The 288,358-nt window shown below is 38.8% G+C and overlaps 3 protein-coding genes across 7 annotated transcripts; 2 read left to right on the top strand and 1 right to left on the bottom strand.

Moving 5' to 3' along the window:
* Positions 1–486: 486 nt before the first annotated feature.
* LOC121393042 (protein ALP1-like) lies at positions 487–2,330 on the bottom strand. Its single transcript, XM_041580559.1, has 2 exons — positions 1,716–2,330; positions 487–1,410 (listed from the first exon to the last, which is right to left on the bottom strand). The coding sequence occupies exons 1-2, from the start codon at positions 2,030–2,032 to the stop codon at positions 546–548; spliced, it is 1,182 nt and encodes a 393-aa protein (XP_041436493.1). The 5' UTR covers positions 2,033–2,330; the 3' UTR covers positions 487–545.
* A 35,019-nt stretch (positions 2,331–37,349) lies between these two features.
* Positions 37,350–95,108, top strand: kif2a.S (kinesin heavy chain member 2A S homeolog). Of its 5 annotated transcripts, none has more exons than XM_018241530.2 (21): positions 37,350–37,629; positions 46,426–46,520; positions 56,788–56,907; positions 57,704–57,758; positions 60,334–60,405; positions 61,823–61,923; positions 63,334–63,429; positions 64,816–64,870; positions 66,767–66,929; positions 67,907–67,997; positions 70,003–70,066; positions 71,651–71,742; positions 74,738–74,880; positions 76,862–77,066; positions 79,433–79,543; positions 82,080–82,147; positions 84,502–84,615; positions 86,333–86,483; positions 89,715–89,816; positions 91,291–91,426; positions 93,781–95,108. In XM_018241530.2, exons 1-21 carry the CDS (start codon positions 37,569–37,571, stop codon positions 93,864–93,866), a joined length of 2,181 nt encoding a protein of 726 aa, XP_018097019.1. In that variant the 5' UTR covers positions 37,350–37,568; the 3' UTR covers positions 93,867–95,108.
* A 3,265-nt stretch (positions 95,109–98,373) lies between these two features.
* Positions 98,374–225,638, top strand: ipo11.S (importin 11 S homeolog; the record flags this gene model as incomplete). The annotated part of the gene is given in 31 exon segments (NM_001091254.1): positions 98,374–98,400; positions 98,585–99,041; positions 104,223–104,369; positions 108,284–108,384; positions 125,006–125,078; positions 127,166–127,369; positions 130,996–131,128; positions 133,325–133,383; positions 136,369–136,417; positions 137,481–137,551; positions 137,985–138,177; positions 139,256–139,408; positions 140,828–140,871; positions 142,562–142,652; positions 142,963–143,010; positions 144,356–144,461; positions 146,191–146,317; positions 151,245–151,278; positions 151,881–151,921; positions 153,719–153,835; positions 155,230–155,343; positions 157,059–157,174; positions 158,600–158,676; positions 161,538–161,617; positions 163,617–163,697; positions 172,141–172,236; positions 174,038–174,151; positions 176,542–176,663; positions 192,369–192,464; positions 198,161–198,245; positions 225,391–225,638. Coding segments are annotated over 29 exon segments (2,928 nt in total). The 3' UTR covers positions 225,556–225,638.
* Between the last annotated feature and the right edge of the window lie 62,720 nt (positions 225,639–288,358).

Genomic DNA, 288,358 nt, shown 5'->3' with positions numbered 1-288,358 from the left:
TTAAGTAAAAATGGGTTTAAATACAATGGAAATGCTACTGATTTGGCCAATTAATCAATGCACATTCCCTGGTCCCATCTATGCACATACAGAGTTCAAGCAAGGTCAGACAGGTCGGGGTCAGTACAGGCAGAGATCAAGAATAGTCAGAATAGCCAAAGCATGACATCTTGTCGACTCATATTGCCACTGCGGCTAAAATTTTTTGTCTGCGGCTAATAAAGAAGAATTGTCGGTTCGGTTATTGACACCTGCGGATTTGCAGCAGTTGCAGATATATTTCAATATTTTTGCATAATTAACTTTTTTAAATTCTCTCTCCGTCTATATCCAACTCTACTTCTTGTGTGTCTGTGTATATATTTTGTACATGTGTATACATATATATATATATATATATATATATATATATATACACATATATATATTATTTATTTTTTACAGCATAAACCAAAGTTAGTGAGAAACAACATAGTACACAACAGATTTTATAATAATGAGCACTTTATTAATGGGATACAAAATACAATGAAACTGCATGCAGGTTAAATGCGGTTCAACTGCCATGGCACAGCACCATCGGGAGACATAAAGTAATTGGCAAAATGATCTCTCACTCTCATTCCTCCTGTAGGACCTCCAACAGGGGCCCAATCAATATCTGGAATATCATCGGTCAGAGTGTGTTGAAAGATATACCCATCCCGAAGACGAACAAAGTTGTGTAGGACACAACAAGCTTTTATTATAATGTCCACAAAATCGGGTTCCAGTTGTATTGCGTTATGGAATATACGCCATTTGTTGGAAAAGATGCCAAAAGCACACTCTACCATACGACGTGCTCTCAATAATCTGTAATTGAAAAGTCGTTTCTGAATGTCCATTTGTGACCCTGGGTAAGGCCGCATTATGTTTTCCGTAAGACCAAAGGCCTCATCACCCACAAAAACATAAGGCATGGAAGGTGCAGCAGTCCCAGGCAATGGTTTAGGAAGAGGTAGATGGAGTGCCCCTTCTGATAATTGATGTCCCAGTGCTGAACTCCAGAAAGCACTAGCATCACCAGTGCTTCCATAGGCTCCCACATCGATGATAGAAAAGCAATAATTTGCATCAACAACAGCCAGAAGAACAACCGAAGAGTATTTTTCGGAGCCACTTTTGAAAGGCATTTTAATTTGAATGCGTTTTCCACCCATAGCACCCAAACAATTAGGAAAATTGGTTGTTTTGTAGAAATCTTCTGCAATGTGAATCCATGCATTTTCATCTGGGGTTGGCATCACAAGTCTTTGCAGCTCAGACCAAATAAGCAGGCAAGTTTCTCTTACAATTTTGCCTATAGTGGTTCGACCGATAGGGAATCGGAAATACAAGGAAGAGAATGATTGTCCAGTTGCTAAAAACCTGAAACAAAACAAAAGGATTACTTCTTTAATTAAAAATATTACTATGATAGATAGGATCTGTATAATTGCTAAATTCCCACATTTATACATATGACATAGCTTTAAAAGCCCATACACCAGACACATACATATAACCTCATATATATATACCTATGATATAACTTTAAATGCCCATATACCAAACACATACATACATATATACCTATATGACCATATCAGTCACGTAAATACATATGCCCCTATATGTTGCAAAGATAAAGGCCTAAATGCACTGTTACGTAACAAGCAATACAGCATACAAACCTTAGTGTTAGGCACAGTCGCTCCTCTGGTGAAATTGGATCCATCATCAAGGTGTGGGCACGACACAGGCCTGGCTTCAAAACGGTCAGAAGCTCATCAAAGCTTGATATAGACATTCTGAAAAACCTTTGGAATTTTTTTGGATAGCTGCGAAGTTCACAGTATAATAACTGAAACTGTCCATTCTGAAACCGCTGATCTGTGATGGGATGTACCCAATATTTTCTAGCAGCAGCTCTTTCATTTCTTTCTTTCTTTAGCAAATAATAATAGAGGTATAAAAGAAAAATTAAAACAGCCAGATCCCTATTTTCCATATTAGCAAGAACCACAAGGAAAAGACGCCAAGACAACACGGCGTATTTCTGCTTCCCGTGTGGGCGGAGAAAGCTGCACTATGGGATATAAATCATTCGGAAACTGAAGTCGGAATCTTCTATTGCAAAAAGATAATCGACTTGTCACCGAAACTCATTTTTTAAAAAATGCAGGCAACAAATCTTCCCATGTGTCACTTAGACGTATTGCAGCAGTAGAGCACAGTCAGATTCCAGTCAGAAGTGGTCCCTGAATGAGCACTATCCAGAGAAAAACACAAGTTAGTTATGGCCCCTTCCTGTATGTTCCACCTTTAGTACCATTCCTACTCCTGATCCCTCCCCCAGATTTTCCCGCCTCTCCCCATGGCTATTGATTCCCAATACACAACCTCCAGACTGTCCTCCCTGCAGCCAATTGTTCTCCAATCAACAAACTCCCAGACTTGGTTTCACTGGCTTTGTTTTTCCCAAAAAGACTATTGCTCCCAATCACCAAGACCTCCATATTGGTTTCATCCGTTAGGTTCCTTTATACAGCCCTTACTGGGCTTCTTTTGTAATCACTGCACTCAGCCTCTTAGCACTCCAAGGCTAAGTAAAAATGGGTTGAAATACAATGGAAGTGCTACTAATTTGGCCAATTAATCAATGCACATTCCCTTGCCCCCTGTCTCATAAGTAATTCATTAGCTATGCATGTGTTTACAAAACAGGGGTTTTTAGTAACAAAGTTATGATCATAAAGTTGATAAGCCACCATACCACGTTAAGGTAAACCCCATAGTAGCATTACTTGTGATAAGTGTGAGGGTTAGTCTGAAGTCTAGATCCTCCCCCACCACTAGCTTTTGGGGCTTTTAAGAAATAGAGAGAGAGACTGCCCAAACCAATGCCCATTTTTAAAAAGCATAGGACCACCATTTTTTTAAAGGGGTGGGTGTGTGTGCTACAAACCACATGAATCTTATCCTACAGCTTTTGGCTACATTTCATAATACAAAAAGGGGCAGGGGTTGTGGGAGCACTCCAAGGCTAAGTTAAAATGTGTTTAAATACAATGGAAGTGCTACTGATTTGGCCAATTAATCAATGCACATTCCATGGTCCCCTGTCTCAGTATAAATGCAAGTGGAGTTTTTAGTTACAAAGTTATTGTAAAGTTGATAAGCCACCATACCATGTCAAGGTTTGGGCAATCTCTCTCTCTTAAAAGAAACCAATGCCCAGGTCAGGAGACAGTTATCCCAATGAATGCTACTATGCAGGGAGGCACAAGCCTTTTTATACTATGACCGGAGGTTAATAGTTAGGGACCACTGTATGGGGTTTACCTTGATGTGGTACTTCAGTACAGGTGGCGGCGGTAGTGCAGGAAGCGGAGGGGTAGCGGCTGGGGCAGGGAGCGGTGGAGGCCTGGGCAGTCCGCAGCTCGGCGCCACTCGGGCAGAGCCACCTGTGACTGCCCCAACTGCCATGAAGCTGAGAGGTTGGGTCCCGCCGGGGCCAGTCTGAGAACTGGAGGCGGCGGTAGTGCTGGTGGACGGACTGTGTTCACTGCCCTGCCGGCTGCGCTGTAGTCTGTACCATTTCCCCCCTGAGGGGAGTGCAGTGCCCCAGCCGCTACCCCTCCGCTTCCTGCACTACCGCCGCCACCAGTACTGAAGTGTCGTCTGCGCTGGGACCGTGGGAAAGGGATGGCTTGGCAGAGGCAGCGCAGGGAGCACAGTGTCAGCAGCCAGTCACGGGCACACAGCGGGAGCAGCAGCCACAGACACGAAGCAGCAGCCATGAAGCGGGGACACGACTACAGCTCCTACCCCAGGACTTTGCACATCGATCCAGCCGGCTCCAAGTTCCCACCAACTGGAGGCCCCTCCAGCCAACTCACTCCCCCACAACAGTAGCAGAAAGAAGTGTGCGTCGGGAGACCAGGAGGTGGATGAAAGCGATGCCTGTCAGTGAATTGCCAGGGAGAAGAAATTGATCGTTGCAGGATGGATGGTCGCCTTTTCGCCGTTTCTGAAGCAGACAGGAAGTGGACATTCTGTAAGTTATTTTTTAATAAAGGCTTTGCTATTTAAAAGTTTCTTTTGTCTTAGTGTTTATTTTTCGTTGTGCACTAACGAATTTTTAAACATTTTTTTTTATGTTACTGGTCCTTTAAAGGAATTGTTCAGTGTAAAAATAAAAACTGGGTAAATAGATAGGCTGTGCAAAATAAAAATTGTTTGTAATATAGTTAGTTAGCCAAATATGTAATGTATAAAGGCTGGAGTGATTTGATGTATAACAAGTCAGTCAGGACACTACTTCTGACTTTTCAGCTCTCTTGGTTTACACTGACTGGTTACCCTGGTTACCAGGCAGTAACCAATCAGAGACTTGAGGGGGGGCCACATGGGTCATATCTGTTGCTTTTGAATCTGAGCTGAATGCTGAAGATCAATTACAAACTCACTGAACAGAAATGTACCATGTGGCCCCCCTTCAAGTCGCTGACTAACTCAGAGTTATAGAGCTGAAAAGCAGGAAGTTGGATTCTGGCTGTTTTATTAGACATCTGTTCACTCCAGCCTTTATATATTACATTTTTGGCTAACTAACTATATTAGAAACATTTTTTATTTTGCACAGCCTATCTATTTACACATATTTTATTTTCACACTGAACTATTCCTTTAAGGTAAATAGTTAGGGACCACTGTATGGGGTTTACCTTGGCGTGGGATGGTGGCTTATCAATTTTATGATCATAACTTTGTAACTAAAAAAACCCTGTTTTTGTAAATACATGCACTTGCATATATACTGAATTACTTATTAAACAGGGGACAAGGGAATGTGCATTGATTAATTAATCAGTAGCACTTCCATTGTATTTAAACACATTTTTACTTGGAGTGCACCCACAACACCCTTGTATTTTTGTATTGTAGCCTGAAGCTGTAGGATAAGCATCCATGAGGTTTGTAGCACCCGAAAAGAAATAGGTACCGACACCCAATGCGATTCAAACAGGGGACAAGCCCATTGTGTCTTTATTGTGTCACACCGTTTTGGGGCGTTCACCTTTTGTCAGGTGATACAATCACTTATGTGTACAAAGTTTAAATAACCAAACAACCTACCCCCTCATGAATAAACAAGTGTCCAAGTGACATTCTCTCTACAGTTTGTAGCACCCCCACACCCACCCCTTCAACAAATGGCTTTAAAAATGGTTGTTGGCTTGGGCAGTATCTCTTTCTTAAAAGCCTCAAAAGCTAGTGGCTTGGGAGGATCTAGCCCTCTGATTGAAACCAATGCACAGGTCAGGAGACACTTATCCCAAGGAATGCCACTATGCAGGGAGGCACAAGCCTTTTTATACTATGACCGGAGGTAAATAGTTAGGGACCACTGTATGGGGTTTACCTTGATGTGGTATGGTGGCTTATCAACTTTATGATCATAACTTTGTAACTAAAAATACCTGTTTGTGTAAATACATGCACTTGCATTTATACTGAATTACAGATTTAACAGGCCAGAGGAAAATAAGAATTATGCAGTGTGCCACCCAAGGCCTGCTGCCATTCATTCCTGAGCATTGGAGATTGGCACATGGGAAATTTTAAAAACTGTCATATCTCCTATGTATCCCCATTGCTTCCGAATCAATGCGGCTGTGCTTGGGCAGCATGTCGCCTATAAAATCCTACTGCCCTAGGCCTGGCTCTTTGTGGCCTTTCCACAAATCTGGGCCTGGGCATTCTCCTGTTCCAGATATTACTAAACCCTTTAGCTGTTCCAAATGAATGGCAATAGAGAGGAATACCCTACAGTTTTGTCTACCTTAACCAGAAATTACTAACTAAGAAGACAGCTTATGCTACAGTGCAGATGTGCCTCTCTCTATGGTTTTGGCCCTAAAAACTACAACCCTGTTTACTGTATATAAGATTTCACTGTTATAGCCTATCACAATCCCATCAGCTAGTTGCATAGAGTTTCTGAGGTTAATGAAAAACTTCTCAGTTTGGAGTTTGATGCTCCAGCAGTACAATCTTCATCTAACATTAGAGTGATAAAGAGAATGGAAGTACTGGCACACTAGCCTTATAATACCAAATGTAACAAGCTTATTAGTACTTTGGGCTGTGCTTCTATTTCAAACTGAGGTTATAGTGCCATCTAGTTAGTGTATGTAATGTATACATAATACAATAAAAAAAGGATAGCATAATATACGTAATGCTTCCTTTAGCCTACTGCTTAACAATATATCTAGCTATGGATAATACTACTGATATTATCAATCATTACACAAAAATGCTGTCCTTGAGAGTTATTTGAAGTACATAATCGTCAAATATGTGAACAGTAATAATTGGATTTTTACCTTGTACAGAAAACAAGCTTTAGCTTTTTTAACAAAAGCACATTTTGTGCTAGCTTGTGTATTCTAAAAGCTTACTACATAATGAGAAAGACACACAGGGCCCTCATCTGTCTCCGGAAGCATACATTATTTTGCCTTGATCCAATTAGATATTAGGTAAATGGGATGATCTTGTTTAAAATATAGCTTGACTTTTGGAATGAGTAATCCCAATTAGTTGGGCTCTCCTGTCTGAATCAATTATTGTCCGAGAGATGGCTAAAATAGGTAAACATTCATACATTGACATCTGAGCACAAAAGTAGGTCTTCTGTTTATTTTAGCCTAGAAATGCTGTATCTCTAGGTTTAATATAATGCCATACAGCATTAATTGCGAATGGAGGGCCCACAAAATCTTTCAAAAAGTAATATGAGGTGCAGAAACAAATGTTACCCCTACTTAAGGTAACTAGTAAATGTAATGAACGTACCTGGTGGTCTAGTGGGGGGACGGCAGGGACGCCCGCCACGACGAACAGCTTCCTTTAGGCCGCAGGCGTCTTAGGGCGCGCAATTCAAACCCTATTTAAAGCCCATTAGGGCTGTGGGACCTTGCCCGTGATAGGATATTGTTTCCTGGTGCTTCTGAGCCTTGTGCTATATTCTGAACCTGTTTGATTCCTGTTTTTTGCCTGGCTATTTTGACTATTCTGACTTCTGGATTCTGACCCTTGCCTGATTACCGACTACCTCCTCTGATTAACCCTCTGATTGACTTCCTGGTTTGACCCTTGCCTGCCTGATAACGTTTATTCTCTGCCTGCCTCGACCCGGCCTGATCTGACTACTCTTTTGCCTAAACGCCTTGTACTACGATCTTCTGTCCGAAGACTTTGCTTTACTGTCGTGCCCCTCTGCCTATCCAGAACCCTCATCTTGCACCTCTCGTTTAAGTCCAGATGGCATCCAAGTAAGCCGAGGGCTCCTCCCGAGGCCCAAAGGCGGTCACATTACTGGTGAAGCACGAGCCGAGACCAGGGTGCCTGGTGTTTGTTCTGGTGTTGGGTGCCGACCGTGACAGTAACTATGCAATTTCTCCATATGTTTGATGGAATAGTAGAGGATGCTATTATGTTACCTTATACCTATTTTAACACTTTGGTTATGGAAATTACATCTTTTAAGGCTAAAAAGTTTTAAAAACAAATGTTAAAACATTTTAAAAATCTTTAGTTCCTGATGAGTGGAGGGAGCTCTCTGTATCAGTGGAAACTGTTAATTAATGTTTTAGTATTATGTAAAGTAACAAGAGCAGAAAATGATTGGTGATCCGTTTTATTGGCTAACTGTGTGCTTTCAGAGAACACAGGCCCCTTTGTCAGGTAAAATACAAATGAAAGCTGAAAAGGCACATTATATATACTGTTAGACAATGCCATAGAACAAATGGCATAATTTGTACAACATCAAAAACAATATACAATGTACATATATATACACCCATTAATTATGCATAGCAGGCAAGAAGTATATTGTTTTTGATGTTGTACAAATTATGTCATTTGTTCTATGGCATTGTTTATGTGAATTTTTTCTACATAAAAGTAAAACAAAACCTTTTTAAAACCACTCGTGTTCTCTAAATTGTGTTTTTTTGAGTGTGCGAACATATGGACAAATTTAATATTATGCCATTTCCAATTTATGGCTGGGACTGGCATATGGTCATGAACTGGAGAACTAACTTCTGAAAATGTTAACCACTTTTATTTTGCACTCCATTTACTGAAAGGGGAGACTAAAGTATAAACATAAGGTATATGTGTCTTAGCATCTTCATTCATTAACTATGGGATGAATGCTATTCATATCTAAAAAGATCTTAGCTTTGAAATATATGACAAATACAAGATATCAATAGCATGCTGCCTCCACCATCTGTAGATACTGTAATTTTAAAAGGTGTCTGCTTACTGCCATCTTTGATGGAATAGTAGAGGATGCTATTATGTTACCTTATACCTATTTTAACACTTTGGTTATGGAAATTACACCTTTTAAGGCTAAAAATTTTACAAACAAATGTTAAAACATTTTAAAAACCTTTAGTTCCTGATGAGTGGAGGGAGCTCTCTGTATCAGTGGAAACTGTTTATTAATGTTTTAGTATTATGTAAAGTAACAAGAGCAGAAAATGATTGGTGATACGTTTTATTGGCTAACTGTGTGCTTTCAGAGCACACAGGCCCTTTGTCAGGTAAAATACAAATGAAAGCTGAAAAGGCACATTATATATACTGTTAGATTACTGGAAAAGGGTTTTTGGGCAATAAATTAGAAAGTTACTGTAAGATGTGCTGGGAGAGCTGATCCCTTGCTTACCTCCCAGTGCGCCTCTTTTCCTGCTCCAGTGCGCAGGTACGCACTTTCGGTGTATCGGTTTGTGACGCTGGCGTTTGATGCCCGGCGTCATGACGCTGAGCGTCATGACATCACTACTCAGTGACAGTTTTGAATCTGTTGGCGCCAAATCCTTTTTAAAAGCCGGATTCAAAATTTTGTCAGTGCCCAAGCTAGACTTCAGTTTACTGTTCCTGCTAAAGCTTATTTTTGACTTTGATCTCCTGGTTTTTGACTTTTGCCTGACCTTTGACTACGATTCCTGCCGCCTGCCTTGAACCCTTTGCCTGAATCTTGACCACGTCTTCTCTAACTCCTTGCTGGTACCTCGCTTACGGACTTGTTTCTAGCTACGCACATCCTTGTTGGTTTCCACAGCAGAAAGCCCAGGGCCCCAAAAGGGTGTTGGTGAACACCGGAATCCACAGGGTCCACATGTGCATTTGAGTGTATCTGTCACTGCGCAAGGTTACTGATAATGTGAGTGTTACAGTTAGCTTGGGCCATGGAACCTTACCAGGCTGCTGCTTCTTCGTCTATGGAGGCTTATTTTGACGTGATGATGGAACGTCTGGACAGCCAAGAGACACAACAGGCGCATCTTGCTCAAACTTTGCAGCATATTACAATGCATTTGGAGACTCCTCAAATTTCTGGGACCTCTGCTCATTTTCCACCGCCTGCACCAGCAAAGGTTCCTAAGATTCCTGCTCCAGTTAGTTTTGGGGGTGATCCTGATGGTTGTCGAGGATTCCTAACGCAATGCAGGATCCTATACGGCCTCCAAATATGCTATTAATTTCCGGACTTTGGCTGCTGAAATGTCCTGGAACAATGAGGCACTTATTGCAGCATTCTGGAGGGGGCTTAATGAGGACCTAGAGGACGAGCTGGTTACTCGGGATCTACCTACTTCTTTTGATGATTTCGTAGCATTCATTGTCAAGATAGATTCCCAAATGAGAAAGAAGTCTTCACTCAAGTTCCGTGTCCGCAAACCCGCTTTTTCTACCTTTGTTCGATCTGAGTCTCTTCCTTCTATGGTTCCCACTCCACCGGTTCTTAATGAACCTATGCAGATTGGAGCTACACGATTGACTGCTGAAGAAAGAACACAGAGGAGACCTGAAGGACTTTTTTATGTATTGTGGTCTCGGTCGGCATCTCATTAGGTCTTGTCCAACTAGACCTTAATGGCAGCGTCAGGTATATGCTCCAGCCTAGTTGTGAGGGGGGAGTCTTCCCTAGGCAAAATTTGTGCACTACCAAATGTTTCTAAGTCTCGTCTGTTTCTCTCTGCTTCCCTCTCAACCCTATCTGGAACGTTTTCCTGCCAAGCTTTTGTTGATTCTGGAGCTGCAGGAAATTTAATCGACAAATCTTTTGTGAAGACCTGTGGGTTAAGATCTGAGCCCCTCGAGGTCCTGCTTTCGGCTCCTGCTGTGGATGGCTGACCAATTTCTCCAGGACTCCTTTCTTCAGCTACTACTCCAGTTCTCTTCCAAGTCGACAGTCTTCACGAAGAGAAGATTTCCTTTCTGATCATCCAGTGTCCTGAAACTCCCATAATTTTGGGGTTCCCCTGGCTTCGGTTACATAATCCCTCTTTCGATTGGTCTGCTGGAGAACTCACCGTTTGGAGCTCGTTCTGTCGCTTAAATTGTATTTTCTACTCCTTTGTTTCTGTCTCTGCTTCCTCTTTGTCCGCAACCGCTAGTCTTCTTCAAGATGTATATAAAGATTTCACAGGTGTTGAGAAGAAGAATGCTGAGATTCTACCTCCACATCGGGTTTATGATTGTCCTGTTGATTTGTTACGCGGTGCTTTTCCTCCTAGGGGAAGAACATACCCTCTATCTGTCCCTGAAACACTAGCTATGAAGGAGTACCTTTTGGAGAACTTATGCAAAGGTTTCATCAGGAAGCCTACTTCACCCGCTGGAGCCAGTTTCTTTTTTGTGCCGAAAAAAGATGGCAGTCTCAGACCTTGTATCGTGCATTGAATAAGATTACGGTTAAGAACCGGTACCCTCTTCCACTTATTCCGGAGCTCTTTGATAGGTTATGGGGAGCAAAAGTCTTGACTTACAAGTAAAACAGGTTTTGGTCGCATTAAGAAAGAATTATGTCTATGCCAAGCTTGAGAATTGTGAGTTCCACAAGACCAGTATTTCCTTTTTGGGATACGTTATTTCTCCTTCAGGCTTTGAAATGGACCCAGTCAAGGTCTCTGCTGTTCTGAATTGGCCAGTTCCCATGGGCTTGAAAGCCATACAGTGATTTTTGGGCTTTGCCAATTTTTATCGTAAATTCATAAAGAATTTCTCTCAGACCGTGACTTCCATTAGAGCACTCACAAAGAAACCATACAAGACTTCATAGACTCCGGAGCCGCAAGAGGCTTTCTGTAAGCTCAAACAATTATTCACTTCAGCTGCTATACTCACTCATCCTAATCCAGCCCGTCTGTTTGTTTTAGAGGTACATGCCTTCGAGGTGGGCGTAGGTGCCGTTCTCTCCCAGAGAATGGACTTCCATGGAGCTCTTCATCCTTGTGATTATTTTTCACAGACTTTCTTCAGCAGAGAGAAATTATGATGTGAACAACCGCAAATTATAAAAATCGCTCTGGAGGAGTAGTGTCACTTGTTGGAGGGTGCTAATCAACCTATTACCATTCTGACAGATCACAAGAATCTAGAATATATTTCTTCTGCCAGAAGACTTAATCCTCGTCAAACTCGTGGGCTTTTTTCTTCTACAGGTTTAATTTTTTAATTTCTTATCAACCAGGGTGCAAGAATATGAAGGCTGATGCTCTGTCTAGATGTCTCATGGAAAAGGAGGCTGATCCCTCCTCATCCTGCCCTATTATTCCTTCTGAGTTTATTGTGACTCCTACTTCTTTGTGCTGATCCGAATGTCCAGCTGGGAAGTTATTCATTCCTCAACAAATGGTTACTCAAGTTCTCAACTGGGCTCATTCATCAAAAATTTCTGGTCATCCTAGACTTAAAAAGATGCAGGAGTTTGTGTCTAGATACTGTTGGTGGCCGTCACTTGCCAAGGATGTTAACCTTTTTATTTCGGCCTGTTCTGTCTGTTCACAGCAGAAGGTTCCTTGTTACTTACCCTGTGGTCTGATTCAACCCTTGCCTATACCTGCACAACCCTGGCTAGATATTGATATTCGTTGTGGAGTTGGTAAATTCTCCGAGATGACTACTATTCTAATGTTGGTCAACAGATTTTCAAAGATGGCTCATTTCATTCTGCTGAAGAAACTCCCTTCGGTAGCTGTTCTGGCTCAGCTTTTAATTAAGGAGATTTTTGGTCTGCACGGTTTTCCTCTATCTACTGTGGTGTGCAGTTCATTTCCAGGTTCTGGCGATCCTTCACTAAACTGTTGGGGATCAAATTAAATTTTTCATCTGCTTACCATTCTCAAAGCAATGGTCAGAAAGAAAGGACCAATCAAACGCTGGAACAGTTCTTGCGATGTTTTATTTCTCAAAATCAAAACTATTGGGTTGAACTTCCTCCTTTCACTGAGTTTGCCCATAATAATTTAAGTCATGATTCTTTGGGCTGTTCTTTTTTCACCGTTTTTGGTTATAATCCTTCTGCACTTCCAACTAACAACTTTAAAGTGGAGGTTCCTGCCGCTGACGCATTGGTTCGTGAATTTAAAGCTATCTAGTCGCAGGTTCATCAATCCCTCCTTAAAGCTTCTTCACGTCAAAAGATGGCTGCAGACAAACGTCGCCAGTCCTCCCTATCAGATTGGAGTTTCAGTCTGGCTTTCTACTCATCATATCAAACTTTGTTTGCCTTCTCCCAAGTTTGGACCTCGTTACATTGGCCCTGTATCTGTCAAGTTGGACCTTCCTCCTAATATGAACATTTTAAACTCTTTTCATGTTTCTTTAATCAAGCCTCTGGTGAGAAACATTTTTTCCTGTGATCAACCTCCTCCTGCTCCCATTTTATTTGGTGATCATCAAGCGTTTGTGGTCCAAGAGATTCTGGACTTTCAAAGATGTAGAGGCAACATTCAGTATTTGGTGCACTGGAAGGGGTTTGGGCAAGAAGAGAGGTCTTGGGTAAAAGCCTCTGATACCCATGCTCCTCGGTTCGTCAGAGCTTTTCACAGAAGGTTCCCTCACAAGTTATGGGAGTCACGGAGGGTACTCCTGAAGGGGGGGTACTGTAAGATGCGCAGGGAGATCTGATCCCTCACTTACCTCCCGACGCACCTCTCTTCCTGCTCTAGTGCGCAGGCACGCACTTCCGGTGTAGCGGTTTTTTGATGCTGGCGTTTAGGGATGTCGCGGACTGTTCGGCGGCGAACTTGTTCGCGCGAACATCGGCTGTTCGCGTCCGCCGCAAGTTCGCGAACGTCGCGCGCCGTTCGCCAATAGGCGTTCGCGTCAAAATCGTTCGACCATTCGATCGCAAAAATCGAACGATTTTCGTTCGATCGAACGATTAAAATCCTTCGATCGTTCGAATCGAACGATTTTCGGATGTTCGAAGTTCGCAAACTGTTCGCGAACTGTTCGAATTTTTTGCCGGTGTTCGCGAACGGCGTTCGCGAACACATTATCTGCGGTTCGCTACATCCCTACTGGCGTTTGACGCCCGGCGTCACGATGCTGGCATTGTGATGCGGAGCGTCATGATGTCACTACCCGGCGCCAGTTTTGAATCTTTTGGCGCCAGATCCTTTTTAAAAGCCAGATTCACCATTTTGTCATAGCCCAAGTTAGGCTTCAGTTTACTGTTCCTGCTAAAGCGTATTTTTTTTTGATCTCCTGGATTTGATCTCCTGGTTTTTGACTTTTGCCTGACCCTTGACTACGATTCCTGCCGCCTGTCATGAGCCCTTCGCCTGATTCTTGACCACATCTTCTCTAACTCCTTGCCGGTACCTCGCTTATGGACTTGTTTCTAGCTACAATGGCATTGGTGAACACCGGAATCCACAGGGTCCATCTGTGCATTCAAGTGTATTAGTCACTGCGCAAGGTTCCTGATAACGTGAGTGTTACACTTACAGATAGACAGAGATAACTAGTAGACATAATAAAAGTAATTAGGATGGGTTGTAAATAGTCAAGGGGCCTGGATTCAGTCAGGTCACATAGTTTGAACTAGACAAGACAGAATAGGGTAAGGTTAACACAACAGTGTACAATTAGGAATTGAACAAGAAAAAAAGTATAGATACAGGTAAGGGTTCCACGGAGTGGGATAACATATGGAACCAGTATCCACTTCACATGTCCATACCAGATTGTAACAAATGAACTACAAATAGGAATTGTGACCTGTAAAGATAAGAAAATATTTCAGCCCAGATATTGATAAGACCCCCAGGGTAAGCACTTTAACTTTAGCCAAGGAAGCAAACACTAGTACAGTCAGCACCTTGTTGTTAGGTGAAGTCAACCTAAAGGAAAGTGTTTTTTAAAGGAACAGTTCAGTGTGAAAATAAAAACTGGGTAAATAGATAGGCTGTGCAAAATAAAAAATGTTTCTAATATAGTTTGTTGACAAAAATGTAATGTATAAAGGCTGGAGTGACTGGATGTGTAACATAATAGCGAGAACACTACTTCCTGCTTTTCAGCTCTATAACTCTGAGTTAGTCAGCGATTTGAAGGGGGGCCATATGGGACATATCTGTTCAGCGAGTTTGCAATTGATCCTCAGCATTCAACTCAGATTCAAAAGCAACAGATATGAACCACGTGGCCCCCCTTCAAGTCTCTGATTGGTTACTGCCTGGTAAACCAAGAGAGCTGAAAAGCAGGAAGTAGTGTTGTGGCTATTATGTTAAACATCCAGTCACTCCAGCCTTTATACATTACATTTTTGCCTAACTATATTAGAAACATTTTTTATTTTGCACAGCCTATCTATTTACCCAGTTTTTATTTTTACACTGAACAATTCCTTTAAGTGGTAGATTGTCCTTAGCTGTGTTTTTTCTAGGTGTCATATCCCTTGGTTAAAGTCATATCTGGACATAAAACTCCTGTCTCTGTTTAGGTCACATTCTAGGGTGTTAAATCAACAATCAATTCGTTTAAATTGGGGATCTGTCTGTATGCTAGGAGTGGAGGTTCTGGAAATATATTGTGCAGCCTCTTGTCATCAATGAGTATATATTATGTTGTTGCAGGTGTATTTGACAAGCCATAATTCCATCCCTCTGAGGGACGTTTGTGTATAGGGACTCCACATCCATTGTGGCTAGGATGGTTCCCTCTGGCAAGTGTCCTATAGTGGCAAGTTTGTTCAGAAGATCTGTGGTGTCCTGAATGTAGCTAGGTGTATTTCTGACCAGAGGCTTCAGGATATTCTCCACCCAACCTGAGATGGATTCCATCAGTGTACCAGTTCCTGAGATAATTGACCTTCCTGGGTTTCCCTCTTTGTGGATTTCAGGAAGCATGTAGAAGTGGCCTAATTTCAGATTCTCAGGGATTAGAGTGTTTAGATGGTCTCTGATGTATAAAAGTAAGTTTTTCACTGTTATACTTAGTTCTTTTTTATAGCTATCAATAGGATTCTCCTGCAACTTGCAGTAGTGCATGTCATTGGACAGCTGTCTATGAGCTTCCTGTGTGTAGTCCAGCGTGTTCATGATGACTACTGCACCCCCCTTGTCTGCTGGTTTCATAATGATGTTGTTATTTCAAATGAATAATGAATACAATGTCACATGTTATTTCTAACCCCCAAGATTACATCTATTTAAAACGTATTTCTTTAGAAAGAAAATTCCCCCTTGTACTATAACAATTCTTATATATATATTGTTTGGGAGTAACCTATTTATGGTGTTGTTCCTTTCCATACATGATTGACACCTAGCCTGCCCCATTTTTGAATAATAAAAAATCTCTTTGTATAAGAGAATTTTTATAAAACAGATAAATCTGTTAATATATACAGTTTATCATAGTGAACAGGGCCTAGATCTACAGTCGAATGACTCACTAATCCCTGTTACTATACTTTATTTTATAATTATCTTTGTTTATAAATTCAATGTTATGTCTGGTTGCATAAGGTTTTTGCTGATAAAGTTTTTGATAATTTGAATTAACCTCAGAATAGAGCAATAAGATGGCGATGAACCTGCCTATTAACTTGTATACGATGATGTTATATCAAGAATCACCAATCATAATGCTCTATGTTACCTCGTTTACTCAGTAGCATTATACTTAATTCTAAGTGGTCAAATTGTGATTTAAATAAGCCATGGGAAGTGTGAATATGCAGCCTATGATTCAGTATCTGAGAGAAATGAAACTTTTAAGGCGATGAGGTTGTATCCTTGAGTTCTACAATAAATTACTATCTGTTTTGACAACCCGGCCTGGAAGACTGGTCTCTGCTAGTGCCCGCTAGACGGTGGTCCGCTCCCTAAGCTGAGGGTTCAGGGTGGTGCACCTGGACCTCCCTTCAAAACTGGTGAGTTCTACTAGTAATCTTCTACGTTTTCCTGACTACTATCAACTAATAGCGTGTGATTAATATTCACTTCAATAATATCCTTAGTTTCCCAGGCAAGAATAATGGCTATACTGTAGGTGATCTCTGTTTTCCCACACCTGTTCTAAATCTCCAATTATCCAGCCTTTAAATTCCTACCTATCAGTTTCTTCCACGCCCATTATAGGTCAATCTAGCTTAGTTCCTGGGTGTGCTCTCTGTTCTGTTTATCTGTTCCTAACCCCCTGCCTGTATCATGACTTTGACTGAACTCTGCCTGGACCAACCCCTTTGCCTGTTTGACTTATCTTCTGGATCCTGATTTTGTACTGCGCTACTGTTCTGGTTTTGACCCGGCCTGCCTGACTCTGATTCTTATAAGTTGCCTCAGTCCTCATCCTACGATCCGGTTCCTTGGTCCTTCGCCATGGTCCTCTCACTTTAAGACCTGGTGGCACCTGAGTAGCAGAGGAGTCCACCCAAAGCCACAGGTGGCTGTTAAAGGCTGAAGGGTGAGCTGTGACTGGGACCTTGGCAGTTGTTCTGGGTTGTGGGTTACCGATCATATCATAAAGGAAGTGAAGTTAGCAAAGGCCCACTATTAACATTTGATCATATTTTTTGTCACATCTTGGCTTGGTTGAAGTGTCTGTGGAAAAACTAATCAACAGATAAAAAGAAAACTATGGTACCCATTAACATCAAGAGAGAAAACTACGGTACCCATCAATATATGGTACCCTGAAATGTTAAGTGGGTGTAACATCTTGTAATACAATAAAATGGAAATTGTGCAAACAAATCGATAATTTAAAAAGTATGCTTGGTGTAATTTTTTTATCTAAGATACTCCCTTGTGATTTGGATCTCTGATGTAAAGTGAATCATGCCATCGCTAATGTATATTCTTGTCCTGTTCATTACATTATAAATTTACAGCAGTATCAAATTTACAATATATTATTCATGTTTGACTTGCATTTATTTTAAAGAGGACAGTACCATGTACTTGTGATGGTTGTTAAGATAGTATATAAATATATTGAAACAATATAATCCTGTGGAATCTAAGGGTGATGGCACACGCTGCTATTCGGAGAGATTAATCGCCCACTGACAAATCTCCTCTTCTTCGGGCGACTAATCTCCCCGAAATGCCTTCCCACCAGCTAGAATGTAAATCACCAGCGATATGGCAGTTTTATCGCTTTGGCTTTCTGAAGTCGGTCGAAGTTTTCTCATGAGGCAACAAAAAGCGATCTGAATGTCATCCCGCTGGCGATTCACATTCTAGCAGGCGGGAAGGCATTTCGGGGAGATTAGTTGGTCAAAGAAGAGAAGATTTGTCTCTGGGCTACTAAGCTCTGTAATTATAAAAATATATCTGGAACGGTCTAAATCCTAAAACGGACGAATGGCTAGTGTCAGAGGGTTGATATTTGTCACCCCCACCCTCTATGACGCCATAACGCTATATGGCCCAAGGCAGGATGGACTTTAAGAACTAATGGTCTACTGTGGACAATGGTCACTCATATAGCTTATACTAGGCCATACAAACAAAAGATCATCACTCTGTTACTTAAATTCCAGAGTGTCAGCATAACGCCAGTCTGTCTGTTGGGGCCCCTTACTGCTGAAGTGCTGCTCAAATTACTGGAAATACCACAATGGCCTTGGTTAGCCGATAGCTGATTGCGAGGCTGTGGACCGTTGGAGCTAGGCACAGTATGTTACCACATTCCTTTGATAACATGTAATACTAAGTAAATCATTTAGACATTAATTGTCCGTGAAACCCTTGTCACAATTATTGTAAAAGCCTTCTGAAAGCTATATAATGCCTGGACCAAGAGTTTGGTCTTTGGTAAGTCCTTGGCTGACATTCTGTGTGTTACTCCAACAGCTTACCCAGACAAAACTGTTATGTTGTATTATGTAAGAATAAATTGCCTGACTATTACTAAAGGTTTTCCTTTACTGAGTTTTGTCTTACACGAGGTCAAAAATGGTACTACAAAAAATACCATCAGCTCCCTGAATAGAAGAGTGTGCCACCACCCTTATTGTTTACATGCTGTTAGTAGCATTATGACATGGAGGGTGTGTGCTATGTTTTGTCAACCTGGAATGTTCAGTGGTGTTGTGGTAAGGTATCCTAAAGAAGTCATAAATTACTATTCTACAAGATTAAGATTTAGTCTGAAAAAATATTTAAAACTCTTTAAGTTTTTCACATCAAACTGAATCTGAACAGCCAATGTTTCAGTAGTTCACCCCAAGAAAAAGTTAATCCAATTTACCAGATATTTCACCCACTTTCCCCATTAGGTTTTTACTCAAAGGTGTTCTCCAGCTTTGAGCAGGCCAAAACAATTTAATCCCTTGGGGCAAAACTCACAAATCAGTCAACAAAAAGGCTCTGTACAATAACATATGACATAAATCAACTAAAAATGTATTTCTGCTGCTTGTATGCACGAAACTCATACTGCCTCGTCTCCTGCACACCTCTATGAACCAAGCAGAACAATATCAAACTGATTTTAGCTCATTTGTATGTATTCTCTGCAGGAAATGTTCTCCACCTTGCAGAGGCTTTTCACAAAAGTTAAGCTAGCCATCATAGCTTACTCTTGAAAGTCCTTAGCCTACTGATCAATATGTGGGGCCAAAATCATAGTCTCCCTGACTGATATCTCAGTCAGAACTAAAAAGAAGACTAGAAACTCATTGGGTGAGTACCATTTCATGCCATGGAGGTTTCCGTCATCTCACGTGGTCTGCTAGCTTCCCATGTGGGCCAATAGTCTTATACGTATGATCTTTACGTGGCAGAGCCTCTCCAAAAAAGAATGGCAAAATATTCACCAAATCTTCATTGTACATGAAACTGGTACCTGATTTTGTAGAGTGTCAAAGTTTAAACAGGTGTCAGGTACTTACCGCGATTCTGGGAGACACGGATCCTCAGCGCGATGCGTTCCAGCGATGCGTTCCAGCGATGCGTTCCAGTGACGTCACGGCGCAGGCGCCTTGACGCCGGCGCAGGGGAATTGCTGGGCGCAGCGTGATGACGCAGGCAAGGGTATTTCTGCCGGCGCAGAGTTTCTCCCAGTGCTCGGACATCGCTTTCTAGCTGTTGTGAGTAAAAGTTATCTGAATATTTTTGTACTTTGGTTTGACCCTGCTTTGCTCTTGACTACGCTCCTGCTTAACCCCTTGGAACCCTGCTTGACCTTTTGAATTCCTGTTGCCGAACCTGCTTGTTTAAGACTACGCTTCTGTGTTAACCCTCTGTACTCTGCTTGATGCATTGATCTCCTGTTGCCGAATCCCTGCCTGCTTTCTGACTTCGCTGCTGAATTAACCCTTGGACCTTTGCTTGTATCTGATCACCTGTTGCCGAACTTTGCCTGTCTCTCGATTATGTTCTACCTCGACCCTTGCCTATCGACGGAAGTAATCCTTGCTGCCGATCCAGTTACCCAACTTCGTCTCCAATCCTGTCTCGTCTTGGGAGCCTATTTCCTGTGATCCTACCAACGTGCGCTCTTACCATATTCGCAAGTTCTGTGTAGCAGCCCAAGTGTCATCGGTGCCAGCCTGCTGTTCATCAACGACTCCTTCATCCCGAGCCAGCAGTAACACTTAGGTGATTGTTCGTCCAGCTCCTGCACGTCCTTCTTGTTTCAACTACTCAGCAAACTTAACCCGTGCCTTCCTGTATCCTCACAGGCACCCGACCTGCTTCTTCACAGACCAGCGCACTTCGCCAGGAATCCAGACTCCCCTACTACGCCTTCACTGCTCTCCCTCTGTTCCCATTTGGAGGATGTACTAGTTGAGGAGCTGTAAGGGCTGTCTTCCTCTCGTCAGTGGTTCCACCCGGTTGGGTAAGTCTGACAGTATGTCCGAGCCCTATCAACAGGAACCAGTAGAGGAAGTCAATATCCTAGAGACTTTGTCCCAGCAAATGGCAGCTTTGACACGTGCTGTCCAGGATTTGCAAGGTGGCTACCAAAGCATTCAAGCTCGTTTAACGGAACTCCCCGCTGATGATGTTGATTCCTCGCCAGCATCTGCGTCTGGACATCTTGAACCAAAGATTCAGTTACCTGAGAGGTTTGCCGGAGATCGCAAGCAGTTTCGGTCTTTCTGGAACAGTTGTAGGTTACTGTTCTCTATGAAGCCCAGGACCTATGCCGGCGAAAAAGTTAAAGTGGGAACCGTTATTTCTTTTCTTCAAGGCGAACCTCAAACTTGGGCTCACCGCCTCTTAGAACTTGATAGCCCTCTTCTAAAAGATGTAGAGACTTTCTTTGCTGCCATGGCTTCCTTATATGATGATCCACAGCGCCCCGAAACCGCAGAAGCTGCTTTACATTCTCTCACGCAAGGGAAGCGCCCTGTGGAGGATTATGCTGCGGAATTTCGCAGGTGGGCTGTGGACACAAGCTGGAATGAGTCCGCTCTCAGACATCATTACAGAGTAGGACTGTCAACGCAGCTAAAAGATGAATTAGCCAGAGTTGGAGTGCCTATTCCTTTGGACGAGCTCATTCATCTTACCATCCAGCTTGACAGACGCCTGAGAGAAAGACGTACGGAAAAGTCTTCTGTTCCCGTTTCCTGGATGGTTCCCAGGGCTCCTTTCCCAGGCACTTCTTCCACTCCTACCGCGGAACCCGAACCAATGCAACTTGGCTTAACCCGCCCTGGCCTGAGTCCTGAGGAAAGATTGAAGAGAAGACGTTTGAATCTTTGCCTTTATTGCGGTGCTGCTGGTCACCTCCTGCGGACATGTCCTCTCCGCCCTGATGGTAATATTATTTCCGGTAGGGTTGGGTTGGGACCTCGTTTGCAGTTAAAGAATTCCCATATTTCTCTTGTGCTCTCATTACAGTGGGGAAGAATACAGGTGCAAGTGACAGCAATCATTGACTCTGGGGCCAGTAGCTGTTTCATTGACTCTACCTTTGCCCGTATCCATGGTTTCCCTCTACGCCCGAAGTCTCAACCAGTATTGATCAGGATGGCGGACGGTTCACCTTTGAATTCTGGGCCTATTTCCTTTGAGACTGAACTTTTAAATGTTACAATAAACAAGTCTCATTATGAAACTATCCGTTTTGATGTGGTTCCTTCACCCCTATTTCCAATTATTATTGGGCTACCATGGTTGAGGGTCCATAACCCAGTTATTGATTGGGTTTCAGGAAAGTTATTCTTGTCTTCTTCCTTTTGTCTCAAGAATTGTGTTCAAGGAGAATCACCTGGCCTTCAACAAGCCTTGGTCTGTGCTTCTGAGAAGAATCAAGATTTGTTATCCACAGTCCCGATTGTTTACCATGGATTTCTTGATGTTTTCAATGAAAGATTAGCGGACATTCTTCCTCCACACAGGACGTATGATTGTCCTATTGACTTACTCCCTGGTGCACCTATTCCTTTTGGTCGGATTTTTCCCCTTTCCGAACCAGAACTGAAGGTTCTACAGGACTATATTGATGAGAATCTTCGAAAAGGCTTCATTAGATCCTCCACGTCTCCGGCAGGAGCGGGCATCTTTTTTGTAGAAAAGAAGGACCATTCACTGCGACCTTGTATCGACTATCGTGAATTGAATAAAGTAACGATCAAGAACAGATACCCTCTTCCTTTAATTCACAAACTTTTTCAAAGACTGCGTTCAGCAACCGTTTTCTCTAAACTCGATTTGAAGGGTGCTTATAATCTAATTCGAGTGAGAGAGGGTGACGAATGGAAGACGGCCTTTCGCACACGGTACGGGCATTTTGAGTACCTTGTCATGCCGTTCGGTTTATGTAACGCACCAGCAACTTTCCAGCACTTTATTAATGACATTTTTCGGGACATTTTGGATACTTTTGTTGTGGCATATTTAGACGACATTTTGGTTTATTCAACTTCCTTAGAAGAGCACCGTAGACACATGCGAGAGGTATTTTCTCGGCTACGCCTTCATCACTTAGTCGTTAATGCGGAGAAATGTGAATTTGAGAAGCATCGAATTGAATTCTTAGGATTTGTGATATCCACCAATGGAATTGTCATGGATGTTAGGAAAGTCTCGGCAATCCTGGATTGGCCAACCCCCAATGATCGTAAGGCAGTCCAGAGGTTCATCGGATTTTCTAACTTTTACCGCAAATTCATACGTAATTTTTCTGGCATCATTAAACCACTCACGGATCTCACTAAACAAAAGGTGAAATTTCAGTGGTCTTTTTCTGCTCAGTCAGCTTTTGAGCAATTGAAGAAAGCCTTTACCACAGCCCCTGTTCTTACACATCCGGATCCTTCTCTGCCCTTTATCCTTGAGGTTGACGCCTCTGAAGTTGCTATTGGAGCCGTACTTTCTCAGCGTTCTGTTCCTCAAGGTCTTATGCATCCAGTGGCGTTCTTTTCCAGGAAGTTATCTGGTTCAGAACAAAATTATGATGTTGCAGACAGAGAATTATTGTCCATTAAGTGGGCCTTAGAAGAGTGGAGACATCTTTTGGAAGGTGCGGCACATCCAATTCTGGTTCTTACTGACCATAAGAATTTAGAATATCTGCGTTCTGCCAAAAGACTTCGACCAAGACAAGCTCGTTGGGCACTTTTTTTTTCAAGGTTTCAACCCACATAACTTACCGGCCTGGTTCTAAAAATGTTAAAGCCGATGCTTTGTCGCGGATGTTTTCTGTGGATCCTTTTCGGTCGTCTGGAGCAGATCCTGTTCTTCAGCCAAATTTTTTTTTGCTTCTTCAACCCTCCTTTCTTCAAAAAGTGAAAGAGTTCTGCACACCGGAATCCATTCCTTGTACTCCTGTATTAGAAGCTCACGAGGGTCTTTACTATTTCAGGAATAGACTTTTTGTTCCCTTAGTCCTCAGATTGGAGGCTTTGGGCTATGCTCATGATGTTCCACTGGCTGGACATTCAGGTTTTCGTAAGACCCTTGATTTGGCTCGTCGTCATTTTTGGTGGCCTACTTTGGGAGGGGATTGTGCGAAGTTCGTTCGCTCCTGTGAGATTTGTGCCAGATGCAAGGGAGCTACTTCCAAACCTTCAGGTCTCCTTTATCCACTGCCAGTACCTGATCGCCCTTGGGGTTCCATTTCAATGGATTTTATTACGGACCTTCCTTGTTCTAAAGGTTTTTCTACTATTTTTGTTGTAGTAGATAGACTCACGAAGATGTCTCATTTTATCCCTCTGTGTGGCATTCCTTCAGCACCCGGACTGGCTAAAATATTCATTCAGGAGATTGTTCGACTTCATGGCCTTCCGGAAGACATTGTCTCAGATAGAGGAGTACAATTCACTTCTAAGTTTTGGCGTGCGTTATGCGAAGGGTTACAGATCAAGTTATCCTTTTCTTCAGGTTATCATCCCCAAACCAACGGACAGACGGAGAGGACGAATCAAACATTAGAACAATACCTGAGATGTTTTTCGTCCTTTCTTCAAGACAATTGGGCTTCTCTTCTTCCAATGGCAGAATTTGCCTACAATAACTCGGTTCATTCTTCCACAAAACAGACTCCTTTTTTTTCCAATCTCGGGTTTCATCCAACAATGATTCCAGGTATTCCTCAGGTGGTGTCGGTTCCTGTAGCTCAAGAGAGACTTGAGTTTTTGTCATCGAATCTCGAAACTTTGCGTCAGAATTTACGCAAGGCCCAATTAAACTTCAAGTACTTTGCTGACAAGAAGAGAGCCCCTGATCCAGTGTTTAAAGTTGGGGACAAGGTTTGGCTTTCAACTATTAATTTAAGACTTAATTGTCCTACGAAGAAGTTGGCACAGCGTTTTATTGGACCCTTCAAGATCCTACGGAAAATTAATTCTGTTGCTTTCAAACTTCTTCTTCCGAGGTCCTTGCGGGTTCATCCAGTTTTTCATACGGCACTTCTGAAACCGGTGGTCCAGAATCAGTTTGAGGGTCGTAGGTCCTTAGCTCCAGATCCCATTATCGTCTCCGATCATGAGGAATACGAGGTGGAATCGATTTTGGATTCTAGGATCAGGAACAAGAAGCTTCAATACCTTATCAAATGGAAGGGGTATGGTCCTGAAGAGAACTCTTGGGAACCTACTGATAACATTCATGCTACTGATCTTTTGAAAAAGTTTCTCCAGAAGTATCCAAACAAGCCTTCTCAGGTAAACGTCCAGAGGCCGTTCCTAAGGGGGGGGCAATGTCAGGTACTTACCGCGATTCTGGGAGACACGGATCCTCAGCGCGATGCGTTCCAGCGATGCGTTCCAGCGATGCGTTCCAGTGACGTCACGGCGCAGGCGCCTTGACGCCGGCGCAGGGGAATTGCTGGGCGCAGCGTGATGACGCAGGCAAGGGTATTTCTGCCGGCGCAGAGTTTCTCCCAGTGCTCGGACATCGCTTTCTAGCTGTTGTGAGTAAAAGTTATCTGAATATTTTTGTACTTTGGTTTGACCCTGCTTTGCTCTTGACTACGCTCCTGCTTAACCCCTTGGAACCCTGCTTGACCTTTTGAATTCCTGTTGCCGAACCTGCTTGTTTAAGACTACGCTTCTGTGTTAACCCTCTGTACTCTGCTTGATGTATTGATCTCCTGTTGCCGAATCCCTGCCTGCTTTCTGACTTCGCTGCTGAATTAACCCTTGGACCTTTGCTTGTATCTGATCACCTGTTGCCGAACTTTGCCTGTCTCTCGATTACGTTCTACCTCGACCCTTGCCTATCGACGGAAGTAATCCTTGCTGCCGATCCAGTTACCCAACTTCGTCTCCAATCCTGTCTCGTCTTGGGAGCCTATTTCCTGTGATCCTACCAACGTGCGCTCTTACCATATTCGCAAGTTCTGTGTAGCAGCCCAAGTGTCATCGGTGCCAGCCTGCTGTTCATCAACGACTCCTTCATCCCGAGCCAGCAGTAACACTTAGGTGATTGTTCGTCCAGCTCCTGCACGTCCTTCTTGTTTCAACTACTCAGCAAACTTAACCCGTGCCTTTCTGTATCCTCACAGGCACCCGACCTGCTTCTTCACAGACCAGCGCACTTCGCCAGGAATCCAGACTCCCCTACTACGCCTTCACTGCTCTCCCTCTGTTCCCATTTGGAGGGTGTACTAGTTGAGGAGCTGTAAGGGCTGTCTTCCTCTCGTCAGTGGTTCCACCCGGTTGGGTAAGTCTGACAACAGGAGTGCACTTTTTTCCAGTTTTTAGAAATTAGAAATCCATCATCCTTGCACTGGCATAGGACTGAGTTTGCAAATGTTCTTTATCGTGGATATGCTATTTCATAGCATTTACAGGTGCAAGAAAACTTACCAGAAATGTATTGCCTGAAGTGGGGCATATTTTTACCTTAGATTGAGTTTAAGGAAAACCAATTGTCATTGCAATGAATGCCCAGATAAATATCAAAGTAGTTATTGCCCATAAGAACAGACTTAATATTGCAAATAAAGGTGATAGTTCATGTTAAATATATATCTAAATAAATGTTCTTCATTACCTATAAAGAAACACACTGCTGTTAAGATATAAAATGTGGCCATTTTTAAAAGCTGACATTTTGCTGGAACAGGGCAAAAATAATCAAAAAAATCAGCAATTAATATCACAGTTGCCACTCACAAAAACATCAGGAGAACCTCTCCTAGCAAGGTACAGTAACTTAAATCAACAGGTAGGGGCCCATTCACTTAGCTCTAGTGAAGGAATAGAGGAAAAATAGTTTGAATTTCGAATGGTCGAATATGGCTACTTCGACCATCGAATGGGGTACTTCGACTACGACCTTCAAATCGAACGTTTCGAACTAAAAATCGCTCGACTATTCGACCATTCGATAGTCGAAAGTACTGTTTCTTTAAAAAATTCTTCGACCCCCTAGTTCGCCACCTAAAACCTACCGAGGCCAATGTTAGCCTATGGGGAAAGTCCCCATAGGCTTCCTAACAATTTCCTGATCGAAGGAATATCCTTCGATCGATGGATTAAAATCCTTTGAATCGTTCGATTCGAAGGATTTAATCGTTCGATCTAATGATTATTCCTTCGATTATTCGATTGTAGGAATAGCGATAAATCCTTCGACTTCGATATTCGAAGTTGAAGGATATAACTTCGACGGTCGAATATCGAGGGTTAATTAACCTTTGATATTCAACCCTAGGTAAATGTGCCCCGTCATGTCTATTGGCATCAGTGAGCCTGTTATCTGACTTTCGAGCAACTCACACATGTGACACACATCACTATCCCGTGTTCCCTGGGTGTACATTGTGGAACTCAGGATAGAATTATTTGAGTCAAGGATTACATTTGATAAACATATTAGGTGGCTGCAGTTCAAACTACTTACAGTCGTCCTTATAAGTTTGTGAACCCTTTAAAATGTTCTATATTTTTATATGAATGTGACTTAAACATTGTCTGATTTTCAAACAAGTCCTTAGAGTAGATGAATGAAACTTGGTTAAACATTATTATATTTGGTCATATTCTTATTGAAAATAAAAAATTATCCAATAACATATCAGTGTGTGGCAAAAGTAAGTGAATTCACTTACTTCCACTCAGTATTTGGCTTGTGAAGCAATAACTGCAACTAAACGTTCCCAGTAACCATTGATAAGTCCTGCACATTGACCTGGAGGAATTGTAGCCCATTCCTCCATACAGAACAGCTGCCTTCAGCTATTGGATGTTGGTGGATTTCCTCACATGACCACTTGCTTTAAGTCTTTCCACAGCATTTCAATTGAATTAAGGTCAGGACTTTGACTTGGCCATTCACTTTATTGTTCTTTACACCTCTTTGGTAGAATGTGTGTTTAGGATTACTGTCTTGTTGCATGACTAACGGTCTCTTGACATTCAGTTAAGGGACAGATGTCTTGACATTACCTTTACAATTCTATGGTAGAGTTCAGAATTCATCGTTTCATCAATGGTGGCAAACCGGCCAGGCCCAGATGCAGCAAAACTGTCCCAAACCAGAACACTCACTCCACCATGTTTCACAGATGGGATGAAGTTCTTATGATGGAATGATTTTTTTTCTTCAATGTAACACTCCTCATTTAAGCCAAAAAGTTCTATTTTGGCTTCATCTGTCGACAAAACATTCTTCCAGTCTCCTTCTGGTTTGTCCACATGATCTTTAGCAAACTGTAGATGGCCAGCAATATTTTGGGGGGAGAGCAGTCGCTTTCACCTTGCTACCCTGCCATACAAACCATTTGCTGTTCAGTGTTCTCCTGATGAACTGGTTTACTAATAAACATCAACATTCACCATGTGAGACAGTTGCTTAGAAGTTTCCCTGGGTCCCTTTGTAACCTCTCAGACTATTAGATGCCTCACAGTTGGAGTTATCTTTGATGGTCGACCACTTCTGGGTAAAGTAAAAACTATCTTGAATTTCCTCCATTTGTACACAATCTGTCTGACTGTTGATTGGTGGAGTCTAAATATCTTTGATGGTCGACAACTTCTGGGTAGAGTAAAAATGATCTTGAATTTCCTCCATTTGTACACAATCTGTCTGACTGTTGATTGGTGGAGTCCAAAATCTTTAGAGCTAGCCCTGTAACCTTTTCCAGCTTAATGGGCATCAACAACTATTTTTCTTGTTCAAGCCATGATACACATTTAAAAATGTATGATCAAGCTTTGCTAGATTTCCGTTCTTTAAATAAACAGAGTCTCTCACTCAACCCTGATTGTTATCCCATTGACTGAAAACACCAGACTTTGATTTCACCTTTAAATATGATATGAAAACCCTAAGGATTCAATTACATTTGCCACACTCAAAATACATGACAAAACAGAATTTGCTTTATTTGTTTAACCAGGTTTTCTTCTACTACATTTAGGACTTGTTTGAAAATCAGATGATGTTTGGGGTCACATTCATATAAAAATATAGAAAATGTTAAAGGGTTCACAAACTTTCAAGCACAATGGTACGCTTATGGATTTGCAGGCATTTTAGATAAAGGTACTCTGCATTTACTATTTTAATACCCAAAGAGCATGATGTATTGAAGTCATATAGATAAAAATAGTTCTCAAATCCATGTTATAGAACTCAAAGTGATATGCCATGTCTTCTTATGATCAAGGCAGAATAATTTTACTGATCTGTAAGGATTAAAAAATCTTATGCATACTTAACAAAATCTGACTCTAGATGTGTATAAGAGGATTTTGGAAACACGTCTTGCCTAATTTAGGTATAAGGCGAGTGCAATTGATGTAATAAGCATTGCTGCAATTACACAAAAACAATGAACATACCATGGCCCCACGGTTTAGCATTCATTAAATCCTTTGTTCATGCGTTACAAAATGCATTCCTAAATTAAGATAAGACATCATATCCATGTCAAAATAAAGCCTATGGCCTTTCTCTAATTAATTACGCCTGGTCATATTTTTTTTATAGCCCGTCACCTCAAGGTGGAAGTTGCTAGGGAATAACCAACCAATTTGCACTCAATTTGGGAGGTTATTGCTTTAAAACAGGGGTGTCCAAACTTTTTGCAACAAGTGCCAGATTTGGTGAGGAGACAATGTGTGGGGGCTGACTATTCAACACGACATTCTTTGAACCATTAACATTAAATTACAGAAATTGAGTAATCGTAGCAGTAATATTTGGGCACATTAGTGAAATGATCTGCCACTTGGTCTATACTGAAGGTGTTAGCAATAGACACGTACTGAAACGTAGTGAAGCCATACTTCTTTCATTTACTGTACTGGCATGTCAGTTCTTCTATTGACACCTTCAGCCCTAAAGAAGTATGCGAAAACAGCTTGTCTCTGTGCCAGATCATTTCACTAATTTGCCTTAATATTACTGCTATGGGATTCCTGATCACACTGTGCTGGGGGGCCCCATTATTATTAATTTCATGATGGAGGCTGAGGGCCAGTGTAAATTTGAAAACGGGCCGCAATTGGCCCTCGGGCCAGATTTTGGACATGCCTGCTTTAAAGGAGAAGGAAAGGTTAAAACTAAGTAAGCCTTATCAGAAAGGTCCATCTAAATATACCAGTAAACCCCCAAAGTAGTGCTGCTCTGAGTCCCCTGTCAAAAGAAACACAGCATTTCTTTCCTTCTATTGTGTACTCATGGGTTTCTGTATCAGACTTCCTGCCTTCAGCTTAAACCTCATTGCCCTGGGCAAGAGCATGCTCAGTTTGCTCCTCTCCCCCCACCCCTCCCTTCTCTACTGTAATCTGAGCCCAGAGCAGGGAGAGACTCAGGCAGGAAGTGATGCCACACCATGTTAATCCTGCAGCTCCTATCCTAAACAAACAGAGAGTTTCTAGAGCTTTTTACTCAGTTATGGTAAAACATTCTACAGAATAAATATAGCAGTCTAGCTTGCACTATTGCAGCTAATCTATTGGAAATAAAATGCCTCTGTAGCTTTCCTTCTCCTTTAAAACAAAAATAAAAGTTACATTTTCTGATGCTATAGCGTCATTTAAAATAGAAACCCTTCACCAATAAAAGATGGAATGTTAAGCGAGGAGTCCTTAAAGGCACAGTAACACCAAAAAATGATTGAAGTGTTTTAAAGTAAAGAAACTATAATGTCCTGTTGCATTGCAGTGGTACAACTGGTGTTTGCTTCAGAAACGCTTTTATTTTTTATATAAACAAGCTGCTGTGTAGCCATGGGGACAGTCATTCAAAGCTGAAAAAGACACAGGACAGATAACCTCTGTAGTATACAATGGGATTCTTCAGAATGTACCCGTTATCTACTGTGTATCCTGTGCTTGAATGGCTGCACCCATGGCAACACAGCAGTTTGTTTATATAAACTATAGTTGTGTTTCTAAAGCAAACACAAGTTTTACCAGCACAGGGCAGCCATACATTATAATGTTGTTCCTTCAAAACACTTTAATTTTTTTGGTGTTGCTGTTTCTTTAAGACAGGGCAGCATGATGGCTCAGTGGTTACCACATTTGACTTGAAGTTTCTCAGTTCGATTCTGCATTATCTGCATAGAGCTTTTATGTTGTATGTTCTCTCCGTCTCTGTTGTGTCCTCCCACACACCAAAAACATACAGAAATGTCAACTGTCCCCTGATAAAACTGACCCTAGTGTTTGAATGTAATAGGGAGCAATAGACTGTAAGCTCTGATGGGGCAGGGATTAAAGTGGTGTGTAAATGTGTTGGTCTATAGAAATAACATAATTCAAGTTTAAAATGAAAAATGTGCAGTGAAATAGATTAGTCTCAAAGTGTGTTTGGGATTATATTATATCACATCTAACATTACAACATATTTAAATAATTATTCTGTGAGTACAAATAGAGGGCAATACCCCCGACTGTATTCAAAATAACTGTGAATGTTTGTGTTGCAAAACACATGTAACGTCTGATTATTTACCTTAATAAATAAATGAACGAGTATATTTTCTTATTTGGGTTCTCATTATACAGTTTTAGTACTTGCATGTAAAACAGATCATATGTTAGGTCACAATAATTCAGAAATATTGAAAGTTCACATGGGTTCACAAACTTTCAAGTACCTCTGTATAACATTTAAAACTTTAGTAATAGACAATTAACCTGCCTGTATATATATATGCGGGTGGGAGTTAGCCTAAAAACACTAGAACATACAAGCTCCTAGCAGATAGCACTGAAGCCAGAACCAAACTCAGGACATGAACGCTGTAAGACTGAAGTGCTAACCATCATGATAGCCTATTTTAAAAAGGGTCCCTCACTTAGTATTCCATCATTTTATGGGTAATTGGTTTATATTTTAAATGAAACAATAAATTAAGGTCCAAATCCATATATCTCGACATAGTTATTGTTGCACTGGCTTTTACTGGCCACTGCTCATCCTGGTTGAGCCACAGGAAGTTATGTGGGTCCAGAATTGTAATTAAAGGGGAACTAATGCAAAAATTTAAATTTAATATAAGCTTCAACATACTGAAATAAGAAACTTTCTAAATACAATCAATTAAAAATTCGGTACCGTTTCTGAAATAATCAAATTTATCTTCCCTATTCCTCTCTCAGCATCTGTTTCTCTTCAGTCTCTTCATGCAGCAGTTGGGTGTCAGAAAACCATTGACAGTTAGATCCAATATATCTTATAGGGGGGCTCCTTTTGAGTCCCTCCAAAAATAATAATATACCAATGAATTGAAAAAATAATAAATATTTATTAGGACATATCAGACAGAACCTAATGCGTTTCATGAGCCTATGAGTAAGTGCCTCAACAGGCTTGAAACACATTAGGTCCTGTCTGATATGTCCTAATAAATATTTTGTATTTTTTTAATTAATTTGTTTATTATTATTTTTGGAGGGACTCAAATTTTTTTTGGAATACTGTTGTGGATTTGCACCCTGGGAAAGGGGTGAGATGTGAGTATACCCTCTTGTGTTTATTGACTTTCTTGTCCTTTATTTTTGTTTATATATTTTTTTGGTAGTACCACCGTACTTATTTTTCTGGCTTTGAGCACCATTCATTTTTTCTCATGTACGGGGGGCTCCTTTTGCCTAGATGAATTAGAGCTCACTCTAGTAAAATCACCAGACATCATGTCTTTCTACATGCAGAATTTGTGCAAAAGGCAGTTATTTTGTTAGATTTTGTTTGTACTGGAATCAGTTTTTTGCGTGAGCTCTAATACATCTGCTAGGAAAGGTAGTCCCCTCTATAAGATATATTGGATCTAACTGTCAATAAATATCTGACACCCAACTCCTGCATGAAGACAGAATGAAGAGAAACAGATGCTGAGAGAGGGATAGTAAAGATGAACTTGATTATTTCAGAAACGGTACCGAATATTTAGTTGATTGTATTTAGAAAGTATCTTTTCGCGATAGTTCCCCTTTAATGTTGCTGACTGCTGCTTCTCTGTCTTCCATTGTTAACAGGTGCAGACATTTCCCCCGAGAAGGAGCTATTCAAGTCTCTTTCCTTCTTTCTGTGCTGGATCATTAAACCTATCTCCTGTATGTCCCAGTGTCCTGTACCTGAGAGCCCTGTGTTCCTGAGCCTGCCTTACGTCTGAATCTGTCTGTTGTGCTGAGCGTGAGTTCTTGCCCCTTTCCTACTTCTAATGGCCTGGTTTTGACCCCTGGACTGGTTAAGGTATTCATATTGCTTACCAAGACTTCTGGGCTTCCTCGCCCTGCCCAACAGCCAGTTATGTCTTCATTAGCCTCCCACTTTATTTCAGATTTCTCTTAAAGGGGACCCGTCACCCAAAAAAAAAACATTCCAAATCCTATTTTATCACATTAGTCAAGCAAAATGAACTTTAATTACACTATATAAATTATTTGAATCTTTTTTCCTTCAGTGTGGGAATTCACAATTATAGCAAGCAGGCAGGAGCCATTTTGTGGACAGTGTTATTAAGGCAAGTCTTGCATCATCTCAGAGTCTTGTTTGTGCACCAAAATGGGGGACCCGATGTCCATTCCCATACTCTGGCTACACAATTAAAAGGTAAAGAGAACAGGGGAATGTGTGGAGAGCAGTGACATGTAGGAAGTTCTGAATGGAAAGTGAAAGTAATTGTCTGCCCCGCCTCTATGCCACTGGCATAGAGGGGAGGGGCAGACAAAATTTGATTGACAGCTGAGATTTTTAAATGAGCTTACAACAGCTATGAATGCTTTAATAAAAAATAGAAATTGGATTTCATAATTTGAAAAGGACTTTTATTATACAGATTTTTGTGTCTGGGTGACAGGTCCACTTTAAAATAACTCATTTTGCAAACTAACTTCATTCTTGGTTTTTGTCAGGCATCCAATGTTCACATCGGGTTACACTGCACATAGGCTCCTGCCACACTGGTTGCCATGGTGGTCAGGTGTTGATCTTGGAGATCTCTCCCCTAGAAAAGTGAATGCTCTCTAGAAATGCAACAAAGCAGTTAGTTGACAGACTAAAAAAAATATTTAAAATAAAAAAAATAGGGCCAGGAAATGTGCACAAAAATAACCCTATCAATACATTTGAAGCAAATTTCCATTATACAGGTATGGGATTGATTATCTGGAAACCCCTAATAGCCTCTCATAGACTCCTGATTATTAAAATAATTCAAGTTTTTAAAAATTATTTCCTTTTTGAAATAATAAAACAGTGCAGGTATGGGATTCCTCCATTATCCCGAAACCTGTTATCCAGAAAGCTCCAAATTACGGAATGGCTGTCTCCCATAGACTCCATTTTATCCAAATAATCCAAAACTTTTGTAAATGATTTCCTTTTTCTCTGTAATAATAAAACAGTACCTTGTACTTGATCCCAACTAAGATATAATTAATCCTTATTGGAAGAAAAAACAGTGTATTGGGTTTAATGTTTACATGATTTTCTAGTATACTTGAGGTACAAATATCTAAATTATAAACAGATCCATTATCCGGAAAGACCCAGGTCCCGAGCATTCTGCATAACAGGCTCCATACCTGTACCTTGTACTTGATCTCAACTAATTAATCCTTATTGGAGACAGAATAATCCTATTTGGTTTAATATTTAAATGTTTTTAGTAGACTTAACGTGTGGAGATGGCAAATTAGAAAGACCCATTATTCGGAAAACCCCAGGTCCCGTGCATTCTGGATAACAGGTTCCATAACCGTACTTTTATTTGTGTTGGCGTGCCCCCACTTTGCATTTTTTCAGTGTTATTCTGCAGGAAGGGAAATCAAATTGAATGTGGTTGTAGCACCCCAACATCCCTCCCTCAAACAGCGATCTTATGCCTTTAATAGTGGGTGTTGGTCTAGCAAAGCTCTCCCCTATAAAAGTTTTAATGCTCCCTAGAAATGCAAGCAAATAGGAGATATGCTAGGAATATAATCAGAGGTGAATGGTTAGACCTACTATATGGGTTTATCATTGCTACGGGAGAATGGTAATTGTAGGGTTGCCACCTGTCCAGTTTTTTTAAGGGCTGCCCAGGTCAAAACTACCTGCCTGGTTTTCCAGATTAAGAAAAACGGGAAGGATCCCCTATGATTGACGCAGTGATTGGCCAATTGTGGAGTCAAAGCCCCTGACATTACAACACGTCTCCGCAGCGTCAGATTCCCCAGATTCAATCAGACCAAAATGTGGCAACTCTAGATAATTCTCCATGCATAAAGTTATAACTACAAGCCCCTGTATATTTGTCACACTTGAACCTTACATATGGTCTTATGCTTTTAAAACCATGTGATAACAAGTGATGAGCAAATTTGTTAGCTGATTTTCACTGCGAAAACGACACCCATAGACTCTGATGGGTGAAAAAAATCTGTTGTGCCGCCTTGTTCGTCAAAAAAAAAAGCGTCGTCCATTATCGATGTGCGGGTCAGGTTTTTCCCGATCCACCACCGCCGACTTCTGGGTCCTTTTATAGACCCGCGCCCACCGATGACGTCACAAAAGGGGCTGGGCGAGCAGTCGTGCGTCTATAAAAGTCGGCATTTGTAAGGTCGTGGGAGGGGAGAGCAGTCAGAAGAGCTCAACCCCCACACGCCCCGAAAGGGGGGTGTGAGGTCAGCCCGAACCCGTGTTTATTGGCCCGGCCTGCACATCATTATCGCCCATAGACTTCAATGAATTTTGGCAAATTTCCAGAGAAGAGAAATGGGTCAGATTGGCCTGTCCCTAGTGATAAGTCATAAAGTTGGACTGGGATATAAAATTGGGCATTTCCAGCACACAAAGGCCCCACCAGCCACTAAATAGTGAGTGTGTATGGCAGGGATGTCCAAAAGATCTGGATCTACCAGTAGACCTTTAGCCGGTGATCAGTAGATCTCAAGACACTGTCAACAAACAGCTTGTCTAAATCACTCCTGTTTCATGCCTTTCATTCAGATATTTATTCAGTTATGGTTACATGAGAAGTAGTTGTTTTTTTAAATATAGCAATATAAATTCGCTTCAATATAATCAATATAATATTTAAGTCATATTTTCCATGGAACAGAATGCTAACAATGCTTTTATGGATGTAGATCTTAATGGTACAACATCACTAAAAGTAGACCTCACATTAGTAAAGTATGGGCGCTCCTGGTGTATGGCATGCAGGGCCGGATTTACATAGCGGGCACCCCCGTCCCCTCCCTTATATTTGCTCAAATTCTCATAATCGGGACCATGGGAAATTTAAAAAACGACGTCCTGCGAATCCCCAGTGTTTCTGAACCAATGTGGGTGTGGTTGGGCAGCACGCCGCCCCCTTCTAAAATCCTGCCGCCCTAAGCCAGGGCCTTAGTAACCTCTCCACTAGTGATGTTTGGGCAGACCTTGCACTCTTCCTCGTGGGTGGCGAGGCGCCACTGTCAAATGCCCCACCCCCTTTTGTGACATCATCAGCAGGGCAGGTCGGTGCGGGTCTATAATAGCAACCCGGAAGTCAGATGCGGGCGGGGGCTAAGGGAGGGCAGGTTAGGGTCAGGGAAATTCCGACCCGTAAATCACTACTCTCCACAAATCTGGGACTGATAGCATGTCCCAGCAGCCCCTCTGCTATTTGCCGGTATCCACATGGATGATGCATGTTTTGAGTAAAAATGTGAGCCTCAGCATGGCCAGTGGGTATAGGCTGCACTTTCCAGCTCCCTTTAATAGCCCCTGTCTCGCTATTTGCTTTTTCTTTCCCCACATTCTACCCCATCTCATTTCCAGTTGGTCTGTCCCTTCTCTGCATTTTCATATCCCCATCGGTCTATCCTGCGCCCATTCAGCCTTCAACACTCCTAAGAACAGGGTTTTTTTTGTTATTTTTGTGTATTTCTCAGGGGCAGTGATCCCCAACCAGTGACTGTGAGTAACATGTTGCTCCCCAACCCCTTGGATGTTGCTCCCAGTGGCCTCAAAGCAGGTGTTTACTTTTCAATCCCAGGCTTGGAGGCAAGTTTTGGTAGTATAAGGGCTCTTACAGGCGAGCGTTTTTCCCTGCGCCCCGTTTTTCTGCGTTCAGTCGCAGGGGAGCGCTGGAATAGATGCATTACATTTTTTCCAATGGGGCTGTACTCACACAGGCGCGTGTAGGCTCCAAACGCAGGAAAAATGCAGCATGTTGCGTCTCAACCTGCGTTCGGCGCCTGTGTGAGTACAGCCCCATTGGAAAAAATGTAATGCATCTATTCCAGCGCTCCCCTGCAGCTGAACGCAGAAAAATGGAACACAGGGGAGCGTAAGTAAAAAACGATTGTCTGTAAGAGCCCTAAAAACCAGCTGTACTGCCAAAAAGCCTCCCAGTCCACTTAGGTGCTACTAAATAGCCAATCAAAGCCCTTATTTGGCAGTACTAGGCAATAGCGTTTGTTGAGGGGGGCGGGCCCTGGTGCGTGACGTGCAGCCAGGCCCCGCCCCCTCCGTACCGCCGCATTATTCAGTGGCGCACGGACTGCCGGGGGGCCCTGAGGGGGTGCGGGCCCCGGTAGTTCCGCCACTGGTACTAGGGTTGCCATCTGCCGGTATGTTACCCGCCTGGCCTGTTGATGAAATGATGGTTGATCACAATGTTATTAATAGGGAAACAAGCTAAATATATAAGAAGGCCAGTATTTTTTTCCAGAAAAGGTGGCAACCCTATTTGGCAGCCCAGGAACTTGTTTCGTGCTTGTGTTGCTCCCCAGCTCCTCTCACATCTGAATGTGTCTCATCACAAGTAAAAAAGGTTGGCGAGCCCTGGCTCAGGGAGTGACACTGTCCGTCTGCCCCTACACTTCCGTCACATGACAACAACGCACCAACCCCCAGCGAGTTACTGTTGTGAATTACCACAGTTCCCTTTTGCCCCATTCCCGCCCCACCTCTAATTCTCTGCGCCAAATCTGACGTCACTTCAACCCCCCTTCGGCCTACGCGCCCAACTTACTGCGCATGTTCCTTTGGTCCAGAGACTCCAGACAGTCGGTCCGCCAACGTCACGCAGCACGCTTCCTATGACCCGCCTCTTTCAGTGACGTTCTCATCGCTGTGTGTGTGGGGCTGTCAGAGTGACTGGCAGAGGCCCCTCCTTCATTTCCTTTTCTCCGCCTCCTTCTCCTCCTGTTTCCCCGGCATCGCCTCGTCAGCTGCCCCATTTTATTTAAACAATAACTGGCTGTGCGCTTGCTCCCCCCGCCGCCTAGAGAAGGGCAGAGCGCGGAACGGGCTATTAGTGGCGGTAGGAGAGCGGGCGGCGGGGAGCAGCCACAGGAAGGGGTAAAGGAGGCATGGCCGGCTGCTTTGGCAAAATCCACATAGGGATATATGTGGAGATCAAGCGGAGCGATGGTGAGTGCACTGCTGCCCTTTCCATTCATTCATCTGTCGGCCTTTGTATTCTGCCATTTGTGTTGTATCTCCCATCAATTCCTCACAAGGGATGCCGGGAGATGTAGTGCCCAAGGTTATCTGGCTAGTGCAGTGAACATAGAGTGCCAGTCACCCGGCTAGGGGCGGAGCTTAGGCTCTTATGGCAGCCAAGGCTGGGGCAATTCACTGTGTGTCGTGGGTAGGGCGATTGTATAGAATAATATGTGTGTGTATAAGATATTCTTGTTGAACTGCAGCTCACTTGGTTAGGAGGGGGTGTGGGTGCAGTTGTGCTGCAGTGCATGTGCAGGGATGTGACAGCAGCACATTATACTGACACTTGTCTATAGAAGCACCAGGCACAGGCTTCCCAGGGATGTTCAGCTGGAGGGCCGCAGGTAGGGTTGCCAACTGGCCTGGACGGTTAAAGTGATGGCTGATCCCAATGTTATTTATGGGAAAAAAGATAAATCTATACGAAGGCCGGTATTTTTTTCCAGAAAAGGTGGCAAGCCTAGCTGCACGTAGGACCAGGCATGGGCAGCTGGAGGGTAAAGGGTTACACAGGCCTGCCCTCTCCAACAATGGATGAAATGTTGGTCTTGGGCTGGAGGGCTGCGGAGTAGCAAATGAGGATGGAGAGAAACAGAATACTAGTTACGGGCAGAGGGAATTCTGGGTAGATCCAGAGGGTGCGGGGATGATGATGATGATGATGCACCAGAAGATGTGCAGGTGCTGCAGAACAATCACAGCTTTGTCACAGGGCTCGGCTTCTGAAATCTATACCTGGGGCTTTTAACTGTCGCCCCCTCCTCCCCTCTAGAGAGAAGGATCAGTTGGACGGAGGTGTCGGCTGGGAAGCTGCTGGGTGTGTTTTGTATCACTTGTCGTAGCAACCGGCATTAGCTGAAGCCCAACTCTAGTGACACACACACACACACACACACACACACACACACACAGCAACTCTAGTGTGACACACACACACACACACAGCAACTCTAGTGACACACACACACACACAGCAACTCTAGTGACACACACACAGCAACTCTAGTGACACACACACAGCAACTCTAGTGACACACACACAGCAACTCTAGTGACACACACACAGCAACTCTAGTGACACACACACAGCAACTCTAGTGACACACACACACCAACTCTAGTGACACACACACACACACACACACACACACACAGCAACTCTAGTGACACACACACACAGCAACTCTAGTGACACACACACACAGCAACTCTAGTGACACACACACACAGCAACTCTAGTGACACACACACACACACAGCAACTCTAGTGACACACACACACAGCAACTCTAGTGACACACACACACACACACAGCAACTCTAGTGACACACACACACAGGCCGTGAGGAGTTTGTTATGCAGGGGCTCTCCGGTTACAGGGTAACACTCCTGAAATGTAAAATAAAACGTCTGACTTCATTAGCTAACGAGAATGATAATCACTGCATGGACTTTTAGTTCATAAAGAGGATAATCCGCATGAAAAATTAACTGCAAGAGTAGGGCAAAGATTTAACCGTTTTCGCTTCATTAAGCGATTGGCTCCTGAGGAGGAAGCACTTCTTTAAAGTGATCCTAAATCCCCAAATCTGTTCTGTTTGGAGGCAGCAGTTTCTCTTCTGTGTGTGGAGTTGGGCAGAGGCATATTGCCCTGGGTCAGTGATACCCAATCATTCTTGGGTGCAGATATTGGGTGCAGGTCTGGACTGAGACCCAACAGGCCACAAATAGCCACACCAGCCCACTAAATAGTGAGTGTCTATGGCATTTTACAGCAGCCCCTCTGGCATTTGCCAGAACACACAGATTGCCAGTCTGGGCCTGATTGGGTATAGTTAACCCAGTGTGGTGGGCTGCAGGGTGGATGCTTGTGCAGTAGCTGGCAGTCAGTATTGGTTGCTCTGTTTTCAGAAGAGTCTCATGGGATGGGTGGGCTGTGTGTATGTAAACACTCAGTGCCATGTTTTAGGCCCATCTGTCATTGCACATTTCCCTCATGTGGCCGAGGATTCTAACATGGAGTGTGTTGCAGGCATTCAATTCCCTGAAAAGAAACCGAGTTTGTCAGCGTTTGCATTTTTTACCCCCCCCCCACAAAAAAAATAATACATGCAGAATTATTTTCTCCATACATTGCCATTTCCCATTCCTATACATTCTAGTAAAACCGTAATGCCAAGCTGCCATCTTCCAGGTGTTGGATAGCAAGTCCCCAGAATCGGCCAGCAGCAAGGTGGCTTCTTTATGCACCCTCACTGTTTGTTTTAATATATATATTGCTTAAGAGGGAGCCTATAAATCTTTTGTTTATTTATTTTTTTGAGTGATATGGTTTTGAATATAAAACAAATCACAAACAATGTAAAAAAAAATAATATATATATATATATATATATATATATATATATATATATATATATATATATATATATAATCGATTATAAACAATGACTTGATTGTGTATAATTACTTTTTAAAACAAATATATGCATTTATGAGATTCATTTGATACCTTGAGAAAGGTCACTCAAAATTGCTAGCAGTAAAGCTTGTAGGGCACCCTTAACCATCTCTGCCCAATGCTTGATGGTTTTTGATAAAGTTATTTATTTATTTTTATTGCGCTGTTGGGCTCTTGGTTTAGTTCCAGCCACTGAGCTATGTAATTGAATGCCGTCTCCAACCTTGTAGACAGGTCTGGACTGGGAGTCAAAATAGGCCCTGGCATTTAAATTTTAAGAGGCCCAAACAGCCTCCCTCCCACCAGCCCAATAAATAGTGACAGTCTATGGCTTCATACATCAGCCCCTCTGGCATTTGCCAGAACCCACAGATTGCCAGTCCAGGCCTGCTTGTACAGGTTTCCTCAGGGTACTCCAGTTTCCTCCCACACCCCAAAACATACAGACAGGTCATTTGACTCCTGATTAATGTAACCATTTACCATGCAGTTGCGATAGGGACTTTCGATTGCAAGCTCTACATGAGCAGGTGCTGATGTGAATGATGTATAATCTCTAAAGTGCTGTGGAATATGTTGGCACTATATAAATAACAATGGCTGAGAACAAATTATAGGCCCATCTTAATCTTCCCACAGTCAGGCCTACAAACACATGAGGGGTAACTTACAGAGACCATTGATTAGTGTGAAAGTACTAAGGGACTTACCCCCGTATGTAATAAAAGGCACTAAGTTTGCCCAGGAGCTGTCATCGATAGAAACCAATAAGATGTTTGCTTTGAAACAGGTGACAAGCAAATACTACCTGCTGATTGGTCGCTATGGGTTACTGCTCTTGGGCAAATTTAGTGCCCTTTATTACAGAACCCCCTAAGTGCTCATTCTACTAGTACTTGTATTCGAGTGCTTTGCACCTAGTGATTAATTGGGTGCAGTGCTGATGGTTACATGGCAACTCAATCTGTACTGTCTTTACCCATAGGGCAGCCACAAAGTACAGGGCTTTATTCTCAACTGCGCCTGCCATTGGAGGAGGAGGAGGGTGCAGGACTTAAAACAGTTTAAGGTGCAGGATTTATAGCAGTTTAAGGTGCAGGACCCATGGCAGTTTAAGGTGCAGGATTTATGGCAGTTTAAGGTGCAGGATTTATGGCAGTTTAAGGTGCAGGACTTATGGCAGTTTAAGGTGCAGGACTTATGGCAGTTTAAGGTGCAGGACTTATGGCAGTTTAAGGTGCAGGATTTATGGCAGTTTAAGGTGCAGGACTTATGGCAGTTTAAGGTGCAGGACTTATGGCAGTTTAAGGTGCAGGACTTATGGCAGTTTAAGGTGCAGGACTTATGGCAGTTTTAGGTGCAGGACCCATGGCAGTTTAAGGTGCAGGACTTATGGCAGTTTAAGGTGCAGGACTTATGGCAGTTTAAGGTGCAGGACTTATGGCAGTTTAAGGTGCAGGACTTATGGCAGTTTAAGGTGCAGGACTTATGGCAGTTTAAGGTGCAGGACTTATGGCAGTTTAAGGTGCAGGACTTATGGCAGTTTAAGGTGCTGGACATTGTGTTTCTTTGCTCTCTGCCGTTTGGTGATTTTGTACATTTGAAGAGTTGGACAGCAGTGACTTTTGGGATTATTTTGGCAGTTCCTTGTGTTGTACAGATTGGCCCTTTGATGCTAGAATGCTCAGCAAACATCACTTTCCAGTGAAAGCAGTGCTGTGTGTGAAGCAGGAGGCATGTCAATACATTCTGTTTTCAGACTTTACACTGCATGTCTTGCATCGTGAAGGGCTTTTTGGCTCCTTTTAGCTTGTCTCACCCTAACCAGGTTGGTTTCTCTTTAGGGTTATTCATCAAACTCTTTATCTCTACTAGGGGCCATAGAAAGTAAGTATCAGAGTTACCAGGAAGTACTGACTGTCCTTACAGAGCAGACAGAGGGGTAGGGGCAGATATCAGCAGCATGGCATCACTGCAATCAGGTGCAGTGCCTTCTGATTGGACACATTTTATATTATCCTATTGGCTGCTTTTCATGCAAGTGCCAGAATTTGTTGCTATGGTCAGATTGGGTTGGGATGACTCTTTATATGACAGCACAGCCGCCCGCAGCATGGTGTTTGCATATGTAATCACTAGAAGTAATGATTCTCTGTGCTGTAGCATCGTGCCAGGGCTGGGCAATGTGTCTGCACTACACCGGGGTTTTCTGTTATCCTGTAGGTTTACTGCAGCTTTTATTCTCTACTGTATGTATTTGATTATATGCAATCTCATGCTGTCATTGTCTGTATATCCAGCCTGGAGCATTGCTCTTACATAGCACTCCCATATTATAAAGCTTTGCTATTGGCTATCCTTTTCTATATCGTCACCAATAACTAAGCTAATTAGAGTTCATAATAAGCCTGGAAATCTCTTAATTGTTTTAGATTTGCTGCTCGTTTGTTCACATTCCGCAGCCTCATTGGCAACCATATATAGTTATATAATTGAGTGTATATTTGTATGTGTATAAATATAGAAAATAACATCCCAATAGTAAAATATAAGGGCCTTGCTTATGAGATGATGCACTGCCTGATATCCTTATTTTAGGTGTATCATTTCTTAAAATGCACCAGTTTCTATGATTAATTTTAACATGACTTGATAGTACCTTTCAAAAGTATTGAAGACCTTGACCAATGACCTAAATCTAACGAATAACAAATCCTTCGCAGTAATGTTGTTCAAAATTAGTATCATGTAAATTATTTTAAGGAAATGTGCGATTTTCATCAGTATTCACAAATTTTAAAGGAGTAGTTTGCCTTCTCAAAATGTACTCCCCATAGTGTGCTATAAATGTTTTTTCTTTTTGGAAATTCATGTTTTAAAAGCAATTCAGTTGATTTTGTCCCTATCATGTTTTCCAGTAGTGATGTGCAGGTAAACCAACAGAACTGAACTATAAGCTAAATAATTTAAAAAGCCAGAAAAACTAAAGTTAAAAAAAAAAAACATTTGGAAATTGCCTTGGAAGGTCATTGTCTGAATCATGCTAAAAGTTAAAGGTGAACCACTCCTTTAAACTGGTTTTCACCTTCCAAATTTTTTTTTTTTCATTTAGTTGTTTTCAGATACAGCAACAATAATGACTTTTCTGTTACTTTCTGTGTTTTTCAGTTTTCCTAATTATACAGTTTCAATTGAGCTGTGGGAGGAAGTCACCAACCCTGTTAACTGTTTTAAATTGATACATTTAGTGGCTACATTTATCTCTGTCCCTGCTAAGCAGGACCCCTGAGTTTCATAAAAGGCAGCTGTTTGAATTGATGCAATAGTTGCTAATATTCCACAAAATGTATCCAAAAACTGTAATAAATGTGTGGCCCTTCAAGGGTTTGTTTACCTTATAAGAGCAGAGACACACGCTGCGATTCAGGGTCGACAAATCTATTCTTCGGGGCGACTAATCTCCCCGAACTGCCTCCCCTGCCTTTTCCAAAGTCGCTCGAAGTTGCCTCACAATGAAACTTCAGACGGCTTCTTAAAACGAAACGCTCAGAGTGCCATCCCGTCTGTGATTTTCTTTCTAGCCGGCGGAAGGCAGGGGAGGCAGTTCGGGGAGATTAGTAGCCCTGAAGAAGAGGAGATTAGTTGCCAGGGCGACTAATCTCCCCGAATCGCAGCGTGTGTCTCTGCCCTAAACACTTTTTTTCAGTTTTCAGATAGTTCACCATTGTCATTACTTTCCATGTTCTATTTTTGACAGGTTTTCCAGAATTGATACAGTAAGTCTAACGTTTCTATCCCTGATGTTTCAGTCTGGCAGCTCAGTAATCCAGGTGCAGAATCTGAACCGTTATCTTTGGCTACATTAGTTGATAAATTGTTCCGCAGCATCTGTGGAATATTCGCAACTATTGTATCAATTATATAACAGGCGCCCCTAATGAAACTCAGGGATTCTGCTCAGCAGGGACAAAGATAACAAATGTATCAACTAAATGTATCAATTTAGAACAGTTACAGAGATGGCGACCTCTGCCCTCCCAGAGCTGCTTCAAAAAGACTTGCTATGAAACCATATATTAGTGATGTGAGGGCCGACCAGAAACCCTGGCGTGTTCGGGCCGGCTGCCCCATAAAGTCGACCTACCGCTTCCGGGTCTCCTCCATTTATAGATTTGTGCCTGCCCTTCTGCTTTCGTGACATCACTGCGGGGCGGGTCTTTAAATGGAGGAGCCGATCCACGTGCGGGTCTAGAAATCTGTACCTGCACATCACTACCTATAAACATCAATTTTAGAAAAAGGTTCACAAATAGAAGATAGATTTTAATTTTAAGAAGTCTATGGGGCAAATTTACTTAACTCCGAATTTGCCCCAGCGTTGCCTTCACCGCATTTTGCCAGGCGTAGATTCGCCAGGGCTGCACAAATTCACAAAGATCCGAAGTTGCGCACTAGTTACTGATCGTTTGTGAATTTGCGCTAGCGATGTTAAGATCAGCGGTTCGAAGTTACGATAGCGATCGGAAATTTGCATACGGCATGCAGTTAAAGTACAATGGCCGTATATGCAGCAGAAAACACATTACACTACACAAGGCCAGGGAACCTTAATAAATGTGTTCTAATGCCCTACACATGTGCCCACAGTATAGTTTAGGTGCCATATGTTATCAAATGTAGGGGGGAAGGAGGGTACCCTAAAAAAGAATTTCACTCTTTTTCAGCCTATCACCCTTTAAAAAGTAAGATGCCAGTGTTTTTTTGGCACTTAAAAAAAAAATTTCAACTTTTTTTGGCGCATCTCTATCTACTCTATTGCACTTCGCCTGGTCTGATGTGCGAAGTAAAGAGGTAACGTTCACAAAAATCCGCAACTTAGTGAATTAGCGTAGTTAGGTCCCTTCACCATAGCGTAACTTCGCCTGGCATGAGGGTGCGAAGTAGCACTAGAGTAGGTCCACTTCGCTAGTGAATTTACGCCAGCGCCCGTTAGTAAATCGGCGAAGAAACAAATTGATGTCACGCTGGTGAATTTTCGCTAGCGTTAGCCATTTTACCCTTTAGTAAATTTGCCCCTGTATTTCTGGTGAACTATCTGAAAACAACTGAAAAAATGTTGGAAGGTGAACACACCATTTAATACATTCATAAATGTGGTTGGGAAGTTTGGCCAATTTCATAGACAACAAACTACATATGAGGTTGTAACAATCTATCCTGAATTGTGTCTGACTGCAGATGAGGAAGATGTTGAAAGGAGCAGCAGCTCTTCATTATTGCAGTTCTGATCATTCAGGTCATTACTATTGACCTATTTGATAGGAACAATTCAATAAATCGATCCCTGTGCATGACCGGTCATATGGATATCTGTCTTTTTGGGCTGAGGCCCAGAGAATTTACCCTATGTTACGTAAGAGCTTGTAGGGCCAAGCAGCTAGTTACATTATTTTGAGACATGGTTGCCAAGTGCAGTACAAGAGAGTGCTTAATAGCACATGAGGGGGTTTGTCACCTGTTGTTAAATCTGTGCAATGTGGGGGGAAAAACATTCCATAGTATAACATTAAAGGAACAGTTCAGTGTAAAAATCAAAACTGATAAATAGACTGCTCAAAAAAAAATAAAAAAATTCTAATATAGTTAGTTAGTCAAAAATGTAATGTATAAAGGCTGGAGTGACTGGATGTCTAACATAATAGCCAGAACACTACTTCCTGCTTTTACTGCCTGGTAACCAATCAGTGGAAACCAAGAGAGCTGAAAAGCAGGAAGTAGTGTTCTGGCTATTATGTTAGACATCCAGTCCCTCCAACCTTTATACATTAAATGTTTGGCTAACTAACTATATTAGAAACATTTTATATTTTGCATAGTCTATCTATTTACCCAGTTTTGATTTTTACATTGGACTGTTCCTTTAAGATTGCCGCAAGTAAAACCTATTACACTTGGTAACCTAGCTTATTCATGGGAAATTGACTCCCTTCACACTTTCCAATGATTAAGTCAGATTGCCCCAAATAATGTGGGTTTTACTTGTGGAGATCTTAATGCTGTACTATAGAAAGTCTTTTTCAGTAGATCATTCTTCAATAGCACAAATGTAACTTTGGGTGACAAATCTTACCTAGTGCCACCACCCATGGCAGCCTATAAACATCGTTCTAGAGCTTTTCTTATCAAAGTATCCAACGTGTGCAAGCTTTTTGTTTTTTTCTTGCTTCTCACCACCATGTCTTGATTGTTTTTGTCACAGGCCGGATTCACCAAGCAATGGTAACTTCTTTAAATGAAGACTGTGAAAGCATTACAGTTGAGTGGATAGAGAATGGAGACACTAAAGGAAAAGAGGTACATTCTGGCAATGCTCTGTTTTATTGGTTTTACTTTTACTATAATTGCAACATAAACTTTAGGTTGCCCTTTTCACGTATCAGTGGCAGGTGTTGGCAAAAGCATGTTCTGCTGGGCTCAGTGTATGTTGCCAGGCCTGCTTTGAAGCATTACAAACCACTACAGGAATCTGTTATCTGCTTCACACCTTAGGTCTAATTTGTGCCTGGTCTGAACTACTTTTCATAACCCACCTCCCTATAAGCCTGTCCCTGCTTGCAATACAAATTATGCTTGTGCTGTTTCTCCTTTTGTCCCTCACAACAATATGCTGTATATATGTCAGTTGCAACATTGCTTCATTGTAATCGGCTTTGAAGAAGGAACTGCAATGTTCTGAAAGCTTGCTCTGATTATCATCTTAGTTAGCCAATAAAGGTATCACCTTTACACCACTTTTGTTATGTTTCATATCAAAAGTTCTACCCTATAAAGCATTTCTGTATGTAGTTTGTTAGTATCTAAGCAACTTTTTGTCTGGTCTGCATATTTTTTTCTCTTAGATATTCTGCCTTTTCAGACCATATTAAAGGGACAGTGGCATGGGAAGAATAATTTTTTCAAAACACATCAGTTAATTGTGCTGCTCCAGCAGACTTCTGCACTGAAATCCATTTCTCAAAAGAGCAAACAGATTTTTTTTTATATTCAATCTTGAAAATCTGAGATGGGGCTAGACATTTTGTCAATTTCCCAGCTGCCCCTGGTCATGTGACTTGTGCCTGCACTTTAGTAAAGAAATGCTTTCTGGCAGGCTGCGGTTTTTCCTTCTCAATGTAACTGAATGTGTCTCAGTGGAACATGGGTTTTTACTATTGAGTGTTGTTCTTAGATCTACCAGGCAGCTGTTATCTTGTGTTAGGGAGCTGTTATCTGGTTACCTTCCCATTGTTCTTTTGTTTGGCTGCTGGGGGGGAAAAGGGATGGGGGTGATATCACTCAAACTTGCAGTACAGCAGTAAAGAGTGATTGAAGTTTATTAGAGCACAAGTCACATGACTTGGGGCAGCTGGGAAATTGACAATATGTCTAGCCCCATGTCAGATTTCAAAATTGAATATAAAAAAAATCTGTTTGCTCTTTTGAGAAATGGATTTCAGTGTAGAATTCTGCTGGATCAGCACTATTAACTGATTCATTTTGAAAAAAATTTTTTTCCCATGACCCCATGACAGTATCCCTTTAACATAAGTTAACAGCTCCCTGGTAGATCTCAGAACAGCACTTAATAGTAAAATCCAGGTCCCACTGCAGTTACATTGGGTAGGAGAAACAGCCTGCCTGAACGCAGTTCCATCCTAAAGTGCTGGCTCTTTCTGAAAGCACATGACCAGGCAAAATAGCCTGAGATGCACCTACACACCAATATTACAACTAAAAAAAAAAAATATTTGCTGGTTCAGGAATTACATTTTAAAATTGTAGAGTGAATTATTTGTAGTGTAATTTAGAAATTAAAACATCGTAAAAATCATGACAGAATCACTTTAATTGGTGTCTGGTTGCTGGGCTCATTGATTACAGAAACCCAAATACTAACAGTGAGACTAGGTTTTCAATGTTGTTCTGTGTTATTGGATATGCTAATCTTTCTATTCAAGCTTTTATGGTTTGTCTGTTAGTCAGACGACTGTACTGTATGTTTGCTACAGCCAGTGATTCTATCAACCAGATGCCAAACGTAGAGCAAAAAGTAAAAAATTCACAGAAACTTAAAAGATAACCACTGAAGACCTATTGCAGTTCTCTGCTATATGGTTCTTATGCTATATGGTTGAAAGTATCCAGGGCCAGGCACTACTTTAGAAATGGCGGCATGGACTGTATTCCAAATCTCAAACCCAATGTAAGGTTTGTTGCTGGGCGAACACTGATTTTGGGGCTGTTTTTTGGTGATGCCAGTTTACTTTGTGGCCAATGGAAGGACTTTACCTCCTCCAAGCCCATTATGCTCACGCCAGTACATGAATCAATTTTGGCTACGGAGACTGCAAGTCAGATCTGATCTCTAACATCAGTAATTGTTTTGTGGTTGAATGGTAGCAAATTCTACCAACAATATTCCAACATGTTATAGAAAGCCTTCCTAGAAGCTTAGACTCTGTTCAAGCAAAATGGGAACGGCTTCATATTAATATCCTTTGTTTAGAAATGTGCTGATGATAGAATAGTTTTGGCCATGCAGTGCATATAGATTCGTAAGCTTTTATTGATTTTCAAGAATGGCTTCATTACATGTGTTCCTAGGAAATGATTAGATGGATATAATCAGTCGTTAAGTCACAGTTGTCAGATTGGTTATTTCTTTTACCCAGTTGCTGTTTCTGCTTTTCTTGCGATAAATGACCAAACCTTCTATTTTTAAGGCCCAGTAACACCAAAAAATGGAATGTGACTTGGCATGATATATAGGTATGAGATCCATTATCCGGAAATCATTATCAAGGAAGTTCTAAATTATGGAAAGCCCATCTCCCATAAACTCCATTATAATTTAATCCAAATGTTTAAAAATAAGTTCATTTTGCACTTTAATAATAAAACTGTACCTTGTACTTGATCCAAACTAAGATATAATTAATCCTTATTGGAAGCAAAATCAGCCTATTGGGGTTATTTAATGTTTGCATGATTTTCTTGTAGATTTAAGGTATGAAGTTTCAAATTATGGAAAGATCCATTATCTGAAAACCCCCAGGTCCCAAGCATTCTGGATAACGGGCCCCATACCTGTACTGTATTTTTCTCGTGCATGTGTAAAATCTGAACTACACGGTGCGCGTCCTTCCGATTTGAGGTAATGAGAGGAAGCGCAGGCGTCATGTGGGATGCGCTGAATAATGTAAATGTTGCAAATGTTGCATCCACAAACCGATTTCTTCCGACACGACTGTCGGATGAAGACGTAATGCGCAGTGTTGGCATCCGATAGTCGTGTTGGATGAAATCAGTTTGTAGATGCGACATTTGTTTTACTTACATTAGATTTGGTGTATCCAACGTGACACCTGAGCTTCCTCTCAGGTCAGATCGGAAGTACGCGCATCGTGTACTTCAGCCCTAATTGTAGAATGTTTATCAGCTGTGATGTGCTCAGCCAATCACTATCTGCTGTCTAAACAATACTGATCTATTGGGTTCAATAGAGCCATAGACGAGCTTCTCCCAAAATGTCTGGCTGCAAAACTAAAGGTGTTTTCAAAAAAAGATTATGCTTTAACGAAATATTGCAAACTTAATGAATGTTCTTTCTATGTGGTTTGGGGCAATTTCATTTAAAAGTTATTTGCCCCTTAGAGTAAAGACACATTGGGTGTTGTGTAATATAAGACCCTAAGAGGTTTATTTAATAAAAATGCATTACGTTTGCCCAGGAACAGTAACCCATAGCAACCAGCAGGTAGCATTTACTGGTCACCGGTTTAAAAGCAAACATCTTCTTGGTTGCTATGGGTTACTGCTACTGGCAAACTTGGTGCCTTTTATTACATTTGGGGGTAAGTTTAACCAGGAGCAGTAACCCATAGCAACCAATCAAGTAGGATTTACTGGTCATTTATGATTCACTTGTAGGCTGGCACAGAATCTGGATCTCACTCCAAAATATGATGCAAATACAAATTGTTTTATTACGCAAACAGGAACACCTCAGGGTGGCCTTACGCGTTTCGTGCCTTGTGGGCACTTAGTCATAGGCTAGGGATAGAGAAGTGTTTCAGAGAAGTGTTTTGGACAGCCAATCAGAATGCTTAATACATAAATGATTAATTTGTCCAAGAGAAATAAGATACATAGGATTTACAGATTAAAAATACATATTATAGAAAAAAACACATGTATTAGCACCATGGAAAAATGCATTTTGCAATAAAGATTTGTAAATTTGGATTTTAATAAATAAGGCCCAAAATGTTAGCCTAAGGATCTCTCAACTGGTGTGCATGGGGTCCTAACATCTGTGCAGGTGTTGCAATGGACAGCATGCAGCAAACTTAGGTAGAAATGAGCCCTATGCTTAAAGGGATTCTGTTATGTTTTTATTTCTAAATTACACTGCAAATAATTCACTCTACAATATAAAATTTCATGCCTGAACCAGCAAGTGTATTTTTGTAATATTAGTGTGTAGGCGCCATCTCAGGTAATTTTGTCTGGTCATGTGCTTTTAGAAAGCGCCAGCACTTTAAGATGGAACTGCTTTCTGGCAGGCTGTTGTTTCTCCTACTCAATGTGACTGAATTTTTCTCAGTGGGATGTGGATTTTTACTATTGAGTGACGTTCTTAGATCTACCAGGGAGCTGTTATCTGGTTATCTTCCCATTGTTCTGCTGATGGGCTGCTGGGGGGGGGGTGAAATCACTCCAACTTGCAGTACAACAGTAAAGAGTGACTGAAGTTTATCAGAGCAAAAGTCACATGACTGGGAACAGCTAGGAAACTGACAATATGTCTAGCCCCTTGTCAGATTTCAAAATGAAATGAAAAAAAAAAAATCTGTTTGCTCTTTTGAGAAAGGGATTTCAGTGCAGAATTTTGCTGGAAAAAATATGTTTTCCAATGACAGGATCCCTTTAAGTTGCAGGACCCATGGCAGTTTAAGGTGCAGGACATTGTGTTTCCCTTAAACAACTTATCACATTGTGGCAATTTTTATTTTTGCACTTTTTGATTCAGTGTGAGCAGACAGTAATGCTTTTCAGCCCATTAATGCAAATTGTTTTCAGACTGAAAAGCATTCACACCTGTGCTTGCCTAAGAAATGATCACAGATGCCGTGTGTGGCATAAGCCATAACCTTTTTTTTTTCTCCTGGAGCCCAGCTTTACTTATGTAAACCCCAATATTGGTTTATAATGAACTATTTGCTTAACTTTCAACTGCTACTTTCTATTGCAAGAATATGTTGTCGATGTAATGGTAATAATAAGGGTAGATTATACAGGTATGGGATCAGTTATCCATAAACCCATTATCCAGAAATTACAAAAAGGCCATCTCCCATAGACTTCATTTTATCCAAATAATCCAAATTTTGTAAAATGATCTTCTTTTTTCTCTGTAATAATAAAACGGTTGCTTGTACTTGATCCAAACTAAGATATACTGAATCATTATTGGAATGAAAACCAGCCTTTTGGGTTTAATTAATGTTGAAGTGCTTTTCTAGTAGATTTAAGGTATGAAGATCCAAATTACGGAAAGATCCCTTATCCTGAAAACCCCAGGCCCGAGCATTCTGGTTAACAGGTCCCATATCTGTACTAGGCTATATACTGTACAAATAACTGTACAAACTGTGATTGTGGCTGAAAGCAGTCATACATTGGCCACCCTGTGTGCTACTCCACTGATTGGTTGGATTGAGTTCAAGGGCCCTTCCCCTTTACACCAGCCTTTCTATTGTTCTCATCCTCCAGGTAGAGGCCAAACAGCAGGAAGTGAACATGAGCTGCCACTTTATACTTCCTCATCTGCTGATGCCTCAGGCACTGGCCGACAAATGATTCTTGTTCTTTCACCCTTTAGGCTAGGGCCACACGGCGCGATTTTGCCGCGATTCTGCGCTGGGCGAGTTGCGAGTCGCTGCGGTTTTTAAGCCGAAATAGCTTTGTTAACTTTGGCGCTGGCGTCAATGCAAATCGCGGCGAAATCGCTGCGCTAATTCACACGCGGCGATTCGTTTTCTATTGTCGCCCGAAGTTGCCTCGCTGGGCGTTTCCGCGCGACAATAGAAAACGAATCGCCGCGTGTGAATTAGCGCAGCGATTTTGCCACGATTTGCATTGACGCCAGCGCCAAAGTTAACAAAGCTATTTCGGCTTAAAAACCGCAGCGACTCTCAACTCGCAACTCGCCCAGCGCAGAATCGCGGCGAAATCGCGCCGTGTGGCCCTACCCTTATCTTTATTCCTTTAGTACTTAAATCCTCTTCCTGAGATTTTCTACTTCCTAAAACTCTCTGTGGTGTTATTGCTCACATCCTGTATTGCAACAGACTCTTTGAATTTTTGATTACATTTTGAATGTTTATTATTTTAGCGCAATGAAGCGTATATAAAATTTTCATATTTGTGAAAGATCTCCTTTAAAGGAGAACTAAAGCTTAATGAAAGAATTAGGGCAGAAATGTTGTACATTGTGTTTTGTGCTTCTGTACCAGCCCAAGGCAACCACAGCCCTTTAGCAGTAAAGATCTGTGTCTCCAAAGATGCCCCAGTAGCTCCCCATCTTCTTTTCTGCTGATTCACTGCACATGCCCTATGCTGCTGTCACTTACTGAGCTTAGGGACCCACTCATAATATACAGTACACATAGAATAGAAATGTCACAATATAAGGCTGATTAATACAGATAATTAGTACATGGCAGCACAGAAACCAGAGCAACTAACATCAGAATTTAATAATCAGCCCTGTAGCATCAGCTTATATTACAGACCAACCTCATTTTCTGCTTGATAATTAGTGACGAGCCCTAAGCTTAGCTTCTCAACAGCTGCTCAGAGCCCACTGAGCATGTGAGTGTCACAGACACTTTCCAAGATGGTGACCCCCTGTGACAAGTTTGAAGTCCTGGATCATTGCTGCTATTGACAAGCTGAAACTTTAGGCTGGTGCAATAAGTTCAGTATGTAAATTATGGCATTTTTACCCATATTCATGTTTAGGGTTTAGTTCTCCTTTAAAGGGCATCAGTCACAGACATTTGGTTTTTCCCAGCAGAGGTACAGGCTAACAAAGCCTGCTATTCAAATGGAAGAAACTGGTATTCTTTCAGATATCCACTCTGTGGGCAAAGTGCAGTTTGGACATGATTGGGCAGATCAGTGCAGCCTTTGTATGTCAAGCTTGGCTGGTAATACACACCAGATAGGCTCATCATTAGGCCTGAATTTCTATTTTGACGAATTGAGTAGGCTTTGATTGCCTTAGAGATCTGCCAAACCAGTCATTTTCGGTGTTAGAAGCATAAACACACGGTCATGAAGTCCTGCCGGCAATTGTACACATTATGTGTCTGGCTAACTGTAAGCTAATCATAATGAATGCTATAGACAAAAAGAAGCGGCCGGCTCCAATCTCTTCTGGACTAATTTTTTTATATGTATAGAGCAAAACCACTTTTAAAGGAGAAGGAAAGCCAAAAAAATACTTAAGCTCTAAGTGTTGCCAATAAATAGTATATATATTTACCAGCAAGCATTCCCTCATTAGTTTTGCCCTTAATCTTTTTGCTGCAATTTATTTTTTAAAAAGTTAAAACATGTATTAAAAAGCATACCCTTGTTTCTGTCCAGAAAAACGTCTGGATAGGGCACACGCATGCGCAATAGTTTCCAGCCGTGCCGTGCTCATGCGCACAAGAATCTTTTATAGCGATGACTATGCTCCCCCTGCCTCATAAATTACAAGATGACCTTCTGCCCCGCCTCATTAATTACAAGCACCAATAGCCCGTGCAGCTTCTCCGTTGCTAAAAAAACTATCTTTGAAGCTCCTGCGCTCGCTCTGCTTTTAATTTACAGTCTGTCAGCGAGTGCAGGAGCTGAGGAGGGGAGCTTAAAAGAAGGCAGCCAGCTATCCGGTCTGTCTGTGAGGTCTGTAGTCACTTGTGGGTCACGCAGGGGGCGCATGTGCAGTAAAGGGCGGAAGTGATGCTCATTTTGAAAATGGCGGCGCCAAATGTTCACAGAGCCGAAAGTTCACAACGCAGGTGCACAAAAACTGCAGGGATAAAGGAGTTCTTAATGTGGCGTTTCAGAAGGGGGCCTGATGGCAAACCTTATGATGTAGGTGTCATTTTTTTTGTTTCCTTCTCCTTTAAACTTGCGGGTAAAAACCCCATTAATTGCTCAAATAATTAAATAATTATATCAATATAGACCACTGGGCAATCCTTACCAAGCGGAAATTTCTGACCTGGGTGTCCAAACCCCAGGCCCGTCACTCGAATTGCTTTAAATGGTAGAGAACAGTCAAGGAGCTTTTCACTCACCAAGTTAGCTGAATGGCCCGGGTGCCGTGCCCCGAACCCGTAGCTTAGGCAAAATAAATCTTCACAATAAATCTGCACGCACTCCTGCAACCATGGCCATGGAGGTTAAAAATTTAACTTTATTCCATATTAGTTAAAAGGTATGCGTCCTAACGCATACGCATACCTTTTAACTAATATGGAATAAAGTTACATTTTTAACCTCCATGGCCATGGTTGCAGGAGTGCGTGCAGATTTATTTTGAAGAATCATAATGAATGGTATTGTCCATTTTCTGAAGTACTGGCTGACTAAACTAAAGTCACACATACAGGTATGGGATCTATTATCCAGAACGCTCGAGACTTGGTGTTTTCTGTATCGGGTCTCTGAGGAAGTGCGTAGATATGAAACGCGTCAGACCTCAGACGCTGGATTCTTTTAATCGGATGTTAAAATAAAATTGTACCTTTTGTCCATAATCCGTGAGTGTGCGATTCTTCTAAGACACCGGAGTGCGCTGCTGCAAAGTGTGGTTTTCCGTGTAGTGGATCTTTCCTTAATTATTGATCTTCAAGTCCCCTATAAAATCATTTAATCATTAAATAAATCCAATAGGCTGGTTTTGCTTCCAATAAGGAATAATTACGCGTTTCATATCATTCAGATACTTAATCATAGGCCTATGATTAAGTATCTGAATGATATGAAACACGCAAGCCTTGTGTACCGAAATAAACTACTTATGATTTGAGTTTGCCTGGAGGATTGGTCTTTGGAAGTGCCTGCTCTTTTTTCTCTACACAGCGCTATTAACTGATGCGTTTCTCATGAATCAATATTTAAGTAATATTTTCCATGGAACAGAATGCTAACAATGCTTTTATGAATGAAGATCATAATGTGAAATCATGACTAAGTAGACCTCGCATTAGTAAAGTATGGGCACTCCTGGGTTAGGGAGTTATAGGGCTTAGGCCCTACTCGCAGTGATGTTATCTTACGAAAAAAGGTTTCCTACTATTTTCTGTGGGTGAATGATGGGAGACAACGTTTGGATATCTTTAATTTCTCTGACATTTGAAGGCACCTGAACATTGGCAAAGTGTAAATGCTGAAAAGTTGCGGGAAAGACCACTTAAAGGAAAACTTAATCCCGCAAGCAATGTAGATTTCTATAAAAAGATGTTGTATAAAACAGCTCATATGTAAAACCCTGCTTCATGTAAACAAACCATTTTCATAATATATTTTTTGTTAGTAGAATGTGCCATTGGGTAATGATAAATAGAAAACTTCAATTTTAAAAAAAACAAGGGTCGCCCCCTGGGATTCACGGTGCACACAAACATACCAAACAAACTATACATGTTAGGTCACATAAGCTAATAAACAGACAGAGTTCTGACTTTTGCTTCCACACTTCTTCCTGTTAGAGCTGCAGTATTTCTGGTCAGGTGATCTCTGAGACAGCACACAGACCATCACAAAATAGTGGCTCAAGGCAAGAGATGTAAAAGGACAATATTTACTTAAATGTATATTCCAGTTTGATAAGATTCTTTAACTTGCCACTTCATATGATATAAACTATCTGTTACTCAAGTATTCATTTTGGGATATAGTTTTCCTTTAAGAGACGTTAGTTGAAATCTTTGGTTATTCTCTGTAGGCTCCAGTGAGTAACTTGATCATTATGTGTGTGTCTTATTTGCACACAACCAGCACTATGGGAAACATATGTGAAAATAACCCTGTATAAATTAATCTTTTGATTTAATTTAGGGATACACAATCCAGGATTCGGCCAGGATTCTGCATTTTTTCAGCCGGATTCGGCCATATCCTTCTGCCCGGCCGAACCAAATCCGAATTCCAATTTGCATATGCAAATTAGGGGTGGGGAGGGAAATTGCGTGACTTTTTGTCACAAAACAAGGAGGTAAAAATGGTTTCCCCGTCCCACCCTTAATTTGCATTTGCAAATTAGGATTTGAATTTGGTTCAGTATTTGGCCAAATCGTTCGCAAAGGATTCAGGGGTTCTGCCGAATTCAAAATAGTGGTTTTGGTGCATCCCTAATTTAATCTAAAAATTCTTGTTATATGTTTCAATTTTACATTTCTGAACAAAAATTAACATGTTAACAGGTAATTCACATGGCAAAAGGTGTAGGGTATAATTCCTTTGTTTTTTTATTTTTTTTTATGGCTTGAATCATTTCTGATGCACTTTTTTTGGTATACAGATTGACCTGGAAAGTATATTTTCACTTAATCCTGACTTGGCTCCTGATGAAGAAATTGACCCCGGGCCTGAGATACCACCCCCTCCTACACCTACAACTAAAGTAAACAAAATTGTAAAGGTTGGTATAAGGCAAAACTAAGAGTGAGTTTATAATGACTGGGGGCAAGGGATGGATTTGGTCAATAAGCACTTGACAAGCTACTGTTCAAATGGGGGTTCTCTAGTTAATACAATCAAGTGCTCTCTGTCCGCTCTATCTCAACCCTCCCAAAAGACGGCTTACTTGGGGTACAACTGTAAATTAAGGCTATGTTAAAGGAGAAGGAAAGCTACAGAGGCCGTTTATTGCCAATAGATTGGCCACAATAGTGCAAGCTATAACACTATATTTATTCTGCTGAATGCTTTACCATATCTGGGTAAACAGCTCTAGAAACGCTCTCTGTTGTTAAGGATACAACTGCCATATTAGCTTGTTTTGACATCACAGCCTGAGTCTCTCCCTGCTCACTCATAGCTCTGGACTCAGATTACAGCAGGGAGGGGAGGAGGGAGGGGGGGGGAGAGGAGCAAACTGAGCATGCCCAAGCCCAAGCCCTGGAAGTTTAAGCTGAAAACAGGAAGTCTGATACAGAAGCCCATGTGTACACAATAGAAGGAAAGAAAGGTGGTGTTCATTTTGACAGAGGACTTGGAGCAGCATTACTTTGAGGGTTTACTGGTATATAGACCTTTCTGATCAAGCTTACTTCATTGCAGCCTTTCCTTCTCCTTTAATGCTTGTGCTGTATCTCAATTTGATGGTCAGACTTGTACTGGCAGCCTTTGTTTTTGATGACAAAAATCTGACCTATTATCCTGTAGGGGCTAGTTGGGTGTAAATATGTTTCATATGAATGTACTTTTCACTATAGAATCGACGGACTGTGCCTCCAGTTAAGAACGAAACACCTGCAAGGGATAATAGAGGTAAGAGGAGAACCTACTGGCCAGCTCATGAGTAATCTGGATAGAGGTCTGATCAAAATGCCTCACTGTAGGCCAATTCCCATAGACTGTAGCCGGTAGCACTATTGGCTATATCTGTTAAGAATTACAATGCAATTACAATTTTGGTATGATGGACTGATATATTCTGAGACAATTTGCAATTGGTTATAATTTTTTATCATTTGTGGTTTTTGAGTTATTTAGCTTTTTATTCAGCAGCTCCAGTTTTCAGTTTCAGCAGTTTGGTCGCTAGGGTCCAAATTACCCTATCAACCATGCATTGATTTGAATAGGAGACTGGAATATGAATAGGAGGGAGAAGGAGGAGTAATACAGTGTAGCAATAACTATACATTTTTAGCTTTACAAAGCATTTGATTTTTTAGATTGGATCAGTGACCCCATCTAAAAGCTGAAAAGAGTCAGAAGAAAGCAAATCATTCAAAAACTAATAAATAAATGAAGACCAATTGAAAATTTGCTTAGAATCAACCATTCTTGAAAGTTATAACATAATAAAACTAAAAGATGAACCACCCCTTTAATATGCAAGCGTTTTCCCAAATAACAATCCAGTATTATCTGTGTTACTTTAAAATTCCACATTTTAAAATGACCTTGCTGCACTTGTATTTTTAATTTTTCGATGGAATTAAACCATTAAATTCTTATAACAAAGCAGCATATTACCTTTTGTTCTACTGTAGTCTATGCCCAGCGTTGTTTATATAACTACACAAGAATGCACATTTATTTAGGGATGGCAGTGACTATTTTCAGAGCTGTCACAAAGAATCTGCATAATGATTTTTACGAATGTGTATAAGCTAGCAAGATTTTCTTTTCAGTAACACATTGGGATACATTCTTGATATTGCAGTAAACATTTGATTCAGCCTGGCACTGTGATCTGTTCAACTACATTATATACTGGATTTAACTACAGGTATGGGATCCATTATCTGGAAACCCATTATCCAGAAAGCACCGAATTATGCAAAGGCCGTCTCCCATAGACTCAATTTTATCCAAATAATTCACATTTTTTATAATTATTTCCCCTTTCTCTGTAATAATAAAACAGTACCTTGTATTTGATTCAATCTAATATATAATGAATATGAAGCAAACCCAGACTATTGAGTTTATTTAATGTAGGGATGCACCGAATCCAGGATTCGGATTCGGCCGAATCCTTCTGCCCGGTCGAACCGAATCCGAACCCTAATTTACATATGCAAATTAGGGGCGGGAGGGAAATTGCATGACTTTTTGTCACAAAACAAGTAAAATGTTTTCCCCTTCATATGCAAATTAGGGTTCGGTTCGGTATTCGGCCGAATCCTTCACCAAGTATTCGGGGGTTCGGCCGAATCCAAAATAGTGGATTTGGTGCATCCCTAATTTAATGATTACATTATTTTTTAGTAGACTTAAGGGGGCAAATTCACTAAGCGCCGAACGCTAGCGCTAATTCGCTAGCGTTTGGCATTTTCGTTACTGCGCAAATTCACTAACGAACGTTGGCGTAGTTTCACTAGTGTTACTTCGCACCCTTACGCCTGGCGAATTTTCGCTAGCGACGTAACTACGCAAATTCACTAACTTGCGCAGGGTACTGAACGCTACCTTTTACGCTAGACTTCCTTCGCCACCTCAGACATGGCGAAGCGCAATAGAGTAGATAGGGATTGTTTCAAAAAAAGTCAAAAATTTTTCTAAGTCCCAAAAAACGCTGGCGTGTTTTCTACATTATGGGTGATAGGCTGAAAAAGATCGAAATTTTTTTAGGGGCTCCCCTCCTTCCCCCCTACATTTCCTGACTCATGGCAACTTACCTAGACAGTGGGCACATGTGTAGGGCAAAATAAAATTTTTATTTGATGATTTGAAGGTTTTCTAGCCATTTGTAGTGCTGATACGTATTCCTCCATTGAAATTTGAATTTAGCGCCGTATGCAAATTAGCCTTCGCTAGCGTAACTTCGCTTTACATAGCGAATCAACGCTAGCGCAACTTCGCAAACTTACGCTACCCCTGAGCGCAACTTCGGATTTTAGTGAATTTGCGGAGCGCTGGCGAAACTACGCCTGGCGAACTTCGAATCTTAGTGAATTTGCCCCAAGGTATGAAGATCCAAATGAAGAAAAAATACGTCGTCCGGAAAACCCCTGGTCTCGAACTTTCTGGATAACAGGTCCTATACCTATAGTACATAGCCAGTTACTTAAAAAGCATGAATCATGGAAGGGAGAATCACCGACTGCCCTACATTTGTGCTTCACTGATAATTGTAACAGTAATCACTGCCCTGGCAGAGAATTAGCAACCTAATGACAGCCATTCATTTATATATCGGCATGTCTGCAATTAAAGAGACATCTGCTCAGTTCCAAAAATACTACTGTATGGTGTGTATGTAAATTATTTTTTGATTTCTACTTAACTCACTGATCATTAATAGTTTAAGCCATTTTTTTTTCTAAAGAAAACCGCATTAGTCAACTTCCTTTTTTTGTAAATGAAAAAGTGTGTTGTGATGTTTGTGTTGCAGTTGCAGCAGTCGGTTCAGCCCGTGTACGACCAAGCCAGCCCATTGAACAGTCAGCCTCCGCACAGCAGAATGGTAGTGTTTCAGATATATCTCCAGATCAGCCTGGAAAAAAGGACTTTGGCCCTCCTTGTATGTAAACCTATGTCTAGGATTGCTTCATGTTATGTGTACAATCTCATGATCACATTGAATTAATTCCAAACGGCCATTCTCACTAGTCACAGTCTACTCGCTTTGGCAAGTGATATTCTGCTAATCAGAATGTTGATTTGTTTTTATTGCAGCCATTAAAGGGGAATTATCGCAAAAATGAAAATGTTATATTCGCTTCAGCATACTGAAATAAGAAACTTTCTAAAAAAATTAATTTAAAATTCTGTACCGTTTCTGAAATAATCAAGTTTGTCTTTACTATACCTCTCTCAGCATCTGTTTCTCTTCATTTTCTCTTCATGCAGCAGTTGGGTGTCAGATATTCATTGACAGTTACATCAAATATATCTTATAGGGGGGGCTCCTTTTGCCTAGAAGATGTATTAGAGCTCACTATTAAAATCACCAGACGACATGTTTCTCTACATGCAGAATTTGTGCAAAAGGCAGTTATTTTGTTTGTACTGGAATCCGTTATTTGAGTGAGCTCTAATACATCTTCAAGGAAAGGAAGCCCCCCTATAAGATATATTGGGCCTAACTGTCAATGAATATCTGACATCCAACTCCTGCATGAAGACAGAATGAAGAGAAACAGATGCTGAGAGAGGAATAGTGAATATAAACTTGATTATTTCAGAAACGATACCGAATATTTAATTGATTGTATCTAGAAAGTTTCTTATTTCAGTACGAGGAAGCTTATATTAAATTTTCATTTTCGCGATAGTTCCCCTTTAAATGTACTGTAAGGCATGCTATCATCGCAAGCTCACAAATCATTTAATCTCGCTCCAAGCTTCATTCTGTTTTTATCAGGGATGACAATAGCACTTTATTTTTTAAATATTGCACTGACGTTGATAAGGACTTCACTGATAGGATCATACTGTGACCCAAGGGGATTTAATCATGTTTTGCTCAGCCAATAGGAATGTTTCCAACACTGTTGGGGAGTTGGAAGCCACTACATTTATGCCACATATATTATTTAATATTATATAAAACTATATAATATTTTATTAGACTTTTCTGTTGATATTTTTTCAAGCACAGTAGTTGTCGTCAACCCAGAAAAAATATCTACATCTTGCATGTTAACTAGCTATATGCAAGAGTTTAAAAAGTGACTGTGCTGAATTATAGGTATTTCAATTAAAACCTAACGAGGGCTTATACGTTATTGATAATCCATCAACCCATTGTAGGATGAAAACTGAGCTTCATGCTTTTGTCTTGTTTTGATTATCTTGACAATTTTTGTGTTAGGGCAGCATTTATACAGAGTGCAGCAATGTTTTATTATCTTGACAATCTTGCATTTTTTTAACATAAGCACGAAGAAAATCTAACTGTGTGAAAGAGGTGGAAAAATTGCAAGAAAAGCGGGAGAGAAGACGGTTACAACAACAGGAGCTGCGAGAAAAAAAAGCACAGGTTTGTAATTTGGGTTTTCATCAGTTGCTCCCTTGTACATTTTATTTTTCTATCCTCTGAAATATCAAAAAAACACGGAGCACCAAGAGGGAGTAAATTAGTTTATAAAATTTCATCAAATTTTTTAATAATTCATCTTTAAACGAATCCAGTGCATCACATCATTGGACCATGGATCAAACGCTTTACACGTTTTGTGGCCACTTCCTCAGAAGAGATCACATGATCCATCTACACCAGAGAAAGTTAAATATCCCATAGCCCCACTCCTAAAAACATAAACCTTCTAACAGATAAGGTAGATTAAGCCATAGCATAAATATCCTTACATCCCAAAGATAAGATATTAAATTCATACTTGGTCCCATTAAAAATACATGTTACAGCCGAACCGCATCCGAATCCTAATTTGCATATGCAAATTAGGGGTGGGGAGGGAAATCACATGACTTTTTGTCACAAAACAAATGTTTTCCCCTTCCCAACCCTAATTTGCATATACAAATTAGGATTCGGATTTGGTTCGGTATTCAGCCAAATCTTTCGCAAAGGATTGGAGGTTCTGCCAAGTTTAGGCATGCTAGACAACATTATTGAAATTTCTGCAAGTGGATGTTTTTACTCCATTGCTGATTTTTGTGTCTCTTTGAGAAGATTCAGAGAAAAGGAAATTTTCTGATTAACCTGTGCTACGATATAAAATAAAAAAAAAAAAACAAATGTAAAAAATCTTGAGGCCCTGACATTCCTATGGTATGTGTTGTGCTTATATATGTTTTGAAAAACTCACATGAATTTGAAATTCAACCTTTGATTAATGTGCCTCTTAGGGGCATATTTATCAAGGGTTGAACTTTGAATTGAAAAAACTTCGAAATTTGAATTCAAAAAGACCAACAAAAATTATTTTTTTTTGGTCGAATAGGTCAGTTTTCGATCTAATAGGTCCGTATTTGTCCGAATTCGAATCGTAAGAATCGAAGGAATAGCGCATTCGATCTAATACCAAAAAAACGTAGATTTTTCAAAGTCCACCAATTGACTCCAAATAGGTTCTAGGAGGTCCCCCATAGGCTAAAACAGAAATTCTGCAGGTTTTAGATGGCGAGTGGTCGAGGTTGAATTTTTGAAGAGATCGTACATTATAAATTCGATAAATTCGATATTAGAGTTTTTCAATTTATTTCAAAATTGAATCAAATTTCGACTATTCCCTAGCCAAAGTACACAAAAAATAGTTTGAAATTAGATTTTTTTTTTCATTCAAAAATTCACCTCGACCGTTGATAATTCTGCCCCTTAGTGTCCGTACAATAAAAGAATTAATCTTACTTCTTGCCTCAGTGCTTTATCATAATTTGCATTCAGGATCATGTTTTCTATTCATGTCTTTTTCTTTTTAACTTGAAGGATGTTGATGCTACCTATCCAAATTATGAGATCATGTGTATGATAAAAGATTTCCGTGGAAGCTTGGATTATCGACCGTTAACCAATGCAGATACTGTAAGTTATGCTGTCCTTATGAAATAGCTGGGGTTTCTATTTTGTTGCCTTTTGCAGTACTTAAGTGGCCCTTATGGGAACTGACTTGTTTTGTAATTTTTTCAGTAGTGTATAGGCATCCAACTACCCATGTACTATGGATATTAGTGGGGTTTTCTGTCAGGCAGGTTTGAAATGTGACTTGACCTTGCACTGATGATGTTCTGGCTGGAGCAAAACCTGCAGGGTTGGGCTGGCACAACACTGTTTTAGCGGATTGCTCCAGCATTCCTGCTCTAGCTCTAATAGCAGATGATACACATATAGATTTATGATATGTATGACCACCTTTATCATTGCTTAGATTGGTGATATGTTCAGTTAGAAAGGGTCATTTAAAGGAGAAGGAAAGCTACTGAAGCAATTTATTGCCAATAGATTAGCCACAATAGTGCAAGCTTTAACTCTATATTTATTCTGTTGAATGTTTTACCATACCTGAGTAAACGGCTTTAGAAGCTCTGTTTGTTTAGGATAGCAGCTACCATATTCGTTTGTGACATCACTTCCTGCCTCAGTCTCTCCCTGCTCACTCATAGCTCTGGGCTCAGATTACAGCAGAGAAGGGAGGGGGGAGAGAGGAGCAAACTGAGCATGCCCAAGCCCTGCCCTAGAGGTTTAAGGTGAAAACAGGAAGTCTGATACAGAACTCATGTGTACTCAATAGAAGGAAAAAAATATGTTTCTTTTGACAGAGAACTCAGAGCAGCATTACTTTGAGGGGTTACTGGTGTATTTATATAGACCTTTCTGATAAAACTTACTTAATTTTAGCCTTTCCTGTAAGAATGCAGTGCAAAGTGCAATTTCTGCAAATCTCCATGTTTTCACCCACACTGCAATTTGTCCTAGAATTTCAGCAGCAGTGCTGGGCCCTGTGCTTCAAACCAGACGCAATTTATCCCTTCCATATTTGTACATCAAGTGCAATTGTGCCTAACATTGTGGGAATTGTATCAGAAAAGGCATTAGTGTGTGATCCTTTTAAGCGAGTCTACTACATCTGCGAACATAACCCACTAAGGAATTCCTGCAATTACTGTTTATAAGTTCAGGGTGCTGGTCGGTGCACTTATTTAGCAGAAGGGGCAGGGCATATGCAATGAACCTTAGCGTAGCTATACAGAAGAGCAAGGAGTATCTTTGGATTCAAGTACCTTTTAATGTATCACTTTCTTCAGTATAAAACCATTAGGGGCAGATGTTTTTATTGTGGCAACAGAAGGTCAGGTAACTGGCATTGCTTTTAGAATTGTGTTACATGTTCCTATTTTTTAGACCTAATGATGATTGTTACAGATATGAAGAAATGGAGCTGCTGAAATTACCTATTTGAATTTTTTGTAGATTGACGAACACCGAATATGCGTGTGCGTTCGAAAACGTCCACTTAACAAGAAAGGTTGAGTATCTTCCAAGTAACCAATGTTGGGTATTTAGCGTACATATTATAAATCCCAGTAATCCCACAATCTTTGTAATCTTAGAAAAGAGATGTCATTTTATATTCTTCTAATAGGGTGATGCTTTCATAGAATACAATTGCATTTATTATTACTGTATTTTAAATTATGCCTTGCCTCATTTTGCTTTTTCAGCAATTCAGTTTGACATACATTAAAGTGTAAAATTTTTTTCTTAGGACAAGGAAAGGCTAAACAGAATAAGGGTTGTAGGGAAAGGCATACCTAATTGCAGGATAACCGTGGAGTCAGTTAGCTGAAGCACAGCTCCTTTTAAAAGATCCTTAACTGATTTGTTTTCAAAAACCGCAAAGTATAGCAGTAACATTACCCAAAAAGCATTGCACTGGTCTCAAGTTCAAGACTGCTGTGCAATAGCTATTCTTTCATTATGCCACATCCGATGTTTCGCAAATGCGCTTTCGCCCCCTGGAGCTGAAGAACCAGCACAGCTATGCCCGCCCTCCTCGCACATGCGCAAATCAATGGAAAGAACACGCACAGTGACATGTTCCGTCTAAAAATGTCGGATGCAATATCCAAATGAAGAGAAATGCTACAGGGAGAAATGATTGCCGTTACAGAAGTTATTTTCACAAAAAAAAGTTAGGGATCCGGGAGCGGTTAATGCAACCATTTAAATTATTCACTTACTTAAAACTGACTTTCTTTGTCTTTTAACTAATATTATTGTTTACCAAATTTAAGTAAAAGGGAAGGTTTGCCTTCAGGCAATGTTTATCTTGCATACTTTAGTTGTACTTGTGAGCTCGTGTCCAGCAGAACCACCATGCAGTTTCCATGTATGCTGTTAATTGCATTCATTCCCCCCCTCCTTCTTTAGTTAAACTAAAGTAGTAGCTAGAAATGTTGTACATTATGTTTTGAGCTTCTGTACCAGCCCCATGAAACCACAGCCCTTTAGCAGTAAAGATCTGTTTCTCCAAAGATGCCCCAGTAGCTCCTCATCTTCTTTTCTGCTGATTCACTGCACATGCTCTGTGCTGCTGTCACTTACTGAGCTTAGGGACCCACTTACAATAAACATTACACACAGAATAGAAATGTCACAATATACTAAATATGGCTGATTAGTAATTAATACAGATAATTACTAAATAGCAGAACAGAAACCAGTGCAATTAGCATCAGAATTTAATAATCAGCCCTGTAACATCAGCTTATATTACAGTCTTTCCAAGATGGTGACCCCCTGTGACAAGTTTGAAGTCCTGGATCATTGCTGCTATTGACAAGCTGAAACTTTAGGCTGGTGCAATAAGTTCAGTATATAAAATATGGTATTTTTAGCCCTATTCATTTTTAGGGTTTAGTTCTCCTTTAACTGTTCTGAATCACCCCCTTAATTTCAATAGCTTTATTGTATGGACACTCGTTCATGTGGAGTAGAGGAACATTTACACTACTGCGCATGTCCAAGTCTGTGCTCCGAACATTTGGGAAAGATAAAATACATGGAGACACAGTGCTTTTTTCACAGTAGCACCAACTTGGGGAAAAACCTAAAATTTACCAAACATATTGGCACCACTCCCTGGTGAGAAAAGCTTCCTTATCAGAAGGGTTGGGGGTGATTTCTGACACTAGTCAAGTGACTGAAAGTGCCCTGTGTTCTAGGAACCCAAGACTAACAAAGCCAGTTTGAAATAAATAAGCTGTATACAAGATTGCATAGTGGAACTGCCATTATATCTGTATAAATAGATGTATAGCCTTTCATATAAACACTTTCATTATTTGTAGCAAGTGATTATTTACAAGCCTGTGCTCTCAATAAACTGTGTTAAAGATGTTTTGTTTGTTTTTTCCTCTAGAAACCACTATGAAAGACCTTGATGTAATTACAATACCCAGTAAAGATGTTGTAATGGTACATGAGCCGAAACAAAAAGTGGATCTCACTAGATTCTTAGAAAATCAAACCTTTCGTTTCGACTATGCATTTGATGAAACTGCCCCAAATGAGATGGTCTACAGGTAAGTGGTTTGTAAGATACACCTGACCATGCCCCTGTATATCAATTAATTACATTGGGACTGGATCCTCTGAATAACTTTTGTGTATGAATATATAAGCAAACAGGTATTCTTCAGGCAAATGCAAAGATACTAAAGCACATTAAAGGAATAGTAACACCAAAAAATAGCGTTTTAATTGAATGATAATATAATGTACTGGGAATATGGGTGTGTTTGTTCAGAAACACAACTATAGTTTATATAAACAATCTGCTGTGTAGCAATGGGGCAGCCATTCAAGCACAGGAGACACAGTAGATAACAGATACGTTCTGAAGAATCCCATTGTATACTACAGAGCTTATCTCTTATCTGCTGTGTATCCTGTGCCTTTTCCCCTTCTTCAGCTTTGAATGGCTGCCCCATGACTACACAGCAGCTTGTTTATATAAACTATAGTTGTCTTTCTGAAGCAAATACACCAGTTTTACCAGTGCAGTACAACAGTACATTATATTTTCATTACTTTAAAACACTTTTAATATTTGGTGTTACTCTTCCTTTAACTGTATTATTTGGAGGGATCAATTCAATAAAGCACACAACCACAATGTCTGTCTGGAGTGGTAGTGTGCTAACATTATTGGCATAAAACATCCTTGGGCTGTGCAAGTTTAGACTCTGGAATACTATTCTGATTTTAATTTAGAAGTTTTGGATTTATTGTGAGTAAATATTAATTAATCAAAGGCATTCTTGACTTTAGTGTGGCTCTTAATGCCTCCAGCCCTAGAGTTTCAGGAAGTTTCCCTTTTTGCATTTCATTGCAATGACATTGGAATTATATAAATGTGCCTCTAAGGACTCCAATGGAATGAGTATCCTGACAGATGGTTTTAATTCCAACCATTGCATAATATTAAACTATATGTGTGCATGTAAAGTACACCTTTCTCCAGTGTCTTCTTTTCAATGACTTTTCCATTTCTGTTCAGATTCACAGCTCGCCCACTGGTAGAAACAATCTTTGAAAGAGGAATGGCAACTTGTTTTGCATATGGGCAAACTGGCAGTGGAAAAACTCATGTATGTATCTGAATACTTGCGATCGTAAACTTGGTTAAAAATAAAAACATGATTTTAATATGATAAACAGTTAGGCCCATAAATCTTTGGACAGAGACAACTTTTTTTGTAATTTTGGTTCTGTACATTACCACAATGAATTTTAAATGAAACAACTCTTTAATTCAGTGGGTTGAACAAAAAGATTGTAAAAAAATTTGAGGAACTAAAGCCTTTTTTTAACACAATCACTTCATTTCAGGGGCTCAAAAGTAATTGGACAATTGACTCAAAGGTTATTTCATGGGCAGGTGTGGGCAATTCCTTCTTTATGTCATTATCAATGAAGCAGATAAAAGCCCTGAAGTTGATTTGAGGGGCGGGGGTGCTTGTATGTGGAAGTTTTTGCTGTGAACAGACAACATGTGGTCAAAGGAGCTCTCCATGCAAGTGAAACAAGACACCCGTAAGCTGCAAAAACAGAAAAAACCCATCCGAGAAATGGCTACAATATTAGGAGTGACAAAATCTACAGTTTGGTACATCCTGAGAAAGAAAGAAAGCACTGGTGAACTCAGCAATGCAAACAAACCTGGACGTCCATGGAAGACAACAGTGGTGGATGATCAAAGAATCATTTCCATGGTGAAGAGAAACCCCTTCACAACAGCCAAACAAGTGAACAACACTCTCCAGGAGGCAGGTGTATCGATATCAAAGTCTACCATAAAGAGAAGACTGCATGAAAGTAAATACAGAGGGTGCACTGCAAGGAACACGCCACTCATAAGCATCAAGAATAGAAAGGCTAGATTGGATTTTGCTAAAAAAACATCTAAAAAAGCCAGCACAGTTCTGGAAAACATTCTTTGGACAGGTGAAACCTCTACCAGAATGATGGCAAGAAAAAGGTATGGAGAAGGCGTGGGACAGCTCATGATCCAAAGCATACCACATCTCAATAATACATTTGGGAGGCAGTGTGATGGCTTGGGCGTGCATGGCTGCCAGTGGCACTGGGACACTAGTGTTTATCCATAATGTGACACAGGACAGAAGCAGCCGAATGAATTCTGACGTGTTCAGAGACACTGTCTGCTCAAATCCAGCTAAATGCAGTCAAACTGATTGGGAAGCGTTTCATAATGACCCAAAACATACAGCCAAAGCAACTCAGGAGTTTATCAAAGCAAAGAAGTGGAATATTCTTGAATGGCCAAGTCAGTCACCTGATCTGAACCCAATTGAGCTGCATTTCACTTGTTGAAGACTAAACTTCAGACAGAAACGCCCACAAACAGTAAGTGAAAGCCGCTGCAGTAAAGGCCTGGCAGAACATTAAAAAGGAGGAAACCCAGAATCTGGTGATGTCCATGAGTTCAAGACTTCAGGCTGTCATTGCCAGCAAAGGGGTTTCAAGTATTAGAAATGAACATTTTATTTTCAGTTTTTTAATTTGTCTCATTGCTTTTGAGACCCTGAAATGAAGTAATTGTGTTAAAAAAAAGCCTTTAGTTCCTCACATTTTTATGCAATCTTTTTGTTCAACCCACTGAATTAAAGCTGAAAGTCTTAAATTCAAATCTTTTAAGTCTTTTAATTTAAATTCATTGTGGTAATGTACAGAACCAAAATTATAAAAAATGTGTCTATGTCCAAAGATTCCTAACTGTATATTCACCAGTAATTTTGTCCACATTAGTACCATAACTAGAGTACAACAGCCTGCAAATGGGGGTGGGGCTGATAGTGGAAGGCCTAAGACTGAGCTTATCCTCTTGCTTTCACCCACACCAACCTCCTACCTACAGTTCAAACCACCAGCTTTAAAAGTTGCTCATCTGCACAGAAATGCTACTGAATGTAAAATGTAAGTTCTGTGGCATTTGCATAAGACATAGCTTTATGGATAAGTTGGTCTTCATTGTTTATTTTTTTTTTTCATTTAGTTTTGCCTTTCTGTTAAATCCTAGATTTGGTTAGTTTTATTTATAAAGTTCTTTTCTTCTTTCTGTTTCTCTGAAAGACTATGGGTGGTGACTTCTCTGGCAAGAACCAAGACTGTTCAAAGGGAATCTATGCGCTCGCAGGTAACTTTATTTTACTCCCTTTAGACCTTTAATTGTAGTACCACCAGTTCTAGTTATGTGCAGTAAGAGAGGCATACTCAATAGGCAAGCAACGACCCAGTGCCCTAATGAAGAAGAAGAAGAATTGTGAAATCAGCTAGACAAATGCTCTTGTGAATATTTGGCTCATAAGCTTAAGGACCGTACACCATCTATAACAATTCTGATGGCAGTTCTCACTTGGAATCTGACCATACACAAACGGATCCACTTGTTCGTGGGGTTATGAAGTGGATTTTTAAAAAATTTTTCAAGCCATGTGCTTAGCCAAGTCAAGCTAGTCTGTAGACCTGTCAGGAGAGGACCACATTAATGTACAAGGCTGTCCTTGTCTGAAGGATTTTCTTATTTTGCCGGGCCACTGGATGTGTCTATGTAGTCTTCTCCCAGCAGGCTGCACAGACCCATATTAGAATGATTGCTGGCCAGGCATAGAAGTTGGTCAGCCAGGATGTTAGGAGGACAAGCCAATCAGCTGCTTACTTGGTCTAGAAGGGTCAGCAGTTTTTATGACCTCGTCCATGGCCACCTTTATTATGCTTGGCAAACAAATGGCAAGTGGCTTATTGAGTACTGCATTGTGCAGTTATTTGTTAGTCATAATTCTATAGCGGTCTGTTGTTAAAGGGATACTGTCATGGGAAAAAAAAACATTTTTCTCAAAACACATCAGATAATAGTACTGCTCCAGCAGAATTCTGCACTGAAATGCATCTTTCAAAAGAACAAACAGATTTTTTTATATTCAATTTTGAAATCGGACATGGGACTAGACATATTGTCAGTTTCCCAGGTGCCTCTAGTCATGTGCTCTGATAAACTTCACTCTTTACTGCTTTACTGCAAGTTGGAGTGATATCACCCCCATCCCAGCAGCCAAACAAAAGAACAATGGGAAGGTAACCAGATAGCAGCTCCCTAACACAAGATAACAGCTACCTGGTAGATCTAAGAAGAGCACTAAATAGTAAAAGCCAAGTCCCACTGAGACTGATTCAGTTACATTAAGTAGGAGAAATAACAGCCTGCCAGAAAGTAGTTCCATCCTAAAGTGCAAGCACAAGTCACATGACTGGGGCAGCTGGGAATCTGACAATATGTCTAGCCCCATGTCAGATTTCAAAATTGAATATAAAAAAATCTGTTTGTTCTTTTAAAAAATGCATTTCAGTGCAGAATTCTGCTGGAGCAGTACTATTATCTGATGTGTTTTGAGAAAAATGTTTTTTTCCCCATGACAGTATCCCTTTAACAACAGACCGCTATAGAATTATGACTAACAAATAACTGCACAATGCATTACTCAATAAGCCACTTGCCATTTGTTTGCCAAGCATAATAAAGATGGCCATGGACGAGCTCATAAAAACTGCTGACCCTGTTTGCTCTTTTGAGAATTGGATTTCATTGCAGAAGTCTGCTGGGGCAACACTATTAACTCATGCGTTTTGAAAAAAACATGTTTTCCCATGACAGTATCCCTTTAACTGTTTTAGAATTACAAGCATTGGAAATTAATGGCTCATTTCTTTCCCCTTTTCCTAGCACGGGATGTTTTTCAAATGATAAAGAAGCCAAATTATAAAAAATTAGAACTTCAAGTTTACGCAACCTTTTTTGAAATTTACAGTGGTAAGGTAAGTCGTTATTCTGCCCGTATTCTATGGTTTGAGCAAGATGGTTTTATTTTAGCACAGGAGACTGTGGCCTATTATACTGTTTGACAGAAAAGAAAGTAGTTTGATGCTCACCAGAGTGCAAGGGAAATGAGATCAAACTTCTCTTTGATCATTGGCATGTTTTCTGCAACTTAAGTAACCTGATGTCTGTTTAAAGGAGAAAGAAAGGCAAAAATAAATACCTATTTACCTGTAATGTACACCCCAAGATCCTCAAATTCGCTAAGGTATCAAGCCACATAGTCCTTTCTAATCATGTAGATTCCATGTCCTTGTTACGATTGCTTATTTATTCAGGCAGGCGCCATCTTGGTAAGATAACGAAAGCTACCGTCGCCTCCTTTTCCTTATTGCGCATGTGCGGAAAAAGAAAATCTTAGGCGCTCATTAGGGAACAGCGCCAGCAGCTCAGTAGTGTGAACGATCATCAGAAACGCGCACAAAAGTAGGACCGCTCCTGTATGTATTTTCCACTGACCACCAATGAATATTTACAGGGGAGAATTTTACAGGGCGAATGTTTAATAAAGGGGCCACTGGCCACCAATGTATATTACAGGGTCAATGATGACATGCACATATTCATATTAGCCTGCGCATCATCATAAATAGGAGAAAGGCAGTGCACGCAGAACATGCGCAGTGGATGTAAATTATACCCTCAAGGCTGCCTCGGGCAGCAGGAAAGTAGAAGACTGTGTAAAGCGTGACGTCACCCAAGTCCCACGCTTCAGTCTTCCTATGAGCGCAACTGCTTCCAGATTAGACCAGGAAGAAAACTTTTAAAACGCTAGGTAAGTTCTTTGTCCACAAGACTTTGATTAGAGGCCTATTTATCGTTTGCCTTTCCTTCTCCTTTAAAGTCTTGGATTGCTTTATTACATTACACACAAGGCCATGCTTTGTTTATCATATTTACAATGGATACCTCCCACATTAAATGTAACTATACAGCATTTAATTTGTTCCAAGGATATCCAACCTATGGCCCTTGAAATCTCCAACATGCAGAAGCCACATTCTCATGTGACGTGATTTACATTGGATGCACTTTTTTTCTTCTAATTTTTACACTTATTTCTGTAGAAATTTGTGACGTGAAACTTGTTACCCATCAGCTGTGAAACTACTGCTCCTTAAGGCCCCCATAAACGGGCCGATAAAAGCTGCCTACATACCGAGTCGGCAGCTTATTGGCCCATGTGTAGGGCCATCTGACGGTCTTCCCCAATCGATATCTGTCCGAAAGTCGGGCAGATCTCGATCAGGCAGGTTAAAAATTCCCGTCTTTTCGAGGCCGCATCTGTGCGTGTATGCGGTCCAGAGATCGGACCTCCCATATCGGATGCATTACGAGCCCACTATCGGATCAGCACAATATCGCCCACTTCAATGTGGGCATATCGGGCAGAGATCTGCTCTTTGGGGACATCGCCAAACGAGCGGATCTCTACGTCTATGGCCACATGCATAAGGGCCCACAAGTAACGCATACCTGGATATGCCAGAATAGATAATGTTCTTAGGTGCACTTTTTCCAATGTCAAATGTTGCACAAATATAAGGGACACAGTGGTTATGTACTTTGTGTTATTTTGCATTAAATTGTCCATAGTTATTGAAAGGCTCAGGCAATAAAACATTGCCGTACCAACAAGGGTACAAAGGGAGGAGTAGGCAGCTTTGGGGGTCAGATATGTTCACTATAATCATTTTAGTATGGACTTAAGCGTTTGTTTTTTTTGTTTTTGTCATTACTACATGTTTATGTATTAAAAATGATAAAGGAAGCCTTAACAGTTCCCTGTTAAAGGGGAAGTCTAAAATAGAATAAGGCTAGAAATGCTGTATTTTGTATAGTATACATAAACATGAACTCACTGCACCACAAGCCTAATCAAACAAATGATTTATGTTTTTAAAGTTGGCCACAGGGGGGGGGGGGGTAACCATCATGTAACTTTGTTAAACATCTTTGCAAGACCAAGACGGTGCACATGCTCAGTGTGGTCTAGGCTGCTTAGGGATAAAAAAAACTATCAAAACAGCACAAGTTAAATAATATCTGACAGAAGCAGATACAGCAAGACTGATTAATAATCAGAATATACAGACTTCACTGGGTCCTGTGTTGTCATGTAATTTAATGTGGATTTTATTGTTCTTGTATTGCAACTCTGTAGAACCAGTGGCTGCAGCAACATAATCCTTCAATGAGAATCCCAGTTTATCTGTTTAAATCTGGCTCCATTATCTTTGTCTCCGCCACTGGAGATGGAAATATTAAAGGAGATTTAAAGGCCAAAATAAAATCCAATACTAATCTCTACACAGTCGCTGGCTGCTCTACAGGGAAACAAACAAAGCTGCTTGAGTTCTGCATGGCTTGGAAGTAAGGTGGGGGCTCCCCCTGCTGTTCAAAAGTATGATTGTTTCCCTGCAGAGCAGTTAGGGACCGTCTGAAGTTTCCTATCCGCAGCAGTCAGAAGAAGTAAAACAAAGGTGGAATTTCACTGCATACAGCCATGTTTCTTATAAAAACTGTAAACATTCTTTAATTAAAGTATATTGGAGATAGGTTTCTTTTTCATTAAAGAAAGTGAAAATGGAATTTTATTTTTTTTGCCTTTACATCCCCTTTAAGGCCCCTTGAGTATGCAGTGCAGTTTTGGGCTCCATATGTGCTCTGGGGTTCATTTGATGTGGTTGAACTTGATTGCCTTTGATCTTTTTTCAACTCAACTAAACTGTGTATCAAGAAACTTGGTTTTCTTTACCTCCTTGATTTCTGCAGCTAATGTAACTGATGCTTGTGAGGCTGAAGTAATGGCATGTGTAAATCTTGACTCCTGTGGGATTGTTGTTAATGTCCTTTAGTCTAATTCATATATATCTCTTCTGAGCATTGTTATTGGCTATTTTAGTATATTTAATTGGAGCATTCTATTTCAAGGTCTTTGATTTGCTGAACCGGAAAACCAAGTTAAGAGTCTTAGAAGATGGCAAGCAGCAAGTGCAAGTCGTAGGATTACAAGAGAGGGAAGTTAAATGTGTGGAAGATGTACTCAAGCTTATTGAAATTGGTAACAGCTGCAGGTACGTTTTTAGCCACTTTGTGGCTAACTAGTATTTAAGGGGTATGCCACTACATGGCCTAAAATATCCAGATATCCAATATTCCCAACAAGAGCAAGGGTATTAATACTGTATGAAGTTTCCCCTCCCTTTGCTGCTATAAGAGCTTCTTTTCTGGGAAAATGTTGCGCTAGATTTTGCAATATTGTTGGTGGGATTTGCTTCCATTCAACTGCAAGCGCATTAGTGATGCTAGGACACTGATGTTGGGGGTCAGGCTGATCTTCAGTTGGGCTGAGGTCATGGCTCTGTGCAGACCTGTCAACTACTTGCACTCCCATCTCTGCAAAACCTTACATTGTGCATGAGCATTATCGGGCAGAAACAGGAATGCGGGATTCTACACGTTTTTGCCGCAAAGCAAGAACTATTGAAATGCCCTTCTAGTTTTAGGGTAGATCACTAACCATAAATGTCTAACCTAAAAATATAACCCCTTACTACGAAATCTAAAATTAAATTTAAAATTAAAAGCTGAACTTTTAAGGAATACTAAGCCATTCAGTGGTTGGTTCCAGTTTGCCCACTAAATCAAACTGCTAACCTAGAACCCCTGGGTTGGTACTGTTTAGTGAAAAAAACATCAGTCAATGCCTGCTGCAGTACATTTTCTGACTTTCCTTTAGTGTGTAATTGACAAGCCAGAGCTGCCCAAGGAATCCATTTAAAATGAAAGGAACAGTAACACAAAAAAATGAAAGCATTTTAAAGTAATAACAATATAATGTACTGTTGCCCTGCAACGGTACAACTGGTGTGTTTGCTTCAGAAACTCTACTTTAGTTCATATAAACAAGCTGTTGTGTTGCAATGGAAATTGAAAAAAGACTATATGGCACAGGATAAATAGTGGATAACCGATAACACCATTATGTTCTACAGAGCTTCTCTGCTATCTGCTGTGTAACCTGAGCCTTTTCTCCTTTGAATGGCTGCCCCCATTGCTACACAGCATCTTATTTATATAAACAATAGAAGAGTTTCTGAAGCAAACACACCAGTTTTACCAGTGCAGGGCAACACTGCATTATATTTTTATTACTTTAAAACACTTAGATTTTTTGATGTTACTGTTCCTTTAAGTTGGGTTACCAGGGATCCTTAGTTAGCCAAATTTGTAGTGTGAACAAAGTGGCACAGCAGAGAAACTAGCCTGGTTAGGGTGAGATGCCTAAAAGGAGCCAAAATCCTTTCACATGCAAAACATGCAGCATAAAGCCTTCTGAAAACAGAATGTATTTACTTGCCTTGTGCCTATACATAGCACTGCCTTAATACCACAAGCAAAAGATTAATTCTCAGATAAAGCATTATGGGCGGAGACATGCAAATCACTCATTTATGTCCCAGTGGCCAACTCTGCACTTCATTGTCCATTTTTCAGAGGCACATTTATCAAAGGTCTAATTTTGAATTCATGTGAGTTTTTTAAAAAACTCCCATAAATTCGAAATTCGACTAATCTAAATTTATTTAAAAAATCAAATATTTGCAACTCGAATGAATGTAATTGACTCGAAAACTCGAAACGAATTTGGTTCGAATTTCAAAAACTCTCCTCCAAAAAACAAACTTGAATGTCAGGTAGGCTGCAAACAACTCAAAATTGATCCCTGGACCTCTCCCATTGACTTAAATGATAACTTGGCAGGTTTTATGTGGCGAAGTCGAGTTCTTAAAAGGCCAGAATATGATAAATCTCGAAAAATGAATTAGAATTTAAAAAAAAAACAAACAAAAAAAAAAAACTCTTATCAAAGTTGAATAACTCCCTAGTCGAATTTGACAGTTTTGACTATAAAAAAAACTCGAAAATTTGAATTTACAATTCGACCATTGATAAATCTGCCCCTTAATGTCAAGTGAGTCTGTATTTTTAATGCTCCAGCCTTCTGTGCTCTGGTTATCTAAAAAATTTCAATTTGTTTATTTAATTACACAGAACATCGGGTCAGACCTCTGCAAATGCACATTCCTCTCGAAGTCACGCCGTGTTCCAGATCATCCTGAGAAGGAAAGGGAAAATGCATGGCAAGTTTTCCCTTATTGACTTGGCTGGAAACGAAAGAGGTGCGGATACCTCGAGTGCAGACAGACAAACGCGACTTGAAGGCGCTGAAATCAACAAGAGCTTGTTGGCTTTAAAGGTAATTTAAATAAGATCGACAATAGCAACTGTGGCACAATTGTTGGATGGAGAAAATAGTAGTAATCGCACATGTAATTGGAACCTTGTTTTTATTTTCATGTTCCATTCAGTCCCCTGTGCTATTGGTTGTGTCCTGTGTTCTGCTGCACAACCACCGACATCTTTTGTCTCTGGAAACAACAGGAATGACAAAGTAGAACTGTAAATGCAGTGACACAGATTGGGTCTCATTGTCTTATATGTATGATCTATTCCATGTGTGTGTTTTCCTTGTAGAAGGTAGTATCATATAAATATATACACTGGTGCATCTGTGGGTAATAAACACAGTTCCAGGGCAAACTCTGCTTTTTCCCAGTCCTATCGGTTATAAGTCGTGTACAATGGGTAATGGAGGTTTGATTTTTCCCACAAGTTGCAGAAAATCCATATGCCGTAGCCCATGGGTGCCCAGACTTTTTTACACTGGGATCTACTCTCGACACCTGGCCCCCATCAGGAGATCTATCTTGATAACAGATGGCAATTTTTTAAACCACGCCTATATTTTGTGGCCACACCCCCTAATTACCATGTTCATTTTACAAAATTTGGCAGGTTATGAAAGTTTGAACACACTCCCTTCCCCTCTGTGCTTGCTGCTCTCAGCCCTCCTCCCCTCCCTGTCCGTGTCTGTAGCCTGCCCTTCCTTCCCCTCTGTGTCTCAGTGCTTGTTCAGCCCTACCTTCCCCTCTGTGTGATTGTTCCTCCGTCCCTTCCTTCCCCTCTGTGTGATTGTTCCTCCGTCCCTTCCTTCCCCTCTGTGTGATTGTTCCACTGTCCCCTCTGTGTCCCTTCCCCTCAGCCTGCCCTTCTCTGAGCCGGCACTTCTCCTCTGAGGCCAGCCCAGCCAGCCATCTCTTGCTCTGATGTGGGGCCCCAGGTCGCGGTCCACCAGGAACATGACTGGGATCTACTGGTAGACCGCGATTGACGTCCTGGGCACCCCTGCCATAGCCCTAAGGCTTTTATCTCACTGAGATTTTTGTCTCCACAACACACAACTTATCGGATTGTTGGCTTAGTCGTGGGACACACAAGCACAAGTCTTAATACAATATATTTTGATATAGTAATCACCTGTACGTGGCATAACCATGGCACCAGAGGCTGCACTTTCATGTTTGATCTCTACGGCTCACTGGGTGTTAAAGGAAAACTACCCCCAAAATGAACACTTAAGCAACAGTTTACATCAAATTAAGTGACATATTAAAGAATCTTATCAAACTGGAATATACATTTAAGTAAATATTGCCCTTTTACATCTCTTGCCTTGAGACACTATTTCATGATGGTCTGTGTGCTGCCTCAGAGATCAGCTGACCAGAAATACTGAAACTCTTAACTGTAACAGAAAGAAGTGTGGGAGCAAAAGACAGAACTCTGCCTGTTAATTGGCTCATGTGACCTAAAATTTTATTCGCTCTAGATTAGGGATGCACCGAATCCAGGATTCGGCCTTTTTCAGCAGGATTCGGACGAATCCTTCTGCCTGGCCGAACCGAATCTTATTTTGCATATGCAAATTAGGGTCGAGGAGGTAAATCATGTGACTTTTTGTCACAAAACAAGGACGTAAGAAATGTTTTCCCCTTCCCGCCCCTAATTTGCATATGTAAATTAGGATTCGGTATTCGGCCAAATCTTTTGAGAAGGATTTGGGGGTTTTGCCGGATCCAAAATAGTGTATTTAGTGCATCCCTACTCTAGATACATTAACTTAGCCAGTTTATAATCACAGACTTGTGACTGAAGCCCCTATATATGATTAATATAAGTACACATAATGACTGATGAAGCGTGGGACTGGGGAATCGAAATGAGCCAATGTGAGTTAGCAGCAACTATTGCTAGGCAGCTAGAATAGTACAGGTATGGGATCCGTTATCTGGAAACCAGTTATCCAGAAAGCTCCAATTTATGGAAAGGCCGTCTCCCTCTATTAATAAACAGTACCTTGTACTTGATCCAAACTAAGATATAATTAATCCTTATTGGAAGCAAAGCCAGCTTATTGGGTTTATTTAATGTTTACATGATTTTCTAGTAGACTTAAGGTATGAAGATCCACATTACAGAATGATCCATTATCTGGAAACCCCCAGGTCCAGAGCATTCTGTATAACGGGTCCCATACCTGTAGTAACAATTTTAGAAAGTGCTGTTTGTGGTTAAAAAAACTGAGAATTGTAAAGATCTATATATCAGTTTATTCAATTTTTCTGTTTTCTTTTTTGGCCTTTTATTCATTCTAATAAGCTGGTAGGATGGCATTTTCTCTGTTCTAAAACTAGAAATAATTCTGTTAATATTCTGTTACAGGAGTGCATCCGAGCCCTAGGAATGAACAAGCCGCATACTCCTTTTAGAGCGAGTAAACTGACTCAAGTGCTGCGAGATTCCTTCATCGGGGAAAACTCCCGCACCTGCATGGTAAGATTATAAAATGGATTCATGTGCTTAGTCAGTTTCACACGACTGATTATGTATCAGTAATATAAATTCTAGGGATGCACCGAATCCAGGATTCGGATTGGGATTCAGCCAGGATTTGGCCTTTTTCAGCCGAATCCTTCTGCCCGGCAATCCGAATCCTAATTTGCATATGCAAATTGGGGGCAGGGAGGGAAGTCGCATGACTTTTTGTCACAAAACAAGGAAGTAAGAAATGTTTTCCCCTTCCCCTCCCTAATTTGCATATTAAAATTAGGATGTGTTTTGGTATTTGGCCGAATCTTTCGCGTAGGATTCGGGGTTCCGCTGAATCCAAAATAATGGATTCGGTGCATCCCTAATAGATTCTCACTTCTTTTCAGGGATATAAATCCACCCATAAAATTTAAAAAAATCAAATAAGATATATGTTTAGTTCTATAACACTGAGAGGCACATTTATCAAGTGTGGAATTTCGAATTCATGTGGTTGTTTTTTTTTTATAACTCACGATAATTCGTTTTCACTCAAAATTCGATTGGGGGGTCATTTCTGATAAAAAAAATAGAATGTCAAACTGAACAAATTTTACCGACCCAAAAACTCGAAACGAATTCGACCAAACTCTATTTGAGTTTTTTTCTCTGAAAAAACATGAATCCAAATTGGTCACTGGACCTCTCCCATTGACTTATACATCAATTCGACAGTTTTTAGGTGGCAAATAGTCAAATTCTTAAAGGGCCAGAGTATGATACATCTCAAAAATCTAAATTTTTAAGAAACTCTAATCGAGTTTGGATAATTCCAATTGACCATAAAAAATAAAAAAAAATAAAAAATTCAAATTTTTAATTCACCCTTAATAAATCTGCTCCTGAGTAATATTAAAAATCAAGCAATATAGGTTTGCTCAATAACCCATCTTTGTTTTGTTTATTCGTGTGGAATATTCTGTTTTCTTTCTGCACAATATAAATGTTACACTGCACTTAAAGGGTCACAATACCTTGCTTGTTGTTTTTCATTTGCCCTTTGTTTTTTGAAAGCATTACAGACTCACTTTGTAGTTTTATATTTATTGCCCAGCAGTTCTCCTCTCAGGGACAGCTGCAGTGATCAAAACTTCTCCTTCAGGCTCTTATAAATGGGATATGCTATGAGATACTTGTGCTCTCACTAGGTATCATATGGGAATGTTAATTTGAGCTTTAAGCAAAATGGAGCCAGTGTCTGTCATAGGCAGCGCATTACCTGTTCAAATCAATGGGAAGTGGATGCCAGCAAGTGTTTAAAAGGAACAGTAACACCAAAAAATCAATGTGTTTTAAAGTAATTAAAACATAAAGCACTGTTGCCCTGCACTGGTAAAACGGATCTGTTTGCTTCAGAAACACTACTATTGTTTATACAAACAAGCTAGGGCACCGCGGATAACCAATAAGCTCTGCAGAGTATAATGGTGTTCTACAGAGCTTATCTGCTATATCATTTGAGCCTTTTCCACCACCAAAAAAAAAAAGTGTTGCCTAATGCTAAGCAACTTTCCAATACAAATTTCACTGCTTTTAAAGTTATCTGCATAAACAATTGCTATTGAAAGCAGCATTTGCCTAACTCCTGGACTTTACTTGTTAAACAACGTTGCAAACGTCTTATTTCCGTAAAAAGGCAGGTCTGTTAATGGGCTGCATTGTCTTACGTTGTATCAACAGTCTGAGCCACCAGGGCAGAGAATAGAAAGGGACAGACAAACACTGAAAGTTTGTAATCAATGTATATTGCAGAGTTGCATAGAATTAGGTTTTCTTTTATCGAGAGATCTTTATTTTGGGGTTAACTTGTCCTTTAACTGGCCAAACACTAGCTTCTTAAAACTATAGTAGTGTTACTGCAGCAAACAAACCAGTTTTACCAGTGCCAGACAACCGTACATTATATTTCGATTACTTTAACACTTTCATTTTTGGTGTTGCCGTTCCTTTACCAATGGCAGGTACCATAGACTTTCCTAAGCTTTACATGTGTTGAGATTTTTGGCCAAAGCTTCCATGTTCTATCCGCCATTTTGTATCCTCCGCGTTGTATCCTCCGCGTTGAATCTTCCACCTCTGCAACTGAACTAGCTGAACAATACAGAACTGTTTCACTTGAATATATACAGGTATGGGACCAGTTATCCAGAATGCTCAGAACCTGGGGTATTCTGGATAATGGATCTTTCCATAATTTGGATTTTCATACCTTAAGAACTAGAAAAAATATGTAAACATTAAATAAACCCAATAGGCTGGTTTTGTCTCCAATAAGGATTAATTATATCTTAGTTTGGATCAAGTACAAGGTACGGTTTTATTACTGCAGAGAAAAGGGAAATCAATTTTAAAAATTTGGATTATTTGATTATAATGGAGACAGCCTTTTCCTTTGCAGTCTATGGGAGACATAATTCAGAGCTTTCTGGATAATGGGTTTTCCAGATAACGGGACCCATACCTGTATCTCTGTCTATACATTGTTATCTTAACATTTCAGATCGCCACTATTTCTCCTGGTATGGCATCCTGTGAAAATACTTTAAACACCTTAAGATACGCAAATAGGTAAGTAAAAAATGTTTTTTTTTTAAGGTATATATCATTTTTTAAATTCTGGAAGCTGAAATCTTGTGCTACTGAGAGAAGCATGACTATAAAGTGGCACCCGGTGCTGAAGAGTCATTTTCCTGTGAATTCATTGTAAAATTTGGCCTCAAAAGCAGGATTAGAATATTTTAGGAATGGTTTTGCATTATATTATTGCATATTTTTGTTTGGATACAAATTAAAATCTATGAATAGCTGTTAGTAAATTTTATAGACTGTCTGTCTGTTGTTAGGTATTTTCTAATACTGAATTGATTATTCCTTGCTATATATAATATAAACATTGCAGTAAAACACTACCTCCCAGCATCCCTAATGTTACTGTTGGAACCTCACATTAGCACTACCTATTATCTCTTGAAAGATATGTTAAATATGGAATGGGTTTTGTATGTACAGGTATGGGACCTGTTTTCACAATGCTCGGGACCTGGGGTTTTCTGGATAACAGATTTTTCCTTAAGTCTACTAGAAAATCATGTAAACATTAAATAAACCCAATAGGCTGGTTTTGCTTCCAATAAGGATTAATTATATCTTAATTGGGATCAAGTACAAGCTACTGTTTTATTATTATTATTACAGAGAAAAAGGAAATAATTTTTATAAATTTGGATTATTTGATTATAATGATGTCTATGGGAAATGGCCTCTCCTTAATTCAGATTTTTTTCTGGATAACTGGTTCCCGGATAACGGATCCCATACCTGCAGTGCTTGGCTTAGGGAGCATTAAAGCAATCCAAACTCTCCTTTAAAAGTGAAAAACATTGCCTACACTGAGATAACAAAAGGAGCATCTTAAAGGAACGGTTCAGTGTAAAATTAAAAACTGGGTAATAGATAGGCTGTGCTAAATAAAAAATGTTTCTAATATAGTTAGTTAGCCAAAAATGTAATGTATAAAGGCTGGAGTGACTGGATGTCTAACATAATAGCCAGAACACTACTTCCTGCTTTTCAGCTCTCTAACTCTGAGCGTCTTTAAGGGGGGCCACATGGGACATAACTGTTTAGTGAGTTTGCAATTGATCCTTAGCATTCAGCTCAGATTCAAAAGCAACAGTTATGAACCATGTGCCCCCCCTCAAGTCTCTGATTGGTTACTGCCTGGTAACCAATCAGTGGAAACCAAGAGAGCTGCAAAGCAGGAAGTAGTGTTCTGGCTATTATGTTAGACATTCAGTCACTCCAGCCTTTATACATTACATTTTTGGCTAACTAACTATATTAGAAACATTTTTATTTTGCACAGCCTATCTATTTACACAGTTTTTATTTACACTGCAAATAATTCACTTGACCAGGTAAAATTTCAGTTCTAACCCAACAAGTGTATTTTTTTTAGTTGTAATATTGGTGTGTAGGTGCATCTCAGGTCATTTTGCCTGGTCATGTGCTTTCAGAAAGAGCCAGCACTTTAGGATGGAACTGCTTTCTTGCAGGCTGTTTCTTTTACTCTATGTAACTGAAGGAGTCGCAGTGGGACATGGAATTTTACTACCAGGGAGCTGTTATCTGGTTACCTTCCCATTGTTCTGCTGATGGGCTGCTGGGGGGCAAGGGAAGGGAGGATATCACTCTAACTTGCAGTACAGCAGTAAAGAGTGACTGAAGTTTATCAGAGCACAAGTCACATGACTGGGGGCAGCTGGGAAACTGACAATATGTCTAGCCCCATGTCAGATTTCAAAATTAAATATAAAAAAATCTGTTTGCTCTTTTGAGAAATGGATTTCGGTGCAGAATTCTGCTGGAGCAGCACTATTAACTGATGCGTTTAAAAAAAATAAAAAACAACATGTTTTCCCAGTATCGTATCCTTTAAAGCTGTGGCAGTGTTTCAGAACCTGTATGTACCTTAGCTGAGGCTGGCCAGTGAGGCTATACAGGAATGAGACCTGTTATCCTTGGCACCTGGGGGTTTCCGGATAAGGGGGTGTTTCCATAATTTGTATCTCCATACCATAAGTCTACAACAAAAATAAATAAACATTAAATACACATACTGTTTTATTATTACAGAGAAGGAAATGATTTTTAAATGTTGAATTATCTGTTTAAAATGGACTCTTTGGGAAGTGGCCATCCCCTAATTCTCAGATTTATGAAAACTGAAAATACAAGGTTAATGTTATGAAAGTGTAATGCACTGAAGCAGGGGCAGGTGTGGTTGCCTATGTCTGTACATGTATTTCTGTGTAACTATTATTATGTGTAACACTGCTGCCAGAATGAAGAATTCTAAATCTTCTCTCTGTTCTTATCACGCTTTTTCTTCACCCTCATTCTGCTGTATGTTGGCACGTCAGGGTAAAGGAGTTTGGCATTAGCCCATCGGATATTCCCTTCTCACAGGGTAGTGGAAGTCGCTCTGATCTCTCTCCTTCCTATGAGTATGACGACTTTTCTCCCACACTGACAAGGTCCAATTCCTTCCAAGACTTTGCCTTGTACAAACCTTCTTTATTTTCTGGGCTAACCCTATAAACACCAACACCAGCCCTTTTATTATTATTTTTATTATTATAATTATTATTTAAATACTACTGCATGGTTTGTGGTTTGATTTCTACCTTTTTTTCGCAGCATGAATTTTATTTCTATTTTGACACAATTTTCTATCTGCCAGCCTTGACAGACTTCTTTGTTCTAAAAGTGTAAAAGTAAAATGATAATTCAACAAGGGAATATTTAGCAAAGAGGAAAACTCTTTCCACCTAATCCTCTACAAGATATGCCCACACCTCTGTTTATAAGGGACAGTATAGCCCCTTTTCATTAGAGCAACGAGGAGGGCAAAGACCTTTAAGGGATAGTTCACTTTTAAATTAACTTTTGCCATGTATTGTAGAGCAAAATATTTGAGACAATTTGCAATTGTTTTTCATTTTCTATTTGTGGTTTTGTTATTTAGCTTTTTATTCAGCAGCTCTCCAGTTTGGATTTTCTGCAGCTGTCTGGTTGCTAGAATCCAAGTTCTTCTAGGAACCAGACATTGAATTGATTGAGAGGCTGGAATATAAATAGGAGGGTCTGACTAGAAACATAAGTAATAATTAAGAAAAAAAAGCTACTAAAAAGTAAGTCTTAAGCCAATCAGGGGCGATCCTGGCCCATCCGCCGCCTGAGGCAGCAGCAGTTGCTGCCGCCCCCTCCCCCGTGTGTTTACCTTTTTGAGCCTGAGGGGGTCCAAGAGGCGGCAGAGAGGGCCAGGACGCTAGCGCAGAGAGCCTAACTGCACTCTCTGCACTAGAAGAGCCAAATTTCTGGTTTGGAAACCGGAAATTCGGCTCTTAAAGTACCAGGAGTGGCATTTTTGCCACCCCAGGTACCTAGTGGAGCGCTGCCGCCTGAGGCGAGAGCCTCAATTCGCCTTATTGGCGAAGCACCCCTAAAGCCAATGTAAACAGAACATTTTTTTTTTAGAGGTTGGAGTCCAGTAAAAGCTGGAAAGAGTCAGATAATTGCACTATAAAAAAGAAAAAATGAAGCCCATTTCTATAACATACTACATGTTAATTTAAAGGTCAACCACCCCTTTCATTGGACTCTTTTTCACTAACCATCCCTTCTAGTTCTATTGAGTAGTAGTTGATAAAACAAATTACCAGTCTACAGATGAGCCCTGTGTATAATATCTCCTTCCTTATCTCAAAGCCCAACAAAGGCTGCAGCTAGAGGAAAGGAGCAGCTGGATTATATAGGGAGCTTAGCTACTTGGTGAGCTACTGATTTGTTTTTACCCTCTTGTATGAATCAGATGCGTTTAGGGCAAGAAATAATGGAAACGTAGATATTGCGTAATTAAAACATTACATTGACGTTAGGTTGGAAAACAGAGTAAATTTCAGAACAGACGGTTCCAATCTGGTTAACCATTTCATGAAATAGATTGCATAAGATAAAAAAGTACAATCCAGTTATCTGTTTAAACTGCTGTTTATATGACGGCAAATCTTCCCGTTGTATTCAGTCGGGCAGTGAATTTTTCTACTGATTCTAAAATGACTTGTAGCCACATGGCACTATATGTATCAAACAAAGAAGTCTGTACAGCCGGCAGAGAAAGAATGTGTAGAATGAATAGAATAATGTTAGTTATTAACAAGTTCTAAATATACCTTTTTATTTTTATTGTAGAGTGAAGGAACTTACTGTGGATGCGAGCCCTGCAGGAGACCTCCGCCCCATGATACATCATGCCCCTAACCAGCTGGATGACTTGGAAGCAATGTGGGGAGTGGGGAGCTCTCCTCAGAGAGATGATCTCAAGCTGCTTTGTGAGCAAAATGTAAGTGCAAGTGTTATTAGTAAGGAGGGAACTCTACTTATCTACATCTTAGAGGCCCTAGAGGGAGTGTTCTTTCTTTCTTTCTCTGTGTGATCAGAGCAGGAGTACATTGTGTTCTGTAGGGTGCGTTTAATATTCCAACTGCTGATTTATTATAGTCTCTAACTATAAATCTAATCCTAAATGGTCTTTTCCATCTCTGGGACATACAGCCAATCCCAAATTAAATGGGTTCTTAAAGGGGTTGTTCACCTTCCAAACACTTTTTTTCAGTTCAGTTGTTTTTAGATTATTCCCCAGAAATAAAGACTTTTTTCAATTACTTTCCATTATTTGTTTTTCCAAAATCTAAGTTTAAAGTTGAATGTTCGTGTCTCAGGTGCAGACTCTAAATGGTTACAATTTTCCAACATTGAGTTGATACATTTCTCAGCAGCATCTCTGGAGTATTAGCAACTATTGTATCAATTCTAACAGCTGCCTGTAACGAAACCCAGAGATTCTGCTCAGCAGGGACAAAGATAACAAATGTATCCATTTAGAACAGTTTACAGGGTCGGCGACCCCCCCTCCCAGAGCTGCTTCAGAAGGTGAAAAAAGACACTTGACACTTTAATATTAGAAAAATGGTCACACATAGAAAGTCATTGGAAAAAGTCATTATTTCTGGTGATCTATCTGAAAACAACTAGTTATTTGAAGGTGAACCCAATGGGAACTCTTTACTGTCCCATTTTTCGCCTTATTTCAGTTAGTCTTCATTTTTTATTTTTCTACTCTTTCCAGCTTTCAAATGGGGGTCACTAACCTCGGCAGCCAAAAACTATGCTATGTGAGGCTACAGTTTTATTGCTATTGTAATTTTTTACAAATCTTTATGTTCAAGCCCACTCCTACTCATATTCTATATTCTAGTTTTTCATTGAAACCAATGTTCAGTTGCTAGGCTAACTTAGGTCCCATACCTGTATCTGCTTCTTATGGCCTATTATCCAGAATGCTCTGGACATGAGGTTTTCCAGATAACGGATCTTTACATAATTAGAATCTTCAGATCTTAAATCTACTAGAAAATCACATAAACATTAAATAAACCCAATAGGCTGGTTTTCCTTCAATAAGGATTAATTATATCTTAGTTGGGATCAATTACAAGCTACTGTTTTATTATTACAGAGAAAAAGGAAATACTTTTTATAAAATTTGATTATTTGGATAAAATGCAGTCTATGGAGAATGGCCTTTCCTTAATTAGAAACTTTCTAGATAATTGGTTTCCGGATAATGGATCCCATACCTGTAGCTGCAAAATGTATAAACTGGAGAGCTGTTGAATAAAATGCTCAATACTTCAAAAATCACTTAAAACAAAAAATGAAGAATGGATCATGCTAAAAGGGCAACTACCCCTTCAAATTTAATGTAAAAAATATATATATATTTTTTTTTTCAACGTTTGAAATAAATGTTGCGGTTTCAAAAAAACTTGTAATCTTTAAATTGCAATATTCTAGCCTGCGGCAAACGGTGGAATTCAACTCAAAGTTAGAGAAATAAAAAATGGTGGAAATGCTTTGATAAATTACCAAAATATTTTAAAAAATCAAAAATGTCAGAAAAAAAATGCAGAAAAATTTGAACTGCTTGGAAAATGCTAAGGACCCAAATTAATAAATACTCTCATTGTCTCTTGCTTGTATAGTTGAAATGATTATGCCTTCCTTTTTTTTTTTAGCTCATGAAGCTGCATTTCTCCCGAGATTCTGGCTGCCTTTATAACAATAATATGGCCAGAGTAACATGCCCCATCTGCAACCAGTTCTTTTTTTAGTCACAGGTTATTCCTTACAAAGCAACAGTGTCACAATTGCACCACATATAACAGGGAAAATGTAAATATTAAATTTTTAAGCAGACTGCATGTATTTTATGTTTCAAAGAGCCCAGAAGAGTAAGATGACACCAAAAAACATATCTTTTTTTTAAAAAACCAAAGTTATTGTGTTTTTATGAATCGTCTTCAAATCGTCTCAAAGCCTGCACTTTACAGCATCTTATGTCATGCACATCCTAAATATGAACACAAGGGGGTTATTTATTAAAGTACATAAATCTCAAATAATAAAATCGAGCGATTCTAGTTTGGTCTGACTTTTTTTTTTAAATAAAATACTCCAAAAAATATGCCCCCATGAGGCTCTGAACTAACTATTAGCCATTTTGCATTGCAGCACAATGTGACCAGTAGACGACTCGGTTTGAAAAGAGAGCACACATGCACAATGCTTATAATTAAGAAAAAAGCAGAATGTAATGAAATCACAAAAATCCAATAAAAGCAATAAAATTGCATATTGAGATCAGTGGTTAAAATCCCACTTCCACTAGTCTCACTGTGCAGCTGACATGTTACTGGCACTTTCTAAATACTTAAAGGAGAAGGAAAGCTATTGAGGCTGTTTATTACCAATAGATTAGCCACAACAGTGCAGGCTATAACACTATTTATTCTGCAGAATGCTTTAGCATACCTGAGTAGACGGCTCTAGAAGCTCTGTTTGTTTAGGATAGCAGCTACCATATTAGCTTGTGACATGACTTCCTGCCTCACTCTCTCCCTGCTCACTCATAGCTCTGGGCTCAGATTACAGCAGAGGGGGGAGAGGAGCAAACTGAGCATGCTCAAGCCCGTGCCCTGTAGGTTTAAGCTGAAAACAGGAAGTCTGATACAGAAGCCCATGTGTACACAATAGATGGGAAGAAATGCTCTGTTTCTTTTGACAGAGGACTCAGAGCAGCACTACTTTTAGGATTTACTGGTGTATTTATATAGACCTTTCTGATAAAGCTTACTTAGTTTTATCCTTTTCTTCTCCTTTAACAGAGCATTTAGGTAAACCCATTCATACTCTATAGAATAACATGATGCCATCATTTTACATGACATGAAAACTTCAGATTTCATATTTTTCACGAGATCAGATTAGGGGTTCTTAACTGTTTTGCATGGCATCCAGAATGGCTGAAAACTACCTACCCACTATTTGGTATCCATTTGTAATGGTTTGCCTATATCATGAATAGAAGTCACTGTAGTAATGTAGATTATTGGGAGACACTGTTGGAGTCATTGTGGCTCTCAAGCTATAGGTTGAGACCCATTGGCCTTGATGAGTGATTATGCACATTTCTGATTCTTTTCATTCTACTCAAACATTTTTTTTTATTTAGGAGGAAGAGGTCTCCCCGCAGCTGTTCACGTTCCATGAAGCTGTGTCTCAGATGGTAGAAATGGAGGAACAGGTTGTAGAAGATCACAGAGCAGTCTTTCAGGTAAATTATATGTGGCTTCTCGGCCTTTTGGCTAAGATCAAGTGTAGTGCTGGGCCTTTTGGCTAGGTACCCCTTCTTTGAAGAGGGAGAAACACTTGGTCCTCTGGCTGGCAAGATCAAGGAGAAGTATCTGTTCTTATAATCTTATGTGAAGAATGGAGAAACACTTGGTCCTCTGGACTAGGCTGGCAAGCAGAAGTTTGATGAAAGCAGGGTTGCTATGCTCCCATGATGGAGGCACCTGATTTGTTTTTAAATCAGGGGCTATGCACATGCACCTTTTGCCTAATCATTCTTCACTTCCTTTGCCCCAGCCATTAGGTGGGCGGGAAGTTTTTGCTTTTTCCGACCGCCAGCTGAAGCCTTACCAAGGCAATCAATGGCATTGCACCCGCACACTCCAACACCTTTTTTGTGTTTGGTTTGAGCACCCTGGATGGGTGTCATAGTCCTTTGGGCTTGACTCCAGGCCAAGACTTGTGCCCTGGGGGAAGCTTCAACAGAACCCAGGGTAGACGGGACTCCCCCTAGCTTCGGCGAAAGGGACTTCAAACGGCCCTAACCCCCTTCGGGAGGGCGGGGATGGTGGGCCCACCCTAGCCTCCGTAAAGGTGGACCCACCTGCTCAAGCTGTCCTTCGGCCGAGCCTGGGACACTTGAGCAACGGAGCCCATGCCTTTGGGTAGGACTCAGAAGGATGATTAAATATCATATGTGGAAATTCTGAATAAAGAATACATTGTTTACTTGCTCAATGTGACAAGTCCTAGAATAGAGCAATAAAGCATCAGGAGAAACTTCCTGCATCAATAACTAAAAATGTACCTATTCTGCGTGGCTCAAACCAGATAGAATAGCAGAGGGTGCTCCTGATACACATTCATAATATTAGCAGTGGAAAAATTGATACAGGTGTGGGACCTGTTATCCAGAATGCTCGGGACCTGGGGTTTTCCAGATAACTGATCTTTCCATAATTTGGATCTTCATACCTTAAGTCTACTAGAAAATCATGTAAACATGAAATAAACCCAATAGGCTGGTTTTGCTTCCAGTAAGGATTAATAATATCTTAGTTGGGATCAAGTTCAAGCTATTGTTTTATTATTACAGAGAAAAAGAAAAAAATTGGATTATTTGGATAAAATGGAGTCTATGGGAGACAGCCTTTCTGGATAACTGGTTTCCGGATAACTGATACCATACCTGTAATTTAATGAAACCTAAAAAAAATGTCAGATTTAATTTTTATTCACCAGGTGAATTTGAATCTAATTGGATTTTGCAATAAGCAGAGTAATAAAACATAAATACAGCAGCATTTTCATATTCCGGCAAATATGGCGTCTGCGCTGAATAAGCCAATTCCACTTGCTGTTTTATTGCACAACTTCAACTAGTGGGGAACCTCGGCTAGAAAATTGGGTATATTTCCTGCTTTATCCTTCAACTAAAATGATGTTGTGACCCTCAGGAGTCAATACGATGGCTGGAGGATGAGAAAGTGCTGCTAGAGATGACTGAAGAAGTTGATTACGATGTTGACTCGTACGCTACACAACTTGAAGCCATCCTGGAGCAAAAGATCGACATTCTCACTGAACTACGGGGTGAGTTTCTAACTTCCACTTGTCTGTTTCAGGAACTGATTGTATAATAGATTCTCACTGTGTCTGTGCACATTCACTTTTCCTTTGTGGTTTTATGACTATTTCTTCCATTGTTTACTAGTTCTATTAAAGGGACGGTATACCCCTAAACACCTTTTCTAAAAATAAACACCGTAAATCAGGGGTGCCCAAAAGGTAGATGGCGATCTACCAGTACCCCTTTAGCTGGTGATCCGTAGCTCTCCAGACACTGTCTAAGGGTCAGGGCACACAGGCAGATTTGGGGAGATTAGTCTCTTCTTAATCTCTTCTTTGGGGCGACTAATCTCCCCGAACTGCCTCCCCTGCCGGCTAAAATGAAAATTGCTGGCAGGATGGCACTCAGAGCATTCTGTTTTCCAAAGTCGCCCAAAGTTTCCTCGTGAGGCAATTTTCGGGTGACCGGAAAACAAATCGATCTGAGTGCCATCCTGCTGGCGATTTTCATTTTAGCCGGCAGGGGAGGCAGAACAAGAGGAGATTTGTCAACAGGCGACTAATCTCCCTGAATCTGCCTGTGTGCCCTGATCCTAAGCGTCAGCTTGATTAAATCCCCCTCCTGTTTTTCATTCAGATATTTATTATGTTAAGGTTACATAAGAAATGGTTAAATAGTTAGTGTTAAATATAACTTCTCTCATAAATCAATATTATATTTAAGTAATATTTTCCATGGAACAGAATCATAACAATGCTATTATGGATGTAAATCATAATGGGACAACACCACTAAAAGTAGACCTCACATTAGTAAAGTATGGACACTCCTGCCGTAAATAGAACTTGCAGAATTACAAATCCATATTTTCTTATTTTTTGCCATTATAAAGAACTAATTTGAAAGTTGGGCTGTTTTCCGTGATCCTGCCTCCCCATTCCTTTTAGGGCTCTTACACACGGGTGGTTTTTCCTGCGCTCCCGAGTTGCGGTCTCTTCCACTCAGCTGCAGGAGTAGACAGTCTATTATTCTGAAGGGGGCTGTACTCACACAGATGTAAGCGCCAAACGCAGGTTGAGACGCACCATGTTGCATTTCACCTTACATGCGTCTGTGTGAGTACAGCCCCCTTCAGAATAATTGACTGTGTCTATTCCTGCGCTCCCCTGCGGCTGAACAGAAGAAAGCGCAACTCAGGGGAGTGCAGGTAAAACCCCCCGTGTGTTCTCTAAGCAGCACCATTGAGCAGCTCATTATCAGGGCCTCTCAGTGGACTGGTAATTAGTTTTCTCAGCTCTTTGAAGTTCTTCAGGAAGAGCTAAAGTGAATCTGGCTTCATATTCTTGTTTAGTGAAAGTAATAACAGAAACCAAATATTGTTCTTAATTATAACGATAGGCCATTGGAATGGCCAATTCTAAGCAACGTTTTTATTAGTCTTCGTTTTTTCTTTTTTTATAATTGTCCCTTTCTTTCCAACTTTCAAATGGGGGTCACTGATCCCATCTAAAAAAAAACAAATGCAACACATTTATTGTTATTCCTACTTTTTATTACTCATCTTTGTATCCAGACTCTCTCCATATTCCAGTCTCTTATTCAAATCAGTGCATGGTTGCTAGGGTAATTTGAACTCTAGCAACTGCATTGTTGAAATTGAAAACTGGAGAGATGACGACTTAAAAGCTAAATAATGCAAAAAACACAAATAATGAAAACCAATTGCAAATAGTCTTAGAATATCACTCATACTAAAAGTTAAAGGATAAGTAAACCTTTAAAATAGGTGAATGTAAAATTGATGAGGGTGCTATTCTAAGCACTTTTGTAATTTACACACATTATTTATTTTCTTTTTATTCCAAGATATTAAGGGATACATGTACTGTTAATATGAATGGATTTTGTTTTAACAGCGCCACCTGCTGGTCAGTTTCCCACCAGTCTGACCACCAAGTAGTCAAGGAAGTTGTCAGGAGAAAGAGGCTGCTCTGATTAGAAAAATTAGAAACCTTTCTCAATTCTTTCCTAAGCAGAAGAACATCAGAGCAGCCTCTTTCTTTCTCCTGGCAACTTCCTTGACTAATTGGTGGTCAGAAAATGACCAGCAGGTGGCGCTGTTGTAACAAAATTTATTCATATTAACAGTACATCTATCTCTTAATATCTTGGAATAAACAGAAAATAAATAATGAATGTAAATAACAAAAGTGCTTAGTATATAGCACTCTCATCAATTGTAAATTCACTTGTTTTAAAGGTTTAAAAACATTCAGTTTCCATGATGTATGGGGAGAAATCAGGCAGGAAAATACAGCTGATTTATGTTCAATACTTGGCCTCCAGTAACACATGTATTTTTTTTTTTCCTTTAAAGACAAAGTAAAGTCTTTCCGTGCTGCTTTGCAAGAAGAGGAGCAGGCGAGCAAACAAATCAACCCGAAGAGGCCACGAGCTCTTTAATGGACGAAGAAACTAAAAACTCTTTAATGGATGAAGAAACTAAAAACTCTATACTGTAAAGTAACAAAGTTATCACCACGGATACTTGAAACGTTGCGTTCACTTTTATAAAGTCAGTGGAAACGTCGGCTTCTCTCGCCTGGATGGGAAACCTGTTTTGGGCCAAACGCTAATTATTTTCGAGCAACTTTTAGAGGCCCATTTATCAAAGTCAGAGTTTATCTCAACATTATCTGAAAGCGACTCCGACCAAATCGGCACAGGTTTTTTTTCTCCTTATTTATCAATACAGTTTCCTGAAAATTTTCTTTGCAGGAAAAAAAATCATGGAAAAAACGAATCATATGAATTTTTGGGGTTTTCTACCCGAAAAGCAGATTTTTTTTTTTTTTTTCAGAGTTTTGCCCGAAAACGATGAAATCTTAAGATTTTTGCATGAAACCCAGCTCAGATCAGGATCTCTTCAGGACCTCTCCCCTCGGCAGGTCTGAGATGCCGGATTTTCGGATTCTGACTTTTTCCTTCCTCGGGGGGGTGGGGGGAAATATAAAAAACCCCGAAAAACTTTTTTTTTTTCCCCCGTTAAAAATTCGGGTTTTATACTAACAAAACACCAATTTTTCGGGTTATTGGCATTCAACTTGAATAAATAACCCCCTTGGTCTGTGCAGCACAACTCCCATAGGACTGTAAGTCGCCATGTTTGCAGATATTCAGCTTCGTCACGTCTTATGTTCGAGTCTTTCTGCTCCGTTTTCTTTTTTAATAAATCATAAATTGAAACCACCTGTGGACTGGAGAATATATGGCATAAGATTTTATAGCAGTGTTCCCGTTTTTGCTCCCCGAAAACCAACGGCTGTGCGATTTTAAGCTCTCTGCATGCCTCATATTCATCCGTGATTGTACAGATTTTAACCCTGCTGTGCCCATATCCTACGTGCCTTAATCAAGGCTATTAATCCGTAACGTTCTCTCTCTCGCCACTAAGCACAGCCTTAACGTAACAAGAACACGCGTTCCTCGTTTGTCAGTGTAAAATAACTGTTTATAACATAAGTAGGTTTTTCCCCTTTTTTTTTATGTTCAGGTGCCATAGAGACAGAACCTGTACTGTACAAAACAACAGCTGGAAGTTCCATCCTCCACCTGTAAAATTCATATTTGAATACTGTAAAGTTTGGTTGTGTAATTAACATTTTTCTTTGTAAAGAATAAAATTTAGTTAATGTACAATCAAAAGGTTGATGGGGATGTTCATTCCTTCTTGTATTGACAGGGTTCCTTTCCTTTGGGAAAACCTGACAAAGCACATTTTATCCTAAATGACATACAATTATACATTTATACTATGCTCATTTACTATTCACCTTTACGTTAACATTTAGTATATTAGTCAAGCTTTTCAGTTGGTCTTTATTTTTTATTTTTACAGTTTTTAAAACGATTAAACAGCCTCTTATCATTATGTATTTTAATATGCTATCTGGTTGTTGGGGTCCTGGACCCCGCTAACCAAAGAACTGTAAAACTACAATTTTACTTGTTTAATTTATTGTTTTATTTAATCCCTCTCTTCTGTCATTCAAACCACTGTCTGGTTGGTGTAAAGGAGAACTAAACCCTAACAATGAAGATGGCAAAAAATGCCATATTTTATATACAGGTATGGTTGGGACCTTTTATCCAGAATGCTCGGGACCTGGGGTTTTCCCGATAATGTATCTTTCCATAATCTGGATCTTCATACCTTAAGTCTACTAGAAAATCATGTAAACATTAAATAAACCCAATAGGCTGGTTCTGCTTCCAATAAGGATTAATTATATCTTAGTTTGGATCAAGTACAAGCTACTGTTTTATTATTACAGAGAAAAAGTACATTTGGATAAATACATTTGGTAAATAGAAATTTGGATTATTTAGATACAATTGAGTCTATGGGAGATGGCCATTCTGTAATTTGGAGCTTTCTGGATAATGGGTTTCCGGATAATGGATCCCATACCTATATTGTACGTATTGCACCAGCCTAAAGCTTCTCAATAGCAGCAATGATCCAAACTTGTCACAGGGGGTCACCATCTTGGAAAGTGTCACATGCTCAGCGGCCAATTAAAAGTTGCTTATAAGAGGACATTGTATCAAGCCAAGGTTTAACTGGGTGGGTGATTCAAGTGGCTGTCAAATCTCCCACCCACTGAATCTTTGGCTAGCAGGCAGCATGCCACCCTCAAGCCTTTGTGGCCTGCTCAGAAAATATAAAAGTTTGTTTTTGAAATACATTCAAGGACAAATAAATCCCAGAATGTGTGTGGCGTTTTCACCTTTAAAAAATATATATATTTATTGGATTTTTCACAATCTGGATACTTTGCAAGCCTTTATACCTATATGAATGTGACCTAAAACATCATCTGATTTTCAAACAAGTACTAAAAGTAGATGAAGGAAACCTGGTTAAACAAATGAAACCCAATTTATTATATTTGGTAATGGATTTATTGAAAAAAAAATATGACCTAATAAAACTGTGTGTAACAAAGTAAGTGAATCCTTGGGATTATCATAAAATGTGAAGGTAAAATCAGTGTCTGGTGTTTTCAATCAATGGGATGACAATCAGGTGTGAGCGAGAGACGCTGTTTACTAAAAGGACCAGTAACATCAAAAAATGTAAAAAATTTGTTACTATACAATGAAAAAAGACACCAAGACAAATTAAACTTTAAATTAGCAAAGCCTTTATTAAGAAATAACTTACAGAAACTCCACTTCCGCTCCTCTTGAGAAAAGGTGACAGGGCGACCATCCATCCTGCGGTGCTCGATTTCTCCTCCCTGGCTATTCACTGACAGTGTGTGGCTGGGAAGCCCCCAGGGATAGCGCTTCCACAGTCTCCTCGCACTTCTCCTTCTTGGATTCGATGCTGGCTTGCATGGCTATACATAAAGAAAGAATGTGAAGCCCGCTGAGAATAGTAGCACATTGAGCTGCAGAGATAGGGCCACAGAGAGAGCGCCCAGGTACGTGCTTCATGATCCTAGCGGTATGGGAGCGAATCTGTGGTCCCCTAATGCCTTATGCGCATCCCTATCCCCAAAGAAGAGGAGGATTGTGTGGCTGCTCATACTTACTTAACAGTACCGCTCTGTGGGCGCATTTTTCTCCCCTGAGGCCCTGATCCATCCCGGAGAGGAGGGGGAGCGTATAAGGCATCAGGGGACCACAGATTCGCTCCCATACCGCTAGGATCATGTAGCACGTACCTGGGCGCTCTCTCTGTGGCCCTATCTCTGCAGCTCAATGTGCTACTATTCTCAGCGGGCTTCACATTCTTTATGTATAGCCATGCAAGCCAGCACCGAATCCAACAAGGAGAAGAAACGCGAGGAGGCAGGCGAGGCTGTGGGACCACTATCCCGGGGGATTCCCAGCCACATGCTGTCGGTGAATAGCCAGGGAGAAGAAATCGAGCGCCGCAGGTTGGATGGTCGCAGTAAAACTAAAAGCCGAACTTTAACTAAAAAGTCGATCTTTCGTTCAACTGCGCATGCATCTGCCCCGGGAAATTTGAAGAAAGAAGAAGCCGGAAGAGAAGCGCTCTGTGGCTCTCACTGGAATAACCGGGCCAGTGCAGTTTTCTGCTGATAGGAGCACCAGCCCGGGGTTTCAGGTAAGTCAATACAATCACTTGGGGGTGCCTAATATTTGGCGCCCCAAGTGCACCAGGCCTTCCCTTCTCCTTTAAAGGGATTCTGTCTGAAGAGATGAAAAGACCCAAAGTCATGAAAGGAGGTGAAGTTAAAGTCCTGAAGCCACGAGTTCAATTCTACTGAACACCAATGTGTGTTTTGTTTTTTAATCCCCTGGCCACCAATGTATTATTTTAATACTCTATAGGCCCCTGCCACCAATGTTTTTTTTAAAACATATTCTCTAGGGCCCCATTTTTTTTTTTTTACTTGTAAGGGGGACTTGGCACCAATGTCTTTTTTTTTTAAAAAAAAAACTTAAGGGGGGGGCCCCCTGGCACCAATGTTTTGTTTTTTTTTTAACTTGTGGGGGGGGGGGGTTACCTTTTTTAGCGGTGATGTCTGTGTGGTCTTTTAACTGTGGTGTGGAGTGGGTGGGATTTGGGGTGGTCAGGTGCTGTAAGGTGCCTTAGACAGTTACTATTTATTGGGCTGTTTGGGCCTCTGCGTTCATGACATGGCAGGGCCCTTTCCCCCACTTTATACAAATGTAGGTTCCCAATATGAAGAGCTAGCAGAGCTGACATAAGAGGGAATCATTGGGTAGCTTTCCTAGTGTAGCCTTAAAGCTGCCCCTGACGATGGAGTAGCGCACAGCCAATCAGTAACACGCTATTATCAGTGCACAGCTGGTAATGTACTGAAAGCAAACAGCTGATTGGTTACTGCACTGAGGCAAATGCTCTAATACGTCACTCTCAGTAGGTGTGTGCGGAAAATCTGCGCTGTCAGCCTTTGGTTGCCCCCTGAACATCACAAGACCCCAGACAGGAGTATGTTGACTGTGGCCAGGCCCGGACTGGCAATCTGTGGGTTCTGGCAAATGCCAGAGGGGCTGCTATAAGGTCCTATAGAAAATCAGTATTTAGTGGGCTGGTGGGGGCTGTTTGAGCCTCTATGTGGGCTGATTGGGCCTCTGTGTACCTGAAATGCCAGGGCCTATTTTAATTCTCAATCCGGACCTGACTGTGGCCTCTGCCTGTAAAGAGAAGGGGCCATTACACAACCTACCCTGACTCGTGACTTCCTGGCGTCTCCGCGTTTTCTTCTCGGCTCTGACTTTCGACTTTTTCTGTCCCAATTACTAGACCCAAGCGTGGTACTGGCCTAAGGTCGCGGAGCAGTGACGACACGAGCCCAATGTATAACGGGAGTTGTAGTTCCCTGAGGAGAATGCGCTTCTACATTGCCTAGAAACTCTATTGGGGGTGTTTAGTAAAGGACTAGCAGGGCTGACAGTGTAATGTATTTGATGGGGTTGAGGTGCGACTCGCAGTAGTTTCTGGACAACTCCCAGCATCCCCCGACGCTCGGAATGGCAATTCCGCACCAGCCGGGAGCCTGAGGCCACGTGGGATATGACAAGTCTCGCGATACTTCCGGCTTTGGCTGTACATTGAGCGACTAGTGAGGGCTGGAGGTGAGTGTTCAGAGAAGAGTTTGGTCTCCTCAGAGTGTGGGTGTATGAGGCGCTATACTGGCTCCACTGTGTCCTGCTCCTGCTGCGGATTTATAGGCTGTCCGGCCGTGTGAGGGGAGAGTGAGCGGCCGGACTGACTGAGGGGGAGCTGAGCAGCAGGGAGCACATGGGCACCTCGTATAGAGGGAGGGGACAGTGCTATAGTGTGAGAGGGAATGAACTGTAACTCACTGTGTGTCTAGTTGGAGTGGGCTTTGTATTTAGGTATTTGTGAAGGAGCTGTAACTGTGGGGTATTGTGAGTGAGCAGGAAGCCCTGGTGTGAGGGAAGGGCCAGTAGCTGTGAGTGTAGAAAGTAACAACCGCTGTCTCTAATGTCTCCCACTAGTCTGTCTCTTTATTATCAATAACTGGAGCCCAAAAGCTTCTATTTACTGGTCCTGTCACTGCTAAGTCTTCTGCCCCCATGTACTTTGCTCTAATCACTCACTAATCACTCATATCATATCAATGACAATTACTGACCCCCAGCTAGTCTTGGGTTGCCACCTTTTCTGGAGAAAAATACCGGCCTTCCTATATATTTATCTTTCTTCCCTATTAATAACATTGGGATCAACCATCATTTATACCGGCCAGGTGGCAACAACCCTACCAGCTAAACACGTTCCTATTTGATCTTAAAGTGATGTGAAGCCAGTGGCAGATCCTCTGATAAGTCTCACCAATAAATGTGCCTAAGATTTCCTTGAGTTATTAACATTAACCCCAACACCTACATTAGCGGGACGCCAAATCTTTATAAAGTAGGGATGCACCAGAATTCGGTTTGGGATTCGGCCTTTTTCAGCAGGATTCGGATTCGGCCGAATCCTTGTGTCAGGCCAATCCGAATCCTAATTTGCATATGTAAACTAGGGGCAATTAGGGAAATCACTTGACTTTTCGTCACAAAAGAAGAATTTTTTTCCACTTTTTCCTTACCAACCCCTAATTTGCATATGTAAATTAGGGTTTGGATTCGGTTCGTTCGATTCGAAGGTTTTAATCGTTCGATCGAACGATTTTTCCTTCGAACGTTCGATCAAAGGAATGGCGGTAAATACTTTGACTTCGTTATTCGAAGGCGAAGGATTTTACTTTGATGGTTGAATATCGAGGGTTAATTAACCCTCGATATTCGACCCTAAGTAAATGTGCCCCTGTGTGTATATATAATCTGCTTAACTGGGCAAAGTGAGGGAAAAAAACAACACTGAGCAACAAACATGGATATCACTTCATTAATTAAAGAACTAAAGCCTAACTAAAGAAGTAGCTAGAAATGTTGTACATGATGTTTTGTGCTTCTGTACCAGCCCAAGGGAACCAGAGCCCATTAGCAGTAAAGATCTGTGTCTCCAAAGATGCCCCAGTAGCTCCCCATCTTCTTTTCTGCTGATTCACTGCACATGCTCTGTGCTGCTGTCACTTACTGAGCTTAGGGACCCACTCACAATATACAGTACACATAGAATAGAAATGTCACAATATAAGGCTGATTAGTAATTAATACAGATAATTACTACATGGCAGCACAGAAACCAGTGCAATTAACATCAGAATTTAATAATCAGCCCTGTAGCATCAGTTTATATCACAGCTAAACCTCATTTTCTGCTTGATAATTAGTGACGACCCCTAAGTTTAGCTTCTCAACAGCTGCTCAGAGCCCACTGAGTGCAATAGGCTGGTGCAATAATTCAGCATATAAAATATGGCATGTTTAGCCATGTTAATTTTTAGGGTTTAGTTCTCCTTTAAAGTGCTACTGACACTAGAAAAAAAAATCTTAAATCCAAAATATTAATGTACATTAAAGGACATCAACCCAAAAAATAATTTTTTCATAAGAAAAGCTAGTTCGAAGCCACTTGCAATATACAGTCATTGCATTTTTCTATGGTTTTTAAGTTATTTGGATATGTATTGCTTTCTGCTCTGGTGGCTCTGGCTTTTGAAACAATGCAACAAAAACCAACGGATTGACAGACTGTACTAAACAATTGTACTAAACAATGTGGCTTTTACAAAATTTTTTAGTAAGCTAACAAACGGGAGTTAAGCAATTATATTTACAAATAACTTTAAAAGCACTGACATTTTTTTCATAGATTCATATTGGAAAGTTGCTTATTATTGTGTTTTCTTTTATTAGACAAAAAATTTTTCTGGGTTGCCATGTCCTTTAAATTTGCCGGTAGGTCATGTTTTTCACTGCTTTTATACGTTATTTGAAGTTCTTAAACCCTGGGCTGTAGAGTTTTATGGTATCTCCGACTTCCATGTTGATTGGAAGAAGTTAAAGGGATCCTGTCATCGGAAAACATGTTTTTTTTTTAAAAACGCATCAGTTAATAGTGCTACTCCAGCAGAATTCTGCACTGAAATCCATTTCTCAAAAGAGCAAACAGATTTTTTTTATATTCAATTTTGAAATCTGACATATGGCTAGACATTTTATCAATTTCCCAGCTGCCCCTGGTCATGTGACTTGTGCCGGCACTTTAGGAGAGAAATGCTTTCTGGCAGGCTGCTGTTTTTCCTTCTCAATGTAACTGAATGTGTCTCAGTGGGAAATGGGTTTTTACTATTGAGTGCTGTTTTTAGATCTACCAGGCAGCTGTTATCTTGTGTTAGGGAGCTGCTATCTGGTTATCTTCTCGTTGTTCTTTTGTTTGGCTGCTGGGGGGGGAAAGGGAGGGGGTGATATGACTCCAACTTGCAGTACAGCAGTAAAGAGTGATTGAAGTTTATCAGAGCTCAAGTCACATGACTTGGGGCAGCTGGGAAATTTACAAAATGTCTAGCCCCCTGTCAGAATTCAAAATTGAATATAAAAAAATCTGTTTGCTCTTTTGAGAAATGGATTTCAGTGCAGAATTCTGCTCTAGCAGCACTATTAACTAATTCATTTTGGGGAAAAAATTTTTTCCCATGGCAGTATCCCTTGAAGCAAGTTCTCTGTATTTAATGTTTTGGAGCCCCAGACTTCAGTTCAGTTGGCACTTGTGCAGCATTTTATCCCCATTGCCAATGAGGACTAACGCATTCTAAACATCTTTCTCTGACCATTTCTCAGGGTTGTAGATACAGTGCAGTGATTGTAGTTTAAATAACTGGTGAGCAGGGGGAGGCTCTCAAATGAAATCACAGGGACAGGGTGAAGGTAAACAGTGTAAGGGACAAAGTTATGTCATAAGTCTAGTGGAACCCAAACAGAACAGTAACAAGTGTTATTGTAATTACATGTAGTGTCCATTAGGTGTCAGTATAGGAGCACATGTAACATAACATCAACAAAATACTAACAGCAAAGTTCATAACAAAATTAAAGTTTAATGTTTCTGTCTCTGGTGTTTCGTCTTGCAGCTCAGTGATCCAGGAGCATCTGAACTGTTACAATTTGCTACATTAAGTTGATACATTTCTCAGCAGTCTGTGGAATATTAGCAACAATTGTATCAATTCTAACAGCTGCCTTTAATGAAATTCTGCTCAGCAGGAACAAAGATAACAAATGTATCAACTAAATGTATCATTTTAGAACCATTACCAAGTCATGACCCCCCACCCAGAGCTTTTCCATAGTCTTTATTTCTGGTGAACTATCTAAAACCAACTGCACTGTGGTTCATCTTTAATTTAACATTTAGTATGTTATAGAATGGTCAGTTATAAGCAACTTTTCAATTGGTCTTCAGTATTTATTTTTCATTGTTTTTAAATTATTTGCCTTCTTCTTTTTCTGACTCTTTCAAGCTTTCAATTGGGGGTCACTGACCCCATTTAAAAACAAATGCTCTGTAAGGCTACACATTTATTGTTATTGCTACTTTTTTCTATTTCTTTCTATTCAGATCATCTCCAATTCATATTCCAGTCTCTTATTCAAATCAATACATGGCTGCTAAGGTATCTGGGACCCTAGCAACCAGATTGCTAAAATAGCAAACTGGAGAGCTGCTGAATAAAAAAAGCTACATAACTCAAAAACCACAAATAATAAAAAATGAAAACTAATTGCAAATTGTCTCATATTATCGATCTCTGCATCATACTAAAAGTTAAAGGAAAACTATACCCCCCAAACAATGTAGGTCTCTTTTTAAAAATATATTGCATGAAACAGCTCAGATGTAAAATCCTGCTTCATGTAAATAAACCATTTTCATAATAATATACTTTTCTAGTAGTATGTGCCATTGGGTAATCATAAATAGAAAATTGCCATCTTAAAAAATAAGGCCCTGGGATGGCACGATTCACGGTGCACACAAACATACCAAACAAACGATACATGTTAGGTCACATGAGCCAATTAACAGACAGTTTTGTCTTTTGCTTCCACGCTTCTTCCTGTTACAGTTAGAGCTGCAGTATTTCTGGTCAGGTGATCTCTGAGGCAGCACAGAGACCATCACGAAATGGTGACTCAAGGCAAGAGATGTAAAAGGGTGTAAACTATCTGTTGCTTAAGTGTTCATTTTGGGGTATAGTTTTCCTTTAACTCAAAGGTGAACAACTCCTTTAAACTTTATTCAGAGAATGTCAACATTTCAGGTGATAGAAACACATGGCATATGTATATGAGCTGAGCTGTTCAAACAAAGTTTCATTTTTCACCTTATGTATTAGTAAAGCACTGGGAAGTTAATGGAGGAATTGTGTTCCTCCAAAGCTAAGAGAAAACACCAAGGATTGCCTCAAACTGCTTTGTGACAGTTTCTTGGACTTTTGGTGCACTTAAAGCAGAAATTGCCAAACAAAAAGATGTTTATACTGTATAGTATATCCAATATAAGAGGGCCAAGCACACACAAAAGCTTCAAATACTGTAGATGCCGTTTGTTTACTACTTCATCCTGACCGTAGCAGCACCAGTATAAGAAAAAGCATGCACAGAATGCAAGAGGGCACCTTCACTAGTACTACACATATGCCTGAGTGCTCACCCTCACAGTTATTTATTCTGCACTTAAATCCCATGTCAAGTTTCCAGATAGTCGGTCTATATCATTTTAACCATTTCCTGATCATTTATGTTTTGTTTCTGCATATTAAATCACTGCTGTAAATGTATTATGAAATTGTATTTTGTCAGTTTAATTTACTAAAGTTTAGTGTGTCCTTTATATTATAGTACCTGCTCATGGATCTAAATAGTGCCAGCGGCGTGGTGCTACAGGTGTTGACACAGGCAAGCAGCCAAGATTCAGCTGTCTTGAAACCAGCCGAGGAACAGCTCAAACAGTGGGAGACGCAGCCTGGGTTTTATACTGTACTCTTGGTGAGAATTTATTTTGCATGGTCATTGCATTGTGCGGGTAATTATTGTTATTAGTAGGGATGACACAGTGACAATGAGAACATTGAATACCTTGTAAATACTCGGAATACACCGAATCCCTATTTAGACAAATCCAAAATCTTACAGAAAGGATTTAGCTGAATCTTGCAGGAAGGATTTAGCTGAATTCCAAACCGAGTCTGAACCCTAATTTGCATGCGCAAATTAGGGAACGGAAGGGGGAAGAAAGTCTCATAAAGTTGCATTGTTTTAAAGGAACAGTTCAGTGTATTCAGTGTAAAAAATAAAAACTGGCTAAGTAGATAGGCTGTACAAAATAAAAAGATTTTTCTAATATAGTTAGCCAAAAATGTAATGTATACATACATAATAGCCAGAACACTACTTCCTGCTTTTTCAGCTCTCTAACTCTGAGTTTAGTCAGTGACTTTTTTTCAAAACGCATCAGTTAATAGTGCTGCTCCAGCAGAATTCTGCACTGTGATCCATTTTTCAAAAGAGCCAACAGATTTTGTTATATTCAATTTTGAAATCTGACATTGGGCTAGACATATTGTCAATTTCCCAGCTGCCCCCAGTCATGTGACTTGTGCTTTTATAAACTTCAATCACTCTTTACTGCTGTACTGCAAGTTGGAGTGATATCACCCCCTCCCTCCCACCCCCAGCAGCCTAACAACTGCTGGGGGGGGGGGTGACATGGGTTTTTACAATTGAGTGTTGTTCTTAGATCTGCGAGGCAGCTGTTATGTTGTTTTAGGGAGCTGTTATCTGGTTACCTTCCCATTGTTCTTTTGTTTGGCTGGGGCACACACTCCAGCAATTGTGCTAAATCATTCTTTTGGTTTATTTGAGATCTCAAATAAACCACAAGAATGATTTAGCACAATTGCTGGAGTGTGTGATTTTTGTATATACATGCATCCCTACTAAATACATTCAGTGATCTACCAAATAGACAGCCATAGAAAATGGAAGTTTGGGTTGCTTTGCGGTCTACTGAAAAGCACCCTCCGTTCCATGAGCCTTGAGGACACATACTTATTGCTTTTTTTGCTCAAACATAGAAGGAGAATTTCATTGTATTTCAACCAGTTAAAGGGGACCCGTCACCCAAAAAAAACCATTCCAAATCCTATTTTATCACATTAGTCAAGCAAAATGAACTTTAATTACACTATATAAATTATTTGAATCTTGTTTCCTTCAGTCTGGGAACTCATAATTATAACAAGCAGGAAGCAGCCATTTTGTGGGACACTGTTATTAAAGGAAAACTATACCCCCAAAATGAATACTTAAGCAACAGTTTATATCAAATTGAATGACATATTAAAGAATCTTACCAAACTGGAATATATATTTACATAAATATTGCCCTTTTACATCTCTTGCCTTGAACCACCATTTCGTGACTCTATCTGTGCTGCCTCAGAGATCACCTGACCAGAAATACTACAACACTAACTGTAACAGGAAGAAGTGAGGAAGCAAAAGGCATAATAATTGGCTCATGTGACCTTACATGTGGTTTGTATGTGTGCACAGTGAATCTTACGATCTCAGGGGGCGGCCCTTAGTTTTTAAAATGGCAATTTTCTATCTATGATTACCCAATGGCACATACTACTAAAAAAGTATATTATTATGATAATGGTTCATTTACATGAAGCAGGGTTTTACACATGAGGTGTTTTACTCAGTATCTTTTAATAGAGACCTACATTGTTTGGGGGGTATAGTTTTCCTTTAAGGCAAGTCTTGAATCATCTCAGAATCTTGTTTGTGCACCAGAATGGGGGACCTGATGTCCATCCCCATGTCCTGGTTACACAATTAAACGGTAAAGAGAACTGGGGAATGTGGGAGAGCAGTGACATCTAGGAAGTGCTGAATAGAAAGTGAAAGTAATTGTCTGCCCCGCCTCTATGCCACTGGCATAGAGGAGGGGCAGACAATATTTGATTGACAGCTGAGCTGTTTAAATGAGTTTACAACAGCTATGAATGCTGTAATAAAAATTAGAAATTGGATTTCATGTTTAATTTGAAAAGGACTTTTATTGTACAGATTTGTGTGTCTGGGTGACAGGTCCACTTTAATTTGCACCACATATGATGGAGAAAAGGTTTTACTATTAGCATTCTACCTTTATTTAAAAATGACTTCTTCTGTTAGCATATTCTACGTGCCTCAAGATCATAAATAGTTATTGGGCATGACTAGTTTCCATCCAATAAATAATTGAACAGCTGTAGCTGACTTCTTTTTCATATCCAACACATTTGTGTATTTCCTGTAATCATTTGTAAAACAAATGTCTGGATACATAGCTGTGGAAAGCTTTAATAGATCTACTTACTCATATATACAGCTAGCAGGCCCTTCTCCTACAACAGGAAATTTCTCCTCCGGGTCGTAAAGTAAACGGGGACAGCAAAATTAATAGTGGTAATAAATGAAGGCACCCTGAATGTAATATATCCCTGTAGTGCCATGCCTTTGATTGCAGTTGTGTGATCACAGCTTAATGACAAAGTGTGTAGCATGATGTGACTTAGTGGGACGTGGGATCTTGTGTATTATGAACAGGAGGTTATTAGTGTTTGCTATAAAAGCAATGCTTATTTTCAATATGAGCTGTTGCTGCATAGCCTTCAGGGAAGCATCGATCATTTATTATTGCAGTCATAGTAACATAGTAAGTAAGGTTGAAAAAAGACACACGTCCATTAAGTTCAACCTCTTTTTCTTTTTTCTTCTTTATTATATCTGCCTAACTGTTGATCCAGAGGAAGGCAAAAAACCCATCTGAAGCCTCTCCAATTTGCCTCAGAGGGGGAACAAATTCCTTCCTGACTCCAAAATGGCAATCGGACCAGTCCCTGGATCAACTTGGACTATGAGCTATTTCCCATAACCCTGTATTCCCTCACTTGCTAAACACCATCCAACCCCTTCTTAAAGCTATCTAATGTATCAGCCTGTACAACTGATTCAGGGAGAGAATTTCACATCTTCACAGCTCTCACTGTAACAAACCCCTTCCTAATATTTAGGCGGAACCTCTTTTCTTCTAATCGGAATGGGTGACCTAAAGCATAATCTCTCTAATGCTTTATTTACCTACTGGTAAATAAAGCATTAGAGAGATTATTATATGATCCCCTTATATATTTATACATAGTTATCACATCACCCCTTAAGCGCCTCTTCTCCAGCGTGAACATCCCCAATTTGGCCAGTCTTTCCTCATAGCTAAGATTTTCAATACCTTTTATCAACTTAGTTGCCCTTCTCTGTACCCTCTCCCCTCCTGTCAGAGATGACCATATTGGATCATTCATCTGACACCCAACTCCTGAATGAAGACAAAATGAAGAGAAATAGATGCTGAGAGAGGAATAGTAAAGATAAACTTGATTATTTCATAAACGGTTCTGAATTTTTCAATGATTATATTTGAAAAGTTTCTTATTTCAGTATGATGACGCTTATATTAAATTTTCATTTTCACGATAGTTCACCTTTAAGAATGATGGAGTTTAAAGCACAATGTCCACCTCGGAAGTATTGCTTGTTTTATGATTCGAGTGTGGGTAAAACATAAAGCCAAACACAGATGGCATCCTGTCTTCTAATTTTGCTATTTAAAGTAAGATAACGCTATCAGATTAGACTTATAACGCATGAGAAAAACCCTCAATAAATTCCTTGTACATTCTATCATGATAGACAGCAGTATAGCTGGCCCTCTGAAATATAAATACAACTAAATACATACTCTATTCAGACAGAATTGGAAGCCACAGTTTGCAAATTGAATTTTATTGGTTGCATTTGAAACAGGAAATCCTCTTAAATATCATTTTTGTTTCCTTTTTGTTGTGCAGACTATCTTCACAAATCATTCCCTGGATGTGAACGTCAGATGGCTAGCAGTCTTGTATTTTAAGAATGGAATTGACCGCTACTGGAGAAAGGTTGCGCCACAGTAAGTGTTTTCTATAGACTGCATCATAACTCTGAGGTAGTGAAGTCAGAATGGTGCAGCACCAACTCACACCCATTAATAGCCCTTCAATACATATTACAAGAGGGTCACTTCTGTAGTGGCTAGAATTTGATTATTAGATGTATCAGTGATATATGGAGCGCACTCTCTAAATGTATTTAGCAAACTACATTTGTTGTAAATTGAATGACAAAGTATAGAACTCCGTAGTAGTACTTGTGAAAAATCTAAATTTAATATAATCTATATAAAAAAACACCAACTTTGCACTTTCCTTGAGAACGTTGGATTTTTCCCAATAAATTCTGACATCTCGGCATTAGCCTTTGTTTTGATTCTAAATTTGTTCGTCATTTTTAAACAGCACACAGGCAACTGACCTATTTACTAGTGATGCACCGAATCCAGGATTCGGTTCAGGATTCAGCCTTTTTCAGTCGGATTCGAACAGAATCCTAATATGCATATGCAAATTAGAAATGGGAAGGGAAAAAATTTTTTACTTCCTTGTTCTGTGACAAAAAGTCACTAGATTTCCATCCCCACAACTAATTTGCATATGCAAATTTGGTTTGACAGAATCTTTCGCGAAGGATTCGGCCGAATCCAAAATAGTGGATTCAGTGCGTCCCTACTATTTACACACACACACATATATTTACATTTTTTTGGTGTAGATATATTTGTGTTTTATCTAGCCAGCAGGTGTCACTGGTGATTCATGGCTGTGGGGAATTTAAGAATGTTTCAGAATAATCAAGATTCTTAATAAGCAATTTAAATTCTGCGTGATATAAATCTGCCAAGTTATTTTTCAGTATTAAGATGTCCACATCAATTGAATATACTGTATACAACTGTCATCTGTATCTTTTAAAGTGAGCAACTGAATGCCACTTACAGACAATTATTGCAGAGGGGAAGAGACATGCATTCCACTTTAGTTTACTAAAGGAGTGCAAATTATGCAAAATAATCATCAAAATGTGTACCGTACTTTTTTTTTGGTCCACAACACAACATTTCTCCCCAGAATTCAAGGGTAAGTGTGGCATAAATTTGTAACAGATATTGAAATTCCTTTTGGTAAATTGTGTACATATGGGTGCCGTTTCCTGGCCAATGTTGGCACATTAGAGGAACTTGGGCAAACACTCGGTTATATAGAAAAAATATATATATTATGGGATGCGAATCTCTACAGGGCCTGTCCAAAAGGGATAAAGCCCCCAGTTCCAAATGGTATAGACATCAAAAAAAAGAAAAGTTATCTCAAAACTATATTAAAAATATACTCTATATATGAATAAGTACCAGGGGGTAGGAAACGCATAAGGCGGAATACCATGTGGTCTGTATTAGGGATGCACTGAATCCAGGATTTGGTTCAGTATTCGGCCAGAATTCCGTCTTTTTCAGCAGGATTTGGATGCGGCTGAATTCTTCTGCCCGAACCGAATCTGAATCCTAATTTGCATATGTTAATTAGGGACAGGGAGGGAAATTTTGTGACTTTTTGTCACAAAACAAGGAAGTAAAAAATGTTTCCCCTTCCCACCCCTAATTTGCATATGCAAATTAGGGTTCGGATTCGGTTCTCTATTCGGCCGAATCTTTCGCAAAGGATTCGGGGTTCGGCAGAATCCAAAATAGTGGATTCGGTGCATCCCTAGTCTGTATGCCTATTTTTTAACATGATTTTTGCATAAAGAGCATATATTTTTAATATAATATTGTGATTTTGGAGAACTTTTCTTGTTTTTAAACACTCCGTTATGTATGGTTCAGCATCTGGAATAACGTTCCCTCGGCAGCAACGTAGGCAGGAATAACAGACATATTTCCACAAAGCAGTCCAAGTATGTGTATCTTTATAATATCACAAAACTGCAGTGTGTCCAGCTTTATTGTTGAGCTTCAAGCTATATTTATTAAGGCATCCATAGATCCCATTCATTCTACAAAAGCGGAATAAAAGGCTGTAATAAAGCTATGTGGATTCTAGGCGACCCTTTTGTCCCCATTAATTCCTGCTACAATTATTGTTCAAAATGTCATGGCTTTTTCATAACTGCCCTCTTTGATTATTATTCTTCCCCTTTAGAAACCGACTCACTCCCACATCTTTTTCCTGCAGGTACCAATGTTTATAAACCTTGAATCTGCAAGAAGGAATTCAATAGGGAGCAGTTATACCTTATCAATAAATAATATTTTAACGGTTTCCAAGAAGGCAAAACTGGGACACTTATACACTTGGGTGGTTATTTGCACACCAGACTTGCTTCAGGCAGACCTGCTCAGATCTAGAAGAACAGGGCAATATACATATTTGCTAGATACATGACCACAGCTCTCGTTGGGAAGGGAGCACTGAATGATTCACTCTAATGTTTTATTTACTAAGCCTTGTACTAAGAATATCAACATTGTGCAAGTGCTGTTAAAGTAATGTCTATATCGGTTTATCCTGCAGCTTTATAGCTTTTAATGCCTTGGTACATTATGAAAGTCTTGTTCTATAAAGGACAAGGACAGAAAACAAAAAAATTATATAGTCCCAAAAAGTAATACAGGGTGTATGACCTGGATCCGCAGGTTAGTATTAAACAATAACACTATTTACATCACTATTGAAGTAACACTGGCTACATCACACATAGATCATGTAATGCCAATGTACTTCCAGCTAACCAGTTCAGATCAGACAAATTAGGATACGAATTGTATGTGTTTTAGGGACACGGTCCAACACTGCTTCCAGGTATGAGGAAGAGTGCACGGAATTGTTGTGTTGTGTTTTGTTGGCAGCGTGTTCTTTATTAGCAAGTATGTGTAATCCTACTCACTCCTACATGTAATCCCACTCACTCATATGCATAATCCCACTCACTCATATGCATAAACCCACTCACTCATATGCATAATCCCACTCGTGTGTTATGGATTATGTATGAGTGACCAGGATGATGCCGGATTATACATGATTGAGTGGGAGTGAGTGGGATTATGCATGAGTGTCCAGGATTATATATGAGTGAGCGGGATTATGCACGAGTGAGCAGGATTATGCACGAGTGCATGAGTGAGTGGGATCATACATCCTTACTGTTAACCTTCTAACAACCAGAGTGGCAGTAATCTAAAGATTTCAAAGATGCCGTTCACTGATTACATTTTTATGGGGGATTTACATGTCCTTTAAACAATACAAAAACTATAAAATCCACATTAGATGACATGACAACACAGGACCCAGTGCAGTCTGTATATTCTGATTATTAATCAGTCTTGCTGTATCGGCTTCTGGCAGATATTATTTGACTAGTGCTCTTTTGAAAATATATTATGATCCCTAAGCAGCCCAGACCACACTGAGCATGTGCACAAATCATTTGTTTGATTAGGCTTGTGGTGCAATAAATTCATGCTTATGTTTAATATACAAAATACAGCATTTCTAGCCTTATTCTATTCTAGACTTTCCTTGTCCTTTAACCAGTAAATCCATTTTGCTTCTGACTGAAGTAATTTTCTATCAATGTCTCCTATCCTTATGTGCTCCACGGCTGTGAACTTCATTACTGCAGTGTTACCACTGTGTGTCTCATTTCGATGTCGATGGCTACTGATGTGTTTCTTTTGTGCTTCAGATCACCCACATGTTCCAGAATTCTCCATCTAAATTTTCTCTTTGTTTTCCCCACAGAGATTTTTCCACATTCACATCACATGACATAAATCACACCACACCACAGGACAAGGACACCCAGATTCACCGGGGTGGGGCGTCCTAATATATAACTCAATAGATATGTTGTACCCAGGCTTGTCTTCCATTTTGGAAAAAAAATGCAATGACCCCAGGGAAAAAAATGACTGCAGCGCCACTTCACACTTAGGGGGTTATTTATCAAAGTCTGAATTTATCTCTATTTTCTGCTACAAACGACACTCTGGTTTTTTGTGCTTATTTGTTATATTTTCCTGAAAATTGCAAGGGGAAAAACAATTTTCAAGTTTTTTTTCAGATTTTTCATCAGATTTTTCACCCCTGAAAACTCTGATTTTTGCCCGAAAACTTTGGAGTATTGCATGAAACCCAGCACACATCAAAAAATCTTTGACTTCTCCCATTGACTTATATGCAACCGCGACAAGGTCTGAGATGCCGGATTTTCTGATTCAGACTTTTCCATCCTCTGCGTTTAATAAATTCAGATTTTATTAAAAAAAAATCGCAAATTCTTGATTTTTGCATTCGGAGACGTAAATAACCCCCTTAGACTTGTACACAGTAAGGGGCAGATTTATTATGGGTCAAATTGATAATTCAAATTAGAATTTTCCAATTTTTATTTTATGATCAAAAACTCAAATTGTGAATTATCCAAACGCGATTCTCGAGATTTATTAAACCCTGGCCCTCTAAAAATTCAAATTTGACTATTCGCTACCTAAAATCTGCGGAGTTCATGTATAAGTCAATGGGAGAGGTCCAGTGATTTTTATGCGGTTAGTAGCCTTCCTGACATTCGAGTTTATTTCGGATTCCAATTTAGTCTAATTCAATTTGAGTTTCTGGTCGGTAATATTTGTCTGAGTTTTACTTATTCGGTTTTTTTATTAAATAGCCCCCCAGTCAAATTTCGAGTATATTCCAATTTAATAGAATTAAAAAAAAACTCACATGATTTTATTTGAAATTCGACTTTTAATAAATGTGCCTATAAGTATTTACCTTTCGGGTCTGGTCATTTTTACCCCACTTGGCTGGCCCTGGGAAAAATGTGATTGGATTCACTGGGGAGAAGCCTATCATATTGAATCTGTCCCTATGAATCTGGGTTTCCTTGTCCTTGTCCTAAAATACAATTATTGAACAAGCTCTTAGCTCAAGTGACAGTGGTGTGTGTCTGAATTACTGGGGTGGATGTGAATAGTATACCGGCTCCTCTCTGTTTATGACTGCTTCATGTTCAGTTTAATGAGCCGGCAGTGTAACATTTCCGTATGGAATATACCAACACTGAGATATGGATTTGGTTCATATTAGGTTAGTTGTTTCACATTTTGTAATACTTGATTGTCATGCTTGGGTGATCGTTGATTGTCAGAATGGAAATGCAGTTGTCTTGCTTTCTATTGGGCTGGTCACAGTTTTTTTTGTTAGAATGTGAATACAAAAAATATAATTTAGCATAAAATTGTTATTGAATGGCATTTTGATTCTAAAGGGGCCTGAGATTTATCTTTGTCAACTTTATGGGCTTGGACATGTTACTTTATTATTAGTACAGGTGTGGGACCTGCTATCCAGAATGTTCAGGCTTTCTGGATAAAGGGTCTTTCCATAATTTATATATAATTACATCTTAAGTCTACTAGAAAATTATGTAAACATTAAATAAACCCAAAAGACTGGTTTAGTTTCCATTAATTATTAATTACAGTTGTGTTCAGAATAATAGCAGTCGGACATCACTAACCTGATCAATCACTGTTTTTAATAGAAATATTTCTACATGGCAAATAATTTACTAGTAGTTGTAGTAGAGTAATAGAAAACCAACAGACCCAACAGTCATGACATGCAGCTGATTCTGTGTAACTGGATCATTAATTGAGGCTTGTTCCAAATAACCGCAGTGTTCAAAATAATAATAGCTAGCTTGTTCCAAATAATAGCAGTGTGGAGTTCAATTAGTGAGCTCATTCATTCTGTGAAAAAACAGGTGTCAATTACAGCCCTTATTTAATAAGGAGCAAATGTTGTGCTGCTGGTTATAGTGCATTTCTCTTTGAGTAAAATGAGTATCTTGATTAAAATGTTGATTGGAGAGGGGGAAACATAAAGAAGTGCAGAAAATGATAGGCTGCTCAGCTAAAATGATCTCAGATGCTTTAAAATGGACATAGAAGAAAATGGAAAACTTCCATTGGAATGGATAGAAGAATAACCAAAATGGCAAAGCCAATGATCAGTTCCAGGAAGATGAAAGAAGTTGTAATGTTCCCTGTGATACTGTTACAATTAGACCCTGTGTGAAGCCAAGCTATCAGCAAGAAGACCCTGCAAAGTCCCATTGTTGAAAAAAAAAAACGTGCTGAAGAGCTTACATTTTGCAAAAGAACACACTGACTGGCCTAAAGAGAAATGGCCCAACCATTTGTGGACTGATGCAACAAGATTGTTCTTTTTGGGTCTAGGGGCTGCAGACAGTTTGTCAGACGAGTCCCAAACACTGAATTCAAGTCACAGTACAGAGTGAAGCCAGTGGCACAAGCATCATGATATTGGGATGTTTCTCCTATTTGGGCCTATTTATCACATACCAAGGTTCATGGATCAGTTTCAATACATCAAAATACTTGAAGAGGAAATGCCCTTGAAATGGGAATTTCAACAAGGCAACGACCCCAAACACACCAGTAAATGAGCAACATCTTGGTTCCAGACCAACAAGATTGACATTATGGAGTGACCATCCCAATCCCCCGGACCTTAATCCAATAGAAAACTTGTGGGATGAAATCAAAAATGCTGTTTCTGAAGCAAAAACAAGAAATGCAGAAGAATTGTGTAATGTAACAGGTTCCAGAAGTTGGTGGACTCCATGTAACACAGATGTGCAGCAGTTCTCACAAACACTGTTTATACAACTAAATATTAGTTCAGTGATTGAAAGAAAAGCAAAATCTTGAAACATGTTTCAGTTTATACAGTGAATGTTTGAGTTTGTAAAGAAGAATGCAGACACTGCTTTTTTTGGAACAGCCTAATATTCCCTTTTCTTCACTTTCTGTAAAGGAATAACACAAATTTGATTTGGAATAGAGTGTGCTCCCAATTCATTTGCGTGTATGGAAATAAAAAACTGTTATAAGGATTTTTACCTTTATTCACTTTTTTAAACACACTGGTATTATTCTGAACAAAACTGGTGTATATCTTAGTTTGGATCGTGTACAAGATATTGTTTTATTATTACAGGGAAAAAGGAAAATATTTTTTAAAATTTAAATAAAATGGAATTTGATTGACAGCCTTTAGAGCTATCTGGATAATGGGTTTCTGGATAATTGATCTCATACGTGTAGCACTTTATATGAATCATAGTGAAGGTGAAGTGCAATGAATATCCATGCATAGTACAAGTATGGGACCTGTTATCCAGAATGCTCGGCACCCGGATAACGGATCTTTCTGTAATTTGTATCTTCATACCATAAGTCTACTAGAAAATCAAGTGAACATTAAATAAACTCAATATGCTGGTTCTGCTCCTGACAAGGATTACTTATATCTTAGTTTGGATCAAATACAAGGTACTGTTTTATTATTACAGAGAAAAAGGTAATTTGGATAAAATGGAGTCTATGAGAGATGGCCTTTCCGTAATTCTGAGCATTCTGGATGACTGATTTCCGTATAATATAAAAAAACGAAAAATAATAAATTTACTTTTTTAGATGTTTGTTGCAATAATCATAGTACAAGAGATGTCTGTTCATTTTCAGTGGAAATGCTTATTTTGAATATCCTTAATTCTCGCTAATTGTGACCTCTAGATAAATGTGATTGTTACTTAAAGTTAAACTATCCCTTTTAAACTATACAGCCTGCAGCCAGAGGCACAGCTATAAGACTATGGGCACAGGCTGAAGGCTTCAGCTGTTGTCAGCCTGCGTATTTTCATAGGCTGAGAGAAGCAAATCTGCTCCATTCCCCTGCTCCATTGATTTGAAACTGATCAGCCAGTGTGCATTCACACACACAGCGGAGCATAAGCTGAGGTCAGCCAAAAAACGTGAGAGGAGATGTCTCCGGGACAACCTCAGCTTCAGCTCTGTTGAGTGTATGCACACACAGGGTGATCAGATTCAAATCAATGGAGCACGGACACTGAGCAGTTCTGCTTCTCTCAGCCTGCAAAAATATGCAGGCTGCAATAGCCAGAGCCTTCAGTCTGTGTGTCCATAACCTAAGTATCCCTAGAAAATAAGTACAGCAAACTGATTAATAGCAGATATTCAATTTTGTTTATGTCCAAATCGACTGACTTCGACCCACCACTTATTTGGTCAAATCAGATGAATATCTATCTGCTTGTATGGCAAGCATAAAGTGAGTCACTGGGCTGCTGTTTTAGTTCCCTGTGATCTGTGTTTTTCTTTCTCTTTTTAAAGGGATTCTGTCACGTGAAAACATTATTCTACTTCAAAATGCATCAGTTCATAGCACTGCTCTACCAAAATCTTTTTTTCAAAACAGATTTTTAAATTTTACATTTGATATGGGTCACAACATGTTGCTAGTTCCCAGGTGCCCTAAGCCATGTGATTTGTGCTCTGATAGACTTTAGTCATTCTTTACTGCTGCACTGAAAATTGGAGTGATTATCCCCCCCCCCGGCAGGCATTAAGCAGAACAATGGGAAGGTAAACAAATAACAGCTCTTTTTAAAGGGATTCTATCCCAGCTAAACATTTTTCTTCTTCAAAATGCATCACTTCACAGCACTGCGCCACCAAAATCCTTTTTTCAAAACAGATTTTTAAATTTTACATTTGATATGGGTCACAACATGTTGCTAGTGATGCCCTAAGCCATGTGATTTGTGCTCTGATAGACTTCAGTTATTCTTTAGGGTAAGGGCACACTGGGCGATTCAGGGAGATTTAGTTGCCTGGCAACTAATCGCCTCGACTTTGCGGCGACCAATCTCCCTGAACGCCTTCCCTCACTCTGCGCTGGCTAAAATGAAAAATCGCCAGCGCTAATCACACGCGGCAATTCGTTTTCCGAAGTCGCCCGAAGTCTTGGAGTGATTTCCCCCCCCCCCCCGCAGCCAGTCAGCAGAACAATGGTAAGGTAAACAAATAACAGCTCCCTGATAAGACCCATCATGACTCCTCCTATTTCAATTTGAAAGCAGTTCCACTGATGGCTCTTTCTGAAAGCACAATGACCTGAGATGGCTGCCTACACTAGAGTCCTGTGTGGGTCCATTTTTTGAAACCCGTATCCGATCCGTACCTGCAACCCGCAGTTTGACCACATGTTCCCAGACCCAGAATAGGCCAACTAACCTTCCGACCCGGGGGACACACAAAACCGGAAGTGATGTCACTTGGGTGCCGAATCTTCCCAAAAAATGCCCGCACCTTTGTTGGGTACCCAGCCGGGTTACCTGCCAATTGCCAAGGAATCAGGGATGTTTTTCCCTGAAACCCGACCACTTTGCGGGTATTCCGCGGGTACCCGACCCGATACAGGACTCTAGCCTACACACCAGTCTTACAGCTAAGGTTAAATACATTTGTTGGTTCAAGAATAAAATTTTAAATGGTAGCATGAATTAATTAATTGTAAACAGTGTAATTTAGAAATAGAAAGGTACATCATTATAATCATGACAGAATCACTTTAAACAAACAAATGAGCTAAATCATTTGCATGTAGGACCTCCTTGTTGGTGGCCTGATAAACCACATATTGTATATCCTATAGCCGAATGAATTGTCACTCAACGTGGGGGGGGGGTGGCTTTGATTGTCGAAACAGCCACCATCTGTGAAATAGCCCTGAGGTGCTTTCTTCCGCAAATAAAATATGTTGTGGAGGCTGTATAAATAATTCAGAATTTATCGGTCACAAGTGATAAATAACCATGTAATGATTATAATGTATTACAGGTATAGGATCCCTTATCCGGAAACCCGATATCCAGAAAGCTCCGAATTACGGAAGAGCTGTCTCCCATAGACTCCATGTTATCCAAATAATCCAAATTTTTTAAAATGATTTCCTTTTTCTCTGTAATAATAAAGCAGTACCTTGTACTTGATCCAAACTAAGATATAATTAATCCTTATTGAAAGCAACACCAGTCTATTGGGTTTATTTAATGTATAAATGAATTTCTAGTAGATTTAAGGCATGAAGACCCAAAAAAGATCCGTTATCCGGAAAACCCCAGGTCCCGAACATTCTGGATAACAGGTCCCCTACCTGTATAATGTATCAAAGTGTAGCAGGAAAGTAACAAAAGAAACTGACTCTAACTTGTTTGCTTATTGCTAAGGTGTACATATTTTATATTCCTCCAGAAATGTGCTCACATTATTATGCATAAAATATGTTAATTACTGTTCACTGTTGTGTAAAAACTTCAAATTCTCCTCTTTTGACCTCTCCTTTGGCTCATATATCTCTTCCTCACTGTCTGTATATACTTCTTCCTTGTATGTTCCAGCGTTGTTTGTAGCTCATACATTACACAACCACCCACACACACACTTACACTCTCTCCATCTTGTACCATTAGCAACTCAGTGCTTATTACTTATAGGGGTTGTTCACCTTTGAGTTCACTTTTAGTACAACATAGATAGTGATGCAAAATAATTTGCAAATTTGTTTTCAATTTTTATTGTATATGATTTTTGAGTTATTTAGCTTTTTATTCAGCGGCTCTCCAGTTTGCAATTTCAGCAATCTGGTTGATGTGGTCCAAATTACCCCAGCAACCATGCACTGATTTGAAAATGTGATTGGAATATGGATTAAAACGATGAGTAATAAAAATAGCACTAACTACATTGTGTAGCCTTACAGAGCATCTGTTTTTAGATGGGGTTAGTGACCACCTATTGGAAAGTCTGAGTTTAAATTAATGAGCAATACCATGTGTGAGTGATAATATATCATTTTACCTACCCACTCTTCTGTTAACTTCCCCTAAGACTTGAAGGTGCATTCACACCGCCCCCCACTGCATTAGGCCATGTCTGATTCAGCCCATAGACACCCGACCCTCCCACACCCTACCTGCCTGTGGAAGGAGATTCAGCCTGCACTGGATATTGGTAATCTTTTATTGCAAAATCAAGTGAGATTTATTGTAGCAGAAACTCATGTTTTTTAAAGGCTTTGTGTCCAGTTGAAACGTCAGTTTCTGCTTTAATAAATCTCACTTGATTTTGTACTCAAAAGTCCTGTGAGTGTGAAATCTCTTCTGTTCCTTTAACTATGTTCTGCTAATAACTGCACCTAGGCATACTTCAGATTTCTGACATGAGTGTCTGCATCCTACGACTGGCTATATGGCAATATATATATATATATATATATATATATATATATATATATATATATATATATATATATATATATATATATATATATATATATATATATATATATATATATAGCCATATAGCCATCTTGTTGTAGTGACAGCACTCCGTTCCAAGTCCTTTACCCGGGTGCTCGGTAAGATCAGTATATAAAAATAAAAAAAGACCAGCAACACCAGGATTTTTGTAAGTAGAAAAGTGTTATTGCATATGTAACCTATATATCTATCTCATACCTCCCAACTGTCCTGTTTTGACAGTTCAACCCGCAGGCCTGGGTTTGTTTCTGAAATGTCCCGACTTTCTCTTTGAGCTCCTGCACTGAACAGCCATAAAAATATACAAAGTTTCTAACGAACAATTGGATTTTGGCAGAGAGCCCACAATAGATACTTAGATACTTTTGTAACAGTTTTAGATAAACAGATCACTTGGAAGAACTAAGACTCATCTTAAAGGGCAATTCACCTTCATTAGCAAAACTGAAATAACACATAAAAACTACAGAAAAGTGTTCAAACTTTAATAACATGCCAAATTTTGTAAAATGAACATGGTAATTAGTGTCTACAAAAATGGGTGTGGTCAAAAAATATATAGAGATAAATAGGGAATAAAGTACCCCTTTTTGTAAAATATAAGGATATTATAACTTACCGAGGAGTTTCATATATACAGGTCATGGAACTCTAAGGTAACTTCTAATATCCTCATATTTTGCAACTGGGGGTACTTTATTTATTATAATACACAAGTTTCAGTGAGTCATGTGACAGAAATGACATCAGAACTCACCGTTTATAAGGATATAATTTACAAGATATTCATGGAGAGAGAATATAGACCCAATTTTAATTTAATTTGTAAAACATTTCCTTTTTCTCTCTAATAAAAAGGTAGTACCTTATGCTTGATCCAAACTAAGAGATAATGAATCCTTATTGGGGGCAAAACAATTATTTTAGGCAGTGTCCGAGTGGAGTTAAAAGGACGTAGCCCGGGATTTAAAAAAAAAAAAAAAAATGACCTGATCTGTTTCCTCTGGTTTTATAGAAGTTGGCAGGACATTCCACTTCTGTTAATATCCTACCCTCCTACCTGCTTCTGTTGCTTTTTGCTTTATTGAAAAGTGAGGTGCAGATAGGAGAAGGGCAACCTGGAAAACCCTAGCTCCCAAGCATTGTGGTTGACAGGATTCATATCTGTTTACATTTAAAATGAGACTAGTCATAGGCATTATAATTAATTATATTTAAAGTTTTTGTTGTTGTTTTTGCACAAAACCTGTTTTTTGTGCTCAGCATATTTCACATTTATGGATCTTACTTAAAGGGGTGGTTCACTTTTAAGTTAGCTTTTAGTACGTTATAGAATGGCTAATTCTAAGCAACCTTTCAAGTGGTCTTCATTTTTTCTTTATCGTTTTTGAATTATTCACCTTTTTCTTCTGACTCTTTCCATCTTTCAAATGGGGGGTCACTGACCCCATCTAAAAGAAATGCTCTCTAAGGCTACAAAGCTATTGTTATTGCTACTTTTTTTTACTCCTCTTTCTATTCAGCCCCTCTCCTATTCATATTCCATTCTCCTATTTTATGCAATGCTTGGTTACTAGGGTAATTAGGACCATAGCAACCAGATGTCTGAAACTGCAAACTGGAGAGCTTCTGAATAAGAAACTAAATAACTCAAAATATTAAAAAATGAAACCAATTGCAAGTTGTCTCAGAATTTCACCATCTTTATCATACTAAAAGTTCATTTAAAGGTGAACAACCCTTTTAATTGCAGTCTGTTCTACTGTTCTGTGCAGTCAGCGTTTGCATTTTGGAGAGACACAATAGTTTTCCAACTGTTGAACTGTTATTATCCAAAGTCTGTTGATCAGTGTAAGCCTGCCATGAAAGACTCCCAGTAATCCTTGTTCATACAGGGCATTAATTATGAGCTGCTTCTCCTGCTGACTCACAAATGAATCAAACAAATGACTTTTCTAAATCACTCACATAGTAATTTCTGTGTTAAGGATGTCTCAAGCTGAGTTTTAAAGAGACATCTTTTGTAAAGGTTCTAAACATATTGCAATAGAGTTTTTGTTTTCGATCGTCATAATGGTTCTGTTACTTGTTGCTGATCAAATGTTTTTACTGTCTTTTCTGATTTTCACACCCTTTACCCAAATTGTAGACCTTGTCTCTTGATTTTAATTGGATTCTGCGTAAGGTGCAACTATGAAATAAGTGCATGACAAATAAGTGCATCTATGCAGTGTACTATGTAAAGTATGTTTCCTAGGTAGACCAGATCTAGAAGACAAACTGTGCATAGAAACTGCTCTGAATTGCATGTTAATAGTACATGTCAAATGACTTGTTTTAATTCAATTCAGAAAATAGCTTCCCTTGAGTACCATGACACATGTTTAGCACAAGAGGGACTGTTTACCTTTAATTCCAGGAAAAGTATAAGCCCCACCCCCCATTTTCACAGGAGCACATTCAGTTGGCTTAGGTAGACAAGGGGAAAAACACTGTTTGACCTTTCAAAAATGAAAAAATAAATATATTTAAGTTTTTTTCAGACATACCTGATTCCACATATTAAAAGGAAGCGATGTTACTTGTAATAACCATTTATCAGACCCATTCAGGGCCGCAATTAGAAATCACGGGCTCTGTACAACAACATTTTCGCCCCCCCCCCCCCCAGTTAAAAGACCACACAGCGCTAAAAAAGGTAACCTCCCCTACATACACACACACACACACACACACAAGTTATAAAAAGATATTGGTGACCAGGGCCCCCCTATACGTTAAAAAGAAAAAACATTGGCGCCAAGGCCCCCTTAAGCTGGCCATAGATGTTGAGGTTTTTTAAAAGATCAGATCATCATCGTGAGACCACGATCTTCTCAGAACGATCGTATGAATTGACCATCAACTAAAAAGACCAATTTGCCAGGAAAACAAAGGGGAGCTGCCTGCTTGTCCCTGCAAACATAGATAGATTGCACTGGGACCGACAAAGATTTTTTGACCTGGCCGATCAATTTCCTGACAGATTTCGGGCGAAAAATCGTAAGACGTACGATCGTTCGAATCCCACTAAACGCACGATAATTTTGAAGGATTGGTCGGGCTTCCCTAAAAACGGTCGTTCGGCAAGAAGAATCGTCGCGTCTATGGGGAGCTTTACAAGTTAAAAAAAAATGGGGCCCCAAAGAATATTGTTTAAAAAAACATTGGTGGCAAGGGCCTATAAAGTATTAAAGGAACAGTTCAGTGTGGAAATAAAAACTAGATAAATAGGCTGTGCAAAATAAAACATTAAAAAATTCAGAGTGAATCACGAAAAATGTGTGGTTTTGCTGGTTTTACAAAAAGTTCGAAAATATACCACAAAAGCCTATTTTTATACCAAACTTTGCCAAGTAAAAGTCGAGGTGCTGTAGAAGTCAATTGGAGGATAGCTGATCCTATTGGACCATTTTAAAACCAAACAGAATATTTTCAGATTTTTTTTTTGTTTTTGGTATGAATTGTCAGAAAAACTTGAACGTTTAGTATTTGGATTTTTTTTCCTTCAGTATTTTCATTCATACGTTTTTTAATTGGAACTTTTAATAAATTCAATGACAGTCATGGTTTCAGAGTTTGTAAATTTAGTCGAGGTTTATGAAACCACTAAAATCCGATAAAATTAAGTGGATCACCGTACCAGAGGCCACCCCTTCAGACTAGAAGAAAAGAACTTTCATTTGAAGCAACGTAGGGGGTTCTTCACAGTCAGGACAGTGAGGTTGTGGAATGCACTGCCGGGTGATGTTGTGATGCTGATTCAGTTAATGACTATAAGAGGGACTTGGATGATTTTTTGGACAGACATAATATCCAAGGCTATTGTGATACTAAACTCTATAGTTGGTGTATGAGTATATACAATTTGGTCTTTTTTCAACCCTATGTAACTATGTCTACTTAGCTGCACAAAATATTAAAGGAGCCACATATACTCTGTATATAACATGCAAACAGTGCTGACCACCTGTTTATCAATGATTCAGGGTTCACCTCCTTCCCCCAAAAATTATTTTACAATAATTGGGCTAAGCTCCCCATCTGCATCTTATATAGAGTTTGTGTGGCTCCTTTAATATTTTGTGCAGCTAAGTTTATATAATTCTGTGTTCAGTATATAACATGTGCCTGTTGTCTGGGGTGTATTGTTATTTGTATGGCTGTAGACTGTGTATACTTGTTGGATCCAATCATATTTAGAACAGGAACTGAAGTACAGTGCCATGAAGAGATAAACTGTAAAGCACGTTGAGATATATGGTGGATCAACTCAGAACTATCTAATCGTTTGCCTCGGGCCTTGGATAAAAATCACAATGGGCCTACAAATATGCCAGTTTGGTCCTCATCCAAATGGCGTCTTAAACCGGTCTCATCAATATCTCTCTGCTTTCTAGACTTTCTTTGGGTCCTGTACACAAGCTGATAAGCACAATGGTCTTCTTTTATCAGTCTGTTTATGGCTATATATGATATAGCTTTAATTAAAGGGGACCTGCCACACACAAAAATTATTCAAAATCCTATTTTATTACATTAGTTAAGCAAAATGAACTTTAATTACACTGTATACATTATTTGAATCTTGTTTCCTTCAGTCTGGGAACTCATAATTATAGCAAGCAGGCAGCAGCCATTTTGTGGACACTGTTATTAAGGCAAGTCTTGTATCATTTCAGAATCTTGTTTGTGCACCAGAATAGGGGACCCGATGTCCATCCCCATGTCCTGACTACACAATTAAATGGTAAAGAGAACGGGGGAATGTGGGGAGAGCAGTGACATCTAGGAAGTGCTGAATGGAAAGTGAAAGTAATTGTCTGCCCCGCCTCTATGCCTAAGGCATAGAGGAGGGGCAGGCAATATTTGATAGCTGAGATCTTTAAATGAGCTTACAACAGCTATGCATCCTTAATACAAAATAGAAATTGGATTTCATGTTTAATTTGACAAGGACTAGTGATGGGCAAATTTATTCGCCAGGCGCGAATTCGCGGCGAATTTGCGCGATTCGCCGCCAGCGAATAAATTCGCGAAACGCCCACTAAAATTCGCGGCAAATTTTTTTTTCGAAAAACGGGCGCCGGCGTCAAAAACGGGCGCCGGCGTCGAAAATACGGGCGCCGGACGATTTCGCAAATTTTTCGCCGTTTCGCAAATTTTTCTGCGAAGCGAAACGGCGCAAATTCGCCCATCACTAACAAGGACTATTATGCAGATTTTTGTGTCTGGATGGCAGGTCTGTGTTTACTGTGTTATATATATTATACATTTCCATCTGCTTAATTATGGGCATGTGTTTATATGTAATGTGCATGTAATGTAAGATGTCTATCTTTATTTTATGTATTTTTTCTTCCTTTTTTTTTTCTTTACAGTGCATTATCAGAAGAGGAGAAGGCAACATTACGTGCAGGACTCATCACCAACTTCAATGAGCCAGTAAATCAGGTTAGTGTTCAGGTGAATTCTGATGAGACACTTACTTCCATTAACTCTGTTCCTGTGGGAAACTAATTGTGCTGTTTTCCATCTGGATTAATACTTGAGATGAAATGGATCGGGAGAAGAGCTTTGAATGTTCATTTCCAGTGACCGTATTTCCAAACCTTCAGTATGATGAATGTATTTTTAAACATTAAACAATGCACTGTTTTTAGTTAAATCCTAGTACCGGTATAGGACCCCTTATCTGGAAACCAGTTATCCAGACAACATTAAATTATGGAAAGGCCATCTCCCAAAGAGTCCATTTTAAAAGCAAACCGTTCTCATGATTAAAAATGATTTCCTTTTTTTCTGTAATGACTAAACAGTAGTCTGTACTTGAAGGGTATCTATGGTAGAGTCCTACACGGAACCAATGTCTAAGACCCGAACCTGCAACCCTGCATATTTACCCACTTTGATCCGCTACCCATAACCCGCGATCACCATCAAACAGGAAGTGATGTTGCTGCAAACCAGAAGTGACTTCATCAAAAGTGGATGGGGATAGAGTAAAACATCCTCCCCAGAGTCAAATATAGACAGTATAAAACAAGATAAGAAATTTAGATGAAACCCGCAGACCCGCATCTATACTCGACCCTGAAAATCCTATCCTCATTCGGCAGGGTACCAGCTTTTTTTGCGGGTAACCCCTGGGTACCCGACCTGCTTCAGGACTATAAGCTATGGGTCCCAAGCATTCCTGGAGAATAGCTCCTACAATGAGTTCCCAGGTTTGTGTCAATGCTAATTAAAGAGCCATTACAAATAAGATACTATAGAGCCTAAAGATGAATAGTTTTTTTTTTTTAATTGATACAATGATTACAGTATCTCGATTTAAAGGAACAGTAACACCAAACAATTTAAATGTTTTAAAGTAATGTAAATATCATGTAGTGTTGCCCTTCAGAAACACTACTGTAGTTTATATAAACAAGCTGCTGTGTAGCAATGGAGGAATTTGAAAAAAAAAGACTATACGGCACAGGTTAAATAGACGATAACAGATAACATCATTATGTGGAATTCTCTCCCCGAATCAGTCATTCAGGCTGATACTTTAGATAGCTTAAATAAGGCATTGGATGGCTTTTTAGCAAGTGAGGGAGGGAATACAGGGTTATGGGAGATAGCTCATAGTACAGTTGATCCAGGGACTGGTCCAATTGCCATTTTGGAGTCAGGAAGGAATTTCCCCCCCTCTGAGGCAAATTGGAGAGGCTTCAAATGTTTTTTTTTTTTGCCTTCCTCTGGATCAACTGGCAGTTAAGCAGGTTAAAATAGTTGAAAGGTTGAACTGGATGGACGTGTGTCTTTTTTTAACCTAACTTACTATGTTACTATGTTCTACAGAGCCTATCTGAGCATTTTCTTCTTGAAATGGCTGCCCCCATGGCTACACAGCAGCTTATTTATATAAACAGTAGTAGTGTTTCTGAAGCAACAACAGCAGTTTTACCAGTGCAGGACAATGCTGCATTATATTTTTCTTACTTTAAAACACTTTTTTGATGTTACTGTTCTTTTAAGTAAATCTTGTGACAGCACCTTTTTCAACTTATGCTCAATGAATACAGGTTCCTGCCTGTATGGCAGCTTAAAGCATGAGGTCATGAGTGGCATTGTTTTTTTTAATGTTTTTATTCTGCAGTTTTCGCTGTTATCTTGTTCTAGTACAATCTAGATTAGGGGTCCCCAACCTTTTCTACCCGTGAGCAACATTCAGATGTAAAAGTAGTTTGGGAGCAACACAAGCATGACAAATGTTCCTGGAGGTACCAAATAAGTGATCTAATTGACCATTTAGTAGCCTCCATGAAGACTGCCAGTCTACAGGAGGCTTCTGTTTGGCAGTACACCTAGTTTTGCCTCCAAGCCTGAAATTCAAAAATTAGCATCTGCTTTGAGGCGATGGGAAGCAACATCCAAGGGGTCAGAGAGCAACATGTTCCTCACGAGCTACTGGTTGGGGACTACTGATCTAAGGAATCACAGTATATGTTTGTGTTAACATTAATGCAGGCCAACTGTAATTTTATGTACAGATTGCTACTCAGATTGCAGTTTTGATTGCAAAGGTTGCAAGACTGGATTGCCCCAAGCAGTGGCCAGAACTCATTCCAACTCTAATCGAATCAGTAAAGATACAAGATGATCTTCGGCAACATCGAGCACTACTTACATTTTATCATGTTACCAAAACCTTATCTTCCAAAAGACTAGCTGCGGACAGAAAACTTTTTCATGATGTAAGTATGCACCAGGCTTCCTCAAAATGTGAAAGCGGTAGAATCAAAAAATGTATTTTTAGGTTTCAATTAAATTAAAATACCTGTTGCACATTGGCCTGCATGAACAATTTTCACTGTTTATTCACAATATCTTTTAATTATGTTCCCTCAATTCTATATATTTACTATGAAACTTTAATCTTAAGTTTTCTCTCATTTTCACAGTTTTTTTGTGGTCCCACCAATATATAATGCATATTCCTGATTTTACATTTTCACGGATTTTACACCAATTTTTTACACCAATAAAAAACTTAATATGCAGGTTCTACTGTATTAGTACTGATCTTTTGAAACATTGCTTAATAAGTAACAACTAGAGTTAAGCAAATGCTGCTTTCAATAGCAATTTTTTTTACTAATAATTGTAAAAGCACTGAACATTTTTAAAAAATGTATATTGGAAAGTTGTTTAGAATTATGTTTTCTTTTATTGGGCACATTTTTATTTTGGGGTTGACTTAACTTTTAAAGGGCCCTACTTCGCTAAATTTCCCTGCAGAATTGTGCTTAGTACAGGACAGTTTTTTTTTCTGCCATAGTTTTATATCTACAGTAAAGTCGAAGAATATAAAGTGGCCAATCCTAAGCACATTTTAATTAGTCTTTATTGTTTTTTTTATAGTTTTTGAATTATTTGCCTTCTTCTTCTGACTCTTCCCAACTTTCAAATGGGGGTCACTGACTCCTTCTAAAAACAAATTCTCTGAATGGCTACACATTTGTTGTTATTGCTACTTTTTATTACTCATCTTTCTAGTCAAGCCTCTCCTATTAATATTCCAATCTCCTATTCAAATCAGTGCATGGTTTCTTTGGTAATGTGGACCCTAGCAACCAGATTGCTGAAATTGCAAACTCAAGAGCTGCTGAATAAATAGCTAAATAACTCAAAAAACATAAAAAATTAAAACCAATTTCAAATTGTCTCAGAATATCACTCTCTACGTCAACAGGAAGATAAGATTTTTGTTATCAAAGTATAACAGCCCCTTTAAGAAACGAATAGTTGTTTGGGAAGTAAGCTTAAAGGGCATGTAAAGACAGAAAAATAAAATCCCATTTTTACTTTCTTTAATGAAAAAGGAACCCATCTACAATATACTTAAATTAAAAAATGGGTATCGTTTTTACAAGAAACCTGACTGTATGCAGTGAAATTCTCCATTTACTGCTGTGGATAGGAATTGTCAGACGGTCCCTAACTGCTCTGCAGGGAAACAATCATACTTATGAACAGCAGGGGAAGCCCCTGCCTTACTTCCGAGCCATGCAGAACTCAAGGAGCTTTGTTTGTTTCCCTGTAGAGCAGTCGGCGACTGTGTAGAGATTTGAATTGGATTTTATTTTTGCCTTTACATCCCCTTTACTGTTTCCAACTCCAGCTGCAGGGACAAAGATCATGGTGCCAGATTTAAACAGATAAACTGGAATTCTATTTGGAGGATTATTTTGCTGCAGCCACTGGTTCTGCAGAGTTGGAGAAAGTTTATATTAAACAATACAAAACTATAAAATCCACATTAGATTACATGACAACACAGGACCCAGTGCAGTCTGCCTATTCAGATTATTAATCAGTCTTGCTGTATCGGCTTCTGGCAGATATTATTTGACTTGTGCTGTTTTGATAATTTATGACGATCCCTAAGCAGCCCAGACGACACTGAGCATGTGCATGGTCTTGGTCTTTCAAAGATGTTTAACAAAGTTACAATATGGTAACCCCCTGTGGCCAACTTTGAAAGCATAAATCATTTGTTTGATTTGGCTTTTGGTGCAGTAAGTTCATATTTATGTTTAGTATTCAAAATACAGCATTTCTAGCCTTATTCTATTTTAGGCTTTACTTCCCCTTTAAGCGTGTGGAACTGAAGCAATCCCTTGGTATCCCATGGAGTGCAGCAAAATCTAAAAATGATAAAGTCAGAGTATGATGTTAATATCAGTAGATTATACATGGGTTCTTCACATTTTGGATCCCAATCATTTAACACAAATGCTTTATTATTATGCGTCAAATGAAATGCAACATTAAGCTTCATGCATATGGAATGGTTATGCAAGTTGCTGGTAATCATTTTTTATTGTCTTGTATCTAATAGACATCTGCCTCTGGTCTTTGATCCCTTGGTATTTTAAATCGCACTTAGATTTAGAGCCCCAGCTGGAAGATAGAGAGTATATAATTTCTGAGGTCAACTCCTTTTGAACTCCTTTGTCTGCATCTTTGTCAATCATTTAATGATTCTGATTAGAATTTCCTTTACATAGACTAAATGAAAATAATATGAAGTTTATAACCTAAAACTCATTCAGCTCACATGACAAATTCATGACTGCACAGTGCCATGAATTTCTATTTTGTTTTTTTATACTTTAAATGGGGTGGTTCACCTTTGAGGTAACATTTAGAGGCCCATTTATCAAAGGTAAATTCGACCAATCGAAACTTATTAAAAAAAAGATCACATTTTTAAAACTCAGATGAATTAAATCAACCCGAAAACTCGAATCGAATTTGATTAAAAATTTTTAAAAACTCGACTCAAGTTGTTTCTCAAAAATACTTGAATGTCAGGAAGGCTGCAAACAACTCCAAATTTATACCTGGACCTCTCCCATTGACTTACACAGCAATTTGGCAGGTTTTAGGTGGCAAATAGTCGAATTCGAGTTCTTAAAGGGCCAGAGTATGATAAATCTTGAAAATATAATTAGAATTTTTTCAAAAACTCGAATTGAATTTTAATTACTCCCTAGTCGAATTTGACAGTTTTGACCAATAAAAAATTAGAAAATTTGAATTTCGAATTTTCAATTGACAAATTTTTCAGTTGATAAATCCAACTCTTAGTATGTTGTAGAATGTCCAATTCCTAGCAACTTTGCAATTGGTCTTCATTACTTATATGTTATACTTTTTGTTATTTGCCTTTTTCTTCTGACCCTTTCCAGCTTTGAAAAGCTGAAAAATCCACAAATAATAAAAAGCAACAACCAATTGACATATATTATCACTCTCTACGTCATACTAAGGGTTAGATTTATTAAGGGTTGAATTGAAAATTCGATTTAGAATTTTCTAATTTTTTTTATGGTCAAAACTGTCAAATTCGACTAGGGAATTATCCAAACTCGACTCGAATTTTTTTAAAAATTTGAATTCGATTTTCAAGATTTATCATACTCTGGCCCTTTGAGGATTCGAATTTGACTATTGGCCACCTGCCGAATTACTGTATAAGTCAATAGGAAAGTTCCAGGGATATGTTTGGTGATGATTGCAGCCTTCCTGACATTCAAGTTTTTTTCAGAGAAAAAACCTCGAATCGAATTCGAAACGAATTTGATTCAAGTTTTGGGGTCTTTTAAATTTGTCCGAGTTTTAATAATTCGATTTTATCAATAAATTTTGTCAAGTCAAATTTCAAATTAGAATTTAAGGGAGTTTAAAAAACTCACATGAATTTGAAATTCAAACCTTAATAAATGTGCCTCCAAAAATTAATTTAAAGGTGAACAACCCGTTTAAGGAGATGAATGTCACATACTTGTGTTTTTCTCTTTCATTTATGTACCAGTTGGCCTCAGAAATCTACAGTTTTACCTGCTCCCTGTGGAATCATCACACCGACACTTTCCTGCATCAGATCTGCTCCGGTGGGGAGCCTGCAGCTATCAATTCCCTTGAAAAAACATTACTATCACTAAAAGGTGGGCATGCCTCCTTAGCTTTTTCTTTTGATCGCCTAGTTGTGGGAGTGAGAGGAGTTAGTTAGCGGCTAATTAAACATCCCGTTTGCTAATTATAAGAGATTAGTGGAAGTGTGGGAGAAGTGATAATAGTCAGTATAAACACAATATGAGCAGTAATATTCATGCTAGAATCACCATTGTCCCAGTGATTTATCATTCTGAAGGAGGGGGACAAAATGCTACAAAAAACATAAATGTTGATGAAGATTACTCATGTAGATCATATATGTGGGTCTCCCTGTGTTTGTGCACAGGATTTTCCCAAACCCTAACCCACCCTCCCTTAGCCCGCGCCTGCCCGCATCCGTCAAAAAAGGGGCAGGACGAGCAGGCGCGTTTCAGGCATCAACGCTGCCTTAGCCGGCGTTCGCAATGCCGCCCCCAGGCTTACCTGGCTTTTTGCCGCCCCTGGTTACCTGGCTACTCACCTTGCCAAGAAATTTCGGTTAACCACACACCAACACCACCCTTCCTGTACGTGTCACCTGGTGCACAATGATAGAGGCTTCGGCCACCTCAAAATTCCATAGAAAAGACTTTCACTGGCACACAGGATTTTTAGCTGCAGGGCAAGCCCTTGCAATTTTTTAATGCAGTGCAGGTGCAACGTTTCGGGGTCAAGCATGATGCTTGACAAAGGGGCGTGACCCCGAAACGTTGCACCTGCACTGCATTAAAAAATTGCAAATTGCAAAAAGCTTGCCCTGCAGCTAAAAATCCTGTGTGCCAGTGAAAGTCTTTTCTAAGCTACTCACCTTGCCTCATGGCAGAAAGACTCCTGCTGCCACCAGCGAAGAAGTGTACAAGGTCGGCCCGAACTCACCCGACCCGCGGTTCCCACGGGTGTCGGCCCGGCCCGTACATCACTAGTGCACAGGCCTACCACTCACCTGTTCACCTGGGTTTTTCTTTTATGTTGTTCAAACTGTAGACATTGTTTTATTCTCTGTATATTCTTTATCTTCATTTTTTTACACTTATGTGCGTCTCTCTCTTCCTTATATTAATGTCACACAGTGGCAATACATCTCCTGCTTATATACAGTCATACAGTGGCTATAAAGCATTGATTTGATCTCCTATCATAATGAAATGCAGACTTAAAATCTGCCCCATGTTTTCAGAGACATGCAGATTGCATTCCTCTCTCTTCACCCCTAATCTAATTGGTGAAATCTGCTGGTGTAGAAATGACTGCAACTGACATCAGCCTTATTCTTATTCCAAATTCTTCCCTTTCCTTCAGTCTTTGTGTTTTAGCTTCTTTTTCACCATACAGATTCTCCTTCCCCCTGCTTCTTTCTTGCTTCTTTTCCCTTATTTGTGTATTATTCCCAATCCTCACTATTTACCTTTGCCTTCTTGTTTATCTTTGCTATTTCTTCTACCTTTCCATGCTACATTGTAACCCTTGCCTTAATTTACTCCCATTTGCTTAGATATTCTCTTCTCTCATCACTTTTCCACCAGTCTTCCCTCCATCTTTTTTTTCCATTCCCTTCTTCCCTGTACTTTCTGATGCGCTTCCCTTGTTACACGAAATAATGTTGTTTTTAATGGAAACGTAGGTATAGGGTTCACTTTAACCTCCTGTTGCCTGTGAGAGTAGATCTCGCCTTCACCAAGGGAAGTGCACTGCAAGTAACTTATAATAAAGATGACACAGACTCAAACTCTTCATTTTATTCTCCTACTATAGTACTTGCATTATCACTAGAAAATCACTGTACATGTGTTCTCTGTGCAATCTAACGAAGGAATAGATATAAATGTGATGAGCAACATGGGCCTAAATAAAGACAAATCCAGACACAAGAACTTTGGGGAATTGCTATGCTCCAAGTGCAACACAGGTTGTTATTTGAGTAATTTAACCATATTTTAGAAAGAAGATGAGGTTTCATGTATAATATTTTAAGGGTAGATCACACTAGCTCAGAAAAAAAAAATACTTTTCGCACAGTTTCACAGTTTTCCCTTAGAAAGAACCTGTATGTATATAGGAAGATTACAATTGTTTGAAAAAAAATAAAACTTAAAGTTGAAATCACCAAACTAGCCATTTCTTTATGACAAAGGCTTAATTACAAATGAAGTTAGATTTTGGCGCGGATTGTTGTCACATTAAACATATGCTTTAATTTTGTTTTTCAGTTCTTCGGAAACTTACTGTTCATGGATTTTTAGAACCCCACCAAAATTCTGATGTCACGGTAAATATTGTATCCCCTTGTTTTCCTAGGCAATATGCATAAATCCTCTGCTAGGTTGCTGGTTTGCGGGGGCTATATCTTTAATGTTATTTAATGTTACTATATTAGTACACAACAGAAAAAACTAGTGCTGCACATCACACACATGTTCATCAGCCGTCGCAGGCAGAGAAACAGACATTTTTTTTCACTAGCCTTAAAGTAAGACTTTTGTCTTTGATTTTACCATACAAGGATGTTCTTTTACAAGAAGGAAAGCACAGAGGTTTCAAAAAACAAATCTGTTAGAAACTAAATGGATTGCAGTAATAGACAGCACCAATCATCGATTTGTTATCTTTAAAAAGCCTTTATTGGGACATCGGCTCTGACCCCAAACACCCGGCAACGTTTCAGACCTTCCACGGTCTTTTCTCAAGCCTGGCTTGAGAAAAGACCGTGGAAGGTCTGAAACGTTGCCGGGTGTTTGGGGTCAGAGCCGATGTCCCAATAAAGGCTTTTTAAAGATAACAAATCGATGATTGGTGCTGTCTATTACTGCAATTTGAATTGATGAACGGATTGAGGCTGGAAACCGTTGGACGTGCATCATACTAAAGTTGTTTGGAGGTGAGGGTGCTGACTGTGTAAATTGAGAAACTAAATGGATAAAAAGAACAATTTTTTTAACCTTGTGCTAATGCTGGAAATGATCCATTATTCTCAGAAATAACAAAGAAGCCAGACACCAACCACTTGTCACTTTGTCTGTTAAAATGAATGAATGAGCAACACTTTCACTATACTTGATTACCCTATTATATGTGGTAGGCACAACTTAGAACACAGTGACTGAACACCTCATTATAGAAGACTGTGCAACCATTATTCTTGCACTGTGGCATCCAACACTATAACAATACCATCTTATTTAGAAATGTTCCCATTTTCTTTGACTCACAGTGAACAGAACATTTTTTAAAACTCACATTAGAAAATCTAATCTATAGAGGCTCATCTGTATCAGATAAGGAGTCAAATGCCCTTTTTTGTATTTGTAGGAAGTATTTGAAAATAATTGAAGAGCCAAAACTAGATGTCTTCCTTTTTATTGATCTATTATAACCTTTTTTTTATTTAAAGGGATACTGTTGTGGGAAAACATGTTTTTTTTTTTCAAAACACATCAGTTAATAGTGCTGTTCCAGTAGACTTCTGCACTGAAATCCATTTCTCAAAAGAGCTTTTTCAACAGATTTTTTTATATTTAATTTTTAAATCTGACATAGGGCTAGACATATTGTCAGTATTCCAGCTGCCCCCAATCATCATGTGTCTTGGAGTGATATCAACCCCCCCAGCAGCCTATCAACAGAACAATGGGAAGGTAACCAGATAGCAGCACCTTAACATAAGATAACAGCTCCCTGGTAGATCTAAGAACAGCACTCAATAGTAAAATCCTGGTCCCACTGAGACACATTCAGTTACATTGAGTAGGAGAAACAACAGCCTGCCAGAAAGTAGTTCCATCCTGAAGTTCTGGCTCTTTCTGAAAGCACATGACCAGGCAAAATGACCTGAGATGGCGCCTACACAAAAATATTACAACTAAAAAGAATACACTTGCTGGTTCAGGAATAACATTTTATATGGAAGAGTGAATTGTTTGGGAGTGTAAACAGTGTAATTTAGAAATAAAATCTACACCATAAAAATCATGACAGAATCCCTTTAAGAAGGGCTCTTTCTACTGTAATTTATTTTACTGACCCCGAAGTAGGGAGTGGTTAAGGAGCAAAGTGAAATTTAGCGATGCACCGAATCCACTATTTTGGATTTGACCGAACCCCCAAATCCTTTGCCAATGATTCGACTGAATACTGAATCCTAATTTGCATATGAAAAATAGGGGTGGGAAGGGGTAAACATTTTTTACGTCTTCTTTTGTGAGAAAAAGTCACACGATTTCCCTCCCTGCCCCTTATTTGCATATGCAAATTCGGGTTCGGTCGGGCAGAAGGATTTGGCTGAATCCCGAATAGAATCCTGGATTCGGTGCATCCCTAGTGAAAGTCCTCGGATAGACTGAAGAAATAAATAAATATAAATCTCAAAGCCAAAGGCAAATCTGTTCTTGCACACGTGCATGCAAGCATGATACAAATGTGTAATAGCTCCCTAGATACATGACCGAGAATTATACGAGTGAAAACAATAAAGAAAGATCTGGCTAAGGTAGTTGTATCCCTTTTATTACCCTGAAAAGTTTCAAGCACACAAATGGGTTAAGCACTACCGTATATACTCGAATATAAGCCGACCCGAGCCGAGGTAGACTTTTTCAGCACATTTTCGATGCTGAAAAACTCGGCTTATACTCGAGTATATGTGCAACTGTTGTCTTTTGAACAGAACCACAGCTCTTTACAAACACATTCCTTTCGCACATCATACTTTTGATTATGATTATTATATAAAAAATGAAAATTATATTATTTTTAGGGATGCACCGAATTCAGGATTTGTTTCAGGATTCGGCCTTTTCTGCAAGGTTCAGCCGAATCCAAGTGCCTTGCTAAACCAAATTTAAAAAATCACGTGACTTTTCATCATTCAAACAAGGAAATGAAAAATGGTTTAACCACGTGCGTCTCTTTCCTGCCTTTTATCCCTATTTACATATGCAAATTAAAGTTCGGATTTGGTTTGATATTCAACCTAATCTTTCACAAAGGATTTGGTGCGGCCGAATCCTAAAATAGTGGGTTTCGTGCTTCGCTAATTATTATCCAACCACTTTAAAGTTGTTTGTTACTCTATAGATGTAGCCGTTCTGAAAAGCCATAATCCCTGAACTTCAGACTAATATGGAAAATACTTCCTTTACGAAAAGAAAAACACAAATCACAGTTTGATATTCTTCATATAACTTAGTCTTGTATTCCTATAGGCAGGATGTCCAGTGCAATATGATTGAAGTATTGATTTGTTTTTATTTTCCAGGGCTTCCTGCTGGCTGTGTTTGTTAGATTAAAACAATTTTTAGATTGCAGTAAGTATCTGCCTGTATATAACAATATATCTGTGTTTAATTTCACATTTATAGAAATTTTCTTTTTCTGTTAAAAAAAGATCATAAGTGCTGCACCCCAGAGTGTAGAATGAACACCTTGATGGATCCTTTTTTTTTTTTTTTGCCCCTGGGCTGTTACCCATTGCATCCAATCAACCATTAGCTTTGTTTAGCTATAGGTTATATTTACAAACAGTGACTCTTTTCCTTTTAATAAGCACTGCAAGGAAGGGGCCCCTGGAGGGCAGTGAATAGGTGCTTATGTTGGTTTTTTTGGGGGGGGTTGTACTCGTTTAAATGACAGGCCTGCTATTTCTTGGAGTGGTGTTATTTAAGTTATTCACTTCAAAACTATTACTGCTTAAACCAATTATGAATAGAAATAAATATTTTACTAAATTTTATTAAATGCAACTTGGGGGTTATTTACTAAAATCTGAAAATTTCTCACTATTTTCTTAAAACCAATTCGACCACAATTTGCCGTATTTATCAATAAATTAAATCAAAAAAATCTGGTGCGGGAAAAGACTCGATAAAATCGTAAAAACGCGAATCGTTAGATTTTTTCGGATTTGATGCCCATAAAACCACCAATTCCAACGGGACATTTTCCATTCACTTCTACATGAACTTGGAAGGTTTGAGATGGAGTACTTTTTTATTCTGACTTTTTTTTAGCAGCCTCAGTGTTTAATAAATCACAAATGTCAGGATTTTTTTCTATGAAAAACTAGTTTGCCCTTTAAAACTCAGAAAAAAATCAGACTTTAATAAATAACCCCTTCTATGTATAGTTAATTTTACTGGCTATTATAACGCATATCTTTGGTCATTTTTGCTCCATTTTTCGCCTTGTTTTTCTCAATATTGAAATCTGTTTCCATCTCATTACGCTTTTAACCATTTTAGTGCCATAGTTCTTGAAATCTACTGCACTGACTGATTCCACCATTGTGCCAATGCCGTAGATCTACTGTACAAATCTCTGTGGCAAAAAGAGAGTAAATATAGACTGAATATATGGCTTCTTATTTTACAGGCAGAAATATTGGTGCAGAGCACGTGTGCAGGGAAAGACTCGAAAAGATTATTATTCTGTTTACTAAAGTGGTAAGACTATAGAAAAGATTTTTTTAAAGAAATATTTGCAAAAATGAATTTGTCTTCCGGTGTGATGCCATTGAGTCATTAATAAGACAATTTGTAGCTTTTTTTTTTTTTTTTTATGTAGTATTTAAATTTGTTGTTAATTTATACCATTTGGACTATAAACTGTATGGTTACTAGGGTCCCACTTAGCAACATGGCAGTGGTGAAGAAGAGATGATTTGAATAATATCGGAATTGCAGAGAGCACTAAAAACTATGTCCTGTTTGTTACCCCCTCACGCATTAGAATTGAACCCTCTCATGCTGTTTGTTTTTTAAAAATGTTAGATCTTTATGACTCCAGAGACCACAGTTGTTCGACTTTCACAATCACTTTGCTTTGGAGCACAGATCTCCATATATTTTTTTTCACCCCTGCATTTGTATTTTCTAGCTCCTAGATTTTCTGGATCAGCATCCAATTTCATTCATCCCCTTAATCCAGAGATCACTGGAGTTTGCAGTGAGCTATGTATTCACAGAAGCCGGTGATGGAATTCTATTTGAACGTTTCATTGTGCAGTGCATGAGTCTCATTAAGAGGATTGTTAAGGAAGATTGCTATATACCATCCAAAAACTTTGAAGGTACGCTATACATCTCTATAAATGTCTTGGGAAGGACTTTCTGTAAGTAAAACAGACCATTTTTTAAGCATGTGTAGTTACTTTATTTTCTTTTACATTTACAGACAATTGTTGGTAATAAAAAATGGCACAAAAAATGATTAAAAATGATTATCTTTGTACTGTATTTGCCTCATAGGAAAAATAAAAGGGTAATTTTATTATTATTATTAGTAGTACAGGTATAGGATCCCTTATCTGGAAACCCGATATCCAGAAAGCTCCAAATTACGGAATGGCTGTCTCCCATAGACTCCATTTTATCCAAATAATCCAAATTTTTAAAAATGATTTCCTTTTTCTCTGTAATAATAAAACAGTAGCTTGTACTTGATCCCAACTAAGATATAATTAATCCTTATTTGAAGCAAAACCAGCCTATTGGGTTTATTTAATGTTTAAATGAATTTCTAGTAGACTTAAGGCATGAAGACCCAAATTACGGAAAGATCTGTTATCCGGAAAACCCCAGGTCCTGAGCATTCTGGATAACAGGTCCCATACCTGTAGTAGATCAGCTTGCAGCTTTAGTAATGTTATTGTTTTGGCTGGGCACCCACAAATTCTACCACATAACCCTTTTATTGTATTAAAGTCCCCTTGCAAGATACGACCTAGGAGTAGGCATGATGTCTCTAAAATCAACATCCATGGGCTGAAATACTTTATTCAGGGGCTACCCACTAAGGCAGTGGTTCCCAAACTTTGGGTCTTGCTGAGCCTTGCTTGCTGGGCCTTGAGAAGTGGCATAATGGATCCAATCTGAAGTCATTTGGGGGATGGGTAGATTGCCAATATGCTTTCCTAGATACACTTGAAAGCTCAGCACAGCTCGATGCTCAGTTTAGAGAGAGTGATGTTTGGAACAAACATTTATTTGATATATAGATATATTTTTTTTTCCAGTACTAGACACACACAATTCAGCAAAAACATTTTAGCTTGTAGTGAGCCTTTGAATATGTTTTAAGCACTTTAAATGTAAATGTTGCACATTGTTTTTTTTCCAGAAAGTTTATTAATGTCCAAAATTTTCCAGACAGCAAACCGGAAACCATTAATGCTCATCAAATAAAACAGTCGTTCTTCACATACCAAACACTGACAGAGCTATGCCGAAGACTGGTTACTCATTATTTCATTTTAAGTGATGAAGAACTTGCTATGTGGGAAGAGGATCCTGAAGGTTTTGGTAAGCAAATGTTAAAATAATCAGTTTACAGGTTTGGCTGCACTTCATATCTGCCATTTCCTAAGAACAGTGTTACTGTTGTTCTTGCTTGTAAACTATTTTAATATTAACTACAACACAAGCATTGTTTTACAGTCTCACACAGGCAATTTTGTTCCATCCCTGATTTTATGGTCTCAGAATTTAAAGGCAAAAATTAATTCCCATTTTTACTTTCTTTACTGACAAAGAAATCTGTCCCCAATATACTTCAATTAAGAAATCTGTACCTTTTTTATGAAAAACATGATTGTATGCAGGACAATTCCCCCATTGCTTGAATTGCTGTGACTGCTGCGGATATAAATCTCAACACGGTCGCCGGCTGCACTACAGGGAAACAAACCGGGTGGGCCTGAGTTTTGCACAGCGGGGAAGGAAGGTGCGAGGGTTAATTCGCATAAAGATTAGTTAAGACCAGACAGGTTATGCAGACAAAACATAAAATAAACCTGCACATTTCTTCTCTGCCATTCAAATATATGATCATTTCTATGCAGAGCAGATAGGGACTGTCTAAAGCTTCCTATCTGCAGCAGTCAGAGCAAGTAAAGTGAAGGCGGAAATTCACTGCATACAGTCGGGTTTCTTATAAAATTGGTACAAATGTTGTACCATTGGAAATAGGTTTCTTTTTCATTTAAACTAAAAATGGGATTTTATTGGTTTGGCTTTACATCCCCTTTAGCAATTTTTATCTGGTCCCCTGGCATGGTTATACAGTAGATTCCACATTTTAAGTTATCACCCGCAATTATTTTGATGTAATAGCAAGGCCAATAACATATTGCTTTACTAAGATTTTTTCTTTTTAAATGGAATAGAAATGTGTTGCATATTAATTATTTTTAAAGCTCCCCAAAAATGCCCCCACTACTGACTTGTTAATGGCCTGCAAGCACATGTTAAGTAGTGATAAGAACATTAAAAAGGCCCATCTCATTGTTGCCCGGAGGCATTGTAGATTTTTCTGCAGAAATCAAAATCTACCAACAATTATGAATAAGTAAAAGCTTAGCATATACCCCAATATGTAATAAAAGTCACTATGAATGCTATGATGCAGTAACCTATAGCAACCCACAAGATACGTATATATTTTTATTTTTATTTTTAACCAGGTGTCTAGTAAAAGCATCCGGTTGATTAGGTGCACGAGTTGATTCAACCAGTAGCAAATTTTGAACCTTTTATAACTTTCTCCAATAAATGACTAAAATTATCTGTATATAGTATGAACAAGAATTAGGTGAAAAAAATAAACAATAGTTAATAATTTTTCTGAATGTTAATATTGTATATTTTTTTTGTTTTAGCACAAAGCATGTCAAAAGCATAGTGCTAAGCCAACTGTATATTCTCGTTTATGTTTACTTTTAGCTGTAGAGGAAACCGGAGGAGATTCATGGAAATACAGTTTAAGGGTACGAGTTTTATATTTTCTTTTTATATATTTTAATAGGTACTATAGGCATGTTTAAAATTAAAAGACAATGCATCCGGAAAACTTTGATGTTAATTCATATTCTCCCATAATTATTATTTCCTGATTGGGGTTGTTACAGTGAAAAAGAAAAAACATTTGATAAACTTGCCATGGTCTTTGTTAAAGGGATTCTGTCATGATTTTTATGGTGTAATTTTTATTTCTAAATTACACTGTTTACGCAGCAAATAATTCACTCTAACATGTAAAATGTTATTCCGGAACCGATAAGTGTTTTTTTTTAGCTGTAATATTGGTGTGTAGGTGCCATCTCATGTCATTTTGCCTGGTCATGTGCTTTCAGAAAGAGCCAGCACTTAAGGATGAAACTGCTTTATGGCAGGCTGTTGTTTCTCCTACTCAATGTAACTGAAGGTGTTGCAGTGGGACCTGGATTTTTACTATTGAGCATTGCTCTTAGACCTACCAGGGAGCTTTCCCAACATCAATCGATTATTTCATATAGTAAGAGGAGAGCACTCCTAAATAGCAATATGCTGTGAATATATTTATTCAGGTTTACTACAATGTAGTAGTCCTGAATAAATATATTCACAGCATATTGCTATCTTGGAGTGCTCTCCTCTTACTATATGAAATAATCGATTGATGTTGGGAAAGTCGTAACCCAGAAGAGGATTAGATGCATTCGTAGCTAACTAAGGCAGAGTGGAGAACTTCTGTGTTTAATTTATCTACCAGGGAGCTGTTATCTTGTGTTAGGGAGCTGCTATCTGGTTACCTTCCCATTGTTCAGCTGTTAGGCTGCTTAGGGGGGGGGGGAGAGGGTGATATCGCTCACATTTGCAGTAAAGAGTGTCTGAAGTTTATCAGAATACAAGTCACATGACTGGGGGCTCCTGAGAAACTGACAATATGTCTAACCCCATTTCAGATTTCAAAAATCAAATATAAAAAAATCAGTTTGCTCTTTTGAGGGATTTGAGTGCAGAATTCTGCTGGAGCAGCGCTATCAACTGATGCGTTTTGAAAAAAACACGTTTTCCCATGACATGATCCCTTTAAGGAACCAATCATTGCTATGAAATGCTAGGAAATGTAACTGCAAATTTGCAATAGGGCTTTTTATGAAGTGTCTGTTTGCTAGAATACAGTTTACCCTTGCATCCAGGCAGCTGTTTGAATATGGATAGTAAAGGGCCTAAATAGAAAGAAGTCTAACAAAAAGTATGAAAAAATTATTGACTCAAAGAATAATCGTTTTTAGCAATGGTGACCCCCCCCCATTTAAAATTCTGAAAAGGGCAAATAACTGAAAAACTTTAAAAAAAAAAGAAAGAAAACCAATTGGTAATTTGCTAAGATTAGACTATTCTATAACATAGTAAAAGTTGGCTGAAAGGTGAACCGACCATTTAAGCATTTATTTTTCATATCAGTTATTAGGCTCAAAAATAATATCATCATGTTGGTGCAAAAAATATATATTTAATGTTGTTGCACAAACAGTTGTCAAGTTTAAATATGAATGAAATAGTTTCACTGGGCATTGATACCTACTGTTTTAATGCAGAAACAGGTAAGTAAGAAATGTAATTACTCATTTTTTAATTTGCAAAAAAACTTGTATAAATCTTTTTTTTTTTTTTTTTTAATATCTTCTACAGCCTTGCTCTGAAGTCCTTTTTATTGACATTTTCCATGAATACAGTGGAACACTTACACCGGTACTATTGAATATGGTTGACACAATAAAAGGTTTGTACATATTTTATATATCACATTTTATATACACTGTACTTACTGTATCATATAAATACAGTTTTTATTTGGCTAAATATTATTTGAAAAGTTAACGTTGGCTTCTTTCATGAGTTTGGTTGTCTGTACAGTGTGTACAGTTTAAAGTATAGTTAGGTTTTTTCCTGTAGACTTGTGCCCCACATATACCCTAAACAACTTATTCAAGGATTGTTCTAACCAGAAGTTATTTTAATTGTTGTTATTGTTCTTTTGTGTTTGGATTCTACTGCTATCATTAAAGATATTGTGCTTTTATTCATTCAAGGTCCTACATGTGTAGAAGATCTAAATGCTTTGCGGATTAAGGAAACCGGTAAGAAGCATGTCTGGCCAGTGTGGCTCACTCACAACTGTTCCTCACCCTAGACCAGAGTTCTTTGTTCAGTATATTTAGAGAGTAAACAGAACACAATTTGGACACAGCATAGCTATGTTTCGAGTTGTTTAAAACGAGATTTTGTCCATTTCATCAGCAGCTAGGTTTAAATTAATTTTATTTTATTTCTATTTCCAAAAAAGATTCCGTTATCCAGAAAACTGCGAATTACAGAAAGGCTGTCCCCCATAGACTCCATTTTATCTAAATAATCAACATTTTTAAAAATGATTTCATTTTTCTCTGTAATAATAAAACAGTACCCTGTATTTGATCCCAACTAAGATATAATTCATCCTTGTTGGAAGCAAAACCAGCCTATTGGGTTTATTTAATTTTTACAAACTTTACATCATTTTCTAGTAGACTGGGAGGCCCATCAAAGGTCGAATTTTGAATTCATGTGACTTTTTTTTTTTTTAATTCGAATATACTCACAATTCAACTGGGAGGTTATTTAAGAAAAAATTCAATGTCCAATATTTGATTGAATGGTTCTAACCCGAAAATTTGAATCGTATTCGTTTCATATCCGAATTGTACAAATCGAGGTTTTCTCACGGAAAAAAAAAAACTTGAATGTCAGGAAGGCTATTAACATCTTTAAATGGCTCAAGAGACCTCTGCCATTTACTTGTAAATGTACTTGCCAGGTTTTAGGTGGCGAATATTCAAATTAGGACTGTTTCCATGGTTGAGGTGTGATAAATCTCACATTAAAATTTACATTTGAATAGGGGGATTAAAATTTGAATGTGTGAATTTTGACACTCGAAATTCTAATTTACTATTTGACCTTTGATAAATCTGTCCCTTTAAGAACGAAGTTCCAAATTATGGCTATATCCGTTATCAAGAAAGACCTGAGCATTCTGGATAAAACAGGTCCTATACCTGTATTGTATGGTTCATCAGTTCATCAAACCCAATATTTATTTGTACAAAGACAACATAATAAATGTTTCTGAAAAATATTCGATTGTAATCAAATATAACATATTTCCCACAGTGTTGCTTAAGTGTTATAGCTTGCACTATTATGGCCAATCTATTGGCAATAAACTGTCTAGGCAGCTTTCCTTCTCCTTAAAGAATGCTCTCTATAGTGCAATTTCCTAGCGAAGAAGAAAGGTCATCATGCAGCTAATGCTATGGGTTATGGAATGATTTCAAATGTTTGCCAATAGGATTTATAGACTCAACAAAAACATTGATATATGTAGTTGTTATATGTATTTTAACTTTAATTTTCTTATTTTAACTTGTTTTTCTTTTCGGATAGTGTATAATGCTGTTGGACTAGCGTCATATGAATTATTTGACTGCATAGACTTTGATGAGTGGTTTCAGAGTCAGCTACTAGGAGAGCTTGGAGTTGCCCATGACAGGTAAAAACGGCATCGTTTTTGTTGATATTTTACAACACAGATTAAAGGGGAGCGTTCAGTATTGGTTCTTTAGGTATTTAGGCATTTATTTGTCAGTTCCTTGACTCATGCTGTATGTCAGTGACGCAATATACCTGTTCTGATGGATTCCAGCATTCCTGATGGAGTCAGCAATTTATAATGCACCTGCTGACTTACTACATAGGTGAGTTGTTTGCAGTAGGAAGCAAATGAGTAAAGACACAATAATATTTAAAAATCTGATTCACTACAATATGGGTTAATATTTATAGCAATGACAGTTGCCCTTAAGGCTGGCAAAATATGGAGCAATATAGTTTGCCTACTTAACCACCAGGGGGTGACCAAACTGGTCAAAGATCTGCTTGTTTGCCAAGAGTGAAACACACTGTATAAATGAAAATGTATTTAACAGAAGAAATATATTTAGATTGATAGAAATACTGAGCTGCCTGAAACGGTTTCTAGAAAATGGTTGGAGCTTCAGTGGTGACTGTGAAATATGCTTATTGCTAGCACAGTGAGCCTCAGGCAGTATTTTTGATTGTTGATTCTAGCACATAACAAGGTAAGAATTAACAAGAATATATATTTATATTTCATGGATATCAGAATTCATATGGAAACATATCTTTAAACTTCAATAAATGTTATGCAAACGTCTGTAGAAATGTTCACCATATTTTTGACTTCTGTATCATACACATCACCACAGTCTTTATAACTGAAGATCTGTTCCTCCAAAGATGCCCCAGTAGCCAAATTGAGTTTAGGGACCTATTCACAAAATACTGTATATATAGAAAATAAATGTCATAATACATGATAAAGTTGATTAGTAATTCAGATTTACATAAACTGTCAGCATGGAAACCAGTGCATTCTGTATCAGCATCAATTAATAATCAGTCCTGTAACATCCTAAGCAGACCAGAGCACACTGAGCATGTGCAGTGCCAGCAGCAGGCAAAATATGTACTATCAGGATCAAAGATGGGGAGATGCTGCAGACTATGCTTATTGTGGTAATGACCATAATGCTGTGGTCATTACTACTGTAAGGCAGCTCAACTTCTGGGATGATTCCGTACAGGTATGAGATCTGTTATCCTGAAACTTGTTATCCAGAAAGCTCCGAATTACGGACTGGCTGGCTCCCGTAGACTCAATTTTATCCAAATAATCCAAATCTTTTTTAAATGATTTCCTTTTTCTCTGTAATAATACAACAGTAGCTTGTACTTGATCCCAACTAAGATATAATTAATCCTTATTGGAAGCAAACCCCATAAAGCCTATTGTGTTTAATGTTTACTTGATTTTCTAGTAGACTTAAGGTAGAAGATCTAAATTACAGAAAGATCCATTAGCCGGAAAACCCAGGTCCTGAGCATTCTGAATAAACGTTCCCATACCTGTACGGAACTACAGATTTTCTAGTAATAGTTTTCTGACTCCCCACTGCTGCATAAAGAAAGAGGGATAGTGAACATAAACTTATTTCAGACAATGCAGAATATTAAATTAATTGATTGAAAGTTTCTTATTTCAGTAGGAGGAAGCGTATATTACATTTTCATTTTGGCAATAGTTTCCCTTTTAATGGAAAAGTTATACAATTATTATAGTGATTCTTACTATTTTTAGATCTGTGTTCTGATGGCACATGTTTTATTACTTATTCACACTTGCAATTTGATTATCTCAGGTACAAACTGTTACGTCGCAGAGTAATATGGCTGATTGGACAATGGGTTTCTGTGAAATTCAAGGCTGATTTGAGACCTTTACTTTATGAAGCTATTCTCAGTTTGTTGCAAGATCCAGATTTAGTGGTAGGTATATGTAAATGCAACGTGTTATTCATTTGTCTAATTAGTAATTACATTTTTGCTTTTGCTTTAAAGAATATTTGCACTGATATAACTTATATTTACCTTGTGTCCACTGGGTATGTATATTTAGCCAAGGCCAGTATTTTCATATAACGATAGACTCAAGGCTTATGAAAGCAACCTCTCCGGTACCTTGTGTTGCTAGTAAGAGCTTGGCTTTGCTTGTCCCTTCATTTACGCAGGCACTGTAGATGGAGACGAAAAAAATTATATTATAAGCCATTTCTTTAACTTAATAATGCTCTATGGTGATGTCATAATTGTGTGTGACGGGTAGCACAATGCGTATATTTTACAGCACTAAACATGCACTTAAATTGCTGCCAAAAGAATTCAACCTAACCTTTTAATCTGTAACTGCAGAAGACAGTAATTGAAATAATAGATGGTAAAGTCCTTTGAATATTTAATCGAAAATGTACTCCTTCTAAAGAAGCCATACAGCTTTTAATTACTCCTAATCTTAAATGTTTGCGTCAACTCTGTGCACCTACATACCTGTTGAAGGCACAGATTAAAAGGTAGTTTGTTTAAAAATACACTCTATTATTATGATTATAGACAAAGCTGGTTGTGAGGGTCCCAGTTATGTTTCCTGTCAGTGAATTGCAAACTAGCCTGATGCTAGCAACCTTAATAAAGGCAAACTGTACTATACTTTATGATTTGCCATTTGAAAAGTGACTATGCATGAGCCAACCCATGAAGCACTCTAAGACGGATCTGGCCATTGTGTATGGCCACTTTAATATTGTTCAGTTGTCTCAGAAAAACAGGAATTGAAAAGGAGTTTAAGGGGGTTATTTATCAAAATCCAAAAATATCTCATTATTTTCTGAAATATACTCCGACCAAATCCACACGGGTTACTTCCCCTTGTTTATCAACACATTTTCCCGAAAAATTCCAGTGCGGGAAAAAACTTGTGAAAATGGTACAAAATTTCGAATTGTACAATTTTTTCTGATTTTTTCCCCCTGAATAATCAGACTTTTACAGATTTTTGCCCGAAAACCACAAAATCTTTTGATTATTGCAGGAAACCAAGCACAGATCAGGATATCTTCAGGAGATCTCCCATTGACTTATATACAACCTTGGCAGGTCTGAGATGCCGGATTTTCAGATTTAGACTTTTTCTATCCTCGGTGTATAATAAACCCCGAAAAATTTGGTTTTTTTTTTAACACTAAAAATTCAGATTTTATGGTAAAAAACAACAAATTTTTTTGAGTTTTTTGGCATTCTGACTCTGATATATAACCCCCTTAGTGGTGTCCCTAGTCTTCATTTCTTTTCAGCTAGAAAATTTCTGTGAGGCCAATAATCCTCTATTTAGCAGGATCGCAGTGTTATCATTTTAAACGGGCCCAATATTTACCATACAATTAAATTTTTTCCTACTTATATATTCCCAAATGCTTGGGCAATATTGGCCCAGCTGATTTCAGTCATTTGTAGAGAACTCATGGTGACCCTACTTGGAAGCATCATGATGGATAGTACCTCCTTTAAGGACGTCTGCTTTATTTTTGTCACGCTGCATCTATTGAAAGCAGCGAAGCCATAAATGACTTGAAAATATATATTCTTTAATGTATGGTGCTTTCACCTGTTCTATTCAGTGTTTATGGATATGACTTATGGCATGTGATTGACTAAATCTTATGTCATCTAATATTTTATCTGAGTTCCCTGACCTGCATAAAAGTACTTGACCTGTGGCCTCTTGCCTTAATGTGGTCATGTATCTCCTCTGTAACCTAAAAGAGGAACATTCATCATCATAAATAGCCATCATTCATATCACTCCCTGTCCCACTGGAGCTTATTGTTCTTTTTTTAATATAAAAACACACACACACACACACACACACACACACACGGCTAAATTGAATCTTTAGCCGGTTAATCTGCCAATTTGTTTTTGGAAAGAGCACTCACCATTTCCAACTGCTGTGCAACCGGGTCTTCTACTTAACTTATATTTTACAACTTTATATTTTTGCCTTCATTGTTTCCCTTGGTGTTTAAAGGAGAAGGAAAGGCTTTGTACACTTGGGGGTGTCAAATGTTAGGCACCCCCAAGTGATTGTATTGACTTACTGAAACCCCGGGCCGGTGCTCCTATCAGCAGAAAACTGCACGGCCCAGGGTTATACCAGTGAGCACCAGGGAACAATCCTCTTCCGGCATCTTCCTCTTCGAAATAGCCGAATTTTTTGTTAAAGTTCGGCTTTTCGTTCTGCTGTGCATGCGCAGTCGCTCAAAGGAAAGAGGAAGGTTGAAGAGGATCGCTCGGTGGCTCTCACTGGTATCACCCCAGGCTGTGCAGTTTTCTACTGATGGGAGCACCGGCCCAGGGGTTTCAGGTGAGTCAATACAATCACTTGGGGGTCCCTAACATTTGACACCCCCAAGTGTACAAAGTCTTTCCTTCTCCGTTAATGCTCCTGTTCAAGATTTTTTTGCTGAATTTAACCAGGTGCATGTTATAATATCTAATCATCAAAGGCCCATTTCAAAACTTTTTCTTGGTGGCCAAGTGCTCAGATTTGTTTTTAGTTAATGGCAATATTTTTTAAATTAATCTTCCTGTGGGAGGAAAACCTGGTGGAAACACACACTACAATTGCCAGGTCTGATTTTCAAAACCAGCCAGAGTCAGCTATAAAACCATCCCAAAGCTAGCCAAAAGGCACTTCAGAAGTAGCCCAAAAATAGCACAATATGTGAAATAAAAAAAAGTCTAAAAGTAATTATGAATTAATAAGTGAAAAACACCTTTTTAAAATTTTCACTGTTTCGCAAATTTTTCCATGAAGCAAAACTGTACAGGTTCGCCCGTCACCAGGGGCGTAAATACAGAGGGGGGCCCAGGAGGCCCTATTACATATACAATCTCAATAAATATTGGCTAAACAGATCAACCTCTAGACATTTTGGTGCCCAGCAGATTTTTAACCCAAAATTGTCTGAAAGTCACCGGAAAATGCGAGAATGTTTAAGAGTGACGGGAGACTGGGGTACAGAGCCCAAAATCTGGTAACTCCCGACTTCTACACAAGTCAGTCCTAATGCATGCTGGGTATCGTAGTCTTACATTAAACTTGGCAAATTGTTAAAGAAAAACGACATTGCCCAACATGTATTGGGAGACGCAGGCTTGGCACATTAGGGCAAGAAAAAACTTTGGCTGGTTTCCAAATTATAAACCAGCCAAAGGCCCAAACAGTAGCCCAAATCTGTACCTTGGCTAGTTTGTACTTTCAAAACGTGCCTGGGCTTTAAATTAGTAGCACAGTTTGGTTGGAAAACCGCCAACCTGGCAACCCTGACCCACACAGACAAGAGGAGAATACACCAACATCCTTGCAGATGGCTTACATTGTAGTAGAGTTTGGGAATTACAGACAAAACAGATTAACTGCTTTCTATCATTTTTTTCACTTAAGGTTTTTGTGAGTTTCTGAAGAGAGACGTATGGCTTCTCTTTATCGTATTATAAACATCATAGCTACCTTTTGCTTGATGCTTCCATATAGTGTTATGCAGAATATACAAGCCCTAAAGGAGCTGGTTGGGAAAGCCCCCCCTTTCCTATGTTGCACAATGCCCGCCCCCCTCCGATCATCTGTTTGGGAGAACCCAGAAGTGACATAAAGCTGCTACAGGATAAGACAGCTTCCACCCTTATACTTTGCTCTATTACAAATCTAAGCAAATTTTAAGTTATATATACATATACAACTATGTTTTTTAACAGTGCTTTTGGTGGACATTGCTCTATATACTGCAAAAATGTTCGTTTGTCCATTGTGCATTTGTTAAAGGACACCTGTTGCCAAAATATACTATCTCCAACCAAAGGTGCAGGCTAATAGAGCCCGCACTCCGGTTAGGAGTAACAGTAGTTTTGTTTTTTTTTTTTTTTAATTTCCCCGTGCTAGGCCACCCGCACTGGGAGGATGCTCCCAGTTCGAGCGGCTGTGTTGGAGCACACGCATGGGCATAATGAGCAAATGCTGCAACTTGATCGTTATGCACATTTGCATAACATCAGAATCACGTTATGCACAAGCACTATGACAGGCATGGCTGGGAGCTCCCTCCTGGTTTGGGTGGTCTAGCGCTGGCGGGGGGCAATTTAAAAAAAGAAAACTACTGTTAACCCCCAACCGGAGCGCGGACTCTGTTAGCCTTTGTTGGGGATAATATTTTTTGCCAACAGGAGCCCTTTAAATTCAGCCAGAAAAAAACCTTTTGTTTGGACTTCAACTTATGAATAAGCCAATTTAGTACTCCCAGTAAAATCCATACCCCATTTTTTGCTTTGATAAATGTGCTGTGTTGCAGCTCAGAAAACTGTGATAGAACTTAAAACAGACTCTCAGTATATGAGGCTATAGTGGGGTTTCCATTACTATTCAGTCTGGAGGATGAAGTTAATTATGTCAATTAGGTCAGGCACACTTTGTGTATAAAATTGCTTCATGCGCACATTGATTTCATACCACATGTAGTAGCATCATTGGATCAGTGGAAGAGGGTGTGATAATGATCTATTTAGGAGCCATACTGACAGCCCTAACACATACAGACAGCAGTTTCACGTCTACTGGTGCTAAAACCTATTTTGGTCTGAGGGAATTTAGACAGATTTATGAAGAATGTGTCCCAAGTCAGATATCTCCACTTTGCTCTAATCTTCATAATGATTTAGTAGAGCTCCAGTCCTCCACTTGTAAATGGCAGTTGAATCATAGTCTGCTTTTTGTAACTCTAATATAATAAAAAGCTGTGATGTTGACAAAATAATTGTCCAAACATATAGGAATTATAACTTAATGTTGATTTTGCCTTTCAGGTTCGTGTTGAAGCAGCAACTACATTGAAGCTGAATATCCTTCAAATTGTTTCCATTATGTGTGCCAGAAATGACTGTCTGATTTAACTTCTGCCTGGTCTCTGCAAAGCACTATTGTGCCTTTACATTTCGGATAGGCATCCATGCACAAATAGTATGATAAAATAATAGACAAATGGGTTATTAATGCATCTGCTTAAGACTGTCATGCCATATATCTAATAATACATTTTACTGTATGTAGGCATTTTGTGAGTTTGCATAATATATGTATGTAATGCTTTGTGTTTCTGCTTTTAGCTGCCCTCTTTACTGGGTTCTCCCAGTTAAAAGCAGGGTGGTGAATTAAAGTCTGATGCATGAAACAATCCCATATTGCACATGCACACCAACCATTATATTTTGAGTGTGCTGATAAGAGTGTGACATGATAAAACGAATGGAAATGCTGCTTTGGAAGAATATATAGAGTCGAAGTGCATACTTTTTGATGAAGGTCTTGTAAATGTTGTTCAAGCTCAGGTCCATTTTTTCCATTCTTGCTTGTAAAACTGAACACTAATCTTAATAATACTGTCCCATGTCCTCTGTGGTTGTATGAACCTGACTTTTTATTTATCTTTAACCCATGTGCACCAGTCGACGACTTTGAATTCAGAACAGAACAGTTTTTGCCTGTACGTTCTACTTTATTAATGTAATAACCTTGCTGTATTGTTATTTTATACCAAAAGCATCTGTTCTTCTATGCTTCACCTGCTCTTACATTTCTCACCTTACATACAAGTAGGCCAGCTGTCTGAAATACATAAAAAAAACTATTTATAAACCCCCCAAAAAAATCAGTCTAATGTGGCCCGAAGTGCTGAATACACAGTGAAGTTAAATAACATAATTTACAAAGAATTGAGTCCTTCTGATTAAAGGAAAACTATACCCCCAAATAAATACTTAAGCAACAGTTTATATCATATTAAATGGCAAAGAATCTTACCAAACTGGAATATATACTTAAGTAAATATTGTCCTCTTACATCTCTTGCCTTGAACCACCATTTTGTGAAGGTCTTTAGGCTGCCTCAGAGATCATCCGACCAGAAATACTACAACTCTAACTGTAACAGGAAGAAGTGTGGAAGCAAAATACAGAACTCTGTCTGTTAATTGGCTCATGTGACCTAACAAGTATAGTTTGTTTGGTATGTTTGTGTGCACAGTAAATCGTATGATCCCAGGGGGGACCCTTATTTTTTAAAATGGCAATTTTCTATTTATGATTATCCAATGACACATACTACTAGAAAAGTATATTATTATGAAAATGGTTTATTTACATGAAGCGGGCTTTTACACATGAGCTGTTTTATGCAAAATATTTTTATAGAGACCTACATTGTTTTCCTTTAATTGTATTATGTATAGACTGTGCAGTAGAAATAGGACTGAGTGCACAAAACTTTGTCACTTATTATACAAGTTGGCAATCAAGTAACAGAAAAAGCTAAATGGACCTCGCGGTCCTCACATAATGCACCCTAAAGCCCCAAAAGACATAATATATATACAGGTTTATTGAAGTTGAAGAGCTGAGGAAGGAGATCCCTGACTCCGCGAGCTTACAGTGGGCAGTGGTATCTTCCCGACTCAAATAGTCGGTAGTAAATGGTGCAGTTTATCATGGTTGAAGCCAAGACTAAATCAGATGTTATGTCTATGCAAAAAGAAGTAGCTGTGAGTTTAGATTTGAAGGGTTGCGGGAGGAGTATATATAAGAATTTAGGGCTGGCATTCCAAATAAAGTAGTAGCCAGGAAGAATGGGAAAGGTGGGATAGAGCAGTGATGGTTGTCATCCAGCAATGTATGGATTGAGCAAGTCATCCAGGAATGCATGGAGACAGTACAGAGATTGTCTGGTGCAGAGAAGTCCATTAGTAATTATCCTAATACATATATATATATATATATATATATATATATATATATATATATATATATATATATATATATATATATATATATATATATATATATATATATATATATATATATATATATATATGTCGCTAAGTTGGCTACTTATCTAGAACATTCCATGGTTTAAAACAATGTATTGACAATTAATACACATGGCAGCAAGGTGGCAAGTGCCCAGTGCACATTTCATTTACAATATCTGGGTGTATTTTTTTTTTTCTATGTTTGACATAACTATACGCTGTACTGTTGCTATGCAAGAAATTTTGAAGGACAAAAGGTCATACAAAAATGAGTTAAAACATTACATCAAGTGAAAAGTAGAGACAGAAAGAGCTGCCAGTGGTTACTGAATATGCTAATGTTATGAATTCTAAGAGGTTGCTGATGCAGGTACTTGTGTCTGCCAGCACTTCACTGGTAAGAGATCTTGTCAGAACTTTGCACTCCAAAAGTCATTATTTCTGTAGTCATTTCTGTTTTTTTGTGTGTTTTTCAGTATCTAGAGACCACCTTCAGTCTCCTTTTCCAGTTGCTACAGCAAGTTACCGAATGTGACTCCAAGATGCAAGTCCTACATGTTTTGTCATGTGTCATTGAGAGGGTCAACATGCAGGTGACTCCCCATCTCATCATCCGAATTAACATTACTGTCAGCCATAAAATATGATGGATAGTTGTGATTTCAAAGAGTCCCATTCTGCTTATTGCAAATACTGCTTTTGTATTGCTGGGCACATAGCTATATTAACAGTAAATGCATAAACTATATCCAAGGAGAAAAGCATTGATGTTTACAGGATGAGAGGTCTCCTCCTGGATATTTTTTTATAACATCAGTAAATCAGTTCAATTACCCATATATGTAGCATTATGAATCCACAAACTGTCCCACATTTGGAGGCACATTTATTAAAGGTAGAATTTTGAATTCATGTGAGTTTTTTTTTAACTCTATTAAATTCAAATGAGGGGTTATTTAATAAAAAATTTAATATCTTAAACTCGAACAAATGTTACCGTCTTGAAAACTCGATTTGAATCGAATTCGACTAAACTCTGAGTTTTTTCTCTGAAAAAAAAAACCCCCCGATTGTCAGGAAGGCTACTAACGTCCAAATTGGTCACTGTACCTCGACCATTGACTTATACATGAATTCGGCAGGTGGTGAACAGTCAAATTTGGGTTTTTAAAGGGCCAGAGTGTGATAAATCTTGAAATTCTACTTCGGATTAAAACTCGAATCGAGTTTGCATAATTCACAATTCAAATTTGAGAGTTTTGACCGTTAAAAAAATGAGAAAATTCAAGTTTTCAATTCGACCCTTAATAAATCTGCCCCTTGTTCCGCAACATATATCTTGTTTTTCAGCAGTCTCAGGGTCTGCCTTCCCTATTTTTATACCCATGGAGAAAATGTTACTTGCAACATATATATATATTTTTTAATAGTAACTTTTTATTAAGTTTCAATAATAAACAATAATAAACAAAGTTAGAAGGAAGGAAAGTAGGAAAAAGAGAGAGAGTTCGACATGGAGAGGATACATTGGATTTTCTTAGACAAAGTTATTAGACCATTTTTGCAGGTGAATCCAGCCAAGGAGTCCATATTTTTTTTGAATTTCTGTTGGCATTCTCTGGCTATATAAGTTAGTTTGTAAAGTTCCAGCTGGCAGTTTATTAGTTTAATCCATTTTTTAAGTGTACTTGCGACATTTTTAAAATGTGATATGCTTTATTAATTGTTCATGAAATATAAAAATGTCATAGTACATTTATGTAATGTCCAAGATGCAAGAATAACTCATAATATGTATTTATATTGGCAAAGCTTAGTTATATTCTTTATAATTAGTTCTTAATGATGTCACAGATTAGATTCTATGGTACAACATCATCTCATCTTCAAAATACTGCATTCGCTGTCTGTCTGTGCCACTATACCTAGGACCACTAGCATTTCCTTTAATTTGATATATAAGAATTGATTTAACTTGTTTATTTAGATAAGACCTTTTGTTGGCTGCCTGATCCAATATTTACCTCTTCTTTGGAAACAAAGCGAAGAACACAACATGCTTAGATGTGCAATTCTGAGCACATTAGTTCATCTTATTAAGGTAACATATCTGTTCTTGGCTTTTATGCTTTTTAAATTTTATTCATTCGTTTTTAATTGTTTTAATCGTAAAAGTCTATTTTAAAAATGTTCCTAGGAAAAAATTAAAGAATTGACTGGATTTATGAAAGCCGAGACAGAGTACAGATCAGCATCAGCAGTGTGCACTAAACCTGGAGAAAGAATTCCCAAAATGATTTTCATTCCAGTATGGAAAATAAATTGTCTATAAGTAGTAAAAATGTTGTAAAAGTGAAGCTATCGCAAAAATTTAAATTTAATATAACCTTCAACATAATATTAATCAATTAAATATTCTGTACCATTTCTGAAATAATCAAGTTTATCTTCACTATCCTTCTCACAGCATCTGTTTCTGTCTTCATGCAGAAGTTGGGTGTCAGTTAGATTCAATATATCTTATAGGGGGGCTCCTTTAGTCTAGAAGATGTCTTAGAGCTCACTCTATTAAAATCACCAGACATCATGTCTCTCTATATGCAGGATTTCTGCAAAAGGCAGTTATTTTGTTTGTACTGGAATCAGTTTTTTGAGTGAGCTCTAATGCATCTTCTAGGAAAGGAAGCCCCTCTATAAGATATATTGGATCTAACTGTCAATGATTATCTGACACCCAACTGCTGCATGAAGACAGAATGAAGAGAAACAGATGCTGAGGGATAGTGAACATAAACTTGATTAGTTCAGAAGCAATGCAGAATATTTAATTGATTGTAATAAGAAAGTTTCTAATTTCAGTATGATGAAGCTTATATTAAATTTTAATTTTCATGATAGTTCCTATGACAAAACAGCTGTAGGCTAAAAAATTTACCCATTATATTCTGAGCCTGTTTGCTAACCCAATACCGCCACATCCCTTTGCTAGTAAACATCTGAAGATGTCCCCTTAGCTCCCATTTTCTTTCTTCTGCTATTCATAGTGATACAACATCCTCTGTGCTACTGTGATTTACCTGAGCTTTGGGACCAGCTCATTAACTAGACACTCCAGAATCACTACTAAATACTGATTACTGTATGTGATGCTCATAAAAGATAACAGAATGTACCAGTTGGGATTAACTTTAATACCCTTAAAGGACAATAAGTAAAGAATTCTAGCCCATTTTGCACCTTTGACTGACTCATTTCTTACCAGGGATCATAAGGAAGAAGCACACACATTAACATTGACCTAGTGCTGTTTCCCATATTTAAAATGCTGATTTATATGTGTCATAATGCTATTAATAAGTTTTGTATCAATGTATTTGCTAAATATGTAAGTGGAAACTAATGCTAGGACATTCAGTAAAACTTGAGACTGCATTTAGCAGATGCCAAGAAATTAGATTTTTTGATTTTTGTTATGGTATAAGCAGAAGTTTGTAACCATTATCTTCCTATATGGGTTCTTTCCATGTTCACAGCACCCAAAATAGCCCCTCATTGCTTTCTATGAGTGCTGCAAGGAATTCATAATGGATGTTTCTTGTCAAAATGTCACTTGCTGGTCTTTTCATATGATGCCATATGGCAGCAGGGGTGGGAGGGCAATTACAGACATCCTAATTCCGTGTTATAAGCAAAAAATGCTCCTGAAACAGCTGTGTGCGCCATGGTGGTAAATGAATAAAACAGCAAATGATACAAGTGTCCTGTGCTTTTGTACCACCATCATCTTGACTCTTTTTAATTTGGTTTTTAAAACAGGGTTTAGGCAGTAGCAGTGAGAATTTATATCCATTCCTGCTTCCTGTAATTCAGCTAAGTACAGATGTCTCACAGCCACCTCACGTATACCTCTTGGAAGATGGCCTGGAATTATGGTAATATGTTCCACGTTTCATTTATAGCTGCTGTGTTTTGTTTGTTTGTTTTGTATTTTTTATTCTCGCAGATTTTCCTGCAGATGTTGATCAGGAAGCCCCATTAATGGTACTGACTTGGTCTACAACAAGAGTCCCCAAACTTTTTTTTACCCATCAGCCACATTCAAATGTAAATAGAGTTGGGGAGCAACATAAGCATGAAAAAAGTCCCTGGGGTGCCAAATAAGGACTGTGATTGGCTATTTAGTAGCCCCTATGTGGACTGGCAGCCTATAGGAGGTTCTGTTTGGCAGTACACATGGATTTTATGCAACCAAAACGCGTTTTCAAGCTAAGAATTCAAAAATAAGCACATGCTTTGAGGCTAATGGGAGCAACAGCCAAGGGGCTGGGGAGCAACATGTTGCTCGTGAGCCACTGCTTGGGGATCACTGGTCTAGAAGGACAAATCTGCATGTTCTATTGCCATTTATATATAGCCGTCTTTGGCAGCTCTTTACTGAGTTAGTAGTCCATAGTCCTGTGTACAGACCCAAAATGATGTTCTCGGTCTGTGATCTGGGTTCTTGGCCAGTGGTATTAAAGGAGAAGGAAAGGCTTTGTACACTTGGGGGTGACAAATGTCGGCACCACCAAGGGATTGTATTGACTTACCCGAAACCCTGGGCAGGTGCTCCTATCAGCAGAAAACTGCACCGGCCCAGGGTTATATCAGTGAGCACCACCGAGTGATCCTATTCAGTCTTCCTCTTTGCTTCTCGTGGCTGCACATGCGGATTAGAATGAAAAGCCGAACTTTAACTAACTGCACATGCGTCTGCCCCGGGAAATTTGAAGAAAGAAGAAGCCAGAAGAGGATAGCTCCATGGTGCTCACTGGTATAACCTCGGGCCAGTGCAGTTTTCTGCTGATAGGAGCACAGGCCCGGAGTTTCAGATAAGTCAATACAATCACTTGGGGGTGCCTAACATTTGGCACCCCCAAGTGTACGAAGCCTTTCCTTCTCCTTTAAAAAGGCACCTCCATTAAAATACGTGTAGGGACCAGAATTAGCAAACTTTCCTCTTAAATGGTATTGAACATTTATGCTCCATATTGTGGCTGTGCTGGTTGTGAATAAAAACATGTAGCCGCACATTTATCAAAGGTCCAATTTCAAATTCATGTGGGTTTTTAAAAACTCCCATCAATTCGAAATTCTACCAATCTAAATTATTAAAAAATCTAATTTGTAAAGCGTGGATGAATTAAATTGACCTGAAAACTCGAATTGAATTAGATTTTAATTCTGGGTCATAATGCAGTTATGACCCAGAATTACACCCCATTACTATGCCAATAATGATTTCAGTGCAAAATGTATCTTCTGCAGCATCCTCTGGTTTTTTATTAACAAATGCACAATATTTTGTTTTGTCTTAGGTTAGTGACTTTGGAAAACTGTCCTTCAGTAACACCCGAGCTGCTCCGCATTTTCCACAATATGTCTGCTTTGCTTGGTAAGCGTTTCTCATTAGATTTTCTGTACATGTCTATCACTAATATTTCTATTTCAAGGTAGAGAAATGTTAGAAAACCAATCCTGTATTCTATCCTCACAGTTCCAATATTTTGTCAATCAAAATATTATGGCAATAACCGCTATTAGTGGTATGTACTAGCTTTGGAATCTGTTTGCTCCATGTTCTTCAGTTTTTTGAACGACTCTTGTAAATCTCACTTTTCTTGTAACCCTCTAATCCTCAGCAAGAATCAAGCCTAAGGAAATCACTGGGTGGTTCTGATACAATCCATTGTAACGTTTGAGGCACTGCTTGAAAAATTAGGTGCACAAATGTTATCCAATCACTATCAAACAGAGCGTAGATGCAAGGATTGTATCTGCCAACAGAATCTCCTTCAATCCATTTTGTAACACACTGTTTATTGTGTTTCTTTTATATGTTACTGTTAAAAATACAAAATAAAATACATTGAGGTATTAAAAATTACCAAAGTAGAATTAATTTCTTAGTAACAGCTCACTTTTGGTCACACATAGAAGCACATTTATCAAGTGTTGAATTTCAAATTCATGTGAGTTTTTTAAAACTCAAAATCCGACCAATCGAAATGTATTAATAAAATCTAATTTTCTCCGCTCTGACAAATTGAATCAACCGGAAAACTCAAATCGAATTTGATTTGAATTAGAAAAATTCGAATTGAATTAAAAAAACTCAATTCAAATCTTTTTTTTCTCCAAAAAAAACCTTGAATGTCAGGAAGACTGCAAACATTGCCAAATTGATCCCTAGACCTCCCCTTTTGATTTATACAGCAATTCAGCAGGTTTAAGGTGGCGACTAGTGGAATTTGAGTTCTTAAAGGGCCAGAGGGCGAGAAATCTCAACATTTGAATTCTAATTAAAACTCTAATCGAGTTTGGAAAATTCACAATTCAAATTTGACCGTTTTGACCAAAACAAAAAAAATTAGAATTCAAATTTCACTTCGACCCTTTATAAATCTGCCCCATGGTGATTATTTTCATGTAGGCAATATGATGATCTTTTTTTTCTTACTTTTGTTTAGGGATGCACCAAATCCACTATTTGGGATTCGGCCGAATCCCCAAATCCTTGGTGAAAGATTCGGGCGAATACTGAACCAAATCCTAATTTGCATATGCAAATTAGATGCAGGAAAGGAGAAGTGGAACAAATTCTTCTTTTGTGATAAAAAGTCACATGATTTCCCTACCCACCTCTAATTTACATATACAAATTAGGATACGATTCGGCCAGGCACAAAGATTCGGCCGAATCCTGCTGAAAAAGGCCGAAGAGGAAAGCAAATCATTAAAAAAACGATAAAGAATAAATAATGAAGGCCAATTGAAAAGTTGTTTAGAATTAGCCACTCTATAACTTATGGGCGGATTTATCATATCTTCATGTATGGATCCAGCGTGTTACCTGACAAAATTACACTGACGTTACACACATGAGCACAGCTGGATATTGCTTTTTGAATAGTCTTTAGCTATGGTTATTTTATGCTCTGTTCCTGTATAAAAATGCATCCTGTGTTGATATAGCAGACCATTATTAGCAAAGTTAATTCTATAGCTTTTCATTGTGCTGTGAGACTGTTCTGCTGTAATGCATTTGTAAAATAGTAAAAATAACTTCAGACAAATTTCAGTTCTGATTACTTTAATAGGTACTATCATTCCTGTAGACCAATGGTATCAGGAATCCACCTTGGCTGATTGACAGTCAAGGAATTGGACAGCAGGACTTGCAATAGAATATTCAGTTTTGCTTTAATTTTAGTTTGTACGTCAATCTTTGGCCCCTATCTTGCTTTCTTTCTTACATTTGCATTATCCGGGTATGGAATCTGTTATTCAGAATGCTTGGGACCTGGGGTTTTGTGGATAAGTGGCCGTTCCATAATTTTCATCGCCTTAAGAATACTAAAGAATAATTTAAACACAATAGCTTTGTTTTGCTTTCAGTAACGATTACTTATATCTTAGCGTGGATCGAGTACTGCTTTATGATTACAGAGAAAAAGGAAATCCCTTTTAAAAATTTCAATTATTTGATTTAAATACCTTCAAAGGGAGATGATCTTCCTGTAAGTCAGAGCTTTCTGGATAATGAATCCTATACCTGTACTAAAAGATTGTAATATATATATATATATATATATATATATATATATATATATATATATATATATATATATATATATATATATATATATATATATATATATATATATATATATATATATATATATATATATATATATAATAGGGAGGCACCGAAGCTACTATTTTGGATTCGGCCGAACCCCCGAATCCTTTGCGAAAGATTCAGCCGAATACTGAACCTAATCCGAATATGCAAATTAGGGATGGGAAGGTGAAAACATTATATACTTCCTTGTTTTGTGACAAAAAGGCAAGCAATTTCCCTCCCCGCCCCTAATTTACAAATTAGGATTCGGTTCGGCCGGGCAGAAGGATTCAGCCGAATCCGAATCCTGCTGAAAAAGGCCGATTCGGTGCTTCCCTAATTAATATATATATATATATATATATATATATATATATATATATATATTTATTTGAACAGATTTTTATATAAAATTGAAACATCTCCATGATAAAACATACTGTATCTCTTTGCATAGTCAATTTTATGTTAGTTACTATTTTATATTGTAAACTTTACAGTACCTTAAAAAAATGTATATTCGAATCGTTTTCCTCTAATTTAATCCAGAACCAGTGTTTTCGGGATATTTGCATGTCTGTTGTTGAGACGATAATGTGAATTGCAGGCTTTTTTGTTTTTGTCTTTTTTAGAGCTTAGCTCCGAAAATCTTCTCATCTGCTTCAAGATCGTCAATGCCTACATTTTTTCTTCTTCCTCAGAATTTCTGCAGGTATTTGATTATTTCTTTTTGTCTTATTGTCTAACTGAGTGAATAGACGAATGCATGCGTGTAGTAATTCTATCACTTGCAATTGTGCATATACTTTATTTGCTTTAGAAGGATTGACAATAATGGAGTTTTTCTCCCTATTTTGTAGCCACTCCATTTCCTTTAGCTTCATTGCTTTTATTGTATATGTAGTGAGTTTGGAAAAAACACAAATGCATTTGTCTTTTTTTTAAACAAAGCTGTATTATCACACTATAGGAATTCACCCATAAGAACATGAGAGGAATCCATAAAAGCAGCACCAGGGGTGAAATGCTAAACAGCATCTTTTGTAGAATTAAACAATTTCCTGAGACATGGTGCACATGAGAAAAACATGTCTAAAATGTAGTTTGAAATAATCTGGGGAATAGAAAAATGAAAGCAATCATAGAGGTATTTGGAGAGAGAGAAAATAATGTATAGTCAATATATATTCCACAAAAATATACTGTTTAATCCAGCTCTGGACTGGGATTCAAAATAGGCCCTGGCTAAACTATTTAAGATAGAACTGGTTTACCAAAGCAATAATTAGAAAGTTTTAGCGGTAAGGACAGCTGCCCGTTTTAATATAAAGTATGTAATATAAGTATGTTGATTTTTCACAGTAGGTAACATTTTCAAAAATGTTGATTTTGTACTTTGGATAAAACAATAAAAACAATGTAAGGGCTTTTTATTGTAATGCCAGCGTCTAGCTTTCTGCCATATGCTGTATGAGCATTCTGTTCAAAGCCTGTTCAAAATGAATCCTTTAAAACTACTTTTAAAAAAAACATTATAAATAGAGCTTATTTTATTTATTTATACAGACTGTAAAATACAAGAGCATCATTACTGGATACATAATAGCCCAGCACCAATACTTAATCATACTAGAGCTGCTGCTGATTCACTCATATAAGCAATTCCTCACCTGAGGCGAGTATTAAAGGACAACAACAGTACAAAATCATGAGGGTGCCAGTTTGTGAGCAGGCCTGGACTGGGATTCAAAATAGGCCCTGGCATATCAAGTACACAGAGGCCCAAACAGCCCCCCACCAGCCCAATAAATACTGGCTATCGATGGCATCTTATAGCAGCCCCTCTGGCATTTGTCAGAACCCTCAGATTGCCAGTCCAGGCCTGGTTTAATCCCATGCCAAATGTTATCACTACAGTATTGCCTATCTTTGGTTTTTTGCTTCATTTACTAAGGGCTCTTAGTGTTTTTTAAGCGCATGCTGAGGGCAAAAAAATGTATATATTGCATTTAAACACATGTTTTTTTACGCAACCAAGTGTGTGTTTTTTCTGTTCCAAACGCAACCCTCTGTTCTATTGATAGCTGAATGCTGTGTCTGAACAAATTCACTCACTAATGAACATAATATAATCAATTAACAAATGTGTTTATTTGCACTCAAACCTACGTTTAAACATGCGTTAAACACAGAAAAAACACCCCTGTGTAAAAGCACCAAGGAAGCCATTTTTACTTCTGATTAGTTTATTTGTGGATTCGCAGCAAATTTCTGCACTTCACCACCCGTGAATGTTTTCGCGAAACTGCTGCAGAAAAAAAAAAAGAATTTGTCGCGCGGCAGAATTGTGCGTGCAATAAAAATTGGCACCTGTCAAAATTATTTGAACACCCATTGACTTTAATGCATTTGTACAAAAGAGTTGTGCATATATAAACTTTTGCTCAAGTGAAAATTGTCAAAATAATTTTGATGCCCATTGACTTGATGCGTTCATGAATTTTTCCCCATTTCGTGAATTTATGATATATATATATATAGATATATAGATATATAGATATATATATATATATATGTATATATATATATATATATATATATATATATATATATTTTATATAATAGTTAGCTAAACAATTCCAGATAGTTTTTAAAAATAGCTGCGGAGGCCAGAATATTTGACAATATGTATGGTACATTTATTCTTTCAGATATATGCAGCTAATCTGTGCCAGGGGTTTCTGCAGCTTCTTAGAGACATAACTAATGAAGGTCAAGTTGAAGTTCTAAAGGTAATTCTTCCTTTTCTATTTACTGTTTACAAAGTAAACTTTATGAATATAGTGAGCAACCAATGAGATATTTTCCTTATTCTCAATGTACGAGAAAAGAGAAAGTCAACTGCTGCTGTTGCAGCCTAAAGTAATGCTGTTGCAGACCAGACTAAATGAAAGAACCAATTTTCAGTGCATTCAGCATAAATCAGATATGCAGTACGTTGACTCATGGCTAGACAGTGTCGAGTAAAGAAATTAAATTGAGATCCCGTTATCTCAGCGCTGATACGTGTTATCATGTCAGAGCTGCAGTCCAAGTAATAGGAATACCTAACTGTTATGTCGGATGCAATTGTCATGTTCTTGATTTATGTTTTTTCTTTTATGTGAGCAAAATATATGATTTTATTTTAACATCAGTATTTTTCTTGCATTGGAAAAAAACGATGGAAGAAATGCATTCCCTTCTTAATTTTTAGATCAGCCGAATAAAGTCCAGAATTTACCTAGACTTTGAGCAGTGCTCAGTTCTTTACACAGCCAGGTTTGATTATGTTGTGCAATTGCTTATAAAAATTGTATACCTGTGCAGAAAATAATGGCGCTTTATAAATAAATGATTGTAACGAAATTGCTTCTATTGTAGAGGGTTTGTGCAGTTCTACCTCAGCGGCAGTTGGGTGGGTGCCAGACCAACAGAAAGAATGTCACTTAATACTTGCACATTGTGTCGGAAGGACTATCAAAAATGACTCATCTAGATATCTTCATTACGTGCTAGCAGCAAAATAGCATAAACAAAAGCACAAAATAGTGTTTTTACAAAATGTTTAAAGGAGAAAGAAAGGCAAAATCATGCACTGCCTCTCTCTACAGTATTCACATCAATGACCTCAATTGCTATATTTTCTGCTTAGCAATCCAAAGACAAAAAGCATAAAATCATGTTCTGCTCTGCTTCAGAACAACGCGGCGGCCATCTTGCTTATGGATTAGAAGCTTCCTTTGCCTCTCTATACTTAATGCACATGCACGGAAAAAAAAACTTCCCCTCACCCCAAGAGCATGTCACATATGACGTGGCACTCAGTACCAGGCAGCGAGTGTGCACAGCTATCAACTATAACAACAAATCAGTGAGCGTGCACAACATAATCTCGTGTACACAGTAAGTTTATTCCACTGTCCACCAATGTTTAGTAGGCATGCTGCATGTAAAAACGCTGATTTAAAAATGTCCCCTTACTGCTCATCACAAGCACTCAATGCTGCCAGGTAGCTGTTCCCTTCAATAATAAAAATAGAAACGATCAAGCGTCGCTGATTGGTTGGGGGCGTGTGTACAGTGGTCAATGATGACTCAAATATAGCTGATTTGCATACGCGTCATCTTACATCGGAGGAAAGCTGAGCCTCTGAAGCATACACAAAAAAAGAATAGAATTTTGCCCAATGCGACTCAAGGCTGCCTCGGGCAACAGGGAGGAAGCTGCCTGCAAATTCTGTGACATCACTGGAGCCCTACGCTACATTCTAATCAGAGCGCAGTTCCTGCTACAAGACACCAGGGAGACAGCATTTACTATGTTCTGTAAGTAATCAGTATACCAGCCTTGTGATTGAACTTTACTTAGGATCTAGCTTTCGTTTTCCTTTAATTAAAAAGAAGATAACTTCACACTCCTAATTGTGAACCTATTAATACAGTGTTAAAATGGTACTATCATAAAGTTAAACTATGCAAATCTAGGGTTGTTTTATAAATATAAGGCACTTCCCAAAAAGTAAAACACAGTCCAAGTGAGGAAATATATGCAGATGAGGAAAAAATCTCACAGTTCAACCCAGTCTTAGGGGTTTGGCCAAATCCAAAATAGTGGATTCGGTGCATCCCTAAAATATATATATATTTATATCTATGACATTAGAGATGAGCAACTATGGTAGGCAATACTCCAGGGTTGTCGCTTTTGTGATTTACAGATCAACAAACAAAACTACTCCATCATTCTCATGTACACCTTTAAAAAAGTGATTGGAAAAATACTCATGGTGGTTTTTGAAGATTTTTTTTGCATTTTCTGATTGATTTTATTCCCTTTCAAAGGACAAAGCAGTTAAGCATTGATGCTAATATAACGAATTCTGAACCAACAACGTTGCCTTCTAGTAATTTATTTTTTACTGTTTACTGTACAGTCAGGGAGACACATGCAGAAGGAACTAAATCCTATCTAATTCTCCTATCTCTCCAGCAAGGAACTAAATTTAATTAAATTAGCAAGTAATAAAAAGCTTTAATATCTCTGAAATTGCAAAAAGTACTTAGGAAAGCAAACCCCCCAAATGATTGCTCTTTTTAATGGCTATCCCTGAGATTACCTGGCTGTAGTTGCAGATGATGGGAAATAAATGATGGAGCTGGCCACTGCTCCTTTATAAACTATAACAAAAAAGGCAGCCATCGGTTTTTAACCTTAGAAAGAAAGTTGCAGGTCCCTGCAAAAAATATATAATTAACCAGTCCAATTCTTAATCAGTGAGATTTAATTTAAGTGTTGGACTGGCCACACAAGGCATGGCTTTAACCCAGTGGACCAGCTTGAATATATTGAAATATATGGACAAACATTACCTGTTTTATTTAAAGGGAAGGGAATTTATTTTGCATGCTTCATTACCCACTCAAAGGCCACAATGTTGCAGTCCATGGGTTTCTTCATTAAATGCTGATATGGAACATGTTCTGTACCACATAAAATGTGAGCTTATTTCTCGATTCATTATTGTGGTATTGCGGAGTTATTTTTATTACCTATTATCTCCATTTAAGTCATAGTTGTTATTCAATATTATGGCAAAATAAAAATGTTTTTTACTTGCTAAACTATTTAAGATAGAAGCTGTTTTATCGAAGCAATAATTAGAAAGTTTTAGCGGTAAGGACAGCTGCCTGTTTTGATATAAATATCACAAAGCATGTTGATTTTTCACAGTAGGTAACATTTTAGAAAAATGTTGATTTTGTACTTTGGATAAAACAATAAAAAACAATGTAAGGGCTTTTTAATGTATTGCCAGCGTCTAGCTTTCTGCCATATGCTGTATGAGCATTCTGTTCAAAGCCTGTTCAAAATGAATCATTTAAAACTACTTTTAAAAAAACATTATAAATAGAGCTTATTTTATTTATTTATACAGACTGTAAAATACAAGAGCTTCATTACTGGATACATAATAGCCCAGCACCAATACTTAATCATACTAGAGCTGCTGCTGATTTACTCATAAAAGCAATTCCTCACCTGAGGCGAGTATTAAAGGACAACAACAGTACAAAATCATGATGGTGCCAGTTTGTGAGCAGGCCTGGACTGGGATTCAAAAAGGCCTTGGTATTTCAAGTAAACAGAGGCCCAAACAGCCCCCACCAACACACGAAATTGTGAATGTCTATGACATCTTACAGCAGCCCCTGCCAGAATCCACAACAACCAATTTGCCCATTTGCAAGAGTGAAATCTCCCACACCTCTTGTTTAAGAAGCACACTAGCTAGGGAATACCTCCCAAAATGTTGGAAATAGAAAGAGGAACAAAAAGTTTGGCAACACCCATTTTGTGGCCACACCCCCTAATTACCATGTCCATTTTACGAAATTTGTCAGGTTATGAAAGTTTGAACACATTATGTTTTTTTATGTGTTATTGCAGTTTTGCTAATGAAGGTGAATTGCCCTTTACAAATCACAGTTTCCCCAAGAGACCTGCTTATCTTAAATTGTTACAATAGTTCCTTTGCTTACCTTAAATTGTTACAAAAGTATCCAAGTGCTCCTGCCATCTATTCTGGACTCTCTGCCAAAAGCCAATTAAGTTTCAGAAACTGTGTATCTTTTCCTGGCTGTTCAGTGAAGGAGATCAAAGAAAAAGGGGCATTTCAGTAACAAACCCGGGACTGTGGACTGAGCTGTCAAAATCGGGACTGTCCCGTTAAATATGGGACAGTTGGGAGGTACGAGCTTGGGTACTGGCTGGCAGTCTTCCAGTCACCTGCCATAGTTCTCTTGTTATGTTAAAATCAAACAAACAAAAAGCTTCTTACATTTCATAAAGCTGAATTCCTAGCGTTGGCTCTAATAAAAGCAAAGCAAAGATATTTGTCTCTTCCTGCCCTGGACAAGTTTATGTTGTGGAGTTTTGATAATGGTCTTATGGGATTATTCATTTTCTACATGTCTCCAATATTATTCCTGTTAGACAAACCTCTAACACTAAATTGTCAAAACTGCCCTTGTTGCAAAACTTGTGTCCAGACAGAGTTTTTGCAATTTCCTGAATTGAAAAAAGTGTTCATTTAGTCCTTGTCATCTCTTCTTGCAGAATCTCCTTTTTTCTGTAATCATTTATAGATTGCAACTACTTTTACTTGTTATGCACTCACAACCGTCTAACTATATACCCTGGATGTTTTGCAGAACATCATGTCGGCAAGTTTATGGCTCATAAACAGATGTGGAATTGAAGAGCCAATGGAGCATCTATTCCAAATGTCTCTTACTTCTTAGGATATGCTCAATGGGGCAAATTCACTAAAGGATGAATTTTTGCCAGCTGGCGTTAATTCGTCAGCGCAAGCATTTCTTAGCGATCTTTTGCTAGCGTTCAATTCTGCCTAGCGAAACTTCAATAGTCCTCTTACGCTTAGGTCAATTTGAATAGGCCGGGTACATATAGGTCATAAGTATGGATGTCTATATTACAGACGTTTGTGCAAATGTTTGAATTAGCCACTTTTTATTACAAATGTCCAGTGAACCATGATAAAGACATAAAAGATCCTCTAATGCCCTAGACATGAGCCCACCCTAAAACAAATGTGGCGTGCCCCTCAAATTAGTAATAGTGATAGTTAGGACTTTTGAAGGCAATTCCGCTTGAAAAAAAATGAAAAAACGCCAGGGTTTTCTTAAACTGTTTCCAGCATACAGGATATGATGTCACTGACATAAGATTGAGGAGGATGAAGCTTCATTTTATCAGTTTGCCTGGTCTAAAGCTGGCCATAGACGCAAAGATCTGATCGTACGAATCGAGGATTCGTACGATTTTCGAACCGTGTGTGGAGAGTCCCGACATTTTTCGTCCGGCGGAGATCGGTCGATCGGACAGGTTAGAAAATTTCTGTCGGCTGCCAATAATATCTCTGCATGTATCGATCGTACGATTTTCAGTGGGAGACTGTCACTAGCCTTGGTTGGACATACAGTAGATATCGTACGATTGCTGTCAGGGGCAGAACATTGCTGATCTGTTCTTTAACTAATCTGACTCGTAAGACTTTGATCAGAATGGTTAGTGGTGGGTCGGGAGATGGGAAAGTCTGATCGTACGATGATTCGTACGATGATTCGTACGATCGGATCTTTGCATCTATGGCCAGCTGAAGGCGGTGAAGGAAACCATGGCGAAAGAGATAACGCTCTGTTAACTTCACACTTAAGTGAATTTGCAGAGTAACGATTGTTCGTCTGAGCGAATATTCGCTTGGTTATATGGGGTGTGAAACTGCACTAGCGACGGTCTCTTTTGCTAGCGAATTGTCATCTAGGCCTGTTAGTAAATTAGCGATGTCCCTGCGGATGAGATTTCTGGTGAATTTTTGCTAGTGACAGCCACTTTGCCCTTTAGTAAATCTGCCCCCATGTATCTACATGACATGAGGCCTACTGAGGTGACACGCCCGCGAAAATCACTAACATTTTCCTTTAGAGTCGCACAAGTGTCATCCAGTGTAATGGAACCTGGTTATTGTATTTTTTTTAAAATGGGACTTTAAGCATGCTTCTAGTCTATTGCTTTGTAGAGTCTACTCAACAACAGGGTGACCTTAATTCCATGTCTTTATACGTACATGTTCAACACAAGCAGTATCTTTGTAAGTCATTTGATGAATAGGTTTTTACTAGCAAATGATTGACTAAAACCAAGGTCAGAAAATCGAAATCAATGCAAACTTAAAGACCACAAGTCTAAGCAAATTTGTATGAATCGATCATTCATGTAAACCGTCTGTTAAGAGCTTTGTTTATGTCACACATGAGGATTTACAGTTATAGCTTTTCTTATGAGACAAAGACAAAATTCCTTCTGTGTTTTAAGGGACCATCTTTCTAGGGGCGTTCTTGCATTAAAGCCGCTTATTAAACGTAAATTCTTAAAGGAACCATGAGCGATTTTTGACGTCCCTGATAACTTCTGGTGAACTGCTGCCTGAAGCAAGGGGCTCATCTTGCCTCATGGCAGAAACGCCCTGCATCTTTCAAAATCATGAATTTCGGAAACTCATAAAGAGACAGTCAGTGCATTATGATAATTAGTTGAAAATACAGTTTTCCCTGAAGCTTTGTTTGGTGTCCATTCCAGAATCTTTTGTCTGTTCAACATGACACTGGCTTGAATTTCCATTAGATGAAATATAGGGGCCCATTTACTTAGCTCGAGTGAAGCAATAGAGGAAAAATAGTTCGAATTTTCGAATGTTTTTTTTTGGCTACTTCGACCATCGAATGGGCTACTTCGACCATCGAATGGGCTACTTCGACCTTCGACTACGACCTTCTAATCGAACGATTTGAACTAAAAATCGTCGAAGTACTGTCTCTTTAAAAAATTCTTTGACCCCCTAGTTCGCCATCTAAAACCTACAGAGGCCAATGTTAGCCTATGGGGAAGGTCCCCATAGGCTTCCTAACAATTTTCTGATCGAAGGAATATCCTTCGATCAATGAATTAAAATCCTTCGAATTCCTTCGATTGTTCGATCGTAGGAATAGCGGTAAATCCTTCAACTTCGATATTCAAAGTCTAAGGATTTTACTTAGACGGTAGAATATCGAGGGTTAATTAACCCTAGATATTCGACCCTAGGTAAATCTGCCCCATAATGTCTCCTCATTCTTTAACATCTCTTGTGTTCATTGCTTTGGAAGTGATTACCTTCTGTTATTGGAGCTTTACTCTAAGATTGAGAACTGCATTTTTTTGTGGTGCTCTAAAAGTACAATTATTCATACATTTAAATACATTTATTTATGCTATTACATTACAGACATATAGTATTAGTCTGGAAACACTTTTATTATACAGGTATTATGTACAGAAATAGAATTGTTTGGAAAATCCTTGAATTATTCATTATGGCAATAAACACGGACAAGCCTGTGTGTGTTTGTGTGTGTGTGTGTGTGTGTGTGTGTGTGTGTGTGTGTGTGTGTGTGTGTGTGTGTGGTGTGTGTGTGTGTGTGTGTGTGTGTGTGTGTGTGTGTGTGTGTGTGTGTGTGTGTGTGTGTGTGTGTGTATATATATATATTTAGCAAACAGTGATTCATCATATATTGCTTTGAAGTGAGTCATCGGTTTTATTATTTTCAAACATGAATAGGTACAGTCTTTCAAATATAAAAGCTTTTCGATACACACAAATTGAATTTTTCACATCCAAATGAATTGCTTCAACCTACAATATCAAAGCAATTCTCCCTTTTGTAAGTTCTGCTTATTTATATGTAGCTTCAAACACACGAGAATAAACCCACTGTAGTCTTTAAAGTTTAATACTATTAGTAACATAGTTCCATACTTCCTTTTAACACTATAATACGTGTTTCTGCCTGCAAAATAATACCTTAGTCATTTCCAAAACAATACAGATTAATGACTCCTACATTTATATAGTGCCAGCAAATTATGTAGCGCTTTTCGTTTGTTTATAACAATCAGAGGCAATAATTTAACAAATAAGGGTTACAGAATAAATTTGGCATCAAAGTGCCCCAGCTCACAAGAATGTTGTTGACAAAGGTTGGTGGTGATTCTTTATTATGACTTGACTTCCCTTCAATCAGGGTACACTGGATATACTTCTCTAAACAGGTGGGCAATGCACAATAGGCTCAACCTGAAGGACAAAAATAACTGTTACAACCGTGTTTTCATATATCGATGACCTGATGAGTTAAGGGAATCTGACCAAGCCTTGAACCTTATTGTAAATCGAACCTAGAAAAATGTTGAAGGCTCTTCTTTAGAACACAGCTCTAAAATGCCATTTATTTTGCTTCTCTGTTTCTTTTATTACGGTTATGAATATGTTCAATGAGGCCTAGATCACTTGTCATTTTTGTAATTGTAAATATATTTTAAACCTAAAACCGTAAAATTAAACCACATTGTACCTTTCAGTGGATATGCAGAAAAGTACAGTAGGTCATGACATGTAATTGGTGTCCTCTACTTATTGACCATTATATAAAACTGTTTTAAGTTACTACATTGTATTATTCAACAAACAAAAACACTTCTATTGGGGTTAAAGACCATCTTTGCTCTGTGTTGTTAGTTTTATTTAATTACTTGTGTAAAATATCCATTTGGTTGATTTTTTATTTTCTCTACAGGTAGTTGAAAATGTCCTAAAGGTCAATCCTGCTGTTGGTCCACAGATATTTCAAGCTCTTCTTCCTCCAGTCTTCAGGGGTATTATTGAAGGAGAGGTATGTTTTTTTTTCTTTTCTTGTATAGACAGCATATTCATACAAACTCTCTATCATACACACAGCACAGATGCTATAGGCTATTTCAGCAGATGCCATAAATGGTGGTATACATACTAAATCTCATCAGGAAATATTAAATAACTTTAAGAGAAATGTGTTATGATAGAGGGATGATGGGAGTTGAAATAATTTTAGAGGTATCTTCTTTGCTTCTGTAAAATAGGATAAAGCATAAGAGGTAAATGAAATCTGAAAATGAATAAATGAAAGGAAGGATTTGCAGATATTCCATTACAGTATGAATGAGTATGAAATGGATGAATACAATAGTTTACCAAATAGACATGTATAAAAAGAGTTTCATTCCGGTAATTTTCAGTACCTGAGTGACAGATGACAAAGCTGTTGATTTGCTTGTCTCTTCCAGATTCGACTAAATGTTTAGTTATTTCTTGAACGATGACGTGTCTTTTGATCTTTATTATAACTGAAATATCTCTTCATCTGAATTATTTCAGGACTTATGAAATGATGAACAGAGATTTAAAGTTTACATTTTAGGAATAATATTGGCCTTAATAGGTGGGAACTGTTCTATCTTTATAACAGGAGGCATGCAAATACCTTCCCTTTAAGTAATTTAATCTCTCCTCATCTCCTTCACAATAGACCAGCACTCCAGTAGAATTTCAAATCAAAACGTGTTTATTTAAACATCACTCTCGTGTCCAACGTTTCAGCCCACATTGGGGCCTTGATAAATGTATGGGACTTGTTATCCAGAATGCTCGGGACCTGGGGTTTTCCCGATAACGGATCTTTCTGTAATTTGGATCTTCATAACTTGTCTACTAGGAAATTATGTAAACATTAAATAAACCCAACAGTCTGGTTTTGCTTCCAGTAAGGATTAATTATATTTTAGTTGGGATCAAGTACAAGGTATTGTTTTATTATTACAGAGTAAAAGGAAATAATTTAAAAAAATTTGGATTATTTAATTATAATGGAGTCTAAGGGAAACGGCCTTTCTGTAATTCAGAACTTTCTGGATAACGGGTTTCCAGATAACAGATCTCCTAAATGCTTTGGCCCTGCACCCACATTAACATAAGACTGGCTCAGAGTCGATACTTTTGCTCCTATATATATATAGGAAGAAGTAGAGAGCCCCAGCCTTTATCAATAAAGGTTTCTGCCTACAATAATTTTTTTCATTTGACACATAAGTCCTGTGAGTGCGGCTTCTCTCTGCTTTCTTACTTCATGAGTGCCGATATCTCTGTTTCCTATAGATAGATAGATAGATAGATAGATAGATAGATAGATAGATAGATAGAGATATATAGATATATATAGATATATATGTCAATTGGGTGAGCGCACTCTTACCGGATTCTTTTCAAAGGTGGGTGCATTGGTCAAGGTTTCTGGTACATAGTAGTAAATGGACCCGCACTTCAATGTTTTCGTGAAAAAAAGTGATAATTTTTATTCACAGATGCATATCCAACGTTTTGGTCCGCACTGGGACCTTGATCCATTATCTTTGAGAAAGGCTGGGGTTACAGCCAAAACTTTAGTTTTTTTTAAAATAAATGTTCTATTTCTGTAAGTGCCACTTTCTCTATATTTGATTTATGAAATTGCAACAGAGTGAGCACCATTTATATGTACTATTAAAAGTAGTTACACCATGACTCAACCATTCCTTACATTCATAATTGTATTTGTTTACTTTAACACCTTATGTTGTATATGGTCAATGCTGAATTGTAAGTTATTTTTATCTCAACAGAAGTATCCAGTGGTGATGTCCACATACCTTGGTATCCTGGGACGTGTATTGTTACAAAATCCAAGTTGCTTCTCTTCCCTCCTGTATCAGTTATCACAAGAATATAATTGTGAGGTTAGTGTCTACCTTTGCAGACCAATCTTGATTTGAATCTATTAACATTAGTTTATGTTTTAATATGCTGTTCAAAACATGATATAATATTGGTTTCACTACTGCAAACCTCTATTATCTCCTGGCATCTGAGTGAGTTCCCAAAAATAGCCCAGGGTCACCAGCTATCTGAAGAATAATAACACATCAGACAGGACATCTGTCACTTCAGCTGAGTTCGTAAATGCAACGCTCACGCATAGTGCGCTTTATAGCCCAATTTCCTTGCTTGTAATGAACAGGTTGTTAGTAGGTCTTTACCTGGGAGCACTGCCATCAAAATGTATTATAACCACTGTTTCTTCACTAAAAAGGGCCAGTTGTGATGGGAAAATATTAATTTGAGTAGTGCCTGTGGAGCTGGCCATGTTTAGCAGAGTACTGGAACAAGTTTTGTGTTCAATTTTCTTTGACTAAATAGAAGCCCTATAAATACATATTAGTATAGAATTGCCGCTAAATTAGTTTTTTAGTCAGGGGAAGTAATCTCAACCATAATATATTTATGGGTAAAACATGTTAATGTCTCAGTAACTCAAATTATTGTACAGTATTATAAATATTATGATGAAATGTCATATATTGCCATATAAGCATATTCTTATCATAAAACCCTTAACTACGCTCATGAACCCTAATAAGGGGTGAAAGTGGTCTGTATTTTCATTCTATAATGTGTTCCGTATGGCTCTCCACACCAAAATATTTGAAATCTCTAGCTTTGTATTTTCTGATAACCCTATATTTTGATGAGCTTCAATATGATACCTGCCTGTAGAGAACTAAACCATTAAAAAGAATTTGGCTAAAAATGCCATATTTTACATAGTTAAATTATTGCACCAGCCTAAAGTTTCAGCTTGTCAATAGCAGCAATGATCCAGGACTTCAGACTTGTCACAGGGGGTCACCATCTTGGAAAGTGTCTGTGACACTCACATGCTCAGTGGTCTCTGAGCAGCTGTTGAGAAGCTAAGCTTAGGGCTCGTCACTAATTATCCAGCAGAAAATGAGGTTGGTCTGTAATATAAGCTGATGCTATAGGGCTGATTATTAAATTCTGATGCTAATTGCACAGGTATTAATTACTTTATATTGTGACATTTATATTCCCAGAGCATATGCAGTGAATCAGCAGAAAATAAGATGGGTATGCCCACCTTCGTAGGCACAGATCTTTACTGCTAAAGGGCTGTGGTTGCCTTGGGCTGGTACAGAAGCCCAAAACATAATGTACAACATTTCTAGCTACTTTAGTTAAGCGTCGGTTCTCTTTTAAAGAAAATGGAACATTTTATAGCAAAAATTTGTCTCCTTCCCTTGGTTCCTGCTGATTTTATATTTCCTTATTTTGATGTACATATGGTGCCCACCTTATTATGTTGAAACATTTCACCTTAACTTCCTCTTTGATGCTACTTGCTTTAGTTTGTATTTTGTGATGTACTTTGCATTTTATCGTTCTGTTGCTCATTGGTATGTCTTGCCCTATTTTTTAGGTGTATATATATTTGTTGATAGTGTCTTGCTTTTCCTTGCCTTGCTTCATTGCTAATTCTAATGGCAGTTTTAACCTTTTGTCACTTTCCATTAACGTTCTTTTGAATTGATGTGTGGCTCTATCCTTCACTTTTTATTACCAAATCTACCTTTTTTGGAATTCGGGCAAATCCCAAATCTGGTAAGGGAGGGGGAAAATATCACAATTGTAGGGGTTGACATTTGAATTCGGCCAGGAACTTGCATTTGACTGCATCCTGTTGAAAAAGGCTCAGATTTGGCCGAACCCTGGACCTGGTGCATCTTCTGAGAAAAGACCTCGTACCCCTCTATACAGCATTGCCAGTATGCTTGCCACATCTTTTGCCATGCAACTCATTTATAAGATTTGTGTTTGATATGTGAAGCGGCTAACAGCCTGGCAAGAGAGCATTTAGTGAACGATGGCTCCTCTTAATTGCCTTATCTGTGAATTCACCATGCACTGGCCGACATGATGTACCTGCAGACACCTCTGCTTCCAAGACCTTCAGTTCTACGAGTTCAATACTTTCTTGTTTAATGCAGTATATTTATATCCCTAAAGTTTTTGGACATGCCCCAATTACTGAATTGCGTAACCCTTATTATTTAAAGGTTAATAAAGATTCTTAGATAACTCATTAACATATTGGTTTATTTGTTTCTGGTTTAATTCCTCCTTACTTACAAATGTTAAGAAACTACTCAAAAAGTCTTCCAATAACCAATTATTTATAATATATGTTTCTCTGTGTGTTTTGCAGTTTCTGTAGAATTCCTGTAATATTTGCAGAAATGGAAAATATAATTTCTCTGTTTCTCCTGTGCAGCCTGACCAAATTCTCGGAAACCTAATTGAAATGTGGGTGGATCGAATGGATAACATTACTCAACCTGAAAGAAGAAAGCTTTCTGCACTAGCTTTACTGTCCCTGCTGCCTTCAACTAGCAGGTACCAAAGTCTTTTTTTTAATTACTTATTTGCATAAGTCAAATTCTGGCCACATGGCCCAGCTGGGCCTTCCCCTGTCTGAATGCTTAAAGGGCACCTGTTGGGCAAAAATATTATCTCCAACAAAAGGTGTGGGCTAATAGAGCCTGCACTGCAGTTGGGGGGGAACAATAGTTTAAATTTTCCCCCTGCCATCGCTAGGACACTCGCACCAGAAGGTAGCTCCCAGTGAGAGCGGCCATGTTGTACATAGAGCATGCACATAATGTACTTATGACTTCACGCACATGTGCATAATGAGCAAGTAGCGACCTTACCTCATTATGTGCATGTGTGTGCCCCAACATGGCCGCTCATTCCAGGATCTTTGATTTTGAACTGTGTAAAAATGCAGCAGCTGGATCATATAGACAGGACTCGCATCATCATCGAATCACATATCACTCTACCTTTGCTGAATGGGTCATAGGCTGAAACAATCCACCAGGTGGGTGTTGTTCTAGAGAATAGAGGGTAATCTGGAGTTCTGAGCAGACGAGAAAATGTGCTGGCAGTATTTCAGGTAGTGGGGCTTGGAGACTAAGCTTCCATGTGAACAGATGTTGGGAAAGAGTGATGGGATACATACCCCCATAACTTTGGGGTAGGGTATGTAGATGGTTATGTGAGATGATGCATAATCAGGGTGAGTGAGCTTGCAGTTGGTCAGTCTACCCTTTAGGATTCTCTTTTTTTTTAGTGTTTACCAGAATGATCCTGTATTGAAATAGGATGGCTCACGGGAATGTTTTGACCTGACCCATTGGTGGACAACCTTGGTGTGGCCAGTGCAGGAACAATTTTTGTGCCTCTGGTTTACAGAAAATTGCTGATATATTGTTTTTTTGGAAATTGCCTTGCATCTCCCAAATTAGAACTTTAGTGGCCCCTAAAGGGCTGTGTGAGCTACTGCTACTCTACCAATTTCAGCTTTGGGCCTAATCTGGGACCAATATAAAATCCATAAGCAAAAATACACAACAGAAATCAGCATATTTTTAGACTGCAAGTTGCAAAATTCCACTTAAAGTAAGTTTGAACACCCTTCCCCCTATAAATCATATATCATCTCATATAAATCACTAATAAAATGTTTTTTTGCTTGAAATTTATAAAAATTGACTGAAAACTGCTGCATGTTGTCTTTTGGTACAAAGATAAAACTTTCTACATTTGAGTGAGCAGTTTGATGCCCAATAGGTTTAGGTTTACCAAAGCACGTGGCTTATGGAGACCCCCAAAAATATAGTGCATGTAAATTGTGGTGACTGACACTTCAGCTGCTACAATACAAGCAAAACAAAAAAGTAGGTTGACCCATAAACAAATTTTGACCATGGACAACTTTAAAAGCCTTGCACCAAGACCTGAAGTGCTGTAGTTGATAGAATCTGCAATCTGTGGCACCACGGTACTTTCTTTTAAATTCTAAAATCTGTGGCACTTAAAAGGGTTTCAATCACTTCTTCTCATTTGCATTAGATTGCAGGCCTTGCTCTCTATTATCCTGTGCAAGTATTATGCTCTATTAGGACATGTCTTCTCAAAACTGCCCTGACATCTTCATCCAGCTCCCAGTCTCCAGGTTTTCAGAACACCCCAAAAGGGCCCCAATAACAGCAAGAATAATTGTATCTTTACCTAGCACATTGTGTGCTTTATTCAAAAGATGTTATATATTTCATATAGCAATGGTTATAGTACTTAAATGAGTGTAAACAGAAATCGAGTCCCATTCATTCAACCCTACCTTTTTCATGTAAAATAAGGGGGTTGTTGCCAATACCCTGTCGTATGTCGATATGACAAACAGATATCAAATTTATTATTAATCATTTCTATTTGGTTTTTCAAGCATACACATGGTCCTTAATATATATGTAAGTATGCATGAAACAATAGACATTGTTGCTAGTAAACAGCTCACATTTTCATAGTGTGATTATTACTCAGACTTGGAAGGGTAGACTAAGGGGTTGGATGGTTGAAAATGGACCTTTAGGCCAATGGCAGACAGAGGGTTGACTCCACTCCTCAGATCCAATTCTCTCAGCCTGGAAAAAATACTCAGGCTGAGGGCATCCGATCCAGTGCTCTGTCTGTCCTTGTCCTTAAAGGGATACTGTCATGGTAAAACATGTTTTTTTCAAAACACATCAGTTAATAGTGCTGCTCCAGCAGAATTCTGCACTGAAATCCATTTCTCAAAAGAGTAAACAGATTTTTTTTATATTTAATTTTGAAATGTGACATGGGGCTAGACATATTGTCAGTTTCCCAGCTGCCCCAGTCATGTGACTTGTGCCAGCATTAAGGATGGAACTACTTTCTGGCAGGCTGTTATTTCTCCTACTTAATGTAACTGAATCAGTCTCAGTGGGACTTGGTTTTACTATAAAGTGCTGTTCTTAGATCTACAAGACAGCTATTATCTTGTGTTAGGGAGCTGCTATCTGGTTACCTTCCCATTGTTCTTTTGGCTGTTGAGGAGGAAAGGGAGGTGATGATATCACTCCAACTTGCAGTACAGCAGTAAATATTGACTGAATTTTATCAGAGCACAAGTCACGTGACTGGGGCCAGCTGGGAAACTGACAATATGTCTAGCCCCATGTCAGATTTCAAAATTAACTATAACAAACTTTGCTCTTTTGAAACATGGATTTCAGTGCAGAATTCTGCCGGAGCAGCACTATTAACTGATGTGTTTTGGTAAAACATGTTTTCCCGTGACCGTATCCCTTTAAATTCCATAATCCCATTCATGCTAATAGATTGTAAGCTTTTTGGAGAAAAATTCTTAACCAATAATATGGATGCAAATGTTGCATTTTACTCTCGGGTGTTACTTTTTAAGATTGTTCCAAGAAAGAGAGTTTTCTTACATTTATGTCAGATCACAGTATCCGTGTTTCTAGCTTCTCCTGTAGCCAATCAGCTTGCAGTTTGCTTGATGTTTCCAATCAAAGCTTCACAGTGTGGGAAGGGAGCAGAATGACACAGAATCTGTAATATTTATAGTCCAGAGAGGAATGAGATATCCCAGCTGGATGAAACTGTTCTATCTGTGTCACTACTCAACAACTATATTGTCTTATCTGTCCTAAAATAGTGTATTCTGTCATGGGCTTCTGTTCATTATTTTGGCCTCAAGCAAGGGGAAATTATTTGGTTTATTTTAGTTTTGAGTAATATTTTAATTGACTTGTGAAAATCGTGACTGTTGCCATTTATATTTAAAGGAGTGGTTCACCTTCAAACATCTAGTTGTTTTCAAATGGATCAGCAGAAATAATGACTTTTTCCAATTACTTTCTATTTTCTATGTGTCACTGTTTTTCTAATATTGAAGTGTTAAGTGTCTTTCTTTCACCTTCTAAAGCAGCTCTGGAAGGGGGTCGCCAACTCTGTAACCTGTTCTAAAATGACACATTTAGTTGATCAGTTTCTTATCTTTGTCCCTGCTGAGCAGAATATCTGGGTTTTATTACAGGCAGCTGTTAGAATTGATACAATAGTTGCTAATACTCCAGAGATGCTGCTGAGAAATGTATCAACTCAATGTTGCAAAATCGTAACAGTTTAGAGTCTGCACCTGAATTACTGAACTGCCAGACTCAAACACCAGAGACACGAACATTCAACTTTAAACTGTTTTGAATTTTAAGTAATAAGTAATGGAAATTAATTGAAACAAGTCTTTATTTCTGGGGAACAATCTGAAAACAACTGAACTGGAAAAGTGTTTGGAAGGTGAACAACCCCTTTAAGAATCCCCTTATTTTTTCAGTTTCCTTTCTGGTAAATAGCAGTAGCCCTGTCTTACTTTGTGGCAGGCATTGCAGACAGACTCTCGAGTAAACCCTAAAAGTAATGCTGCTCTGAGTCCTCTGTCAAAAGAAACACTGCATTTCTTTCATTCTATTGTGTACACATGGGCTTTGGTATCAGACTTCCTGTTTTCAGCATAAACCTCCAGGGCTAGGGCTTGAGCATGCTCAGTTTGCTCCTCTCTCCTTTTACCCCGTCCCTGCTGTAATCTGAGCAGTGCAGGTTTTTATTCATTAAAAAGAAAAATTAAATAATTGCGGATGTTTTAACAGAACCATCAATTTTGTTGCTCATAATTACTGAATATGCTGTTTAGGTGGTACAGGTATGGGACCTGTTATCCAGAATGCTCGGGTTTCCAGATAATGGATCTTTCTGTAGTGTGGATCTTCATACCTTAAGTCTACTAGAAAATAATTTAAACATTAAATAAACCCAATAAATTGTTTTTTGTTTCCAATAAGGATTAATTATATCTTAGTTGGGATCAAGTACAAGCTACTGTTTTATTATTATAGAGAAAAAGGAAATCATTTTTAAAAATCTGGATTATTTTGATAAAATGGAGTCTACGTGAGAAGGCCTTTTCTGTAATTCGGAACTTTCTGGATAACAGGTTTCCGGATAATGAATCCCATACCTGTAGTAGTATCTGCTAAACAGTTATTGCCAGTCTCTTTATGCATCCATACCAAAAAAATATTATACTAATCCTGATTTGTATACTCTAGCTAGATTATTCCAGAGTAGTTATAGAACTTCTAAGTAATTGATTTTGAACCAAATACAACATAGATAAAACGGTGATATTCGGAAATGTTACTGAGCTCTGAATAAACAGTAGACATCTTGACTACAATTAAAGTAGCAATGTTCTACATGAGTTGGGCAATCCATCTGCTCCCGGGGGAATTTAAGAGAAGTTAATGTTGCAAATGACATAATTATCCTGCTTCAAATGATCACAATTAGTGCATTGGTTCCTTAGGCCTATATCAGCCATATTTACCTATTTCCAGACTCATTAACTTTCACATATCTAATCATAATGAATAATAAGCAGATTGTGACATTTTAAAAAAAGGTGCTCTCCCTGCAGAACATTATTCTGCATCTATTTATTTTATGTATTGTGGCATTCAACAAAAAATGGTAAAGATAAGAATTATAGCTTTGTCCTATGAATCACAAAAAGACTTGTTTGTTTTCAATATAACATTGGATCACTGCTCTGTGCCATTCATACCCTACATCTAAGTTACCAAACCTTTACTGGCTACTGGGTGTTACTAAATCAGGCCTTAAATGGCAACATGCATGGCTGCCTGTAACTAATAGCCCTAGACTTTTCCTACCAGCCTAAAGGCAGCTTAAAGGGGAAGTAAAGCCTAAAATGAATATGGCTAAATAGACCATATTTTATATAATAAACTTATTGCACCAGGCTAAAGTTTTAGCATCTCAGACCTGTATAAGGCTGGAGTGACTGGATGTCTAACATAATAGTCAGAACACTACTTCCTGCTTTTCAACGCTCTTGGTTTCCACTTGGATTCCATAAGGCAGTAACCAGTCAGTGACTGGGTCATAACTATTTTCTTTTGAATCTGAGCTGAATGCTAAGGATCAATTGCAAATTCACTGAACATTTATGTCCAATGTGGCCCCCCTTACAGTCACTGACTAACTCAGAGTTAGAGAGCTGAAAAGCAGGAAGTAGTGTTCCGTTATGTTAGACATCCAGTCACTCCAGCCTTTATACATTCCATTTTTGGCTAACTATATTAGAAACATTTTTTATTTTGCACAGCCTCTATTTACCCAGTTTTTATTTTTACACTGAACTGTTCATTTAAAGGCGACCAACCCCTTTAATCAGTGCAACATTAATGTTACACTATGGGGGGGTCAGAAGCATAATCTATGCCAATAAGCGATTGGTGCAGGACTGTTTGAAATATAAAATATTATTTATTTAAGAAAAACCTTGAACGTCTTAAACTCTTCTACATGAACTCGGCAGGTTTTAGGCGGCGTACTATCAAATTTGCGTTGTTCCCAGGGTCGAGGTATGAAAAATCTCGAATTTGAGTTTGGATTATTTTGGTTTTGACCACAAATCCAACTCGAAAATTCTAATTCGATTTAACCATTCGGACCTTAATAAATCTGTCCCTAAATAATGTAACAAAATGAAGACCAATTGCAAGTTGCCTAAGAATATCACATATCTACATTGTGCTGCAATCCGTTTAAAAGTGAACTACCCTTTTAACTCCTATGCTGCAGGCAGAGATTTTATGAGCTGCACTATTCCCCTGTACAGACCATGTATCCGTAACAGCCACAAAATCTCACGCACTGCTGATGATTAAAGCAGAGGATGTGGCAGGGAACTAATATGTTTTCAATTGGTGTTGGGAACATGGCAACAAAGCGTTTTTCTCTCAAATATGATGTTTTTCAAAGCCTCTGGAAAAAAAAAAAAAAGATACAGTATTGATCAAAAAAGTTCAAAAGGAAATTGTGTCAATAGGAGTCGTTTATCTTCCATTGTGGCTAATTTCAAGCAATTTGTAATAATTATAGGTTTGGCTTATTATGCCCCCACTTTAAACCACAGCCGCATATTTACCCTTTGTGTTTCCAGAACAATTCAGGCGCAGATCAATCTATTTATTGCTGTGAAGTCGCTGCATAGATCCTGCTCTGCATAAATTTTGTTGGATGACTACTCTGGCCTAGTTAATATTCATGGCCTGAATTATATTCACTTTAATCTAATATGGACTGGCGGGTGCACAGCAGATACAGGTGGCTGGGGAAAGTTCAGATCGATGCCGGCACCTGTACAAAAAATAAATATATATATACTGTATATGTATATAATATGATTTTATTTTTAAAAATGTAGTAAATTGAAACACATATTGGAATTATGTAATAAAAGTCACTAAGTTTGCAACCAATCAGCGGGTAGTATTTACTGGTCACCTGTTTAAATGTTAACAGCTTATTGGTTGCTATGAGTTATTGCTCCTGGGAAAACGAAGTGCCTTAAATTAGATATGGGGAATATTGCAAAATATGAATACATGGATATCTGTTGGGATTGGCGGGCCACCATATTCATACCAAAATCATATGTTACTATTGGTATGAAGAAGGAACTTTGAAAAGGCACAAAGAAGATATATAGAGCATTATATATGCTCTATATATATATATTATATATAGAGCATTATACATTCAAGTATTTTTTTTTTTTTGGATTTGTTGAAGAAGAAATGTTTAAAAAATGTTTTCTTTCTTTTGTTCCAATGAATAAATTTAGCTGAATCATCTTTTAGATTGTAAGCTGTACTGAGCAGAGCGCTCTTTAGCTTTTGTGTCGGTCAGTTTATATTCTGTATATCTAATGTATGAGCCTTCCTCCGGATGAATGTCTTGTGGCTTTATCAATTTATAACCAACATGAAACCGGGTTATTTGCTGGCAATACAGAAAAGAATCACTGTGCCTATGGACAACTATCTTTAGTTATTTTGTTTTTTTGGGGAAAAACACCGTTATTTGGATATATTCAGTGGACATTTATGGAAACGTAAAGCTGTCACAGAAATACCTTAGCTCACATTCAAATGTAAAAAGAGTTGGGGAGCAACACAAGCATGAAAAAAGTCTCAGAGGAGCCAAATAAGTGTTGTGATTGATTATTTGGTAGTCCTTACATGGACTGTTAGCCTAGAGGAGGTTCTGTTTGGCAGTACACCTGGTCTTTATACAACCAAAACTGACAGATGTATCTGGGTGAATGGAAACTGTACAAAGGGACACTCAGTTCATGGCAATCTTTCTATTGTTCTAATGGTTTAGACTCCTCTTCTTCCAAATGAATACATGGATATCTGTTGGGATTGGCGGGCCACCATACTTGTACCAAAAATCATGTGTAACAATTGGTATAAAGAAGGAACTTTGTAAAGGCACAAAGAAGATATATACAGAATTCAATCTATAGTGTTTAGCTCAAGGACAAAACTATCCAAAGAACAGTAACTCAAAACTGCCCTTGAGAAACCCTTTGAATCACTTCATCAAAACTATTAAACGTTTAATTTCTAAAACGGAAGCTTGATGGTATATACTGTAGGTTCGACCCCAACCCATCACTTAAAGGGACCCATTCTTTCCAAACCACGTCTAATCAAAGGCATGCAATCAAGGTCACTCTACTTTGTTCCAGTGGTCCGGGTACAGTGCCCCAAATCCGTAGCAAGGGGAGACTCCACACGTCAACAGCACAATGGGGGCAATAGGATGGGAATTTCAATATCCTTTGGAAGTAGTTAAAAAGAAAGAGCTTTATTTGACATTAATCCTGACGCATTTCATGTCTTTCAACATACTCGTAATCAGTTTGAGGCAGAGAGAAGACTACAATTACTCGGTTAAAGGCAGTAGGTATCAAATGAGAAGGCAAATATACAGGTAGTTGTATAAAACATTCTTATTATTGATCTTATTATATCCCCTCAGTATCATTTGCCAAAAGTCTCTCTGCCCTGGGGCAGAAACATTATAGGAGAAACATGAAGTAGTGGGAAATTATAGTGCACATTAATAGATATGGAGCTGGCACAACTCAGTCGCTCCCAGTAGAAGAAAACTATAGTTAATGTTTCACTCTGTGCGAAAGAATAAAATCTAATTTTTCTTCACATGCAAGTGCCTCTTACATCTTAGTCCTTTAACCACCAGACTGGAAACTATTGCCTGTGGCTGGCTCCGGTAATGAGTGGGCTACGGCTGATGAACTGCCTGCTGCAGGGGCACGTGACTGTCCAGATGCATTTAACATTCTGTATTTTGTATCCGTCAGCGTCTTGTCACTGGGAAATTGCGGTTGTTTGTGTGATGGCACTTGTTTGTGTGATAGGTCCCACAGGAATGTGCCAGTGTCCAGCTGAAATTAAATCCTAAGATCTGTTGTTTGTTTAGACCGTTTAAATTTTCTTTTGGGAAGCTGTGCCATCTAAAAGTGCCCCATCTGTTTTGTTTATTTTAATTGCCTGAATTCATTTTGCACGAGCAATAGATGCTGCACTGCAAATGTGACAAGAAAAACATAACTAAACAAGTTCCAGGAGATAGTCTTATACTTCTAATGAAATGCTCTGTATTATTGCCTCCGTGTTGGGTATTTTATGGGCAGTGGAGGCCCATCGTGGCTTCAGCAAGTTCTGTCCATCTGCCAAGCAAATCACAGTGTGGTCAGGCTAGCTATATTGCTTTCATAACCTGCATCCATGCTGGGAACATGGGCAACTGGGATATACTTGTCTGGAAGCTTTGCATGCACTTAATAAATGTCCATTATGGATTCATGCAGCTTTACCTTCAGATACAGGGTACTGTTTCATTATTATTAGAAACTTATGTCAGGGCGTTTAGAACTCATCCTTGTTAACAGGCATACCTCTACTCGTACTGTCTCCTCTAGTAGCGGGTGGCTGCTCCAGTGAAATGCAATTTCACCCAACAAAACAAAAGATAGGTGAGGAGTCTCCTCAGGTCACGAGTTAAAATTGAAAAAACTTTATTATCAAGCTTCTATTAAAGAGAAGCCTACCCTCACTCTGCTTGACTACCAAACGCAACACCACATACAATACCACATTTCTCACCCACTTAATTCGCTCTTGCCCACTCCCACACCTTGTGTTTTACTCCCTTCCCTTTAGACTGTATGCCTATGCATAGGGCCTTCCTCACCTTTTTGTACCTGTATTGATTGTGATGTTTGTTACTCCATATGTTCTATGTATAGAATTCATGTGATGTAGTTGTATAATCACAGTTACTTTACAGTGCTAAGCAATATATTGGCGCTATATAAATACGTTAATAATTATAAAATATCATTTGTGAGACTTATCTCCAGAACGTATGACGTGCAGTCACCTGATGCGTTTCATGCCTCGTTCGCTAAAGATGTGGCAAAATAATACCTGTCTACTCTTTTTAATACAAGCTTTTTAATAGTTTTTTTCAATTTTAACTTGTGATCTAAGGAGACTCCTCGTCTATCTTTTGTTTTGTTGCACAAAATTGGGGTTTCATTATTTCAGAGATTTAAGGAAATAATTTTTAAACATTTGTGTTACTTGATTGAAATGGACTCGGCCTTCCTGTAATTCTGAGCTTTTTGGATAATGGGTTTCTGGATACGAGATTCCGTATCCTTTTTCTTGCTTAACTTTCTTATTTCTTCTTTATTAAATGCTGCATAATAAAATATAATCAAATAGCCCACACTGTCTCTGGAACTCTAGGGCAAATGCGGCATTGTGGCTAAAACAAATGGTGATTTTATTTTATATTTTAGTGCTTTTATTTGAAAATTTGCCTTTTATTGTTTTCAGCTCTGTTCCCTCTTCATTTTTTTCCCTCTCCATATTTGCATCTGCTGCACTGTTTCCTTTGGTTATCCTACTAAACAGTGTGTGTGTGGGGGGGAGGTACATATACACACACATCCCAAAGCCTATTATCCAAGAATCTCTTAATAATGGAAAGGCCATCTCCGATAGTCTCTCTCATAATCAAATAATTACAATTTTAAAAAATGATTTTCTTTTTCTTTGTACATTATAAAACAGTAGCTTGTACTTGATCCAAACTAAGATATATTTAATCTTTATTTGAAGTAATGTTTATTTAATGTTTACATGAGTTTCAAGATCCATATTACGGAAAGATCCATTATCCGGAAAAACCCAGGTCCAGAGCATTCTGGATAACAGGTCCCATATGTACCTGTATATCTAAATCCTTGAAATATGTATAAATTATTACTGATTTACTGTACACATCAGCAAGATGTGTTTTTTTTTTTTTCCTCCAAACTTTTATTCTCATGTAATGAACCGTAGTTCTAAACCAGAATGTATTTTATTCCCTGGATAAGGAGAGCTGTGAATAATGATGAATGGACAATACATTGAAGAGGTGATATAATGGCATGCATTATAATACCTCAATCTGACATTTTTGAGGATACGCTGGTAACAATACAAATTACAGGTCTTTCCTTAAACAACTCGCAAGGATAAAACTACTTCCTGCTGGGTGATTTCCTGTATCCATAGTAACCATTCTTTTCCCATCAGTCACAGGGAACAAATGGGAAGTAAAGTATTTCCTGTCCAAATTGTGCAATCTAAATATCCCTTGCGTCCCTCTTAAATATTCTTCTGTTTTATTTATACTCTCAAATGTTAAGCAGAAAAAACAAGATATTTGCTAAAATGAGCATCAATTTTGGGGTACGTTTTCGCTTTTTTTCACAGTATAGTTTTATATTATATGTAATCTGTGATGCTTCTCATTCTACAACTATTTGACTCAGCTACAAATTCTGTTGCTTAAGCCGTCACAGCAACTAAGTCTTTTTCCTCTGATATTGCCTGTTCTCTCTGTGCTCAAGTCTTCGAGAAGTATTCTCGCTTGTATTATGGATTGCTTTTTCTTTTTTTAAATCTCATTTATTTTTATAGATTGCTTTTAATGGCAAATGTGCAGCTTCCTCTGGTTTTGGATATCTGTCTTGAGTATTTATACATATTCGTTTTCTCTGGCATAAGCTGTAGTTTGTCATAAAATAAGCAGCAATTTTGTACACAGGTATGGGACCGGATCTTTCCATAATTTGTATACCTTAAGTCTACTAGAAAATCATGTAAACATTTAAAAAAAACATTAATCTTATTCTGCTTCCAATAAGGATTAATTATATCTTAGTTTGGATCAAATACAAGGCACGGTTTAATTATTATAGAGAAAAAGGAAATCATTTTTAGAAATTTGGATTGTCTATAATGGAGTCTATGGGAGGCAGCCTTTCCGTAACTCAGAGCTTTCTGGATAATGGGCTTCTGAATAACGGATCCTATACCTGTAGTGAAGAAAGGAAGGAATGTTACTCAGTATATATATATTGTAATAAATATATGACATTATTGACTTTAGGAATTCATATATTTTCTTTTGGCTCTTAAAATGTTGACAAGACCTAGCTATATACCGTACACCTTATTTGTGCCTAGAAACCTGTAATATTGATTAGTAAATGAACATTCATTTAGAGGTCTTTGTTTTATTTTAATATTAATCGTATAAGGTATGGAAATAGTTCCACATAACACAGTGGCAAAGTTGGTTGTTTTGCCTAGTTTCTCTGCATCATCCCCCTCAAATCAACTCCAGGGCTTTTATCTGCTGCATTGATAATGACATAACAAAGAATTGCCCACACCTGCCCATAAAATAGCCTATGAGTCAATGGTCCAATTACTTTTGAGCCCCTGAAATGAAGTGACAAAGGCTTAAGTTCCTCACATTTTTATGCAATCTTTTTGTTCAACCCACTGAATTAAAGCTGAAAGTCTGCAGTTCAACTACATCTGAGTTGTTTCATTTAAAATTCATTGTGGTAATGTACAGAACCAAAATTAGAAAAAAAGTTGTCTCTGTCCAAAGATTTATGGGCCTAACTGTATCTTTAGAAAGAAAGCCAATTATAACAGGTTACTTTCATTTCGACAGTTATTATCCAGATCATGTAAAAAGCTCCATAACACAGATCCAATACATGTGTATTAGAATGATTGTCTGGGATCATTGTTGGGGGCAAAAGTGATGAGCTACAGGATCGTATGCAAGATATCCAGTGCCTTTATTAGAAAAAGAAAAGCATAAAGTCCTTGGTGAACCTGTCAAAAAAGTAGGTTTGACCACTAATAATCGAAACTACGCGTTTTGTGCTTTTTGCCTATCATTAGCCTATAATTATAAGAGGCATTTGAGATATGTAATAATACAACTAGAGTTATTTTAATCTATAAAAATAGTTGGAATCCGGGCTAGTGCCAGCCTATACTTTTCTGGTTTCGATTGTCTTCTCCCCTTCCTAAAGGTCTGGGTCATGTGCACCCAGATTCAACATCTTTTGTGGCAAGCTTTACACCCTTCTCCAACATCACACTGGAACTTATTTATTTATGGTTTGACCATTAATAAGTTGTCATTTGTTACAAATTATAACTGGACAAGTCAGTATATGGCCGTTCAGTACGGCAGCATTGGCGCCTACTCCAACAATCATACATTCAGATAAGTGAGTTTGAAACTTTCTCTTTTGTGTCTTATAGGTAATCTCATACCATACGAGATAAACTGGTTTAGGCTGCTGTACCTATACTAAAGCAGCTAAGCTTCACATTTTTGGGTTGCTCTAATAATTGGGTGTGTAAGGGACAGATATATTAAGGGTCAAATTGAAAATTTGAATTTTCAATTTTTTTTTATGGTCAAAACTCTCAAATTTGAATTGTGAAATCCAAACTCAATTCGAATTTTAATTAAAATTTCGCGATTTATCAAACTCTGGCCCTTGTGTATAAGTCCATGGGAGAGGTCCAGGAACCAATTTGAACATGTTACTAGCCTTTATAGGTGCACATCTTCATTTAGCTTGTCTTTTTTTTTTTTTTTTTTTTGTTTGCTCACACCTATACACTTTCCAAGTGTGCACCTATACAAATAACTTTACTTTGCCTTCACTATTGTTTTTCAATTATTTTATTGTTTTTTTTAAAAATGGGCGTTGGTTTGGGCAGTCTCTCTCTCACTCTTAAAAGCCCCAAAGCTAGTAGCAGGGGAGGATCTAGCCCTCAGACTGAAACCAAGGTTCAGGAGACTCTGAAGGTGGCTATATACGGGCAGATAAAGCTGCCGATATCGATCCTTCAGACCGTTTCTGCCCTTGTATGGGGCTTCCGACAGGTCTTCTCGATCAATATCTGGCCACGATATCGATCTGGAAGGTTTATTTTTTCTGGTGACCATCCCATCGGAGCCCATTGCTCGTCATTGTAATCTGATCGTTTGGCCCTAGGGCCAAATGTTAGGATTGCCCCGGTATAGCCCTGCCATTGTTAGGCATATCGGAGAAAGATCCACTCGTTTTGGCAATGTCGCCAGACGAACGGATCTCTTCATGTATAGCCAGCTTTACTCCAGTAATGCTACTTTATACTATGACCAGAGGTAAACATTTAGGGACCAGAGGTAAACATTTAGGGACCACAGTGTGAAGTTTACCTTTACGTAGTATGGTGGTTTATCAATTTATGATCATAACTTTGTAACTAAAACCCCTTGTTTTTTGTAAATACATGCACTTACATATATACTGAATTACTTATGAGACAGGTGACCAAGGAATGTGCATTGATTAATGGGCCAAGTCATTAGCACTTCCATTGTATTTAAACACATTTTAACTTTAGGAGTGCACCCACAACCCCCCTTTTTTGTATTTGAGGGTTTTTCTACCCTGGATAAACTCAAATTTCGAATGTTTGCTTGTTTATGGCAAAAACTCACTCAGCATGCGCTCACCTGCATTTGTATGCACTTTCGCCTGGTGGTTGCCTAGTGGCACCTGGCCCTGAATTTCAGCAATCTAGTTGCTAGGGTCCAAATGACCCTAGCAAAATGAGACCGGCATATGAATAGGAGAAGGGCTCAATAGAAAGATTAGCTTAACCATTTCAATCATAATACTATGAGTTTGTGCCAGCATGGTTTTATATGTAATAGATCTTATCAGACTAATTTAATTTCCTTTTATGAGAATGTGAGCAGGGACCTTGATTCAGCGATGTCTTGGAGGCAAGTTTTAGATGCATAAAAACCATGTGTACTGCCAAACAGATCATCCTATAGCCTGCCAGTCCACATAGGGGACTACTAAATAGCCGATCATAGTACTTAGTACCACCCAGGAACATTTTTTATGCTTGCGTTGCTCCCCAGGCCCTGCATGAACAGTACTTGCATAGAAAATGAAAAGGTTTTGAATGCATTTACATTTAATAAATAGTTATGGCCTTTTCCACTGCATCACACTGTAAATTACAAATCATAATACTATGGGGCACATTTACTTAGGGTCGAATATCGAGGGTTAATTAACCCTCGATATTCGGCCGTCAAAGTAAAATCCTTCGACTTCGAATATCGAAGTCGAAGGATTTACCACATTTCCTTCGTTTGTATGATCAAAGGAAAAATCCTTCGAATAGAATGATTTGAAGGATTTTAATCCATTGATCGAACGATTTTCCTTCATCAAAAAAAAAGCTAGGAAAGCCTATGGGGACCTTCCCCATAGGCTAACATTGCTGCTTGGTAGGTTTTAGGTGACGAAGTAGGTGGTCAGTTTTTTAAAGAGACAGTACTTCGACTATGGAATGGTAGAATTGTCAAACGATTTTTAGTTCGAATCGTTCGATTCGAAGTTGTAGTCGAAGGTCGAAGTAGCCAATTCGATGGTCGAAGTAGCCAAAAAAATACTTCGAAATTCGAAGTATTTTTTATTCTATTCCTTCACTCGAGCTAAGTAAATGTGCCCCTAAGAGTTGGTTCCAGCATGGTTGTATGTGTAACAGATCTTGCCAGACTAATTTAATTTCTTTTTATGAGAAGGTGAGCATTGTGTAACATAGATGAACATGTAGGAATAGCTTATTGGTAATTGCTGATATATAACTGGTACAATGCAAAATCTCCGTGTAGAGTACAAAATACGAATCCATGTGTCTCTAGGATGTGTGGGAGTGAGGACCTGGTCATATATACAATCTAAACTCTAATAAAGATCAAACTATTTCCTTGACAATAGAGGTAAAGAAATTAACTTTGCTGGGTTTTTTTTTGGTTGGGTTTTAAGTGGCTGGTTTTAAAGACAATGTGACTTTTGTCTTACAGTATTATTCAAGACAAGTTCTGTGGAATCATTAATGTCTGTGTGGAAAGCCTCCATGATGTCATGACTGAAGACCCAGAAACAAGTACCTATAAAGAGTAAGTCACCCCGTTTGCCTTTTTCAGCATTTGATAAACATACACATCATATGGCCAAAAGTATCAGGACTGTGTAGATTGTAATGTTGGGTATCTTGCAGCTGCTCACCCATCCTACGAGTAGCTTTTGTGCTGACTTTTGGCTGAAAATCTCTTGGTTATTTAGTGTGGCTTCAAGTTCACAAACACTGATAATGATAGAAAATAGTAAGGGGTGTTTCCAGTACAGGTATAGGATACATTATACAGAAACCTGTTATCCAGAAAGCTCCAAATTAGCGAAAGACTCCATTTTATCCAAATGCTTTAAAATGATTTAATTTTTCTCTGTAATAATAAAACAGTACTTTGTACTTGATCCCAACTAAGATATAATTAATCCTTATCGCAAACATAACCAGCCTATTGGGTTTATTTAATGTTCAAATTATTTTCTCTAGCAGACTTAAGGTATGAAGAAATTACAGAAACATCCGATATCCGGAAAACCACAGGTCCTGAGCATTCTAGATAACCGATCCCATGCCTGTTGTTTATTCCTCATGATATCATATTTTGTATTGTTGCCATATAGCTGCTATTATACCGTAAAATTAAACGTTTAATAGGAAGGAAAATAAACAGTGTTTGGAAGACCTGTATTTGAGTTATTTGAAGACTAATACCTAATAATTCCTATCCGGAAACCCGATATCCAGAAAGCTCAGAATTACGGAATGGCTGTCTCCCATAGACTCCATTTTATCCAAATAATCCAGATTTTTAAAAATGATTTCCTTTTTCTCTGTAATAATAAAACAGTAGCGTGTACTTGATCCCAACTAATATATTTAATCCTTATTGGAAGCAAAACCAGCCTATTGGGGTTATTTAATGTTTAAATTAATTTCTAGTAGATTTAAGGCATGAAGACCCAAATTACGGAAAGATCCGTTATCCGGAAAACCCCAGGTCCCGAGCATTCTGGATAACTGGTCCCATACCTGTACTCTGTCACACTTTTTAACTAGTCTGTCCTTTTAGAACATGTCTAGGGGAATGAATCTTTGGCTTCTTAGAATAAACCTGCAGGGCTGCCTGATATAAAATAACAGATGACTGACTTCTCCTATAAATAGCAGAAATAGCTAAAGTCAAATTGAGAGAATACACTCTACGCCTACTTCAAACTGTCTGTACCTGAGCTCCTTTCACACTCCTCATTGTGCAGCTTTCTGAAATAAAGACACTTTCTTTTTCCCAGATAATGTTAAAAGAATAAAGCTCAATATTTTTGGTAAAGTACAGATCATTATGTATCTTCGCTGACCTTAATAACTTTACTGATTCTCCATTAATTTTAAGGTGTTTTTATATTGGTTAACAGTTTTATTTTCCAAGTGAATAAAATTGTTGTTTCAAGGTGAATTTTTACATTTGATTAATATTTAAACTCGTTAATCAAAATTATGCCGTTCTGAGCCACTGGCAAAACCACCATTGGGATCTTTGCAAGTACCTCTGTTGGTTGGTGATGCTGATATGAGAAATGGCCTGAAATGTAATATAAGGATAAGTGGTCTTTTACATGTACTTTTTCTAAATGTTAATTTTCTTGACAGTGAGGTTAATATTTTATCTAGACATATCTAGTAGGTTAATTCCCCAAAGTAAATGGTGAACTTCGGTCATTAGTTATCTTCATTGTATCACCATTTATTCTTTGCCCCTGTTTATATTCCTCAAAACCTTTGCTCTTTGTCTCCATCCAACTGAAAAAGTCACCACCTTGTTCTTGCTACACTAATTGCCATATATAATCCAAAAGCAGAAAGGCAAAGATTCAATCCACATTCCAGTAGTATAATTTAAACTGAAAAGGATGCTCTGTACAGCTCTAGATCAGCAATCAAAAGGAAATAATATCACAATGATGCCCCTTGCATGGGTATTTCTAAATATGATTTGCAGAAATATAATTTATTCACGTACAGTAATTAAGTGAACTATGCCTGTTGTATGCTCACTTAAACCATTACAGCGTATGGCAGAGAAATAGTTTGCAGCTAAAAAGTTGTTCTGAAAACAGATGGGGACCTTGGCCTTGGGAAATCGGCACTACCTGCAGGAGAAAAATTACCAGAAATATCTGCCATCCCTGAACAATAAGGATTGGCATGGGTAAAATTCATTAGTCAGGTAATCTTCCAAGTAAACTTTGTGCAATTAACTGACTAGTGAGTTGTACCCATGGAGAGCTTCAGTATCCGGGTGCGAAGGTATTTCAGATAATTTGTTACCCAGTCTTTTTGGTTGCAGAGGTCAGTGACCCTAATGACCAGAGAGCATTTTTGCTTGTAACCTAGAAGTAAACAGAGAAATATCTGAATACCATGCAAAATAAATAATAAAGACAAGCTAAAAGGTTGCTTTGAAGAGTTCAACTTTGTCTCTTATTGCTCTTTGGTAGCAGAGGAGCTGCTTCCTCAGTTAGGAGGCTAATTATAATGGAAAAGACTCCCATAAATAAGGTTCCCATAAATTAGATTTAGCATTGTGCTATGCAATGTATTGATTTCCTCTAAATGCCACACCCAGACACACAGTACATCTCAAAAACATAATTCCATCACACCCTACAATAGTATTGATATTTAAAATTCATTCTAAACCTCCCAACGCAACATTTTCTTTGTGGGAAAGTAAAATGTATTGATATCTGACATCCAATCAAGGCTCTAATAATCCAACATGAGCAAGAAACCAATTACAGGTATGGGACCTGTTATCTAGAATGCTCAGGACCTAGGGTTTCCGGATAACGGATCTTTCCACAATTTGGACTTTTCTACTAGAAAATGATTTAAACATTAAATAAACCCAAACAGGATGGGTTTGCCTCCAATAAGGATTAATAATATCTTTGTACTAAGTACTGTTTTACTATTACAGAGAAAAAGGAAATAATTTTTATTTGGATAAAATGAACTTCATGGAAGATGGCCTTCCCGCAATTCGTGTCCTTCTGGATAACAGGTTTCCAGATAATGGATTCTATATCTGTTTACATTTCAAGCTAAAGCAAGAATTTATGCTGTGCTTCACCAACATAAGAATGTTCTGAGAATTGAGCCTGTAATCTGCAAACATATACAAATAGACTTTATATATCTTTTCACTAACACTTTTCAGATTAAGTGATCGCTGTATATGGAAAATGAACACTGACATATTTGCTTAGGTTAGGTAAAAATTTCAGTTTCTCTTCTATGCCATTGACGTCATTTTGTTGCAGTGCCATTATAATGAAGGCTCTAATATGTGGAAAAGATTTGTCCAGGGGACACTTAAACTTTGCAAATTGAATCTGTGCATTGGAATGGGAAGGATTATTCCCCAGTCCGTTATTTTTCTCTAAAAGGAGTCTCCGTCCAAGGAAAGTGATCTGTGTAAGAATCTGTGTAAGTAGGTAATGTTTGGCATTGTTCAGGTGTGGCAGCTCTTCATGGGCTGTAATACCAAGGGCTGGGGAATAGTTTGTCCTCATACAGTTAGGTCTATAAATCTTTGGACAGAGACAAATTTAAATGAAACAACTCAGATGCAGTTGAACTGCAGACTTTCAACTTTAATTCAGTGGGTTGAACAAAAAGATTGCATAAAAATGTGAGGGGCTCAAAAGTAATTGGACACTGACTCAGAGGCTATTTCATGGGCAGGTGTGGACAATTGCTTCATTATGTCATTATCAATGAAGCAAATAAAAGCCCTGTAGTTCATTTGGGGGGGGGGTGCTTGTATGTGGAAGATTTTGCCATGAACAGACAACATGCAGTCAAAGGAGCTCTCCAAGCAGGTGAAACAAGCTATCCGTAAGCTACAAAAACAGAAAAAACCCATCCGAGAAATTGCTACAATATTAGGAGTGACAAAATCTACAGTTTGGTACATCCCGAGAAAGAAAGAAAGCACTGGTGAACTCAGCAATGCAAAAAGACCTGGAAGTCCATGGAAAAGACAACAGTGGTGGATGACCACAGAATTATTTCCATGGTGAAGAGAAACCCCTTCACAACAGCCAAACAAGTGAACAACACTCTCCAGGAGGTAGGCGTATTGATATCCAAGTCTACCATAAAGAGAAGACTGCATGAAAGTAAATACAGAGGGTGCACTGCAAGGTGAAAGCCACTCATAACAATCAAGAATAGAAAGGCTAGATTCGACTTTGCTAAAAAAAAAAAAAAAAGCATCTAAAAAAGCCAGCACAGTTCTGGAAAAACATTCTTTGGACAGATGAAACCAAGGTCAACCTCTACCAGAATGATGGCAAGAAAAAAGTATGGAGAAGGCTTCTCGTGGAGAAGCATACCACATCTCTTTAAAACATGGCGGAGGCAGTGTGATGGCTTGGGCGTGCATGGCTGCCAATGGCACTGGGACACTAGTGTTTATCCATCATGTGACACAGGACAGAAGCAGCCGAATGAATTCTGAGGTGTTCAGAGACACTGTCTGCTCAAATCCAAGGTGTTTCATAATGACTCAAAACATACAGCCAAAACAACCCAGGAGTTTATTAAAGCAAAGAAGTGGAATATTCTTGAATGGCCAAGTCAGTCACCTGATCTGAACCCAATTGAGCTGCATTTCACTTGTTGAAGACTAAACTTCAGACAGAAAGGCCCACAAACAAACAGCATCTGAAAGCCGCTGCAGTAAATGCCTGGCAGAGCATTAAAAATGAGGAAACCCAGAATCTGGTGATGTCCATGAGTTCAAGACTTCAGGCTGTCATTGCCAGCAAAGGGGTTTTAACCAAGTATTAGAAATTAACATTTTATTTTCAGTTTTTTAATTCGTCCAAATTCTTTTGAACCCCTGAAATGAAAAAAAGTTGTCTCTATCCAAAGATTTATGAACCAACTGTATACGAGCATTTAAAGGAACAGTTCAATGTTAAAATAAAATCTGGGCAAATAGGCTGTGCAAAATAAAAAATGTTTCTTGTATAGTTAGTTAGCCAAAAATGTAATGTTGTAATGTTCAGAACACTACTTCCTGCTGTTCAGCTCTCTAACTTTGAGTTAGTTAGCGATTGAAGGGGGGCAACATGGGACATAACTGTTCAGTGAGTTTGCAATTGATCCTCAGCATTCAGCTCAGATTCAAAAGCAACAGTTATGACCCATGTGCCCCCCCTCGAGTCTCTGATTGGTTACTGCCTGGTAACCAATCAGTGGAAACCAAGAGAGCTGCAAAGCAGGAAGTAATGTTCTGGCTGTTATGTTAGACACCCAGTCACTCCAGCCTTTATATATGACATTGTTGACTAACAAACTATATTACTTATTTTTAAAATATTTTTTATTTTGCACAGTCTATCTGTTTACCTAGTTTTTATTTTTACACTGAACAATACCTTTAAAAGAAGTTAAGTAGATAATGGACCCGTCCCTCAAAATATGAGGTTCAAAATGCTGCTGTACTTACTTGTGTACTTCTATTGAAAGCTTGCAATTTTAAGCCAGTTGGAGATCTCCTAATTCAAATTAAGAAGGGAATATAATTCATGTTATGATCATTGTAACCATGATGATTTGAACTAGATTCAGGACAGCGTTCAAGCTTTCTGCCATATTGAACTCACCCTAATGTTTTCCATATATATAGTACATGAAGAATCTATCCAACTCTGTGTTGTGTATATCTTTTAGCTGTATGCTGATGCCACACATAGAAGAGCCTCAAGTGAGTGAAGATGAAGAACCACCAACTGAGCAAGATAAGCGTAAAAAAATGGTGAGCTTCCATTAAAGTACTAAATCTCTACCTCTAGAAAATTATGAGATTGTAAAAGGTGCCTTCAACCTCCTTTTTTTTTTTACAATTTTGTGTTTGGTTCCTTCCACCTTTTCTCTAATATAACAGCTTTGGCTGAAAAACAACTTATTTGTCTGAAGACCCAACATGCAGAATGATATGTTATTATTGGGCTCCCCATTACTGACTGTGTTCAGTTGTGTCTGAATTAGTTTCATGACTGCACAGTACTCAAGACGTTGCTGAAGGCTAGAAATTCATAATGTTATTTGGAACTCAAGGATTCACTTGGTGAGTGCATGTTTCAATGCAGTTGGTGTTTTGAGCAACAGGGACTGTGGGGTAAAATTGATCTTTTACTCTTATCATTATATTATATATAATATATTATATATATATATATATTTATATTGTATTAAAACAGCTACTAGTCTGCCTTATTCAACCTGATAAGTTTGTCATACTTTATTTGTGGAATGTTCTGCTGGCAGAGGCTCCTACTTCCTTTAGCACAACCATGTAATTTTCTTTCCAGACCTGCCTGCTAATGGCTTCTTAAACTGCTCTACCGTGTTTCTTTTCCTAAGTCAATCATTGTCATAAGTCTATTTCTACCTGTGAGCCTGGCTATGATCAGCCCCACTGCAATTATATGTAGAATGCTGCATTTCGTGCTTAGTTATTTCTCCTGTACTTCTCTCTGTATTAATGAAAACATATTAGTAGGAAACTGTTTGCCGTGTTTTTAAGAGCTGAAACATTCGAGGTAACCAGTAATTGTGCGGTTGTCCTCCCTCAGAGAGATGTTATTTTCTATCTGTGGGGTATTTGTGTAGGCAGGTATGAAAGCTTTTAGCTCAACATTTAATTAGGACAAAAGTGAAAATGAATAGTTCTTAATGAGTTGGAAGTTTAGTTGTGGAAAAGTACTAATGGTTAAGGACAATGGTACTTGCTTTTTCTTTACTTTGTTTTTTTTTACTTAACCATAGGCTTCTAATTAACTTATATTTCTCTGTTTTCCATTAAATTTAGGTCCAATCCAAAAAAAAAAAATCCTGTATTTTGTAAATTTAAGACAACTTTGTTGTGAACCTTGTGCTAAATTTTGTGGATTACCTAACACATTATTTACCATTAATAGCAAGCACATAGTTTGCTGCAGGAATTATCCACTGTTAATAATTATTGTACAGGAAAAAAGGTTTTATTTACCAATGTTCTGTAAAATGAATTCATAAAACCTTTCTTGCCTCAGACTTTGGGATCACATTTACTATAACGTGAGCCTCTGTGCTCAAGCAATTGGTTGTAGAAACCGCATGGGAGTTCCTGACCCCATTCGCGGTTTCTTTAATCGATTACTTCTGCTTTCTGTCACCACAAAACACAGAAAAAAATCGCCAGCGCTCGGTCTAACCCACTCTGTGGCATTGACCAGCTTCTAGAAGGACCCTTGTGCCAAAGCTTGGTCTAACCCACAATCTGGAGGTGACCAGCTGCTAAAACAATAGAAAGCCAATATTTGTACACAAAAAGAAGGCAGAAAAATTGCCAGCTGACGGGTTGGCTTTAAAAGTAATTACAAAAAAATTAGGTGTTGGTACCACACTTTGGCCAAAATATGTAAGCTCACGTTCCGCGTCAAGGCCCTTCATTGTATGTGAATTCTACACTATCCATTAGCATTCTAAGTATGTAGTGCTGTCGAATTGATCACGTTTTTGGATAAAAACCTTAAAATCAACCAAAAACGTGAGCTTTGCCTAGGACAGCTCCCTTTGACTTCTGCATGACCTCGCTAGCATATCGATGTTGAATTTTTACATTCGAATGTTCGAGTTTTTTTTTTAATTTATTTTTTTGCTTAAAGGAGAAGGAAAAACTAACTAAGTTTTATCAGAAAGGTCTATATAAATACACCAGTAAACCCTCAAAGTCCTCTGTCAAAAGAAACACAGCATTTATTTCCTTCTATTGTGTACACATGGGCTTCTGTATTAGACTTCCTGTTTTCATCTTAAATCTCTTTGCCCTGGGCGTGAGCATGCTCCGTTTGCTCCTCTTCCTTCCTCCCTTTCCACCCCTCCTCCCCTCCCTGCTGTAATCTGAGCCCAGAGTTATGAGTGAGCAGGAAGCGATGTCACAGCAAGTTAATATGGCAGCTGCTATCTTAAACAAACAGAGCTTCTAGAGCTCTGGTAAAACATTCTGCAATATAAATATAGTGATATAGCTTGCAACATTGTGGCTAATCTATTCGATTTCTAATAAAGCTGGCCCTTGGCTTCTATAAGCAGCTGCTCCAGCACAGAGGTTCACCATGTATTAGTTAATATTTTTAAGCTTAGAGTATCCATCAACTTATACAGACCAGTACAAATGATAAACAAATGACATTACATTTCAGATAACTTGTCAGAAAAGTCATCATTGTAATTATTATTTCCAAGAAATAGTTCCTTCCTCAGGTCCACTTAAGTCATGGCTTATCAGGAGATTCCCTTAACAGCATGCCCATTCTTTAATGGCAGTAGACTTGTAAATGGGGTAATTTAATATCAAGAAGTCTGCTCCTATTACAGGTATGAGACCTGTCGTCCAGAATGCTTGGCATCTGGGGTTTTCATTATAAGGGATTTTTCCCTCATTTTGTTCTCCATACCTTAAAGTTTATTAAAATTTCAGATAAAAGGAAAGTCATTTTTAAAAGTTAGAATTATTTAATCAAAAATGCATTCTATGTCCTTCCTGTAATTCGGAGCTCTCTAGATAATGGGTTTCTGGATAACTGATCCCATACCTACATTGTTGCGTAAGTCTCAAACATATAAAATATGTGAGTATGTAAGGGCAGATTTGCACTGGTTTCCTACATATGTTAGTAAGCAATCTACCTACATGGAGAAGAGGTTTAAAAAAATCATAAGCAAATTTACATCCCAATATTGACCGTGATGAATATCACAAAATCCGTTAAATAAATCATTCTTTTTTAAACACGGCTTGTTCATTTCTGTAAAATAAACATAATTAGCAATAAATGAAAATAATATTCTTTTGTTCTGCAAACCCTCATTTAGCCAAACATTTCAAGCTGTTTGGAGTTGTTTGGATTCCTGGCAATGAGGAGAATGTGTGTCGTGGAGTCCTTACCATGTACTTTAAATGCCATTATGGGAGCTCACATTGTGAGAAAGAAACAGGTTTATACACATTCTGCACAATCCCTGTGGGTCTAATTCTTTAATTAAACCACCTTGTAATTAAATCATAAGCCATTCGTGATCATTAAGCAACATTTTAACTTCTTCCACATAACAATCCTGCTTGTCTGTTCCTACATTGGATTTGTACTGTAGTCTTGGGTGTGATACTTACATAGATTTTATCATGTACATTTTGCATATTCTGTCGATGTTGAAATGTGGCCCTTCAGCAAGTGACGGTATTATATGTGGGGTAATGCAGCCCTGCTACAATATCTAATCATATCATTTCATCAGTCTTGAGTATGAATATATGCATTCTTGGAACATAGAAGTGATGTCTTTTTTAGGGTGTGAAGTATCCCTTACAATTTATGAGATTTAGTCTTGAATTTATAAGTAACATTTTATGCAATAATTTGCATGCTGGCCTTAAAGGGATACTGTCATGGGAAAACATTTTTTTTCTAAATGAATCCGTTAATAGTGCCGCTCCAGCAGAATTCTGCACTGAAATCCATTTCTCAATTTTGAAATCTGACATGGGGCTAGACATATTGTCAATTTCCCAGCTGCCCCAAGTCATGTGACTTGTGCTCTGATAAACTTCAATCACTCTTTACTGCTGTACTGCAAGCTGGAGTGATATCACCCCCTCCCTCCCCCCCCCCCAGCAGCCAGACAAAAGAACAATGGGAAGGTAACCAGATAACAGCTGGCTGGTAGATCTAAGAACAACACTCAATAGTAAAAACCCATGTCTCACTGAGACATGTTCAGTTACATTGAGAAGGAAAAACAGCAGCCTGCCAGAAAGCATTTCTCTCCTAAAGTGCAAGCACAAGTCACATGGCCAGGGGCAGCTGGGAAATTGACAAAATGTCTAGCCCCATGTCAGATTTCAAAATTGAATATAAAAAAATCTGTTTGCTCTTTTGAGAAATGGATTTCAGTGCAGAATTCTGCTGGAGTAGCACTATTAACTGATGTGTTTTGAAAACATGTTTTCCAATGACAGGATCCCTTTAAGCTTCTGGGTCAGGCTGGTTGGTCCATCACTTCTGGCATTGGCCATCATTGGCTGCAATGGTGATCCCAATAGCTAACCCCTTTCTTGGTGGAATAGTATTCCTGGAGCTGACACCACCAGTGCCTTCTCTGTGGTCAAAGTGTCATGCTTTTTGTTGACTGAGTGAGTTGGGATCTTCCAACCTATACATCACTACTGGTCACTGCTCACCTTTCCATCCAGTTGTGAAACTTACATTATTGGTAATGACTCAAACTCTAAAATGTGCACACTGGATCCTCCACAGAAAGACTCCAAAGGGGTCAATCAAACATGATTCAAAAGTCACTAAAATCAAATAGACATGACTTGTGCAGGGAGAGTACATAACACTTATGATTGGTAAGGACACATAGTTCACCCTACAGGTGCTCCAGAAAAAGGGTCCAAATAAAACTTCCCCCCCAGCTTTTCCCTACTTTGTAAAGTAAGTTCTATCAATGTCCAAAACTGTTAATCAACTGCTGCAATCTACAAAGGCCTGTCCAAAAGGGCCAAAAACGCTGGAATATAGCCCCCCAACTTGGAAGGGCACTTAAGTCAACATCCAAAAAAATATATATTCCAAGTCATTCTCTCAAAGTTAAAAAATCACTCTTTATTCAGCATAAATATTAAAAAGTAGGCATACAGACCAATTGATGCTCCGCCTTATGCGTTTCGTGCCCACAGGCACTTATTGATAGTTCTATCAATGTGAGGCTCTACAGAGGGTATACTAAACAGAACTGTTTCCAAATGCTGCAGGATTTGCATGTCAATATCCTTTTACATTATCCCTTCAAAATGTGTTCTAAAATCCTCTTCAATTCACTGGGTATATTGTCCTGTAAGTTTCAAACTTTGTCATGTTGAATTTAATAGCTGTGGCCTGACAGTGTGCATACTCTGGAACTCGCCAGTCTTTTAATAACACTGTTCTTATCAAAGATATTGCGTAGCTTTTCATTTCCGATATCTAATCAAATTCAATATTTCGTTGTTCATAACCCAGCCAAAATCTCTGCACTTTGCGTGTATGGTATGATATCTTTTTATTACAACCATCACATTTTTGTATTGGACTTTTATGTGCTTTTCCAGCTTCCCTCTATTTATTGCTGGATTTTCCATGAATTCATTGGCAGTAATTGTCATATATTGGACTTTCTAACTTCCATGCAGTGCTGCTACAAAGCACTGGCAATATCGGTTTTCTGTACCTGAAAATTTTGTCTAAATCTATAATAAACTGTAACTACAAAAGCACAAAAGACTTCAATGGACATAATGCTGAAAATGAAAATGTGCTTTTTTTATATTACTGTCTCAGAATAATATAAAAATGTATTTTATTTTTAAGGTTATATCAATTTTCCTGCTTGAAAAAGCTTTTCTTCTTCCTGCTTAGTTGTGTGGCTTTCTCTTCTGACTGCCTGTCAAACCACATTAATACACAGTGTATGAAAGAGCATGTGACGCTACAGACAGGACAAGATTAATGATTCACTGCTAGAAAGACAGCAAATCTGTTGCTTTAGAAGAATTAAGTACCAAAGAGGGAGCAATACCATTGCAATGCATACAAAGAATAAAGCCGTGCAAGAAGTACTCTTGAACTACATAACAATATGGTGCAAAATAATAATTTGCAAAAGTACATACAATTTTAAGAAAAAAATACATAAAAGAACTGCATAATTAGAGATCCCTTACATAGAAACATAGGTTGAGAAAAGGCATTTGACCATCAAATTCAACCTTTTTTTTTTTTTTGTGAAACCCACCTAACTGCTAGTTGATTCAGAGGAAGAAAAACAAAAATCTGAAGCCTTTCCAAATTTCTTCAAAGGGGGAATATAAGCCCTTCCTGACTCCAGACCAGTACTTGGATAAACTTGATACTAAGTACTATTTTCAATAACCCTGAATTTTTTTACTTGGCAAAAATCCACCCAAACTCTTCTTGAAGCTATCCAATGATATGTGTGTCAGGGAGAGAATTCCACAACTTCACAGCTCAGACTGTAAAAAAAAAAAACCCTTAACGAATATTTAGATAAACCTTCTTTCTTCAAATCAGAATGGATGCCCTCATGTCTGCTGGAAAGACCTACTGGTAAATAAAGCATTAGGGAGATTATTATATGGCCCCCATAGGTGGTTATACATAGTTATCATATCTCCCCTTAAGCGCCTCCTCTCCAGCTTAAATAACCCCAACTTGGTCAGTCTTTATTCATAACTGAGACTTTCCACCAGCTTACTTACCCTTCTTTGGACTCCATCCAATTGAGTTGTATCCCATTTGAGCACTGGAAAGTGGAACAATGACACTCTCCTCCTGTGAATCTGTACCCCCTTATATAGCTAAGAACCTTGTTTGCCCTTGTAGCTGCTGAATTCTGCATTCCACTATTAAGTGCAAATATATACACAGCTCTCTCAATTTAATAATAGGAAATGTCATGTTAAACTTATTGTGTGTCTAGTAAAGGAATTGAGCACAGGAATATGCCTCCAGTTATTGGGAATATCTGATTTGCAGTATGAATCTTGCATAGGTACGTGAGGATATTTCCAGAGGGACCATAAAACTTATCAGGGGTGAAAATGAATCACAGTGACATACAGCCACCTTTACATCAGCAGAATCACAAATAGCAAAAGATCTATAAATCCTAAGAACCTAGAACAATACCAAATCAATATAGAATTTACCTGAAATAGTTTCAAACAATATACATCTAACTAAAATATAAATCTATAAATTTTAGTGTACAGTATCGTGGTCAAGTGGAAATACTATGACACAGAGAAAATGTCATTATTTTTCTCAATTAGATATATATATATATATAAGTATATTATTGAGGGATGCACTGAATACCAGATTCGGTTTGGGATTGGGCTGAATCCTAGACTTTTTAGCAGGATTCAGCCAAATCCAAAAGCCTGGCCAAAACAAATCTGAACCCTATACACTTGTATAATTTTGATACATGCACATCGGCATTTTCCACCCGTATGACAGACTTTTCTGATGCTGGTGCTGATTAGGGTTCAGTATTCGCCCAAATCTGTTCCCCAGGTTCAGTGCATCCGTAATATTCTATTACAAATTGTTGCCTCTTTCGGGCCCCAACTTGGTAAATCCCTGATTAATTCTAAAACAGGTTATAAACACATGATAACATTTATAGTTATTGGTGTAGCCAACTCATAAGCATCAACCTTCAAATGACACTCAGAATCTCTGTAGAACATCATTAATAAACTCTATTTCTGTTTTAACTTCTGTCCATTACGCTTGGGTTTTAATATAAAAATGTGCATACATTTCATTATTTACACCATGTCAAGCCAGTACTGCAGTATATACACAATATAGTGCCAAACACCTGCTAGCACTAACTCATCTTAACAGATTTTCATTCTCATATGTGATTTAGAAACAAATTAAAACCTACTTTGGATCCAAAGCCTGGCATATTCTTTGTCATGGTCCCATATTTTGACCTATTTGAAGGCCCGGACAACACCATGAGAAATTGGCTTTTTTTTGACTTAGCATAAGTAAGAAACTTCTAGGATAACTTTTCATTTTCTTGCCTACCATACAGAGTCAAACATATTAATTTAGCAGTTATGACTCCAGCTTTCTATCGGCGTGCCTACATTCTAAGGACTATTCTACAGAACCCTTTTTTAATGCACAAATAAAAATCAATTTTCTTCAAGCTTGTCTGTTTTGAGAAACATCCCTTGCAGCACAAGACTGAATGCCATTAATGTTTCAGATGTATATTGTGATTTTGGAAGCTGTCAGATTGAATTTTATATGAGCTTGAAACTTGCAAAATACATGTTGCCTTTATAGTGTACATCAACAGCAATGCAATTCTGTAGACATCTTGACATAGAGGAAAAAATACATTTTCTGTTTGACATTAGCAAGCTAGGACCATTTTACTCAGTTTATTCAGAAAATGTAAATGGAACACCAAACAGAAGAAAGTTTTAAACCCATTAAAGGAAAACTATACCCCCAAAATGAACACTTAAGCAACAGATAGTTCATATCATATTAAGTGGCATATTAAAGAATCTCTCCAAACTGGAATATATATTTAAGTAAATATTGCCCTTTTACATCTCTTGCCTTGAGCCACCATTTCGTGATGGTCTGTGTGCTGCCTCAGAGATCACCTGACCAGAAATACTTCAACTCTAACTGTAACAGGAAGAAGTGTTGAAGCAAAAGACACAACTCTGTCTGTTAATTGGCTCATGTGACCTAACATGTATGGTTTGTTTGGTTTGTTTGTGAGTACAGTGAATCCTACGATCCCAGGGGGTGGCCCTTATTTTTTAAAATGGCAATTTTCTATTTATGATTACCCAATGGCACATACTACTAGAAAAGTGTATTATTATGAAAATGGTTTATTTACATGAAGCAGGGTTTTACATATGAGCTGTTTTATGCAATATCTTTTTATAGAGACCCACATTGTTTGGGGGGTATAGTTTTCCTTTAAAGTTTGGGCTGCTAAGCACCTGTTTTGTGCACTTTGTGATAGGAGTGAGCAACGGTTTGGAGGAAAGAGGAAGGAGAGAAAGAATGTTTGCTGGGGCAGTATGAGGATGGGGCTTGCCTTGGGTGCACTCTGTGTAGTCCTGGCGATGGAGCAGGGGATAGCAAAGGACAGACAAATATTCGTTCAGGTAGTAATTTTACATTTACAAAGTTTTCATTTATGTATATTGAAAAGTTTGATGAAATTAGAAATGCTTTCAAAATGCAGTGTTCTGTATTCTTAATAGTGAAGTTCCGCCACTAGAGTGAAATTCCGCCACTCTCAATTCATTTCTATGGGATTTTTATAGGCGTATTTATCAAAGGGTGAACTTTCACTTCACCCATTGATAAATACGCTTTTCAAAATCCCATAGAAATGAATTGAGAGCTGCGGAATTTCACACTAGTGGCGGAACTTCACTCTTTGATAAATTTGCTTCGTAGACACACGGAATACTGAAGCTCCAAAAGCATAGGCTGATAATAATAATTTGTGGAGGTTTAGCCACCCCAGACTCCTACCATGTGCTAGGTTAAAGGATGAGGGTCATGGTGCTGGCAGAAAACTGGTTCAACTGAGTGGATAGACCCATGTCTTCAACTATAGTATCTTATTACTGATGCTTATGAAATATATATGTAACTATACTTAAGGCTGAATATTTTCCAACAGAATGCTGTTTATTGTACCTCCCTAATATATAGTGAGGCCCACAGGGTGGGCATTCCATTCCATGCTCCATGTGTTCAGCTGCCCAGGTAAAGGTAGCTAAAGGCTGCTGACTGATATCGATAGAAGACTTGGATATTGGTCTGCTTGTCGATCAGGCTGTACAGAACATCGGCCATTGTTAGTGCTGAATCGTCAGATACAATTCTATTGTTTCTACCTGTATATCTGAAGATTCAGCTCTACACGTGTATTGATACGAACAATCTTTCTTGGAAATATCCTTTCCAAGAAAGATCGAATTTGTTAGTTCTATGGCCACCTTTAGTAATTAGGCTGCGGATGAGCTGTAGATAAAAAGAGGCGTGAGCTACAACTCAGTGCTTTCCCCTTGAGACCTCCTTAAATGGAGGAGGGTGAGGGGCAAGTGGAAACCTCCATGTGCAGGTGGGAGGTGTGTGGGGAAAAAAGCTGGGAAAGAGAGTGTGATTCCCCGCTGAGTTAAAGTGTTGGAGCTATCTCCAAAAAGGACTTGAGAGAAACCCCTCCCAGGAGACCAGTGTCTAGAGTGAGCCCCAGATTGGATTCTGAGAGGTGTGTATGTCCACGCTGGTGAGGGCTGGAAATGTGAGTTTGTGTGAACACCAGTGAGGGTGTTATAGTCGCACTGTTATTCCCTATGTGAAGCCAGTGTGCTGAGAATTGTTTGTGTTTAAAATAAAAGCCAGCCAAGCTGCAATTGAACTCTTAAAAGTGGTTTCAGTCTCCATTTTCTGTGCTGAAAACTGTGCCGTGGCTGTGGTTTTCTCTAACTGAAGATCACAATATGTATATAGTCACTTGCCACAGCTAAAAAATCAGGCTTAGACATCTCCCGAACACCAGGGAGTCTTCTGAAATATTCAGAGCAACTGCGCCCAATTGACAATGATGCATCCAAAAATTGCACATTGCTCACTGTGTAAGTGAATCCCTTGTGCTTCCTCTTGTTGGCAGTTTGCTTCTGTATTTTTTGAAAATGTGTGCTGACTGAATGCCTGCCTGGCTATATATATGTGTTGTGTGTCAACAACTATATTTTTTTAAAGGTTATATGATTAACTAGAACTTTAGCGGTGCCTGCAGCTCTACATGTTTCTTGCGACTCAGTATATACATGAATGCTATTTAGCTTTTGTTATACGATGCTTCATAGCTATTGAATTAAGATTATAAAACCAATCTGAAAATTGATGGTAGACAGAAATGACCACATGTCACCAGTATAATTTTTTTTTCAGGTTAAATTGTCAGCTAAACAAATATCTGTTAATGTAATGAGCCGACGGACCCCAGGATTTATAGTTTCCAACGATTCCTGTATCAGAAGAATGCACATTAGCTCATTGGAGGCCTGGCTATATATTATTTTATTACCCCAAGCTACAGTATAAAAGGCATGACAGATCTAGCAATTGCGCAAACTCATTATACTTTGTTTTCCTTTCTTTCCTTTGTTTTTCTACAGAATTTGAGTGTTTTAACCATAGATTGCCAATGCCTCAACTGTCCACAAATGCTGCTGTATCTTCCGGTAGGGATAATTGGCAATATTAGTTTCATCCACAGAAAAACATTGAATTCCAAATAAAATGTACAGTTGTGTTCAGAATAATAGCAGTGTGTTAAAATCCTTATAATAGCTTTTACTGTATTTCCATACACACAAATGCATTGGGAACACTGCACATTCTATTCCAAATCAAGAAACATTTTATCAAATTTGTGTCATTCCTTTACAGGAAGTGAAGAATAAATATTAGGCTGTTCCAAAAATTAGCAGTGTCAGCAGTGTTGACAAACGCTGCGGCCCCTAGACCCAAAAAGAACAATCTTGCTTTCATCAGTCCACAAAATGTTGCGTCATTTCTCTTTAGGCCAGTCAATGTGTTTTTTGGCAAATTGTAAGCTCTTCAGCACGGGACTATGCAGGGGCTTCTTGCCGATAGTTTGGCTTTACATAGGGTCTAATTGTAACAGTATCACAGGTAACTTTACACTTTCTTTGATCTTCCTGGAGCTGATCATTGGCTCCATTTGCCATTTTGGCTATTCTTCTATCTATTTGAATGGAAGTTTTTCTTCTACGTCTTTCAGGTTTTGGTTGCCATTTTGAAGCATTTTAGCTGAGCAGCCTATTGTTTTCTGCACTTCTTTATATGTTTTCCCCTCTCCAACCAACTTTTAAATCAAAGTGCTCTGTTCTTCTCAACAATGTCTGGAATGACCCATTTTACTCATTTTCAGAGAGAAATACACTATAACCAGCATGCACACCATTTGCTCCTTCCTTCCTTAAACAAGGGCCAGAATTGACACCTGTTTTTTCACAGAATGAATGAGCTCAATAATTGAACTCCACTTTATTTGGAACAAGCTATTATTATATGGAATACTGCTATTATTTGGAACAAACCTCAATGAATAATTCAATGACACAAAATCAGCAGCAGCATGTCATGACTATTGAGTCTGTTGGTTTTCTACTACTCTACTACACCTACTAGTAAATTATTTGCCAAGTAGAAATATAATTTCAAAAACAGTGGTTTGTGATCAATCACAACTGTACTGTATTAACACAACTGTACTATCCTTAGGTTGACATGCTGCTATGACTAATATATCTCTAATTTAGAATTTCACTCAGACAGATCTTCAACTCTGTTGTGATATTAAATATCCTTTGGCAGTGACACCTGTATTCATGTAAAGTTCCTTAAGATAGGGTCTAATCTACTTTAGTAACATATTTAAGTGGTGTCCTTTCTTGTTTTCTCTTTGCCACCACCCGTGGTATGAAACATGCCTTTTGACATACTTGGGGTTTATTTTATCATAATGGAAAAACGAACCCACTTCAGGAAATCACATCTTTATTCATACAATGATTGATGTCGGTTGAGTGAAAGCTGCACCATATTTCCCTATAGGACTATTACATGATACTAAAAGTGCTTAAGGGCAGGGCCTTCCACGTGGGCGGATGTTAATAGGATTTGTATGGCCTGCAGTCTGTTCGTAGACCTTACTATTTGCATAACATAATTGTTTGGACATAATTCAGACCTTGAACATGCAGGGGCAGATTTATCAAGGGTCTAATAGTGAATTCGAATTTGAATTTTGAGTGTCAAAATTAACTCATTCAAATTTTAATCCCCCTATTCTAATGTAAATTTGAATGTGAGATTTATCACACCTTGACCATTGAAACAGTACTAATTTGAATATTCTCAATCTGAAACCTGCCGAGTTCATGTACAAGTCAATGGCAGAGTCCGGTAAGCCATTTGGAGATGTTAATAGCCTTCCTGACATTCAAGTTTTTTCCATGAAAAACTCGATTCGTACAAATCGAATACGATTCGAAATTTTCAGGTCGAAACCATTCGATTGAATGTTAGTCATTCTAATGCTTTCTTAAATAACCTCCCAGTTGAATTGTGAGTACCGTATATTCAAATTAAAAAAAATTCACATGAATACAAAATTCAACCTTGATAAATGGGCCTCGTAGTGTTACATATCATCACCTTGCTACATGCACAACCTCCTTATTCTTCTCCCATGACTTGTCTTACCTTTTTCTATTTACCCATTCTTTCTTTTTCTTTTCTTCTTTTTCACATTTTCCTTTCTCATCCCCCCCATATTATACATTCTACCACTGAATCCCTTTTCTCCTTTTTATTCCCCCATCATATTTCACATCTTTATTATACGCTCTTATTATTTCTACTCTTCAGCAAGGCTTTAGCTATTCAATTCCATATAGACTTTGGGCATTCTAAAAAATCTTTTTTTTCCCAGTTCATGCCATCATATATCCAAAAAATAATGATAATATCGGGCATTTCCCTTTTCGGGAAGCACAGTCTTAGGTTCTGGGAAGATTGGACAATATTTGTTGTGGTTTGATCAATCCTTAGGGAGAAGTTCAAATACAGACGCACACCCTGGTCCTCCATCACTAAGTCCTGGTGCACAGTGAGATAGGTATCAGCCACCTATCAAATGTATACAGCAAAAGATTCACTGGCACACGGGTAATGCTGGCAGGGTGATACCCTTGCTTTAAATTTATTTAATGCAGCATGCATTAATCCATGATTAAATAAAATTAATTAAATAAAATAATTCATTGATCAATCCTTAGCAAATTGATCCAGATTGATTATGGACTGAAAACCATGGTGATGGCGTGTGTTAAACCTTATGATTCTCCATTGATAAGTACTACATCTCCCATGGTTTATAACAGTGATTTGTGGGGGGGTTTTTCAAACATTTTTTTTTTTACTTTTACACATTTTACTTTTGCCAGTGTACAAAATAAATCTTGAAATTGTGTAAGATTTTCAATTTTTTTCCATTATGGCTTTCTTGTTCTTGAGATGTATTACTTCCCTGGCAGTGTTAACGATGTTAGCGTTTGCCCAAGGTTTGCAAGAAAGAACATTGTTGTCTCTGCCGAGATCTCTGATCTAATTATTTTCTGAAAACTATTCCGCTTTTGTATCCCTAGATTCATTAAAGAAGAAAAAGGGATGTTGTGTATAAATTGCACAGCAGAAAAATGGTGCATTCAGGGGAAGCAGCGTCTTCTGCTCAAGGTCCTAGCTAATAGATGCAAGTTTTTTTTCTTATTATGAACAAAATATCAGTTTCTTTGCTTTACACTTTACAGAATAAACCTTGGCATGGCTTTATTTCTGTATGCAATGTAATTCTCCTACCGCACACCTGTAGTTCACCAATCCTGCAAGCTGGTGGTGCGTTCCTTCCGTTGGCCCGGCCGGGTCCCTTAGCAACCAATGTGTAAAAGAAACGGATCCGCACACACACCGATTAGTGCAGTCGGGGATTATCCCCTTTTATTCAGCCTGACAGGAAAGTGAAGGCCTTCATAGATATTTTTATCAGATCTGCATATAATGTTCTGAAAATGTAAAGAATGTTGACAGAAGGGTCACATTGAATACATTTGATGCTGAAAGCCAGCAAGGCCATACAGGTATAGGATCTGTTATCCGGAAACCCGTTATCCAGAAAGCTCAGAATTACGGAAAGGCCATCTCCCATAGACTCTTTTTTATCCAAATAATCCACATTTTTAAAAATGATTTCCTTTTTTCTCTGTATAAAACAGTACCTTGTACTTGATCCCAACTAAGATATAATTAATCCTTATTGGAAGCAGAACCAGCCTAATGGGTTTATTTAATGTTTGCATGATTTTCTAGTAGAGTTATGAAGATCCAAATTACAGAAAGATCTGTTATCCGGAAACTCTAGGTCCCAAGCATTCTGGATAACATGTCCCATACCTGTGTGTATATATATATATATATATATATATATATATATATATATATATATATATATATATATATATATATATATATATATTCCACAAAGAAGGTCCGCACTCTCAGGACTTAAATTGAAAAAATGTTTTTATTAACTAAACGACTAACGTTTCGGCCTCTCCGAGGCCTTTCTCAAAGTGAGAAAGGCCTCGGAGAGGCCGAAACGTTAGTCGTTTAGTTAATAAAAACATTTTTTCAATTTAAGTCCTGAGAGTGCGGACCTTCTTTGTGGGATAAATATTTCAAAAATTTTGGACACTGCACCCAGGCAATGTTGAACCGTTTGACGAGAGTGCCGGCTCCTCCATTGACTCTATATATATATATATATATATATATATATATATGTATATGTATGTATATATGTATATATCAATCAGGGAGTCTGGGAAGGAAGGAAGAAAGGATTGATCTTGCTTTGGGTTTAGATATTTACAGTCCTTCTTTAAAGATAATTAAGAAATCAGACAACGCAAAGTGCACCAACTGCTTCTAATGTTGATCTTATCTCATTGACTGAGATTCCAGCAATTCCATGTGCAGCTTGGCATCTTATGCATTATACACTCTAGTTACAACCAGGATTGTTTCAAGCTGGAAACACAGACAGACAAGATATACATTCTGCCTATTGGTATTCATTTCAAAACATATATATGTTATTTCCTCCACTAAGCAGTGCAAACAGTCAAACTGAAAATTGCTTTCATTTTGCAACATTATGGTACTGACCAGTAGAGGGTTGAAGGCAGCAAAAGCCCCTGAATTATGAGCTCAAGACACTTGTTTCTGGGGGAAGGGTTGGAGTTTTTTTTATAGAGAGTTTTTTGTCTCTATTAAAGCACACTTTCCAGATTACAGGTAGGAGACAATATAGTACAGGTATGGGACATGTTATCCAGAATGCTTGGGATATAGATAAAAACAAAATAATTGTCCTATAAAAAGATAATACATGTATGGGATGCATTACCCGGAAACCTGTTATCCAAATTATAGGAAGGCCGATTCGTATTTTATCTAAATAATCCACATTTTTAAAAAATGGTTTCCTTTTTCTCTGTAATAATAAAACAGGACATTGTACGTGATCCAAACTAAGATATAATTAATCCTTATTGGAAGCAAATCCAGCCTATTGGGTTTATTTAAATGGCTGATTTTTGCTGGAAGCCATTACACTTCAGTATCATTGTGTCTCCATAGCAATAAATTGCTTACATCTTATAACTTGTACAGCACTATGTAAAAAAGGCCATAATGATGCCTCGGCAGCTCCTTCTGCTGAACCATGTACGCACTAATGAAGTACAGTCTGATGCAACTTGCTGAATTCTGCTTTCATGTGCCGCGCACAACAAAGCTTGGCAATTGCGCCTCTCTCCAGTGCCGCACTACTAATATTATGCAATCAAGGAAAACTCTCTTCACTAGCAGAATTATTTATTAGCATCATAATGCAACAAAAGCCGCCATTTCAGTACTAATGTGATATATAGGATTTAATCAGATTATATCTTCATCATGATGGGCAACAAGAATAACAACAGGAGCTGCACATTATATTATATGTTGGCGATAGTGAATAATGAAAGTGAATTATTTAACATTATGGGCTAGCATATATCTATTTCTTACTTTGTAGCCATAAGTGGACACTGATGTTGATACATGGAATGTTAGAGTAGCTGGAGGTAAGCACCATAGGCACACCTTAAAGCTCTACTGAACACCCTACAGTGGAACTTCAGTCTACTCAGAAAATGATTTCCTCAGACTACATTTGTCCATATCTTCTGGGACATTATGTTGCAAGCCTTAAGATTATTAAATTATAGGGGATTTGTGCCTTCAGGGTCTAGGCCAGGGATCCCCAACCTTTTTTTACCCATGAGCCACATTCAAATGTAAAAAGAGTTGGGGAGCAACACAAGCATGAAAAAGTCCCTTGGGGTACCAAATAAGGGCTGTGATTGGCTATTTGGTAGCGCCTATGTGGTCTGGCCGCCTACAATTGGCTCTACTTGTCACTATACTTAGTTTTTATGCAATCGAATAAGTAACAATTGCAAGCTTTCAGAGCACAGAGGCCCCTTCATCAGGCAAAATACAAAGGAATGCTGAAAAGGCACATTATATATACTCTTAGCTCACTGAAAAAGGGTTTATGGGCAATAGATTAGAACGTTACAGATAGATAGAGATACCTTGTAGAGATAATAAAAGTAATTAGGGTGGATTGTAAATAGTCCTATATTCAGATAGGTCACATAGTTTGAAGTAGACAAGACAGAATAGGGTAAGGTTAACACAACAGTGCAAATTAGGAATTGGATAAGAAATGGAACTGAGAGAAAGAGAAAAATTGCCAGTGCACAGTTTGCCTTTGAAAATAGTTATTGCAAAAAATGAGGTGTTAGTACCACACTTTGGCCAAAATGTAATTAATAATGTAATTATTATTTATAAAGGCAAACTGTGCACTGGCGATTTTTCTCTGTGTACAAATATTGGCTTTTTATCGTTTATAGCAGCTAGTCAACTTCAGATTGTGGGTCAGACCGAGCACCGCCAATTCCTTTCTGTATCCTTCTACAACTGCATGTGAGTTGAAGGATGGAAAGGATCCCCTGTTCTTTCTCAATATTGGTTTTGGGGACACTGTGTAATCAATATGGTACCCTCTTCTGTACCCTCCTTTGTTAACTTTTAGTATGTTATAGAATGGCTAATTCTAAGCAACTTTTAATTTATTTCTTTTTTTTATAGTTTTTTAATTATATGCCACCTTTTTCTGACTTTTTCCAGCTTTCAAATGGGGGTCACTGACCTCATCTAAAAACAAATAATCTGTAAGGCTACATTTATAGTTATTACAATCTTTTTATTACTCAACTTTCAATTTAGGTCTCTCCTATTCATATTCCAGTGCCTTATTCAAATCAATACATGGTTGTTAGGATAATTTGGACCCTAGCAACCAGATTGCTGAGATTGCCATAAAACGAAAATAGTGCTGTTGCCCCTTTCCCACCACTTCTCATGTCAGACTCTTCTCTTTCCCTAGAGGCCTACACTAAGCATGGGACCTGCTTCTTTAGTTTTAAACAGTAAGGACAGCTTCATTGATGGTGTAATAACTGGCATAATATCCATTAGTTCAGGAACAATTGAAAATGTCCTTTATTTACTGGTGTCTTAACAAAAGTTGAATTTTCATGGTGAACATTCCCTTGACCCTTACGCCTCAGTAAAGCCAAAATACACTATATTAAGCTGGCCATATAGTTCCAATCTTCTGACCTTCTTAACCATTCAGATTAAGGGGGTGATTTCCACATGTTTTTGGTGGATCCAACGCGATGCGCCAAAACACAGGCGTCAAGTTGGATGCAACGGAAAATAAGGTAAGCAACAGCAATGACGCATATTCCAACTTCATCCGACATTTCTATTTCTTACCTTATTTCCTGCACATCCGATTTGACTCCAGCGTTTCGTTGCGTGGATCGGATCGGAACCATGTAGTTCTACCCTAAATAAAGTAATAAAAGAACAAATCAGATGATGTTCTGGCTGTGACAGCAAACATATGAAAGTAATGTCTGACAAATTCTAGTGACAGCCACCCATTGATATCTTCTGATAGGCAATGCATGCAGAAATTATTAGGCGATGGAAATCTTTTAACCTGTCCAATCGACATAGTACGTAAAATGTTGGGATGATTCACTCATGGTCCGAAAATCTTACGAAACTTTGATTTGTGCGACTATATCTTTACGTCTGTGGCCAGCTTTATTGCTGTATATTACTTTCCTTATGAAGTCCATGGCTATTCCATAGTGCTGCACACACGAACAGTAACTGTGTAGTATTCCAAGAAGTCAAGGAGCCAGATACCTGCTATCTAAGGATTAAAGTCTTATGGGACCAGCACATATCATGCAATAGAATGAAGCACAAAGTATTATGAGCCCTTGTTGTTTGAAACAGTAGCAATAACCAATAGCAGCTTGTACTGTTAGGAGAAAACAATTTACTTTTGTGGGTATTTTGTGGTGATCGTGACTAGTGGCTGTCAGTCACCATGTGGCAAAACAATCATGAGAATATTTAAGTTACTAAAATAACTACACTACTTCTACTACTGGAAGGTATGAAGGACTAGCTGGGACAAAGCAAGAAAAGTATGAACATGTATAATATCTAGGCCTTGTGATAATACAGAATAATAATATACCATAAATGTAATAAATATAAATATGGCATGTATATTTCCAATAAACCAATTCATCGGGCTGGAGATTTTCTCCATTCCAGTACACACACATAATACATACGTCACCCTATATTTTACTTGCACATGGCATCGCTCGCCTGGCATACTTTTCTTTCCTGAATATGATTCTCACGCAATATTTTATAATATAATTATCATGTTGTTCTTTCTGCATCTCCTCTCCAGTGACAGAGACTGCTCACTGTGAGGCCTTCTCCGCTTTTCCACCGATCCAATATGTCTTTCTGGTTGCTAATCTATAGACATTGGTTACATTTAGAAATAAAATCTATGTTTGAATGAAGCCTTGAGTTAATCACGTCAGCTCGTATGGACTGTATTTTTAGAATCGTACTTGTAAATAGGAGAGACTTGAAAGGTTTTGGGCTGAAGTAGTGGGAAGAAAGAATGCGGCTGCATAAAGAAAGTTATTGTCCTACTGTGAAAATATATAATTTCCGAACTACTGAACAAAATATAACATTTCAGCCATTCTGCATTTTTCTAAAAGAAGCATTTGGTTTATATAATACAGGGGTTATTTTTACAGAGTGAATACATATATTTTCTTGGGTTCATACATGAGGTTATTATGCCCTTGTGTAAATAAAGTGGCATCAGGATGCAATTTACATCACTTCAAAACCATGGTACTATAATAATATCATTCTTAGATATAATTCTATAAATTACATTGTGTCTGTGAGTAGAGTTCATTAGACTGAGCAACTTGTACTGTTAAAGGAGAAGGAAAGCTACTGAGGCAGTTTATTGCCAATAGATTAGCCACAACAGTGCAAGCTATAACACTGTATTTATTTTGCTGAAGGTTTTACCATACCTGAGTAAACTGCACTAGAAGCTCTCTCTGTTTGTTTGTGTTTGTTTGTTTAGGAAATCAGTGGCCATATTAGCTTGGTATGACATCACTTCCTGCCTGAGTCTCTCCCTGCTCACTCATAGCTCTGGGCTCAGATTACTGCAGGGAGGGGGAGGAGGGAAAAGGGAGAGAGTAGCAAACTGAACATGCTCAAGCCCAAGCCCTGGAGGTTTATGCTGAAAACAGGAAATCTTATACAGAAGCCCATGTATACTAATGACGGGCAAATTCGTCCCGTTTCGCTTTGCCACGAATTTCGCTGGAAACAGGCAAAAAAATTTCGAAAGCATATTTTGACGCCGGCGACAATTCTGCAGTGTCAAAATGGGCGCCGAAGTTGATGCCAGCTTCCATTAAAGTCAATGGGCGTCCGCTAATCGTGGTTGATGCCGCCTCCTGCGTCAAAATAACTTAGACACTAGCGAATTTGTGCTGCAAATTTGCGATCTCATTCGCCAGCGGCAAAACTCGCAAATACGCCACGTTTTCGTCCATCACTATTGGATACATAACAGAAGGAAAGAAATGCAGAGGACTCAGAGCAGCATTACTTTGAGGGTTTAATGGTGTATTTATATAGACCTTTCTGATAAAGCTTACTTAATTATAGCCTTTCCTTTAACCAATCCATGCCCCCTCCGAAATTAAACAAAGAAGGAAGTCATTGACAACGCAAGATTAAAGAACTAAACTCTAAAAACAAAATGGCTAGAAATGCTGTATTTAATATATTCTAAAACATTCAGCATGTATAGAAAAGTAATGACCCACATTTTCAAAGCACACTGTATCCCCATCTTGGTTTTTGTTAGGAGTATCAGTGGCACTGCACATGCTCAGTGTGCTCGGGGCTAAGCTTAGGGGTCGTCACAAATCATCAAGCAAAGGTTTGTCTGTCATATAAGCTGATGCTATAGAGCAGTTTGCACTGAGTTCATTACTAATCAGCCTCGTATTGTGACATTTATAACCCATCAAGATCCATTGAAAACCAATGGGCATCAGTGCCTGTTTCAATGGAAAACTTTGTCATGTCTCTAAAATTCTCATGATGCTTTAAGGGAACTTTACAGACTGCAAGAAAATTTTGAGCTTAAAATGATAAATACTCAAGATCCAAAATTCTTGGATTTTAACAAATCTGCTCTTTAGTGGTGCTCCTTCTGAACAGGAGCTTACACTTAAATTTCAGAACCTAAACCAAGTCTATAAATAAGTCAAATGAAGTTGTACGATTTTAAGGGTTGGCCAGGCAGGCCAAAAAAAAAAAAAACACAGGATTGGCCACATCCCCAACTCAATTCTGGATTTCCTCCATCCTAGATTCGACCTCTACTACTTACCAATAAGATGCCCAGCATAATAGTTCTACATCAGTGTGCTATGAATTTGTATTGGTTTCTATCTTGTGATATTCTACAACCTTTTCATGTCCTCTGGAGGCTTTCTTTCCCATTTAAACATGGTGCTTTACCTAAGGACACAATTTAATACTGTGTAATACTAAGTGGCGGCAGCACGGAGCATGTGCAATGAATCCGCAGAAAAAAAGGTAAAAATTACCCCCCTGTGTGACATTTTACATTCTTTTTAAACCTAAATGAGAGGAACTGGCGTTAGAAAGTCATGAAAAACCTCTCCCCTCACGTAGCCAGTAAAGTCCAATAAAGTAAAAAGCTGAATTAATATCAATATGTGTCTGGCGGTTTGATAGCACCACATGGTTTTGGCACATTGATGTATTTTGTTTTGTCTCTGTATCACCTTGCTTTCCTATAACACAGTGCTTGTTATTTTCCCAATAAGTTGAATGACACCAAGTAAATGAAACACATCCCAAGCTTACTCTAAGCAAAAAATCAATTTCCCTTTTAGATACAATTCCTATCAGAAAGACACGTAAGTATTGTCTTCAAGAATAGCAAATGCCATACAAGCCCTTATTATTTGGCAGCAAGTTCCTGTTCTTAATATTCTGCTCATGCTCCTTGCCAGACATCATCATATAGCTAGAATATAACAACCCGGCCTTGCTTTAGCCTTTACTCATTGCTAATTAATAGCTTGAAACACACACTCTCAACACTGTATTAGCAAAGCCATTGGTACTGATTATGTTGAGAAAGCTGGACCCCTTACACCGAGTTAACTTGCAAAAAAGTATTAGTGTATTAGAGTTAGCATGAAAACAGCCAACGTGACATTTTGGTCCACTCAGGGACCTTTTTTTTGTTTTTTCATTAAAATCCTGTGAGTGCCGCAATTTATATATATATATATATATATATATATATATATATATATATATATATATATATATATATATATATATATATATATATATATATATATATATATATATATAGTAATAGAATGCTGATGCACACCAGGATTTTCTTTTCAAAGTTACTTTATTTAATCGACGTTTCGTTCCCCGTCTGGGACCTTTATCAAGACGGGGACCGAAACGTCGATTAAATAAAGTAACTTTGAAAAGAAAATCCTGGTGTGCATCAGCATTCTATTACTATATAAGTCATTCTGTCTTTACACCCAGGTGAAGTTTTTTCTAAGTGTGTGCTCAAGCCTTTATATATATATATATATATATATATATATATATATATATATATATATATATATATATATATATATATATATATATATATATATAAATAACAAGGGAAAGTTGTGCTCACCTGTGGTATACAGGAGAAGTGACCATGTTGTAGCTCCCACCCTTCCCAGCTATAGTCAGGTGATCCCACTGGTGTCTAATAAAAGGGCAGCCAAGTTTGGGAGTTTTACTTTGAAAGCAGCAAGTAAGTTGCAGGTAAAACTTAGTCCCTTTGTAAAATGTATAATGAAGCAATAGAATTCTTAATGAATCAAATGAAAATTGAGCGTAGGTCTGGCCAGATATGGGATAACTTTGACGTAGTTGGCCAGCTTAAATATATTGCAATATATGGACAAACAATCCCTGTGTTGTTTAAAGGGTAAGGCATTTTTCAGTAGCAGTATGCACAAAATGTCGCTGTCTTAACTATATTGAGAATGGGTTGAATGCAGAGGACTCTTGCCTTTGTCTATATATATATATATATATATAGACCATGTCCATGTGGGCAGCACTCCGCTCTTTGTGTTTCAACTCGGGTGCAAGGTAAGAAATCACATGTAAAGCCGACGTGACGTTTCGGTATATATATATATATATATATATATATATATATATATATATATATATATATATATATATATATATATATATATATATATATAGTGACATAGTACTGCACTCAACAGTAATACTTGTGAAAAAAATCAAGATTTGAAAAAAAGTTTTTGATTTTTTCACAAGTATTCCCATTGAGTGCAGTACTGTCACTTTATTCACCTTACTTTATTTACCAGCACCTGGGCAAGTTGCTAAACAAGGTTAGGGTGTGGTACTCCAAGTTTTATATATATGTACATATATATATATGTATATATATATATATATATATATATATATATATATATATGTATATATATATATATATGTATGTGTGTGTGTATATATATATATATATATATATCTCAATCAATATATGAACAAATTAAAGAACACATGAATGATCACCTTTTTAGAAACCTGTAAAACTGATAATCGGATTCTAGGCACCGTCCCATTCATTTGAAACACTGCCATTTTCTCGCCCTCTCCGGAGATTGAACACCACATAGAACTTCTCCTCATTGACCTACAGAAAGAAGTGAGTAATTACTGCCAGCACTGTGCTTTGTATTTTCCTCTCCAAATACCAGATTTATTGGGCCAAGGCATATAAACGTGTCAGGCGTTGGTAAATGAAGATGGAGTGCAGTGCTATCATGTAAATAATGGAAACATTAAAGACTCTCTGCCATGGAGTGCACAAGCCAGCTAACACTGAAGGGATATGGCTTCAGACAATACTCACTGCTTTCAATGTCTTTGATACAAAGGGGATAAATATTTCCTAATTACATATAATCATTTGTACTGTAGTTTAAAACAATATTTTTTTTTTAACACAATGTTCACAGTAGTGATGTGCTGGTCGACCCTGACCCACCCCTTCATGATCTGCACCTGACCCTTACTGCACAGGGTTAGGCTCAAACTCACACAACCAGGTGAATTGGGCCTTCATGTACATCACTAGTTCACAGCTCAGCCCCAACAGGGCTATCACATTGCACACCATTAAAGGAACGGTTCAGTGTAAAAATAAAAACTGGGTAAATAGGCTGTGCAAAATAAAAAAATGTTTCTAATATAGTTCATTAGCCAAAAATGTAATGTATAAAGGCTGGAGTGACTGGAAGTCTAACATAATAGCCAGAACACTATTTCCTGCTTTTCAGCTCTCTAACTCCGAGTTAGTCAGCGACTTTAAGGGGGGTCACATGGGACATAACTGTTCAGTGAGTTTGCAATTCATCCTCAGCATTCAGCTTAGATTCAAAAGCAAACCGTTATCTATTTCCTCCTCTAAAATACTCTTATGATATGTTCCTGTTTGGTTTAATCTTCTCAACTGTTCACTGCTGGACAATATTTGAAATGTGTTTCCCCTCTGCAGTCCAGTGACAGACAGAGGGGCTTTGCATATACAATAGTGTCATGTCTGCCATTGATTCACAGCAACTCCACTTTGTACCCTAAGCCCCTTCACTTCTAAATCTAAGCTCTTCATACAGATTCTCCCTACACTGATAAAACCTGTTGGGCCAATTTACTAACATTTGGATTTCTATTTTTTCAGAATCAAATTTTGTCTTTAAAAATTTCTAATTTGTTTTTCTAAACATTTGAGATTTGTCAAGTGCAAAAAAACATGAAAAATTCTAGAATAGAAAACTTCGGCACTCAAAAGCAGTCATGGTTCTATAGAAGTCGATAGGACATTGATTATATTGGACTTTTTTTTAGCCTTTTGGAGGTTTTCTGATTTTTTTTCTCTAGTAATTTTCTGATTTTTTTTCTCTAGTAATTGTCCTAAAAACCCATTATCTTTTTGTATTTGGATCTTTTAATATCTTTCATGACATTTGTGGTTTTCATAGAAAATTGGTTTAATTGTGGTTTCAGAAAGCTCTAATACCACTAACATTCAACCCTTGATAAATGGGTCTATATGTCCTATATTTGATAACTGAGTGATTGACAAATCTGACCCGTTCCTCTTCGCCAAAAATATGCAAAAAACGGCTTGGGTATTTATAGACCAGCACCAACTCTGATGACACTGAAGGGGTGGGGAACATCGGTGCAAGCCTATAAAAAAGCTCTTAAAATAAACGAGTGCATTGAAGTCAGTGGGCGTCAAACCACGTAAGGCTAAATATTTCACTCATCCCTAGATTTGAGACTAATTCCTCTATAACATCAGACATCCATGTTTTACTCCGTGTAATCTCTAGGTAAGACTAAGATCAATGGAACAGCCCACGAAGAGAAGAGCCTGGAGCTGTAAAGTTCCCTCATCGCTGCAGGACAAATAAAAAAATAAATAAATTGCAAAATGGAGTTTGGGAATATTTTATTTCATTTTATAGGAAGTTTTACATCTCCATTGAAAATATCCCTAAATGTGATCATCTTTGTGTAAAACTGATGCTCAGATATATTGATACTTTACCACTGAATGTATCTGGAACATTGTTTAAGAGAGGGTGCTAGATATTCTACAATTCCCATATAAGCAAATAAAACTGAGAATCTCTCATGACCTTTATGAAATGTGATGGGTTTATAGGCCGGCGTCAATCCCACACGCAGCCAGTATTCTCATTAGTTAAAGTGCAAGGTCTTGTGGCAGCCGTTAAAGTCAATATGATATATTTCCCGATGCCAATGGAGCTGAATGTGCAGAGCTTCAATCTCTCACTGAACGGCCCCTTCAGCATTTACTACAGGTCACGTTTAGCACATTTCTTTTCAGGTGATCTCTTCTTGTTCTTGTTTTTTTAAGCGCTCAGAATTAAATTGTGTCCTTAGGTAAAGCAATGCATTGATGCCATGTTTAAATGGGAAACAAAGGCTCCAGAGGGCACGAAAAGGTTAGTTTTTCTTTAAAGTGTAGACTATAAGATGGAAACCAATACAAATTCATAGCACACTGATGTAGAAGTATTATGCTAGGCGTCTTATTGGCAAGTAGTAGAGGTTGGAGCTGGGGATGCCAGAAAATCGGAGTGCCTGGCCGAATCCTTAAAATCATATGACTTCATTAAATTTATTTATTTGTTTGTTTTTGCCCATGTTTTAGATTATTTTCAAATTAGGTTGCAGGCTTGGTTTAGGTTCTGAAATTTAATATTCTGCAAAATAAAAAGATCAGGGTATTAGCTCCTGTTCAGAAGGACTGTCACTAAGGGGCAGATTTGTCAAATTCCAGGAATTTTCTTTTTTCACAAAAAACGTGTTTTATAATTTTTAGCTCAAATTATTCTTGCAGTCTGTAAATTCCCTTAAAGCATCAATGAGAATTATAAGAAGTTTTCCATTTAAACAGGCACTGATTTTCAATGGATCTTGGTTCGAGCTACTGAATTTTAGCTAAAAAAATAAATTGATAAATGTCTAAAAATCCTTCAGGTAGAACTAAATTTGATCTTACTACATTTCTTGTCTTGATCTTTGATAAATCATAAAGATTGATTGTAGAGCAGGGCATCCAGCTGTAGGTCCAGGGGCTAAATAGAAACCATAATAAGACAAAGAACCATGTAGAATTTCTTGTTTGATTATCATATTATTATATTGTTTGGACCTCAACTGTGTAGTCTGTGAGACCTAATGCTCAAGACCTGGGGCTTTCCGGATACAGATCTTAATAATCTTGATGATAATGGAATTCACTACAGACAAACATGATCCTTGTCTAAATCCACTGGTATAATTTCTTGTGGCGCTCATTATTCTTCGAAGTACAACTTATAGACGTAGAATTCATTTATTAGAATTCTCACTGTTGTCTTACGCCTGTTATTTGTTCTGCCTTTCCAGCTGGCTTTGATTGACCCCGTACACACAGTATCACTACAGAAATTTGTTTATGAGAAGCTCAAGGCCCAGCAGGAATTACTTGGGGAGGAAGGATTCCGCTGTCTCATGGAAACTGTGGACACTGAAATCGTCACTCAGCTCCAGGAATTCCTGAAGGGCTTCTAATGGAAATATCTGACCTCGGCTTGGCTCAATATCTGTAAAATGTCCTCACTTTAATAAAAAAAAAACAAAAAACATTTTTCCAACAACTGTTTCCTACTTAAAATCACAGCACAATGGTACGGTAATGTTGTACATCTTTGGGAAATGCAAAGTCCATGGGCCATATATTATTTTGTTCAGCTCTGCGTTATCTGCAAATATAAGGATTAAAGTCTGACTTTCCTTCATGTAGAACAATGGGAGGAGGGAACCTGAAGAAGTAAGATTGTGATTACCCACCTCTGTCTATTGCTCATATATACGTATTAATAATACTCTGCTTTTTCTCGGTAACATATTTTTTAGCAATTTTGGGCAAGACATACATATCCAATGCAAATGATATATTACTAGACTTTAGTAAAAGATTATGTTTAATGTGATTTTGGGTATGCATAAAGGACATTTTTTTTTTTTATATATTTGTTATGCTTTTCAGGAGATGTTTAAGCAGTCCATATAGTAATATATAATACACATTGGGTATTCACCAGTGGTCTGACTGGAACATCACCTTTCTATATGGTGTTTTATGCACGGTGGAGATGAGTGAAAGAATAATATGATATTGTAAGATATTCATAAACGTCTTTAGCCTGATGGTGATTTTATTATCGGTACCTAAAAAGATATTTTTCTATATATCAGTAATGCACACAAAGGGAGGATTTGAGCACAGAATTTTTAAGTTACTGATAGCTCAGTGCCAACGTTTCCCCTATCGGCTCACATGGCGGCATCACTAAGCACTTGTCATAGTCTTCCTGTTTGTATTTGGAGTGAAGGGCCACCCCAGAGACAACCAAATCAAGTGCGGTGAGAGCAAAATACTTGCTGTCAGTTCCTTGGTTGGAATTGAGCAATGCCAAGCAACTGTTCTGCCCACTATTATAACATTCTCCTCTAACCCATATTGGGGTCCCAGGGGTTTTCTGGTAGGACACTCAATGGGTTGCTTGAGTAAGAAGATATTTACAGCACTGGCAAGTGTTTATCCATATAGTATCGTTATTAGTTATTGCCACTAATCCAGGCTCAGCAGAACCCTGCATGTACCCATGATTGTAAAGATATAAATCCTGCATGGGAGCAATGAATAACCTGTGAGTCAGCCAACTTTATATTGTCCCAGTAAAATCAATGGCACCTTTAGCCGGCAATGCTGTTAATGTAAGTGAGAGCCAATCAGCTTGTGCCTGCGCAATGGGTTCTGTCCTTTCATTAGGGAAGCCTTTGTGTCGTATCTGGGCTTCTAGAAACTAACCAAGCTAAATATATATTTATATATGTAAAATATTGACTTAATAATGAACCAAGTCCATTGGGTATTTACTAATCAAATTTTACACTCCGCCCAAAGTATTGATTCCTTTTGAGGAACTTATCAGAATCATAACGGCCTATTGACTGCAAACTGTAATGAGAACACTCTCGCTTATTGCTGTTTGGCATCATTTCAAATATGCTGGTAGATATAAAAAAAGATTTTGCCCCTGAAGTGATTCTAACTTAATCACTCATGTACCTAGATCCATACACCCCTCCATACACTCACATAAACTATATATACTCATTCACTAACTATAGAGTTTAGTATCACAATAGCCTTTGATATTATGTCTGTCAAAGAAATCATCCAAGTCCCTCGTAAAAGCATTAACAGAATCAGCATCACAACATCACCCGGCAGTGCATTCCACAACCTCACTGTCCTCACTGTGAAGAACCCCCTACGTTGCCTCAAATGAAAGTTCTTTTCTTCTAATGGAAAGGGGTGGCCTCTGGTACGGTGATCCACTTTATGGGTAAAAAGGTCCCCTGCTATTTGTCTATAATGTCCTCTAATGTACTTGTAAAGTGTAATCATGTCCCCTTTTTCCAGAGAAAACAACCCCAACCTTGACAGTCTACCCTCATAATTTAAGTCTTCCATCCCTCTAACCAGTTTAGTTGCACTTAGTCTCTGCACTCTCTCCAGCTCATTTATATCCCTCTTAAAGGGGACCTGTAACCCAAAATATTCCAAATCCTATTTTATCACTTTTTTTTTTTATCACTTTTTTAAACTTTCATTATACTATATACATTATTTGAATCTTGTTTCCCTCGGTCTGGGAATTCATAATTATAGCACGGAGGCAGGATCCATTTTGTTGACACAGTTATTAGGGCAAGCCTTGCATCATCATCATCATCTTATTTGTGCACCATAATAGGGAACTTATATCCACATGCACTGTTTACACAATTAAATGGTTAAGAGAACTGGTGGAATGTGAGGAGAGCAGAGACATCAAGTTCATGCTAAATGGAAAGTGAAAGTAATTGTCTGCCCCGCCTCTATGCCTAAGGCAAAGAGGCAGGGCAGGCAATATTTGATTGACATCTGAGATTTTAAAATGAGTTTACAACAGTTATGAATGCTTTAATAAAAAAAAAAATTTGGATTTCGCGTTTAATTTGAAAATTACTTTTATTATACCGCTTTTTATGTTTGGGTGACAGGTCAACTTTAAGGAGTCCAAACTGCACTGCATACTCCAGATGAGGCCTCACCAGGGACCTATAAAGAGGCATAATTATGTTTTCATCCCTTGAGTTAATGCCCTTTTTTATGCAAGACAGAACTTTATTTGCTTTAGTAGCCACTGAGTGATGCTACCTATTGTTTCCACTGCTTTCTGTCTATAAAAATCCACAGCTTTTTACCACATTTTTTCCACCTAATTTACTGCTCACGTAACCCTAGAGCAGCTTCACAAGGCCAAGTTAACATATTTATATACCTATGTATATGTTTATATATATGTATATGTTTTTATATATATATATATATATATATATATATATATATATATATATATATATATATATATATGTATATATATATGTATATATATATATATATATATTTGTGTATATATATATATATATGTGTGTATATATATATATATATATATATATATATATATGTGTGTGTGTGTGTGTATATATATATATATATATATATATATATATATATATATGTGTGTATATATATATATATATATATATATATATATATATATATATATATATATATATATATATATATTTATATTGAGAGAGAGAGACTGACCGACCCAGCATGGACCATCAAAAGCTGCCACAATAAGGAAACGCCTAATTTTTAAGGCTGAATTACATTTCTATAAAACGATTTTTATCATTATTGGAGGTAATTTCTGATTACTGATATTAAAACCAGAAAGATCAGTGAATTTGGGGTTATTATCCCAGGGAAATGAACTTAGGGTATGTTTAGTGCTATTTAGTGAATGTTGGCCTATGTATTTTGCTGTCATGGGCTTAATGTACTTTCTGTGGTTTATTAAAGTGAAGGTGCATGAAGCAATATGCGAGGGTGTGAGTGAATGGATTGTGTGCGGTTTCTGAGAAACAGCCCTGATATTATTCTCCATGGAGCAAAAGGATCTTTTTGTTATTTCTCTCTGAAAATCTGAGTAAACTGACTCGTTCCAGACATTGTTGAGAAGAACAGCGTACTTTGATTAAAAAGTTGGAGAGGGAAAAATATATAAAGAAGTGCAGAAAACGATAGGCTGTTTAGCTAAATGATCTCAAATGCTTTAACATGGCAACCAAAACCTGAAAGACGTGGAAGAAAATGGAAAACTACCATTGGAATGGATAGAAGAACAGCCAAAATGGCAAAGACTCAGCCAATGATCAGCTCCAGGAAGATCAAAGAAGTTGTAAAGTTCTCTGTGATACTGTTACAATAAGAAGACGCCTATTTGAAGCCAAGCTATTGGCAAGATGCCCCCGCAAAGTCCCATTGTTAAAAAAAAAAAAGACGTGCTGAAGAGCTTACAATTTGCAAATTGTACTAAAGAGAAAGACACAACATTTTGGAACTAGGGGCCACAATTTGTCACATGACCCCCAAACACTGAGCTGTTGGAGAGTAGAACTGGAGAAAACTTGGCACATTTTTTTTTTCTTTTTCTAACATCCCACAAAGGCTTCTAAAGAAGTCACGGACGACTAAATTAACCAGCAACCAAAAAACCCTTAACTTGACAAAAAAATAAGTTATTTTGTTGCTATAAAATGCATAATGTATTCCATAAATATATAATATATACAATTTGAATTCACAAGCTAAGGGAACGAGAGGAGATACTTTTTTTGCTTTCTTGTAGGAAACTTGCGGCAGTTATGTGAGATCTGCAGCTTGGGCGCAATGTCACACATTTTTGAAGAGTGACATGTTTGGGATGTACGAGGCTCATACCAGTGACAGCTGCTGAAGAGGTAAAACTTTAATGTGACTCTAAATGAAGGGAACATTGACTGATGTCTGCTCTGTGCAGTCTCCCGGGGGTGCGGGAATGGGGAAGTTGTCATTAAACAGTGGCACAATAGAGCCGTCTATAAAACAATGACCCAGTACAGCCGGCGGAGAAATAATGATGATATTGATCCAGTGGAACTGTATATATAGAGCTGAAAACAATAATTAATAACAGACGCAAGCTCCAAGCATATTATTTATTCATTAGCCATTAATTGCATGTTTTAGCATTCTGGTAACATAAGCAGCACCAAGTACTGGGACTGAGTCTAACAGTGGAAAGAGCCGCTTACTCTATACTGGTTGTGGCCAGAGGCAAATATACATGAGGTTCAGGGCTGACCTTAAGCTGAGGTCAGAACAGATAAGAATTTTCTCAGCACATACAGCTTCCCAGCCCTCCCCAACATCGATAGACCAAGCTACCCCCAACCCGATCAGCCCACCCTCTCTGCACCCCTATAATCTCCCTCTCTCTTGTGTCTGTGTGCCCCTATAACCTCCCTCAACATTGTGCCCTGTATGTCCATATTCCTCTCTTCTCTCTCGTTCCCTGTGTGCCCCTATTTCCTTCCTCTCCACTGTGCCCTGTGTGCTCCATCTCCCACCTCTCTATATAATATGCTTGTTGTTTTAGTAAGCAGCACTTGGGGCTACATTGTTCTATGAAATGTTGGTGGTCAATGGGACGAGAGAGAGGGGTAAAAAGGTAGGGCACTATTTGACCATCCAGCCCTGGAAACCCCATCCAAGCCACCAACACTTTCTTTAAGGGATCCCTCCAAAATGGTCCCAGTTGGGCCCCATTGTTGCTATTACTGACCCTGAAGAGGTTCTTGCACATCAGAAGGCCACAGTGGGTAAACACAGGTCTGTTCCTCGGTTCTTCCCCTGGATACTTGATCCACTCATGAAATTGAAATTTACTGCCAGCTACTTGATCACACACAGTCCCCAAAACATTATACTCTTCCTCATATGTATTGGCCTTTTGCAAATTAATGTTCCATTGCTCTGAGGTCCCAACTATGCCTCCTATTGTGGGATTATCATCAAGGCAAGGCTACTCAGTCTTCTGTCAGACAAACAAGTCCAGTATTGATCCCTTCTCTCTATAGTCCACAATCCCTCCATTTGACAGGTATACTGTATGTCATTTACTGGTCCTTCCCTTGCTCGTCTAAGAGTATCAACAACTGTCTGAATTCCAACGCCTGCCAAAGCTTGTGCTGCAACCAATCATATTGCTGTGCAACCGCCATCTCGACTGAAAAGTCCACCTTGGCATGGAATGGGCACACTGCATGGACGGGTACAATCACATATCAGAGTTGACCATACACCAGAGCTGAAATTTATAACATACATTTAAAATCTCCATCAGTTTAATTTCCCAATGATTTCATCCAGGTAGCCTGGCATTGAACTATGGAGCATAATGACAAGAGTTCCAAGTTGGCAGCAAAGAAAGAAAAAGTATTGCACTAAATCAAGCAAACAATTCCTGGTCTGATTTGCACCTGTCTGCTCTAATCCTGTAATTGTCTGATTGGGAATGAAGGTGCCATTATTCTGCCCAGGGTAGATCGCCTAAGGATGAGCCATACAGCACCAGTATAAACACAAATGAACACTTATAAACTGAACTAATGTAAGTAAAATAAGTTCCAATATTTGGAGAGTCAGCTTTTAATTCTTCACCTTGCGATTCTAAAGCCAATATCATACACTATCTTGACGTGTTTTGTGGCTACCAGACGCTTTCTCAAAGACTTTCAAGTGGTTGGAAGTCACGAAACGCGACAGCTAATTAGTCGTAATCACTGTTCAGGAGATAAAAAATAATATTCTTTGGTTTCTTACCTTATTGCCTCCCTCTTCTTGATCAGGTATACGATATGTTATCCGGAAACCCAGAAAGCTCCAAATTATGGAAAGCCCATAGACTCCATTATAATGACTTAATTTGCATTTTAAAAATGATTTCCCTTTTCTCTGTAATAATAAAACAGTAGCTTGTACTTGATCCAAACTAAGATATAATTAGTCCTGATTGGAAGCAAAACAATCCTATTGGGTTAATTTAGTGTTTTTTTAGTAGACTTAAAGGACAAGGAAAGTCTAAAATAGAATAAGGCTAGAAATGCTGTATTTTGTATACTAAACATAAGCATGAACTTACTGTACCACAAGCCCAATAAAACAAATGATTTATGCTTTCAAAGTTGGCCACAGGGGGCTGTCATCTTGTAACTTTGTTATACATCTTTGCCTGACCCTGACCCTGCACATGCTCAGTGTGGTCTGGGCTGCTTAGGGATCGTCATAAACAAAGCTGTTTGAGTTCTGCATGGCTGGGAAGTAAGGTGGGGGATCCCCCTGCTGTTCATAAGTATGATTGTTTCCCTGCTCAGCAGTTAGGGACCGTCTGACAATTCCTATCCACAGCAGTAAATGAAGGGAGAATTTCACTGTATACAGTCAGGTTTCTCATAAAAACGGTACACATATTTTAATTAAAGTATATAGGAGATAGGTTTCTTTTTCATTAAAGAAAGTAAAAATGGGATTTTATTTTTTTGCCTTTCCTTGTCCTTTAAAGACCCCTTATGTTGAATACCCCAGGTCCAAAGCTTTCTGGATAATAGGGCCCATACATGTTTAAAGAAAGAATAAAGACGAGGCCTGGGACTGATATCACAAAACCATGACAATTGGGACCCCTGTTTGATGAGTCTGAGCAAGAATCACATGACAGAAATAGAGCAAATGAACCAGTTACAGTAAAATGTACAAACAGAAAGATGGATACAGGAAGGGGTGTTGGGGCATGTCCACCACAAATGAGTGAGTGAGCAGAGCAGGATGTCCATCCTAGATTCCACCCCTCCCCCCCACATGCTCAACTGCCAGTCCACTCAATTGTTTTCAGCAAGTTGCAACTATAAACTGTTTGTTACACCACTGGCCATAAAGATTCCAAACACAGCCCAGAGCCTCCACTACCCAAACCCATGCATGTGCAGAAACTATTCCATTCAAACTCCATACGTATGCCATACATACTCCTTGCATACGCCATAAATGTGCCATACATACTCCATACACACGCCATAAATACTCCATACATACGCCATATATACGCCATACATACTCCATAAATATGCCATATATACACCATACTTACTCCATAAACACGCCATACATACTCCATAAATACACCATACATACTCCATACATACACCAGACATTCTCTATACATTCTCTATACATACACCAGACATTCTCTATACATTCTCCATACATACACCAGACATTCTCTATACATTCTCCATACATACGTCAGACATTCTCTTTACATTCTCCATACATACTTCAGACATTCTCTATACATACTCTATCCATACAGTACTCCACACATACTCCATACATACACCAGACATTCTCTATACATACTCCATACACACTCCATACATACTCCATACATACTCCATACATACACCAGTCATTCTCTATACATACTACATACATACTCCAGACATTATCTATACATTCTCCATACGTACGCTAGACATATTCCATACATATGCCAGACATACTCCATACATTCTTCATACATACGCCATACATTCTCCATATATGCTCCATACATTCTCCATATGTACGCCAGATATACTCCAATAATATGCCAGACATACTCCATACATAATCCTAACATACTCCATACATGTTCAGCACACATTTTATTTAATATTGTAAAAGCACATATCAGCCTTTTATTTTGTTATTATGATCAATCCTTTCTCATGGTGTTTTTACAAAATGTATTTTTTCTTCAACTAAATTGAAACTCCTGCCATTTATCATAAATCAATGTGAGTAACTCGCCCCAAATCACTGTCCAACACAGATTGCTCATCTCAGAATACAGCGCCAGCGCTTGGCAGATCAATACAAGAAATGAGTATTTTTTATTAAAAAATTTGGCTGCAAGAATTCTATAATTTGATCAGAATCTGGGATTTCGTTTTCTTAGTTTAAAGCCTCGGTAATGTCCCTGTTTCCAGCAGAGAAGATGATTATTTTGTGAAAGTCAAATATTAAACCCAGGCCAAAAAGGCTTGAAAGTTGGGCAAAATATATTTAAACAGCAATGAAGAAAACTAGTGCTATACAAAGTGGGACTAAAGTGGCTCATACGTCAATTTCAATTCCACTTTTCTTAAAGGCATATTAAAGGAGAACTAGCACAAAAATTAACATTTCATGTAAGATTTTCTAAATATAAAACAAAAAATCCGGGAACTAAAGAATGGGGCCTTACCAGCCCCGGACCATGAAGACAAAGCAATTTCTGGTAATACGTACAATTTGGGTATGTAATTATAAATGGATCGATGGCATTTTCTAATTCAAATGTAAAAAACATGTTTTAATAAGCCTAAACAATTCCAGTTGGAGATTTTCAGTGTAGTTTCTCCATGTTCTTGATGTGTTTTAAAGCAAAGGCCATTATTGTGTTACTTCACATAGTAACTACATCTATCACGTCCCTCAAGTTCAACATTTTAAATCTGTATATAACCTGCCTAACTGCCAGTTGATCCAGAGGAAGGCAAAAAACCCATCTGAAGCCTCTCCAATTTGCCTCAGAGGTGGAAAAAATTCCTTCCTGACTCCGAGATGGCAATCGGACTAGTCCCTGGATCAATTTGTACTATGAGCTATCTTCCATAACCCTGTATTCCCTCACTTGCTAAAAAGCCATCCAACCCCTTCTTATTGCTATCTAATGTATCAGCCTGCACGACTGATTCAGGGATTCCACATCTTCACAGCTATCTAAAATGGAACTAAGCTCTCTTAGAACCCAGTGGGTGTATGCTATCTGGCCCTGGCGCCTTGTTTACATGAGTTTTTATTAAAGCTTTATGAACCATATCCTGAGTCAGCCACTGACTAGATTGAGCTGAGCCATCAGTGGAGCTATGAAGGGAGCCTGGGAACGCTGACTCCTCTATTGTGTACACTGTATCTTTTACAACCATTATGGTACAATTATTTAAAGGAGCAACACACTCAACCTGCATATTTTTATTATTAATATGCTTAAAAAACATTTTGGGGTTAGTCTTAGCCTCGGCCACAATGCGATCCTCATTTCCTATCTTTGCCTTTTTAATTTATTATAGTGTTTATATTCATTAAATGCTGCTTCTCTCCAAAGACTTGTAGTTTTCAAATGCCATTCTCTTCTGTCCTATTAACTCATTTACTTCCATATTAAGCCACATAGGGTGTTTCTTGGTGCTTCTACATTTACTTCTTAAGGGAATAAATTGAGAACAGTAATGATTTAATATTATTTTAAATAACAACCATTTCTGTTCTGTAGTATTACCTGAAAACGTAATGCCCCAATCTATGGTCTGAAGGACAGCCCCCATGGCACCAAAATTAGCTTTTCTGAAATTCAGGGTTTTTGTTGCCCCAGTGTATATTTTTTTTGCATTAAAGGGCACCAAAAATAACTAAAATCATTTCCTAAGCAAATACACTTTGTGAAAGTTCAGGAAATCCGATTTTTAAAACAGTTAGAATTGTTTGTATAATGTAAATCATCAGCTCACTATTCCTTCTGCAAGATCTTCCCTATCTCCACTGCAGTTCTAGCGGAGGCAGTCATCTTGGATTTCACTGGCTCCTCCTACCTATATCTTCCCAGCCAACTGTAGCTCTGAAATCTCGCACATGCTCAGTGGAAGTTCTATGGTTGCTTAGCAACCCTTCTAAGCTATTTTCAAATCAGCCAAACCTCTGTGTTAGCTGCTGTTCAGTAGTGCTGCCACCTGCTGGAAGTTAGTGTGTGCCCTTCATTTGCATAATGACATCACCAGCAGGAGACAAGATAGGGAAATCTTGTGATACTTCTAGGGGAGGAGTTTACTAAAGCTAGGGATTCTGGGTAGAATACTCAAGGCAGTGCTACAATCTGAGCATGCTCCTGAAATTTGCAGATTATTGTCTCTGTCATAGTCTCAGTATGGACTTCCTCCCCCTAAGGGATTTTTTTTAAAACCTGCATTTTTTTTCAAAAATCTATATATGTTGTTTGATTAAACATGTTTAGGTTGTACTGGTCAGATTGTTAATATGGTTCAATGAATGCACATTTGCTATAAATTCTGGGTCATTTGAGATCACTAGATCCAGAATAGTATTTTTTCTGGTTGGCTCCTTAACAACTTGTGCCATAAAATTGTCATGCAACAAGTTTATAAACTTGTTCCCATTAACTGATCTGGCAGTACTGTTACTCCAGTCAATATCTGGGTAATTAAAATCCCCCATAATCAATACTTTCCCCAAACTAGCAGCCTTTTCTATTTTCATCAGGAGCTTTGCCTCCTCCTCGTCACTTACATTAGGGGGTCTATAGCATACGTCTACAATTAATTTTCTGGACTCTTAACAATGAGTGAAGAGCTCTACCCATAAGACTTGTGTCCCCTCATTTTCTAACATCACCTTTTCCTTTGTATAAGTATTTTAAATCCTGCCTAACAAACAGACATATCCCTCCTCCCCAGGGGTGCTGCATCAATGAGATGATTTGAGAAACTCCCCTCAGGTGGTAGCACCCCACTAGTTACCAGAAGCGGCCAAATGCTAAAAGCTGAATTTCCATTTTCAAACCAGAAATTCAGCTCTTCTATCACAATTGGGCTCTCTGAACTAGCCTCCTGGGCCCCCCGCCGACATTGTGGACCTCTCCTCGACCCCCTCAAGCGCAGAAATGTGAGTGTGTGTGGGGGGGGGCAGCATCAAGCTGCCTCAGGTGGTGGAATGGCCAGGATCACCCCTGCTCCTCCTTTTCTATTGCCTTTGTGCCTCCAAAATAAAGTTTAGCCACTGATATTAACTGCCCAATCATGCTCATTCAGTCATGTTTCGGCCACATCAATCACATCATATTTTCCCTCCAGCTCTCCCATTTTACCAGTCAGACTTCTTGCATTTGCAAACATACTTATAATATAATACTGGTACCATATTCAATATTTGACAAGTGGTCCTCCCTATCCTTAACAGTACCCCCAAACAAATCTCCCCATTTTCTCCTCCTTTGCCCACTATCTCATCTAACTTGTCTTCCACTGAATCTTTTACTGAACCCTCCCCCCACGCATAGTTTAAAATCTCCTCCAACCGTCTAGCCATCTTCTCCCCCAAAACAGCTGCACCATCATCATTGAGGTGCAGCCCATCCCTAGCAAAGAGCCTGTAGCAGAATGAGAAATCAGCCCAGTTCTCCAAAACCCTCCTCCCTACACCAATCTCTCAGCCACACATTAATCTCCCTAAGCTCCCGCTGTCTCCTTATTGTTGCTCGTGGCTTAGGTAATATCTTGGAGAAAATAGGGAGTCATTTATCAACACTGGCCAAATTTGCCCTTGGCCAGTAACCCATGGCAACCTATTCAATTGTTGTATTCATTGTTCTACCTGCACTCATTGGTTGCTATGGTTTACTGCCCAAGGGCAAATTTGTCCAGTGTTTATAAATAAGCCCTTAGAGTCTACAACTAATTAGAGGGAAGTTCAACTCTACAAGGAGTTATTTATAAACAATGGGTAAGTTTACTCCTGGGGTAGTAACTCATGGTGACTAATGAGATGTTTGCTTTCATTGTTCTACTTGCAGCTGGCTGAAAAATACTAATCATTGATTGGTTGCTATGGGTTACTGCCCACGTGCAGATTTGCCCAGTGTTTAAACATGTGCCCCTGTGGTTGTCCTAGAGGGACGTGAAGAACCAGTTCCAAGAAAAAGTTCCATGTCACAAGACAGCTGTCAGTCTGATTATGGTAAAGTATTTATGGGGGTGATTAATAATCTATTAATATATTAATAGTGATATTAGACAGGAAGCATTAATTCTAGGTGACAGTAGCAAAGCATCCGATTAAAAGCCAATCTGCAATCTCATTTTCTGCAGATAATTGGAAAACAGCTGAGTGAAAGCTTTTAAAATTGGCTACATTTAATATTTATAATACTTATATATTCCCTAACATTTCTCCTCATTTCTGGTGATGTAATCATTTATTCACCTGGGAAGTGAGTAGCGAGGCCTCTCCCGCCGCAGGAGAATTTATTTACTGCAATCGTAAGGATGTTACTTCATAGGCATCACCCTTGTCACTTTTGTGAGATACTTTATAGAGTAATATTTTACTTTTATCAGACCAGAGAGACGATGATCTTTCTCGTTTGCCACCGAGAGATTTTACACCATTGATCTTTGATTTTTTTTATTACTTCTTTTGAAAAGAAACCCAATTATTTCTGTTATTGATTCCAGCGCAGATGTCACTTTAGCCTGGAACCTTCTCATCTGAATGGAACCAGTCTATTAGAATAAAGGCCACACGCTGCTGCTCTTTCTCTGATCCATTCCAGGAGACACTTGTAATTGCTACAATTAGGTTTTGCTGTAATTCACCAAAGAAGGAAAGGGTAATAGGTTCGGCATAGGGATTCCCTATTAAAAAAAAATATATATTATATATATATATCTATATATCTATAACAAACAAGGGAAAGTTGTGCTCACCACTATTTTTTAAAAACCTATCTATATATCTATATATATATATATATATAGATATATCTATATATCTATATATATATATATATATATATATATATATATATATATATAGATATATCTATATATATATATATATATATATATATATATATATATATCTATCTATAGATATATATATCTATCTATAGATATATATATCTATCTATAGATATATATATCTATCTATAGATATATATATCTATCTATAGATATATATATCTATCTATAGATATATATATCTATCTATAGATATATATATCTATCTATAGATATATATATCTATCTATCTATATAGATAGATAGATAGATAGATATATATATATATATATATATATATATATATATATATATATATATATATATATATATATTCTTTTTCAATAGGGAATCCCTATGCCGAACCTATTAACCTATTACATGGATTGCTGGCATTTATAGTGATACCTATATGTAAAGGACAGATGTATGCCAGCAGACAGGGCCGGCCTTAGGCCTATTGGGCCAAATAGGGCCCCGCACCTCTGGGGGCCCCGCACCAGAGGGCAGCACAGATAATATTTCCCGCAGCACATGATGCTGCCTGGCCTGCCCCCAACTTTGAGAGTCCAGCCCATCCCCAAATCCATAGGTCCAGCCCACCCCCAACTCTGATAAGCCAGCCTATCCCCCAACTCTCATAGGCCCAGCTTTCCTCCAACCTTGATAGGCCCTGCCTGCCCCCAATCCAACCATGCCTGCTCCCAAGCTGAATTGGTCCAGCCTGCCCCAAACTAATTGGCCCAGTCCACTCTCCTATTTCCTCCCTCTCTCTCTTACCCTGTGTGCCCCTATTATGTGTCCCTATTTCATCCCTCTCACTCTCTTACCTTGTCTGTCCCTTTCTTTCTATTTTGTGCCTGTATGCCCTTATTTTCCTAAATACTTGGTGTGTCAGTAGCCAGCAACACTTTGTCTAGGGGCCCCGCCAACATGGTCCCAATTGGGCCCCACATTTGATAGGATCAGCCCTGCCAGCAGATTACTACTAGTTCTAAATTGATTTGTGTTCCTCGGCAGGGAAGCTTCTGCTTTTCACTATAGATTTATTGCCAGTACAAATCCCTTCTATACCTTGTAGGAGCTTTGTGCTAATGTGTATAACAGCCTGTTTATATATAAGACTCTTCTTTCTTCTTCTGAATGGTTCAGCATTGGATCTAAAGGTCTGTATACACTGGCAAGTCCCATCTCAATTTGAAATTTATAATTTTTAACATCTCTTGAATGAGGTTTTATGCATTTGCTTATCCGCTATAATATATTTGACACATAAATCAGTAAAATTGATTAAATGTATCTGGTTCATTTTTATACTGTATTTGGTGGAATGTTCGCAATCCTGTGACTAAAGCCAGGCCACGTATGTAAATAAAATACCTGGTGGTCTTGGGGGCAAGCGGGGACACCCTCCACATCCTCTTCCACATGCCGAGTCTTCAGCGGGAACCGTACTCGCCATTCCCGGGATTTGATGAGTCACGTCCCATGACATCATCATGTCTAGGCTCAAAATTCAAATATTTAAATGGCAGTGTCCACTGTGTCATTGCCCAACGTAGGTCTATTTTGATAGTTTCTGGGTGCTATTTCTAGTTTGCTAATCCATGTTTGACCCTGCATGTTCAGATTGCTGCCTGACCTGACTCTAGCCTCTTGCCTTGTATTTTGACTATTCTCCCGCATCCTGATTTGTACCAGCTTCCGTTGTACTACGACCCGGGCTGTGACCTTGATTACGCTCCTGTCCCTCGATTTTGTACCAAAATGTCTGATTTGGTATTCTGACCCGGCCTGTGACCCCGACTACGCTCCTGTATCTTGATTGAGTACTGTACTGTCCAGATTGGTATTGACTCGGCCTGCCCTTGACCACGCTCCTATTCTCTGTTCTAGTTGTTGGTACAATTCCCCTGCTTGCCCAAAGTTCTCTCCTTGGTCCTCTTACATTACGACTTGGTGGTAGCGGAGGGCTCCTCCCAAAGTGAAAGGCGTAAGTTAAATGCAGAACAGTGAGCCACGACCGGGACCTTGCGGTTTGGGAGACCAAACATCACAACGTAGAATTGGTGCCTACAGCTTCCCACCCCAACAGCCGGCCACTTACTCCCCCTCCCCCTGTCTGTTTGTTCTTTGTTTCATTGCACAGCTAGGAACTTCAGACATGTTCAGAGTTGTTAATAAATCTATTGCAGTTATGGAGAAGCCTCATGAGATCCGGGGTGACGTTGCAGTCTTTCGAGGTGTGACTTGTAGAATACAATTGTTAAAAGGAATGCAATGGTGACATGATCCAGCAATAAGCAAAGCATGTCATTTTCTCTTCTGAAAACATAATCCTCTATGTACATTATTGATATAAAAGGTCATAGATACGTTAGCGGGAGGAAGAAATCTTAACATCAAATACTTTAAGCTACAGAAATACCCAGGGAGAAGCATTTTCTTCAGAACAAACAAGACCTGGGAAATAATTGGATTCCTTTTATTCTGAAAGTTTCCATGTAGAAGCTTTGACAATTATCACACAAAATTTGTAGCAAGTCTACATAAAGACCTCTGACGGTAAGACATTATTGAGCATCTGATCTCCTGTAGACCATTTCCAATGCAAAAGGAAAACATTGTCAAATGCTGCCGCTCATAAATCTCACAAACATAAAGCCATGTTCTCCGGTAACTTGTGCAGACATTATGGCAGGTACTCCATTCATAATTCATTCACTTGCATCTCATCAGATGAGCTGAAGGGCAATTAAAGCTCAGCAAATGCAAAATTTGGACCACTCTAGATCTACCTCATGCTATATCCATAGACTGTGGTCCTGCCTGCCTGGTTGGTGGAGAATGCGGGCATCAGCCCTAAAACACTGTCTAAATCTCTGCACAATTTTTTATTCAGGATTTTATTTTTTCTTGAATAAAATGCAAATGGTTTCATAGAAGTATCAGACCTATTCACTGTGCAGCCAATGCTGTGGTTTTTGGCACCAGAAGCTTTTGGAGCTAATTTGTCTTAGGGGAGGTAGGAATATAGTTAGTAATGTCAACATTAGAGATACAAAGTAAGAAATAATTGGGCTGTGAATATTATTTAATATATTTTTTTGTAACTTTTCATGCAAATTTGGAAATGAAGAAAGTGGGGAAGGGGGTTGGATAAGGAGGAATCTTATTTTTGGCACTTCTGCCTTCCAGAAACAAAGGATCCCCTACTTAATTTGGGTTTATTAGAATACAATTGTCATCTCCTTCAGTGATATATGGATTGTGCTTTGTGAACCATACTTTTCACTAATAAATCTGGATTATTTCACATGACCGCCATATAGGCAGAGGAGTTCCCTGATCTCCTGTTAGTGACTTTTGAGTATATTCTTTTAAATATGGATGCACAGTGGTACCAGTGTGTGAGGAGCAACCATATTCCATTGGTGAATCATGAAAAAAGTCATAGATTGGCGACAAAGAAGGTAGAGTTAACTCTAAAGCCTGGAATTAGGATTTGATGGTGGTATTTTTACCATTATGAGGTGCCAGCTTTTCATCAATGTACCCTTATTTACAGATTAACATATTGTGTAATGCCAAGTAAACTCGGCTACAAGGGTTGCACTTGCATTGAATGTAAATATTATAACTATACTAAATAGAAATAAACAAGCATTTGCTGAAAAATATGGGATTTTTTTCTGAATAATGAGAAATTGTAATTAAGGGTTTTGTAAACTTGGGATATTTACCATTTTCTATCCCATCTTCCTATTCTATTGTCTGTTCGTGAATAAAGACAATAAGTCTGCCAGGATGAGTCTTCCCTGGGGTGGGAGAACTACATATCCTGATTATGGTACCCAGCACAGTTAGATGTTTATTGCACCATTCTCCATACACTTGCAGGGGCACAGCCCACATGGCAGGGGTCTTGGGTGGGTAAATCTGTGCAGAGTTTACATCACAAGAACATTTCTCTGCTTTTTACTGCAAAACTGTCAGGGCCCGAAGGCTCAGGTTGCAGTTACGGACCAAGGAGGAAGCAGTTGGCACCAAACACAGTTTGCGGTATCCAAGGGTTAAAGGGGAAGGAAACCTAGTCGGCGCAAACCCCCCCCCTCCCTTTTGTTACCCTCCCTCCTCCCCCCTGGCCTACCCGTCCCGCTGGGCAAATGCCTCTAACTTGTTACTTACCCTTCTGCGCAGGTCCAGTCCAGGGAGTTCACAGACGACATCTTCTTCCACGCGATCTTCTTCCTGCTTTGAACGGCGTTTTGGCGCATGTGAAGTAGGAGCATTTCGCTGGTACGGATCTACTACGCATGCGCCAAAAGTCACGAAGCATGTGCAGTAGATTGTACCGGCGAAATGCTCCTACTGCGCATGCGCGGGTCAAAGCAGGAAGAAGATCGCGTGGAAGAAGATGTCGTCTGTGAACTCCCTGGACTGGACCTGCGCAGAAGGGTAAGTAACAAGTTAGGGGCATTTGCCCAGCGGGACGGGTAGGCCAGGGGGGAGGAGGGAGGGTGGGCAACAAACTGGAGGGGGGGTGGGGGGTTTGCGCCGACTAGGTTTCCTTCCCCTTTAAAGAAAATAACGAAGCCAAGTTCAGGCAGCAAGGGTTCAATAGACAATATCACAGGCCAAGGTCAGGACCAGAATCAGAAGAATTATCAATATAACGCACCCAGAAACACACAAAGTAGAACCTATTATTGGCCAATGGATTTAGGCCTCTGTCGTTCTTTTAAAGGCAAATTTTCACTCCAAAATGTGAGTGATGACGTCATGCGACACACGTTAACGTTGCATGTTGACGCTGCACGTTTTGACGCCAGTGTTTTGATGCCGCGCCCGTTCTGATGCACCGTTGTCCCACGTGGCTCCCCTGGGTACCGCCATCTTGCGGAAGACGCTGACAGAGTAAGGAGCGCGAGGGAACACTGTATTGTCACCTGCCTGCCTTGTAAAAACTAATCTTCTTCTTGAATGCCATTGGAGTGCAATGCCACCTATTAATTCCCCCTCTATGAATGAAATTGTGTGAGTCTCAGCTGGTTTTTCAGAAAGAAACAAATTATGACAACTTGCTGAACTATCAGCCCCGACCTTGCTGGTCATGACAATAAAATAATAAGGTTTATAGTGAATACTAACGTGTTATTGACTTTTTCTGTAACAGAGAAACATGTTAAATACCATCTGAGAATAAGACAGCAGTGTGTGACCTTCTGACATTTGCAGGGAAAATATCACAGTTTTATTTGGATTATTCAGCTCTGATGATGAGACTTTAGGCAGAATCCATGAAGGTGGGTCAAATGATATTTGCCTACAAACGTGCTGTTTTTTCTATTTTTGATTTTATCTAAAGTCAGTGTCAGACTAGAATGCCAGGGGCCCACCAGAAAACCTTACACCTAAGACATGGGCCCACTTTCCAAACTATTATTCCTTCTCTCCTCACTCAATCTCTTCTTTCTCCTAGTCTTTTATCTCTACAATACTATACTCTATATTAAGCCCCTTGAAGAAATAGGGAATGACCATAAAATAGGCCAAAAGGTTAGAAGCAAGAGGGTCCACTGGGCCCACCTGGAGTTTTGTTGGTATCCCGGTGGGCCAGTCCGACACTGTGTAAAGGGATATTCTCATCATCACTTGTTGGATTTTTGCATTTTTGAATGGAGCGATGCCTAAATAGGATATGGTCATCCCCAGAGAAACGTTTCTGACACTCAAGGAAGGAAGTGTCAGAGCCCTGTTCTTGTGCCTGCCATTAGTAAATGGACCCCTAAGTGTTTTTGTTTTTTACATTTATTTCTTTTAAAAGCTCTTGTAATCATTACTTTAGGCAGATACTGTAGATGCCAAAAACACTAAATACAGTACTAGTTCATGCCGGCTCACTGACAGCAATGGCACACAAGAAAATAAAGACAGAGGACGCCGTAGGTTATTGCAAACAGCAAAACAGAAAGTGTTTACTGAACGACCATAGGGTTTAGTCAAAGCACAGTTTCTCAGAGACAAGTGGTACAGGCACATCACATACAGAGTGTAACACAGACTGACACTTCCTGGGGACAGACTTGGCAGGAATCTCACTTCACCTCTGCGACATATCCCAGTAGTGGTCTGGATCACCTCATGGAAATCCTCTATCCTGATTCCCTGGGATCCCTAGTACCTGTACCTTTGCTTTCATCTGGTTTGGTACATATGGATTGGAGAAAAGCTGATTCATGAAGTTATTCCAATACTTAAAAAGGGATTAAGATCTCAGCCTGGCAATTATAGGCCAGTAAGTTTGACCTCAGTGGTGGGCAAATTATTTGAAGGCTTGTTAAGGGATCACATTCAAAATGTTGTCCTGGTGAATGTCATTATGAGCAGCAATCAGCATGACTTTATGAAGGATAGGTCATGTCAGACAAATTTGATTCCTTTTTATGATGAGGTAAGTAAGATGCTGGACAGTGGGGGGAGCAGTAGATGTGATCTATTTGGATTTTGCCAAAGCGTTTGATACTGTGCCCCACAAACGACTGCTTTCTAAACTAAGGTCTGTTGGGCTTAATGAAGTCGTTTGCACATGGATAGGAAACTGGCTACAGGATCGGATCCCTAGTACCGTACCTTTGCTTTCATCTGGTATGGTGCCTATGGATTGGAGAAAAGCTGATGTCATTACAATATTTAAAAAGGGATTACGATCTCAGCCTGGCAATTATAGGCCAGTAAGTTTGACCTCAGTGGTGGGCAAATTATTTGAAGGCTTGTTAAGGGATCACATACAAAATTTTGTCCTAGTGAATGTCATAATGAGCAGCAATCAGCATGACTTTATGAAGGATAGGTCATGTCAGACAAATTTGATTGCTTTTTATGATGAGGTAAGTAAGATGCTGGACAGTGGGGGTCAGGAAATGTGATCACAAGAATTGAATATAAAAAAATCTGTTTGCTCTTTTGAGAAATGGATTTCAGTGCAGAATTCTGCTGGAGCAGCACTATTAACTGATTCATTTTGAATTTTTTTTTTCCCATGACAGTATCCCTTTAATCTAATGAGAAGTTATTGTATTTCCTAGAGAAATCTTAATTAGTAAAAGTGTAGAGACCCTAAGGGTTAAATGTGTCCCTAGTTAAAGATTTGCATATCCCCTGCTATTGTCCAGGAGGTGCTGTGACCACATCCTGCCTCACTTTGTTATAGTGCTGGGAAAGGAGTGGCAGCTTCCTCTTTGCCTTCCACCTGAGGAACTGGGTGGATGTGTGTTCTGAGCCTGGGCATGGGTCCAGTAAAGTCGGGGTACAGGGCCCCGTGAATGAGGCACTAGATAGTGGCAGGTGTAGCTCCTGTAATATCTGTAGAAATATGTAGAGGTGTAGGACAAATCCAAGGCAGCAACTGGACTGCAAAACTTCTTTATTGGGGATAGAGGTTGTGTACCTCTATCCCCAATAAAGAAGTTTTGCAGTCCAGTTGCTGCCTTGGATTTGTCCCACACCTCTTCATATTTCTACAGATTAACCTAATTGGGATATCACGCACAGGATACCCCGTGGGAAAATCCGAGATTTGGTGAGCTCCACTTGTACTCTTAATTGCATAGCTCCTGTAATAGTTCACTCTAGGAGTGTAAGTCAGTTAGGGCTGAGCTAAAAAGAGCAGTTCTGAGCTCCAACATAGGAGTGGCAGTTTGGAGGTATCTCTCCCAGGCCATATTGCCTGTAGTGTAGGGATCCCAGTTGAGAGGGAATCAGGATAGAGGATTTCACTGAGGTGATCCAGACCACTACTGGGATGTGTCTCAGAGGTGAAGTGAGATTCCTGCCAAGTCTGTCCCCAGGGAGTGTCAGCCTGTGTTACGCTCTGTATGTGATGTGCCTGTACCACTTGTCTCTGAACCACTGTGATGTGAGTAAGCCCTGTGGATGTTCAATAAACCCTTTTTGTTATATTATTTTCAAGAACCTCTGGCGCCCTCTGTCTTATTTTTCTGCATAGCAGCATGAGAGGTGTAGTTGCACAACACCATTTCCTTCCTCTTCCACACGGCGAAGGCCCACTCTGGATGAGAGAGTCCAGTGTAACCAGTGTTCTACTGGTACTAGTCTGGGAAGGCACTTATTGAGCCTAAAGATGTGTTATACAAGTATAGGGGGGACCTTGGCGATTCTGAATAAGGGAAGATTTTGTAACTACTTTGAGTCTACTAAGAAATAATTTAAAGATTAAATAAACCCAAATAGATTGTTTTGCCTCCAGTAAGGCTTAATAGTATTTTAGTTTGGATCAAGTACAAGCTACTGTTTTATTATTACAGTTACAGAGAAATAAAAAAAAATCATTTTTAAAAATCTTTATTTTTTATGTTTTATGTTTAAAATTGAGTCTATAGGAGATGGCCTTCCCATAATTCGGAGATTTCTGGATAATGAGTTTCTGGATAACAGATCCAATACCTATATGGACAATTTACTAATACTATACTATACATAGGTATTTATGTTTCCATTTCATAAAAAGCCCATTGAGTTTAAAGAAGCCTTGCTGGAAGTTGGGCTAGTGTGATCTGATTATTATCCTGCTTTAGGCAAATGCACATACACTGAATGAAATTAGATAAAAGTCATGTGGAATATTCCAGAGATGGATGAAAAAAAGGAGGAAAGAGGCCCTAGAGCAGGTACCACAATTGAAATGTTCAGCCTGGGGCAGATATATCCAATCAGATTTACAGTATAAGCAGGACATGCCTCACCCCAGACTGTGGGTACCAGTTACCATGTATTTAGGAAGTGCCCTGAAATGCGTTGATTCGGAGCACACACAAAATGTAGGTGTTAATATCTGAGAGCACTTTCTTTAAATAATCTTGGTGTAGATGAATGGAAAGCAATCAGACTGCTTTGGAAATCTGCCTCCATTAAAATTTAAACTTAGCTGTGCAAATTATGTAGATAAATGGCTGTGTCATTTAGGACTAGAGATGTCGCGAACTGTTCGCCGGCGAACTTGTTCGCGCGAACATCGGGTGTTCGCGCTCGCCGGAAGTTCGCGAACGTCGCGCGACGTTCGCCATTTTGGGTTCGCCATTGTTGGCGCTTTTTTTTGCCCTCTCACCCCAGACCAGCAGGTACATGGCAGCCAATCAGGAAGCTCTCCCCTGGACCACTCCCCTTCCCTATAAAAACCGAAGCCCTGCAGCGTTTTTTCACTCTGCCTGTGTGTGCTGAAGAGATAGTGTAGGGAGAGAGCTGCTGCCTGTTAGTGATTTCAGGGACAGTTGAAAGTTTGCTGGCTAGTAATCGTTTTGATACTGCTCTGTTATTGGAGGGACAGAAGTCTGCAGGGGTTTGAGGGACATTTAAGCTTAGGTAGCTTTGCTGGCTAGTAATCTACCTTCTACTGCAGTGCTCTGTATGTAGCTGCAGTGGGCAGCTGTCCTGCTTCTGATCTCATCTGCTGACTGCTGCAATAGCAATAGTCCTTGTAAGGACTGCTTTTATTTATTTTTTTGTTGTTTTACTACTACTACTACTACTACTACTACTACTACTACTATAAGAGCCCAGTGCTATTAGTCTAGCAGTGTTGGGGAGTGGGACTGGTGTGCTAATCTGCTGCTCCTAGTAGTTCAGCAGCACCAACTTTAATTTTTTTTTTTTAATATTCATTCTTTTTTTATTTAACTTTTTTTTATTTTACTATCGCTGTAGTAGTGTATAAGTTGACCTTTTAGGCATTATTTGCCCTGTAGGCATTTTTTGCCCAGTGTGTTATTCAACCAACTGCTATCTAGCTGTGTGCCCGTGTTCACATTCTGTCTAAATATCCATAATATTACCGTCTCCAGAAAAAACACCGGAGTGACTTTTTTCAAGCAGCCATAATAAATTTTACGTAATCCGTATCCATCGCTGTAGTAGTGTATAAGTTGACCTTTTAGGCATTATTTGCCCTGTAGGCATTTTTTGCCCAGTGTGTTATTCAACCAACTGCTATCTAGCTGTGTGCCCGTGTTCACATTCTGTCTAAATATCCATAATATTACCGTCTCCAGAAAAAACACCGGAGTGACTTTTTTCAAGCAGCCATAATAAATTTTACGTAATCCGTATCCATCGCTGTAGTAGTGTATAAGTTGACCTTTTAGGCATTATTTGCCCTGTAGGCATTTTTTGCCCAGTGTGTTATTCAACCAACTGTTATCTAGCTGTGTGACCGTGTTCACATTCTGTCTAAATATCCATAATATTACCGTCTCCAGAAAAAACACCGGAGTGACTTTTTTTCAAGCAGCATTCTTATATTTTACGTAATCCGTATCCACCGCTGTGTATACGTTGACCTTGTAGGCATTATTTGCCCTGTAGGCATTTTTTGCCCAGTGTGTTATTCAACCAACTGCTATCTAGCTGTGTGCCCGTGTTCACATTCTGTCTAAATATCCATAATATTACCGTCTCCAGAAAAAACACCGGAGTGACTTTTTTCAAGCAGCATTCTTATATTTTACGTAATCCGTATCCACCGCTGTGTATACGTTGACCTTGTAGGCATTATTTGCCCTGTAGGCATTTTTTGCCCAGTGTGTTATTCAACCAACTGCTATCTAGCTGTGTGCCCGTGTTCACATTCTGTCTAAATATCCATAATATTACCGTCTCCAGAAAAAACACCGGAGTGACTTTTTTTCAAGCAGCATTCTTATATTTTACGTAATCCGTATCCACCGCTGTGTATACGTTGACCTTGTAGGCATTATTTGCCCTGTAGGCATTTTTTGCCCAGTGTGTTATTCAACCAACTGCTATCTAGCTGTGTGCCCGTGTTCACATTCTGTCTAAATATCCATAATATTACCGTCTCCAGAAAAAACACCGGAGTGACTTTTTTTCAAGCAGCATTCTTATATTTTACGTAATCCGTATCCACCGCTGTGTATACGTTGACCTTGTAGGCATTATTTGCCCTGTAGGCATTTTTTGCCCAGTGTGTTATTCAACCAACTGCTATCTAGCTGTGTGCCCGTGTTCACATTCTGTCTAAATATCCATAATATTACCGTCTCCAGAAAAAACACCGGAGTGACTTTTTTTCAAGCAGCATTCTTATATTTTACGTAATCCGTATCCACCGCTGTGTATACGTTGACCTTGTAGGCATTATTTGCCCTGTAGGCATTTTTTGCCCAGTGTGTTATTCAACCAACTGCTATCTAGCTGTGTGCCCGTGTTCACATTCTGTCTAAATATCCATAATATTACCGTCTCCAGAAAAAACACCGGAGTGACTTTTTTTCAAGCAGCATTCTTATATTTTACGTAATCCGTATCCACCGCTGTGTATACGTTGACCTTGTAGGCATTATTTGCCCTGTAGGCATTTTTTGCCCAGTGTGTTATTCAACCAACTGCTATCTAGCTGTGTGCCCGTGTTCACATTCTGTCTAAATATCCATAATATTACCGTCTCCAGAAAAAACACCGGAGTGACTTTTTTTCAAGCAGCATTCTTATATTTTACGTAATCCGTATCCACCGCTGTGTATACGTTGACCTTTTAGGCATTATTTGCCCTGTAGGCATTTTTTGCCCAGTGTGTTATTCAACCAACTGCTATCTAGCTGTGTGACCGTGTTCACATTCTGTCTAAATATCCATAATATTACCGTCTCCAGAAAAAACACCGGAGTGACTTTTTTTCAAGCAGCATTCTTATATTTTACGTAATCCGTATCCACCGCTGTGTATACGTTGACCTTTTAGGCATTATTTGCCCTGTAGGCATTTTTTGCCCAGTGTGTTATTCAACCAACTGCTATCTAGCTGTGTGCCCGTGTTCACATTCTGTCTAAATATCCATAATATTACCGTCTCCAGAAAAAACACCGGAGTGACTTTTTTTCAAGCAGCATTCTTATATTTTACGTAATCCGTATCCACCGCTGTGTATACGTTGACCTTTTAGGCATTATTTGCCCTGTAGGCATTTTTTGCCCAGTGTGTTATTCAACCAACTGCTATCTAGCTGTGTGCCCGTGTTCACATTCTGTCTAAATATCCATAATATTACCGTCTCCAGAAAAAACACCGGAGTGACTTTTTTTCAAGCAGCATTCTTATATTTTACGTAATCCGTATCCACCGCTGTGTATACGTTGACCTTGTAGGCATTATTTGCACAGTGTTTTCTTCAAACCGCCATCTAGCTGTGTGAGCTTGTTCACATTTTGTCTAAATATTGATAATATTATCGTCTCTAGAAAAACCACTTGAGTTACTTTTTTTCAAGCAGCATTCATATATTTTACGTAATCCGTATCCACCGCTGTGTATACGTTGACCTTGTAGGCATTATTTGCACACTGTTTTCTTCAAACTGCCATCTAGCTGTGTGTATTATCGTTTCCAGAAAAACCAACTGAGTTTTTGTTGTTGTTGTTTTTTTAAAAATAATGCCAGGCAAAGGCAGGCCGCCACGCAGAGGCCGTGCTAGGGGCCGTGCTGCTATGCAATCCTGTGGCCCTAGCAAATTGCCCAGTTTTAAAAAGCCAATGACCCTGAACTCCCAAAATGCTGAAGAGGTAGTTGACTGGCTTACACAGCACACCCCATCCTCTACCGTTTCTAACTTTACCACAACATCCTCCTCATCCTCCACTGCTATGGCCACCCCACGTAACACTTCCTCCACCACCGGTGCCCCTTCTTCACTGGGGTCAGAGGAGTTATTTTCCCATGAGTTTCTTGAACTGAGTAATGCGCAACCATTATTGCCAGAAGAAGATGAAGGAGATGAGGACCTTACACCAGATTTAATTCTGGCAGAGAACACGATAGAGATGGACATAATGAGTGATGAGGAGGAGGTCCCCGCTGCTGCTTCCTTCTGTGATGTGTCAGAAGAAATTGATGCATCTGAGGAGAATGATGATGAGGAGATTGATGTTTTGTGGGTGCCTAGTAGAAGAGAGCAAGAGGAGGGTAGTTCAGATGGAGAGACGGAGAGTCAGAGAGGCAGTAGGAGAATAAGACCTAGAAGAAGCAGGGAGGACAGCCCGCAGGGATCAGTAGGGCAACAACATGTATCGGCACCTGTGTTCAGCCGGCCAACGCACCCGCCATTGCCGCCAATACCGCCAACTCCGCCAACTTCTACTGTTACCGCCAGATCGCACACTTCCAAAAAGTCAGCAGTGTGGGATTTTTTTAATGTGTGTGCCTCTGACAAAAGCATTGTAATTTGCAATGAGTGCAGTCAGAAACTGAGCCTTGGTAAGCCCAACAGCCACATAGGTACAACTTCTATGCGAAGGCACATGAGCGGCAAGCACAAAGCACTTTGGGAGCAACACCTCAAAGGCAACAGGCAAACTAAAAGCCACACTCCTTCTGGTCCAGCATCTTACTGCTCTACCTCTGCTCTCCTTGACCCGTCTGAACCACCCTCCACTCCGCCTTCCACCTTGACCACCTGTTCCCATTCCCAGTCATCTGCCACCAGCCAAGTTTCTGTGAAGGCCATGTTTGAGCGTAAGAAGCCAATGTCTGACTGTCACCCCCTTGCGCGGCGTCTGACAGCTGGCTTGTCTGCACTCTTAGCCCGCCAGCTTTTACCATACCAGCTGGTGGACTCTGAGGCCTTCCGCAAATTTGTAGCAATTGGGACACCGCAGTGGAAGGTACCCAGCCGCAATTTTTTTTCTAAAAAGGGAATACCACACCTGTACCAACATGTGCAGAGCCAAGTTACCGCATCTCTGTCACTTAGTGTTGGGCCAAAGGTCCATATGACTACTGACGCATGGTCCTCCAAGCATGGTCAGGGCAGGTATGTCACCTACACTGCCCACTGGGTGAACTTGGTAATGGCTGGGAAGCAGGGAATGGGTAGCTCAACAACAACAGTGGAGTTGGTGTCACCGCCACGGATTGCACGCGGTTCTGCCACCACCTCTACTCCTCCATCGCTCTCTACCTCGTCTTCTTCTTCTTCTTCTTACTCTGCTGCTGGGTCCTCCTTCTCCTCCTCCACACCTGTGCACCCCCAGCTCCCCCTAGGCTATTCGACGTGCCAGGTACGCCGTTGTCACGCTGTCTTGGGGATGACGTGCCTGGAAAGCAAAAACCATACCGGATCTGTACTCCTGTCATCTCTGCAGTCACAGGCCGATCGGTGGCTGACCCCACACCAACTGCAGATCGGAAAAGTGGTGTGTGACAATGGAAGCAATCTGTTGGCAGCGTTGAGACTAGGCAATTTAACACATGTGCCCTGCATGGCACATGTGTTAAATTTAATAGTCCAACGTTTTGTCTCCAAGTACCCAGGATTCCAGGACGTTCTCACCCAGTCCAGAAAGGTGTCGGCCCATTTCAGGCGTTCCTACACAGCCATGGCACGCCTTGCTGACATTCAGCAGCGCTACAACATGCCAGTCAGGCGTTTGATTTCTGACAGCCAGACTCGCTGGAATTCAACGCTCCTTATGTTGGAACGTCTGCTGCAACAACAAAGGGCCGTCAACGAGTACCTTTTTGAACTGGGTGGTAGGACTGGATCTGCACAGCTGGGGATTTTTTTCCCCCGTTACTGGGTGCTTATGCGCGATGCCTGCAGGCTCATGCGACCTTTTGAAGAGGTGACAAATATGGTCAGTCGCACCGAAGGCACCATCAGCGACCTAATACCCTTCGCTTATTCCTGGAGCGTGCCGTGCGACGAGTGACAGATGAGGCTGTAGACCAGCGTGACGAGGAGCTGGAAGCGCACGATTTCTGGTCGGAATCACCAGAACGAACCCAGGCACCTGCTGCAACGCAGGGAGAGGTGCCAGAAGTGGAGTCAGAGGAGGAAGGTGGCTTTGTGGAGGAGGAGGAGGAGGACCAACAGGAGCAGGCTTCCCAGGGGGCTAGTGGTGACCTTTTGGGGACCCCTGGTCTTGTACGTGGCTGGGGGGAGGAGACCGTGGATGATGCAGTCCTTGATAATGAGGAAGCGGAGATGGATAGCTCTGCATCCAACCTTGTGAGAATGGGGTCTTTCATGCTGTCATGCCTGTTGAAGGACCCCCGTATCAAGAGGCTTAAGGAGAAGGACCTGTACTGGGTCGCAACGCTACTAGACCCTCGGTACAAGCATAAAGTGTCAGAAATGTTACCAACATACCACAAGTCCGAAAAGATGCGGCATTTACAAACCAGCCTGCAAAACATGTTGTACAATGCTTTTAAGGGTGATGTCACTTCAGGAACTCATCAACATTCCAGGGGCAGAGGTGCCAGTAATCCTGCCACGAGCACACCTGCAAGGACAAAGCCCTTTGGCCAGTCTGTAACGTCAGACATGCAAATGTTTTTCTGTCCAAGGCAGCGCCACAACCCTTCTGGATCCACCCTCAAAGAACGCCTCGACCGGCAGGTAGCGGACTACCTGGCATTAACTGCAGATATCGACACTCTGAGGAGCGATGAACCCCTGGACTACTGGGTGCGCAGGCTTGATCTGTGGCCAGAGCTGTCACAATTTGCCATGAACCTCTTGTCTTGCCCAGCCTCAAGTGTGCTCTCAGAAAGGACCTTCAGTGCAGCAGGAGGGATTGTAACTGAGAAGAGAACTCGCCTAGGTCACAAAAGTGTCGATTACCTGACCTTTATTAAAATGAATGAGGGGTGGATCTCGGAGGGTTACTGCACGCCGGAAGACTTGTTCTGACTTCTATGCAGCTGTCCTTCTCTTCAAGCCTCATGACTCCACACACAGCTGTCCTTTAGCGTCCTCCTCCCTCCGCCACCGTTACAAACTAGGGTGCAAACCCTACTGGTTTAATTTTTTCTGGCCTCTGTGCTTCAGTGGCTGCAACCAAAAAAACTGGGCAAACAATGTCTACAAGGTCAACGTATGGCGAAAAAATGACTATTTTCAGCATTTATATGGCATATTTTTTCTGGCAACTGTGCTTCAGTGGCTGCGTCCAAAAAAATGCATATTTTCTGCATTTATATGGCATAATTTTTCTGGCCTCTGTGCTTCAGTGGCTGCAACCAAAAAAATGCATATTTTCTGCATTTATATGGCATAATTTTTCTGGCCTCTGTGCTTCAGTGGCTGCAACCAAAAAAATTTATATTTTCTGCATTTATATGGCATAATTTTTCTGTCAACTGTGCTTCAGTGGCTGCGACCAAAAAATGCATATTTTCTGCATTTATATGACATAATTTTTCTGTCAACTGTGCTTCAGTGGCTGCAACCAAAAAAATTTATATTTTCTGCATTTATATGGCATATTTTTTCTGGCAACTGTGCTTCAGTGGCTGCAACCAAAAAAATTTATATTTTCTGCATTTATATGGCATAATTTTTCTGTCAACTGTGCTTCAGTGGCTGCGACCAAAAAAATGCATATTTTCTGCATTTATATGACATAATTTTTCTGGCCTCTGTGCTTCAGTGGCTGCAACCAAAAAAATTTATATTTTCTGCATTTATATGGCATAATTTTTCTGTCAACTGTGCTTCAGTGGCTGCGACCAAAAAAATGCATATTTTCTGCATTTATATGGCATATTTTTTATGGCCTCTGTGCTTCAGTGTCTGCGACAAAAAAAATGTATATTGTTAGCATTTATATGGCATATTTTTCCTGGCCTCTGTGCTGCAGTGGCTGCGACAAAAAAAAAATAATATTGTTTGCATTTATATGGCATATTTTTTCTGGCCTCTGTGCTGCAGTGGCTGCGACAAAAAAAAATTAATATTGTTGCATTTATATGGCATATTTTTTCTGGCCTCTGTGCTGCAGTGGCTGCCACAAAAAAAAATTAATATTTTCAGCATTTATATGGCATATTGTTTCTGGACTTCTGGTTCAGTGGCTGCGACAAAAAAAACATAATTTTTCAGGAAAGTACACATGCCTAATTTTTCAGGGTTCTGCAACAGTGGCAAAATCGCATCTTTTATGGTCACCGCAGGTGATCAATAAAGTAGACCAAAACTGGGCCCACACTGCAGAATCTGTGTTTTTTGGTTCACTTCACTGTACATTGAATTACCTCTGCCTGACCGTGCACGTGCGCACAAGCACGGTGACTGCTAAACACACCACTACAGAAATATTGCCACCAACAGGACGAACATCCTGGAGGTGACAAGCAACTAGTAATTAAAAACTATTATTTGCTCACTTGACGGTATCATTCATTAAAGCTCTTTGCGTCTTTTTGCGTTGCAGTAAGCACCGCGTTTCGTCTTTGCGTGTGAACAGGCTGTAACTTTTACACGACTTGATTGGCATGTAGACGCCGGACGTTTTAAAGCATTTTATTACACAGGTTTAGAAATGTAGTGTGATTTCTGCCCTTTACAGCACAAAACGCAGCGCTGTGTCAACAATGGATTTTTTAGAAACATTTTTGCCCATGATCCCCCTCTGGCATGCCACTGTCCAGGTCGTTGCACCCTTTAAACAACTTTAAAATCATTTTTCTGGCCAGAAATGTCTTTTCTAGATGTTAAAGTTCGCCTTCCCATTGAAGTCTATGGGGTTCGCGAACCGTTCGCGAACCGCTCGCATTTTTGCGCAAGTTCGCGAATATGTTCGCGAACTTTTTTTCCGACGTTCGCTACATCCCTATTTAGGACTACATCGGGTGCGCTGAGGTTTACCCATAATGCTAATGAGCCTTGCGTTCAGAAATATTGGTTCAGTTTGTGCTAAAGTGTGGAGGCGATAATGAATTGGCTAGTATAATATTTACTGTCCGATCATTCATTTTTGAGTCCTGCTTCTCCGAACATCTGCTATACTGCATTTAAACAACATGATGAATTTTGCCTATGGAAAACTAAAGGAGGAAATCCAAAGTAAAAAACAAGTCTTGCTAAGTGTCAAGGATTAGGTAGGAATGGGGTGACAAGGGTAGAGAGTCAGACTGGAACAGGTGCAGAATGGAACAGGACGGAGAGGGCAAAGATCAGGACAGGAACAGGACGGAACAGACTGGATGGGACAGGACGGTGCGGGCATGGGGCAGCTCGGGAGCAGACTTGAGATCGGGAACTGGAGGACTGGATAGCGGGAGGAGACTGGAGCTGATAGCAGGAGAGGACTGGAGTGGATAGCAGTAGAGGACTGAAAAAGGCAGGGCAAGATGCAGAGCAAGATGAGGGAAGATATAGACAGGGTACAGGTCAGAAGAGAACAGGAAGCAGGAACCAGAAATACAATGTCAGGCCAAGGTCAAGGCAGAGTAAGGTTAAGGCAAGAACAGGTCTGGAGTGAGGAGCAAAGTGAGATTCAGAATAGCAAGGAAAGCTGAGCAGGGCAAGGTCAAGGCAAGGTTAAAGAAGGACCGGAGCAGAACTGAAAGGGGAAGATAAGGCGAATCAAGACAGGACAAGGTTCGGAGCCAGGCAGGACAAGACAGGGAAGGGTTCAGACAAGACGAGATAAGATAAGACAAGGCAAAGCAGAATAGGAAGGAGGCTAGAACAGAAACCCATAGCTAGGGACAAGGCGGCACTGCTAGGAGGGGAACCAAATGCTCAGGCAAGGAGTGTTCGGAGGGTTGGCCTTAAATAGGGCAGAGTCAGCCCTGATTGACTGACTACAACTGACTGACTACAAATCTACAAATCAGGCCGCTGCTGGGCTGGGGCTGCCGAGGCCAGGTAACATATAGTAAGCAACCCTACAGGCTGCTCACCTGGGCAAATGGTCAAGGTATCGAGCAGAAAACCTTTCCCTGGTTCGAATCCCAGCAGATCCTGACACTAAGTCCGTAAGGGTCGCTTACAAGCTCCTAGACAGAAGGCAGTGAACAAAACAGAAAATATATCTTCTGCCATCTGAGTAGAGAAGTTGCTAACTAACTTGCAACTCATTTTTTTCTGGACCAGAGAGTTTGAGACTCTTAGGGCTCAAGCCTCACTTTGCCGGCAGCTTTTTCCTATTCAGTGAAAAGTAAAACGTGCTTCCAAAGCCGATGTTGACAGGCCGAAAATGCTCAGGATTGAACTAGAAATTGTATTCCCTAAATGATCTCTAACTGTGTGTGCATTGAAAAATCTATGTGTGCATCTGTTTTCTTATGAGACCATGTGTTTGAAATTGTATGAAACCATAGAAGCCAACATTTTAAAACAAAATAGAAACTATTAGCGATTGGCTTTGTGTGTATTTTTTACTGGAAGCTGCTGGGCATGGTGTAGCTTATTCTTCTTTGTGCTTGCAAATAATGATCAATACAAACTAATGCTCAAAGGAGCCCTTTGTGTCTTTTAACTTGCCATCCAGTACACCCCAAGCAACATTTAGTGGCACAGGAGCTAAGCAGGGTGCCCTGTATGTATATGAGTAAGGATAAAGGAAAAAGAGAAAAAAATAAATAGAAACAGAGTAACAAGTATATATTTGTTGCAATATGTTGCTATGTCATATAACTCCTCTGTGACTTATAATATCCTTATATTTAACATTAGGGGGTTCTTTATTCATTATATAACACACAACAGACATAAATACCCCACAAAGTATTTCCTTATAAATGTGGTTAGTGATTTCATCAGTTATAATTGGTGCTAAGTGATGTCATCAGTTGAATAGTAAATAATGTGCCCCCTGTCTTAAAATACAAGGATATTAGAAGTCCCTTTGGAGTCCCATAACCTGTATAAAAGTCAGTGGACTCCTCTGTGACTTATAATATCCTTATATTTGAAAATAGGGGAGCTTATATATTTTTATATATATTTATATAATTTTCTAGAATATGCGGGAAGGAGAAACAAAGATATAATCCCTGGGGGTGCCAATTTGTGATTGTACCTTTCCACCCCCCTTCCAACCCCGTTATCTACTAGAAGACAACACCATGTAACTATCACTGTTCCTTTGTTGGGTGGGCTTAGTGTTGGCGAGTAGAAAAGATAAGAGTAGATCAGTAGAACGCAGTACAGACTGACACAATACTTCGGCAGTGGGCTACAACCTAAAGCTGGCCATAGATGTTGAGATTTTTAAAAGATCAGATCCTGATCGTGAGACCACGATCTTCTCAGAACGATCGTACGAATTTACCATCAACTAAAAAGACCAATTTGCCAGGAAAACAAAGGGGAGCTGCCTGCTTGGCCCTGCAAACATAGATAGATTGCACTGGGACCGACAAAGATTTTTTGACCTGGCCGATCAATTTCCTGACAGATGTCGGACGAAAAATCGTAAGATGTACGATCGTTCGAATACCACTAACCGCACGATAATTTCGAAGGATTGGTCGGGCTTCCCTAAAATCGGTTGTTCGGCAAGAAGAATCGTCGCGTCTATGGGGAGCTTAAGATGTAGAAAGCTGAGAACCTGCTGCTCACACACTGACAATCCAATGGAACCTTGTGCCTGAACCTGCAAAGAAGGAAAGTCGTTCATATTTTATTGGTATTATTTCTAAAGTAAAGTGAAATATTCAGATGATCCTTTGACTTATGCCCTTAACAGAAAATAAATAAATTCCTTTGTTCAATAAATACGAGGAGACAATATAAGAAAGGTACTGGACACAGCAAATTATTCAGAACATATATATGAATGGTTGGCCCTTGCCAGAATTACATAGAGTATAGCGTAAAGAACATACAAAATCCTAAATTCCCAGGAGATTACAGCTATACGCTGTTGTTCCTACGTGTAGATACCAGAAATTGGATTTCAGTCATTTTAAAACAAAGGAAGGCACAACCCATCTTCTAACACTCATTATGACTTTGTCCCAAGAGGCAAAATAATTCCGTTTGTAGCCCTGAATGGCAGTCAGCAAATTCCATGGATTAACATTTTTTGATGAATTATTGTACCACTGAAAACAATGCTTATTAATGAGGTGGCAGTTAATCATTAGACCATAAAAATATAAATATATATGTAAAGGGTGCATTAAGACTAAAAAGCTATTTTAAAAAATGTGGCAAAAAGCTGTGGATTTTTATAGACAGAAAGCAGTGTAAACAATAGGTAGCATCACTCAGTGACTACTAAAGCAAATAAAGTTCTGTCTTGCATAAAAAAGGTCATTAGCTCAAGGGATGAAAACATAATTATGCCTCTTTATAGGTCCCTGGTGAGGCCTCATCTGGAGTATGCAGTGCAGTTTTGGACTCCAGTCCTTAAGAGGGATATAAATGAGCTGGAGAGAGTGCAGAGACTAAGTGCAACTAAATTGGTTAGAGGGATGGAAGACTGTCAAGGTTAGGGTTGGAAAAAACAATGTTTGAGAGGGGACATGTACATTAAGTACACCAAAGGACATTATAGAAAGCTAGCAGGAGCTCTAGTTTTCCATCAAAAGACTTTAGACTTTGAAGCAACGTAGGTGGTTCTTCACTGTAAGGTTAATGAAGTTTGGGAATGTCCTGCTGGGTGATGTTGTGATGGCTAATTCTGTTATTGCCATGGCTTGTCTTGGATGGTTTGAACAAGCTTAAAAACTAAGGCTATTGTGATACTGAAATCTATAGTTAGTATAGATATTGGTAAATATATATCTATATCTATAGGCACGAAACACATTAGGCCTTCACCTTTATTGTCCGAATAGATGTATTTGAACTTTTAAATCATTTTTTGGTTTACTTTTTTGAAAAAAAAAAAATCACATCCTTTTGCTATTTGGTCTGTACATATGCACCCATAGACTGGGGTGAACTGTGAGTATTTTTCATTACTTTATTATACTTATTTATGCTTTACTACCGCCTTTATACATATTACACTGCTGCAGTGCTAGAGACTGGCTTTTTGTACCTTTTTTGTTATAGGTATGTGTATCTAATCATTTTATTTACATATTTGTGCTACTGGCCGACTGGTGTATGACCATTTGCTGCCACACTGTAACATAAGTGCTGGTTAGGGGTGGATCTTCTCTCTTCACCCTCTTCTTCTCTCTTCGGTTGCTGATCCAGCTGGATGTTTCCAGGGAGCCTGGGTACAACAAGGGCCAGTAAAGATATTCTGCCCTAGAGGGACCAATACCTCTAGTGATAAGTCGGGGAGCAGGGACCCTGTGAATGAGGCTCAGCCAATGGCAGGTTATATAATTTTATAGTAATCTTTAGGAAAGTGAAATAGACAGGTTAAAAAGTAGTAGGGAGTCGCTCTCCTCTAGGCTCTGAGTCTGCCTAAAGCAGTGATTCCCAACCAGTAGCTCGTGAGCAACATGTTGCTCTCCAACCCCTTGGATGTTGCTCTTGGTGACCTCAAAGCAGATGCTTATTTTTGAATTCCTGGCTTGGAGGCAAGTTTTAATTGCATAAAAACTATCAAAGAGTGAAGTTAATAGTGAAGTTCCGCCACTAGAGTGAAATGCCACCACTCCCCATTCATTTCTATGGGATTTTTAAAGGCGTATGGGGGGTGAACTTTCACTTTCACCCATTGATAAATACGCCTTTCACAATCCCATAGAAATGAATTGAGTGCTGCAGAATTTCACTCTAGTGGCGGAACTTCACTCTTTGATAAATTTACCCCTAAGTATAGTGCCAATCAGAGTCTCCTATAGGCTGCCAGTCCACACAGGGGCAACCAAATATCCAATCACGGCTCTCATTTGGAACCCCAAGAGACGTTTTCATGCTTGTGTTGCTCCCCAACTCTTTTTACATTTGAATGTGGCTCATGGGTTAAAAAGGTTGGGGGTCCGTGGCCTAAAGTGGAGGGACTGCAGCTGAATTGGGAATCAGGCTTAGATTATTCTCCCTGATTATTCCACTATATGGGATCCGAAGCACAACGGGACATTCCAACCTAGAGATGCACTTTAATCTTCCTTTACTGCCTTTGCTGAACTGTCCTGACATATTTTCCATATGCAATACCTTGCATCTGTGGATGTGTCTGTATAACCCTGGGTATCATTTGTCCTGGACAAATAAAACTGTTCTGTTTGTTTACTGTAAGAAATTCCTGGTGTCCTTATTCATTTATTTTAACAAAGTAGTCTATGTGAGTTGTAGTTCATCTCCACCATTCCTTCATACCTTCCACTTAACGAAGGCCCAGCCTGCTTTTACAGCAGGAGCATTCATACTTTACTAATGTGGGGTCTACTGTAGTGATGTTGTCCCATTGTGATCTACATCCATAATATCACTGTTAGTATTCTGTTCCATGGAAAATATTACTTAAATATTATTTTGATTTATGGGAGAATTTATATTGCTATATTTAACAAACAACTATTTCTTATGTAACTTACATAATAAATATCTGAATGAAAATAATAAACCAGGAGGGTGATTTAGACAAGCAGTTTGTTGACAGTGACTTGAGATCTACTGATCATCAACTAAAGTTCAACTGGTAGATCCTGATCTGGGCACCCCGGTGTTAGAGTCGAGTGTAACCCTTGCTCTACTGATTAGTTGAACATTAACTTTGGTCTTAGATCAAAATAGCTTTACACCCCCCCAAAAGTAGATATACATTGCGTGAGCACGGGCTGAATCTCCATGATGCTAAAGAATTAGCAAATGACAATAATAAACAGGCAACATTCTAAATGCCCTGGATCTTGTAGAATATTCTTTTTGGTGCAATTATCTAGGTTATCCACCAGCACAGTGTATTTAGTTATGTGCATCTAGTTTATGGAATTGAAAGGAAAGCGACTGTCAGGTCTGAGGGGTTGTACTTTGTCTACTAACCTTTTGGATAGGTTTTGTTATGGGGGTAGAGAGGTGGTGTAGGGCTCAATGAATGATGGCACTGGAATGTATTGTTCTGTCCAGGGTTCTAGGACATTCCTATCTTTGATCAATTTTCAAAAACCCTAACATTACCTGCAGACAAAAGGTTAGCCTTATTCTTAAAGGGATATTGTCATGGGAAAATTTTTTTTTTCAAAACGCACCAGTTAATAGTGCTGCTCCAGCAGAATTCTGCACTGAAATCCATTTCTCAAAAGAGCAAACAGATTTTTTTATATTCAATTTTGAAATCTGACATGGGGCTAGACATATTGTCAATATCCCAGCTGCCCCGGTCATGTGACTTGTGCCTGCACTTTAGGAGAGAAATGCTTTCTGGCAGGCTGCTTTTTTCCTTCTCAATGTAACTGAATGTGTCTCAGTGGGACATGGGTTTTTACTATTGAGTGTTGTTCTTAGATCTACCAGGCAGCTGTTATCTCGTGTTAGGGAGCTGCTATCTGGTTACCTTCCCATTGTTCTTTTGTTTGGCTGCTGGGGGGGGGAGGGAGGGGGTGATATCACTCCAATTTGCAGTACAGCAGTAAAGAGTGATTGAAGTTTATCAGAGCACAAGTCTCATGACTTGGGGCAGCTGGGAAATTGACAATATGTCTAGCCCCATGTCAGATTTCAAAATTGAATATAAGAAAATCTGTTTGCTCTTTTGAGAAATGGATTTCAGTGCAGAATTCTGCTGGAGCAGCACTATTAACTGATTCATTTTGAATTTTTTTTTTTTCCCATGACAGTATCCCTTTAAATATGTTTATCTTTTTGATTTCCACTTTTGATTTCCACTCCCGCACACTCCTTTTCTATCTCTTTCTTCAGGAGTACAAGCTGGCATGCTCTACTATACCTAAAAGCTACCCTATGGTGGTCATAGACTGTCTGACCTGCAACAGTATCCAACTAATTGACCTGCTAGATGGGCAGAAGGATATCATACAACTGGTCATAGATGTGCATTAAGGAAACAATTACTTTGGAACATGCATTCCAATCAAAGAGATCGCTCCTCATACTGGGTTGTAAAAATAAAAACCTGTTTTTTGCTAAGTTATCAGAATCTGCTCAGCCTTACACGTTTCATGCTGTCCCCTGCACTTATTCATAGGCAAGAGCTCTAAAACTGACTGATCTACTTTTAAACAGAGATCAATCTCACTTCTAGTTCTTATATTTGATCTGTGTTCTCTTAGTCTTTCTTTTAGTGACCGGCTTTAGTGATCTGGCTGATATTGTTTGGCACATCTTTTACACATTATTAGGTATACGACATTGATAGAGTTAAGGTTAATACATTGTTTGATAGTAAAAGATTTCTTTGTTACTGAACAAATAAAAGTATCACTTATTAGAACAAAAGACCAAGTAACATTAGTTTCTTTTCAATTCCTTTTGCAATAGACATATTTTCTGGGGAGGTGTGGGAGCTACAGTACAGGCATGGGATCATTATCCGGAAACCTGTTATCTAGAAACCTCCATCTCCCATAGACTCCATTTTAATCAAATAATCCAAATTTTAAAAAATGATTTCCTTTTTCCCTGTAATAATAGAACAGTACCTTGTACTTGATCCAATCTTGATCTTAATGGAAGCAAAACCAGTTTATTGTGTTTATTTAATGTTTACATGATTTTCGAGTGGGCTCAAGGTATAAAGATCCAAATTACAGAAAGATCTGTTATCCAGAAAACCCCAGGTCCCGAACATTTTGGATAACAGGTCCCATACCTGTAGTGTGTTTCTTAATGTTATAGACATACAACATATAAAAGCAGCACTTGCCTTCATAATGTTGTTTGCTATTGGGTCAGTTCTAAGTATTTTTCTTTCATGAAAGACCTAGGGGGTTATTTAATTAAAGGCACTAAGTTTGCCTAGGAGCAGTAACCCATAGCAACCAATCAGCAGGTAGCATTTACTGGTCACCTGTTTAAACGCAAACATCTTATTGGTTGCTTTGGGTAACTGCTCCTGGGCAAACGTAGTGCCTTTTATTACATATGGGGGCTTAAGTCTTAAATTGACCATACATGCTGAAATCTGCTCGTTTGGTGGAGCGGAGATCTCCCCGATGCGCCAACCCTGGGCGATATCAGGCTGATCCGGTCGTACTCCCAGGGCCCAATGCTCAAATCACAATGCCAAGAATACAGGCTGTAAATCTGAAGGGATTTTTAAACCTGCTCTTTCGACTTCTGATCCATTTTTCAGACAATTATCAATCGTAGGGCCCCATACACTGTCCAATAAATTATCTGTTAGTAGATTATATCAGCCCCTGTATGGCCACCATTAGAATTTATTTCCACATCTGTAATGAAATATCTCTTTAGATATAGTACAGTATTTCTTGATACATGTGGATCGCCACATTAGAACTGAAGAATAGAAGTGGCTCATCATGCAGCCACTTATTACTGTTATTATGCAGTACTTGGCAATCACTGAGACGCTCCACTTTCAGGAATGGAAACACTTCTATAATACATCAAGTCTGAAAAGCCAATCATCTGAGTTAATTCAGTTTCTATGGTTGGTTAGTGAAACTGTTACGGCAGAGACACGTTCAGATTTGGGGAATTATCGCCGGGTGACTAAATCTCCCCGAATCTAAGCGTTTATCTTTGCCCTTAAAGGAATGAAGGTGAATGAGTGGGGTGATGCCTGATATGGACATGCTCGGAGGAGGAGTCAGGAGTGGTAGGAATTATTGCAAAGATGACAAAGAAGTTGCAGGATCATTAGGACTCTGCAAAAATGGTGCACGAGTCTTGAAAACCGCCAGATATGAGACAGGGGCCATAAATGTTCCTGAGCTTGTAATTCATTTGTGCTCGCTGTGGCTTTATCGGTCAGCTACCATGTCAATTGTTCTCTGCATGGAAGGTAGCGAATTTCCCTTACAAACGCTCTAGGGAACATGGAGTAGCAATCATTTATTTCTGCCTCATCAATCAAAAGCACATTATAATATGTCTATCCAACTTGTAAATACCAAGATACCAACATTATTCCTTACAAACCATGTTTATTATTTTTAAGTGCACATGGGTGGGTGAAATATAGTATAAAACGTCACCCCATTCTGCTCAGCTGCCATTAGTACAGAACAATCAGAATAGATTGTATGGGATGCAATATCTCCTGGGTGTCCCACGGGACTCATATAACTGACAACTATTATCTTGTTCAACTGATACACTTACAGGCAATCAGGTAAATCGATCGATTGTTCTACTAGACAAACGAGAGGAGAGAATCTGTAGGCACTTTATGATTTATTTCAGCCTAATTGCTACAATTGACAAGCACTATGGAAGCTCTCATGAAAACTGCTACTATATGTTTAGTATACGTTACTTAATGTGGAACAATTTGCTGAAGCTAAGGAATGGGCATGGGCTCCTTTACGCTTGGCGAAGTTGCTCTCAGGCGAATAGACGTAACTACGCAAATTCACTAAGATGCGGATTTTACTGAACGTTTCCTCTTGCGCCAGACTTGCCTTCACCACCTCAGACCAGGCGAAGTGCAATAGAGTAGATAGGACTTCCTCAAAAAAAAATTGTTGAAAATGTTTCTAAGTCCCAAAAAACGCTGGCGAGTTTTGGTTTTTCAGGGTGATAGGCTGCATAAGAGCGTAACATTTTTTCTGGGGTAGCATGCAAAGGCTAATAATAATAATAATATATATATATATATATATATATATATATATATATATATATATATATATATATATATATATATATATATATATATGAACAGTTGGTTTGTTTGTGGACGCCCCGATCCACCTCAGCTCCATCTTCACCAGCATACGTGCACCCTCCCTTGAGTTCAGTCGCTATAATTCTTTTATTTTATGAGGTTACTAGTAGCATTTACATTGATATTGGTCTCTCTGTTGGCCTCAGGTGAGTGCAAAGCTTTTCATCCCACTTAAAGGAAAACGATACCCCCAAAATGAATACTTAAGCAACAGATAGTTTTATATCATATTAAGTGGCCTATTAAAGAACCTTATCAAACTGGTATATATATTTAAATAAATATTGCTTTTACATCTTTTCCCTTGAGCCGCGATTTTGTGATATTCTCTATGCTGCCTCAGAGATCACTGCAGCTCTAACTGTAACAGACAGAACTTTGTCCATTCATTGGCTCATGTGACCTAACATGTATGGTTTGTTTGTGTGCTCTGTGAATCCTAGGATCCCAGGGGGTGGCCCTTAGTTCTTAAAGGGGATCTATTGTGAAAATGAAAACTTAATATTCGCTTCAGCATACTGAAATAAGAAGTTTTCCAAATATAATCAATTAAATATTCTGCATCGTTTCTGAAATAATCAAGTTTATCTTTCCTATTCCTCTCTCAGCATCTGTTTCTCTTCATTCTGACTTCATGCAGCAGTTGGGTGTCAGATAATCATTGACAGTTAGATCCAATATATCTTATAGGGGGGCTCCTTTTGCCTAGAAGATGTATTAGAACTCACTCTATTAAAATCACCAGACATCATGTCTCTCTACATGCAGAATTTGTGCAAAAGGCAGTTATTTTGTTAGATTTTGTTTGTACTGGAATCATTTATTTGAGTGAGCTCTAATTCATCTGCTAGGAAAGGAAGCCCCACCCCATATAAGATATATTGGATCTAAAGGTGGCCATAGACATACAGATAATATCGTACTAAATTAATTTTTGTATGATATTCGATGCGTGTATGGTGGGAAAAGAGCCGGCATCTCGGCATAAGACTTGGATATCGGTCGGCTTGTCGATTGGGCTGGACAGAAAATTTTGATCGGGTGCCTTTGAAGGCACCTGAACATCGGCCATTGTTAGTGCTAAATCGTCAGATACAGGGGGAATTCTATAGTTTCTACCTGTACCTGATTCAGCTCTAAACGTGTGTATTGAAGCGAACAATCTTTCTTGGAAAGATCTTTTATATAGATATATTGGATCTAACTGTCAGTGACACCCAACTGCTGCATGAAGACAGAATGAAGAGAAACAGATGCTGAGAAAGGAATAGTGAACATAAACTTGATTATTTCAGAAACAATGCCGAATATTTAATTGATTGTACTTAAAAAGTTTCTTATTTCAGTATGATGAAGCTGATATTACATTTTTGTTTTCTCTATAGTTCCCCTTTAAAATGGCAATTTTCTATTTATGATTACCCAATGGCACATACTACTATAAAAGTACATTATTATGAAAATGGTTTAGTTACATGAAGCAGGGTTTTACATATGAGCTGTTTTATGTAATATGTTGTTACAGAGACCTACATTATGTGAGGGTATAGTTTTCCTTTAATAAGGTTGTGAATTGAAAACAACTTTAAGGACAGCAATGTGGCTATCAGCCAAAGCCAGGGTCAGGTAAGGATCAAAACTAATTAATTTGTTCACCTCAAAAATGTGTGAGAAAATCTTATGATACCTTAAAGATCACCTACGTATAATACAAAAACTGTTACCACTGAAGGAAAGAGCTAATAGAGATGGAGGAAACAGTAGTATTTTGTGTAAGACACCCCCTTAGGGCAGAGACATATGGGAATATTTAGGGAGATTTATTTGGGCGACTAATCTCCCCATAAAGCCTTGTCGCCGGCTAGACTGTAAATTCGGAGCGCTTCGTTTTCCGAAGTTGCCTGACGAGGAAGTGCTCCGAGTGCCGTCCCGTCAGTGATTTAGATTCTATCTGTCTGGAAGGCTTTTTCGGGGAGATTAGTCGCCTAAAGAAGAGGCGATTAGTTGCAGGGCGACTAAATCTCCTTGAATTTTCCGTGTGTCTCTGCCCTTAATAGTATTACACCAACAGCACCAAGTGGGAGCTCCTGGTGAGAGGTGGCCACGTTGGGGAACATGAATGCGAATAATAAGTAAGTGCCGTGAGCCAACCAATCCTATGTCACATTCATGATAATTATCAGTAATATGTGGCACTTGCTTATTACATGCATGTGACTGCCAGTACATGGACAGAGCACTCTCCTAAAGAAGGTGGTGTAGCGCTCACAATAGGGGAGGGTTAGTATTTAGCCCACACATCTGATGGGTAAAGCAAATAAAGGTGCCCCTTAATGTTAAGTTATTGATCTAATGCAGCCACGACCCTTAACCATTAGTATAGTAGCTAGGGTAGAACAATAAAAAACATAGAAAGCAGCCAAATAAATGTGTCCAGGAGCTGGATTTATATCCCCATTATACCTCTCTTACATTTATCTGGCAGACAGCCTGTACAACTCGGTGTTAAGCCAAAACTTCACGGCTTTTCGTTGCAAGACTGAGCACCATCCGAATCTTTATCTCTGTTCCTGTCTTGCCCTGGCTGTTTAGAAGGAATCAGCATCACAATATTACTGCTGGGTTCTTTTTAATAAAATCTGAAGATATGACTTCTAGCGATGTGGCTCCTTTCTTGCCAGCGACATGTTGTTTCATAATATATCAATATGTTGATGGTTCTTAAATGGTATTTTACTTATCGCTAATATAGTTCTGTCTGGGAGGCAGTTTAGGTCAAGCAATAACAACAGGTGTCATTTTTAAAAAGGAATGTCAACATGTAGTGATAGAATTATTTCGTAGAAATATATAAATAGTCAGTCAGTGAATAACTGTGTGTAGCCAAGAACCCCTGCGGTTTACATTCACGGGATCTGCATGAGGACATGGCAGAAGGACAGGATAAATTAATAGCCCTCAATATTATGGAAGCCAAGCAGTGTTATTTCAAATTTCCTTTGTGGTCTGTTTGGGTTTGAAATGTTATTTTTTTTTCTTAAAGGAGAAGGAAAGGCTTTGTGCACTTGGGGGTGGCAAATGTTAGGCAACCCCAAGTGATTGTATTGACTTACCTGGAACCCCAGGCTGGTGCTCCTATCAGCAGAAAACTGCACCGGCCCGGGGTTATTCCAGTGAGCACCACGGAGCGATCCTCTTCCGGTTTCTTCATTCTTCAAATTTCCCAGGGCAAATGCATTTTCATTCTACTGCACGTGCGCAGCCGCGAAAAAGGAAAGAAGAAGCAGGAGGAGGATCTCTCTGTGGTTCCCGATGGTTTCAGGTAAGTCAATACAATCACTTGGGGGTGCCTAATATTTGGGACCCCCAAGTGCATGAAGCCTTTAAGTACAAGGAAAGCATGAAAGAAAACTCAGATATTCTATCAGTGTGTAATGGTATATGGATCCCATGTATAGCAGCTCTATGTACCGGCAGCACCATAATGCCCTTCTAACTTCCATTTGGTCTCCATTAAAGAAACTTTGGAACAATAGTGTTGGAGGTGTCCACTGACCATTCATTAGTGGGAAATTTCATATGCGCATAGGATGACCAAAAGCTGAAGACTCTAGGAATAAGGAGGTCAGTAAGGGAGGTTGACTTGGGACTGGCCTGTGCCCACTGATGCTCTGTTGTGCACTTTGCACAGGAGTTTGTACAAAGTTCAGAGTGCTGCCACTCCCCAGGCAGACGTTCTCTCAACAGGGATTAGTAATCTAGAAATGGGGTAATAGTATAGTCACCTATAGCAACCAACCAGCAGGAAGCATTTATGGGTCACCTGTTTAAAAGCAAACATCTTTTTGGTTGCTGCACTTGGGCAAACTTAGAGCCTTTTATTATATATGAAGGAACGAGTGATTCATTTGTGGTGCCCTAAAACTAATAATATATGATCAAACAGACGTCGGGCATAAGGAAAAAATGCTGCAACTCCCCTCTTGCTATTTCCCGAGTAAGTATTCTGGGTGTTAGACATTTTATTGTCTGTAGAAAAGGTGTTAGTGAAAATCAAAAGTTTGGAGTGTTTGGAGTCTATGGGCGGCAAATTTGCAGCAAAACACTGCGAAAAATTTCGCTCATCACTAGTTACCATCCTTGTATATTTCCAGATCTAGAAAATGTATTTGTGAAGATGCTCTAGGAAAGCAAATAGTTCTCCCGAGGAGCCCCGCCAAACCAGGAAACAGTCATCGATGCAGCATTTGTAAAATATGTTGGACTTATTGAAAAAAGGTGAGATGTACTTTTTCCATATTCTGCCATGTACAAAGTAGCAAATGAAGGAGCTACATTTGAACCCATGGTGGTCCCAGCTGCAAATGAAACTTTAAAAATGAAGTAATTACATGAAAGTACAAGGAAGAGAACAGATAAATTCAATAGTAGGATCCCTTTGGCCACACTGAATGAGGGATTGTTTTATGGTTGTGGTACCTGCCTCATGTGGAATGATAATATATAGACTGACAACATCCATGGATAATTCGAGGCACTTTTTGGGTTGGACAAATCCTGTAGTAAGTTAATCAGATAAACACTATCACATAGAAAGGAATCTATTGATTTAACACTGGGTTGTAAAAAGTAGTCTAGGTATTGGGCCTGCCAGGAGGGTGGATAATGGATTTATGTATCTGTGGAATAGAGTATACGACGGGGACCTTAGGATATGTGGTGGTTAGAAACGCATGAGAAGAAGTATTTAGCAAACCCGAGTTTAGTCCCATTTGGAGCATATCATCTGATTTATATTCTTTGGCGGGGAACCCATGGAGCTTACGATAAGTGACTGTATCTGTCAATTGGTTCAATAATTTGGTTCGACATTACTCCCTATCAAGGAGCAAAATGACACCCCCTTTATCAGCCTGACGGATAATCAGATTGTCGTCAGACTTCAGGGTTTTAAAATACTCCCATTCTCCTCCCTTTGTGAGTTGCTGTAAGAACTTGTTTTACATTGTGTGGACTGGACATATTTACTGCAATCATTCAGAAAATGTCTCATACATGGATGGACCTGTCATGTTAGCTGAACCAACTCCTTAATTGCATTAGGTGACCTTGGTTGAACTATCCATGGGTCATGGTGGGGTTTGTGACGGCTGGACAGGCCTGCCAAGTTCTCTCCACAATATACCTCCACCTGTGTAGCCAAACTTAGCACTCCTAAAATGCCATTTTGGCTAAGTGGGGGTCTGGCTGGAAGCGATATGATCAGATCTGCCTCTCTGTGCAGACTATGTTGAGTGTTAAAGTTCAGCAAGAACTCTTGTCCTGCCCTGTAATATACTAGGAGGCAAGATACCTTCCATTTATTCCCTTATTGGGGGGGATAAATGCAATTTCTGTAAACCCCTCCTGGCCCTGATGGCACAGCCCACTGCACGCAAACAGTGTGTTATGTAGTTCAATATGACGTTATCTCTGGGAGGCTTCCCAACAGTGGTGCATTCATAAATTTGGCTTATTACGGCTCTAAAAACCTGATGCACTCAACTGTCACGTTGTTTTTTAAGGCTGAAGACTATGTACCAAGTCTTTAATCCTGAGTATGGGACACATGGTTTATAACCAATGTTGCAAATAGCTTTCTGACAATTACATTTGCTACTACTTCATTTGCAACTCTTTCTATGTTTGTGTATAAGATTTTTTTTCTACATTACACTGGTTTGAGCTTTTTTATATCTTCAACACAGTTGCACGTTTGTTGCCATGGCAGCCAGTGTTTTTTTGAGTCATTCACTTCTGTGGGCAGGGTATTTAGCAGTTTGTGTTGGTCACCGTCTGGTTTGTTATCCTTGAGAAAGAACAGTTAGGGGGTTATTTATCAAAGTCTGGTTTTATCTCAACATTTTCTGCTTCAAACTCCAATCAAATCTGCTCGGTTTTAAATTTTCCCAAAATTTGGTTTGCAGCCAAAATTAGATTTTTACGATTTATTTCGGAATTTTCATCCAAAAACTCACATTTCTTATGCTTTTTTGCCCGGGTTTTGCACGAAACCCAGCGCACATCAAACAAATCATTGGGACTTCTCCCATGGACTTATATGCAACCTCGACAGGTCTGAGATGCCAGATTTTCGAATTCTGACTTTTCCATCCTACGGGTTCAATGAATTCCAAAAATTTACAAATCAATCTTTTTCTGAATTTCGAGTTTTTGGGAGTTTTTAGAAACTCCCTTAAACTCGAAATTCGACCCTTGATAAATCTGCCAATATATATGTATATATATATATATATATATATATATATATATATATATCTATATCTATATCTATATAGAGAGAGAGAGAGAGAGAGAGAGAGAGAGAGAGAGAGAGAGAGAGAGTGTCTTTAGTGGTGCACTCGCAATGCAAGCAACTGCCTGGGTGCTGGTTATAGCATAGTATAATAATCCAAAAAATATAAAACCGCACTCCAAGGTCTTTAAATAGTGAAAACAGTGGAAAGTTTATTTCAACGTTTCGGGCACACTGACTCGGGCCGTCTTCCTGACGGCCTGAGTCAGTGTGCCAAAACGTTAAAATAAACGTTTATATTTTTTGGATTATATATATATATATATATATATATATATATATATATATATATATTATAAATATACCATATACATACTCACACCTACACAGATATTTAAGGCCCTAGGGGGGCAATGTTTTTTCTTTGGGTGACACCCAATAATTGCTCAGGACCTGGCATGGGGGTAGGGTTGCTACAAAATCACATGCAGCAATTTTCGCTGATGCCCTACATCTGCTTCATGATATATTATCAGTTTTGCAATTATGCTCTCTTTACATATTATATACTATCCATCATATGATAACATGAAACAACATTACCATTTAGATCAAGATTTTCTTTCGGTCCATTTGTTGCAGGAATAAAACAGATTGAGAACATGTTCATGCCTCATTCACTTACAGACTACAATGTTGCTTATAAACGTGCAACAAAACGAATCCTACACGTATTACAATAGGCTGCCACCAGTACACCTTTCTCATTGTCTCGTTGCTCATGTAATAAGATCTGAAAGACACAGGAGATGTGGTTGTATTTGCTTATTTGCATTTTTATCCTATTTTTATTCTTTTTATGTCTGCCCCGTGCTTAATTACTGTAGGAGGTAGATGGCATGTAGATAAGATATGTGCAGTTGGAAGCGTCTAGGAGAGAAAGAACATTTCTAATTTAACTGTGTAAGAAGTTACGGGTTATAGGGTAAGGCAAATCAAACAAAATAAATTGCTTTATTGCAGTCTGCAGTGCAACAAGATACCTTTCTCTCAATACAAACCCGTTAGGTCAGGGCTACAGAGGACTGACACCTTTTACTGCCGTAGCTGTCAGAACTGCCCTTAGGCCCTTGCTCTGAACAAATTAATTTCCCAGTAAGAAACTCTTATACTAGCGACATACACAGATCTGGTTGCTCGGCGAGCTTGGAGTTACGACTCTTAAAAAAAAAAAAAACTATTGCATATTTGATTTATTTGATATTATTATTGAAAGTGATCCTGGTATATTGGGCTATATTCCATACAAGACGTGATTTCTGTTTTAATTTGCTGTTTTCTCTATTAACCTATTTTCGACATCATTGTATTAAAGGGAATCTATGGGATGGTCATTATGGTGAATATATAGAAAGAATAAGACACATGCACAAAGTCAACTTTACAGACTTTACATATTAAAGGAGAAAGAAAGGCTTTGTGCACTTGAGGTTGGTAAATATTAGGCAACCCCAAGTGATTGTATTTACTTACCTGAAACCCTGGGCCGGTGCTCCTATCAGCAGAAAACTGCACCTGTCTGGGGTTATACCAGTGAGCACCACGGAGCGATCCTAGTCTGGCTTCTTCTTTCTTCAAATTTCCCGGGGCAGACGCATGCGCAGTTGAACAAATTAGCGACTTTTTAGTTAAAGTTTGCCTTTTCGTTCTACTGCGCATGCGCAGCTGCGGGAAGAAAAAGGAAGACGGAAGAGGAATGTTCCGTGGTGATCACTGGTTTTTCAGGTTTCAGGTAAGTAAATACAATCATTTGGGGCTGCCTAACACCCAAGTGCAAGAAGACATTCCTTCTCCTTTAAAGCTATTGAATTTGGAATTTAAAAAACTCCAACTTATAGAATTGCTTTGACTTTGGTTTCCATCAGGCAGGGGAATCTCTTACACGCGCTGTGTCTGTATGTTGCAAACACTCAAAAGAAATTAAACTGAGCTGCTACATTTTTGGGTTAAATGACCATTTTTACATCATGGCAGATATTTAAACTCTAAAATCAACAATAAAAAAATAACCATATGTAATAAGTGTGTGCCATGAATTTATTTCCTTTGGGGTTTTGTTGTAGGAATGTGATTGTTGTTAATTAGGGTTTCTGCATCATAGCCATTTAGTAGTACCCAGAGAGCTGTATTTTTACATCATCATTGTTTATTTATTGCAGAAAAGTCGTACACTACATGTTTGGTCACATCAGCCTTCATCAGGTGCATTTGTGCTCTCCGGGTACTACTTTATGGCTACTTGGAATTTATTGCATTCTTACATGGGGACTGCAGCCAGTTAATTTTTAGTATGTTATTGAATGGCCAATTCTAAGCAACTTTTCAGCTGGTCTTCAGTTTTTATTTTATGTCGTTTTTGAATTATTTACCTTCTTTAGCCTCCAGCTTTCAAATGGGGGTCACCGACCCCACCAAAAAACAAAAAACAAATGCTCTGTAAGGCTACAAATGTATAGTTATTGCTACTTTTTATTTCTCATCTTTCTATTCTATTCTAGTCTCTTATTCAAATCAATGCATGGTTGTTAGGATAATTTGGACCTTAACAACCAGATTGCCGAAATTGCAAACTGGAGAGCTGCTGAATAAAAAGCTAAATAACTCAAAAAAACACAAATAATAAAAATGAAAACCAATTGCAAATTATATAAGAATATCACTCTCTACATCATACTAAAAGTTAATGTAAAGGTGAACAACCCCTACATATGCAAATTAGGGACGGGGAACGTAATTGCGTGAGTTTTTGTCACAAAACAAGGAAGTAAAACATGTTTTCCCCTTCCCATCCCTAATTTGCATATGCAAATTAGGATTCGGTTCGTATTTTTCCGAATCTTTCGCAAAGGATTCGGGGGTTCGGCCGAATCCAAAATAGTTGATTCGGTGCATCCCTAATTGTATTATTCCATAAATAACACTGTTTTTTCCTTTCATTATGATACATACTGGCATTTAATCCAAGCTTAAGACCATATGCTTTAATTAAATACTGACCCAATAATTGTCGCTTCATATGTAGTTACATAGTTACATAGTTAAGTTGGGTTGAAAAAAGACCAAAGTTCATCAAGTTCAACCCCTCCAAATAAAACCCAGTGCCCATACATACACACACCTCTCCATATACTCACACTAACTATATATACTCATACACTAACTATATATCTACTCATACTAACACTACACTAACATACATACTATAGAGTTGAGCCTTGTATATTATGTCTGTCCAAGAAATCATCCAAGGCACTCTTAGGGCAGAGACACACTTGGAGATTCGTGAGATTAGTCGCCCGCCAACAAATAGCCTCTTCTTCGGACGACTAGTCTCCCTGAACTGCCTTCCCGACGGCTAGAATCTAAATTGCCGGCGAGATGGCACTCTGAGAGCTTCGTTTTCCGAAGTCGTCTGAAGTTTCCTCGTGAGGCAACGTCAGGCGACTTCGGAAAATGAATCGCTCCGAGTGCCATCCCGCCAGTGATTTACTGTAGATTCTAGCCGGCCGGAAGGCAGTTCAGGGAGATTAGCTGCCCAAAGAAGAGGCGATTCGTCAGCGGGTGACTAAATCTCCCAGAATCTCCACGTGTGTCTCTGCCCTTAAAGTCATTAACTGAATCAGCCATCACAACATCACCCGGCAGTGCATTCCACAACCTCACTGTCCTGACTGTGAAGAACCCCCTACACTAAGTACATCATTGAGACATGTCTCCAAGGTTGGCTTCACTCAAATAAATACAATGTCATTTAGTTTATTTAGCTTTAATATTACTGAACTTTAATTTATGGTTTGCTCTGCTTCCTTTATCAATAAACAAGAAAACTCCACCCTCAGATTCAGGCAAAAACAAGCAAAATCTAACACTATACTTTGCTATTCAATTCAATTAATTTATGGGTGTAAGTAAAACTGTTAAGATTTGATATTGCTAAACATTGTATGGAGGAATTCCAGAATAAAACAATCATATTAAATGAAATGCATTATTATATTGTGACTTGGGAACTAGTAAAAATATCTTCAAGCAAAATGTATTTAATTTGTTTATTCATGAGTTGGAGGAGGGTATCAAAAGTAATGTTTTTGTGTTTGCTGATGGCCCAACATTATTAGGGCAATAGAGTTCACTCAGGATTCGCATTATCGCACGAGAATCATGGCAAACTGGTAATGTGGGAACTTATGTGGCTGTTGATAAATGAAAGTTTATATACTTTGTGAGCTTGGTGTACTTGGGTGAGCAAGGTATTTTCCCATAGATTTACAAGAGGTAAAGGTAATTCATCCCCTTTACAAAGAACTGGTAAGGCCCATAGAACATGCAGTGAGACCAGGGGTGATCCTGTCCATTTTGCCACCTGAGACGGCATTCATTTTTCCGGAGGGGGTCTGGGGCGGTCCACGTTGCGCTGAAGGGGGTCGTGGGCGGTCCGGTCGCTAGTGCAGAGAGCACAATTGCGCTCTCTGCACTAGAAGAGCTGAATTTCCAGGTTGAAAAACTGAAATTCAGCTCTTCTGTATCAGACTTCCTGTTTTCAGCATAAACCTCCAGGGCTTGGGCTTGAGCATGCTCAGTTTGCTCCTCTCTCCCTCTCCCCCTTCCTTACCCAGAGCTATAGGAGAGCTGGGAGAGACTCAGGCAGGAAGTGATGTCACAACAAGAAAATATGGCAGCTGCTGTCCTAAACAAACAGACAAAGCTTCTAGAGCTGTTTACTCAGGTATGGTAAAGCATTCTAAAGAATAAATATAGTCTCATAGCGTTCACTATAGTGGTTAATCCATTGGCAATAAACTGCTTTGGTAACTTTCCTTCTCCTTTAATTAGTAGAGCAGATACCTTTTTTGAACTACTTGGGTTGCTGCAAAAGTAAGTCAATAAAATGCATTTAAAACAATGTCTCATTCATCCCAAGAGCTTTTCTTAAGCAGCTATTGAAACCACATACATTGTAACAATTGTATGTGTTTAGCTGAACAGCTCGTCCTGCTTGTAGTTCAGCTGATTCAGCTCTCCTGAGAGGCCAAGCTCTAGTAGTGTGACTATCAACAAGCAGGGGCCCGAGCTGTGCCCATCTGTGTCTCCTATTTGTATCCCCCTGGGTAATCAATAAATCTTTAATCCATGCACTTTACACTTCCTAAATATGCCAGTGTGCAATCGTTTAGCATTTGCTTCAGTGCCAGAATGTCAGGATACTGTGAATGACCCTCCAACAGCTCTAGATGCAAAAATACAAATAATCCTGTTTTGGACAGTAGTCGTAGAAAAATTCTAATTCTAAATCCAAATCCTAATTGGCATATGTAAATTAGGGGATGGAAGGGGAAAAATATTTTACTTCCTTGTTTTGTGACAAAAATTCACGCAATTTACCTACCGCCCCTAATTTGCATATGCAAATTAGGATTCAAATTCGGTTCGGCTGGGCAGAGGGATTCGGATTAAAGGCCGAATCTTGGCCGAATCCCGTACCGAATCCTGGATTCGGTGAATACCTAACTGTATTTAATCTAATGGTAAATCTCTCTTCTGTAAATAATGTATCTCCCATTATAATATAAAGCACTGCCATCTTTAAAGGGATACTGTCATGGGAAAAAAAAATTTTTTTGACATATTGTCAATTTCCCAGCTGTCCCTGGTCATGTGACTTGTGCCTGCACTTCAGGAGAGAAATGCTTTCTGGCAGGCTGCTGTTTTTCCTTCTCAATGTAACTGAATGTGTCTCAGTGAGACATGGGTTTTTACTATTGAGTGTTGTTCTTAGATCTACCAGGCAGCTGTTATCTTGTGTTACAGAGCTGCTATCTGGTTATCTTCCCATTGTTCTTTTGTTTGGCTGCTGGGGGGGAGGGAGGGGGGTGATATCACTCCAACTTGCAGTACAGCAGTAAAGAGTGATTGAAGTTTATCAGAGCACAAGTCACATGACTTGGGGCAGCTGGGAAATTGACAATATGTCTAGCCCCATGTCACATTTCAAAATTGAATATAAAAAAATCTGTATGCTCTTTTGAGAAATGGATTTCAGTGCAGAATTCTGCTGGAGCAGCACTATTAACTGATTCATTTTGATTTTTTTTTTTACCATGACAGTATCCCTTTAAGCATCTATACCAGGAAACTCATTGAAGCAGATGATCATGGTCTAACCAATAGGCAAAGATCCCCATTAAAATATAAGGCTGTGGAAAGAAAGACATGACATCACACTATGGGCCAAATTTATCAAGGGTCGAATTCGAAATTCTAATTTTCAAGTTTTTTATGGTCAAAACTGTCAAATTCGACTAGGGGAGTTATTCAAATTTGATCAGAGCTTTTCTAAAAATTCTAATTCGATTTTCGAGATTTATCATACTCTGGCCCTTTAAGAACTCAAATTCGACTATTTGCCACCTAAAATCTGCTGTTGAAGTCAATGGGAGACGTCCAGGGATCGATTTCAAGTTGTTTGCAGCCTTCCTGATATTCAAGTTTTTTTTCTGAGAAAAAAACTCAAAATCGAGTTTTTAAAATTCAATTAGAATTTGATTCGAGTTTTCGGGAAGATTTATTTCAGCCGAGTTTGAAAAATCAGTTTTTTTAAAATAAATTTTGATTGGTCGAATTTCGGATTTATGGGAGTTTAGGGAGTTTTTAAAAACGCACATGGATTCCAAATTCGACGTTTGATAAATGTGCCTTCCCATCTCTGCCATTATAATATTGGATAACCTCAAGGTGCTGTGATCTGGCTTTATACAGTGCTTGAATATTTCCTGAATTTATCTCCATTTCTATGGTGGTTAAATCAGACAAAGAAGAACTGATTGTGTCGATGTAACAATATCATGGCAGCAGGGAAATTAGGTTTTCTTTCTTTTCTGATTTCCCAAACTTGTGTAGGGCTGCTGAAAGTTGTTCACTTTTGAATTAACTTTTATTATGACGATTTGAAATTGGTTTTCACTTTTTTTTTTATTATTTGTGTTTCTTTTTAGTTATTTCTCTTTTTTTTTATTTAGCAACTCTACAGTTTGCAATTTCAGCAATCTGGTTGCCAGAGTCCAGATTCCCCTAGCAACCATGCATTGATATGAATAAGAGACGGGAATATGAATAAGGAGAGGGTCTGAATAGAAAGATGAGTCATAAAAAGTAGCATTTGTTCTTTAGATGGGGTCAGTGACCCCCATTTGAAAGTTTCTGAAGAGTCAGAAGAACAAATAATCCAAAAATTCAAAAACTATAAAATATAAATAACAAAGACAAATGCTTAGAACTGGCCATTCTATAACATACTAAAAGTTTTCTGAAAGGCGAACCACCCCTTTTAATTCCTGACATGACTAATACAGGTATAGGATCCGTTATCCAGAAACCCGTTATACAGAAAGTTCCGAATTACGGAAAGGCCGTCTCCCACTATAATCAAATAATACAAATTTTTAAAAATGATTTCCTTTTTATATGTAATAATAAAACAGTACTTTATACTTGATCCCAACTAAGATAAAATTAATCCTTATTAGAAGCCAAACCAGCCTATTGGGTTTATTTAATGTTTACATTATTTTCTAGTAGACTTAAAGGGATACTGTCATGGCTGGGAAAAAATTTTTTCCCAAAATGAATCAGTTAAAAGTGCTGCTCCAGCAGAATTCTGCACTGAAATCCATTTCTCAAAAGAGCAAACAGATTTTTTTATATTCAATTTTGAAATCTGACATGGGGTTAGACATATTGTCAATTTCCCAGCTGCACCAAGTCATGTGACTTATGCTCTGATAAACTTCAATCACTCTTTACTGCTGTACTGCAAGTTGGAGTGATATCACACCCTCCCCCCAGCAGCCTAACAACAGAACAATGGGAAGGTAACCAGATAGCAGCTCCCTAACACAAGATAACAGCTGCCTGGTAGATCTAAGAACAACACTCAATAGTAAAAACCCATGTCCCACTGAGACACATTCAGTTACATTGAGAAGGAAAAACAGCAGCCTGCCAGAAAGCATTTCTCTCCTAAAGTGCAGGCACAAGTCACATGACCGGGGCAGCTGGGATATTGACAATATGTCTAGCCCCATGTCAGATTTCAAAATTGAATATAAAAAAATCTGTTTGCTCTTTTGAGAAATGGATTTCAGTGCAGAATTCTGCTGGAGTAACACTATTAACTGATGTGTTTTGAAAAAAACATGTTTTCCGATGACAGGATCCCTTTAAGGTATGAAGTTTTAAATTATGGAAAGACCCATTATCCGGAAAGCCCCAGGTCCAGAGCATTCTGGATAATAGGTCCCATACCTGTATAGAAATCTATTCCCTCAAGCCACACGGCACTCCATTGTATTCACCCGTGTATGTGATCTACTGGCACAACACTGTTCATGCCTAATCAAGCATAGACACAAGACACACCAGCACAGCATGGATAATTCTAGCAGGATTAGACCTTGCTCGTTTATTTGCGGATGCAACGTTTCGGGGCGTGACCCCTTTCTCAAGCATCAGAAAGGGATCACACCCCGAAACGTTGCATCCGCAAATAAACGAGCAAGGTCTAATCCTGCTAGAATTATCCATGCTGTGCTGGTGTGTCTTGTGTCTACACTGCTTTCGAGGTTGTCCAATTCCTCTACACATCTAGCACCTGGAATTCGTGTGATTTCGGACGGCCAGGGTGTGCGAGTGTAAGTTTTTCTTTTCTGTCACATGCCTAATCAAGCCCCTTAACAGAGTCAGGACTACAAAAAAGACATTGGGGGTCATTTATCAACACCGGGCAAATTTGCCCATGGGCAGTAACCCATGGCAACCAATCAAATAGCTGCATTCATTGTTCTACTTGCAGCTGGCTTTTTCGATTGGCTGCCAAAGGTAACTGCCCATGGGCAAATTTTCCCACTTAGTGGGCAGCCTACAGTATGTTCTGGGCATGCCTTTACCATTTGTAATGATTTTTTAATAAATTTCTATTTTTTCTTGTGCTCTATATGGAAACTGGCTGTGTGGGATCGCAGTGTTTGTGCAGCACGCTGGAGCTGAACTCTGACTGGTTTGTGCTCCCACGTTTATTCGTCTTCAGACCAATGTACTGTATATGCAATATTTTTGCATTTCTGGGACAATGATTACATTACATAACAACCTTTAGGAAGACAATTGTGCATAGCAGATTTCACTTGGGATTTATTGCCATTTTGATCCCTATTTACCATTACAGGATCTAGGGGATTTACATTGCTATTTCTACCACATATAAATCCTACATCATATTGCAGTTTATCCTAACAGATATGGTTAGGCTGAAGGATTTTCCTCTATTTATTCCAGGAAGTTCTTTTTTATCCTCATCACTGTAATTAGTTATGAAGACTCTCCTAAATCCCCGACAATCATGCCTGCCTACCCCTTCCCTTGCTACATTTAATTCCACTACATTATTAAATGACGTGCTGATTCCATAGGGGGATTCCCGTGTTTTTCTCCTTCTTTTTGCATTTGAATAAAATGTCTGTTTTAATTTAGTATTAAAGGCAGGAGAATCAGAAATGTTTGTGACTGAATAAGTCAACCAAAGCGTTATCTGCACAAGATAGCATCAATCATGGTCACAGCACTTTCGATTAGTTCACAAATCAATAGCAATTTTGTAAGCACAGGATGATTGCAAGCCACATTATACTTAACCATTATCATCTGATTTCTGATTAGCTGGAATCAAATGAAAAAAAATATTGGATTCAAAGTAATTGTTTAAAGGAACGGTTTGGTTCGAGGGAGTCTCCAGGTCTAGGTGGTGGGGTTGGAGTAGTTGAGATTTGTTACCATAGCCCAGTGCTTGAGCTAAGGCAGGTTGTGTGGAGGGGCTATATCAGTTTTTTTTTCACCCGAAAACTCCGATTTTTGTCTGAAAACTCTGAAAACTTCAGGGTATTGCAACCCAGCGTACATCAAAAAATCATTGGGTCTTCTCCCATTGACTTATATACAACCTCGACAGGTCTGAGATGCTGGATTTTCAGATTCTGACTTTTCCATCCTCAGGGTTTAATAAATTCCGAAAAATTAGTGCAATTTTATAAAAAAAAACAAAATCACAAATTTTTCGTGATTTTTGCATTTGAAGTTTAGTAAATAACACCCATAATATATGAAATTAGGGTTGCCACCTTTTTTCCAAATTAACTCCTGACAGGGGGGCGTGTGACGTTGGGGCTGATGATATGGCAGTTAGCAATTGGTGATCGCCATGCCATTGACTGCAATGTCTTTAGACCGTGGGCCCACTTTTCAAACTATTATTGCTCCTCTCCTCGGTCAACCTCTTTATACTCCTAGTCTTTTATCTCTACAGACTATACTCAATTCTTCCATGAATAAGCCTCTTAAAGAAATAGGGAATGACCATGAAATAGACCAAATGATTAGAAGCAAGAGGCCCACTGACACCTGGGCCCACCGGGAGTTTTCCTGGTATCCCTGTGGGCCAGTCCTTCCAAAAACCGGGCTGTCCAGGTGAAAACCAGACAGGTGGCAACTGCATATGAAACATATGATTGGAGCCAACACTGCCATGTCCACTTAATAGGAATGTTGTGGTGTCTGTACCATGTTTATCAAATGCACAGATCACGGTGGCTCTTTCTGCATACAACAGCAATATGCAAACTTAATAAAATATTTATTGTATATTATATAATATATGTCTTAGCCACAGCCCTGTTCCACCCAAGCCATACCCACATACATCTAGTTTGCCCAGGCCACACCCCACAACATCCCTTTCAAAAAGGGCATTGTACACAATTTGTGAAAATTCTAAATTATATTTAGCAATACAAATCCCAAAGAGCTTTATTCAGGCTGACCAACTGCTCCTCCTGCAAGTCACAGACCTTCGCATTGACTACAATGTATTTTCAGGAAATCATTCCTTTAAAATATTAATACTCGTCGCTAATGCGGAATTGTATGTGTAAGACAAAACAAATGAGCAATATCTTTCCATAAATGATATGATTATAATACACAAAAGCCATGAATATCTTGTAAATCATATTCTTATTAACAGTGATCACTACTCACAGTTTATAACTGATGACATCAGAACTCACCGTTTATAAGGATATCATTTTCAAGAAATTCATGGCTTTGGTGTTTTATATCCTTATATTTTACAAAAGTGGTTACTTTATTCCCTATATTATTAGCAAATGATAGAGAAAGTATTAGTATTCCGTTCCAATGGACATGATTGAAAAGCAAAGCAATTTTCATATATATATTTAAAAATAATAATGTCAAAGCCTTGCTGGAGTTTGCTCCAAAGCATGACATGAAAGATAGACATTAGGGACTGTTAGTTCCATGGTGTGATTAAAGGAAATGAGTTCTTTAAAGCAGCATGTCAGCTAGATCAATGCTCTCCCAGCATATTATCTACAGGGAAGTATCCCATTCTTTCAGTTTCAATGTCTTCTTTCTACCGCTGATACAGAGTGACTTCTCTTTGTTTAGTTCTATCCATAGCTTTGTTGCTATAGTACCTGCTGTCCCTTTTGAATGCAAGCTTATCAGTTCAGTATCAGAATAAAGCACCAACATATCCCACAGCACTGTACACACTGGGCATATTCATTTAAACAGGTATTTAATGTAATATGTTATAAAAAGTAGTGTTCTTGACGACTTTCCAGTTTGTCTTTATTTTATAGTCTTTGGAAATGTGTGCCTCCCTCTTCTGCCAGCTCTTAAGTGGGGGTCACTGACTAATGTGCACCCTAGCAACCAGATAGCTACAGAAATCCCAAACTGGAGAGTCAAGTTTACAGAATAAAAATTGAAGACCAACTTCACATTAGAGAATAACATCACTGCCTACATCATATAAAAAGTTAATTTAAGCACCAAAAAAGTTATGCAGAGTTTGACCCTTGTTGGAAAATATGAGGATTTTAGAAGACTCAGAGCCCAGCGGAGAGCAACTCCCTACTACAATCCTGGTTGGAGCACAGGCAGCTCGTGCTGTGTAACCTCTCTATCTTACTTTCCTAGAGAATGCTATGAAATGATCTAACCTGTCACTGGCTGGCTTCATTCATAGGCTCCCTGCTTTCACTGGTCCCTCTAGGGCAGAACAGCTTTACTGGGCCTTGGTGTACCCAGGCTCCCTATAACACATCCAGCTGGGTCTGTAACCAAAAGGCAAAGAGGAAGATCCACCAAAATCAGAAACTATGTTAAAGTGTGGCCTGAAGTGGTCCTAGGCCTGTAGATCAATAGCAGAAATGTATAAATGAAGTGACTAGATACATGGGCATCCGCCCAGCAACTAGGGAGATAAGGAAGTGTAGGAATTTAAAACCATGGGGACTAAGTAAACCCATAGGTCCCTACATTTTAGTACTGGTTCTTTCTTTATCAATAATTGAGCTGTTGCCCTTTATTTACAATGTTCTCTGTTTAATTAAAGGGATCACGTATAAAAATTTGTAAAACACTGAAAAAAAAAAATATGTATACAGTATACACTGGTGATCCCCAACCAGTAGCTCGTGAGCAACATGTTGCAACCCCCTGGATGTTGCTCCCAGTTGCCTCAAAGCAGGTGCTTATTTTTGAATTCCAGGCTTGGATGAAACTTTCAGTTACATAAAAAACAGTTGTTTTGCCAAACAGAGTCTCCTGTAGGCTGCCAGTCCACATAGGGGCTACCAAATAGCCAATCACAGCCCTTCGTTGGCATCCTCAGGAACTATTTTCATGCTTATGTTGCTCCCCAACCCTTCTTACATTTGAATGTTGCTTACGGGAGAAAAAAGTTGGGGATCCCTGGTATACACTATCACATTTACAGGGATGCCTTACTGATTAGCACAGCAAGCAGCCATGGGAGCAGTTATGTGACAAACTAATACGCTGCCGAAAAAAAGCATTGAATATCTTTAATCTCTTTGCTATTTCTCACATCGCCTGTCATTTTGCTGTTTAGCTTGTGTTAGTGTCAATGTTATAAACAGAGGTCTTTTTGGGTAAATGGATATAAAAACCATAACTTGCCTTCAATTACCCTCAGATGCTAAATAATTACTCCTCCTGACAACTCCGGGAAGCTAACTGAAAGATCTTTGGACCTGAAATTATGTCTGTAATTAACTTATTAAAACTGATTACATTTCATAAGTATTTTAAGCATTCATTTATTTCAACCTGTAGCAAATTTCCAAGGTGTAATCCTCAGAGAGAGCAGTAGCAGCTCTGCAGATGCAGAATTTATATTTGACGAATAATAATCTTTTTAATAGCAGTTTTCAAAGCTGCGATATTGGGTTATCTAAACACAACCTTGACAAAACGTAATTTATTCATGTTAATACAATGTCCTTTCTCACTAACCTCTAAGCGCTGTGCAGTGCATTTCTCAAAAGAGCAAACAGATTTTTTTATATTCAATTTTGAAATCTGACATGGGGCTAGACATTTTGTCAATTTCCCAGCTGCCCCCAGTCATGTGACTTGTGCCTGCACTTTAGGAGAGAAATGCTTTCTGGCAGGCTGCTGTTTTTCCTTCTCAATGTAACTGAATGTGTCTCAGTGAGACATGGGATTTTACTATTGAGTGTTGTTCTTAGATCTACCAGGCAGCTGTTATCTTGTGTTAGGGAGCTGCTATCTGGTTACCTTCCCATTGTTCTTTTGTTTGGCTGCTGGGGGGAAAAGGGGAGGGGGGTGATATCACTCTAACTTGCAGTACAGCAGTAAAGAGTGATTGAAGTTTATCAGAGCACAAGTCACATGACTTGGGGCAGCTGGGAAATTGACAATATGTCTAGCCCCATGTCAGATTTCAAAATTAAATATAAAAAAATCTGTTTGCTCTTTTGAGAAATGGATTTCAGTGCAGAATTCTGCTGGAGCAGCACTATTAACTGATTCATTGTGAAAAATTTTTTTTTTCCCATGACAGTATCCCTTTAAGAATTTTCCATTTAAAACCTGACCGGCCAGGAACCCAACATATCACAATATAAATACATAAAAAGATTTTTTCAAAAGTATTCAGGTAGGTGGTCACCTAAAATCACAGTAATAGGAATTGTCCAAATCTCCTAGGTTTATTATGTAGAGCAAAATTGGTGTGAGTTACAATTCTCCAACTTGGGAGTATTACGGTGTGAGTTATAGTTCTCCAACTTGGCAATCAAGTAAAAGATAATTTTCCCAAATGGGTTGCCAGGCATTATGTGGAGATATATGTAGAGAAAGTTACAAAAGGGGTTACATGGGGCATCCCCCACTCCCCCTCTCTTTCCAGCTACAGTATATGTGCCCCCCCAATAATGGACTGATCACACCAGATCCGGTCTTTCCTCAAGGGAACAGTTCTGCACGGTCAATTGGTGACAGGTCACTTAGCGCTGGATCCAATAGCCTTTTCATGATGTCTCCACTTAAGAAATAACTCTGTCTGAAAATCCAAGATGGTGCCTGATGTATCTCAGTGCGCGTTTTCCACTGCGGAGCACAAACTCCGAATTTGCTCCCACCGAATCTCAGCAATTTACCAATTTTAGCAATTTCACAATTCACGGAGTCCCGGTAGCTTGCCGATTTTGGGGTAAATCACCAAAAATGTAATTTAACCTTACGAGTGACACACCACCTAGATACTGCGACGCGTTTCGCCTATATGAGGCATAATAAAGCAGTTGCAAAACAACCTTAGTCATTTCGAAAAATCTTTTTATGTATTTATATTGTTATATATCGGGATCCTGGCCGGCCAGGTTTTAAATGGAAAATTTTTAAAGCACAATAAAATTCGTATACATTCAGATTAATTTGGTCTCCAAATACACCTGTAATCAAATTATTACAATTAGACCATTTGCTGAACCTTTCACTAGGCATTTTTAGGATCTAGTGCACAAATATGGAGCCGGCACATACACTTTAATAGAGGGACTGTCTTCCTTTTCTTGGAAAATGATTCAAATTGTAATTAAGGTTCCTCAAGCCATTACAGATATTAAAGTTTGACTGTGAAATTACAGGAATCTTCACTGATACTTTTACATGTTATTGCCCATTGAAAGAAAATAGAGATTTTAAGAAGCCCTAACCCACCTGAAAGTGCATATTAATTAATCAAGTATTTCCTTTGTTTCTTTCAAGGCAGTGCTTCATAAAATGTGGTGCTAGGGGGCTTAAAGCAGCGTAGGATGTTTTACCTAAATGCCAGTTAATGGGGAATATGGCCATTTTCTCTCTTAGATGTCTTCTACAGGACCAAGCTTAAAGTCCAGTTAGGGTGAGATCTGGGGGCAAATTCACTAACCTCTGAAAATTCGCCGCGCAACACTTCGCCAGGCGTAGATTCGCCAAGGACAACGCTAATTCACTAAAATCCGAAGTTGCGTCCAGGGCGCTGAATGCTGGTGAAGTTGCGCTAGCGTTACTGCGGCAAGTGCAGCAAAGTTGCTCTAGCGTTGCCTAATTTGCATACGGCGGGAAATTAAAGTTCAATGGACGTATATTTTGCAGCAAATACATTACATTACACAAGCCCAGGGAATCTTAATAAAATAAAATAGAGGTGTTTTATTGCCCTACATGAGCCCAGTGTATAGTTTATGTGCCATATGTTAGGAAATGTAGCCGGTTACACTCTTTTTCAGCCTATCACCCTGAAAAAGGAAAAGACGCTAGCAGTTTTTGAGTCTATTTTTTTTAGGAAGTCCTATCTACTCTATTGCACTTCGCCTGGTCTGAGGTGGTGAAGGCAAGTCTGGTGCAAGATGTAACGTTCAGTAAAATC

Source organism: Xenopus laevis, chromosome 1S (genome assembly GCF_017654675.1).
Source record: "Xenopus laevis strain J_2021 chromosome 1S, Xenopus_laevis_v10.1, whole genome shotgun sequence".
In the NCBI taxonomy this organism is placed as follows: Eukaryota; Metazoa; Chordata; class Amphibia; order Anura; family Pipidae; genus Xenopus; species Xenopus laevis.
The sequence above is the reverse complement of the archived record's forward strand: the minus strand, read 5'-3'. Positions and strand labels throughout refer to the sequence as shown.

Excerpts from the sequence above, each read along its gene's own strand:
- LOC121393042 (XM_041580559.1), bottom strand. The coding sequence starts at position 2,032 with ATGGAAAATAGGGATCTGGCTGTTTTAATTTTTCTTTTATACCTCTAT. Across the intron at positions 1,411-1,715 it reads CGACTGTGCCTAACACTAAG|GTTTTTAGCAACTGGACAAT; the intron begins GTTTGTATGCTG and ends GTTTTGTTTCAG.
- kif2a.S (XM_018241529.2), top strand. The coding sequence starts at position 37,569 with ATGGCCGGCTGCTTTGGCAAAATCCACATAGGGATATATGTGGAGATC. Across the intron at positions 56,908-57,703 it reads AAGTAAACAAAATTGTAAAG|AATCGACGGACTGTGCCTCC; the intron begins GTTGGTATAAGG and ends TTTTCACTATAG. Across the intron at positions 67,998-70,002 it reads CTGGCAGTGGAAAAACTCAT|ACTATGGGTGGTGACTTCTC; the intron begins GTATGTATCTGA and ends TTTCTCTGAAAG.